Below are 240,659 nucleotides of genomic sequence, written 5' to 3'. Positions count from 1 at the left end.
GCAGAGCCAGGCACCCCAGCCCCCCTGCTCTAACCCAATGTCTGGGACTCACCGGAGCCCCCACCACCACAGCCTCTCACTTCTCCCTACAGGGCGCTGGGGCGCGCGTGCAGAGCAGAAGACAGCACTCCCAGAGCGCGGCGGCATTGCCTTGATCAAAGAGCTGCATGTGGCTCGAGAGCCGCGGGTTGGCCAGCCCTGACGTAGGGGGCCCATCTTTCAGCGTACCACATCTCGCGCAAGGGGGGGCTCCGACTAGACTTTTGCGCACGTTTAATGCGTCAGTGCTCCTAACGCCCTTGCAAGCTAAGGCAGCCTTGTAAAGGGGGAAGCTGAGGCACTTCAAAGTGACGTGATTGGCCCCAAGCTCATCCAGGAAGTTGCTCAGAGATCTCCTGACTCTCCTCATGTGTCAGGGAGCCACCTTGTATGGGTCGGGTCCGTCACATCCCCGGCCATCATGCTGTTGTCCTGACTCTCTGTAGGATGGGTCAGGATGCTCTTGTTCTCTCTAGGAAGTGTTTTGGGGTGTCGGTGTGCTTCCTAACAGGGTGTTCTGCCACCACCCGTCCGCAGTGTGTGCGCACACACACGTGCCCTATGCCTAGTACTTAGTGTGTGTGTTTCTGCAATGTCGGCCCTGCTCGTGCCAGGTTCTGTGAGCGGAGCCTACCTCTTGCTTGCAGCTTGACTTTGCTTTATGTTAACAAGCTTTGCCCATTCCTTTAGCCAGGTCCGTGATACACGGGCGTATTTTCCAAGCCTTCTTGTCACATGTGGAACCACTGAAGTCCGGCGTGCATGGGATCTGACTGGTGCCAAACCAGAGAATTCGTTGGCCCATGGGAGGTCAACATTGTCTAGCAGCATCACCAACGTTCCCACTGCTTGCTGGGCTCTTAGACGACATTTAGGGGTAAATTACAGCTAAATAATAACCCAGAACATTGAGAGCCAGGACTGGTAGCTGCAAACAAACTTCATGGCGCCACGGGAAACTTGGCCACATCCATGATGTGGTTGTCCAGCTAACTAAAATCACGCCGGATTACGGATGATGTCAGACAAGGGAGTTCTGGATAAGAGCGGTTCAACCTGTTTATACTTATAACAGACACTTTAGAATAAGCTTAACTCTGACTGAGGTTATGTCTCCACTCGTCCAGAAGATCGAACCCCCAGTCCCCCAGGTCGTGCTTCCAGGGGTCAATTTCGCGCATCTGGGCAGGATGCACGAAATCGACATACCGGGGTCGGCAGTCGCCCCCTATATTCCTCAAGGGAGGTTGACAGGCGACAGTCTCCTGTTGACCTTCACTGTAGACGACCAGGTGAGTTGATTGCAGATACATCACTTCGAGCTGTGCAATTGCCATGGCTAGAATTACATATCTGCAATCGACTTACTCTCCCTACCGTAGCCCTAGCCTTTATTTCCTCGTTGTGCTGCAATCAGTTCAGTTGAAATTACTGATATAAAAGCGCTTTGGAAAATGGCGACAGAAGACACAGAGCCATTCTGACACGCTGAGCAACCTGAAACACCAGCCTGAGGCCATCAGTTGGTAAGTGGGCATGACTCCAAGAATGATGACATTCATTCTCAAACAGCAGCAGCAAGTACTTAGCCAGATTAGCTGGTGTCTGATTGAACAAATAATGTTTCCCATTTGGCACTGTACTTAAAAGAAAAGACTTAGCTACCAAATACAACAAAAACCTTTTTAAAAGAATTACTAACCCATGAGTCAGGGCACGTGTTATGTGATTACGTACAGATTCCTACAGCCTTGATAAGCATGTGTTATTTCATGGGCAAGGTATGATCAACAAGGCTTTAAACTGTGCCCACGCCACCACCAGGAATGGTGCAGGAAGTTACTATGCCGTCAGATAGCAACCTTAACATTATGAGTCCCGAGGAAGCTACTATTAGGAGATGGTTTTACTTGGTTTATTGGGCCTAGAGGGTATTTAGATGTCACGCCACAGCCCCTTATACATAATAATAAGCGTACAGCTGTAAGTCCATTCTGTTTATAACAGCCGTGATCTTGCGGAGCATTTGAGCTTTCTGCCATCCCAGATCTGACTCTAAAGCCAGATGAGAAATGAGATAACACTCCCAGGCTCTCTCTGCACCAAATAGGAATAAAGGGATTTTGAAGCGGGCGGGGTCCTTTCAACAAGGACCCCCCATGTAGACGAGCCGCATGTGATCGAAAGCAGCACTTCTTCCTCGAGTGTCCCCGTGGGTGCTCCACGATAGGTGTCGGGCTCGCCCTGGCGCCGCAGATCGGATCTTTCCAGGAGTTTCTGCTGGAGCGCGCATGAGCCGGCACGCGCCGCTCCCTTGCGCGCTCCCGGCCACATGCGCGATCCGGTCCCCGCCAGTTCCTTCTTAACCGCCATCAGCTGCAGACGGAATCCGCTCAGGCTGCGGCCAGAGTCAGTGTATTCAATGTTTTAAGTGTTTTTAGAGTTTATTTTCAGTCTTTCAGTCTTTAAGTTAGCTTGTTATTTTTCTTATTGCAAAAAAAAAAAAAAAAAAAAAAAAAAGTATATAAAAGCCTTAGTAACAAGAGGAGCAGCGGAGGCCCGGGGATGTAAGGCCATTAGGCCTCCTGCCGTGGCAGGCTGGGTCCGAGAGGGGAACACGCACAGAAAAGGTGCTAAGTACCCTATTAACAACTCAAAGACTCACCGCAATGTCCTCTTCAGGATTCAAGAAGTGTGAGTCATGCCGCGAAGCTATGCCGGCCTCCGATGGGCACAGTCAGTGTATTAGGTGCCTGGGGAATCTCACGTCACCCAAAAATGCTCCTTCTGCGCAAAGCTCACGGCTAGAGCAAGGAAGGACAGAGAAATGCGGCTAAAAATGCTGCTCTTTGACAAGGCCCTCCAGCCAGACGTGCCGGAGCGGCCCCAACAAGAGGGACCCGCAGGGGCCCATATAAGGAAGGCGGCTTCCCTCACCCCATCAGTGCAAAAACGGAGGAAGCTCTCGCCAACCCAATCCCTGCCGGCAGCCACAGTGAGCGGGACGGGTGCAGGACATAGCCCCCAGCTGCAATCACAGACGAGCGGCGGCGGCGCGGAAGCGCACGTGGCAGAGGCTGAGCCTCCGATAATCAAACAGCTGGCCCGCACCGTGGGCAGAGCGGCAGCCAGGCAAGCGCCGGAACCAGCGGCACCGCAGCTAGTGGCACAGACGCCCTGGGGCGCCGACGGTGCAGAGCTCGCCGGCATGCGGCCTGCAGGCGCCGGGGGAGACCACCCGCGCGGCACCGCAGCGAAGCGTGCTGAGCGCGGCGCCGACAGCAGGGCCGAGATCCCCGGCGTGGAAAGGGGCGGAGTCAGCCCCACAGGGGAGGGGAAAGGCAGCAGAGATCACCCGGCACCGCAGCCCTTCTCCAGACAGGGCTGCAGGGCTGCTCTCCCTAAGCCCTCCCCTTATGCTGCGAACTCCAACAAGGAGGCAGGGGTCTCCCCCAGTCTACCCTGAGCCTCCCTCCCCGTTCCTCCAGCCAGCCTCACCATGGCTCGGGCCACCCTCGCCTTTTCTGGGATTTGACCCCCTGGAGTACTATCACAAATCAGTCTCAACATTGTCTCAATCACCCAGGCGATCTCGCTCCCCCAGACGCCCTCCGTCCCAGGAACCGTACCCGTGTTGCCATGGTCGCCCCTATCATGCAGGGCATAGACACCATAGGCATACCGCCAGGGACAGGTCCCCTCAGACGGTTCACTATCCCTGAGGGAAATCGCGGATGGGGACGGAAACGCAAATATCTCGGGGGGAGCTGATTCTGGAACCCCGAGATTTCCCCTCGCAAGCCTCCAGCGAGAAGATGTATCACCGTCAACAGGACCCAGAGGGATCCAGAGAGGCTTACCCTAGTGGTTCCTCTCTATCCTCCCCCGACGAGGCTACGGCCCCAGGGGACGTCCACCCCCCGGATGATCTCAAACAGTTCCAAGAGCTGTTTAAAAGGGTGGCCTTTATGCAAGGCATCCAAACAGCGGAGGTGCAGGAGAAGCACTATAAGCTCCTCAAAAACCTGAGACCTCCGGCCTCTTCCAAAATAGCTATTCCGCTCGACGAAGCAATTATGGAGTCCGCTACCACGATATGGCAGACCCCTGCGTCCACTCCACCTATAAACAAGAGAGCGGATAAGAAATACTTCGTCCCGGTGAAGGGCATGGAGTTCCTGTTCAGTCACCCACAACCAAATTCTCTGGTGGTGGAATCGTCTCAACAGAGGTCGAAAACTTCTCAGTACAAAACAGTGGGAACGGACAAAGATGCCAAGAAGCTAGAGTTATTCGGCAGAAAGGTCTACTCCTCCTCTACCCTACTGTTGAGAATGGCAAATTATGCAGCACACCTAGCGAACCATAACTTTGACAGTTACTCCAGGCTGACTTCCCTCATGGACTCGCTTCCAGAGGATATGAAGCCGGTGCTGAAGGCCATCGTGCAGGAAGGCTACGCAGCCTCGAGGACAGGAGTTCAGATCGCCCTGGACGTAGCAGATACGGCAGCACGCTCAACGGCTATGGCAGTGGTCCTGCGCAGGGAATCCTGGCTTCAGACATCGGGTATCCCGAGGGATCTGCAGGCGAAGATCGTTGATCTCCCCTTTGATACACAGAAGTTGTTTGCTGAATCAACTGATTCGGTTCTTCATTCCAGTAAGGACTCAAGGGCTACTCTCAGAACCTTGGGGATTTATACCCCTCCATACAGGAAGAAAAAGTATTACCCTCAGCAAAGACGATACCCGTATCAACCCCAGCGTGCTCACTACCAAAGGGGTTACGAGCAAGGGCGGCATCAACAGCACCAACAGTACAGAACTCCCAGGCGATGTTCCCAACAGAGCCGTTCCTCCTCAGGGCAGGGCCAAAGGCAACAAGTTTGACGGACAGACCGAGGGCTGCACTATCACTACCATCGCGCAATGTCATCCAAAGCTAATGTTCCATCATCGCCTCCGACCATTCTACGCCAAGTGGCAAAAGATCACCACAGACAAATGGGTACTGGAGATCATAGCCACGGGTTACGCGATCCCCTTCCAGTCACTCCCACTGCCACGACCCCCACCCAGGCCCCATCTAAAGGACGCCTCCCACGAAGCGAGACTCAAGCAGGAAGTGGACCATCTTATGCTTATAGGGGCAGTGGAAAGAGTGCCGGAGCAACTCCGAGGGAAAGGGTTCTATTCAAGATACTTCCTTACAGAGAAAAAAACAGGAGGCTGGAGGCCCATCCTAGATCTTCGAGGCCTCAATCGGTACTTGCGCAAACAACGCTTTCGGATGATCACAGTTGCCTCTATACTTACGGCACTGGACGATGGAGATTGGTTCGCAGCCCTCGACTTACAAGACGCGTATTTCCATATAACAATCCACCTGGCTCTCAGACGTTTTCTACGGTTTATGGTCGGCAAAGAACATTTCCAATACAAGGTTCTGCCGTTCGGCCTCTCCTCGGCCCCCAGAGTATTTACCAAGACCCTGGCAGTGGTGTCAGCCTACCTGCACAGACGGGGGTGTTTATATTCCCATATCTGGACGACTGCCTACTGAAAGGGCCCTCGACGGAAGAGGTACTACGCATGATACGCGTTACAGCAGGCACGTTCTCTTCGCTGGGCATGGTCATCAACCTGGCGAAGTCAAAGATCAACCCCACACAGGACATAGAGTTCACAGGGGCATGCATAAACTCCATCACAGCAAGGGTTTATCTACCAGGTGCCCACTTTCGCGCCATTGGTTCCCTCGTACAAGTCATCACCTTCAGCCCCACGGTGCCAGTTCTAATGTGCTTACAGCTGCTAGGCCATATGGCAGCAGCAACGTTCGTAGTACAGAACGCCAGATTGCATATGCGCAGCATGCAGCACTGGCTGGTGAGCGTCTACAAACCGGCAGCACACACCGTCCACAGGGTGGTGTTGCCCACGACAGAGGTGCGCAGATCCCTGCAATGGTGGGTGAACCCCAAGAGCATGCTAACAGGGGTACCCTTTCATCAACCACAAATATCTATCTTTCTCACCATCGACACCTCCCACATAGGGTGGGGAGCACACATGGGCGAAAAGGTGACACAGGGACTGTGGTCCCCTACGGAACAGTCGCTGCACATAAATATACTGGAGCTCAGAGCAGTGTGCAACGCCTGCAAACACTTTCGAGACCATATACAAGGCAAAGTAGTCGGGATCAATACAGACAATACCTCCACCATGTTTTATATAAATCGACAAGGAGGAGCTCGGTCCCGTGCCTTATGTGCGGAAGCAGTCCGCCTGTGGAACTGGTGCATCGCCAACAATATAACTTTGAAAGCCTCGTATTTACCAGGCGCTCACAACGTGCAGGCAGACCAGTTGAGCAGGCACTTCGCACTCACACACGAGTGGCAGATCCGTTCCGATCTGCTACGACCAATTTTTCATGCATGGGGGTTACCCCAGATAGACCTGTTTGCCACTCATCGCAACAAGAAGTGCCCACAATACTGCTCCAGGGCAGGACTGGGACGGGGGTCCCTGGGGGATGCATTCGCGATCTCGTGGAAGGGCCCCCTGCTCTACGTATTTCCTCCCACAGTGCTCATCCACAAGGTCTTGCAGAAAGCCAGGAGAGAGAGAGAGCCCGCATGATCCTAGTAGTCCCAACGTGGGATTGACAGCAATGGTTCCCCTTACTCCTGCGCATGTCGGACCGCCCACCGATGCCCCTTCCGGTGGCGCCGGACCTGCTCACGCAAGCTCAGGGGTCTATAGTGCACCCACACCCCCGAGGCCTGCGACTGCAAGCATGGTTAATCCATGGCTCAGCTCCCTAGAGAGCACATGTACGGAGGGAGTGCAACAAGTCCTAGAAAGTAGCAGAAGGACTTCCACCAGGAAGACCTACAAGCAGAAATGGACTCGATTCACTGCATGGTGTTCTACCAAGCAATTAGCAACCCTTGCTGCGCCTTCACCTGTAATATTGGAATACTTACTGGACCTCAAGAGAGGCGGACTCTCCCTATCCTCGTTGAAGGTCCACCTTGCCGCTATATCGGCTTTTCGACACGAAGAGGAAGGGCCCACGGTGTTCGCCCATCCCATGGTTACCAGGTTCCTGAAGGGGCTGGTAAACCTGTACCCCCCTCGGAAACCACTTCCACCTTCGTGGAACTTGGACCTGGTGCTTAACGCGTTCACGGGACCACCGTTTGAACCCTTAGCCACAGTTTCCCTCCGTCTCCTTACGATAAAGACGACCTTCCTTCTCGCAATCACGTCAGCTCGCAGGGTGAGCGAGCTCGCGGCAGTTATGGCAACGCCACCCTGCACAGTATTTTCGAAGGAGGCGGTAACCTTACGGCTGCATCCAGCCTTTGTTCCGAAAGTTTCTTCAGAGTTTCATATTAACGAACCTATAGTCTTACCCTCGTTTTACCCAAAGCTGATAACTCCAACAAAGAGGCGCACCTACACCTCCTGGATGTGAGGAGGGCGCTGGCTTTTTATATAGACAGGACTAAGTCCTTCTGAAAAACGGATAGACTCCTAGTCTCTTGCTCCCAGATCAAAAGGAGAAGGTCTCTCTTCACAGAGAATCTCGAAGCACATCGTATCCTGTATAAAAATGTGCTACGAACTTAGAAAGACTCCTTTACTGGCCCCGCCCAGGGCTCACTCCACCAGGGCGGTGGCGGCATCAACAGCCTTTTTCAAGGGCATTGCGCTAAAAGACATCTGCAGAGCGGCGACCTGGTCATCCTATGACACCTTCGCCAAGCACTATGCCCTTCACAGGGTATTCCAAGAGGATACCCGTCTCTCGACAGCGGTCCTTTCGGGGGCAAGCTGCACATAACCCGATTACCCACCTCCTTTCTTGGGTTACTGCTGGGTAGTCACCTATCGTGGAGCACCCACGGGGACACTCGAGGAAGAAAGAGAAGTTACTCACCGTAGTAACGGTGGTTCTTCGAGATGTGTCCCCGTGGGTGCTCCACCACCCGCCCATCCTCCCCGCTTCGGATCTCTGTTTAGTGTTTTGCAGGAGCATCCGAGGCGGTTGGTCAAGGAACTGGCGGGGACCGGATCGCGCACATGGCCGGGAGCGTGCAAGGGAGCGGTGCGTGCCGGCGCATGCGCGGTCCGGCAGAAACTGTGGGAAAGATCCGATCTGCGGCGCCGGGGTGAGCTCGACACCTAACGTGGAGCACCCACGGGGACAGATCTCGAAGAACCATCGGTACTACACTGAGTAACTTCTCTTTCTGAAGGGCTGTGGCCACCGTTATGCTAATGAGGCGCTGCATATTCATGGCAGTGCCTCATTAGCATCTTTTGATGAGGTTCGTTATCATGCCCCTTTCAAAGTTCTGGGGCTAGTGCAGACATAGCTTCAGTGTCAGGGTGAGCCTCGGGTAGTTCACCTCCTTCTCCTCCATGCTGGGAAATGGGGTGTGGCCAAAGGAAAGGGGGCGTGGCTGGGCTGTCTGTACACCACCTGTGTTGCTGACAAATTGGCACCCTCTTCAGAGCTCCCGCAGCATTGGGGAATTGGGCTAGAAGGGGTAGCATTAACCAAGTGCCAAAGTGAGCTGTGCCAGGTGCTCGTCAGCTTCCCAACCCAGCAAGCTTGTGCTCTGCACAATATGGCTGCTGCTCAGGATCAGGCCTATCATGGGTTTAACTGTAGTGTGATTTCGCTTTGCACACGCTGGCTGCTTCGGACATGCTGTCCTTTGCCCGTCACTAGCCAGCTGATTTTTAGACCTCATGATGTTCGTTTAGATTAAGGCAAACAAAAAAAATGCAGTTCTCTAGTGATGCTAGATTTGAGGATATCCATTTTAGTTGCTATCAAAAACTACTCTGCATGCATTTGAAGCATTGCACCTACTTGTCAGCCATGCTTTGGCAAGGATAGGGGCTAAACTTAATTTGTCTCAGCCTGGGGAAGAGTGTTTTGGGTTTCCTTGTCTCTATGGTTATCATCTAAGTCAGGAAAACTGGAGTTGGCTGGCTCTAGCTAATGAGAACGCTGTTCTCCAAGGGTAGGTCTACACAGCAAAGTTATTTCGAAATAACTTTGCGAGCGTCTCCACAATGCACCCGCTAGTTTGAAATAATTTCAAAATAGCAGCTGGCTTATTTCAAAATAGGGAAACCTCACTCCAAGAGGAAGAGTGCTTATTTTGCAATAGGGGCTGCGTAGACTGGATAGAGCCTATCTTGAAATACGCGTTTTTGTGTGTAGACACTCTATTTCAAAATGCATTTTGTGTGTAGCAGCATTATTTCAAAATAAGCTCTTCCGGAATAGCTTATTTAAAAATAATGCTCCTGTGTCGACATACCCTAGCAGTTTGATTGAGCTCTAGGTCAGTAGAATACACTCATCCCTCACGAGTACGATTGGTTCCCAACTTTCAGCTCATAGGCAGAAACTTGTAAGAGAAACACTAACGTCCTATTAAGTTACATGGAAAAGTCTCCGATTAATTCCTAGGACTCCCAGCTCAGGGAAGGAGTGGCAGCAGGCGGGGCTGCTTTTGAAAGGTGAGTGAACCTTGGGTTGGGGAAAGTTAAAGGCTGGGGGTAGTTTGGGGCTTTGAGGGGCAGGGAGGGTTAAAATCTGGTGGCGGGTTGTAGGGGGGGTGGGTTCAGGCTGCCACGGTTTGGGGCGAGCAGGGTTGGGCTGTGGGCAGGGTGGGTCAGGTGGCAGGGCAGGCTGGCTGAGGGCCGGTGCAGGGGTTACAGGTGGGGTGGGGGGGTTATCTGGCCACAGGGCTACGGGGGTACAGGCGGGGGGGGGTGATCTGGCCGTGGGGCTACAGGGGGTGCAGGCGGGGGGGGTCACCTGGCTGCGGGGCCACTGAGGTACAGGTGGGGGGGTTCTGGCTGCAGGGGGGTACAGATGGCCATGGGCAGGGTCTGGCCATGGGGGGGGGTATAAGTGGCAGGGGGGGAATCTGGCTGCAGGGCCGCAGGGGTTACAGGCAGCAGCAGGGTCTGGCTGTGTGGCCAGTAGGGGTGTCAGGCTGTGGGGCCACTGGGGGGTCTGGCTGCAGGGGAGATGTACAGGCAGCCATAGTGGGGGGAAACAGGTGGCAGGGGCAGGGTTGAGGCTGTGGGGCAGGTAAGGGGGTCTGCCTGCTCCGCTTAAGTCTGCGGGGGAGTGGTGTCAGGCGGTTGCAGAGGCATCAGGCTGCTGCGGTTTGGGGCCATGGGGAGCGCAGGCAGTGGTGGGGTGTCAGGCTGCAGCACGTTGGGGCTGCAGGGCTGGTGGGGAGGGGGTCAGACTAGGGGAGTTGGAGCCATGGGGAGCTGGGTAAAGGCTCATATGAGCAGGGAAGGTGTGTCCCTCATTTAAGTGAGAACTTGTAAATGAAGTGCTCTTTTAATGAGGAACGACTGTGTCTTAATTCAGCCCTAACCACTGATCTGTTCTGTCTTAACTAGATTAACATCCTTCAGAGAGAGAACGTGGATTCTATTAGAATCATTGACAGGTAATTCTCATATCAAACTAGACTTGGTTTCTTCTTTCCTTTTGCTTTATTGCTTGTGTGGGAGCTGTCTGTCCCCTTACTGCTGCCAGGCGTAAATACAGAACATGCTTGAATGAACATTATTTACTCTGTTCATCATGTGCTTCTTTTTAGCACATTCTATTGGCTACCCTTTGAGGTAACGACCAGAACAGATTTTTAAATACAGCTCTTATTTAAGTGAGGATCTGGTCCAGCTACATAATCCTTCTGTGCTATGTTGGTTCTTGTCAAAGATAAAACATGCAGCTCTTAGCCTCCAACCTTTGGAAAGGTAGGAAAGAGGTTTCCATCTGACTCTAAATCTTTTTAAGTGGCTATTTATTAGAATAGGTTCAAATAACACAACTGCACCATCCTCTTCCAGACTGAAATCTTAGGCTCGGTCTACATTAGGCTTTTACGTTGATTTCAGATACACAGTTCTGGCTACGGCACTTGCTTAGCTAGAATTGATGTATCTGCAATCGACTTACCTGGTCATCCTCCTCGAAGGTGAACAGAGGGTTCCTCTTGTCGACCTCCCTTACTGCTCATGATATGCGAGGAGTACAGGGATCGACTGCTGACCCCTGCAAGGTTGATTTCGCACGTCCTTACCAGACATGCAAAATCAAACCCCAGAAGATTGACACTGAAGGGGCCCTCCTCCGGAGAAGTATAGACGCAGCCAGTCTTAAAATGAACACGGACAATTTTTTAATTTTACTGTTTGAGTCTTCTGCTTGGTGACATGTTCTGCAAAATTAAAAATAAATGCAGCAACCCAATTATTGGACTGAGATTATGATTTCAAACTAAGCACTGCATCCAAGACAGAGTGTGTCTGTTTCAGTTCTTTCTGCCTGTCCTAAAGTGCTACCACTCCATGTCAGATTAGCCAGATGATTTTCTGCAAGTTCTCATTTACTCCCCGTCTCCCAAGCCACACCCTGCATTCACATACTTTTCCTCCAGCAAATCAGTGGATGGGACATTCATTTAAGAACACAGGGCTTTGAAGTAAGCAGACAGGTCCCCCCTCCCAGTAAATTAACCTTCCTCTTTCAAGAAAGGCTCTAGAAAGCACTTCACATGATGAAGTACACATCCTGTTGTGTCAACTTGCAATGGGCGTGAAGCATCACTCCATCATTCCAAAAGGAAGCCGGGCATGTTCACATCTGTCACTTCGCTATTGCGTGCGCAATTGATGATGCTTTAGGAGTCAGGCCTCATGTGTAACTTCCCTTTCATGTAGTAGCTGAGCATGTGAGGAACTGGTAACTAAAGGGAACATAAAAGCTAAGTGCTCCACTGGAAGTACTTGAGTTGATGCACCATAAGCATGTTATCCAACATGACCACGAGGCAAACATGGGCGGGAGCTGCACTTAGAACAATATTACATCAGGGGGATGTTGGAATCCATGTAAACCGAGAGGTGCACCCATGGAATGCAAATGGGACCTAGCTGGTTCCCTAGGCAAAACCTTGCATTCCTGTAGGACGGTACTGTCCAACCAATTCCAGCTGCTGTAGGGAACTAGCCCCATTATTCTGAAAATATATTTATTGGTCAAGTTAACTGGCCACACTCAACCAGCCCAACAGCCACATGACTAGCATGGTAGGGTGCCACATCTGTAGGAGACATTTGCAGGGGGAGAGGCAGATGGAAATACCAGATTGGGGAATATTTTTGGTGTACAAATAGTCTCATTTGCAGAGTCAGGGTTCAGGCCGTAACAAGAAAGGCCTGCTTCCCTGTGACCTTCATCAGACCTACTTTCTTGTGTGTTCCTCCAGCTTGCTCCATTAAACACCACATTCTTCGGCCCTCAAAATTTGTCCTATGTGAGCAACATGTGATCTGCACTAGAACTGTTGTTGGTATAACTAAGCCAGTCAGCACTGAGTCCTAACAATAAGCAGATCTAAATCTCAGTGTAACCAGTGCTAAGCTGCCATCGCTAATGCCTCCTGGAAGGTGGAGTACCTAATACAGATGCGACCTATGTTGACAGGAGCACTGTAAGTGTAGCTGCAATGCCAGCTGCAGAGCAAAATGTTAGTGATGGTGAACCTCCCCCACTTACTGTCTGGCAGAGGCAAGACTTGTAGCTACTTTAAGGCAGCATCATCTGGGCAGGAAGTGGTTATTCACCAGACAGACTAATATCCCACATCAGTACAGAGACTACACAATCATCCTTGACCAGAAGCGGAGTAACATTAGAGCCATAGTCCAGAACAGGGGCATTAGCAACCAAAACAGCAAGAAAGGTCATTTTTTTCCCAATTTGGTAAAGTACTCAATAATTCAAGCGCTGCAGTTCATGTGACTAGGAGATGGTCCTTAATAAATAACATCAAGCTGGACTTTTTGTAACCTTGTTTTAAGAACAGTACATGCATAATGATGTGTGATGTTCACAAACTTCTTCCATATTCTATTTCCTTACGCTTTTGTGTGTGTTTGTACCACTGTCTTCACAACTTTCACTCCCAAACCACCTCTCTCTCAGGCCGACACAGGGGAGGGAGTTATCCACTGTTTCAAGGTCACACATTGTTTGCTATTTAGCCACAAGTTGTTCATTTTTGGGCTTTAAGATGTTTACCATTAATCAAAAATGATCAGGCTTTTTGCTGTTGTTTTTTTAACTTTGTAACTAGGGCGTCAAGAGCCACAAAGACAGCCTTAAAGAGCTGTGTGAGGCTCCGGAGCCTCAGGTTGCAGAGCCCTGGCCCAGAGTAGCCAAAGGATTCTAACTGTTAAAGTTTAGCTTGTTGAGACACAGACAATACCTTCATTTGTGAAATACAGATCACATACAAGTTATTTATCAACCTGAACTCCTCCACTCCTCTACGGTTATACAGCTGTGAAAGAGAACTCTCACCTTCACTCAATGTTAAGCCTTAGCACACCCCTAACAGGGGCAGAAGTTTGAAAAACAGAATAATTTTGCTTTGGTATATAAGGAGCCTTGTGGGAGGATAAGTGGTTTGTACTGAACAGCAACAGTAAACAAAGTAAGTCAACTGCAGATACACAATTCTGGCCCTGGCAATTGCGTAGATAAAAAAATCAATGTATATGCACTCAGCTAACGTAGCTGTCTATACTGGGGAAGGTTAATGGAAGTGTTTCTCCCATTGACCTCCCTTACTCCTTGTGGCTTGTGAAGAGTACGGAGTCAACCACAACCCCCTGGAGGTGAATTCTGCACATCCATACTAGATATGCAAAATTGACCCCCAGAAGATAGACCCTCAGTGGGTTGATCTTCCAGGGTAGCATCAACATAGCCTGTTAGGAACTCCATTCTTGTGTTGATGCCTCTTCTTTCTTCGTATTATGCTGGCATGTACTGCTCTTTATCGTCCTTGAGGGTAAGGGGCCAGATACAGCAGAAATTGCTAAATGGAACAGGCAAGACTTCTGCTGAATTATGAATGGCAAAAGCCAGGATCAAGATGCATTTGGAATTTCTTTAATCACATAACACACACTTCCTTACAGTGTCATGGCAATCTACATTTCACCATCTGCTTGGTTTTATTCTGCCCCCGCTTCTCAAAGACAGAATAAAGTGACATTTTAAAACTGAACACATGGCCATTTTTACAAGACTTTGGTGCAGCAAACAAATGCTTTAGCTCCATGTCTTCTGGAAAAAAAAAAAAAAAAACCCTCTTCAATCATCAGGAAAAAAAATCTATCCCTAAGAACTTTAAAAGAGGAGGCTCTCTCCTGCTCTTCCCCCCACCCCACCCCCATAAGCTTTGTTACAATAGCACTATTTTTCCTCAGCGTTTTAGAGTCAAAACCTATGAAACAGGCTCAGTATGCACCTCAGAAATGGAAGGTGTGGGGGGAAAAAAATGTCAGCTGATTTTTGGCATTATGGGAGGTTATGCATAAGGGGTTAGCAAGGAAGATGTCTGGGGGCCTGGGCAGAGAATGCATTTTCCCCCAGGAGGACACAGGCTCACTTTCCAAGCTCCATTAACGTGGTGGGATTGTGGGTTACGGCCCATCAAAGAGATTGCTGCTACGAAAGACAGAAGAGACTATCTTGCCCGTGGAGTTAATAGTGCCTTCGCTATCTGAACTGGACTCAGAATCGCTGCTTCCCGAGTAGGCCCCCAGGCCTGGGAGGATACCAATACACACAGCTGCTGAGGGGCAGTGGACTGCAGAGCCACTCACTGAGCTGCTCCCGAGTGGAACACAAGATGGCTTTTCTGAAAGACACAGCAACAAACCATCACAATCTCCAAAAAAAGCAAGAGTCCGAGACTCAGGTAGCTTTTAATCAGAGTGTATAACCAGATGCTATACAAATGCTACTGCCAGTTGTACACTTTACTTACCCACTGCATCCTCAATTACTTTGCTACATTACAAACTTCCTCAGTAGCAAAGGCTGGTGCCCTCCAGGCTAACCAAGGGAGCTTTTCATCACTAGTCAATCCAGTCTCACCCTGTAAATGCAGTACAGGTCAAACCTCTCTAATCCGGGACACTCTCAGCCAGCAACATCCATAGTCCGGCATGATTCTAGCTGGACAACCACTTATCGGCATGGCCACATTTCCGATGGTCCCATAAAGTTTGTTTACAGCCACCAGTCCTGGCTCTGCGTTCTGTGCTGCTGTTTAGCTGTGAGTCACTCCTAAATGTCTTCTAAGAGCCCAGTAAGCAGTGGATGTGCTGGTAATGTGCTAGATCAGTGTTTCTTCATGAATGGTGTGGAGAAAGTGAATACTGGAAAGTTATTTACTTGTTCCCATAATATAAGAACTAGAGGACATCAAATGAAATTAATGGGTAGTAGGTTCAAAACTAATAAAAGAAAATTTTTCTTCACATAGCGCAGAGCCAACCTGTGGAACTCCTTGCCGGAGGAGGCTGTGAAGGCCAGCACTCTAACAGTTTAAAACAGAGCTTGATAAATTTTTGGAGGTTAGGTCCATAAATGGCTATTAGCCAAGGGTAAAGTATTGTGCCCCTAGCCTTTAGTCAAAGGCTGGAGACAGATGGCAGGAGACAAATCGCTTGATCATTGTCTTCAGTTCACCTCCTCTGGGGCACGTGGCACTCACCACTGTCGGCAGACAGGATACTGGGCTGGATGGACCTTTGGTCTGACCCACGACGGCCGTTCTTATGTTCTTAGCCATGGGTACGTGTATCCTTGGGGCACGTCAAGGTCTTCCAGGGGGTTCATCAACTCACCAGATATTTGCTTAGTTTTAAAAAACAGGCTACATAAAAAAACTATCGTAAAGTCAGTACAATTGAAAAGTTCATTTAGACGATGACTTTTTTGTACTGTTTCCATATGCCTTATGCTGAAGTGCAAGTACTATAGTTCTACTCCAGTTTATTTATTTGAGGGCACTAGGGTAGAAAGTCAGCAAGTTGCCAGCAGCACTCTTATATGCTATATTTGCAAGTTTAAGTAGCTTTTAAGTGAGGTGTAACTTGGCAGTATGGAAAACCAATCTGACTCCTGAAAAGGGTACAATAGTCTGGAAAGGGTGAATGACATTTATTTCAAGACCTCAGATTACCTTGGGACCAGGGTTCTCAACCAGTGGTACACAAACCCTACGTGAGAGAAGCCTGGGGGTACTTTTTCTTTTAAAGGGATACTATTTAAAGAAAGGTTGGGAAACGGTGTGCTTGACAACACTGACCTCCTGTGGTCAGGCAAATTCTCTCATTCAGCACTGGTCAGGTCCTCAGGGTGCCGGACGAGGGAGGTTCAACTTATATTTCCTTCTAAAACCATTAATCTGATTTCTTCCATGAACACTACATGGTTCTGCTTCATGTAATTGATCACTTTTGACATGTAATTATTTAGCCAGAAGAATGCCTAACAGTGGTTCAATAAAGTAATGTCTCCAATGCTGTGCAGCTTTTGGAATGTTGGAAACAGTTAATGGAACAGATGGAGTTTCAGAACATCCCTTGGGTTGTAGGGATACAACTCGCTTCCAGTCTGGTCGGGGTGTCTCAGCAGTAAAAGCTATTCTCTCTTGGCAGTAGCAGCCACAATAATTCAGACCGAAATCCAACTTCATTCAACTTCCTTTTGACTGGTTGCCCGTGACTTTCGCAAAAACATTTGTCTCAGGAGGAAGCTTTAGCCAGTCCATTGATCAAAAAGGTTAATGCAGCTTGTACCTCCCTCATCCAGCATCCTCAAGACATGAATGGTCCTAAACAAAAAGATTTGCTGGATGAGGGGCAGTCAGGTCCCTGGGCTGAGAGGAGGGGGACCCCATTCCTGCACTGCTCCCCCACAGGGTTGCAGGACTCCCCCGCTGGGCTGCCTGCCCCAGCTGGCTCCCTTCCATGACACTACCGGGGTTCCCCTGACGTTTAAGAGGTCCTCACAGCTGCAGGGTTGCTGCTGTGTCTCCTGACTAGGGCTAGACTCCCCCCCCAACCCCCCGGGGGGCTCCCTGACCTGGCTGTCTATTCTGGGGCTGCCCCTGGGGCTCCCCAGAGTGGGCTGCCAGTGAGGCTCCCTGCCACCAGCAGGGCTCCGCTGTGCCCCACAAAGCTGAGGCTCTCGGGTCCCGATGCGCTCTGGTTCAGCATCATCCACTGTCGTGCCAGACGAGGGATGTTGCCAGACAAGTGCATTTCAACCTGTAATAGTTTCAAAGCTTCTGATGACCTGAGTGCAGAATTGCCATTTTCTCCTATTGATTTGGACGACATAAGTATTGCCCAGCTAGCTGAAGACAGACACATGTAACTTGGCTTCCTTTGTACATCTTACTAAGGTTTGCACAGCAGGGAGATCAGTAGTTTAAGGAACACATGACTGGACATGTTGCCCTTTTCTCCCCCCATTTCCTTCATAAACATGCTCCTGCTCTAAGCATCTTTCTATAGCTGAGACCAGTGGAGTCTGTAAGCCAAAAAATGGAAACATACAAGTCTGGGGTAAGGGTTAGTCTGTTAACCTACATTCAGCCTACATTAACTTCTGCACATGAAGAGCTTGTGAGGTTAAATAGCCTTTAGCATAGGCCCAGGATGAAGGGACTTGAGTCTTGTCCAAACTCATAAGCTCCCCAACAAAGAGTTTTGTTTTTCTCTTGCTTTTTTTAAGTGAGACCACCACCTCCTTAAACACCAAAAGCCAAAAATATGCATGAGCAAAATACAGGCTGAACCCCTCTCGTCTGGCACCCTCAGGATCTGACCGGTACCAAACAAGAGAATTTGCCAGACCATGGGAAGTCAATATTTTTTTGCCCATTACCAACACTTCCATTGCTTATTTGGCTCTTAGACATTTAGGGGTAAATTACAGCTGAATAACTGCCCAGAACACAGAGTCAGGACTGGTGGCTGTAAACAAACTTTATGGGACTTTGTGGAAATTTGGCCACATCCGTGATAAGTGGTTGTCCAGCTAACTAAAATCATGCTGGATTACAGATGTTGCCAGACAAGAGCTCTGGATTAAAGAGGTTCAACCTGTACCAAGTACTGAAGGGAGGCAATCCTCCACGTTACGCCATATTCAGAGTTAACTCACTCTGCATGTTTTATGTAACAATATTGTTCATTTGACCATGTAATGCGGTTGCACGACCTTAACTTCTATAATTGCCCAGCTCCTTTACTAACTGGAATTTCGCTGCTACCTCTATTTTCCACCAATGCTACCCTTGGGTGGCAGTTGTGTTTGTCACGGGCATTACAGATTTTAATATGGCTAGTCTGCCTGAGTGATGGTGTTTTATATACCTTTATTTTAAAAAGTGTGAGGGAACTAAGGGAACCTATGTTTCATCTGAAAACAGTAGCTGCTGCCAGGTTCTGTCCATGGACAGTCATTTTCCATACAAAAGCAAAAGACCTTTTGGCTGTTTGGGGAGAACCCCAGAGCGCAGACCAATGGTCCTCGAACGTCACATAGCAGACCTCTGTGCCAGGAGCCTTGTCTTAATCATGATCACACTGCTATAAGTTAACAAGTTTGTCCTGCCCAAAACAAAGGTATTTAGGTACTGATCTCCGGGAGTTAGATACCTAAATATCTCTGAGGGGCTTCCCTAGCTGCAATAGCCGCCTATTGCTTTACAAAGCTTTGGGAGTAGGAGATGCTATGGGGAAAAAAGATCTATATGCAACACAGTCGGATTGGTTTCAAACTTGGAGAAAGAGAGGAGCCCTTATATGGGAAAGAACATTGGCAAAGAAGTTACAGCTTTCCAGAAATGAACCATTCTGTGTATCAAAACTCCAAGAGCAGAACACACCTTGACTCTTATCCTTGTCCGAGTCCAGCTTCAGTCTCTTCACACTGTTACCCCCTTCGGAACTGTAAGAAAACATGGAGTTACTTGGTTAGTTGGAAAAGTCATTCCATGGCCGCAAAATTCATAAAACTAGATTTGCGTTGAGTGCCAAAGAGAGTTCCAGCCAACCACCTGAGGAGCACCAGTAGAACTAACTTTGCTGCTAGTAGAGAAGGGTCACTAGTACCCCCACAGTCAGCATACTGTCTATTTCTGTTCCAATTCCTTCCCAAGGGAGGTACTAGACATGCAGCGGCAAGAATCCAAGTCTCTGCAATGGGAAGACTGCACTAGTCACGGGGCTGTTTACCTAGCAGAGGCTACTAATCTTGAAATATTTAAGACTTTGTGTCCAAGAAATCCTCCAAAAAAGCCCGCATCTGTCTATCCGCAGGGCTGCGTTCATCTCACCAAGAGAGAAGACGCCTGCTCACAAAAGACTGGGCTCTTCTTTCAGATCTTTCACTTCTGTAGCCCACTAAGGCTGTGTCTACACTTCAAAAATAACTTCAAAGTTGCTTACTTCGAAGTACAACTTCAAATTAAGCAACTTTGAAGTAGAGCATCTACACACACCCTACTCTGAAGTTAAACTTCGAAGTAGGGCTCTACTCCATTCCTGGGGGTGGAGTAAGGACTTTGAAGTTGGGCTCCCTACAAAGTTAACTTTGAAGTAAGGGAAAGTGTGTAGACTCTCTGCTGGCTACTTTGATGTAGTGCTTAACTTTGAAGTTAGTTCCTAGTGTAGACATGCCCAAAATGCTTCTAATTAGAAAAGCCACTTTATAATTCTCCAAGCAAGTAGGAGATGCTCACACTCTCCTGCACTCTCCTTGAAGGGGAATATACTGTTCCTTTGCCCGTGTTCTAAGTGTGTATTGTTAAGCAACGCTATGTAGCGCACCAGTACTGTGAAGATGCTTTCCCTTCATCACTGAGGTGACAATGAAGCCTTCATCCAAAAGGTAGCCAAAGAATAAACCTCCAATAACACATCCATTTACTAGCAAGGTGAGGCTATAATGCCCAACTGGACGTTAAACTGAGGCTTTGCTTAATCTCAGCTAACTTGAAATAGAAGAAGAAATTTCTTAAATGTCGGCCAAAATCTTCTGCTTACATGCCAGGTATTTGGGAGGAAAATAGCTCTCTGGACGCTAGTTAACATCCAAGTTCTTTTCCCTTTTAAAAAAAATGCCCTTGTGGTTCAGCCTGGATTAGAAAAGGAGTTTGAAGTTATTCCTACGCTGAAGTTACCAAAGCAAGCTTCCTAGACTATGCCACAAACAGTTACTATTTTACAGGGGAAAATATGAATCAGCAGCATCTGAAGGAATCGCTCAACTTCAATTAAAACCAGATTCAAACACCAATTTACTTCTCACTGCTAATTAACAGCTGTCATTATCAGACAACTTTGATCTTCTATGGGAAGAGAGCTGTGTGGCCACTTAGGGTGGCATCTGCTGTTCATGTAGACCTGTGCTAGCTTTAATTTAGACGTCTTGCTAAAAAAAATAGCATTAAGGGTGTGGTGGAGCGAGCTAGCAATCTGAATGGATTCCCAGGGAGCCTGCACAGCCCTCACTAGTATTTTTAGCAAGCTAGTCAGAGTGGATTGCACAAGATTGTAACTATGACAGGAAGCTCAGGGAATTAAACCAGCAAATGTGCCACTGACATAAACCTGTGCTACCCCTTGGGATGCAAGGATTTTACAGTAACGCTGCCAACCCAAACTTGTGGGGAGCAAGAGATGCTGGCAGGTTCCCTACAGGATCAGATTAGTCCAAGTTATTTCCTATCAACCAGAAGAAAACCAGAGACAGACAAAATTCACGCAATTAGGTATCAACAAAACAAGCTGATGTGTGAGGCAAGTGGTTTGACTCAATAGAAGGGGCATGAATAAGATAGTAAATTAGACCATTTTCAAATCCAAATATAGGATTTAATGACACTGACGTCAGATCGGAGCCTTGTTTAGCTTCCCCACAGCTCGGGAGGCTGATAGAAACATGCTAGTTCCTCCCTCCGCCCCCCCATTTGCTGAAGTTCAAACGCCAGCCGATCTCCAAGAGGCAGCTTTTGGCTTGCCCCCCTCCATACTGCTAACTCCATTTCTTTCCTTGTGAATTTACAGAGGTGTGAAACTGACCTTCTGTGCTTCACAGCTCCTGCCAACAGCTTTGCCTGAGAGAACTTGGTCTTGTTTTCTACTGATTTCATGGTCAGTTTCTTCTCTGCTTCCTTCTTTGGGTCCGTACTGCCCCCCACTTTGGTGAGAGTGCTGTGAAGTAACAGTTAAGGATCAAGCAGGATGCCAGAGAGGACGTTTCCTCAGCATTCCCTTCAGCCTGGCCTGCTGACACCGATGGCGCTTATTCACAGCTTGAGGGCCTCGTGCTTCTGGGCAAGCCTGTTTGATGGCACCGAGTAGGTACCTTGCACCAGCAGTGTGAGAACCATCTCAGTGCCAGGCCTGTTCCTGGGAGACTCGCAGGCAGAGGGTGCTACAGATTATACAGCACGTGCATAGTGGGAACTGCTCCCCAACAGGACAGCAAGGAAAGGATCATGTACTGGCCCTACTAGCAGTGTTCTTGGCCCCAAATGAGCCTCCCTAAATGCCCATGTGCTCTCTCATTTTTAAAAAGCTTGGGAAAGGAGGAAGGTGCAAGGCAAAAACAGCACCAGAAAGTGAAAGCTGAGCCTTCTTGGCACCTCTTGGGCTCAGACTTTTGTTACTGACCAGCTGTTTCCCAAGCCAGTCTTCACGAGGCGGCCAAATTCTGCTCCCCACTTTGTGAATGTGCAACAGAAGAATTCATCCTTCTAGGTCAGGGATTCCGAGTCTGTGGGTCCCAACCCAAACATGGTTCATGACTAAATTTGACAAGCGTTGACGGCTGGGTGGCTCCAAGCCACACGTGGCTCTTACAGAAGCCATTTGTGGCTCCTGATGCTGGTGCCTGACTCCTCCTCCGGCTCCATGTCCCAGTCCCTGCCACACTGAAATGGAGCTCAGTGTAATTGGTTTAACAGCTGTCAAGAGGGACCCCGGCCTCAAACCAATTACACTGAGTCCCATTTCAGTGCAGCAGGGCAGGCCCCCTGCTGCAGGTGGGGGAAGGAAGTAAGGCGGCTGGGGGTGGGGCAGGCAGAGGAGGAGGAGGTGGCAGCCTGGCAAAGGAGCAGCGGGGGAGCAGCTGTGGCAGTGCAGAACTCCTGTGTGAGGTAGGTGGGGGGTGGGAAGGGCTGAGAGGAGTTTAAGCCTGGGGATGCAGGGGTAGGGGCTGAGAACTGGTCAGGGCTCCACACCCCAGCTGGTTCCAAGCCTTGCAGCTGTGAGTATCCCCCCATGCACCCAGACAGGGATCCCACAGCAGGCATTGCCAGGTAGGGGGGCTCTCAGACATGTGGCTGTGGGGACCCCACATACCCCAGCCAGAGATCCCACAGCGGGTGCTGCCAGCCAGGGCTCTGCACTCCACTTGGCTCCCAGACATGTGGCTATGGGGTACCCCCAGCCCCCCGGCTGGGGAGTCCGCACAGCTGAGAGGGGTTTAAGCTGGGGTTGGTGTGTCTTCCCCAGGGAAGAACCTCCCCCCACTCCCAGTTTTCATTGACCTTGGGTCACAAAGTCTTTCTGAATTGTCAAAATGGGTCCCCGTCTCGAAAAGGTTGGGAACCACTGGTCTAGGTCTACCGTAAAGCAGAACAAAGTAGATTTACAAATCACGACGCCTTTCTTAAAAATTCTCTCCTGTCTACGCTGGCCTCATTCCTGATGACACAGCAGGTTGCTTCATTCACTGACAGCATGAAAATGAATCCTTCCAGGACAGAATATGGTTGAAAAGACACACACTGAGATTCAACCAGAACCTTGAAGGAACAAGAGCCTAAAGTAATGGCATCTTTTTTCCCCCATGGAGAATTTGGCAGCAGTTTGTCCTCAATGTGTGGACAAGGCAGACAGTGATTTGTTTGAATTAGATTGTCAACTCTTTGGAGCAAGGACTGTGTGTATCTGGACATTATCAGCACCCAGAAGAAGGGGGGGGGGGGGGGATCTTGAACCCAATCAGTGCCTCCGAGGACTACAGGTTAAACCTCTCTAATCCAGAACTCTCTCATCCGGCAACATCTGTAATCTGACATGAGTTTAGCTATAGCTGGATGACAATCTACCCTGGGCATGACCAAGTTTCCCATAAAGTTTCTTTCCAGCCACCAGTCCTGGCTCTCGGTGTTTTGCGCTGTTATTTAGCTGTAATTTACTCCTAAATGTCTTCTAAGAGCCCAGTAAGCAGTTAAGTGTTGGCAATACTGCTAGACAATATTGACCTGTTGTAGTCTGACAAATTCTCTCATCTAGCACCAGTCAGGTCCTGAGGATGCGAGATTAGAGAGGTTCAACTTGTACTAATACAGAAGATATACAGCCCAAAAGCTCCCTTCCTCAATGAACTACAAACTTACTGGCAGGTCAAATACGAGTGGCTTAAATCTGTCTGAACCCTATAGACCAACAGATATTTTACAGCACAAGCTTTAGTGGGCAAAGACCCACTTTGCCAGATGCATGAGATTGATGCATCTGATGAAGCAGGTCTTTGCCCACAAAAGTTTATGCTCCAAAATATCTGTTAGTCTATGAGGTGCCACAGGACTTCCTGTTGTTCTCAAAGATACAGGCTAACCCGGCTCCCTCTCTGATACTTAAATCTGTCTGCGACTTTATTACGTAAGCATGAGAACATACTTAAAGGGTTGGAATGCACATAAAATTGACATAAAATTTTCAGAAGTCCACCCCTGGCTTATAAGCAGCACCATTCTTTGCTGCAGAGGAAAAACTCTTCATTCTCTTTGAACTATGTCTAATTTCTCTTTTATGCCGCCCCTGCTCTTGAAGAGCATCATTTACCAGCTTCAGAAATGCTCACCGAGGAACAGCAGGATGCAGGTGCAACCACGATAAAGCACACAACTCTGGACAGGCTTCAAAGGCTGCCTGAGGACCATGACTTCTCTGATTTTAAGCCACACCCAAGGGTCTGCAGAAACACTAACTGCTTCTCTTCCCATGGAGAAGTCCAATTTGGCTCGAGCTGGGCTGATACCATCTGATACATATCAAATCGACTACCTTTCCGTCCCTTCTCCTCACTTCCCTGCTTCTACTACCATATTACTCTTATATTTATGGGGACCTGGAAACCTTCCGGAAAGTTTCACAATTGCATCTACAAAACCAGCGTAGCCTAAAAGATTACAAGTCAAATAATTGCCTTTCCTTCTTTGACTGCAAGTCTTTGAAACGGCTGATGGCACAAATTCATAGACCACCTCAAAAATGTGAGTTTCACAAATAATTAAAAGACATCTGCAGGTGCAGGGAAGACACAGGATACAGAAAACTTCAGAATCAGCAGGTCATATCAGTAAATTGGCAGCAACTAAGCAAATACTCTTGTTTTAAACTCTACATACATACTCTGGAGAGGCTGAAGATATTTTTTAAAGCTGTTTTAGTCTTTCCAGTTCATGTTTTAGTATGTCATTCCTTATTTGAGTTACCGATAGTAAGTATGCCCCTGGAAAAATCAGTTTGTCATGTTCGTGATTTTCTTTCCCATCTTAAACAGCTGCTAAGTTACTAGCTGACCTTAACAAAAACATTTTTAAAAACGTGGAACAATTGTGCCATCGTGTGGCCACTTGCAGTAATAAATGCTACCACTGGATTTGCAGTACAGGTTGAACTTTTCTCATCTGGCACACTCAGGTTCTGTCTGACCAGTCCCAGATGACAAAAATTTGCCAGACGATGGGAGGTCAGTATTTTCTAGCATATTATCAACACTTCCACTGCTTACTGGGCTCTTAGAAGACATTTAGAGGTAAATTACACTAAATAACAGCAGAGAACACTGAGAGCCAGGACTGGTGACTAAACATAACTTTCAGGGATCACTGGAAACTTGGCCACACCCATGACAAGTGGTCATCCAGCTAATTAAAATCATGCTGGATTATGGATGTTGCAAAACAATATTGACCTCCCATGGGGCAGCAAATTCTCTCATCCAGCACCAGTCAGGTCCTAAGGGTGCCAGATGAGACAGGTTGAACCTATATTTGATCCACCTATTATTCATATTTTTCTGTGTTATGGGTTATTGCCTCTGCATTGCTTAATCTGAATGTTACTCTAAGGAAGTGTCCAAAAAATTTTTTTTTTCTTTTTTAACTGGAAGAATTGTAGGATGCGGGCATCCTGTATATTTGCCTATCGCATTAGGAGCTCTACAGTAACATACTTGGTAATAATCAGGCTTTCCGTACTGAATTCCCAACTCCGCACCTCTGGCCCACTAACACCCGTGGTCCTTCTGTACAACAGATGTTGCCGGATGAGAGAATGCTGGTTTTGGGAGTTTCAACCTGTAGCAATAAACTTACACATGGATCCTATAATTTGTAATATATAGCAAGGCCTTTGGGTCCAAAAAAACAGATAATTTGAAAAGCTGTAAAGATGGAGCTCACCAATACCTAAAATAATCTGGCAGGTACACTCCTAACAACTGCAGGGGTCGATCACTTACGTAGCTAACTGATGGCACATAAACGATTCCTTCTAGGCCAGCATGATTCACAACTTCCTGGACTTGTTTGACTTGGCTTGTGGAGTCCGATTTACGCTGTGGCGGCAGCCGCCACACACCTCCCTATATTCAGCACACCCAGTAGCGTAAGTAGAAATGAAATGTATCCCATGAGTCAGTCTGAATAAATCTAAAGAAACAATTCCATATGCAGGCGTGCCCGCTATGGCCCCCATTAAGTTTTGTGGCTGCTAACGGCGCTAGCATCGGTTACAAAAAGGAAGAGCTGGGCCAAACGTGCACACCCTACCAATTAGATGTTAGTGTTGCCTGTCTCATCAATAAGCAATGAATTTCCAGTACATATATTACCCGAGACTTACTTTAGGCTGTCTTTATATGGAACTCTTATCAACCTAATTCTCCCCCCAACTTCATTTTCTGAAGTTATGCATCACATGCGGAGTCTGAGTCTCCTTGTTCTGCCTCAAGTCGCATCTACTCCCACTTTTACTTGCAAATCAGCCACTGAATACTTAAACACAACAAGCCGGTTCACTGCCAAACAGAAGGGGAGGAACCATAAGCATCTTTGTAGATGATAGCAACAATTTTTTCCTTTCAACCTAAAAAACAGTTGTAACTAGCTCACTGCTTTGTGTCTTATGCCATGAGCTTCTTCATGAACAGCCCTAAATACTGCAAAAGCAATAGAAAAACAAATTCAACAACAACTTTGAATAGCTTTGGCTATTTTAAAGAGCAGAGGGGTAGCCAGGTCGTCTGTAGCATCACAATAGAATAAGAATTTCATAGATATCACAGATTAAGAATTTCATCCTACCCACAAAAGCTCCTTACCTAATAAATAAATTGTTAGGCTTTAAGGTGCTAAAAGGACTGCTTGTTTTTTATTTTAAAGCTCTCTATATATATTTCAAGAAACAGCTTGGTGAAAGCACGTGTGCTTTTTAAAATAGGAGAGGGGTAAAAGCCAAGGTTACAAAAAAGAAGTCTATCCTTCCATTTTAGGTCCTCCCTTTCTAATCTCGCATCAGTGTGAGACAGCAGAAGGTAACAGCGGTTAGAGAAAACATGTCTTCAAGATTTTTGTGTTCCTGACCCAAAAATTAAAAAAAAAAAAAAAATTGAGATGGAGAGATCCAAAAGAAGTAAAAAACAAGAAGATCTTTAGAGCCAGATAATAGTACATACTTATGTGTAGAAAATTACTCTCCAGAAACAAAATGATTGGATGGAAGTCCGATCTCAGCACAACCCAAATGGAGCTCACTATCTTAAACGCATCTACTCAGTACAGTGGCAAGTCATTTCAATGCAAAGGATATTCTGTATTCATTTAATTCCTTCAGATCATCTTCTCTTCGTTGCTTTTCTATTAGCGCTTGTTGCCGAGAAACCTCATCAAGGAAATTTGTCTCATCTTCATCTAAGCCTCTTACCATATTTTCTGAATAAAAGCAAATAAAAAATTAAAAGCCATTTAAGGTGGTAGACTGGAGGACTATGCAACAGCACTTTGCACTTTCACAAACACTTTTCATCCAAGGTCTTTAAAGGGATTTACAAAAGGAAGACGATCGTGCACAGGTATTTTACAGATAGGATTAACAGTACCACCAAAGCAGAGAGCAAAGTGATTCGCATAAGATCACTGGCAGGGTAGGAGATAGTACTCATGATTACCATCAATCCTCGGTTCTGACAGGCCATGTCAGTTTCTAAAAAAAATTAAGCATGTGTCAGACTCTTCAGAAGACAAACTACCCAAAACTCAGCCTGTTCTTGTAACTAACAAGAGAGAACAAACTTTTCAGGCTAAAGGATATTTTAGTGAATGAGATTCCCAGTTAGCACAGCTGAGCTCCCAAACATTCCAGCATATTCACATTAAGAGCCTGTCTACACTTCAAATGTATCTATCGGTTTTAGCGCCAAATTCTGCCCTCATATGTATACACAATTCCTACAAAGTCAATATGAGTTGGGTACACATGGCAAAATTCGTGCCATATTGTTTCATGTTGCTCTCTCTTCCCCACAATGGCCGTTTCTAGGCATGCCACTTTAACAACCTGAAATATACTAATGAGGCGCAGATGCAAATTCCCAGTGCCTCATTAGCATACAGTCAGGTGATTCAGAGTTCGGAAGAACGTCTTCCAAAAGTTTTCAGGAAGACGGGGCCTCCGGAAGGAGGACTTCCTTCCGGAAGAACTCCCTGGGGGCCACGCTTCTAAATGGCGTTTTGCAGTCCAGAAAAACGTCTTTTGGACTCCAAATCACGTGACCTTATGCTAATGAGGCATGGGGAATTTGCATCGTGCCTCATTAGACTATTTCAGGCCACTTATTAGCATGCCACTTTTGAAGAAAGTGGCATGTGTAGAAACAGCCAATCTGTGTTGGGCCAATGCTCCCCACCTCTTCCCCCACAGTAAACTGGTCACAACTCTGTGGAGCTACCACCACTGATTTTACTCTAATGAAGTCTTCCCATTCTTCCCCCGAAAAAAGCCATTTCATTACAGCCACGATCCTAAAAAGCACTGAAGATCAATTGTGCTAGGCATGGCGGTGAGCTCTATGCATGGCAGTTTCTGTTCTAACAGAGCACAGTAACATCAAGTAGCTTAATAATGGAAAGCAGAAAATTCTGTTGGATGTGGCAACGACAGGTTAGAGAGCTAAGCAGAATGTAATTGCACAGACTGGAATTAAACCAAAGTCTGACGCTTGCAAAGAGCATCGTATGCTCTTTAAAACATAAAAAGACAGGACCTCTATTTTAAGTGCTTAAAGATTTAAATCTTTCAGACAACTGTTTGTCCCATTTCATTCCGAAGAGCTGTTTAAAAAAAAAAAAAGTCTAGAACTGACTCAAACTCCCTTCTCCAGCTTCTCAGTTCTCCTTAGAGGGCCACTCCTCCAAGCTGGTAGCCAACAGTAGAGCACAGAAGGATTTGTTTGCTAGCAATCATTATCCTTTCACCTTGTTCACAGACAGACAATCAGCACAGGTGGAGATGGTACAATTTGATGTGTGAAGTGCTGTGTTTCTCTAACTACAAAAATCCAGTAATCCACACTAGAACTGTGTATCCGAGCTAATTTGGAATTTTATCAAAAATACAATTATGGTAAAAAGTCAAAATAAAAAAAAAAGAGGCTGCTATGAGTCTAGCTCCTTCTACATTTTGTTTTTAATAGAGATTAGCAACTCAAAACTATGGAGGAGAATTTGTATATAACTGCAAGCTTGGAAGCAGGACCTTTGTTGAAAAAAAAAAACAAAAAAAAAAAAAACTTTAAAATCTTTTAATTCATGCTAATAGGGGTAGAGAGGTTGTCTTATGTTAAAGCACAGAATAGGAAGTCAGGAATACATGGTTCCATGTCACAGCTCCACAATTAGTTCTGACATCCCTTAGCCTCAGGCTATGTCTCCACTATACTTAGTAAGACTATTGCAGATATGCAATTCTAGCTGTGACAACTGCGTAGCTAGAGTCGACGTATCTGTGCTTGACTTACTTTGCCATCCCTAATGTAGACAGTTGACGGGAGAGTTTGTCCCGCTGACATCCCTTATTCCTTGCATCTCACGAGGAGTATGGAGGTTGACTGTGACTGTGACCCTACCAGATGTGCAAAATCGAACTGTGGAAGATCGACCCTGCACTAGCTGACTTTCTGGGCTAGACATACCCTCGGCTTCTTGATCTGCGTAATCTACTTCCATAACTCACAGGAACGAGAGTTTTGTTAGACATTTTAAAGCAACTTTGAATCACGTGTGTGAAGTGCTCTCTTAATGCAAATAATTACCACCAATATTTTATGATTTTCAGCAGCAATATGACCTACCCATTCAATTATTTTCCAGCTAAATTTCAGAGAACAACAATGTAACAAACCATTGCTTTTGGGGGAGGGGAAAGAAAACAAATTCAGAGAAAGGAGATTATTCATTTTGGCCAGGTACCCCACAAAGTTACCAAAGATATAGCAATTCTCTGGCTTCAGCTCAGAGGAATAACTTGCTGTTACTTACTGAATTTAAACTGCTCTTCAAATTCCTGCTGTTTCTTGTCTTTTTGTTCCTGCAGTCTTTCATATAGTGAACGTGGGTCATATGCCTCCTCTGGGCATTCTGAGAGACGGGGAGAAAAGAGGCAAGAACATCTCTTAATCTATTGCTTTGTATTATTATTTAACAAGCAAGCACTGCTTTCAATCTTTTCCCTCACTTAAGGCTTTCAAATATTCTCACGTGCATAGCAGTTGGTTCCTGTGATTATTTTGGAGGGCGTGCGGGGGGGGGAGGGTGTAAACACTGTTAAATATTCTCTGAATCTCTTTCCTGTGATTATCAGACTATAAAGCTAATACCTTCTGGATCCTCAGGTTTTCGAACCTTCTCCCATTCTTCCTGTCGTCTCTTCCGCCGCTCATCTAGCTCCGATTCAGACACAAATCTTTTGTTAATTACAAGGTCAGCATTTCCATCTCCCCCATCCATTGTGGAACAGCCTGTCCAAAAAAAGATACATGGAAGTGCATACTGATACTGGAGGCCAGACTCCAGCTTTGGTTGCATAATGAGTACTCATTTTGTAGCCTGAAAGAGTACAATGCTGCCCTTATGAGCAATACAGAGCCTTCAAGATAGATAGGGTACATGAGATAAGATCTAACACGATAAACTGAAAAAATGTAACATTTCATAACAATTCAACATAAAACATGAACACAACTGCACCATGATTGCAAAGCAGCACTTGTAAAATATCTTTAAACAACAGAGAGAGATCTATTAGAGTCTAGAAAGAACAAACTGAGAAACAGCAGACAGGTACTATACCTGTTCTTGGGCAAAGGGATCAGAAATAGTGTGTGTTTTGCATTCAGCAATCAAATTAAAACGGTGAAACAAGAAACTCATTAAAACAAACTTTTATTTAGAGAACCTCAAAAAGAAAAGTTAAACAAAAGACATGGGAACATTTGCATGTTACAGGCAGACAAGACTGCCCAACACTGCCGATAAGACCCTACCTCTAGTTGTTATAACCTCCCCAACCTTCAACCACGTGAGTAAATTTTCTATGCCACATATCTGTCTAGTGCTAATTTTTTTTAAAAAAAAGTTTCACCCAAAATGTTTCATTTATTGCCAAGAATGAGGCTAGGATTTGATAATGTTTTTTCACTTTGATTTTCCCTCCCCCCACAAATTTAGGGCAACGCTCACACAAAATCCTACATCAGAAGAACATTATGATGGATACTGTCAAGCACTCAAAAGTCAGGAAATACCACAACTAAGGCTGTGTCGACACACCAAACATTAGAAAGCACTGTCAGTGTGTTTGCAGCTGCAGTGCTGCAAGAAAGGTCTCCCAAAAGCGTATGTAAGCCATCTCCATGAAGGAAGTAGCTAACACCACTGGGGCTACGTCTACACTTACCAGAGAAGATTGACCACTCCGGGTTGATCTTCCGGGATACCGTTTCGCGCATGTGCAAAATGGCACGTTCCAGGGTCAACGTTGACCCCAGAACTCCTCCTGAGCCACATGGTAGTAAAGAAGGTTGACAGGAGGAGCCATGAAGACAGGCACAGAAGTCAAGGGCTGCAAGGTAAGTCTAGACACAGCCTGAGAGTCTGTTTACAGTGCTGTAAGTTCCTATATGGTGTGTGGAGGTGGTGAGGATGACAGGGGGCCAGGGGACAAGGAGGGAGAGGCAGAAAGACACCTGTTTCTTCACACCTCTGCACTCTGTCCACACACACACACACACACTGACACTACATAACTGTCTTGTTCAGTAACTTGTCTGGACAGAGAAGCCCTAAGATTGCAGGGAGTTAAACACTGGCGATAGGATTTTAAAGTGAACTTTACAAAGATGTTTTAAAATATAATCAAAATGTGTGTTTACATTCAGGGTTTTAAAACCCATTTATTGGGGGGAAGTTTTGAAACAAAGATGATTTGCTAAGCCAGACCCTACAAACACATTAGTCTCCACTTACTTTTGAGCAAAAATTTAATAGCAGTAGCATTGAAGTGAGGCTGCCTTCTACTCAAACATTTTCTCTATAAAATTATTCCCCAAAATTAATGTAAGCTGTCAAATAAATTAAGTCCCTTTTATGCTGTATTATATATGCTCTCTGCAGATTAAAAAGTAATTCACAATTGGAATGCCTACTCATTAGCACTAACTGAGGTTCTCATATAGTTATCAATGCCACTGTTAGACTGAGGTACATAAGAAATTCCCTCTAACTTGGGTTTAGCTGGTTTCATCTTGAAGAGAGGCTTCCACAAGAGTATTCAGTGACCAGAGAGACACAGCTCCATCCCACATCCCTCCTCCCACTCTTCACCCACAGAAAATCATAATTCTTGGCCGCTATGCACATGAAGCAAGAGACATGCCTTATAAGTGTTAGTGACCAAAAGAGCCTCCTTTAAAAGAATTTACTGAGCACCAAGCCTCCTGTTCCCAGTTTAAACCAATGCAATCCCCCATAAGACTGAAAAGATTTAGTTCAAGATTATTCTGTCAATATAAAATTATGACCCTAATCCAGATATTTATAACTCTATCCTCAAGAATGATTCAGAAAATTGACGCAAGTGTAAAATTGTGCTTACTATTACTGAGTTACATCATGGCAGCAATTTGCTGCGTTTAACCTTTGGGCCTCATGCTCCCAGCCTGTAAAACTAATAGTCATGCTTTTCCTCCTCTCTAACACACTTTGGGGTCTAAATCCACAAGCCACCAGATCACTGCCAAGTACTGTCCAGCTGGAATCTAATCCTGCCTGCATTTAAATCACTGGACGCAGGACAGAGCCCTCAGGATCTCTATCAGAGTGGAAGCCAAGTTAGTCCGTATCTTCAAAAACAACAAGAAGTCCTGTGGCACCTTATGGACTAACAGATATTTTGGACCATAAACTTTCATGGGCAAAGACCCGCTTAATCAGGTGCATCTGACAAAGCAGGCCTTTGCACACGAAAGCTTATGCTCCAAAATATCTGTTAGTCTGTAAGGTGCCACAGGGCTTTTTTTCCTCAGGATCTCTGTTCCTCTGGGGAGGAAAAGTCAGCATTTCAAGATCACAGTTAGTGTCAGTGTAACAGACCCTTCAACTATTATGGGTTTGATATTTTGAAGTGTAGAGCTGGATAACTAGTATTGAAGTTGATGACAAGCGTGGATCTGTATTATAGTAGCAAATAGAGGCCTCAGCAGAAATCAAGGCCCCCCGGGCTAGGTCGGGGTCTGCAACCGGCAGCTCTGGAGCCGTATGCAGCTCTTTAAGGACTTCTTTGTGGCTCCCACCACTATAATGGCAAAGTTTAAACACCAAAAAGCAACCTGTCCTGATTATTTTCAATAAATGGTGAACATCTAAAAGCCCAACAATAAACTCCTCCTAACTATCAAACAATATGTGATCTCAAAATGCTGGATAACTGCCCCTAGTGTCCTCCAGACAGAGAGGGTTCAGGAGTGAAACTTAGTGGTACAAACACACGGAAGTGTGAGGAAATAGAAGATATAAAAAAAGTTTGTGTACATCTTGCAATAAATGTGTATTGCATTTCAAATTGGTGTTTGTACTGTTTTTAAAATAAGGGTTAAAAAAAAGTATGGTTTGATGTTATTTATTAAGGACCATCTCGTATTCACATGCATTGCGGCTCTGGAGTTATTGAGTTTTTTACCGAATTGGAAAAAATGGCTCTTCTTTCTATTTTGGTTGCTGACTTTGTGCTAGGTGGTGTACAAACAACTGGTAGAAGATAATCCCTGTCTGGAAAAATTCACAATCTAAGATGGCAAGACAGACAAAGATTATCATCACCTAATTACAGAAGGAACATGAGACAGAGAAAGATTTAAGACTTAAGTTTTGAAGAGTGACTACTCATTTTGGATATCGTATATTTGGGTGTATAACTAAAGATACTTTAAAATAGGTCTGATTTTTAGAAAATGTGAGCATGCACCTGCTGAAAAATAACACCCCTTTAAGGGGTCTCAAGACAGGCACACCAAAATTACAAGTCCTTTAGGAAAGCTGAGGCTTAAATAACTTACCCAAAACACAGAGGAAACCTGTAGAGGAGCTTGAAGTTGAATCTATATCGCATAGGTCCAAGTCCAGTGCCTTAAATGTAAGACCATCTTTCCTCCCTCAATCCAATTTAAATAATCTTCCATGCATCAATCCCATCTCAAGAACTCCTTTTAGAAAAGGCTAGGGGGATTAAGTATGTGGGTGATGTGGGGCCGAAAAGAACGTAGATAGTGGCCACTAATGAAGAGCTTTGGAACAGAGCAGGACAAGAACTACTTGATGTTCAAATCAAGAGAGGAATGTAGCTAGGCTACACTCAGAAAACCATAATCCAGCAGGGTCCGTCCAGCTCTCCAATGGAAACTGCAAGGACAACACAAAAGAGGAAGACTTTGGACAAAGTGGAGAAGATCTACTGAGACTGAAGGACAACGGGGGTACCCTGGGGTCAGCTGGACGTTTTGTACTGCAACAGAGTGAAGTGGAGAAAACTAGCAGATGACCTATGCTCCATCAACTGCCAGGGTTTAAGTCAAAGTCAAGTGTGAAGGGGCAAAGACTCACTCTATAGTTATACTTCTGGAACCATAAAGAGCACAGGAAACGCACACCCAGCCAGCAGTTATATAAACTGCAATACAGAGAGATGCTGTTTGGGCTCACAGAGCACCTAACACACCTGAAACTCTTGAGAAGGGGTCTGCAAATGAAATAGCAAGAGGAGCCATTATTTTTTTTCAAATTCAGTTACAAAAATCTATACTTCAAGAGCCGCAGTGCACGTGAATACGAGACAGTCCATAATAAATATCAACCCATACTTTTTGCATCCCCTATTTTAAGAACAGCACATGCACCTTGATTTGTGCCAGCTAGAAAGTTGTTATCCCCACCTCAGTCCCTGAATTCATCCCCTATCCCCAAGTTTTACCTCCCATCTTGCAAACCTGCCCCCCATCTCCAGTCTTAACACCTCTCAGCCCCAAACTGCCCCCCTCCACCCAGATTTAATGCCTCTCAGCCACAAACCACCACCTCCCATCCCCAGGATTAACTCTGCTCAGTGCACGCAGCTCCTCCATGGTGCCGCCACCTCTCCTCCTCCTCAGCAGAGATGTGCAGCTCTTGCAGGGGCAGGCTCGGCCACCCTTCCCCCACCAGCTCTCCTGCAGGCTTAGCGCCTTCCCACATTCAGAGTGGGCAGCTCCCTGCCTTGCCAGCTTTCTCTTCTGAGGCTTCCTGGCCTTCCATGGCTTTCTTCTCCAAGGCTCCCTGCTACTGCTGTCTGCTCAGGGGCTCCGAAGGCTGCTGCTGCTTAAACAAAACAAAACTAAATTCAGTTGGCTTAACAGCTAACAACTGAATTTAGGTTTTTTGTTTAAGAGGTGGCAGCCTCCGAAGCCGCAAGAGGCTCCTTAGAAGAGACGCATGTGACTCCAGAGCCACAGGTAGCCGACCTCAGCTCAAAAGTCAACACCCTACACAGCTCTCTACACACCCAAACAGCGCGTCTTATCTCTACAGTTTTAGTAACATGTTGTCTCGCGACCAGGGCCTTTCACTGAGGTGTGTAGCTAGTTACAGTAGTTGAGCTGCAGACGGCCTTGTTCTGCTACATGTTATGAGTGTACTCTGTATAAGCGTTTTCCAAATTAATTTGGCCACTTCTGGGCCTGGCATATATTGATGGAACACACAAATGCCGGTTGGGGGAGAAGGTTTCATACTGAAAAACTGCCACATGTAATGCTCAAAAGTTTTTTAGATGTCTTATATTTTACAAAGAACAAAAAGCACTAGGCCAAAATAAATTTAAATGAACTAATGTCCTTCTGATAGAATGGTTAACAACCCTATAATTAAGTATATCAATTAAGAACAAGCCCAAAACAAACCATTAATATAACAGTCAAATAAAAGATGGTTAGTGTCATTCTTTTGTACAAAAACAGAAAGGACAATCCTGTTTAAAAAAGGACTGTCCTTCCTTAAAACTTAAAAATGTTTTTAATGAAAAAGAATTGCAAAACAAATTAAGTGGGAAAATCTTTTTAAGTTTTGTGGCTGTATAAATTTGTTACTTTTATAAAAAACTATTGGGAAATAAAAATACGTAACGTTTGACAGATTTTTCAATGGGAAGAGTGTTTTTGCATCTTTTGATCACCAATTTGCTTAGAATTAGGAACGATGCTGCAGCGGGGGATCCTCATATCAGGTGTAGCATCACATGATTTCTCTGAGCATGACTCCTGCCAAAACAATCCTAATCGACTGATCGTTTCAGCACAAGTCACATTATAACACCTATACTATTATGAATGTGTTATAAATACTAATATACCTACAATCTAAATACTATTCAAATACCTTTGTATTTTTGATACATAATTTCACATTTAATATTTTAGGAAGAAAAATATTGCTACCATCAGAATTTTTTCACGGAACACCTGTTCACATTGCACAGAACACAGTTTGGGAAACGCTGCTTTATACCTATCAGGAAGGGTAAATGTGACCTTGAAAGGGCCCAGCAATTTCCTCGCACACAAAATTGTCCCCACAATCCTAATAGAATCAGAACACTCCGAGGCTGTGTCTATACTACAAAAATAACTTCAAAGTAGTGTCTACACCCTCCCTACTTCAAAGTTAAACTTCAGAGTCGGGAATGGAGTAAGGACTTCGAAGTTGTGTGTATACTCTCTGCTTGCTACTTCAATATAGTGTTTAGCTTTGAAGTTAGTTCTGAGGGTAGACGCACCCAGAGGATCCCTTTACTCTTTAAAAAAAAAAAAAAAAAGATCTACATTGGCTGTGATCAAAAAAAATGTTCTCCTCAGCTAGCACAACAGCTTAACTGTGACTTTGTCGAGAACAACATGCTTTCCTCTGTCCCTCAATAAACAGTGGAAATACAACTAAGGTAATGCAGATGATAAAAGGCTGCTTTTTACGACTACGTATTGCTACTTTGTGGCCTGCATTTACACAGCAATTTTTAGCAGCCGGGAACATATACTAGTGTCTCTGCTTCCTCCTGTTAAATACTAAAAGCCTCACTCAAGGATGTCATTTGGATGAGTTGCTGAACAATGATAAGCAAACAAAATTCTTAGGCCAGGACTGATGCTTACATAGTATTAATGCTGATAGTTATTGTTAATAATTTTTTCCTTATTACTGATTCAAAGTATTTTCTCTACTTGGACACAGTTTGCCAGGGTTAGCCCATGGCGAGCTGCTAGAAGCTTTATTTACCTGAGCATCTGTAAGTACCACCACTCGCAGCTTCTATTGGCCACAGTTCTCCCGTCCCAGCCAACTGGAACTGCGGGAATGGTGGCCCAGCCCACGCTGCTTCCCACAGCTTCCATTGGCCAGGAACAACAAGCCATGGCCAACAGGACCTGTGAGTGGGCACGAATGAATGCCAGGAAATAGTTAAACCCAGAAAGAGTTGGTTTTTTTTTCTTGACAAGCAGCCAGGTAAGCCAATGGAAAGAGTGAGATTTTTTTGAATTAAAGCAGTTACCTACTAAGGGATCTTTCTGTTGTGTAGCTAGAGGACAGAGACGATTAAACGTGAGCAGACTTAAGGAATTCAGGAACATACAGGCCACAGGGAGATCTGGGCATACAGATATGTAAGTAGAATGTAAGTAGTCAGATGCAATCGGGTTATTTTTTATTTTGGGTTTGGTGCAGGACTTCTTGGGCTGGTTGATGTACCCCCCGTACACTGTAAATTTTAAACTGTATCCCTCAGAATTAATTCTCTGTCTTTTTAACTGACATTTTTTTTAGTTGCTCCGTAACACCTAGCAACCAACTATGCTTTATCACATAAACCCTTTCTATAGTTAATAAATCACCTTTAAAAAACGGCAATTATTTCATTCCTGTGTCCTAGAGAGGGTTAGTTTAAGCAATTCAAAAAAAAGTTCTTTTATTCTAATTACCTCCTGTAATGGAGTGGGGGGAGTGCATGTGTGAGTCAGGCTGGATGTCTGAGGCAAGCAGCAGCTCCCAGTGGCTAAGGATGACCCTGGGGCTACAACTGGCAGGTGACACCTCTGCCTGAACAAAGAGCAGGGAGGAGCTGAGCTGGGTTTTTGAATCGGGGGCGGCAGTTAGAGGCTAGGAAAAGGGAGAGCTGGAAGGCAGCCAGCCTGAGGAGGGGGAAGCTACACCCCAGAGGGGCACCCCTCGGGGTCTTCTCCCCAGGACAGGTTGGAAGGACTGTCTCTGGCTGCTATGCTGTTGCTTCTGTGAGAAACTGGACATCTGTTGCCTAATAAACCTGCTGTTGTACCTGCTGAGTGAGAGTCTCTCCTGCCAGCGGACAGGGTGCAGTGCAGGGGGACCCCTGAACCCCATCACACCTCCCTCAAAAGTTTCACAAATAAAAATAGAAAAGCACATCAGAAGTTGAACTAATGCTTGTCAACAGATTTGACACCTAAAGATATTTGAGAAAAGCCTAATTAAAAAAAAAACCACAACTTTAATCCTCCCACACACAATTTTTTCAAGATTTACAGCTCTGTCACAGGGATTTCTTGGCCCTTACCTATTGATGGGGATTATCAATACAGATTGTATTTAATCAACAGATCAACCTCATTCTCCCCATTTAACTTTCAACTGATAGCATAAAACAAAACCACAAGTAATGGGAGGAGACAAGAGAACTGCTCTTCAAAAGCCTAGTAACCCATGTACATCAGAAAAGAGTCTAATAGTTCCGTACATCCGTCAATGGAATGGTGTTTCATACCCTCATTTTCACTTGCGTGCTTGATTGTAATTGTTGTAGGACCAGCAGTGATCTGCATGGCTAAAAAGTCTGTTATACCTCCCCACTCCTGTCACACTGAATACTTGTTAGAACCTGGAGTTTGGTTATTAAAGTAAAACAAAGAATTGGCACTCCCACAGAAACCCTTTGAAGTATCCTACAGCATAACGAAGTGATGTTTGCCCAAGCCTGAAGCATTAGGAAAGTAAACCTGGAAAAGCTGTCAACTATTTTGCTCATCTCTAAGTAGTGTTAGCATTGAATCCCAGGAGTGCTGGTGCAAACATTTCAACTTTCCACGGTAGATCAGAGAGTTCAAGGAAAGAGCAGGATCTTATAAAGAAGAACTGCATCATCTACTGCTTTCTCTCCACCCTCTCCGGGAATGTGTGTTGAGATGAATGGGCTGTCTGAGCAGCTGGAAGACCAGAAGAGCTCCCTGGTAGAGACAGTAGCTGGGACCCTGATCAGGTGGCAATCACATGCCCACTGCATGGATAGTGGCTGAGAAGGGGTTTGACCAACCAGACAAGACCAAGTCATCTCTAGGCACCATCCAGGAGGAGCAGGTCCTTAAGAGGGGAAGGAGCCAGATGCTCAGGGAGTGCGCTCACAACACTGCACCTCCCTGGAAAGCCCTTTGCCCGGACTGCCTGGCAGTGGTCTACCACCTTGCATTCCATCATGCCTTGGGAAGACTTATCTCCAGTGCTGTGCCTGTCTTGGGAGAATCCTGATATCTCCAGTGCCTGGAAGCATGAGTATGAATGTGAGCCCCTTTTCCCCACTTCCTGAGCTTAGTAATCAGTGTAACAAACGTGCTGCTTTCTGCCAAACTCTGGTGGGTCACTAGTCCTCCGTAAGCTTAGTATCTGGCCCAATTTTGGGTAACAGTAACAGCATTCACAATACTTGCCTTGTAACAGAAAAAAAGACATGAAAGATTTGGAATCTAAACCTTGCACATTCAAGGCTTCCATTAAGTGGAACAGTTAAGCACAATCCTAAACATCTTCAGCATCTCGACTTTGCTCAGCAGGAACTGACAGCTAATGCCTCCCTAGTGGCTACAGGATTTTCCTAGCCTTAACTTTCACAAGATTTAAATATCACAATGCTACATTGTTAAATTCTGAGGCAAAAAAAAAAAAGGGGGGGGGAGTGAAAGAAAACAGATCAAAATAAGTCTGTTAGGGCAGCAGTCTCAATCTCCCCCCACAGTCCTTTAGTTCATATTTAGGAGTAGACTGAAAACTAAAAACATCATGGAACAATCAACTGCGGTACAAGTCATAAATGTCTATCCTACAGCGCATCTTTACAGAAACCTAAGACATGGCAAAGTGAATTAGTCCAGTGTCATCTCAGATAGTGGCTAATACCAAATGTTTCAGAGACAAGCAGAAAATATATATTTGATAGAAATTGTTTTATGCACTGATGTGGGCATTTTGCCCCCACACTTGTGGCTGTTTTTTTTTTTTTAAATCTCTTTACTAATGTAATAACCATGTAAAATATCCACTTTTTAAAATCCTTGCTAAGCTTCTGACCTCAGTAATACACTGAGGTAATGTGTTCCATTGGCTGAAAATAGTTCCTTTTATCCATTTTTATTTGTAACTCATGATGACTGTATTGAGATATAAGATGTACCAGGGAAATATGGCTGTCAAGATTAAAAACTGGTTGCTGTTACTTTTAAAGATAAGTGTTTTAGGGCTCTTGTTTGTAACCTGAGGTAAGTTGAAACACATGATTTTTAAAAAAAAAAAAAAAAAAAAATGTTGCTTCCCTGGGAGCACCTCAACAGGAATTCAATTGTGTAATGTGAACTACACTGACATGGAAACTGAGGCACAGAGGTGCAGTGAAGTGACTTGTTCAAATCCACACTGTAAATAAATAGACTGGAACATTTCACTGTGGACTACTCCAAAATCTAGACTACCTTTCCTTTATAATGTTCCTTATTTCACTAGCACATTCACTTTCAACTGATTAAACGGTCAAGCAAAGCGGGGCTAAGATATCAACTTCTGTGGAATGTAAGCATTCATTTAAGGGTTTCTAGTCCTCACATAAAGAAAGCCTCCCAAACGTGAACACTTTTTTGGGTGCATTCATTTATCTTCCTTAGTCTATAGGCTTGAGGATCTCTGAAGCTTCTCAGACCTTTTCTTCAAGTTCTAGTGAAAGCACAATGACTAGACTTTGATAAGTATTGCTTTTGGGCAGCACTGAAACGTACAAGAACCATATTCATTTCCCTCCACAGGTATTAAGAAAAAGCTACAGGAGGCAGAGGATGCACTGGAGGAGTTGTCCTGGCACTTTATGCCCACAAAGAGCTTCCAACTATTATATACCCAAACTGTCAGTGGTTGAGTTCCTACAAGCATCCTACCATCACACTTCCAAGCATGCTTTGCTTTTGTATACTGAGAAGATCTCTCAGATCACGAGAATCCTACACACAGGCACCATTTCATCATAGACTATAGCTGCCAAAGGATCAAATAAACAGCTCAACGGGTGCCAGTCTACGAACAACACCCCAACCAGCCTGTCACTATCATGGAACATCCTGAGGAATAAAACGAGATGTATCTACATAATTTTGGTTCTGGCAGCTCCTGATGGCTTTTTTCTCCCTGGAGGTTGCTATCAGATGTTGTACAATTAATATTGTTATTTAAAAAAACAAAAACAAAAACTCATCATTACTTCCATTGCTACCTCCCCAGAGTAGAGGTTAGTTTCATTATACATAAGAACATAAGAATGGCCATACTGGGTCAGACCAAAGGTCCATCCAGCCCAGCATCCCATCTGCCGACGGTGGCCAATGCCAGGTGCCCCAGAGAAGTTGAACAGAAGACAATGATCAAGTGATTTATCTCCTGCCATCCATCTCCTGCCCTTGTTCTGAAGGCTAGGGCACCATACTTTATCCCTGGCTATAGCCATTTATGGACCTAACCTGCAAAAATTTATCAAGCTCTTTTTTAAACCCTAATAGAGTCCTGGCCTTCACAGCCTCCTCGGGCAAGGAGTTCCACAGGTTGACTGTGCGCTGCGTGAAGAAAAATTTCCTTTTATTAGTTTTGAACCTACTACCCATCAATTTCATTTGGTGTCCCCTAGTTCTTGTATTATGGGAAGAGGTAAATAATTTTTCTATATTCACTTTCTCCACACCATTCATGATTTTATATACCTCTATCATATCGCCCCTCAATCGCCACTTTTCCAAACTGAAAAGTCCCAGTCTCTCTAGCCTCTCCCCATATGGGACCCGTTCCAAGCCCCTAATCATCTTAGTCACCCTTTTCTGAACCTTTTCTAATGCCAATATATCTTTTTTGAGGTGAGGAGACCACATCTGCACGCAGTGCTCAAGATGTGGGCGTACCATAGTTTTATATAGGGGAAGTATGATATCTTTTGTCTTATTATCGATCCCTTTTTTAATAATTCCTAACATCCTATTTGCCTTACTAACTGCCGCTGCACACTGCGTGGATGTCTTCAGAGAACTATCCACTATAACTCCAAGATCCCTTTCCTGATCTGTCGTAGCTAAATTTGACCCCATCATGTAGTACATGTAATTTGGGTTATTTTTTCCAACATGCATTACCTTACACTTACCCACATTAAATTTCATTTGCCATTTTGCTGCCCAATCACTCAGTTTGCTGAGATCTTTTTGTAGTTCTTCACAATCCCTTTTGGTTTTGACTGTCCTGAACAACTTGGTGTCATCTGCAAACTTTGCCACCTCACTGCTTACCTCATTTTCTAGATCATTGATGAACAAGTTGAACAGGATCGGTCCCAGGACTGACCCCTGGGGAACACCACTAGTTACCCTCCTCCATTGTGAAAATTTACCATTTATTCCCACCCTTTGTTTTCTGTCTTTTAACCAATTCCCGATCCATTAAAGGATCTTTCCTCCTATCCCATGACCACCTAATTTACATAAAAGCCTTTGGTGTGGGACCATGTCAAAGGCTTTCTGGAAATCTAGGTATATTATGTCCACTGGGTGCCCCTTGTCCGCATGTTTATTAACCCCTTCAAAGAATTCTAATAGATTAGTTAGACACGACTTCCCTCTGCAGAAACCATGCTGACTTTTGCCCAACAATTCGTGCTCTTCTACGTGTCTTGCAATTTTATTCTTTACTAGTGTTTCTACTAATTTGCCTGGTACTGATGTTAAACTTATCGGTCTATAATTGCCAGGGTCTCCTCTAGAGCCTTTTTTAAATATTGGCGTTATATTGGCCGTCTTCCAGTCATTTGGTACCAAAGTGGATTTAAAGGATAGGTTACAAACCACTGTTAATAACTCCGCAATTTCACATTTGAGTTCTTTCAGAACCCTTGGGTGAATACCGTCTGGTCCTGGAGACTTGTTACTATTCAGCTTATCAATTAACTCCAAAACCTCCTCTAATGTCACTTCAATCTGAGTGAGTTCCTCAGATTTGTCACCTAAAAAGGCTGGCTCAGATTTAGGAACCTCTGTAACATCCTCAGCCGTGAAGACTGAAGCAAAGAAATCATTTAATTGCTCCGCAATGGCACTGTCTTCCTTGATCGCTCCTTTTATATCTTTATCGTCCAAGGGCCCCACTGCTTTTTTAGCGGGCTTCCTGCTTCTAATGTATTTAAAGAACATTTTACTATCGTTTTTTGAATTTTTGGCTAGCTGTTCCTCAAAATCTTTTTTGGCTTTTCTTACTACATTATGACACTTAATTTGGGAGTGTTTATGTTCCTTTCTATTTTCCTCACTAGGATTTGACTTCCACTTTTTAAAAGCTGCCCTTTTCTCTCTCACTGCCTTTTTAACATGGCTGTTTAGCCATGGTGGTTCTTTGTTAGGTCTCTTACTGTGTTTTTTTATTTGGGGTATACATTTAAGTTGGGCCTCTAGTATGGTGTCTTTAAACAGTTGCCAGTCCAAGTGCAACAAATTCCATCAAATTAGAACCTGGAGTTTCATAATTAAAGTAATACAAATAATTGTCACTCTCACAGAAAACCTTTGAAGTATCCTACAGTATAAAACAAAGTGATAGCTGCCTAAGCCTGAAGTCTTAGGAAAGTAAACCTGAAAAAGCTGTGAACTATTCTGCTCATCTCTAAGTAGTGTTAACACTGAATTCCAGTAATGCAGGTGTAAACATTTCAACTTTTCACTGTAGATCAGAGAGTTCAAGAAAAGAGGAGGATCTTATAAAGAAGAAGTGTATCATCTACTGCATCTGTTCTTGACCACCCATACTGTTCCTAGTACAGGCTGAAACTCTCTAATCCAGCAACATTCATGATCAGGCATGATTTTAGTTAACCGGACAACCACTTATGGATGTGACCAAGTTTCCTGTGGTACCATAAAGTTTGTTTACAGCCACCAGTCCTGGCTCTCAGTTTTCTGTGCTGTTATTAGCTGTAATTTACCCCTCAATGTTTTCTGAGACCCCAGTAAGCAGTGAAAGTATTGGTAATGTACTAGGCAATATTCACATCCCTTGGACTGGCAAATACTCTCATCCAGCACCCACTGGACTTAACAAGAGATGCTCAACCTGTATCCCTTTACCTAACTCAACTGCTATTTGTTTCAAAGAGAAACGGGCTTCCAAGGCCCAGTAGTTCCCGACTCAACACACATCACCCAACAAGAATCGGTAACCTTATTCTCACCACCCAGCAGGCCTCCTCCTACCCGGCCTCCACGCAACCTACCCTCCCCCACACAGCCACCTGGCCTTCTCCTCAGCCTACTCTCCCACAGATCCCTAAAGCCTAAGTCCCAGCCCCTGCCACACCCACACAACCCAGCCTCCACCAACCCTCCCCCGCACAGCCACCCAGCCTCCTCCTAATCCTGGCCTCTTCCACAACCCTAACCGCACCCCCCACGCCACCCAGCCCTGCCCCACACAGCCACCCGGCCTGCTTCTTACCCCACCCTCCCGAGCCTCCCCCCACACTCCCCCCACCACCCCACACACAACTCAGTTTCCCAGAGGGCCTCCCTCCCACATCCATCCGGGGAGCCAGTCCCTCCTCAGCCCCCGCCCACCTGCCTCTCGGCCGGGCCCCTCAGCCGGGCCTCTACAGCGATCTGCGCACCGCTCCTCGCTCTGAGGCCACCATTGACCCCACGGGGTACCCCGGCCACTTGGAGCCACGCCCCTTCCGCCCCCGACAGCCAATCGCATGCATTCTTCCTGTCACGCGGCCACCACTCGCCAACCGCCCCTCTCGACTACTTAGGCCGTCCCGACAACTTAGCGGCGATTGGCTGGATTAGTGACGGGGCGGTGTGATTGGACGCAGAGTCACGTGCTCGGGCCCGCGTACGGATTGGTTGGTTTGGGGAGGGAAGGGGCCGGGCGGGTTGCCCGGGATACGAGGCGGGGCGGGAGGGGGAGGAGTCGGTTCGCGGAATGGTAGGTCTGGCGCCTCCATCTTCCCACCCCGCGCCCAGATGGCACAAAGGGGCAGCGCTGCCCGGCTGCCGGCCTGAGCGGGGCACGAGCCCGGCGCCGCCCCGGCAGGTACCGCGAGGAGGGGGGAGTCCCGGCGGCCGGAGGGCAGCGGCTGTGGGGAGACGGGGACTGGCAAGCCCGGGGGGAGGCGCGGGGAGCTCCCCTCAGCCGCGGGGGGCTGGGCGGCTCCGGGGCCTGCCCCGGAGCTAGGGACTCGTTGGGGCAGGCGGGTCCTCCTGAGGGGTGGGGGTTCGCTGGGGGCGTGCTGGTCACTCTCGGCGGGTCCCCCGGGGGGCTGGGCCGAGGGAGGAGAGCGGAGGGGGGCGGCTCTCCCGGGCAGGGGGAGTGGATGCTGGTCTGGAGGGAGGCGGCCCCGGGTTGTGGGGCTGGGTTTAGGGGGCAGCTGGTGGTTCTGCGGGGGGCAGCCTTGTCCTAGGGGGTCTCGGGCTGGCGGGATCTCAGTGTGGGACGCGGTTCCTTGGGGATCTCCGGGGCTGCGAGGGGGGAATCCCTGTGTGGGACGCGGTTCCTGGGTGGTCCCCGGGGCTGTGGTGGGGATCCCTGTGTGGGACGCGGTTCCTAGGTGGTCCCCGGGGCTGCGAGGGGGGAATCCCTGTGTGGGACGCGGTTCCTAGGTGGTCCCCGGGGCTGTGGTGGGGATCCCTGTGTGGGACGTGGTTCCTAGGTGGTCCCCGGGGCTGTGGTGGGGATCACTGCGTGGGACGCGGTTCCTAGGTGGTCCCCGGGGCTGTGGTGGGGATCACTGCGTGGGACGTGGTTCCTAGGTGGTCCCCGGGGCTGTGGTGGGGATCCCTGTGTGGGGCGCGGTTCCTAGGTGGTCCCCGGGGCTGTGGTGGGGATCCCTGTGTGGGGCGCGGTTCCTAGGTGGTCCCCGGGGCTGTGGTGGGGATCCCTGTGTGGGGCGCGGTTCCTAGGGGATGTCCGGTGCTGTGGGGGGATCACTGCGTGGGACGTGGTTCCTAGGGGGTCCCCGGGGCTGTGGGGGGATCCCTGTGTGGGGCGCGGTTCCTAGGGGGTCTCTGGAGCTGGGGGGATCTCTGCGTGGGAAGGGATCTTCCCCTTAGCTACGACTTCTGTTTCTTTCAGCACACTGGGCTGTAGGACAGAGGGAGGCGATTGGAGGCTGGTTCCCCACCCTGCAGGTGGAACGGGATGTCAGAGTTGCAATAGGTCCGGTTTGCTGGATGGTAGCTTAGGCTCTAGTTTTGCCAGGCTAGGCTCGGCTAGGTGAAGTGCTGCTGATCAGTGGGGCGTGCTGCAAGTGTATGTTTTGACTAGGCGAGAGGTGCGTGGCGAGAGATCAGAGCCGAGACCTGTTCATCCCTGTTTTGCATTTACTCTCACTGTCTCCCTTGTAAAGGCGTGGGCTGTGCCGCTGCCTAGCTAAGCAGGGTTATTTTATTTGTGACAATGTAAGGATAGGTGGAGCGTGGCACAGAAGTCGGGCGTCCTCTTGTTTGCAGACACCTGCTTCCTGTTTCTCCCGTAATTTGTAGTGGACTTTAGAATGGCTGTACCTGACCTGGGAAGGTTCCTGTGATCTGGATTTCTGGTCCTCTTATAGATGGGTACTTTGCAGTATTTGTAGAAGAGTGCTCTGAAGTAAAATAAAAGGTGGACTCAGTTTAAAGTATTATACATGCAGTTGTATCTGAATCAAGGGCAGCTCTTGTCCTAGTCTTTGGGGTAGATCTAAAGTTAGAGATTCTGCCTGTGTGGGGGAAAAGCCACCAGGAGTAATGTCTCTCTATAAAAAATAAGAAGTGAAACTATTTTGGGCTGTATCCTTACTCCCATTGGTAAGCTTTACTCATATAGGTAGTCCTTTTGCTTTCACTGGAATAATTTGCATAACCAAAGTTGTTATTGTGTTTGCATGCAGGCTATTAACAAAAAGGGACTTCCTTTTTTTGTTTTTAGTCATATATTAAAAAAAAGATCCCCTGTTTCTGTAAAGCACTCAACCATATTTAAGTTTAGCACTCTTTTTAGTGTACATAAGATTAAACGTGTGCTCTGTAGTGCTTTGGAGAACTGAAGGCTTAAGTGAATACACTATTATTTTTGGAGTAATGCAGCCTCTAAGGGTTACCTTAAAAATGACAATGAAACTAGAATTTACAAAAAAAAAATCCCACAAACCAGGCTGCAGGGGACGTCAAGCACAGGAATAAATGTTAATTTATTACCAGCATCACAGACTTAATTCCTGGTGCACAAAAAAGTCCAAATGCATTGGGTTGCACTGAATTCTCTGATATGTATAATATGATAGATTTAATCCAGGATTCCTTCTGGGAGCCAGATAAATCCAGCAGGATTTAATAGCATGTGTGCGAATATGCATATCTATAAAAAATGTTTTTAGTCAGTGGGAAAATTCCCTAAAGTCAGAAGTTATGCTTTGGAAATAGTGTGTGAACTGTTCTCTGCCTAAATGTAAAACAAATTGTCTTCTCTGTGTTAGAACATCTTTGTAAACTGACACATTTTAAACTTAAATCTTTTTTAAATTTTTATTTCACTCCTTTTATTTTTTGTATTTCTCTGTAGTTTGGAAAATTATGATGAACTAGTCAGCTTTATCATTTCGATTAACATGCTACCACGATTCTACAATAGCGGATATTGCAGAGGGTCCTTTCTTGTGATGTTCTGTTTATCCTGGAAACATTTCAAATCGGTTTTGAGGGGATTGTTTTGTTTGTTCTTTAAACAAAGCTTGGATCGTGGGCCAAATTTCAACTGACATTTTCCGTATGACTTTGTATTCTGATGTGTGCGTGTGCGCTCTCTCTCTCTCTCTCTCTCTCTCACACACACACACACACACACACACACACACACACACACACACACACACACACACACACACACACACTCTAATTTATTTTGTGTTGTAAGATTTTTTTTTTCCATAACACCTTTGCCAGATATCTTTGCCTTTTTGTGTGTGGACGGAATCATAGGATTGGAAGAGACCTCAGGAGGTCATAAAGTCCAGCCACCTGATTAAAAAAGTGATGGTAAATAGAACAGGACACACACAAAAAGAATTGGAAACGACTAAGGTTGGAAGAGGTCATTTAGTCCAACCCCCACTCAGAGGAGGACCAACCCCAAATAAATAATCCCAGCCAGGGCTCTGTCAAGTTTTAAGGATGGAGATTCTACCACATCCATAGGCAACCCATTCCAGTGCTTAACCACACTCCTAGTGAGGGACATTAGGATAATCTACAAGAAGATTTCAGTGCATATCCCTCCCCCCCCCCGCCACACACACACACGCACAATTTGAGACCATTGTTTCTTGCCATTGGCACCACCCTCTGTGGGACCTTTTCCTACCCACGTAGGTAATTGAAGGCTGCTGTCAAATCTCCCTTCAGTCTTTCCTTCTGTAGACTAATAAGCCTGGTTCCCTTAGCCTCTTCTCATAAGGTGTGTGTGTCAACCCCCTAATCATTTTCTTGTCCTCTGGTAGACTTTCTCCAATTTGTCCACATCCTTTCTGTAGTGGGGGACCCAAAACTGGAAACAGAACTCTACTATACAAGAAAATAACCACTTCCCTCAGCCTTTTGGAGTGCTCCTACTAATGCAGCTCAGGCTAGAGCATAAAGCCAATTTTAAGGAACTTAACTCAATTTTACAATGTGACTGTCTTCACTGCAAATACCATTATGTCAATTTTAATGGCACTATGGTCGATCTGCCAATGCGGCACAACGCCAAGTTTGAATTTAAAAGATCAAATTAATGCTAGTGTGGAAACAACATTACTTTAAATCAATTTTATTGGCCTCTGTGGGTATTCCACAATGCCCAGAATGGGTACTTTGTGTCCGCTTTCACCTCTGCTGCTCTCCAGGTGTGCAGGAAGTAGGACTTGGGATGCCCAGCAATTTGAATTCATTTTCTTTCTGATCAGCATGGCGATTGCATCTAGCCATGAAAGAGAGTCCCAGCCTGGAGCCATCAGGAGAAGCAGGATCTCATTTTGGCTAACAGGCTAGTCCCCACCACACCACATGGCGGCTTAGCTGTGGGGACCAGACAGCAGCATGGCCTGCCCTGCGCAGGGTGAAGGCTTCTGCCCTGCACGGAATGTAGCAGAAGAGGCCAAGAAAATTTTGTGCATTTCAGATTTGTACAGTGTAGCCTCCCTGCCCCTGAAGGCAATAGGTACCTGGTGAGCTAGGCCACACCACATGATGTGGCTAGCCTCCCCCCGCCCTCACCCCCCCAGCTGCCACCACCACACCACATGGTGGGTGTGCAGAATAGACTGTTATTCCAGACAGCAGCATGTCCTGACCTGTGTGGGGTGAAGGCTTCTGCACTTCACATTTTCCAGGACTTACCAAGGACTCGGGAGACAGCTCCCTGGAGTGCAAATATTTTCCAGGGGCTGGCCTCCGAAAAGCAAAGGTGCCAGGGGGCTGCTTCCCCCCCAATGCAAATATTTTCAGTGCTGGCCCTCCCACCTAGGCACGCAACTGATGAAAAATTGTCAGCAAGTTACTCGTGGGCTGGCCCCTTAGAGGCAAAACAGTTTGAGAAACCCTGGGCCTCCCTGTGGAATCTGCAGCATAAAGTAAAAGCACACAAGACACAATTTTGTGGTCTAATGCTTTTTTCACACCCATGAATTTGCTAAAGCGGCCTTGGCTTAACACCCTGCCAACCCATCTCTTTCCTGTCTCAACCCACTCCCCCCCAACATGGCAGCCGTGCAGCCCCAGCTCAACCTTCCCCCCCATGGCCCCCTCCTCCGCCATGGCTCAGCTCAGCCCCTCGTCCCCCTCCCGTAGCCCCAACCGACTGCCAGGCTTAACCCTCCCCAACTGCCCCTCCCTAACCCAGGACTTACATTTCAAAAGGAACTCCACGTGCTCCTAATGTGTCACCAGCTCCCCCAACGCACAGTCGCAGGAGCAGCTCCCTGACCTGCACGCTGAAAGAGCAGGAGTCCGTTTAATTGGTTTAATGGTCCGGCTGGCCGCTGCACCAATTAAATCTTTCCTCTGCAGGCACAGAACCAGTGGTGGCAGCGGTGCCTTTTAAAAATGGCGCCAGGGAAAAAGGGTGCCGGAACACCTTTCCACCGGGAAAAAACCCTGACGGTAGCTATCATAATGCCACTGTATAAATCCATCGTATGCCCATACCTTGAATACCGTGTCTAGTTCCAGTTGTCCCCTCTCAAAAGGAATAGAATGGAAACGGAATAGAGGCAGAGAAAGATGATCGTGCGTGTGGAATATCTTCCATTGTAAATAGAGGCTATGAAGATTAGGTCTGTTCATCTTAGAAGTTGAGAGTGGAGACATGATAGAGGTCTATACATTTGTGAGTGGTGTGGGGAGGGTGAATAGAGAAGTGGTGTTTATCCTTTCCCACAACATAAAAAAACAGAGCCAGTAAAAGTTAATAGGCAGCAGGTTTAATACAAACAAAAAGTGCTTTTCATACAACAAACTTGTCAAACTCTTGAACCATCTCAACACCCCATGCTAGAGGTATAAATGAGTTCAGAAAGAATGCTGTAATTTCACGGTGGATAACTATTGAGGGACCTATTAGCCAAGGTGATTGGGGTGACCCTAAACATCTGATCACCAAAAGGCAAAGTTGGATCAGTCCATAATTGCCCTGTTTATACTTGAAGCTCTGTTACAGGCCACTGCTGGAGATCATACACCGGGCAAGATGGACCAGGGCCTGCCCAGTATAGCAACTTTCTTCTTACGCTGAAACTTTGGGTGAGGGCAAAAGCTCTTTCAGGTCATCTTGTCTTCTTTTGACACCATATTAAGTAAAATGGCCAGAAATCTCATGAAGGTATTGTAAATCATTTGCAGGCCAAATTTCATACAGCAGAAGTTTTAATTATTTGCATTTCACTAAAATGTAGAGACCCCAACCAAGATCGGGGCACTCCACTGCAGTAGCTTCTATATATAGCCATAGCTAGAGAGAGTCAGAGGTGATCCCTGGCTTGAAGCGATTAGTCTAAGTAGACAAATACAGACAAAGGGTGGAAGAAGGAGTTCTTATTGCCATTTAACACGTAGGAAACTGAGGCACAGAGTTCCCAAGGCCATATGGGAAGTCTGCTGCAGAGCCCAATCCTTAACAGCAAGACCGTCGTTTCTCTTGAGACACTTTAAGATAGTCCCTTTGAATTAGCAGTTAAAAATCTGCTAACGTCCTTTTTCTGAGCCAGCCCTCTGTTTTCTTATTAAGAATATAGTTGGTAATTGTGCTCTCTCCATGTCCTTATGTTGTCACTTTAGTGTGTGTTTTTAACTGGACTAAGACTGAAGGTTCTAGACACTACACACATCCTCTGTTTATGAAATTGTCTGACAACTTATGGTGCAAACTTCTAACTGAGACAGCACTGAATTTCTTTCAGCAGTGTTCGCAAAATGTTTCACACATCCCAAACTGTTTCAGCTTGTTTTATCCTTCTGTAATACATTAGTCATATTGCTTGGGTTATTACCATTGTTATGCTGTAAATCATAACATGATTCAAATGGTTATGGCATGTAGCGTTTCAACTCACTTTTAAAGTAGATCTCCTTGTAATAAAAGTAAAATTTACGTCAATTAAGTTTTTTAAGTAAAGCTTCTACAGCAGTAGCAGAGAAACCTCTCTGGGTTTTTTAATACATAGAATGTTGAGTGAAAAAATTGTTTTTCAGCTAAACAAGTTTTAAAAATAGTCCATTTAGAGAGAATAAATATTTAATCCCCCACTTCTTCAAATTTCCTGTCACTGATATTTGATACTTGAGAGATTACCCCAAATCCTCAAAATTGTTTCTCCTTCACTTGAATGTCTGCTGATACTTATTACAGTCTTTATGCTGAATCATCTTTCTATGAACTTTGTTCAAACTCATAGGCATAAGTTCCTCTATTGCTGACCAACTCTGTTCAATTTCTGTATCTTAGTGCGTCTGTGTCTCTCTTGCTTGTAGATCTGGGGTTTGCTTTATTTCCTTTCGCTGTTGAGCATTTCCGAAACAGAAGGTCCAAAACATCCTTTTCACTGCACCTCTTCCGGCCCAGGCTGTGTCAAAACACTTTCCTGCTACCCTATATTGCTGGCTGTGATTCATCCTTGCAGCTACCATACCTTCCATGTTCCCCACAATCCTTCCCATTTGTTAAAGAAACATGATCCCAAAAAAGTTTATGCTGTTTCTACCTCACTCAAAAATGTATTTATCAAAAAAGCCAGTGTTTACCCATTTGCTATATCCAAAAAGTAGGGTTTTTTGAAATAGCATAACAATGCCATTCAAATATTATATAACGCTAGCATGAGGAGAGAAGCAATTCCTTCCTCCAATGACAATGATAGCCAGAAGGACTAAATGTTTGAAACCGTGGGGAGAGAACAGTGGCACACATTTTTCAAACTACATTTTGATAGCCCTGTGGATTGACATCCTTAATTTATCTTCACAGAAAGCAGTTACCCTGCTCTGCTCAGCACTGGTGAGACCTCAGTTGAGGTACGTTGCACAGTTCTGGGTGATGCACTTTAAGAAAGGTGTGGACAAACTGGAGAACATCCAGAGGAATGCAATAAAAATGATGAAAGATTTGCAAAACCTGACGTGTGAGTAAAGGTTGAAAAAAAAATGGTTCACGTGTTGTCTTGAGAAAATAATCTGTAGCAAGGGAGATTTAGGTTAGAGGTTGGGGAAACTATTAGGAAAGGTAAGCAGCAGAATAGGCTTCCAGTGGATATTTTGGAGTTCTCATTGTTAATTGTTTGTTTAAGAACTAGTTAGACAAAAAAAATCTGTCAGGGATGGTTTATTACAGTAGGTTGCGCCTCTGTGCAGGAGGGAGGAATAAATGGCCTCTCAAGGTCACTTCCATCCCTACACGTTAATGATTTATCCACACGTGAGATTCCGTCTGTGGTGACAGGACAAGGTTTTTTCCCATGCTGTCCACCAGTGAGCCTTGACCCTGATTTGACAAACTGGACTTATACAGGTTGACCCTCTCTATCCCGAACTCTCTCATCCAGCAAACTCTGTAATCCAGCATGATTTTAGTTAGGCAGATGACTGCTTATCGTGGGTGTGGCCAAATTTCTTATGGTCTCATAAAGTTTGTTTACAGCTACCAGTCCTGGCTCTGTGTTCTGTGCTGTTATTTAGCTGTAATTTACCCCTAAATATCTTCTAAGAGCTCAGTAAGTGGTGGAAGTGTTAGTTGTGTTTTAGAAAATATTGACGACCTGTCATCTGGTGAATTCTCTTGTCCGGCACTGTTCAGGTCCTAAGGGTGCCAGATGAGAGAGGCTCCACACGTATCAAGATACAAGAATGAGCATCATATGCACAAAACATTAGTCTCATATGCTTGTCTTCATACTCTTACTTTTTACTGTTGATTGCTATCTTTCATGTCTGTCTAAGGTTCGATCCCATGGCTCCTCCTCACTTCTGACTTCAGTGGGATTACTCATGAGAAAGGACTAAAGGATTTCTTATACCCAATATTGCAGTGAACTCTGCATTACCTAATGTTGGAACCTGTGTGGAGCTCCACTGGTGAGATCCAGGTCCAGAATTATAACCCCTGTAAGCAAAATCTAGGCATCTTTTTCTTTCTATGAAACGCTAATGATACTGCTAATAAGGGATTCAGTTGTGATAGTGAATCCAGTTATCATGTGAAAACCAAATATTGACTTGCATCATTGAGACTCTTGAATGTTGAGGCTATGTTCTTGCAGAAACAGGACCTAAGTTTAATTTCTTTAAGAAAATATTCATAAGAATTTGATTTGCATTTGTCTTGGAATCTTTGAATCACGTTGCTCATTTAGATAGAACATTCAAATTGTTCACCATAAAATTTGATAATCACTCTCTGCACTGTGAATACTGCTCAGCATTTGTAATGGAAGCAGAACAAATTTGCTCCTCAGCTCCATAAATCTGTCAGCCGAGATGGTTTCCCTCTGTTTAATGTGAAATTTAATCAATTTTTCTTCGCTGAAAACATCCACACAAGGTGCAGCAGCAGTCAAAGCAAGTGGGATGTTAGAAATCATTAAAAAAGGGATAGAGAATAAGATGGAGCATATCTTATTACTTATATATAAAACCATGGTACACCCACATCTTGGATACTGTATGGAGATGTGGTTTCCTTACCTCAAAAAAGATGGTATTGGCATTAGAAAAGGTTCAGAAAAGGGCAACTAAAATGGTTAGGGCTTGGAACCAGGTTCCCTATGAGGAGAGATTAGAGACTGACTTTCCAGCTTAGAAAAGAGGAGACTAAGGGGGAGATATGATAGAGGTATATAAAATTGAGTGGTGTGGAGAAAGTGAACAAGGAAAAGTTATTTACTTGTTCCCATAATACAAGAAGTAAGGGACACAAAATGAAATTAATGAGCAGCAGGTTTAAAACAAATAAAAGGAAGTTTTTTCACACAGCACACAGTCCAATCTGTAGAAATCCTTGCCAGAGGAGGCTGTGAAGGCCAGCAATATAACGGTTTAAAAAAGAGCTAGATAAATTCATGGAGGTTAGGTCCCTTAATGGCCATTAACCAGAATGGGTAAGGAATGGTGTCCCTCACCTCTGTTTGTCAGAGGCTGGAGATGGATGGCAGGAGAGAGATTGCTTGATCATTAACAGGTTGCGTCACTCCCTGTGGGGCACGTGGCATTGACCACTGTCGCAGACAGGATCCTGGGCTCAATGGACCTTTGGTCTGATCCAGTTCTTATGTACACTGCTGTTCGAGAGGGGAAAATATTTCTGAGATGAGTGGGAACTGAAACCAAGTGCCTGAACCTGCTTTTTCTTACATATTTACATATCAGTTTCTCATTTGCTTGGAGTGTTCTCAGCTGCATAAAACGGGGAGGCTTTCTCCCATGGGGCAGCATTGTGACTGTCTTCAACCAAATGCCTGAAGAGAGAAATCATTGAGTTCTGGGGTGTACATTAAACAAAAACAGATGCCCTTTCCAGCCAAAACCTTCACTAATATTTTCTCCTGGTCTTTTGGGGTCAAGCCTCTTGTGTGTAGGTTTGATATTATTGATGTGTCAGGCATGCGGCATATAGACATCTGGATGGGATCTCTCTGTAGCAGTTGGGTTTTTAGCCCCTGTGTCAATTTGCCTTCTGGAGAAGCTTGTGACAGCATAAAGAGAGAAATTTTTGACCATTCTCAAGACCAGCACAACTTGGAAGCTGCACTGAGCAAGCCAAGATAGAAATGGGTAGGAAGAGTCAAGGAATCTCTGTCCATTGGAGGTTAAGAATGTGTTAGGCAAACACTGATCAGGGATGGTCTAGATAACAGGACATTTCATTCAGGGAACTGGGCAGATGACCTGTTGAGGTCCTACGTTCGTGATGGCATGTGGATGTGTTTTCTCAAGCCATCCTTTGAATGGCTTTCTGCCAAAGAGATGCCACAGCTGTGACTAAAAGCTGCGTCTCTCTCGGATGACTATCCTAAAAATCCATTTGAGGTAAAAAATAACTCATTCGTTTGTTTAGTGTTGAAGGTCCCAGGAAGTTTGATTCCTGCTGTGTGCCTATATGTACATGACCACAGTTCAGCGTGCTGCAGATACTTTTTATTTCTTTGTGCTGTAAAAAGGAAAGTATCAGCCTGCTGACAAAGCATTAAAAGACTTTTTCATATGACTCATTCCTATCTTTCAAATTATTTCATCTCTATCTACTTCTGATTCTCTTCCTTTTCCCTCCAATATTTTTGACCCTTTCCCAAATTTGGTCTTACATTTTCTTTTGTTCTCAAGTCACATTTGAAATTTGAACCAGAGGGACCATCTGTTTCATTGCTGAGCATGCGAGTGAGAGAGAGAGAGCAAGCTTTTAATGGGGAATGGATTACAAATTTAACTCTACACAAGCACCTGCCTCTTCATAATATAGCCTAATTAATCAACTCTATGAACAATGAGGAATTCTGTGGCACTTTAAAAACTTACAGATTTATTTGGGCATAAGCTACGTTTGTATTGTGGTACAGGTTGAACCTCTCTAATCCAAATTCTCTCATCCGACAAACTCCATAATCCAGTATGACTGTTAGTTGGCTGGATGACCACTTATCATGAGTGTGGCCAAGTTTCCCATGGTCCTATAAAGTTTGTTTACAGCCACCTGTGCTGGCTCTCAGTCTTCAGTGCTGTTAATTATTTAGCTGTAATTTACCCCTAAATGTCTTCTAAGAGCCTAGTAAGCAATGGAAGTGTTGGTAATGTTTTAGAAAATATTGACCTACTATCCAGCACTGGTCAGGTCCCAAGGGTGCCAGATGAGAGAGGTTCAACCTGTAGGGTTAGGACTTGGATCCCATTGTGCTAGGTGCTGTAAAAACACTGAACAGCAAGATTGTCCCTTCACCAGTTTACCATCTCTATGACCAGTGCTTTTTTCTACACAAAAAAGTGCCAGCTCAACCCCCACAGCCACAGACTGCCCCCCGCTACAGCCCCAGCTCATCCCCCTGCATGGCTGTGTGGCCCCAGCTTAACACCCCCTGCACAGCCCCAGCTCAACCCCCAACATGGCCACACAGCCCCAGCTCAGTGCCCCCCTGTGCTGGCTCAACCTCTTGCGTGGCCACATGGCCCCAGCTCAACCCACCCCTCACACGGCCTTGGCTCAGCCTAAGCTCAGTGGCCCCCTCCCCTCACCCCGGGTCAGCCCTTTGCATGACCCTTGCTCAGCCCCTTGCGCCACAGCACAGCCCCAGCTCAATGCCCTCCCCTTAACCTGGCCCCAGCTGAACACCCCCACCTTGCCCTGGCTCAGCCTGCCCGCTCCCCACCCCAACACAGCCACATGGGCACGGCTCAACTCAACCCACACCTGGTTTAATTCTCCCCTCCCACGTCTCCAACCTGTCGCCAGGCTTAACCCTCCCCCACTGCCCCCTGCCAACCCAGGACTTACATTTCAAAAGGAGCTCCACATGCTCCTGTCGCTTCGCCAGCTGAGCAGCTCTCCCCCGGCCTCCATGTACAGCCACAGGAGCAGCTCCCTGCCCTGTGTGCTAAAAGAGCAGAACTCAATGTAGTTGGTCAAATGGTCCGACTGGCCATTAAACCAGTTAAGTCAAGTTCTGCTCTTTCTCTTGCAGGCAGGGAGGCAGAGCAGCAGCAGCATTTTTTTAAGCAGGTGGCGGAATCCAATTCCACTGCATTGCACCGGAAAAAAGCCCCGTCTGTGACAAAAGACAATAGGAAGATGTGATGGGGTTCAGGGGTCCCCGAGCACTGCACCCCATACGCAGGCAGGAGTGACTCACTCAGTGGGTAGAATAGGAAGTTTCTTAGTCGACAGAGGCACAGCTCAGTACAGAAGTGTCAGTACAGCAGGTGGAGATAGTCATTCCAATCCACCTTGGGGAGAGGAGCCCAAGGGGTTCCCCATCTGGGGTCTAGCTTCCCCCTCAGCCCAGGCTGGCTGCCTTCAGACTGCCACCTCAGATTCAAACCCCAGCTGGTTTCCTCTCTGCTCCTTGTTCAGGTCAGATGCGTTACCTGCCAGCTTAGGTGACAGCCCCAGGGAGTCATCCTTAGCAGCTATGAGCTGCTCTGCCTGTCACACACGCATCCAGCCTGACTCTCTCTCACGCACTCCCCCCATCACAAAAGACACAGATGAAACAGTATTGGTCAGCGTGATAGTCACTGGTCTCTGCACACCATCAGCCTATGGTTAAGCATATGTTGATTTAGGTTGTGTGTGTCTTGAATCTTGCTTAGTTGTAACGATTACTACACCATTTTCTAACCCAGTCATTGTACTAAGTTCTTACTGAACAGTTTTCTAAGCAGTCCTACCATATTCTAAAACAATTCTTCAAATAATCGTATTCCACTACATTAATTGTTTCTGTTTACATAATTAATTCTGCTATGTGCACAATCAAAGTGGGTTGAACAAACTTTTTACACTGGGGACCCCCTTTTTGTCCCTGCGATTAGCCCGCTCCCACAACCCGTCTAATAGAATCCAAATCAATGGACATTTCTGTTATGTTCATATGGGCGGGGGGGAACTCTTTTGGCGTCTGCAGATCTATGTGAGGCAGCAACATCAACTGTAATGGTGCAATTGGAGAGAGGCTACAGCCACCTTCCTCAGCCCTCCCAGGCAACCACATTAAAACAAAAAAATGTCACTGTTAAAATAGCCCTCCGAACTTCAGCAGTTCTGGGTTGTTATCAACAGTAACAGCTCCCAGCTGTTTAAAGAGTGCCCCCCCCTCCCCCCCGCCACCCCACACACACTTTTCCCATCCCTCCTGGGCAGCTGTTTGAAGCAAGCAAAAGAACTAAACAAAGTATCAACATACTGTAATTACCCTTAAGAAACCCAGACTCTCTTGGGGAAAATGAAACCAGCGTCTGCCAGTAAAAGCTCATCACAACTCAGCTGCCTCTGCAAAACGTGAGGTGGGGGTGGGAACCAGAAACAACAGCAGAGACTGAGGGAGCCAGGAAGATAGGCAGCTGAGTCAAGAGAGGCTGCAGGGAAGGAACCCGAGGACCGCCTCAGGGGGAGGGCAGGACCAGAAATTGAGCTGTCCCTCTGCTGGTAGAGAGGCAGGTGGAAGCTAGAGGGAGGCAGCGACTGGTCCCTGTGGGGGAAGGGGAGAAGCTGATTGTGCTGCCCCCCACCCCCTTTTGAATTTTTGCGCACCACTGAATTCAAGAACCAGAGACCATACAGATGATCAATATTGAAATGGGGACCATAAAAGATAATGATAAAGAAGAGTAGGGATTTCACAATCGCAACTTGTTAAATGATTTCTTGACAGATGTTAACCATTTTTTTTCCCCTTAAGATCTGTTCTTTATCTGGTGATGGTGGGTAATATCAGGTCAGGGTCACCTTCTTAGCAGCCAGATATTACATTATTTTAATGTAATTTTACATTGTGGTTTTCTGTTTCTCAGCTAATGGCTGCTGCTCTCCTAATGTGGCTACTGACAAAACTTTGTGGCCTAAGGGTACGTCTTTGCTACTTGGAAGATAGACTGGATCATGGTTGATCTTCCAGTGTTTGATTTGGGGGCCTAGTAAGGACATGCAAAATCAACCTATCGGGGTCAACAGTCGACCCCGTACTCTTCAATATTGCAAAGAGTAGGGGAGGTTTACAGGAGAGTTTCACCTGTTGACTCCCTCAGTGAGGACGGGCGGATAACTCAATTCCAGCTATGCAATCAGCTTATCTACAGTCGCTGTAGCTGGAATTACGTATCTACAGTTGACTTTAAGTCTAGTGTAGACCTAGAGTAAGGAACAGCATGATTGTGGTACAGCTCTCACCTGACTCTTGACCCCAAGTCCCCAACCCTTCCTCCTCCTGCCCTCTTTTCCCTCCCAGTTCTGCCTTATTCTTCGAACGTGCCCCATCCCCACACCCTCCTTCCCTGCACAGGGAGGAATAGCTGGGAGGAAGCATGAGAAGTTGATTTGATGGAGTCACTGTTTGTGGGGCCAGGTTGGTTGTTAGCTAGTGATGTGTGCTGAGCACCCACTAACTTTTTGAGAGCACTCGTGGAGTTGGAGCCTATATTGATCAAGAAGGGAGGAAGTGAGGAGAGTTGGAGACAAATTAGCATCTCTCTTTTGTCCATATTTTAATCTGGACAGAAGGGGACAAGTCTAGAATGCAGAGGTAGATCTTTGAGGGCTTGTATCAGAATCACTATGTTTGGTTTTTAAAAAACAAAGCATAAGCACCCTTGAGTGACATAGCTATGCTGGCAAAACTTTCTAGTGTTGACTTGTCCTTAGATTAAAAATTTGAACTTTGTACCTTTTTTTCCCATTAAATTATATTTGATCTTACTACCATAGCTCTTTTATCAAATATAAATCCACTTATGTTTGGAATTTAAAGGCTCCATTCTACAAGGTCTTGAGCAGCGTAGCCTTCTTGAAGAAAGTGTTTTAAGTATGTGCACTCAGTATCTTGCAGGATCATAGCCGTAATTGCCCAAACTTTGGTATAGTTTTAGTGAACCTAGTGGATTTGGGGATTACCTTTCCCCTCTGAATCCTTAACTGAATACGTTAGGGATCATATTCAGCCCTGGTTAACTCCACTGATTTCATTGGGTTTGGTTGAATTTAAATGTTCTTTACAATCTTCCATCATATGCAGCTTAAAGAAACAAGGTGAGTGAGGGAATATTGTATTGGATCAGCTTTAGTTGGTGAGAGAGACAAACTTTAAAGCGTTCTTGGAAGCTTGTCTCTCTTACAAAGAGAAGTTGGTCCAAGAAAAGCTGTTACCTCAACCATCTTATCTCTCTAGTATCCTGGGACCAACATGGCTACAACTATGCTATATGCATCATACATAATTAACATTCTTTTTCTTTTGGGATTAAGGTGACCAAATCCTTGTTGAAACTGTTGACCATCTAGTACTTAAAAATAGTGGTCCAGTTTGGGGGTGAAATTGGGAGCTGAGGAGGAAAGAGGACATATTAATGACCATAAAAAACAGATCTGTGCTCAGTTCTGAACTTATTGCCCATTTAGTGCCCATTGGTAGAAGTTGAATTTTAGCTTTTGCGCTGTAAAATGGTTGGAGTAGAGCCTCAAGTTACTTCCGTGCCCAGGGTACGTCTGGTTTGTAACACAGAGAAAAACATTGTTTTTTCCCCAGAAGTTTACAACTGAATGTTGACTTAATAAAGCTTTTGAAATTTTACTATGCAGAAGAAAAATGCAGCTTTTTAATCATCCTTATTTACATGAAACCTCAGCCCTGTGCAGATAGCAGACCACCTGAGCCTGCTGGGTGGGCAGCGGTGGGGATGGCTGCCTGCCCAGAGAGATGGCCCTGGGGCTGGCAGTGGCTCTGCTTCAGCGGGCAGCCCATCTCAGGGAGCCGTCTGCCAGCCTTGCGGAAGGGGCCCAGGGCTAGTCCTACCCCTTCCATCCTACATCCGACATTTTAGGTTCTCTGACCGTCGGTCGATCCCAATTATGTCAGACACTTAGCATGAATGTGACATTTACTTCTTATGCTTGTAGAAATTCTTTGATCAGATGTATTGGGATGTTGATAATTCTAGTTAAGGTATTTTCATGAATGAGACATATTCAACTGAAAAACACATAAAGAAATTTGGTATGGCTACGATCTGAAGAAGTGGGTCTGTCCCATGAAAGCTCATCACTTAATAAATTATTTTGTTAGTCTTTAAAGTGCTACTGGACTGCTTTTTTTGTTTTGATAATATATAGAGTAGCACGGCTATCTCTCTGTTACTAATAGCTGTTTTACTAACTGCAACTTGTGTTTTATTATTTTCTGTTGCAGAGATGCTTTGTTAAAATAAGTCTAGAATGAAATTTTTACTACACTCAATTGACTGGGTTTGGCAAAACCAGAGAAGTCCTCTTTACAACTGTTGTAGTTCTGGTATCTAGGCAGCATTTGTCCACCTTCCTCTTCCCAAGTTGATGATCTCTACAGCATACCTTCTAGTGTTAATTCTGTCTGTAGTTATTTCCTTTACGTTAAACTTTCTTTGAAACCTTTTTATTTCTTGGCCATACGCACTTCAGAATATATGAGATTCCTCGAACAGATGTGCAGGGGAGATAATGTTGCATTATCTCCTTGTTATAGATCATACTCTTGTATGCCATACCAGTCGTTTGTCTCCTTTGCCGAACATCAGTTGTATTGGTGTGATAAAGCTGCTTGTACCTTCAGCTTGTTCTCCATTTTTGTCTCTAGCACTCTGAGATGTTTCAGAGTATTTAAGCTGTTCTTTTGTCCCTTCTCAGTCTTTATTCCTGCTTTTATCCCTAAAGTTCCATTTAAAATTCTTTTATTCTGTCCTTTTATTTTCAACAGTGAAATCAGCTTAGTTGGAATGACCATCCTCTGCTTGATACTGAAATAATCCTCCTTAGCAGTTTTAAAAACTCGTAACAAAAACCAGCTAGATCAGGCACAAATTCTTTTCCACTTCCCATTACTGTGACAGAAGTTTTCTTTCATGCCCTTTAAAACGAATATTTTATGTAGTTGAGAAACTCCATTTTCCTGAGGTGAATAAATTGGCCAGCCTGGTATATAGGCAGCTGTTTACAATGGCATCATTGTGATTTATTCTGCTCGGGGCTGGAAACTGCATTTTGCAGTTGCAGTCGCAAGTGCTTTTGGTGCACAGATGAGTGCAGCCTTGCCCAGCAGTGCGGTGACAGGAAGTAGAATAACACTTGCAGAAGGTGAATTCTGGCTGACTAACTTAGATTGGGCAGAGTGGAGTCTTTTTGTCAATGTTACTCTTGCTTCTCCTGGTCATCTAGGGATTGATGCTTCCCTTCCCCTCTCAGCATTCAGTTATTTGGAAGAGGAGGAAGTTCCCCAGCCCATGTTCTATTTCAGGTTCACAGAGGTGTGAAAGCGAAGATGATTTCCTGTTGCCATATGAATAGAAGCCTCTAGGAGGCTCAGCTTTTACTGGTAGGGTTAGTCCTAAATCTAGATAGTGGTTCACACTGGAGCCCTGAGTGAAATGCTTTTTCAGTAAGCACAGCATAATCTCTCACACAAAGCTGGGAATTCTGTATTACTTCAGCTGCCAGGAAAACCACCTCTTTTCTTAGAAACTTAGCTTCCAAGCAAATCACTTTTTCCAAGCCATACATGTTCACTGTGGCTTGACCCGTATGTAGAGTCACAGCTTTGAAAAGCTCCGCCATTGAAATCAGCGAAGCACTATAATTCACTGGCTATGATAATATCCCATATGGTGCTACTTTTCTGTGCCTTAAGGGGAGACAGTCCGTTTCAGTTAGTGAGTTAGAGCATTCCATTAGGGAGCCCAAAGTGGTTTGCTGCCTCTATATCCTAAACAGTGAAGTAATGTCCTTGGAGCATCTCTGTCCTACACAACTGGTTGCCAGATAAATAATGATAATTTGCCCTGATACATATGCTTTGCTTATTTGAATATATTTAACAGGTCTGCGATGAGCTGGGATTTAAATATCCTTCTCTGATTTTTTCACTAGTCATTAGCTCTCCAGCACATAGTTTATTGAAACCAGTTGGATTAAGGTTGTGTAGAATGACTTTGGTCTTAAAATTCCCAATAAAGAAAGATTGCTTGGTCACCACTAGACCCAGACGTACCAAAAATAATGTTAACAAGAAGTCCTATGAAACCTTATAGACTAACAGATATTTTGGAGCATAAGCTTTCGTGGGCAAAGACCAGCCTTGTCTTCGGGTCTTTGCTCACAAAAGCTTATGCTCCAAAATATCTATTGGTCTATACGATGCCACAGGACTTCTTGTTGTTTTTGAGGCTAACTCGGCTACCTCTCTGATTTAAAAAAAAAAGTTAAGACCTGGTCCTAAGAGATGCTAAATACCTACAACTCCTGTTCTCTTGAGTGGCAGTTGCTGATTCTGAGCAACCCTTAGGGTCAGGCTCTCATGAATTATTTCAAACAAGTGGCTAGTTCACTATTGTGTCTATTGTCTGTCTGTGTAAACAGCTGCTATGGAATTTAATATTTGTGTTCCCAGGGCCTCATGAAGAGTAAATAATATAAGGTCTGATCTGCAGTAAATATTTAACTCCTGCTGAGGATCAGTTCCCAAAGTGCACATACTCTTGTTTTTGTTGATTGTCTTGACTTAGATGCTCTCTCTATGGGGTGGGAGGGAGGCTTCTTCTCCCCACCTTTTTTATTTAAAAACAAAAGGTATGGGATGGGTATATATTAAAATTAAAAGGAGAATAATTTTTCCTCCCCCGTCCTTGTAACAGCCGTGTAGGAGTGGGGTGTGTGACTCACCCCCAAATCACAGTCTGTTTTCCTCAGATCCCCAATTCTGAAGATCTATAAGTTGGGTAATTTATGCATGTGCATTATGATTAGTCTTTAATTATATTACTTACTTTTACGTGCTTGATTTTTCAACTGTCATCATTTAATGTGATTGTCATTGGCTGCCCTTTCGCAAGGCCATGCAATAAGACATACTGTTACTCACAGCTGTGTTGGTGTTTTCCTAGCAGAAGTGCAGTCTGGGTTGGAGTGAAGGTGGACGTGTAGAGCACATGACACGGTACATGCAGAGGGAAGGAAGGGAGTGTGATGCTGTGACTGAACTAAGAAACTTTTTACATCCGCTTTAACATGGCTTCTCTAAAGACTGCAGGGAAGGCTCTGAAAATAGATAGGACATTAGTTTTTAAGGGTTCTTCTGGAAGACCCCTGAGATAAAACCACTTGGTGCTTAATATGGGCTGAGCAAACTGAGGCCTTACTTTCACCTTGATGGTATTCCTGTGTCTGTAATACAGTGAATTTTGAATGTCGCATCCAATTGAAATCCAGTCCAATCAATTGCAGGTTTTCAAGGAATGTTCTAGTCCATTGTTTCTCAACCGGGGGTGCACAGAGGTCTTCCAGGGGACTCATCAACTCATCTAGATATTTGCCTAGTTTTACAACAGTCTACATAAACGCTAGTAAAATCAGTACAATCTAAAAGTTCAGTGACAGTGACTTGTTTCTACTGCTTTATATGCGTTGAGCTGAAATGTAAGTACTGTACAATATTTCTATTCCAACTCATTTACTTGATAAGATGATAGAAAGAAAACAAGTTTTCGTTAATAGTTGTCAGTGATATTTTTATAAGTAAGTAGTTATTCAGTGAGGTGTAACTTGGTGGTATGCAAAAAAAAAAAAATCTGACTCCTGAAATGGGTACAGTAATCTGGAAAGGTTGAATGGGACTTGTTTCAAGACCTCAGATTACCTTCGGGCCATGTTTCTCGACTGGTGGTATGTGTACCATTAGGGGTACGTGAGAGAAGTCTGGAGGCACTAATACTTCTTTTTTTGACCTCCAGGAGCAATGCATTGTGTGGTACTCTGACGTAAAAGATCATGAGCTGTTTCTGCCAGAACTTCAGCATGTGCTTCCACACAGTTGATTTGTTTCAAACCTGCTCAGTTTTCACACCAGCATTATTTGCACACCATATTCCCAGTCATTTCAGTTGGAGTTCTGGGTACACAAAAACAGCGCAATGGACCCCAGATGCAAATTTAACACATCTAGGCATCAGTTATCTTCTGTCCCATGAAAGCTCATCACCTAATAAATCATCTTGTTAGTCTTTAAAGTGTTATAGGACTGCTTTTTAGTTTTGTGAAGATACAAGGTTACCTCTCTGTGACTATTCAAACTAATTGTTTTCTTCACTGTTGATGGAGAAACTTTAAGACTTGCTTATTACCCAAGAAACACGATTGACTTTCATTTCTCTTCTTTTTACGTAGGCATGCTTCTGGATGACGATGAATATTTTAATTGATGATGTCAGAAGCTAAATCTGCAGTTCCCCATTCATTCCAGCTTGGTAGCAACACATAAAATGCAAAGACTACAATTCAGGATCAGAAAACTATTAACCTTAAAACTTTCTAGATGATTGTAGTTGCTTTGGTTGTGTTCTATGCTAGCAGAAACCTCCTCCAAGGTTTACTGCTGACTCTAGAGCAGCACATCCCCTGCATCGTGGGAGCTTTGGGGGCCAGCAACATGGGCAACTCCTGTGTTTGTCGAGATGATAGTGGTGCAGAAGACCACGTGGAATCACAGAGTCAGCAAACACAGAACAGTAGAGTACTGGTACCCGAAGCAAGAAGCCATCCAAGGGACCCTGTAAGGCCACCCAGGAGGGGGCGAGGGCCACATGAACCAAGAAGAAAAAAGCAAAATGTGGATGGACTAGTGCTTGACACGCTGGCTGTGATACGGACATTGGTGGATAAGTAAGTACCTCTGAAAGAGTCATTCAATAGTAACAAAAATTGTTCTGTTGAAAACTTCAGTGCTGAAAATTAAAGATACCTCTTTCTCAGAAACCACCAAGAGCATGTATAAAATTAATATTTTTAAAATTAAAATATTTTTACATATAAGTAAAATCCAAAGATCAGTTGCCTTGGAATGATTTTGTTTACTTGCTTATTCTACTCTCAGAAAATGGCTAAACAAAACTATAGCTAGATGGTTTTAATCTTCATTGGATAGGTGTATGTTTCTGGTTGTAAATCTCATTTCTTATCTTTAAAGCCAGCATACTGTAATTGCTCATTGGATGAGTCAAGTGCTGGACTTACTGCATGCTCAAAACACTCTTTGTGGGCTTTTTGGATACACAAAGGCCATCTCTCACTAGAGTGTTTTGTCACAAAATATCTTTTGATAGATTCTTCTGTTGACAGATCACGGCCTGACTTCCAAGCGGAGTGAAAGAGAGAGCCACTCTGTTGACAAGAGAGCGGCCACGTTGCCCGGCTGCTCTCTTGACAGAACTGCCCGGCCACTCTCCCAACAGAACGACCAACCAGAGGCACAGCAGACAGGGCTTTCCAGTTTCCCAGAAGTCCTGTCTGTTGACAGAGGACCCCCTGGACTGTCCTGACTGGCTTTCTGTTGACACAATCTGTCAACAGGGGCATTCTGCTTCATGGGGGAGTGGCAGAATGCTGTCGACAGAAGTGCCATGTTGTGTCAATTTACTGTTGACAGAACACCTTGGGAATGTGGATGCTCCGTAGGTTTTGTCGACAAAACACTGGTTTTGTCAACTCTCTAGTGTAGACATAGCCAAAAATCAAATCTGCTCCTGTTTTTGATGGTTGGGCTATTGCTTTTTATAGGTCATGAAACACACCTCTAAAGTTTTTGTTCATTATTATTTGGATTGGATAGAGGTGTGGATTGGTGAGGCCAAAACAGGAAGAAACTATTAGCTGTGTCACTTGCTCTTCATAGCCTCCACTTGAACGTAAGCTGGAGAGATCTCAAGATAATGAGCCTTGATTCATGTGTCTGCATGGGCACTCTGGAATATACCTGCTGGAGGACATGTGCACATGACATCAAATTTGTCTTAAAATTTCCACTTTTGGTAAAACCCATTGATTTCTAGCAACCTCAGTAGGACACCTTCGGCTTAGAAAATCATGCCTCTGGAATTTTTACCGAGTGTTACAAATAATGCCTGTAATGTCTCATAAATGAAAGCTGTCGAAAAGATATTTTTCTTGTCCCTACCTCTACTTCTCCAGTTTATTTACTTTATGAATTTGATACCACCTTATGTCTACTTAATTTTGCTGGGCTGTGTCTACACTTGCCTCCTCCTTCGAAGGGGGTGTGGTAATCTGGCTGTTGGGAGATTACTAATGAAATTCTGCAATGCATATGCAGCACTTCATTCGGCAAATTCTCCCCTGCGGCAACTTTGAAGTATCAAACTTACAAGTGCCGGCATGACGTGTAGTTGGGGACACTTTGAAGTGCCCGCACTACTTTGAAGTGCATTTATTCCCAGAATTTTTTGGGGGGAATAAAGGCACTTTGAAGTGTTTAATCAGACTTCCCCACCCACAATCTGCCAGAGTGCTGACTCTTCTCCTTGTTTTCTATTGCTAAATTGTGTTGATAGTAAAATGTATTTTTTACGTTTCTTAATTTTTTCTGTTGCTGTAGTTGCCTCAAAGACAATCATGAATGATGGGGAACTGTTCGTAAGAAAATTTATGTACTTTATCTGTTGAAAAGGATAGGGTACCTCTGGATTAGGCTTCCAGCGATAGACCAATAGAAACATTTTCACTGAACTTTCTATTTAAAAAAAAAAAAAAAGGGGGGGGTGGTGGAATGGGAGGTTTGGTATAACAATGAGACTGCTAAAACAGAAACTTCCCCTATGGTGTCTCTGACTCAGAACCTCAAAATGAAAACTTACAGGAAACAGTGAATTTGGCCACTCTCTATCAAGAGAGTGTAAGCTAAATACCATAAAGGGTAGAAGTGACTGAACCACACCCACCTGGGAACCAGAGGCAAACTTCCTCTGAGAAATAGTCAAGTACTGTCTCAGAGTAATGTAGATTTTAAAAAATCGTGTAGCTTTTATTGATGGCTTTTAGTAACACATTTCAGGATATTTTGTTTTCTAAAAAATTTAGCCTGACAGCATTCTCTTCAAAATCTTCTGTCCTGAAAAGTAATTTAAGTCCATTGAAATATACAGTTGAATTACTCTACCTATTTGCTTTTATATCATGGTCCACAATGGACAGTCTTCTGCAAATTTTGAATGTTAGCTTTTGAAATAAAATCCAGTGTTCTCTCCGAAATCGTTCTTTAAGAGAGCTGCTTTTTTCCCCACCCCAGGGGTAGCTACAAAAATGCCAGCATTTCACCTCCTGTCTATAACAAGAATGAAAAATTTAAAAGCACAGTTTTGCAGTGGTTGCACAAATGAAGCACTAAACAATAAAATATTCCTTTCTATTTCATCCTAATCATGAGGAAGGATTTATGGTGAAAGGAACAATGTTTAGAAAATTACAATGATAATGTCTGCTACAGACAAAGAAAAAATAGAATGAAAATTTTAGAACTGTGTTTTCAATGTTAAATAGAAAGAACATCCTGGAAGAAAAGGCCCACTTATTCTTCTGGTTGTTCTGACTGTATCTCCTCTGTGTGAAAACAACTTAATAACAGACTTTGAGACTACATGCATGCTCAAGAAAACATATTACTATAGCTATAGGGAGCAGAGATGTGGTAAAGTGTCTATGGAACCCTCATATGAAGAGGGATAAAGGACTTGGGGGGTGGGACGGGAGATAATAGGTGTGTCTACACTTGCATTCATCTTTTGAAAGAGGTATGCAAATGAGGTGCATATTTGGCACCTCATTTGCATATTATTTCAAAAGCGCTTCTTTCGAAAGAAGAACACCAGTGTCGACGCTGCTCTTTCAGAAGTAAACCCCATCTTCGAAAGAATCCTTCTTCCCATTAAATAAAGGGAAGAAGGATTCTTTCAAAGATGGGGTTTACTTTTGAAAGAGCAGCGTCTACACTGGTGGTGGTCTTTCGAAAGAAGCGCTTTTGAAATAATGTGCAAATGAGGTGCCAAATATGCAAACGTGCACCTCATTTGCATTTTCAGTTTCCCTCATTTGCATACCTCTTTCGAAAGAGGAATGCAAGTGTAGACGTACCCAATGAGCAAGAAGCTTCACATACTGAAGAAACCAGTGGCACTAAAATGACTTGATGTATATGTGTTTTGGAAGTTTACAGTTGAGTAAGCGTTGTCTTGTGCATCACAAACTAACCCAGAGAATGGAATCAGAAAGTCTGCAGACTCTAATACCCTTTTTTTCATCATTTATTTCTGCATTTTACTTCTATGAACCTTCCATCTTTAGATTTTCTTTATTCTTTTGAGGTTAATTCTGTTTTCAACATATTTCCCACGAAAGCTCATCACCTAATGAATTATTTTGTTTAGTCTTGAAAGTGCCACCTGACTTGTTTTGGTCTGTGGAGATACAGACTAACAGTTACCTCTGTGACTTTTCATCTTTTCTGTTAGTGATTTTCTTACCTTCTTTTTAAGCTGATTTTAAGGTCTTAGCAGCTTGGTCAGTTTTGCTGCAAAATACTTGTTTTAATGGCATCAAGTTAATATATTTGTAAAAATATAGCTTTAAAGTTTAAAATCATTCAATGGGAAATACTGTTTTTTCTGGTAAGAAAAGAACCAGTTTCACCACTCACTTTTTATTTAGAAACCTAATTCCATTAAATTTTATGCAGCAGTTCTTCCTAAGTAATTTGAACCACCTTTTATGATTTTAAGGTATGCTGGTTGCACCCTTTTCATCTATATTATTTTTATAATCCAGCTGTATTATCTGTTCATACAGATCTGGTAAGTTAGATAACTTAAGCCCAGTACAGGGAGTAAGAAATTCCTTAGTTTTAGAACCATCATTAACACAAATTCTCTCTTTAACTTTGAACAACTATGAAGCAGTTACCATCTCCTGAACTCTACAGAAGTATGAAGTATTGTTAGAGCTTCAGTTTTATGGGATATTCTACTCTATTACATGGGTACAGCTCCCATTGTGTGGACGAGTACAAATAAATGAATAATATTTTCCATAGGACATAGGTGCTTCTGTGTTGTATAAAACTGGGATTCCAACATCAATCTCTCTTATGGCTCTTCAATAATATTTTGTATTTGAGTACTCATTTTTATCTAATCTTCTGTTGTAGGGCATGTAAAATACATCTTGTCACTTCATTTTCTTCTGTAAAACTCCATCTGTAACTTCTACTGTGAGACGTTATTTAGTGCTTCCTGAGACTTGGGCATGTGATACTCTTGGAATCCTGCTGTGATAGTGACTTGCCTAAAAATTCTTAATTTCTAGGGGAGGGGGAACCATTTTCATATAATACCATGTTGCCTTTTGATATCTTTGCTCTATCTCATGCTGACCTTTTCCGTCTAGACTTCCTTCTCTTTTGAAATGCCCTTTTATCTTTCATAACTGCTTCTGCTATTGCATGAACTTTCTTCATGCAATAATAGTGAACTGCTATCCTTCATGTACTGGTTCTAAATCTCTGATAATCCCTAAATCCTGTGCTTCTTCACTGGAACAGATGAATCAGGGGCATATATGACTTCTTTTGGGCTTTCCCTTTGTGTTCATTGCCTTACTCTTTCCTATGAGTCCCAGGGTTGGTTGGTTTGGTTTTTTTTTCCTGTGTTTATAATATTTCAGTTTTGTGTACTGCTAGGCTTTCTGTCTCTTCTTTTCCTGCCATTAAACTATTCTGTAGTTGTTACAGTTTTACTAGCTGTATACTTGCTGGATGGGGAGAGGAGAAAGGGAAGGTGGGTTGATCGTTTTCAGTTTTCTTCCTCACTGGATCCCTCTAATGGGTCTATTTTCTGCTGTCATTAATAACACACTAAAGATAAACTGATATGTTTGACTTTCAGATTACTTTTTTATTTAATAGAGATCTTCTGGGAAAAAATTATTTTAATCCATATCAAAGTCTTCCCCCCCCGCACCCCCCAATCAGACTGTTCTTCCCTAAGTTTGTGCCTTCTGGAATACTGTATCTCTTATTACATACACTTTATGATACACTTTATAATGTGCACCTATTAATATTCAGAGGCTCTAGATGTGTACACATACCCCTGGTTGAGAAACACTGATGGGGTACACTGAGGTCTTCCAAGGGGTATCTTACCACACCTAGATATTTGCCTAGTTTTACAACAGGCTACATAAACACTATTGAAATCAGTACAATTGAGAAGTTTGTTCATGGACTTTTTTCTACTGCTTCATATGCCTTATGCTGAAATATAAGTACAATATTTCTATTCCAATTGATTTATTTGATAAGATGGTAGAAAGTCAGCAAGTTTGCAGCAGTAGCTTTCTGTGGTATTTTTGCATTTTTTTTGTAAGTAAGTAGTTTTTAAGTGAGGTGTAACTTGGCAATGTGCAAAACAAATCTGGCTCCTGAAAAGGGTACGGAAGTCTGGAAAGGTTGAATGACACTTGTTTCAAAACCTCAGTTTAGTTTAAAACCACGTTTCTCAACTGGCAGTACGTGTACCCTGAGGGGCATGAGAGAGAAGTCTGGAGGTACTTATTATTTTTTTAATGGGGGTACTTTATTTAAAAAGAAAAAGTTTGTGAAAACAAAAAAGCAGTCCAGTATCGCTTTAAAGACCAACAACATAATTTATTAGGTTGCTGAGCTTTCGTGGGACAGACCCACTTCTTCAGACCATAGCCAGACCAGAACAGACTTGATATTTAAGGCACAGAGAACCAAAAATAGTAATCCAGGTTGCTAAATCAGAAAAATATTATCAAGGTGAGCAAATCAGAGAGTTGAGGGGCAGAAGGTGGGGCAGGGGAAGTCAAAGTTTGTGCAACATTGCTCTAGATCTCAAACCAGGGATTGTGGCTCACTGTGTATCCTTTTTATCACTTGTTTATGGAGATCACAATGGTAACTTTTAGTCAGTAACTTCACAAGGCATTACACATCTGTATTTGAGATCCAAATAGAGCATTAGAAGTTTGCGGTCTGGCTTTTTTTTTTTTTTTTTTTTTTTAAAAAGACCATGTTGTACACATTTCTGTTCACTGAACTTAATTCTAACTCTGATGTTGAGAGTGGTACAGCAACTTTGACCAATGTAATGTTTGTCTTTCAGTGACCAAGAACCTCCTTATTCAATGATAACATTACATGAAATGGCAGAAACAGGTATTAACGCATTTTGTCTAGTATTTTGATTTTACACTGCCAGAGGCAGAGAAATATCTTCCTTCTAAAGAGAAATATATGACTTTGTTAATGTTGTTATAGCCTGTAATTCTAGCAGAATGTGTTCATTGTAAAAACAGTGCCTGTATTTCATAATTTCGCCGAGCTCATTATATTGCAAGATGCACTTTCTAGTTGTGCTAAACTTACTAAGTGAAGTGTGCAGAAACATCTAGTGGACAGCTACAAAATCAAATAACAGGCTACATACAGTAAGGTACACTGCACTTTAGTGAAGGGATGGAATTTATCCATGTACAGAATGTTGGCAACCCCTTCTAGGCCTTGTGCTTGAATGTTGGCAACCCCTTCTCTGTATAGAGGTTTGCTGCTATTACTATATCTGCAGTATGTCAAAATGAATAGCCATGCTCCCACCCTCTCCTTAAACTCTAAATGTTGAGCTGTGTTGGCACAGTGCTCTTGTCAGTAGAGAGCATGCAAAGATTATACAGGTTGAACCTTTCTAATCTGGCACCCTTGGGTCTTGACTGTTGCCAAATGAGAGAATTTACTAGACAACAGGAGGTCAATATTGTCTGGCACATTACCAATGCTTCCACTGCTTACTGGACTCTTAGAAGACATTTAGGGGTAAAGTACAGCCAAATAACAGCACAGAACACTGGGAGCTAGGACTGGTGGATGGAAACAAACTTCATGGGACCAGGGGAAACTAAACTAAAAATCATACCAGACTACGGGTGTTGATGGATGAGAGAGTTCCAGATTAGAGAGGTTCAACTTGTACTCCCAGTAGATGTGGTTTTACACTCTTCGTAGATCCAAGACACCCACCAACTTGGCTGGAGGTTACTGTGCACAAAGAACTGAGGATTTGGCTGAGCGTATCCGAGCGTATGTTTACGTGTACTCTTCCTGCATGGCAAACTGGTTTGCAAATCTGCATCTGTCAAAGTGCTCTAGGGAACTTTTTGTGTTCATGTGGACAGTTACCCTAACATGCCACACAATAAGCATATGTTTGAACATGCCCTTAATTTATGTTCAAGCAATTAAGAAACTTCCTAACTTGTTCAGACAGTAGTCATTAAAGTTTGGTGAGCAAAATGTGTCCTCAAGGCAATATGAAAGTATCATTTATCAAGGCACTGACTGGAACTCCCATGTGGTCCATATGTAATTGCTGTTTGAATGTTTTTTTGTGGGGTTTAGGGTTTTTTGGCGCTTTTTTTTTTTTTTTTTTTCTTCTTTGAAGCATTTTTTTTCCCCCATGGGCCCTTCCCTTATTTCTGGCATGCCCAGATCTTCCATTGACAGTATTCTTGTTACTTTGTTTTTAATACCTATATCACTGTATTTTTCATAAATTCTTTTTAACGTATTAGTATATTATTTATCTTTGCTTGCTTTTAAATGGAACTCTTGGTTCATTAAATGAACCGGTGAAAATTTCTGATTGTGCTTTCCATAAGCAATAATGAAAAGTCAAAATCAGAATTTACTCATGCTCTCTGCAATTCCATGGATGTCCATGTGATTTCACAGTACGGTACTGAATTTGTTTGAAGCACAGCTTTAAGCGTGGACATCTCTTAACTCCCAGAGTACTATACAAAAATATACCATATGCGCTCGTTTGTTTCTTATTCTGAAGCTAATTCATATTTAACAAATGAAGAGCCAGGTTGTTTTAACGTATCTAGGATTACCCTGGCAGTGGTAGCCTCAGAGAGAGAGAACCATGTTAGTCTGTAGCTTCACCGGGAGTGCAGGGAGGAAGCAGTCCTGTAGCACCTTAAAAATTATTATTTATTAGGTAATGAAATTTCGAAGGTAAGACCTGCTTCATCAGCTGTAGAAACTTACATTCTCCCCCAAGTAAAAGCCTGTAGTGTATTACAAATGAAAATTCCACAGATCTAGAGCACGCATTATGAAGTGCTCCTTAATTACCCTTTAAAATGTAGCATTCAGATGAGGTCACTAGGGTAACTTTTTTTTTTTAAAGGTGCCACTGAAGTTTTGCCTTTATATTGACAAGCATATTCTAAACACTTGTAAATAACAGTACCATGTTCTAAGAGTTGCTTCTTTTTTTATGGTTGACAGATGAAGGCTGGCTGGAAGTTGTCCAGTCTTTAATTAGAGTTATTCCTTTAGAAGACCCATTGGGACCAGCTGTTATAACATTATTACTGGATGAGTGTCCACTACCAACAAAAGTAAGTTAAATAATGCATGTGTGCTGTGACCAGGCTTTAGCAGAGCGTGGTTGCCACTCCTATAAGTGTCTGGGCTGTTCCAATCTATGATGTAAACTTTATCCAGGGTGTTGGGTGTCTAAAAATTGATGTTTCTTATTAAGTGGGGTAACTAGCAAGGATCTGGCATTCAGTGAGCTACAGATGGTGTAAGAGTTGCAAGAAAAATGCTAAGAGGACAGTGAAAAATAGTTTGTACTTGGGCTGGGCAGGGGTGAAATAGGCAGGTTTCCTTGGTTAGTTGCTTTTGCTTCTCTGCTCTGTTTTGTATGTGTTACTTGTGGCACATGCCCATTGGGTGCCAAATAAGTGCAAATTCAACTGCTTTCCCACTTACTCTCCACAGAGTGCACTCCACTTCCCACTCTCTGTAGAAACCTGCACTTTGTGTCAGCATTGAATGTCGCCTTAACTTATCCATGTGAATAAGACGCAGCATTCTTCCTCGTTAGCTTACATGTTTTACTATAAATGGATTAATACTGTAACTTTTTTAAAACAAAAAAGCTCTTGAAGTTTGCTGCACACTGGTCTCTTTTTTTTTAAATAAGCCAGCTGTTTATAATATTATGCGTTGTATTTTACTACAAGTAGTAGTTTAGCTTTTGGCATTTTAAAAACAGAAGTGAGGTTGGATTGGATCCCAGTCCTAAGAGATACTCTTCCTCACAGTCCACTGAATTTAGCAGGTGTACAGGGCACACAGTACATCACCTGATGTGGCAGATGTCATTTTAAAAGCCCTTTAAATCTCTGTTTTGCCATGGACTCTTTCTGATACTGGCATTGCTGCAACTTCCATTACTACAGGTTGCACCTCTAAAACCCAGTATTAGACCTGTGAAATTGAACCCCAGAAGATCAAACCTGAGTGGGGTGATCTTCCAGGTAGCGTACATGCAGCTGAAGATTGCCTAAGGGCACAGCATGTGTCACAGTTTGGAGTATGTTATTTTAAAGACCTTTTAAATCTCTTTTTGCCATGAACTCTTTCTGGCACAAGCACTGAGATGTATTCCTAATTCTAACTTTAGGTCCTTTGCTCACTCATTGCTGGTTATTACTTCTTTTCTGTTCTTTTTGCGTATTGTCAGTCTTATCTATTAGTTCTGATTGTGGCTATTTTTGGGAACACAAATATAACGTTCTGGTAACCTCCATTCAATGATCATTGCACTGATATAAATGTAGATCAGATTCTGACTCCAAAGCATATAATAAACATCAGCCTTCGTAAACCAAATTACACACCTCTCATCCAGATAGCCAGCTGAGAGCTTCAACATGGGGAGCTGTTTGTTTTGTTTTAATTAAATGTTAGTCTTAGCCCTGAAGTTGGGGTCTGAATCAGCTCAACTGAAAATTTAGGGGTCTGAGACAAATTTGGAGTTGAGTGTGGATATTTTCTGTTCTGACTGGGGATTTGTACTTATGGAACTCAAGTGAAATTGATGGGAGTCACTCTAGATTTGCTCTGAATTTAATTCTCCCTTAATAGCCAGAGGAAGCTAAGGGTCAACCAAGGTTTCTGTTACTGTTTTGTGCTTATTTAAAAGACTAGCACAGTGAGTATAAGCAGCATATGCCACTAGAGGTGGGAGGGAGAGTGTGGTTTTGGAGTTAGCAACAGTATTTTTAAAACACAATCAACTTAAAAAAAAATCAGGATATGTGGAACAGAGGACAGTACATTGGTGGCCACCCTCCCTGCTTTACACCACCTGTCTTACTGGTCCATGGCAGCTAAGCAAAAGTCAGTATTTGACGCAGTTGGCATCACATTATTTTTGAGCAACCAGGCATACTTGGCTGGCTAATTTGGCAGTAGCCAATGGATTAATGTAACTCTCTTTTTAAGATATGTTGATCTTCTGGTCTGTCTTTAAAATAGATTAACTGTCACTTGACATTTGTAATGTTATCCTGTTAGCACTGATATTGAAGACAAGCCATTGAGCTGTATGGAATGACAGCAGAAGACCATGTATTCTGCAATTTCTATAGTGTTAAATAGCATTCTGATTTTGTTTTTAGGATGCATTGCAGAAATTAACTGAAATATTAAATTTGAGTGGAGCTGTGGCCTGCCAGGATTCCCGTCACCCTGCCAAACATCGTAACACAACAGCAGTGTTGGGCTGTTTGGCTGAGAAACTAGCAGGTAAGCAGAGAGAGCAGTCTGAAAGTTTCTTTCGTTTTCTGTTGTGCCACAGCATAGTAGCATTCAAAGCTGACTTTGTAGAAGTAAGGTCATGTTTGGCAACAATGAGTGATCTTATCTGCCAGCTCTGATTAATTTTACTACAGAATGAATCTCTCTAATCTGGCACTCTCTAGTTCAGCAACATCCGTAGTCCAGCATGATTTTAGTTAGACAGAAATCCGCTTATCATGAATGTGACCAAGTTTCCCATGGTTCTATAAAATGTGTTAACAACCACCAGTCCTGGCTCTGTGTTTTGTGCTGTTGTTTAGCTGTAATTTACCCCAAATGTATTCTAAGAGTCCAGTAAGCAGTGGAAGTGTTGGTAATGCTGCTAGACAATATTGGCCTCCCCGTTTTTGGCATGTTCTCTCGTTCAGCTACAGTTGGGTCCTGCGAGTGCCAAACTAGAGAGGTTCAACTTGTACGTGATCAACATATTGATAGGACTTAATCAGCAAACAGCGTGGCTCTGAAGTTGGATTCTACTACACTGAACTCCCTCAACATCTGATTTACCAAATAAAAGTCTCAATCCGCATGTGTACATAATTTCAAGTATCTACAATGTAAAATTTCCTGTCTGCATAAACTTCATGTAGCTACCAATGCTAACACTTCTATAAGGCTGACCTTGGCTGATACCTTTATTGTCTGCTAACTCAAATCATGCTGGATTATGGATGTTCTGGATTAGAGAGTTTCAACCTGTATTTGTGCCTGTAAAGGGAAAGTAGATGTATAACTCTGCATTGAGATGATTGATTTATGAGCACAATTGATAGTAACTGCATGCATATAGTAAATAAGCAATGGAGGGTACAGTTTTTGCTTGTGTGCAAAATCATGGCCCTTGGGTACTAGTTTAATTTCTACCTTTTGTGAATGCAAGGTCTTTGTCAGTGACAAAATGCCATACTTGGTTCACTTTAATTGCTGTGAAAAGACAATACAACATTTCCCATACATACATTTCATTTTTAGTGTTCTTACAGGTCCCACAAGTATAGGCTTACTCAGCCCAGGAATACTGGAATATTTACTGCAAAGCTTGGTAAGTCTCCAAGTTAACTAGAATTCTCTGCTGCTCCACCCTCTTAGTTACATCTGTATGCAGAAGTAGTAAATGTGCTTGCTTTTCAGCAAGTCTTGCTGTTAGTTTTTTTCTTTTTATGTGAAACTGCATTCAGCATAGTGCACTAAGTTCAGTTTTTGTAACTGTGAGATCTTAACTCTGTCACTACATAACAGCAGCATGTTTTCAGTTACATTGATCACTAGCCCAACATACAAATTCAAATAATACACGTCATAAGTAATCCAAATAAAGGACAGACTTCTTAACTTTGAGCTGGCTTACATTGGATAATCTGACATGAGGATTCCGTTTGAAAAAGGGTAAATGAGACTATGGAAAAAAGAGAGAAGAAAATAGAGAATACAAGTATTTTATTTTGCTTACTTCATTAAGCACAGAGAATGTGGTTGCCACAATATAGAACCTAGAGAAAATGATTCTTTGCTCCTAAATTCTTAGTGCTGTTCAGACCCTGGCATTCATACTAGCGCACTGAGCAAGATGCGTTATTTATGAGTACAATATTGTATAAACTGCATTTATACACTCGCTTTGGTCAAAGGGAAGAACAGATTTCAACAAAGAAGCCACTGTCCTGTGAATTCAGAGTTTGGGGCGATAGTTGAACATTAGTATGGGGTAAAGAAATGGATGACCATTATCTTGTATTTGAATGTCCTGTGATATCTTGCAGAGATACTTACGCCTCCTAAAAGTGGTGTTGTACTTTGCAAAATAAAAGTTTACTAAAAATGTACTGTACTTGCTAAAACTGTGTAAATTTCATTTAGCGTTCTATCCGAACTGAAGCTTCCTTGGCTTGAAGACTGGTTAATGCAACTTACTGCTAGTTTAGATCAGTAATTGGCAATCTTGGTTGCAAAACATTATAACAAAGGCTAGATCTGCACTACGGTTTTAAATCTATTTTTGGTACGCCATAGGGTGAATCTGTACTTACCAACTAATTGACTGTGCTGCAGTTGTTCTTCTAGAGTTCAGTTTTGTTGCATGTGTTAAGTGGAGTAAGGGACATCTGCGTGAGCCTGAAGAGCCCAAATCTACCTAGGGAAGGAAAGTCGATTGTGCTATGTCATTTCTTGCTACCCCATTAGAGTAGCTACAATTGCAGGTCAGAAATCGACTTAGAACCCTGATGGAGATCTAGCCTAAGGATGGGTGTCTGTGGAGTAGAAAAAGAATATTTCCTGCTGGGAGCAATCCTGGGGATTTTGGACTTGGCGTCTAGAAATAACCAGAACATGTATAATGTTGCTTTTGGATTTAATATTAAGTGACATCAAGGGTCTGTCCAGGCAACTGCAGAAAATGTGAAGTTAAAATTGAAAGGTACCTCGGCTGGAGTATAGAGAGCAGTCTGACATACCAACCAGATTACATTATCAGTGCATTGGATTACAAGGTAGGCCTTGTAAGTCTGACCTGTGAATTTACAGGCATTTGTTAGTTTCAACCCCTTAATGCAAAACTAATCTTCAAATAGCTTAGTAAAACAGTGACATAGAATTGTGAAAGCTGATATAGGAGAGGCGTTCAGCACATGATTATCTTAGGATGGAGGCCTTCCTCACAGAGAACTCCAGTACTGTAGTCCTTTTATGCCAGAATAGTGTAAAGCAGCAGTTCCCAGTTCTTAAACTGTGTATAATGGGAATCCAAAGTGGGGATCTTATTTGAAAGTGGCCACCAGCAGTATATTCCGTAAAATTTTTGGGAAGAATGGGCCTCCGGAAGAAGGACTTCCTTCTGGAAGACCCTGCAGAGGCCGCACTTCTAAACGGCATTTTGGAGTCCAGAACAACGGTCTTCCGGGCTCCAAATAATGTGACTGTATGCTAATGAGGCACGGGGGATTTGCATTCGTGCCTCATTAGCGTATTTTGGGCCATGTATTACCAGGCCACTTTCTTCGAAAGTGGCCTGGGTAGAAACAGCCTAATAGAATATAATTTATTTAATTAATTGACATTCCTAGTAATAACTTTGTCAGATGGATGGTTGCAGCTCATTGAAGTTTTGAGACCTCCTGGGGTAAAGGGAGTGGTTGATTGGTTAGAGTAAGAGTCATAGTTAGGTAGTAACAGAAGGAGAGCCATGTTAGCCTGTATTCTATCAAAATAAGATTAAGGTTAAACTCAGTAGCTTCTTTTCCCCCCCAAGATATAAAGTTTCGTTAGATGTGCACAAACCACATCATGAAATTTTGCAGTATTCATTTGACTCTCTTGTTAGAAATGCTGACTACAGTAGGTATAAAAGATAAATGCAGAAGACCTTTGAAATAACTTACCAAGATCACAAATTCATATAATGAGGGAGATTTGACTAAATTGGCTGTCTTTTTGATGGATGTTTCCTCTCTTGTTTTTGGAAACTAACCAGCTTGTGCTAGTGCATTGAATCCTTTCTGAGTGTTGTGGAACCAAAGAGTGGGCTTTCTTGTTTAAGTCAAAGTGTAACCGGAGCTGATTTTTAACTGAACATAACATTTTACTGGAGCATTGCAGTGGATCACTTTTTTTTTTTTTTCTCTAATAACTGTCGCTAAATGGCAGGTGTTGAGGCTAGCTGAAGAATCCTTGTGTTTCCTGCCATTTCAGAGGGAGATTAGCAACACAAATCTCTGGTTCTGCGCAAGTTACTTGCAGGTGTAATAACCAAGGATGATGAATTTGTATAAATTCCTGAAGTTCAGCTGTGTCTAGTGTTCCCTGTAAGCTGGGCACTTGGGCTACCACTCAAGAGAAATTGAGGTGCTGCCCAGCTGATTAGCAGAGGACCTACCATGTCCATAGCCAACAGCTTGTGTTTTCATGGTGGTGAACGTCTGCACATGCCTCAATACTATAATAACATTTATTTTGCATGTGGAAGGAAAAAATAGGGGCAAACACTGGTTATATCTCCATGGAAATTCCTAGTAAATGTCTCTGCAGTTCTATGGAAGCCCAGTAAAATTCTGCCAAGCACCACGGGATCTGTGATTGCACTACAGCTGTTGTGCCTGCATTATGTTATTACTTTGTGCAGCACTGGTTTGCTAGTGTACAGTTTTTCTTGCTGTGCTTCGGGGCAAAATTAGATTACCAATCCCCTCAGCTCCTGATATTGAAAGTGCAGTTAGTGAATTCCGTACAGGAGGGAAAAGAAGATTTTTAGTGTACGGTAAGTGCTTAAATGGAAATATGCTGAAACACACTGACCACAGTGTAAATTTGAAGCTGGGCTGGAAATACCATTATGTGCCAAATCCTGACCATTGGACTCACAAGCATAGTATCGTAACATCAGCTCTCACAGTCATCACATGAGATGAGCATTGTATGTCCCTTAATACATAAGAACGGCCACACTTGGTCAGACCAAAGGTCCATCTAGCCCAGCATCCTGTCTTCCAAGAGTGGCCGATGCCACTGTTGTAGAGCTGTAAAAACAGTGGGAATCGTGGTACAGGCACCAACTTCTCATTTTGCCCCAGGGGGTGCTTGACATACACGCCCTGCCTACCGTCAGGCCCCGCCCACCATTACACTCCTTCCTTAAGTCCCCTGCCCTGCCTTCGCCCCCTCACCCCACCCCCCAAGCACACCACATCCCTGCTTCACTGATTCCCTCCCAGAGATTGAGTGACACAAGTTAGCACTGGGAGAGAGGAGTTGGTAACAGGGGAGGGAGGGCCATCAGTGTGCTAGCACTTTTGGACGGGGGGTGGCAGGAGGAAACTATACACTGTTGTGTGCTCTGCACCCACTAAATTTTATCTGTGGGTGCACCAGCCACATGACTGGAGCGCTTGCATACAGACATTCCTGGGGTAAAATCAGTTGCTCCCTGGATTTACACTGGTGGAAAGGACAGGAATTTGGTGTGAGGCTGAATTGTTCTAGGGATCTTTGTGTTCTGTTGTGGCCAGAGGTGGAAGAAGTTCCCAAAAAGTTAGTTGTGTAAAAGGGCAGCTGATTTCACTTCTGGGTACTAAACCACAATAAAGATGGGACGTGTGTACTTTCACTTAAGTAGTTTTCCAGAGGGACACAGGTGACTTGTACTTAAGTACATTTCTGCCTCTCCCACCCCCCAAAAGCAGCTCTGTTTTTACTCAAGTAACCTTTTGGGTACCTTTTGGTTTGCTGTATCTTTAGAAATGTTTGCTCATCTGTTCACTTACTAATGTTACAAATGTCAGCCTTTAAGGAACAAAAAGTTATTTTTTTTATTTTTCCATTTTCATACAATCTTAAATAACCAGGCTTTGCTCCATGGACTCCTGACAGTTGAGCTCTTTTCCTCTCCATGTATCACGAGCACGCATTCTGATTAATTTCAAATTTCATTGACCTATTAATAGAAAAGTTGACCAAATTGTATTTGAAGTTAGCTGGAGAATAAATGTGGCGTTACCTTTCTGACTCCCACAAATATTAATAGACTTACGCAGGTGCATTTAAGTGCAAATGGGATGAGTCCTGCAATTGTATGCTGTTCTTTGAACTTCGCTACCAGGAGGTATTAGGACAGCTAATGTAACTAAAAACACTCCTGAAAATATGATCCCGTGGAGTTCGCTGTAGGAGCAGGCTAGTGATGTTGTACAACTTTAACATCATTTAGTGCAACGCATTCTCAGCATAAACGTTGTAGCATTCTCTGCATTAAGTGAGATGAAAGTTAATGCAGTATTTAATCTTCTTTCAGTCCCCACATGCAAACTTAGCCATATTGTGCTGTCATGTGCAACAGTGTAAATCTGCCTAAGAAGCGTGCATTTTTGAAAGCTTACCAGACTGTTTGTTTACTTTATATTTTGGCTAGTTCTTTTGGAATTTTTTTTTTAAATAAAAATCTGCATCTCCTGTAGATTTTTTCCCCCCCCCCCTTTCTTCTGGAAGAATTCTAGAAGGGTAGAGAAGAATTGTCATGGGTTTATTTGATTTACATGTAAAATGTTGGGTTTTGTCTCTTATTCTGAAGCTGATACTCACATGGGTTTTGAGGTTAGGTGTCTGGGTGAGAATGAATTTTTTGCTCCTGGGGTACATCTGTACTGTAGCTAGGAATGAGCCTCCCAGCTCAGGTAGACAGACTCCTATTTTTGGTCTCCAGCTGACATGCTAAAAACAGCAGCATGCACATTGTGGCTCAGGCCCTGAAGCTTTGGAAGCTTGAATGGGCTTGAGAGCAGAAGCCACAGCGGCCACAGTGCTATATTTAGAGCGCTAGGTCAAGCTCCATTATTAAATCTGTCTGCCTCCTTTGTGGACATTCCTAACTGAGGTGTAGACATCCATGAGAACGGTTGTCTTCCTTCTCTTTCCCACCCCGACTCCCCAGATTAAGATCATTGCCCCGTTAATTTGGGGGAATCTTGCCCTGCCAGTCTCCATACTGTTTTCTCAATGAACTGTGGATGATGCTTAATCTTTCATGGACACTAAGTTCAGTTTTTAAAAAGTCAGACTGTTCTTCTAAGGTTGCCCACCAAGGGTTCTAACACACTTTCAGCTTCCAGAAAGGCAGTCTTTGCCCATGACAGAAAGGTCCTGCAGTTAGCGTCCCAGGCGGAAGTTGAGCAGCATGTAAGTGTCCTGAATCTTTTATTGGTGTGACCTGGAGCAAATCACTTAACTCCTGTGCCTCAGTTTCACCATCTATGAATTATGAAACCCTTTTTTGGGAAAGGATGTGAGTTTGTCAAATGAAAAGCTCATCCATAGATTTTTTTTTTTGTTTTACTAGTACAATAACTCAACTAATGCTAAAGAAATCACATGTCTAAGCTAGAATAAACTTTCATGCTTTAATGAAGTGCTTGTTTGATTTAGAAATAAACTACATTGTCTGCCAGACTTTCTCTTAGGACAGTGCCAAAGTGTTCATAAGTCATTATTAGCATCTTTTTCACTTGTGTTAATTAGCATCAAGACATACTGAAAACCCTACATGACATCAGATAAGGACATTTTAAAATTGTATATCAAATATATAAAGTATTGATCCAAACTTGCTGTTTGTTTTGGAGCGCATTAAATTACTAACATTCTCTTTTTATAAAGCCTGTGCTTTAATTATTTCAAATAGCTGCTTTCCACCTGAAATTTCCTTTGCATAAATTCTATTTAAAGGGGATGTTGTGGGGTGCTGGGGACCTTGCAGCGTTTGAGGTTACTGGAACAAGACATCTGGAAGGTGTGACTCAGAAAAATGAAGGTGGGGGGCAGGGTCAGAAAAAGTGTAACATTTTGAGCTAGAAGCTTTATTTTAATTCAGTGACTCTCATTGAAAGGTAGTGACACATCAATATAAATCAGGAGTAATTTGTTTAAAGTAGACAGACAACATTGGTTTTAAAAACTGATTGACATGAGAAACAGCTGCTTCCATAGCTTTTGTAGTATGGCCCACTTCCCACCTACTACTGCATCTGTCGCTCATGGGAGCTGTCTTTCTCTCTCTTGTGCAGAGTCTTGAAAATGTGATCTGATTGCTAATGTTAAGAAAGTGTTTGTTTTATATTGGACAAACCTACCAAAAAAAAAACCAAAACAAAACAAAACCTTACAGTGTTATGATGTGCGTTTTAATACTCTTTCTCTTTAGAACTTCCAGTCCCATCCGACGGTAATGCTTTTTGCACTAATAGCACTGGAAAAGTTTGCACAAACAAGTAAGTATTAGCCTAGTACTTAACACAGTAAAAACAATAGTGCTGATGTTACCCCAGAATGGTTATTTCCTCCTCCTGACCACATCTACTTGCTGCTGTCCCCAGTACATGCACTTGAAATAACTCCATTGAAGTTCCCAACTTGTAGTTTTATTGTAGTGCACTATAACAATTGCAGCAATGCCTGGTCTACGTAGACGCTCAGGGGCAGGCAGAGACTCTTGTTGTTTTTGTGACCCTTGGGAAGAGAACGGGTGAAACACAATTCCATCTCTGTACTGTGAACTGCCCTTGGCTATCGTTATGCAGGGTCTGCTATCCATCAAAGGTAGTTCTGGGAATGTGAAGAGGGATAAATTTATCCTATTAATAAACAATTATTATTTTCCTAGCTAATTGTCATGCTCTCATTTGATTAGTTACAGTAAAATGCTGAATACTTAGTATTTCATTTCTTCCTGTTTAATAATCTGTCAGGAGAAGGTACATGAACTCTGTGTTTTTTAGTATTAGGGGCTAGAATATTTTTATATTGTCAAGTAAAACGTTTTCTTTTTGCTCTGTTCCTTGTTTAAATCTGTTACTTTTTTCATTTTCAAATTACAGGTGAAAATAAAATGACAGTTTCTGAATCCTGTATTAGTGATCAGCTTGTTTTGTTAGAGAAATGGACCAATAATCCGGACTATTTAAAACGCCAAGTGGGATTCTGTGCCCAGTGGAGTTTAGACAATCTATGTAAGTATTGTGTGAGCATGGATTCATTGTTTAAGGCATACCCTTCTTCTTCACTTCTGCTTTGGAAATAAGTAAATGTGCATTATGCTCCCTGAAAAAGTAACAGAGAGGGAGCCGTGCTACTCTATATGCTATCAAAACAAAAAAGCGGTCAGTACCACTTGAAAGACTAACAACTAACTAACAAAAAACTAACAGCTAATAAATAATTGTGTTAATCTTTAAAGTGCTACTTGACTGCTTTTTTTGGTTTCCCTGAAAAAGACTTCATTGTGGTCACTTACCATTCTTTAGTGTTTAATACAGGTTGAACCTCTCTTCTCCAGCACCCTCAGGACCTGATCAGTGCTGGATGAGAGAATTTGGCAGAAGACAGGCAGTCAGTATGTTCTAGCCCATTACCAACACTTCCACCGCTTACTGGGCTCTTAGAAGACATTTCAGGGGTAAATTACAGCTAAACAACAGCACAGAACACCTGAGAGCATGATTAGTGGGCTGTAAACAAATTTTATGGGATCATGGGAAACTTGGCCGCACCCAGGATAAGTGGCTGCCCAGCTAACTAAAATTGTGATGGATTGTGGAGTTTGCTGAGCAAGGGAGTTCCAGAGTAGAGAGGTTCCACCTGTAAAATGATTCTCAGCCTGTAGAATTAAAGGTTTCTCCATTCCTCCCTGGTGTGAAAGAGAATGATTTGGAGGAAAATGTACAGAGCATTTTCCATGGTATAGCACAACATTTATTCTTCAACTTTCCCTCTTCGTTCTGTGCAGTCCCAGCATCCTGTGTCTTCCCTGGCCTGATTCTGGGTGGTTTCCAGGATGGAATTTCTAATAAACCTCAGTGTACAGTGCAACTTGCAGTAGCCCAGGGCTGAAGAAAATACGGCCTGTATTAAAGCACATTCGAGGAGACCACACTGAACAGCATGCTAGAGAATCCCACAATTGGATTTCTCTTCTCTCCACTGATCCTAAGCTGTTACAAAGATTCCACCATGGCATACTTCCTGTTACTTGAATTTTTTTTTCTTCTTTAGTCCTGAAACTCAAGCATTCTGATCAGCTAATTTGGGAGCAGTGTGTGAGGGTCTAGCAGTCACAGAAGTGGTGGGGAAAGGACTGGAAATGGAAAGGGAAACTGCCTGAATCAGCTCAGCTCAACTGCATACACCTAGCCCAGTAGCTAACAGCAGCAGCTGAGTTTTCATACTCTGGCACCATGCCACTCACACAGTAAAATTCTTTCGAGGATGGGGTTTACTTTCGAAAGAGCCACATCTACACTGCTTTTCTTCTTTTGAAAGAAGCTCTTTTGAAAAAATATGCAAATGAGGTACCAGATGTGTAAATCTGCACCTCATTTGCATTTTCCACTTCCCTCATTTGGGTGCCTCTTTCAAAAGAGGAATGTAAGAGTAGACGCAGCCTTAGAGTATAATCTTGTGGGGCCTGAAAGATTCACATATTGATGTGTATTCTGATGCTCTTAATGCTTAATCATTGTTCCTTGAGAGGCAGAGTTAGTCCTTAAGTGCTTTCCATATACTCACACTGAACATACCCTGCTCCTGGGTATAGTTCTGACAAACATTGGGGGCCATTGTAAATAATACTGGAAGCTCTTTTATATCCAGCAGCACTGGGACCAGGAGGTTGCCAGATATTCAAATATTCTAGATAATACACATACCTAGCAATGCATAACACTAAGCAAAAATGAGATTAGCTATTAAGGCTATGTCTAAACTAGAGGGTTTTGTTGACAAAACCCAGGGAGCGTCCAGATTCCCAAGGCGTTTTGTCGACAGTAAATTGACAGAATGCAGCACTGTTATCAACAGCCTTATCCGACTCCCCATTAGGAATAACGCCTCTACTGGCAGAGATCTGTTGACAGAAAGCCGGTCTGGACATTCTGGGGTGCCCTCTGCTATGCTTTCAGTTGGCCGTTTTGTTGAGAGAGCAGCTGGGCAGTCTGGCCGCCTTCTGTCAACAGAGTGGATCGGAAGCACAGTCCACTTGGCAGCTTGGTCGCAATCTGTCAACAGAAGTTTTGTCAGAAGGCATCTTCTGACAAAAACTTCTGTCAACAAAGCCCTGTAATCTAGACATAGCCTAAGAAACGAACAAAAATATATGCAGAGTACTTTGTCAGCAACAGTAATATTGTACATTACAAACTTATACTGCACTTGCTTCATTTATTTGTGTTTACTTTTACTATACTGTAAATACGAAAAATGTAACTAAAATTTACTTATGGTCAAAAAAGACTAATTTGAGAGTTCCAGATAATAGAATGCTGGATATGACGAAGTTTACAGTAAATAATATTGCGTTCCAGTTATGTATAATGCCATTGTTGCTTTAAAGTATGCCAAGACTGAATTGGATGTACAGGTGTTTTTTCTTTTACCCTGTGCACGATGTCCATCTTTATTTCAAACGTGGGCTTTAATAATTTTTTAAAATCTATGTATTGAAATAACTTGGACAGACTTTTTCTTGCAGTAGCACTTTTTATTTATTTTATTTATTTATTTTTCAGTTTTGAAAGAAGGCAGACAGTTTACATATGAGAAGGTTGACTTGACCAATATTAAGGCCATGTTGAATAGTAACGATGTCAGTGAATACCTTAAGATCTCACCATGTGGATTGGAGGTAGGATGCCATTTTATTATTTCGACATAGAATTGTGGCTTTCTTCAAACATAAGACACAACCATTTCCATTCGGTCTTTCCTCCCCTTTTTGTACCTTACAGAGAATAAGTAAGTCTGTGTGTCTGAGCTTTGTGCAAAACTAGTGAGGGAAATCTGTTTTAACTGTAATGTCTCTAACTTGTTTTTTAGCACCAGAAACGACCACTGTGAAACATCACCCTTCTGAAAATCTCAGGTTTCTTTCCCTTGAAATACCTCTGTAGACCCATCTGGTCCTTCTCCCATGTAGTGCGTAACTGTTCCCTACAGTAATTTTTTTGTTTGTTCTGTCACTTTTTCTGTTGTCCTGTCCAATCTTAGAAGCTCAAAGCAGTAGAAAAGATCTTTCACCATCAGCAAAATTTGCCCTAAATATTCCTTTTTCTTAATTTTGTGCCATGATTCCTAGTAATATATTCATCAGGCACTAAATTCATGTCCTTCCTTGGTGTTTATACTTTCCAGGTAGTTATAGATTGAAGGCTAAAAAATGACCGATCTTTAAATCAAATTCCCTAGCCCGCAGATCGCTTCAGTTGCTCTTCTCTGAAGTATGTCCAGCTTGGTTCAGTTGTGCTAAGATTCTACCAGGTATCTGGCAATTCCTGTAGTGAAAGACGTTGCATTGTGTTTGAAACTTACATGCCTTTACAGCTTTTTCTTGTCCGGTAGATGTGAGAAGTGCCATACAGGACTGATTGCAGGCCTGTATGTGGTGGGATGCAAACACTGGCCCCTCGCCGTGTCAGGTTTCTCTCCCTTCCTCCCCTGCTTTGCTGTGCATGGCATGATGGGAGAACCCAAGGCGACTTGGGAGCTGTAGTTCCTTGTCCAGACCCCTGCCTAGAAAGCTGGTCCTGGAGCAGGAAAGGGGCTACATTTTCCCAGCATGTGCTTGGCCTCTAGCAACAGGAAAGGAAGGAGGATAAGGGAATATTGTTTCTTTACTCACGATATTACAGCAAGATCCTAGAAAGTGATTTCTATAAACCTTTATTACTGTATAAATGTTTAGTATGTTATAACAAACATTTTACCAATCACTGTTTCCACTCAAATATTTCATTAACCTCTCTTATGCACACTCATTGAACAGATTGAACAGCTATTTTGAACTCCTTTTATATTTAAAAAAAATTGCAGTTCTACATTTTAAAAAAGAAAGAGCACCCCAGAAATTCCTGCATAAGAGCCTGGATTGTGACTGACAACTAATTACAAATAATGCATCTTCCGCATTGGTTTTTCAGGCTCGATGTGATGCCTCATCTTTTGAAAGCGTTCGGTGTACATTCTGCGTCGATTCTGGGGTTTGGTACTATGAAGTCACGGTAATTACTTCAGGAGTGATGCAGATAGGATGGGCCACCAAAGACAGCAAATTTCTCAATCATGTGAGTATGTGGGAGGTCATGCAGCTGAAACTCTACATTTTGTTGGTGTGGGTGGCTTTTTTTACTTAGTGACTATGCAAACAGCTTTTTACATACTCTTGAAGCATTCATATACATTGCCTCTTTCTCTGAGTTTTCCATTCATTTGCCGCTAGTATGGCGATTTGAATTTAGTATTCATGGAAGGTGCTGAAGTGCCATTTACCTCAAGCCTCACTGGGGCAGTAGTTCAACTCCTGTGACCCATCACACCCAGCCTCTGCTCTGATTGTAAATAAAGATGTTAGTTACTGCCAGTTGTGTTTTTTGTGAAGTGAGTGCCTGCCCACTAAGAGCTGATACCCTGTCATTCACTTATTTAACATAGACCACTCAGAAACTATTAGGTGGGTGATTTTGGTTTGTTTTTTTCTCCTGTTTTACACACTTGGTGACTAGAATATTAAGGCCGCTAATCTACATATGAAACTGACCCCTCTGAGCAGTTTAATATCTTGCTACTGGTGGTGGTTGTAATCCATATGTTGTATTTTTACTCAAGAGATCAAGGATTAAACTCTTCTGTCAGTCTAAATTTGGCTTTCTCTAAACTTTTTTCCATAAGCTCACTCAGTGTTCTGTTCTCTCACTTTTCTTCTGTTCAATTAGTACTTAACATGGCAGATTCCTAGTGCTTGTACATATGTTGCCTTTTAAAAACTCTGCCTTTTCATACATCAGTTAGTCAAAGGCTGTGATTGAGGGATAGTTCAAATGGTAAGAGAACCAAGAGTAAGATATTTTCTGAGGTCCTTACCTGGCTGAAACTTGGTGAAAGGTGCCATTATAAAGAGTTTTTAGATTCTTTCTTTAGTCTGTCAAGGAACTGGAAGTTTTCCCTTTGTGGCAGGAAAGACTAATTTCCAGTGGAAAAAGTACATATGTAGAAACAGCATGCCAAATGTTCCTTCTCTTGCCCTTCAATAATAAACAAACTTCATACAGGCATGAAAACTACCAGTGAGGCACTGATTGAAAATAGCACAAAGCTGGTGCAAATGTCACTTGACGAGAGCATTAGCATTAAACTCTGGGGGCTTGTCTACACTTGCCCCCAATTTCGAAGGGGGCATGGTAATCAGGGCCAGAGGAGATTACTAATGAAGTGCTGCTGTGAATATGCAGCACTTCATTAGGCTAATCTTTCCCCCGTGGCAAGTTCAAAGCATCAAACTTCGAAGTGTCGGCATGCGTGTAGCTGCGGGCACTTCGAAGTCCCTTTACTCCTCTTCGAAGTTGCCACGGGGAAGAATTAGCCTAATGAAGTGAATACGCAGCACTTCATTAGTAATCTCCTGTGGCCCTGATTACCATGCCCCCATCGAAGTTGGGGGCAAGTGTAGACCCAGCCTGGGAGTTTCATTCTCCTTTTCAAGCAAGTGCCTAATTACTCAATCTGCCTTAATAAAAATAAAAACTTTTTTTTTTGCCAGGAAGGCAAACACCTTTGTGATGTGACTCTTTTGTTTGTGGTTTATCTTGCGGGGGAGGTGTTTTGATTTGTACCTTTTCAGGCTCTCGTTAACTCAGGTATACTCAGACAATATGGGAATAGTGTAAAGGTTATCGAGGCAGCCTTGTTTCAGAATTGTCAAGTTTGTTATTCTCAACTTGCACGCTACTGTTAGTGCCTTGTGTTCTGCTTTTTTAATAGTCCATTGCAATGATTTCACAGCCAATGCGTTCAGTTCACAGAGGTGGGTTTTCTAATTGCCACCTTTTTAACCTCACTCCACATGCTGGCTCACCCATAGTCACTACTAATAATTCTGCGAGTGGAACTTGCAGTCCTGTGCTGCTGCTCCTGAGGTCAATTGACATTTTATCGTTGACTTGATGAGGAACAGTACGGTTTGTGCCTGGTCCAGAAATATAATCGAGGTGTCCTTTTTTTGGATAAGCAGAACTGATAGGGTCATCATGTAACAAGCGCATTTCTTGGGGAAGTCCAGCAGGCACCAGACCTGCTTCCAGTCAAAATCTTGAAATTTGTTTAAAATCTTCATATTACCACCATCGTTATTCTGGTGGTCATAACACTGTAAGGTAAGGGGAGAGATTGTATTGAGGGGCGTTTTTTTTTTTTTTTTTTTTTGTAATTCTGTTACAAGAATGACCAGAGTTAAAACTGCTCAATTCCAACTTTTGTAGGAGAAAAATCAGCCCCAAACCTGATGTGCATCATGGACCAAATACAGACGTGCACTAGATGTTAATGTTGATGAATGTAAATTGGTACATGCCAGGGGAATGGAAGAGATGGATAGAGACAGGAAAGCAGCTAATGGGATGATGTAAGAAGGAATATGCTATAGTAGATTCCCTGTCCCTATTCGCCATCCTGCCTGTAATCCTGTCCCTTACTTTCATTTATATAAGTTATTCACATCTCTTCCCTCCCCACCCCCCGGCTTTCTGGAATACAATTTACACCATCCAATTACATCATCTCTAAATATGGCCTTGTGCCTGCAACGTAAGCCTGCTGTTTACATGTCTTTTGAAATGCTGTCTTGTACACCAGAAGCTGCCAGTTGCCAGTTATGGAAAACTGTTTGTGAATTAAAAGAGCAACCCACCAGCGCTTAGAACTAAAGAGGCTTAAAAGATTTTTACCACTCAGTCTTGACTAGCTTGACAGTTTCTGTTTTGTTTTTGGTTTGCTTGTTTGTTTTTTTTTTCTGTCTAATGTGCTTTCTGTGAGGAGTCTCTAAGTGGAGAGAGTTGAGGTAATGAATCTATTTAATGGCTAGATGATTGCTTTATTACAATCCTTTCTCTTTAATTGGATATTTCTGGTGTTCTTTTTGGCCAGCAGATTGTAATTGATTTTTGAAATGGGAGTGCGCGTGTGGTTTTGTTTTGGTTTTTTTGTTTTTTGTTTTTGTTTTTGTTTTTGTTTTTTTAAACCCTCCCCATTTTCACCTTAGAAGATGCCGGCCAGTATTCGAGTAGTCGCATGTATGTGGAATGTGCTTTTACATCCTTTGTGCATAAGTGCTGGCGCACAGGGCAGAGACTGTCTTTCTGTTCCAGTCTTCTGCTTCTGTTGGTTCTGTGATGTTGAGTTGGCCTGTTCTGCCCTCCCTGTTAAGAGTTCTTCTGCAGAAGTTTCATGGGTGCCCTCACTTCCTCCTGCTGTGTGGTCTCCAGTCGATAGCTTCGTGGTAGAGTCTGTGTATTGGCATCTGAATTACATGCCCCAACTGTGCACAGCAGTGCCTTCTAATGGTTGGTGACTTCTCTTCAGTAGTGATGAAGTCTTTCCAATCAGTGCCCAGAATCTTTCCTAGGCACTTATTTTAGAAGACATCCAGACTTTTATCAGAGGGGTAGCCAAGTTAGTCTGTATCTTCAAAAACAACAACAAGTATGTGTGTAATTATATAATATAATAAATATGTACACACACACACACCTTATAGACTAACAGATATTGCGGAGCATAAGCTTTCGTGGGCAAAGAAAGACCTGCTTCATCAGATGGGTCTTTGCCCACGAAAGCTTATGCTCCACAATATCTGTTAGTCTGTAGGGTGCCACAGGACTTCTTGTTTATCTGCACTTTTAACACTTTAGCAGACCTCCTAGCTCTTGCAGCCTTATGTTATCACCAAAATTGTTTAAATTAAAAGGGGGTCAAGTGTTTGTTTTGGTGCTGAATATATTTGATTGTCGTATGTTGAGTTTACTTGATATTATGGATGTCTTTCCTGTCATTTAATGTTGCATCCATCTTGAGGTATCCATCAACTAACATAATGCTGTCCAGGTAGATGAATGGCTCTGTTTGTTGTTTTTGCCTTCTAATGTGATGTTATCTCTTGATATCTGAGTTTCAAGAATATTTATTTTAATTAAGTTATCTGTCTTCAGTTGTAACTTACTGATGGTGCTTCTCGGTACTACAGTGTCCTCAAGGCCAAGGTCATCTAGGCATTGGCCAGCTGTCCATGCTATACTAGAGTTAATACAGCAAATCCATTACCTTGTGTATGTAGTCTATGGCAAACAATGCCAGCCCATGGAGATAAAAATGTAGCCCAGTTCCACTTGTGTCAACCACTCCTGTCTGCTCATCTTTATAGAGCACTTTGCATCCCTGTTACGATGGCCGTGATGTTTATGACTTTAGCCAGGATTCTTTAGGGTGTTGTTTTATGGTCCGTGGTGTAAATATCTGACCTACACAGGATCGCTTGGGCTTGAATCCAGCCCTGTTCTTCTCTAAGCTTTGCAGCCAATGTAGTATGTATCACACTGCACAGAGTTGGCCCACAATAGAGAGTAATGTTTTTCTCTGCTAGGCTCAGTAAGAGCAACACTTTGAGGAATATTCTGATCATTATTCTGTGTTTCTTTTGGTCAGGAGGCATCTCTTCTTCCCACAGTTCATTGAACAATTCTCTGTTTCATTAGGAAGATGATCATAAGTGTTTTTATCATTTCTATAGTAATTTGGTCATCTCTTTCTGCCTTTGGTGCTTTTCAGCTTTTTGTTTGCAGCCTATACTTCTGAAATATCAACTGGATCAATGTTTGTCAGGTTGAAAAATGTGGAGCCATGTATCTCTAACACTTGAAAACTGCTGGATTTAGCTACAGTTTAGGACCCGTCAGACTTATATTATTGGAGAAGTCCAGGCGTCCCTGTTGTTATCAAATCTCACACAGCAAGCAGAAATTTGTCTTCTCTTCTTCCATAATGCTTATTGGTTCCCTCCTCTTCAACCAGGAGAGTTTTTGTACACGTTGTGGGTTAATAATAGTTAATTCCCAGGCAAACTGCAATGAGCTTCAAAAGATTCTCTCTCATATGGGTGACTGGGCAAGAAAATGACAGATGATCTTTCATGTTCAAGACAGAAAGTATCATATTGCACTTTATAAATCCATGGTATGCCCACACCTTGAATACTGCATGCAGATGTGGTCACCCCACCTCAAAAAAAAAAAAAAGAAATTGAACCCCTCTAGTACAGCACCCTTGGGATCTAACTGATACCAAACAAGAGAATTTGCCAAGCCACGGAAGGTCGGTATTGTCTAGCAGCGTTGCCAACGCTTCCACTGCTTACTTGGCTCTTGGAAAACTTAGGGGTAAATTACAGCTAAACAGCGCAGACCACCCAGAGCGAGGACTGTGGCTGTAAAGAAACTTTATGGGACCATGGGGAAACTTGGCCACACCCATGATAAATGGTCATCCAGCTAACTGAAAACATGGTGGACCATGGATGTTGCTGGATGAGAGAGTGCCAGGTTAGAGAGGTTCAATCTGTACTGGAATTGGAAAAAGTTCAAAAATGGCAACAAAATTATTAGAGGTACAGAACAGCTCCTGTATGAGGAGAGGTTAAGGACACTGAGAATTTGAAGCTTGGAAAAGAGAGGACTAGAGGCGGGAGAATATGATTGAGGTCTATAACATCATGACTGGTGTAGAGACGATAGCTCACGAAGTGTGGTTTTGTCTTCCCATAACACAAGAACCTAAATTAAATTAATAGGTAGCAGGTTTAAAACAAACAAAGGGAAGTATTTTTTCACACAATGCACAGTCAACCTATGGAACTCTTTGCCGGAGGATGTTGTGAAGGCCAAGGCCATTATAGGGTTTGAAAAAAAAAAAGATGGCCATTGACAGACTGCTGCATTTATCTATTAGCCCAAATAGGTGGGGTAGTTTCCCTATGCAGAGGTGGTGTTCTCTCTTTTGTCAGAAGCTGGGAATGGGTGACAGGACATGGATTACTTAACAAGTTCGTCAGACCAAAGGTCCATCTAGCCTGGTATCCTGTCTTCCAACGATGACCAATGCCAGATGCCCCAAACTGAGTAAACGGAGCAGGTAATTGTCAAATGATCCCTCGTCTGTCATCTTTCTTCAGCCTCTGACAAACAGAGGTTAGGGACACCATTGCTGCCTGTGCTGGCTAAGAGCCATGGGTAGACCGAACCTCCATGAATTTATCTAGTTCTGGGTTTTTGTTTTTTTTTTTTTTTTGAACCCTGTTAAAGACCTGGTCTTCACAACCTCCTCTGGCAACGAATTCTACTGGCCTGCCATGCAGTGTGTGAAGAAAAACTTTTATTTTAAACCTGCTACCCATTCATTTCATTTGGTGATCCCTAGCTCTTATGTTATGGGAACAAGTAAATAACTTTTCCTTATTCACTTTTTTTGCAACCGACATGGTTTTATAGAGCTCCATCATCTCCTCCCTTAGTCTCCTCTTTTCTAAGATGAAAAGTGCCAATCTTTTTAATCTCTGCATATGGCAGATGTTCCAAACTCCTAATCATTTTTTGCCCTTTTCTGAACCTTTTCCAATGCCAATACATCTTTTCTGAGATGAGGCAACCACTTCTATATGCAGTATTCAAGATGTGGGTACACCAGAAACTTATATAGAAGCAATAAGATAGTCTGTCTCGTATTAAATGATTCCTAATGTTGCTTGCTTTTTTGATTGCTGCTACATATGGAGTGGATGTTTTCAGAGAACTATCCGCAATGACTGCCAAGATCTTTCTTGAGTAGTTACAGCTAAATTAGTCCCCATCATTTCGTATGTATGGTTGGGATTATTTTTCCCAATGTGCATTACTTTACATTTATGAACATGAAATGTCATTTGACATTTTGTTCCCCAAACACTTAGTTGTATGAGATCTTTTTTTGAAGCTCTTCACAGTCTGCCTTGTTCTTAGCTATATTGAGCAGGTTAATATCATCTGCAAATTTTGCCACCTCACTGTTTACCCCTTTCTCTGAACATTTTAGAAATGGGTTGAATAGCATTAGTCCTAGGAGAGACCTTTGGGGGATGCACTAGTTATACCTCTCCATTCTGAAAACTTACCATTTATTTCTTGCCCTTTGTTTCCTGTCTTTTAACCAGTTATCAGTTAGTGAAATTTCCGTCACTCTTATCCCATGACATTTTACTCTACTTAAGAGGCTTTAGAGACCTCGTCAAAGGCTTTCCTCAAATTCTAAGTATGCGAAATCCACTTGATCCCCCTTCTCCGCTTGATGATTACCTAGTCTGTTTATTCACTCTGGGCCACATGGCACTGACCACTGTCAGAAGAGAGGATACTGGGCTACATGGATCTTTTGATCTGACCCAGTATGATGGTTCTTTATGTTCTTACTGTCAACTCTTTTTCATATCTGCCATCCCCGGGACCTGGAAGTTGCCAGATGTTCAAATATTCTGGAGAAGAAGTGTACCTAGCAGTGCGTAACGCTAAAGAAAAACAAGATTAGATATTAAGACCCACAAAAAAGTATGCAGAGTACTTTATTTACCACCAACAGTAATATTGTATAGTGTAAAGTTATACTGCATTTGCTGTATTTATTTGTGTTTACTTACTGAAATCACAACTAAATTTTACTTGTGGTTAAAATGCCGGTTGGGAGTTGCAGATGATAGAATGCCAGATATGAAGGTTTTTACTGTACATTTTTAGCCATTGCTTGCCCAGATGGGTTTGGTGAGAAATACACAGGAAGCCTTTTATTGTATAGTTCAGGGGTGAACAAGTGCCAAGAGTGGCACGTGAGCTGATTTTCATGGGCACACATGATGGGAGATCAACTTTGCCCCTCCTCCCTCCTGCAACAGGGAGCTTGCTCAGTCATGCCTCCTGTGGATTCACAAAAGACCAGCTAACGCTACCGTCCAGCACCTAAGCGGTAAAGCTCTGTATCTTTATTAACGGTGCCTTTGTAAGTAGGACTGTTAGTAACTTTTAAAATATCACTGGCACTCAGACCGAACAGAGTTAAGTGGTATTTTTGGCACTCCACCTCAGAACGGTTGCTGACCCCTGGTCTAGTCTCTTTAGATTTGTTACTTGGGTGGGAGGTAAAGGGGCTGCAGGAGGTGTTTGTGTTTTCCCACAGGCATGAGGCATGTAGCTGCTTCCCTCTTTAAAAAGAACTAATATGACTTTTTGTTGTCTCAAGTTTTGTCAGCCCTTGGGTGTGAGAGTAGCTTCTGTTAGATTAGAGGTGGCATTGTGGAGAAAACAAGCAAAATATTGCTGTTCAGATACCTAGGTTTGTTGCAAAGACAATACAGCCAATATTCATCATCATATAAATATATAGCTGTTCATTCCAAGAGCTCAAAGCGCTTTGCAGACACGAATTCTTACAATATCCATGGAGAGGTAGGCAAACTTCATCTCTTAGCTCCCAAACATGGAGGACCTGAAGCACAGAAGTTCAGTGACTTTGCCCGGTGTCTCCCAAGAAGTTGCTGCTGAGTCACAAATAAATCCCAGAACTCCCGACTCATCCTGTGCTCTATCCACCAGACGGTACTCCCTCTGACATATGGAAAACGATTGTAACACCCGGTTGAACAATAGTACGAAAATTGTGTGGCACATTGCAGCCAATACATTCTCATTCTCTAAATTACGTTGTGCTCAAATACACAGCAGATGCTCTGATTCTTAATATTGAATCATTCTGTCTGCTGAACGCAGATGGGAAATGAGTTATACACTCAGTGGGGATGCTCACATGCTTCCTGCTCCTTCTAAGCCTTGTTCAGTTAATGCTATTAGATCTTCGTCTTTCATGAGCATTAAACTCATTCCTAATAATTTTTAAATTAATCAAAATATAAGGTACAGTCAAATGAATTCTGATGGTATCTCTTCCACAGGATTTTGGAGTGTAAAAGGTTCAATATGCCTTCACGAGAGCTGTGTAGTTTAGATGCATTTATAAGTAGAAAGAAGAGAGAGGAATTGAAACTGAATGAGGGGTGTGTGGGTTTTTGTGAGCAAGAGAAAACAGACTATTAAAGAAACCTGATGACCTTCTTAGAATGAAGGGTTTGGCTATATAAAAATAGACCTCCAACCCTTTCCCACAAAACAGGAGTGGCTGGAGATTAAAATGTTGTCCTTTGTTTCCCTAAAGGAAGGTTATGGTATTGGAGACGATGAGTATTCCTGTGCGTATGATGGCTGCCGGCAGCTGATTTGGTATAATGCCAGAAGTAAACCACATTCCCATCCCTGTTGGAAAGAAGGTATTTTCTTCATCTTGTGGCAGCTACCCTAGGCTGTTTTCACCATACACCTCAAGTATACGTGCAGGAGGAATAGCTTGTACTGGAGGTTGTGGTTTTGTTTTGTTTTTTTAGCAGTTTCAGAGAATCCTGAAAATGAGGTCATCTAGCCAACTTCTTGCCATTACAGAATTGTTAATTAGTGTATACGTGCTAGTCTCCTGCCTGCTTTCTTAAATGTGTCAAAAGAAAATGTCCATGGCTTCCCATGGAGATGTTACATCACCTAAACCATCTGGCTTTGGCAGGGTCCTCACCTCCACCAGTTTTTACAGGCTATTGGGATGGAAAATCCCAGGGGCTGCTCTGACCAGGCTGGAGTGTTCCCCATCCACGGCGGACAGAGGGCTGCTCCAGCCCCGTAGGGCCTGCTGCAGGCAGATCCACTCCAGCCTGGATGAAGCAGCCCTCATCTGTGGTGGCCCCAGGCATGCTGTGGGTGGGGGACACTCCTACCGTTAGCCCCACCCATCAATCGTAACCTAAACAGATGGTTAACTGGTAAGTTTCATTAACGTCCCTATCAGTCAGCACTGATAGTGTCACTTTACCATAAGGTTGCCTGATACTTTCTTTTTATAAGAGCCTGTTTTCAGTTGCTGACAACTTTGCCAAACTTAAATCATTCCAACAGAAGTTTTTATGGTAGATGTTAGGCTCAGGTGGATTCTTTTGTTTTTGTTTTGGAAGCCTCAGCAAATATGGTTTGGCTGTTTCTGAGAACAAGGTTTGGGAAATGGATTGGTTTTCGCTGTATAAGAAAAGAAGAAAAACTCTGGCAAACCTTGCTCTAAGAAACTCTAGTGTCTCCAGGCTTTTTAACTAGGAGCTTGAAAATTGGCAGAAAGATTGCAGGGTTTTTTTATGTAGCTTCCAGGGATGTGCTGTAAATCAAGCCAGATTTGCCTAAGTTGTAAACCTTTAAATACCTCCATCTGCCCATGCTTGGCAGAGATTCTCAATCTAAGCAGCTAAATTCCCTGAAAATTACATCTGCATTGGGCTCCAGTCTGGGGAGGGAATGGAAAGAGGCAACCTTAATGCCTGCCTTTGCTGGCTTAGGAGTATTTGGCTGAGCAATGTTAATGTTCCTTAGGTGTAGCTGTTTGTGTGCAAATCAGCCTAAATCTTCTTTTCCTTATTTTCATCCAATTTCCTCCTAATTTTACTCTGCTAAAAAAAAAAAAAATCTCCCTCCCTCCCTCCCTCGTGCTTATTCAGATGGTGATCGGCTCTTTCCTGTTGGCCCCCTCCTTAACCAAGCTATTCACAATTGGTTTCTTAACCTTTTCTCAGCAATCAGCACCTTCCAGCTCCCAACCGTGTTTGTTTTATTTGCTGAATGCCATAAATGTTAGAAACTTAACCCTAAAATATTTTTCTTCTTGCACATAAGGAGACACAGTCGGATTTTTACTAGACTTGCAAGAAAAACAAATGATCTTCTATCTCAATGGAAACCAGCTTCCTGCTGAGAAGCAAGTGTTTTCATCAGCTGTGTAAGTATGTTTTCATTTTGACAGGGACAAGCATTACATAGATCTCTCATAGAACTGGAAGGGACCCTGAGAGGTCATCAATTCCCAGTCCCCTACCCCCACAGCAGGGCAAAGCACCATCCCTGACAGATTTAAAAAAAAAAAAAAAAAAGTCTATGTACCCCAGGCCCTTAAATGATCTCCAGGATTGAGCTTTTTAAACCCTGGGTTTACAAGGCCAATGCTCAAACCACTAAGCTATCCATTTCCCGCCCCCCCCATGTGGATAATTATTGCTTATCAGTTAAAAGAAAATTAAAATTGTTTGTTTCACAGTAGATTAATATTTACCAGTCACAGGTGCTATTACTTTTAAGCAGAGCCCCCTACTGAATGTATCAAAACAAAAAGCAGTCAAGTAGCACTTTAAAGACTAGCAAAATAGTTTATTAGGTGAGCTTTCGTGGGACAGACCCACTTCTTCAGACCATAGCCAGCCCAGACTACTGAATGTAGTGAGAGTTAAAAATCAATTATAAGAGTGTGAATTTACAAATGTATTCAAAGGCCAAAAGGAAACCCTTTCTTTAGCCTACTATAGCTTTTTCTAATGCCAAGCCAACACTTCAGTAATACGAAAATGAGACAAAGAATTGTAATGAAGTCTAAAAACGCTTTCCAGCTGTGGCTGTAGTTTGCATAATCTCTACTGCACAGCTAATGTCCTCAGGCTTTACCATATAAATTACTGCCTCCTTCATTCACCCAGTGTGTCTCCATGGGATCTTTGCCTAAAAATGTAAAATTACTGTTGATTTATATTAGTGTAATTAGGATCAGAATCTGGCCTCAGACTACAGGTTGAACCTCTCTAATCTATAACACTCTCTCATCTAGCAACATCCATAATCTGGCATGAGTTTGGTTAGCTGAATGACCATGTGTAGGTGTGGCCAGGTTTCCCATGGCCTTATAAAGTTTGTTTCCAGCAACCAGTCCTGGCTCTGTGTTCAGTGTTGTTGTTTAGCTCTAATTCACCCCTAAATGTCTTCTACAAGCCCACCTAGTAGTGGAAGTGTTGATCATGTGCTCGATAATGTTGACCTCCCCTGGTCTGGCAAATTCTCTCATCCAGCACCAGTCAGGTCTTGAGGGTGCCAGATAAGCGAGGTTCAGCCTGTACAAAATAGGAAAGAGGTGTCTAACTTAAAATGTGGTAAATGTTAACTGCTTTTCTTTATAGTACTGTTGGCTTTATGGCCCTGAATATAAATAGAACTGATCAGTGATTCACGAACTATTTTTGGTGCAGAATAGCCAAGTACCTGGAGAGCTAAACACTTTCTTGATGAGAGGATCTTGGATGTTTTGAAAAATAACCAAGGGCCCAGTCCTGCAAACTTTAAGGCATATGCTTAACTTTACTATTCTGAGGAATTGATGCTGTACGAAGTTGTGAGATTTACACACCCAACTCCCATTTAAGTTGCACAGGTGACTCTCCTAGTAAAGCTTGGCTGGTTTCTGTCTTCTCTTTGTAGTATGCAAAACAAATATCGTAAAATTCCAGAAATATCAAAAGATGCTTCTTAGGTATCTTAAATCAACAACTATGTAAGAGGTACAGCATTATTCATGCACAAAGCACTTAACCCCAACAAACTAGTTCTAAAGGCAATGGAAATACTTATGCCAGTTTAGCAGCTTATGGAACACCTGCTGTATAATATTGTGGATTTTGGTTCTCTTGGAGATAAAATAACAAAACCTTGTTCTTGTTGCCTGAGCATGTCAGCTCTTCACATGCTTCTAATTTGTCCGGAGCTACCCACATGTTGTTGTGCTTTGGCGTATCGGGGAAAGAAGAGGTTGGTGATGTGAATCTTTTGCACTGCAGCTGGTCCCCAAGCCACAACAGACAGTCCCGTTTTGGACAAAACCACTGTTCCTGCTAGGTTGTGGGAGATGTATCCATTGGATGGAAAACAGTGTTGTCTTCTGCTCAGGCACATGTGTTTACCTTCCACATAGGTGCCCCTTATCCGGTTTGTAGCCAGTTAGAAGCTCTGGCAGAAAATGGCAGTTGACTTGAGTCACATATCTTTAATTAGACTTAGAAATAAAAAAAATAAGAAAAAATATGGGGTGTTAAAATCAGGTGCCCTGGAATTTCTGTCTCAGGGTGAGAGAGCTTTTGGTCTAATTATAAAAGTATGTTATCCCGTGTGCTCTGTCTGCACAACTGCTTTCTGATGTCCATGCTGTCCTTCACATTGCAGATCTGGCTTTTTCGCTGCAGCTAGTTTCATGTCCTACCAACAATGTGAGTTCAATTTTGGAGCAAAGCCTTTCAAGTATCCTCCTCCTTCTGTCAAATTTAGCACCTTTAATGACTATGCCTTCCTGACAGCAGAGGAGAAAATAATTTTACCAAGGTAATTTTTCTACTTGGGTATGCCACATTCATACAATGTACACAGGTGTAGGTATGAACAGTATACAGTAAACTTTTTCGTATCTGGCAGCCCTGGGACCAGGAAGTTGCCGGATGTTCAAATACTCTGGACAATAGAGAGGTGTACCTAGCAATGCATAACACCAAAGAAAAACGAGATTAGAGGTGAAGAACCAAACAAAAATGTACACAGAGTACTGTGTTTACCTGCAGCAGTACAGGTTGAACCTCTCAATACAGAACTTTCTCATCCCGTGAACTTCGTAATCCGGCATGATATTAGTTAGCCAGAGAACCACTTATCATGGGTGTGGCCAAGTTTCCCACAGTCCCATAAGCTTTGTTTACAGCTCCCAATCTGGCTCTGTGTTCTGTGCTGTTATTTAGCGGTAATTTACCCTTAAATGTCTTCTACGAGCCCAGCAAACGGTTTACGTGTTGGTAATGCACTGGAGAATACTGACCCCACCCTTCATCTGGCAAATTCCTCTGGCTCTGGCAGGTCCCGAGGGCGCTAGACTAGAGAGGTTTAACCTCTAGTATTGTACACTGTAAACTTAGACGGCATTGGATGTTTTATTTTTGTATTTACTTTCACTACACTGTACGTTTGGCAAACGTAACTAAAATTTATTTATGGTTAAAATGGCAGTTATTTGAGTGTTCTGGATGATAGAATACCAGATATTAGAGTTTACTCTGTGAAATTTCTGGTGTAAATGGCCTCAAATATTTTTATTAAGTGATCAGTTCTGGATGTGATTAGCATGTCATTTCAGGTAAGGATTAGGCTTCACTTAACAAAGTACATCAGCACAGAGGTGGGTAAAAGTACCCAAAAAGTTACCAAAGTAAAAGTAAGCTAATAGAGGTGTGCTTAAGTACAAGTCACCAGTGTCCCTCTGGAAAACTACTTGAGTAAAAGTGCGCACATGTGCCTCACATCTTGCTTGTACTCAAGTATCCAGAAGTGAAAGCAGCTGCACTTTTACTCAAGTACCTTTTTAGGGTACTTTTCCCACCTCTGCTTAAAGCATGTGCTTAAGTGCTTTGCTAGATTTTGTCCTTTCTTCTGTACTCCTTAAACTACACTGCCTTTACAGTTATAAATTAAACTGATTTTAGTGAGCACCATCTTTATAATATACATGATAGAAAGCAGTTCCTGTCATATAGAAACTAAAGTTAATAGAAGAAAAATTATCTTAATCAAAACTGGTGTCTTATTTAAAAATGGCCTCATTTGTGGTGATGGCTGTGTAGAAACACTTTGCAAGCAATTGTAAAGCCTGAAGTGAGTGGTCTCTTCTCCTAATCTTAATAAAAATGCTTTCTTACTATGAAGGATGCTGCCCAGCAGAGATGTGGAATTGCCGGTCCATTCCAGCAATGACTTTGAACCATTTGAGACCTCCTTTTGGCTTTATTTGGGCTCAGAACTTGTACTTGACTTGGATAAAATCAGCATAAATTTTGCATTTCTACAAAAGAAAAAGTCTTGATTTTTATACCTTTTAGGTAATCCATGAAATTGTAATCTAGTGCAGGTAGAGCCCATTGCTAGGAGCCAGTGTCTTAGGGGCTAAGAAGAGCCACAAGTCACCATATGACCTGGGGCAAAATCCAAATTTTAAACTTTAGTGCCTAAAGATAGTTACTGTGATGGGGGCATCTTGCCTGTTACAAGTGCCTTCTAGCTGGTGTGTATGTGTATGCATCTAAAGTCTGACAAAAACTGAAAGTGGGTGAAAAAAATCATCAAGGGACTGAACCTGCACTGGTATCTTCTGTTGTGGATCTGCACCAAGTTCCACTGAATTCCTGGGAGAGCAGAGAGCTCATAGCCCCATTACAGGAGCAGAGCTGAAGTTTATCATTTTTTTGGGTATCGGAAGGAATTCTTTTCCGTCATCGGTGAACGTTCTGATGTTTTTTTCTGAGGCATCTGTCTGTGTCGACACTGATGACTGGTTTAGAAGTACAGCTGTACTGCACCTCCAATGCTTCTGTGATTTTCTTTTTTCACCCTCCTCCCTATGTTCATTTAAAACTTATCAAGAAAATGACACATTAAGTCCCCTCTTGTTTAATCTAATTTAATCCCTCCATCTACTTAGTTGCTGTCCACAAGAATTGGACGAGATCTTTTTCATAGATTTCTCATCTGAAATTCCATGGCATCGATATTGCTTAACAATATAGCTCTGATTCAGTTGTTAGAATCCAAACGTATGAAGCAACGCTCTTATTAATTCTGCTCCCTAGGCGTTTGCTTATACTGATACCTCATACGTTCCCCTCTCTCTTCTGGCATCTTGCCCCCTCTTCTAGTATTTGGTTGATATGTTGGGTGGCCCGTCTCTTGTATCTCTCTCCTTGTAAACAGTCTTACAATATTATGTGGCTTCTGAGACTTATGCATATTGAGAAGTTTTTAAACCATTTGTATTACACTAGTGTACGTATCAAACTAAATTGTGGTTTGTTTTTTTTTTTCTTTTAGAAATGTTCTATTTTGGAAGTGATAGGAATTAGAAAAAAACGAGACATCTAATCTAGCCCCCTCTCGAACCCCTCCCCAGAGCGTATCTTGAAGAGCATTGTTATTCCACCCGCCTAAATATCTGCATGTTTTGTTTAGGCATCTTTTTACTGATTCTGTTTTTTATTGACAACAGTGAGGAATTTGTATAGTAGAAAAACACCTTCGAATGTGGCGTTAGCCTGGCTCCATTACTGACAAGTGTAGTCGAAAGTGTTTTTTCTTGCCCATCTGTTTCAGACATAGACGCTTGGCTTTGTTGAAGCAAGTGAGTATCCGGGAGAACTGCTGTACGCTGTGCTGTGATGAGGTAGCAGACACAGAACTCAGGCCATGTGGACACAGGTAAGTCAAACTCAAACATCTTGCCCGATGGTATTTTAACAAGTGCAGTGCCAAGGACATCATCTGCCCATCTCAGCTGACTACCCAACCTGCACAGAAAGATCTGCCCCTGGGAAGATCAGAAGAAGAATGCAGGATAAACAAACACTAGCCATTGGTCCAACACCACCTTCGTCAAAACAGATGTAATATCCAATGGGTGTGGGTGCTGTTGCTACCCCTCAGAGGCCTGGTTTTGTGTCTTCACAGTGCCTGCATTACCAAAAGTAACTCCTTGTTCTGGAAGGTGTTGAGATAAGTGCAGTACAAAACCTCTACATAAAAGACAGTATTGCTTAGAAAAAATCAAGAATCAGGCTGGATTTTTAATATAGTCGGAGTCCCTTTACCAAGTCACCAGTACAAATACGGTAAATTAAGTACTGACCTTGTGACTGCCGCAATGGCTTTTAAGTTTGTTTCTAAGTGTCCAGCTCTCGGTGCTCTGTAGACACCACTAGAATCCGACTATTGCAATTGATGTTCTTGTTGGCTGGTAGCAGGAAGACATAGGACTGAGTGGGTTTGCAGAATATCTATCAGAATAACTATGACCTTCAAAGAGGACTGAAATATCTGAGGAACTGAGATTTATGAGCTTCCATTGACTGATGACACAGTACCTAAGCATCATGTTGACGAAGATCTGTATTTCATCCTTTTTCTGCAGGAATTTAATGAATTTTTTGTTGTGGGAGAATTTATTGGCTTCTTGATGTAATTCTAATTTTAAAAAAACAAAAACCAAATCAGCATAAAATGAAATTTGTAACTAATCTTCTCTTCCTAGTGACCTGTGCATGGAGTGTGCCTTGCAACTGGAGACCTGCCCATTGTGTCGAAAGGAAATACAGACTAGAGTCAGACAGATCTCTCACATTTCATGACACGTGGAAAAACATTGTGGACTTATTTCTAATCAATTCCAGCCAATACTGCAAGGGACAAGCATCTCTAACCAATCTATACGCACATCAAACCATAGCCATGACCAGATTTCATGCTACGCCATTGTCTGTTTACCTTAGAAATGAAATATTTAATAAACTAAACCAATGTGCCAGTGCTGGGGAACTGGCTTCAACAGCAGTGAAACCTGATAGTTCAACATTTTGTGGCTGTTGGCTATCTCCAAGCAAGACTACAAGAGTGTCTTTTATTTTTCCTTTTTTTTTTTCCTTTTGTCATTCTCTCACCTATCACAAGTGCTGAAAAAGAATTTGCACTGGAAATGCACACATGAAGTCCATAAAATCTCCTAAAACAGGGACAGTCTGTCTCTTGCTATGAAGTCCTTATTTTTGGCAGAAGTCGGGAATAAAATATGCCAATATTTCTTTAATGTAGCTTCCTGCTGGTCAGAAACTCTGTTTTCAGACAGTGGATATTAAACTGTTCAGTGACTTGAAATGTGAACTCAAAAAGACTGGTTTGAAAAGAAAGTGCAGACACTGATGAAAAATCCAAATTTTTGATAACTCAGTGATTCCAAAGATGGTTCTGATCTCATTTTTTTAAACTGCAGAAAATTGGTGGTATTCTCACATTTCATAGTGTTGCTAATTACTTCAATTTCAGTACCCATCTTCAGTGAAAAGAAGAGTAATTTTCAGGAGGAAATCTTATGCTAATTGTAACGTAGGCTGGGAGACTGTTTGATATTCTGGGTATTTTTAAGGTACCATCAATCATCTTTTTTTAATCAGTATTGTTTTTTGCAAGTTATGTACATTTTGGAAATTGAGCTATATTCTGAAAAGGCCTGGAAAGAATTCTGAGCAAATGTATTAATATTGTTTTAAACAAATACATGTTATTTGAATAGCACATTCAGTCCCGATCTGTTTAACTCTGCATTTAACCATAAATGCACATGGTCCCCTGCACCAGATGCAGGATTGGGGTAGCACTGGTTTTGATTGTGATGATCAAGTGGCGATTCCTTTTTACTCCCTCATCATAAATTTGTGATACTTAGTTCATAAGAATACACGTTAGCAGTCTACTTTGGATGGATAGTTGGGGTTTGTTTGTTTGTTTTCCCCTCCCCCCGCCCCGCCCCGCCAAGGTCCAAGTATACATTTAGTAAAACCAAGCCAGATGCTCAGGGAGTGTGAAGTGGTGTAATACCGTGGAAGTCAATGGTGCTGTCCACGCTTGTGCCAGCCTGAGAACCTGTCTCTGAATCAAACAAGTTTTCACACTTTTCTTGCTAATCCACTTGCAATTACTTAGATCAAAAAAATCCCCACTTCTTGGTAAATTTTTAACAACCAAGATCGCTGTGGTGAGTTCTTGTGCTGCAAGATTTATTTACGGTAAACTATTTATCCAGTATTAGTTGACCAGAACTCTTAAATAACCAGCAGAACTCTCAAACCCTGACAAAACAAAGCAGCACTTTAAAGACTAACAAAATGATTTATTCAGTGATGAGCTTTCACAGGACAGACCCATGACGCTACTTCCCTTCCCTACTCTGCCAGCGAGAAGAACTGAGCATGCGAGCAATTCCCAGCTCCTCAGCGGCCAATCTGTTCAGTGCCTGCCTGCCTCCCTCCGGGCTGCGTGTGTGTGTAGCCTGCTAGCACCTTTGCTCTCCCACCCAGGGTCCACCACCCAGAGCAGCACGGCCATGCACGAGCCACCTGTCGCCATCTCCACCAATGACGTAGAGGCAGCAGTTGAACAGGAGCCGGCCCTGGAGTGTGGGGGAAGCTGAACTTGTTATTCAGGGGGCCATTGACCTCCTGTCTGTCTCTCCCCTGCCCTCCAACTTCTCTGTATTAACCCCAGAATATTTGAACATCTGGTGATCTCCTGGTCCTGGGGTTGCCAGTTATGAAAGAGTTAACCATAAATGTATTATTACCATAAAATTTTACAATGTGTACATTTGGGGCCTGACCCTGCAGGCTGAGTACTTTCAACTCCTGTTTGTCAGTGAGACCTTGAGAGCCTCAAGCACCTCACAGAATAAGACCCTTGAACTTATCCTTTCGCTTGATGCCTTCAATATTTCAGAGGTTGGGGAGAGTCACCCTGTGCAGATGGCCAGCAAGTGACCATTTGAGGGCTTGGGTTTAAGTTCTGTGTAGCTCTTCGTGGTGGATTCCTTGCCTACAGGAGCCTTTCACCCCCAAAATGCAGATATTCAATCAGTCTCTCACTCAGTCCCACAAATTAAGAACAAGCTCCTATAAGCTCTTATTCTTCCTCCTGAATTTTCTAAATAGTTCTTAGTAAACTGAATACAGACTAGTGTAACTTAGTCATCTTATTAAAGTTACAGTGGCTGGAGCTCTCTTTCATTCTCTTTCAAAGCTAGTTCCTGTGGAGCTCTGTGTCCTGATATGACTGCTCCAGCCTATAAAAGTGGACACTCCATATAGGCAATGTCTACACTAGAAGCATCTATCTACAGAAGTTACTGTCAGAAGAGGTGTTCTGACAAAACTTCTGTCGACAGATCACATCTACACATAAAAGTGGCTCAATCTTTTGCTCTGCTCTGTTTGACAAAAGGGCCCCCTGGAGCATGTACGTGGCTGTTTTGTGGAGTATCTACACGCAAAATGCATTTAAGTTTTGTCAACAAAACTCTCTAGTGGAGACGTATCTACAGTTTAAGGATTTCCCCAAATATTCTGCCCTGTGCATTTAACTTCCAAAATCCATTTTCATTCTGGTAGTATTGAGAAGTCTGAGGCAGATCAGTGCTTACTTGTGATGAGTGTTCTACACATAGCGAAGTCGACTGAATCATTGCCCCAAAAAGCCTAGAATTTAAGTTGTAAGCCTTAGAAACTTACTTTCAAAACTCTGATTGCAAAAAAGAGTCCTCAGAGCAAGAGCAGAGCTCAAAAGAACAGCCATACTGGGTCAGACCAAAGGTCCATCCAGTCCAGTATCCTGTCTGCCTACCGCAACCAATGCCAGGTGCCCCAGAGGGAGTGGACCAAACAGGTAACGATCAAGGGATCTCTCTCCTGCCATCCATCTCCAGCTTCTGACAAATAGAAGGTAGGGACCCATACCTTCCCCTTTCTGGCTAATAGCCATTCATGGACCTAACCTCCATGAATTTATCTAGCTCTTTTTTTTTTTTTTTTTTAAGCCGTGTTATAATCCTAGCCTTCACAGCCTCCTCTGGTGAGGAGTTCCATAGGTTGCTCTGTGTGAAGAACTTTATTTGTTTTAAACCTGCTACCCGTTAATTTCATTTGGTGTCCTCTAGTTCTGATACTAGGGGAGCAAGTAAATAATAATTCCCTGTTCACATTCTCTACACCACTTGTAATTTTATATCTCTGTCATATTCCCCCTCTTTTCTAAACTGAAAAGACCTAGTCTCTTTAATTTCTCTGTATATGGGAGCCATAGCAAACCCCTCATCATTTTAGTTGCACTTTTTTTGAACCTTTCTCAATGCCAATATATCTTTTTTGAGATGAGGTAACCACAACTGTGTGCGGCATTCAAAGGTGTGGGTGTACCACGGTTTTATATCAGGGCAATAAGATATTCTCTGTCTTATTCTCTACCCTTTTTCAACGATTCCTAACATCCTGTTTGCTGTTTTGACTGCCACTGCAACCTGATGAGTTGTAACTAAATTAGCCCCGATCATACTGCATGTATAGTTGGGGTTATTTTTTCCCTCAATGTGCATTACTTTACACTTAGCCACATTAAAATTCATTTGCTATTTTGTTGCCCAATCACTCAGTTTTGTGAGATTCTTCTGAAGTTTGTCACAGTCTGCTTTGGCCTTAACGATCTTGAGCAGTTTAGTGTCGTCTGCAAACTTTGCCACCTTACATTTTACCCCTTTCTCCAGATCATTTAGGAGTAAGTTGAATAGGATTGGTCCTAGGGCTGACCCTTGGGGAACACCACTTGTTACCCCTCTACATTCTGAAAATTTACCATTTATTCCTGCCCTCTGTTTCCTGCCTTTTGACCAGTTCTCTGTCCATGAAAGGATCTTCCCTCTTATCCCACGGCAACTTAATTTACATAAGAGCCTTTGGTGAGGAACCTTGTCAAAGGCCTTCTGGAAATCCAAGTACACTACATCTACCTTACCCAGATTTGCTGACCCCTTCAAAGAACTCCAATAGAGTAGTAAGACATGCTTTCCCTTTACAGAAACCATGTTGACTCTTGCCCAACAAATTATATTTTTCTATGTGTCTGACAATTTTATTCTTGCCTATGATTTCAGCTAATTTACCCAGTACTCGTGTTTAGACTTACGGGTCTGTAATTGCCAGGGTTGCCTCTAGAGCCCCCTTCTGTAAGCTCCAAGGCATTGTTTATACTACAACAAACGTGTGAGCCCGAACTCTATAAATGCCTTTTAGAGGAAAGGGCTGCGATTTTTCTCTGGTTAGGGTAGATTAGAAATAAAATTTTCAAAAACACAAGTGACTTGCAAGGAGACTTAGGCTTCAAAGCGCCTAAACTGCTTTTGAAAATAAATGTTTAGAAACTCTTATCCTTGACAGTTTCTTTTTATCAGCAGTGTTTTATTGGCATCTTCTCTTTTCTGTACAGCCCACAAGAGCTTAAGCCTAAGAACCGGTGTTTGCCTGATGCTGAGATAAAGAGAATTCAGGTCACTGTTTACAAGAGGCAGAGATAAAGATTCTGGATGACTTAAAGGACGGTTTCTTGGAACTGCTAGTCTGAGAGTCCACAAGAAGAGAGACAATACTCAATTTAGCCCTAAGTGAAGCATAAGATCTGATGCAAGAGGTGACTGCTTTTGGATTGCTTGGTAATTGTAATGATCATGTACAAGTTACACCTCCCGCATCGGGCACGAGGGAATTTGCAAGGTGAAGGAAGGGTCCCTTCCTCCAGCCCTGCAGCTTGTTGCCCGTCCATGGCACCAGCTCTGCTTCCTCCTCAGTAGTCCCTTGCCTCTACTCCCGCACCACACAAACCCCTCCCACTCTGATGGCCCCCTTGCCTCTGGCTGGGCCCGTTCCCAGGGGCTGGCACTGACCCTGGCCACAGCCCCAACGCAACCACTGGCTACAGAGCCAGGGAGCACCTCCCGACAAGCCCGACCAACCTTCCCTCCACAGGGCTGCTAGCCCCCTGTCACTGGGTTTCTGCTCAGCAGGGCTTCCACCCTCTGGCCTTCATCGTAACAGCCTCTCAGCCCAGGGCTCGCTGGTCCACTAACAGCTATGGCCCTGCCAGAGCACAGCTGTTGCTGGACCAGAGCATCCTGGTTGGGGGAGATGCAACCCCCTCTCCCTGTGCTGGGGAAACCTTTACCCTGTAGCATGTAACTAAATAAAATGGGAAGTCTGAGCAGGGACCTGGGGGGCGCTCCTGTGCCGCCCCTCTACCCCTGGCGCTGTGCCACATAACAACAGCACGTGGGGGCCGGGCCAGGCCAGCCCAGCTCCAGGGATGGCCACGCCCCCGCGCAGCTGGTAGTCTGCGGGCTGGAGGCCACGCCCTTGCCTGTCGTCCCGCCGCGCGGAGCCCGAGACTCGCCATCTGATTGGCTGCGCCTCCCGAGGGTGGGCGCTGTCGGATTGGCTAGGGGCCGGCGGAAGAGGGTGTTGCCTAGGCTACGGGAGGGCGGGACGGGCGCGGGTAACGGACTTCTCAGCTTCCGCGAGCGCGGTGGGCCCTGGTAGCCAGGTACGGGGGCCGCCGTGGGGGGAGGGGCTGAGTCTCCTGGCACGGGGCTGTGCCGGCCCCTCCCCACGGGCTGGCGGCAGCGGGAGGGCCCCGCACGGGTCGGGGTCTGGGTCGGCTCCCCGCTGCCTGCCCGCTGTTTCCAGGGCAGCGAGCCCGGCCTGGCTCGGTTCCTCCCACCCCCCAGCCCTGTACAGCGCCGAGCCCCCATCACAGCGAGCCCGGCCTGGCTCGAATCTCGCCCCCACCCCCAGCCCTGTACAGCGCCGAGCCCCCATCACAGCGAGCCCGGCCTGGCTCGAATCTCGCCCCCCCCCCAGCCCTGTACAGCGCCGAGCCCCCATCACAGCGAGCCCGGCCTGGCTCGAATCTCGCCCCCCCCCAGCCCTGTACAGCGCCGAGCCCCCATCACAGCGAGCCCGGCCTGGCTCGAATCTCGCCCCCCCCCCCCAGCCCTGTACAGCGCCGAGCCCCCATCACAGCGAGCCCGGCCCGGCTCCCTCCCGACCTGCACAGCGCAGCGAACCCAGACTGGCTTGAATCTTCCTCCCCTCTGCCCTGTACAGCACCGAGCACCCAGTGCAGCGAGCCTGGCCCTGGCTTGGATCCGCCTGGGTAGACCTCAGTGTCCTCGGCTTACTTGGCTGGGGTGACCACCCGTCCCGTTTTTCCGGCACACTTATCTTAACAAAGGGGCTAATTGCCCCATATTTGTCTCCCTGCTGGTGCGCAAGCACAGCTGCTGGCTGGAGAGCAGGTACTCGCGTGCTGTCTGGCCACACCAGTGGGAGCCAGCAGGGCCTGGCAGAGGTATGCTGGGGAGCGGTTGGTGGCTCCCCAAGGAGAGGGGAAGCTGGGAGTCCAGCCCTGCAGCTCTGGCAGGGGAGGCAGAGGGTCCTGGGCACTGCACTGGTCTGTGGGGACAGGCACCCTGGTTGCTTTCTGCGGCTCTGCACTGCCCAGCAGCCCTGTGAGCTGCTCAAGGCTGGGAGGACCAGCGCCCAGCCCAACGCAGAGCGAGGGCCAGATGCTGCCCAGGGTCCCGCACATGTGACCTGCTGTGGCCAGGGCCTTTCCTATGGGGACAGCTGTAGAGTGCAAAGTGCCTGTTCTGCCCTGCACATAGGCAGCACACTGTCCCACCAAGCTGGCAGGCTCCTGGAGGCTGGCGGTGGTGCCTGGACCCCTAAAGCCTGCAGGCTGTGCAGCAGACGGCACAGGCAGAAGTGGCAGAGCTCTGGCCTGGGCTGTTGGGGTGGGGCCCAGGGCTCTTCTCTGGGCTCTGGAGGGTCTGTGAAGGTACCAGTGCCTCCCACACCCTGCCATGGGACTGCTCCTCCTGAGCAGAGCGGCATTGCCGTCAGCTTCCTGGGAAGAGAGTCACCCTCCACCCTGCTCCACCTGTCCACCCTGCAAGGTCCAACCCCTGGATTGTGCAGCAAGAGCCCCTCAGCTGCCTACGGCTCCCTCCCTGCTGCACTCCAACCGCCCTGCGCAGCAGTCCCCTGCCTGCCCCTCCCCATCTGTGGCTCAGGCTGGTCAGACAGCTGGGGAACCACTGCCCCCCAATATCTCCCTGCCCTGTATTAGGGAAAGGGAGGTCTGGTCACCCTACACTGAGCAGAGCACATCTCGGTGCTGTCACAGGCTGCTGGTGGATGGTGAGACTTGCCTATTGGCCGCTCTCTGATGTAGGAGAACATAGACATTTTCAGACTGGATCATGCCCAAGGCCCCTGTAGGCCATATCCCGGCTTTGACATGGCCAGTGGCACATGCTTCTAATGGAAATGCCAGGTATCAGCTCAAGCCATTTACCTAGGCTGAGAACATTTCTGTAGGTCTGTCCTCTCATTCATTGAAGGTCACTCAGGCCCATACGCAAGGGAGATGTGAGGGGGCCCCCCCGGGCCGCTCTGTCCCTTCCCCTGCCTGACCAGCCTGGCCGGGGATTACCCGAGGCAAAGGATCACCTCCGTCTCTCCCCCGCTCACTACGCAGTGTTTCACCATTGCCATCTAGCCACCCGAGCCCCGCTTCTCTCTCCCTGCCGCCTGTGGGGAAGCAGTTTAATGGGCTGGGAGGCAGCTGTGGAATGCCGCATGGTGAGTGCAGGCAGGAGGGAGGTGGTGACCCCCTGCAGCTGGGTGACCCCCTGCAGTTGCTGCCACCACCTGACTGTACCACTCACCTCAGATAATCCTCCCACTACCAGGTCGGGTTGGGGGTCCTTAGGCCAAGGGGGGCTAGGGTTGTTTGGGAGGTTGCAGCGGCATGATGGGGTCAAACTAGGGGTGGCTGGAAGGGGAGCATGGTGGCAAGGCCAAATGGAGTGCCCAGGGTGCAGGGAGTCTACATGTACCCGAAAAGCATGTGCACACACCAGAAATTCCTGTGTCTAGGCCTGTTAGGAAAGGATTCAGAGCTTCAGAGACCTGAGTAGTCATGGAAGAATATGGAGATACACACATACCTCTCATAGAGCAGGAAGGGACCTTGGGAGGTCATCGAGTCCAGTCCTCTGCCCTCTTGGCAGGACCAAGCCCCATCCCTTTTTTTCCCCCCATTCTGTTTGCCCCAGATCCCTAAATGGCCTTCGCAAGGATTGAGCTCAAAACCCTGCGTTTAGCAGGCTAGTGCTCAAACCACTTAGCTATAGGCCTAAATGGACTTACAAAAACCTGCAAGTTGCAAATCTTGTGTTTAATGATTGTCTGATGGCTATCTTGTCACGGGTTGTACATAATGTGGTGGACTCAGTCACAGAGATCCTCTTGAACCTGTCCCTTGGTAAGGTGAAAATACCACTTCACACACCCAGCTTCCCTCTCGGGTGCTCCACCACCCAGTCCTGCTGAGCCAGAACTTCTGGTCTCCTGCAGCAATTGCACAGAGTTGGGGTCACAGCAGAGCAACAGACACTGAGTTCCACACAACTCTAGGAAGGCTCGGTCAAGGGGATTTGACACAGCTGCAGTAGGACCAGAACCTCAGATAAGTCTGTCTCACTATGCATAAAGTTTACACAGAGTGAGCTCATAAGTTGTTCAGCTCCCCTTTTATCACTGGAAGATATATGTACATCTCTTGTCCCCTTTTCCCCCAGTAACAATTACTCAGATGCGGTTTATTAATAAACAAAAGCAGTTTTTTTAATAGAAAGTAGGATTTAAGTGGATGCAAGTGATAACAGACAGATCAGTGTAAGTTACTCAGCAAAATAAAACACATCAGCTAAGCCTAATGCAAAGAGAAGTTGCTACAAATTAGAGTTTCAGACCCTAGTTCTTATTGCAGGTAAAGTCCTTCTCAAGCTGTCTGCACTTTCACTTGCTCAAGAAAACTTTCGTGGTTCACCCATGCTAACCTCCCCACCCCCCCCCACACACACTGTAAAGGACATTTTACTCTGGCAAGTGCACATAAGAATACTGCTCCTGCTGCCTAAGTCAAACCAGCTTCTTGGCACAGAAGTGCCGACAAACAGCATTCACGCAGGCTGGCTTACAGGAACAGGGCTGTCGACCCAGCCTTCTTTTGCTTCACACTGCATGGTGTGAAACTCTTGTCAGGCCAGCGATGGTCTTTGTGATCTGGGTCCAGCAATTCACCTCCACCTGTGTTGTTATGGTCCTTTTGTTTCCGGGTGGTTTCACGTTTCTCATTGGGTTGGGGAGGCCATCTCAAAAGCCAGCTGAAAAGCATCACTATTTACTTTTCCTTTCTATATAATAATTTCCCTAGAGAGGGAAGCCTTTTGTCCAATTCCCTGCACCCTTGTGGAAAAGTACAACATTCAAGATGGATTCCAGCGTCAGGTGTCATGGAGATATGGCTTCGTAGCAGTCTGCAAGGAGACGGTTCTCCCCCACTCACTTGTGTCTTGCTCTGTGTCTGGCTTCTTCATTGGAGTGTTGTGTCCACTTCTGGGCACCACATTTCAAGGAAGATGTGGAGCAGTTAGAGAGGGTCCAGAGAACAACAACAAGGATGATTAAAGGTCTAGAGAACACGAGTGATGAGGGGAGACTGAAAGAACTGGGCTTGTTTAGTTTGGAAAAGAGAAGACTGAGAGGGGACATGATAATGGTTTACAAGTACCTAAAAGAGGGTTACAAGGAAGAGGGAGAAAAATTGTTGTCCTTGGCCTCTGATGATAGGACAAGGAGCAATGGGCTTAAACTGCAGCAAGGGAGGTTTAGGTTGGACATTAGGAAAAACTTCCTAACTGTCAGGGTGGTTAAACAGTGGAATAAATTGCCTAGGTAGGTTTTGGAATCTCCATCACCGGAGATGGTTAAGAGGAGGTGAGATAGACACCTATCAGGGGTGGTCTAGAGATGGTGCTTGGTCCTGGTGAGAGGGCAGGGGACTTAGACTTGATGATTTCTTGAGGTCCCTTTCCGTTCTAGTGTTCTATGAGTCTATTCCTCATGGGGCCAATAGGCTTGTTTTCAACATGAGCGCACTGTGTCTGAATTTACAGTCAGTATTCCGAATTTCAGATACAGAAATGGCACGTAACACATAGAATATATGTATTCAGGGGATTACAAGCTTTCCAGTGATGTTACTTGAAATATTTTCCATAAAACATATTTGAATTAGACATATACATATTTATAAGTGTGTTTGCATAAAGAATATGTATAATGGTGTATTTCATAGCTTCAAAGATTTAAGCTGCATGTGTGCTAAAAGTAACATTGTTTAAAAATAACCGTATTGCTGGTGTAGAAAATACTTTAATTCTTATCTAAAAGTTTGTTTGGTGTGACAGGTGATGTGGAAATGATGGAGACTTTAGAAGAAGAAAACTTTGGTGTGTCCATGTAAGTATTATCCAGAATCCATATTATCATTTGAATAATAATTGTTTCTAGTAAAAAGGAGTTCCACTTTAGACTCCATTGGAAGAAGAAAAACAGCTGAAGGTTAAAGGGAATGGTTCAAAAATATGAGAGATTGTGTTTAGGGAAAGTGAACGTGTCAGTTATATATCTGGCTAATAGAGGACAGATAGGCCGTTCTACACATGCCACTTTCGAAAGTGGCATGCTAATAGACAGCCTGAAATATGCTAATGAGGCACGGATGCAAATTCCCTGCACCTCATTAGCATAAGGTCATGTGATTTGGAGCCCAGAAGACGTTCTTCTGGACTCCAAAACACCATTTAGAAGCGCAGCCCCTGGGCGGGGGGGGGTCTTCCAGAAGGAAGTCCTTCTTCCGGAAAATCTTCGGGAAGAAGGGCCTCCGGAAGACACCCCCCCGCCCCACAGGGGCTGCGCTTCTAACTGCATTTTGGAGTCCGGAACAACATCTTCCGGACTCCAAATCATATGACCTTATGGTAATGAGGCACGGGGAATTTGCATCCGTGCCTCATTAGCATATTTCAGGCAATCGAAAGTGGCATGTGTAGAAACGGCCATAGGTACGTATATATTTGGTTGCCTTTTATTGAAAACTCAAAGGCTATGTCTACATTAGAGTGATCTGCTGAGCAAAGTCTCTGTTGGAAGATATCTTACGACAAAACTTCTGTCGACAGATCTCAGCCAGACAGCCGAGCAGATCCGAAGAGCAATCTGCTCTATCACAGAGAATGGCCGGACTGCCTGGCCGCTCTCTCGACAGAACGGCCGACCAGACGCACAGCAGACAGGGCTGCCCAGTGTCCCAGAAGCCCTGTCTTTTGACAGAGGGCCCCTCGGGATGGCTGTCTCTTGACGGAGGCGTTCTGTAGATTTGCTGAGTGGCAGAATGCTGTTGACAGAAGTGTCATGTTCTGTAGATTTACTGTGGACAGAACACCTGGGGAACATGGACACTCTGCTACATTAGATCTTCCTTATCTGAGGAAGTGGGTGTAACCCACAAAAGCTCATTATCTAATAAATAAACCTGTTAGTCTTTAAGGAGCTACAAAATTGCTTGGTGTTTGTGTTCGTTGTAGAATGAGATGCACATATTGATTAATAATACCAGAGCCCTTTAGAGACTAACAAAATGATTTATTCAGTGATGAGTTTTGGTGGGACAGACCCACTTCTTTTAATGAAATCTGTCCCACAAAAGCTCATCACCGAATAAATCATTTTGTTGGTCTTTAAAGTGCTACATGTCTGCTGCTTTGTTTTGGTGGAGTACAGACTAACACGGCTCCCTCTCTGGTACTAATACCAGCGCCCGTAGTTCTGTGTAATCAGTGGGTGCTGTGGTTGAAATGAGTAGAAAATTCAGGTACTATTAGTGTGCAGGAGGGGGCTGTGGGGAGTGGCTGGGGGTGCAAGATCTGGGTGGGGGGTGGGGCGCAGGAGCAGGATGGGATGGAGGCACGGGCTGGGAGGGGGTGGGGTGCAGGAGGAGGATGGGATGGAGGCACGGGCTGGGAGGGGGTGGGGCGCAGGAGCAGGATGGGATGGAGGCACGGGCTGGGAGGGGGTGGGGCGCAGGAGCAGGATGGGATGGAGGCACGGGCTGGGAGGGGGTGGGGTGCAGGAGCAGGATGGGATGGAGGCGCAGGGGCTGGGTGGGGGTGGGGAGCAGGAGCAGGATGGGATGGAGGCGCAGGGGCTGGGAGGGGGTGGGGTGCAGGAGGAGGATGGGATGGAGGCGCAGGGGCTGGGTGGGGGTGGGGCTCAGGAGCAGGATGGGATGGAGGCGCAGGGGCTGGGAGGCGGTGGGGAGCAGGAGCAGGATGGGATGGAGGCGCAGGGGCTGGGTGGGGGTGGGGAGCAGGAGCAGGATGGGATGGAGGCGCAGGGGCTGGGTGGGGGTGAGGAGCAGGAGCAGGATGGGATGGAGGCGCAGGGGCTGGGTGGGGGTGGGGAGCAGGAGCAGGATGGGATGGAGGCGCAGGGGCTGGGTGGGGGTGGGGAGCAGGAGCAGGATGGGATGGAGGCGCAGGGGCTGGGTGGGGGTGGGGAGCAGGAGGAGGATGGGATGGAGGCGCAGGGGCTGGGTGGGGGTGGGGCGCAGGAGCAGGATGGGATGGAGGCGCAGGGGCAGGTGGGGGTGGGGAGCAGGAGCAGGATGGGATGGAGGCACAGGGGCTGGGTGGGGGTGGGGAGCAGGAGCAGGATGGGATGGGATGGAGGCGCAGGGGCAGGTGGGGGTGGGGAGCAGGAGCAGGATGGGATGGAGGCGCAGGGGCTGGGTGGGGGTGGGGAGCAGGAGGAGGATGGGATGGAGGCGCAGGGGCTGGGTGGGGGTGGGGAGCAGGAGCAGGATGGGATGGAGGCGCAGGGGCTGGGTGGGGGTGGGGCGCAGGAGCAGGATGGGATGGAGGCGCAGGGGCTGGGTGGGGGTGAGGAGCAGGAGCAGGATGGGATGGAGGCGCAGGGGCTGGGTGGGGGTGGGGCGCAGGAGCAGGATGGGATGGAGGCGCAGGGGCTGGGTGGGGGTGAGGAGCAGGAGCAGGATGGGATGGAGGCGCAGGGGCTGGGTGGGGGTGGGGAGCAGGAGCAGGATGGGATGGAGGCGCAGGGGCTGGGTGGGGGTGGGGAGCAGGAGCAGGATGGGATGGAGGCGCAGGGGCTGGGTGGGGGTGGGGAGCAGGAGGAGGATGGGATGGAGGCGCAGGGGCTGGGTGGGGGTGGGGAGCAGGAGCAGGATGGGATGGAGGCGCAGGGGCTGGGTGGGGGTGGGGCGCAGGAGCAGGATGGGATGGAGGCGCAGGGGCTGGGTGGGGGTGAGGAGCAGGAGCAGGATGGGATGGAGGCGCAGGGGCTGGGTGGGGGTGGGGCGCAGGAGCAGGATGGGATGGAGGCGCAGGGGCTGGGTGGGGGTGAGGAGCAGGAGCAGGATGGGATGGAGGCGCAGGGGCTGGGTGGGGGTGGGGAGCAGGAGCAGGATGGGATGGAGGCGCAGGGGCTGGGTGGGGGTGGGGAGCAGGAGCAGGATGGGATGGAGGCGCAGGGGCTGGGTGGGGGTGAGGAGCAGGAGCAGGATGGGATGGAGGCGCAGGGGCTGGGTGGGGGTGGGGCGCAGGAGCAGGATGGGATGGAGGCGCAGGGGCTGGGTGGGGGTGGGGCACAGGAGGAGGATGGGATGGAGGCGCAAGGGCTGGGTGGGGGTGGGGAGCAGGAGCAGGATGGGATGGAGGCGCAGGGGCAGGTGGGGGTGGGGAGCAGGAGGAGGATGGGATGGAGGCGCAGGGGCTGGGTGAGGGTGGGGAGCAGGAGCAGGATGGGATGGAGGCACAGGGGCAGGTGGGGGTGGGGAGCAGGAGCAGGATGGGATGGAGGCGCAGGGGCTGGGTGGGGGGTGGGGGGTGGGGTGCAGGAGCAGGATGGGGTAGAAGTGCTTACCTGGCGCAGTTCCCATTTGATGCGGGAGAACTGGGTTGCTGCGCTGCCCTGTATTTGCAGGCACTGCCCCACGCTGCTCCCAATCACAAGGAATCGTGGCCAGTGTGAGCAGCAGGGGAAGCCTGCAGGCAAGCGCAGGGACACAGGTTTTCCAAGTCTCAGCTCGCTCCATAGGGCTGGCACACGAGTGGTGGCTCCCCGGGGAAAGGCACAGCCTCCTCTGTGGACTAGATCAGGGTAAGCCAGTGACCAGATCTGGCCCATGGACAATAGGGTTTTCCTATCCCTGATTAAACTGACGGTTTAAATGCAACCATGTTAGCAAAAGCCATAAAAATGACAGAGCTGTTTCTGCTGTCAGCAGCGTAGCCATCACTCCCGGGAAAGAAAAGAACAGAGGGGTGGAGGCGGTTCCTGCTTTTGTGCAGAAGGGGAAACAATAACCCCTTGTCTTGAACCATGAACGTGATGTTAATGCTTTCTCTACTTGCTTATAAGACTCTCATGTTGTAGCGCTCTGCCCCCTGGCGGTGTCTCCTGTACGCTGCCATTCAGGTTAGCTCTGAGCGTGAAGGCATTACCAGCTGGTCGCTTTGATCAGTGAATGAGGGCGGTAGTGTGCTTAATTTTCCTAACACAAGATGAATCCCAATGCCTAAATAATGACATTACTGGTAGATAGAGGTATTGAATTGTTGAATAGTAACAGAGAAGGAGCCGTGTTAGTCTGTACTCCAACAAAACAAAGCAGCAGAAACACAGCACTTTAAAGACCAACAAAATGATTTGTTCGGTGACGATCTTTCGTGGGACAGACCCACTTCTTCAGGTGGAAATGCAGGCACTGGGTGGGAAGTGGGGTGCAGAAGCAGGATGGGTTGGAGAAGTGGGTCTTCAGAAGTGGGTCTGTCCCACGAAAGCTCATCACCGAATAAGTCATTTTGTTAGTCTTTAAAGTGCTACATTTCTGCTGCTTTGTTTTAGAGTTGTTGTTGCTTAACAGCAATATGATTTTAAAGGAATTTTTGTAAATAGTTTAAAGCATTATCTTCCTTCACATGAGACGACAGAGAATCTCATAATACAGTCAGTCCTCAGTATAAATTTCTCCAGTAGGCATTGTTTCGCACTTACACTGTTGAAATTTTGAGGAACATGATGTAAAGATTACTCTCCCTTAATGTTGTTACCTTGGGGCCAGTTACCCAGCTGGGGCCAGCTGCCATGGGGCTGGTTACCAGGAAAAGAAAAGTTAGTTACTCTACCAGGTGTTAATTTTTTTTTTTTTTAAGTTGTGCAATCTAATCTCAAATGTTTTAGATTCTCCTCCCCTATCTTTATTCTTCTGGGGAAAATTCCTCATTACATGTCATTACAGCTTTCCGGTTCCTAGTCCCGATGTGTATCAAGGACCCCCGTATGAATCAAGTGGCACCTTTTTTGAGAGGCCAAATATAAATATGTTCCAGAAAAATGTGCAACAAAGCTTGCATTCCTGATATGGGGGAAAAAATGTGTCATGTGCTTAATACACTAGGGAACTTATTTGAATAAGGTTCACCACTAACTAAAGATGGCTCCAAAGTGGTTAGGGAGACGTTGGTATGTGTGAACAAATTGCACAGTATATCATCATGAGAGGGGGCCAGACTTTTGAAGCGTAGCTAATATGCTCCATTTAAATGAGCCCATCTGAAATGCAGCTTGTTTTTGTTATAAAATAACAGAAGCACCATGGTTTTAGATTAATGGATCACCCAGTGTGGTGTACTGTTTTAGAGACATTTTTAATCATTTCTATAAGTGCATCCTTTACCTAAGCTACACTATGAACAATATGCTCAGACTGGTAGGTTGCGTTTACACTAGCCTCTTCATTTCAGAAGGGGCATGGTAATGAGTGAGTTGGGCAGATGCTAACAAGGCACTGCTATGAATATGAAATGCCTCATTAGCATAAAGGTGGACATGCTCAATTCAAAAGTGCCTTTTTCGAATTGCTCGCTGCCCATTTGGATGGGGCATTTTGAAAGAACGCCCACCCAGACTTCAAAAGCCCCTTCTTCCTAAAACCAAATAGGAAGAAGGGGCTCTCGAAGTCCAGGGTGTCCTTCTGAAAAGCTCTTTTCTGCAAAGGCGGTGCACGTCGTGCATGGCTGCCATTGTGCTACTGAGGTGCTGCATATTTATAACAGTACCTCATTAGCATCTTCCCAACTCTCATTACCATGTTCCTTCTGAAAGGAATGGGCTAGTGTAGACACGGCCATAATGTATGACTGCCCTCCAAAAGGTCCTCTATGGATGATTCTTGAGTAGTTCCAGTGTAGTTTATGTAGTGGGACCTAGACATAGACATAGAGAAAGAACGGGTTTCCTCTGCAGCCTTAGCTGGGAGGCAGCTGGCTTTTAGTTCAAACTGTAGAGGTTCCTGCACTCAGCTCCAGAGGTCCCAGGTTCAATTTCACCTGTGGGTGATTACACCAGGAGAGTTACAGCCACCATTTATGCCTAGATGAATGGTGGGTCCTCAGTCTTTGTTGTGACCTCTGGCATGGTATGGAAAATATAGAGAACCAGTGCTTTAACAGACCTTCTAAGCATCATCTGAACTAAGTTATGAATTATGCTAATAAAGGTACCCAGTAAAACAATTCTCTCCAATAAGTAACTACTCCTTTAATATACCATAGAGACCTAGAAAGCGTGTTGCATAGATGTTCACATAGAGACCTAGTGAGATAAATGTCTGTCACTGGAATGAACTTTTTATTATCAAGTAAAGTTTTCTGTGTAATGAGCTTTTGCATAATGTGGAGTTGGTAGATAATTTCCTTCTTTGATATGTCATCGAGGTTATTGTACTAATTTATCTCCAGGCTTTCATTAAAAATTTAATCTTTCCTTTGTTTTCAGCTCCTCGCCTTCAGATGCAGAATTTGATGCGGTTGTGGGGTATTTAGAAGATATTATAATGGGTAAGTGTCTACATTTGCGATGTCAAAAAATGAGCTGTAAAAATACCAGAAGGCAAAATAAGGACTGAGAGAAACCAGTGCCTCTGCCTTTTCCATGTGTCCTGTGATTTGGAGTTTTAAATTCCTTGCTTTCATTAGCACAGAGGTAGCATTACAATATAAAATCTCCAGCAAACCCTTTTGGATTCTGTTCTCCCAACAGTACATTCATGAATCTTAACCATGTGTCTTTTCCCCTGTGCACTGCTTGAAGACTGGAAACCCTCTCTTCATCAATACAATTCTGGTAAATAAAGATCCTGATAAATTCTCCTATGTTATGGAAGCCAAGGCTTTCTGTTCTCTGTCCTTGGGTGTCATAGAATCATAGAATCCTACACCTAGAAGGGACCTCAGGAGGTCGTCGAGTCCAGCCCCCTGCCCTAAGCCAGATCAACCCCAACTAAATCATCCCAGCCAGGGCTTTGTCAAGTAGGGACTTGAACACTTCTAGGGATGGAGATTCCACCACCTCTCTAGGTAACGCATTCCAGTGCATCACCACTCTCCTTGTGGAATAGTTTTTCCTATTATCCAACCTACACCTCCCCTTCTATAACTTCAGATGTGGCCATATGACCTCCCAGTTATTCCCTAGGAAAATGAGTTGGTTTGGGGTTTTTTGTGTGTGTGTGGTTTGCAAGTAACTTAACACACGTGCAGCCTAAAGTGGTAGGATCTATTGGAGGAACGAATGCCACAAGCAGTCAACAGTTTTGTCCTGTGTGTTTGGGAGGTTAAAAGATCTAAAGTCTCAGGTTAGCAACTTGAAGAGAGAGGTCAGTATTGAATAAAGAGAATTTACACGATGCCACGAGAAAGATGCCAGTTCACATCTTTCTCTTTATTCGCACACCTTTTCAAGGGATCATTATCCTCTTTACTCTTAACCTTGTGATATGCGTGGCTGAATCTGGAGAAACGGTAACAAAATCGCCAGTTTTGAGTCGGTTGTTTAGTAAAAGAGATGAGAGGTTTGTGCGGATTTATTTTAACCCTGTGTGTGTACTGCTGGACAGGGAAGGATGGAAGGAAATAATGAAAGAGGCATCAGATACCAACAGGCGCTGAGCCCAGGGTTGATGATGATGATGATGTGTGTAATAAGTATTTGAACCTATAATGATCTGTGAATTTCTACTCCCTCCCCTTTTGTTTCCTCTGGTTTCACTCAGTGATAACCGAAAGATTGTCTCATAAGGGTTGTAGCTTTCTGAACTCATTTGTAGAGCTCATATTCTTCCTAATTGATTGAGGGCAGGGGGCTGGACACAATGACCTCTTGAGGTCCCTTCCTATTGTAGTGGTCTGTGATTCTGAATGGAAGGAAAGTCTATTATCCATTTTAACTAGTGAAGGGAAGAAAAATGGTGACTTTTTTTTTTCTGTTCTCTGTCCTTGGGTGTCATAGAATCATAGAATCCTACACCTAGAAGGGACCTCAGGAGGTCGTCAAGTCCAGCCCCCTGCCCTAAGCCAGATCAACCCCAACTAAATCATCCCACCTGACACAAAAAAAAACCAAACCACCCTGATTTTTTGAAAATGAATAGCCTTTTTATTAAAAGTACATTTTAAAGAACTGCCTTACTCTTGAGAACATTTGAACAGCTTATTGTGAATTGTACAAGTCTAGGCTCCAGCAGTTTTGCTGCCTTTTGCAAATTCTGTCTCTTTCCATCGTGTACAGAACTTACAACATAGGTCAACGCGCCACAGTTCTGGTAACCCCAGCTGATCTGGCGGAAGCAAGATTTGAATCGGCAGCATTGCATCTACTTCTGCTAGGAGCCTCCATGTGGCCTCATGGATGGGTCTGAAATTAAAGCTGGCCCAGCTAACAGCAGCTGTGTTCTTATTGTGTGGTTGCAGCCATTAGAACAAAGCATTAGTGAAAGTGGTTACTGTCTTGTAATGAGAGTGGATAAATTGAATGTAACTGTGCACCATTTACTTCTTATGGCTTAGATGACGATTTCCAGTTAATACAGAGAAGCTTCATGGAGAAACACTACCAGGAATTTGAGGATACGGAAGAAAACAAGCTCATCTACACGTCCATTTTTAATGAATATGTAAGGTGGTTCGTTTTCTCCTAGAGCGCCTAGCTTTTATTTTAAAGTCATCGTTAGGTTCTTTTCCTCCCCTCTTTTTTTTTTTAAATACAGATTAGACCAGAATCAAATAAAATCTGAAATATTAGCTGTGGTCTCCTTGAAGTATAGCAATAGCCCTGTAAGGAACAAAAACATTCTGGAGTTCTCAATTGCTTGGTTTCTGTTTCACCAAGGAAACTTGTGCAAGTATTTGAGGACTCTCTAAGCCTTGTGAAATGAAGGTTGGTGTAGGCAGCCAGTGTGTGGCATACTCTTGTACAGCTTGAACCTCTCTAATCTGGCACCTGCGGGACCTGATTGGTGCTGGAGGAGAGCATTTGCCAGACCACGGGAGGTCAGTATTTTCTAGCAAATTACCAACGCTTCCACTGCTTACTGGGCTCTAAGAAGATATTTAGGGGTAAATCACAGCTAAATAACAGCACAGAACGCAGAAAGCCAGGACTGGTGGCTGGAAACAAACTTTATGGGACTGTGGGAAACTTGGCCACACCCATGATAAGTGGACATTCAACTAACTAAAATCATGCCAGATTGCGGATGTTGCTGGATAAGAGAGCTCTGAAGGATTCTGCATTCTTCTGAAGTGAATTGGCAGAAATTCCATTGCCCAGAGGTCAGCTCTTTATGCGAGAGAAAACACTATAAAAATAAATACACTTGTGGTACTTTTTTCAGCTACCATATGGTATAATTTGAACTAATCTTCATTAAAGGGATGCTGTCAATTTGTCATTATTTTTTTTTCCTCGCTATTGTTGCAAATAGCACACAGGATTACTGTACAAAGCTTAAGGGAAAATCTAGGATTTTTTAGTTTTCTTAAATTTGAGAGCACAATGTCAAATCAGTTTCACCATTTCCTCTGTATAGTTAGTTTCATCGTATGGGTGTTGTACAAACAAAAGAGTTAAAACATTGTAAGTGAGTCGGCAAAAGTGGTTGTTGAGCTACAAAAATTGTTTGGAAGAACTCAGTTATCAGTTTGTTAAAATTATTTCAAATTAGTTTCAGGTACTGTTTTCAAGTAAGGATGTTTACTGCTACGACCTGTGCTTGCAGACACAGGCTGGGTCTACACTTGCCATGGAAGATCGAACGCATAGGTTCAATCTTCTGGGTGCGGTTTCGTGCATGCGTAAAATGGTGTGTTTTGGAGCTAATGTCAACCCTGGGGCTCCTTGCAAGCCAAAAGGATTACAGAATGCCGATGAGACAAGCGCTCCCATCGACATTCTGCAGTGAGGACAGGCTTGAATGTCAACGGCTGCAGAATCGATTTTTGGTACTCAATTGACATACCTAAAATTGCATAGCAGCTGTTGATATTCAAGGTAAGTGTAGACCCAGCCCCACTTGCTCTGTGGTGCTCTTACAAATCATTGGGCTATCATTGAAAGTGCAGAAAGTTCCAGCCAACAGGATCTGTGATGCATTTTGCCTAACAAAGACACCACACTCCTTTATAAGGTCAGCATGTGGAATTTATGATCGTGTCCTCTCTTTTAGATCTGCTTAGTAGAGAAATACATAGAAGAAAAACTACTTGACAGAATTCCTGGTTTTAATATGGCTGCTTTTACCATGTCATTACAGTAAGTCTTTGTCTTGGGGCATTTTTCTTGCACTGCTGTCTGTATTAACCATTTTGTATGGGGGGCCAAATTAGGATTTGATTTCTTTTTCCCTTTGTGGAAAAAGTTTTTGTGTAGTTGGGCTTGGAGCAACAGGTGAGTAAATGCCTTAATTCCAATTCCTTCATTTTAAAAAGAAGGCAAAAATTAATTCTGTTTTGGTGAAAATCTCTGTTTGACAATGTTGGAGGGTTACTTTCAAATTAGTCATTTTTGCTGATCAGCTTTGTCTTAATTATAGGGAGAACAAAGTTGTTAAAGGAACATAGGTTCTTTTGAATAAGAAAATTAAGTGCTCTTAGAAACAGACTCATGTAAAAAAGACTAAAAGTGCTTCAAATATTTGAATAACGCATTAAGAAACTTACATAAAGATGTAATAGTATGGCTAGCCCATCCATCAGTATAAAGTGCAGGGCTTTTCAATACTATTAGGGGACTCTTAATTGCTTAGAATAAGTCCTGAAAGTGGATGTGTATTGACACTCTCTTTAATGTTCAGTTAAAGTGATTTTTTTTCAACAAGTGATGCCTGAAATAATTAAAAGAAAAGGGCTAAAACTGTAAGATTTTTCATTTGGTTTTCTTTTAGTATTTCTCTTATTTCAGGCAATGCAGTTACACCTTAGGTAGCTGGAATGGTGTGATGTTTGGATCGCAGACACTACCGGGGATTGATTGCTGGTTTATTAAAGTTGTTTTACATTAGAATTTTATATACCTTCCTATTGGTTTTTTTCAATCTTGAATTTGTACAACCAATATGCGCTAAATTTGACCTCTGAATGCCTTTAAAATTTGCTGCCAGTTCTCACGATTATGTTCATCTCTTGCTTTACAGACAGCACAAAGATGAGATAGCAGGTGATATATTTGATATGCTTCTGACATTTACTGATTTTCTGGCATTCAAAGAAATGTTCTTGGATTACAGAGCTGTAAGTATTTTGGGTTGTTCAGTTTTAACTAGCGCAGAAGTAACTGCTTTTGTGTAGCTCTTGCATTATTGCATTGGAGACAGCGTTAGGTCATTGGGTGACAGCATTCATTCATTCACAAGATACAGGATCAAAAGGCAAATAGCCTTCTTGGTATAAAGTCCCATCCATTGGTTCTCGTGGTGATTGAACATCAATTTCCCTTTTTCTCTGGGGTGGCTGGTTGTGGGGATATGCTTAACCTTGTTACATGATGGAGAAAACCTCCTGACTGGGTTTCTTTCCCGAGCCGGAACAGAGATCACATTGATTTTTAACTGTGCCTATCCCAGAGGCAGAACATCACACAACAACAACAGCAGCCCTCACATTCCTACCTTAGTTCCTGGATTCATCCACAGTTAACAGTGAGAGAAAAAGGAGGCTCAGCCATAAATTTCACAGTTCCCTGAAGCCCAATAATACGTGCTTGTGGAATTGTGCAGGAAGGTACCGTATAGGTAGAACCTCTCTAGTTCAGCATTCCTGGGACCTTGCCGGACCACAGGAGGTCAGTATTTTCTAGCAGCATTACCAACACTTCTACTGCTTACAGCATGGAACACTGAGAGCCAGGACTGGCGGCTGGAAACAAACGTTATGGGAGCCCGGGAAACTTGGCCACACCCGTGATAAGTGGTTATCCACCTAATTTAATTAATCATGCCAGATTACAGAGTTTGCTGGATGAGACAGTGCCAGATTAGAGAGGTTCGGCTTGTAGTGTATTTGTTTTAGCAGTAGAATGCTAACAACACCAATTATAATGTGCCGACTTATTCTGTTCCACTTAAAAGCTTGCTCATTTGGAAAATTTACTGAGCTGAGGGTTTGCTTTTTCCTCCCTCTTTTTAGGAAAAAGAAGGTCGAGGTCTGGATTTAAGCAGCGGGTTAGTGGTGACATCTTTAAACAAATCCTCAGTCTCTTCTTCTCAGAACAGCTTACGACACTAGTTCACAGCTGCTACTTGGACATTTCATACACTACAGAGGATTACAGTGGTAATGGAAGCTGACTGCATCTCACTAGGTTTGATGTGCTAAACTGCTCTTGTGAATTACGGTTGGTATCACATGACCATAAAAGCAAACAAGGGCAGCCCTTCCAGAATACACTGATAATATATATGCACCAACCAATCTGGACTGTGCACCATGGAGTTCAGTAAATGGGGCTGTATGTGTGTTTCCTGTTTGTTAAAACTATACCCTAGATGTGTCATTCTCCAGAAGTATAAACGTTCAAAAAAAAAAAAGACCCCAGAAGACCCCATGGATGATTATTTCACCTTTTCTGGGTAGGATGGTTACAGATCCACCACCTCTGACTTCTCACGCTCAGGCTGTGGCCACACTAGCCCCTCCTTTCAGTAGGGCTGTGGTAATTTGGCTGTTTGGAATATGCTAATGAGGGACTGCCATGAATAGCTGATGCCTCATTAGCATAATGGCAGCCACGCACTCTTCGAAACCGCTGGTTTTGAAACACGCGTCGCCTGTGTAGCTGGGGGGCCTTTTGAAAACCAGATGGGAAGAAGGGGCTTTCGAAATCAGGGGGCGTTCCGAAAGGCCGCTGGGTACACAGGTGGTGTGCATTTCGAAACCGGCTGTTTCAAAGCACGTGCAGCTGCTATTATGCTAATGAGGCACTGCATATTCATGCAAGCACCTTATTAGCATATTCTGAACTGCCATATTACCAGAGACCTTCAGAAAGGAGGGGGTAGAGTGCTCACAGCCTCAGAGTGCATTGCATTTTTTAAAAAATATCTTTGCCATGCTATCAGAAGTACTGCAGCTGATCTACAGGAAAGACTACGTTGTCACATATGCAGAACATCTTTTGAATATGTTTTATCTTGAGCATTTCTCTCTCAGTTCTGTGGTAATTCTTGCGGGGGACAGGAGACACTCCACCAATGGGCAGATAGCAGTTTCACTCAGATGAACTTGCAGAGCTCTGATGTTCAGCTTTCCGTGTAGCACCAACTAAACCAGAGAAATATGTTAAAAATGTCTGTAAAACATAAGCTTTGTCTACATTGGGAACTTTGGGTTTTTTTCACAGCGACCCAACGTGGGTGCTACCAGCATACAAAATGGAGTGTAGCTTAAGCACAGGAATGACCACCACCACCACATCATCTAATTGCCTATCTGATAGGCTGATTAAAGGGCTTGTGCCTCGTCCGTACTAGAGCTTTCAGCATTAGTTGCAGCTGAGAAGCTGCACTAATACTGAAAAACGGACAAGAAATTTGCTAGTAGAGATGCACGCATTAACCGTCTGCAACAGACTCCTTTAAGAAAGCACCACTGTTGCACCACTGTGGATGCTGCTATGCGAGCCAGTAGTGACAAGGGGCATGCTAACATAATCAGAGCTCAGGTCTTGGTCTTCTCAACGCTATGTGGTCTAACTTCTGTGAGCAGTTGGAAAAATCCCATTATTGGCACCAGGGAAACCAGGCCACTAGAAAACTTCTCTCAAGAATCTAATGTAGACAGACCAAAGCTGCGGCAGATCCGTGTTGTTGTAACAGGTTAGTGTTTCGGCTCTGCAAGTGGAAAACTTGTTATTCTATGTGAAATCCTGGCTTTATTAAAGCGTATGTGAGTTTTGCCGTTAATTTCCAAAAAGGCTGTGATTTCACCCTGAAATCAAAACATGGCTTTCTAACATGATTACAAAAAAATTCCTGTCCCCACAAACAAGCATAAACCATGTTTATGGTTAACATGCTCTGACCACAAACCTTGTTTAAACTAATCTACTTGTGTAATGTAAGACACTGGCTTTCAGTATTATGGAACAACTGTGGTATCTTAGCCTGTCCTCATCGTAGAAATACAGCAGTATATAACTTCATTGAACTAATATTGCCAGTATGTTTTTATAACTCTGAAAGTCAGCCGCTGGTAACGTCCTAGTAAAACCTCCCACACATTCCCATTTTAAAACCTGCCTCTGTTGGGGTTTTGTAACTCCTTCAATAAACTATCTCCTGATCTGAAATTTGACATGGATAATCCAAACCCTGAAGCCATCTTAAAATCACAAGGGGGAGCCTTTTGTTGTTTTTCACAAGCCAATTGTTTTTACTCAGCACTACCTGTGAATGCCCTGGAAAGAAGGAACTACATTATTCCAAATGGCTTCTTGTGAATGCACTTTTGGATTAAAAGTAATTCTATTGGCTTTCCCTTTGTTGACCACGAGACAAGCTAAACTTAATTCTCTTTGCAATGATATACTAAAGGGAAGACTTTTTTATAATGTGCATGGGTAACATATGGACATTGGTTAAGTATATTAGTTACAGTACAATAGTTTTAAAGATAAATTGCTAATCCTGCAGACAGATCTCTTATCAGGAAGCTCAATATAATGATGTAAGTGGGACATTGGTGTCAGGCCACGTAGATCCTATTTCAGGATCAGAGTCTAAGGCCATGGAGGCAGAGCCTCATCTGGTTTAAACTGTTATAGCTCCTTTGATAACCAGGACAGTTTACACCAGCTAAAGTGCAGGCCCCAGAAGATAGCTGAGTTTGTTACAGGCTTTGCCTACCATTTCAGCCATAAAGATCACATATGTATGTAATCCACCACTCAAGACCACACAGGGGCTTTGGAAAGAGGAGATGAGGGAGCTTCTCCAGAGTGCTAGGTTTAATGTTGGGTCCAGGCCGAAAGCAGGTGCCCCATCTATCCTGAGAACCTCTTGGAGGAACTACTGGGAAGTCTTGTGCAGTCACTAAAGAAAATGCCCATTGTCTAAAGGTAATGCTTGTAGGTGTTTTGAATCTGTCTGTTCTTTTCATTTCAGTACATGGGCTAGAATTCTTTTGCGAACATCATCTTTGTACACCCCTGTATTCTATTGCATCTGGGTTCCTACCAGGAATAGATCTTGTCAGATTTTAAAAGAAAACCATACTGAAACATTTTAGCAATTTATTGTTCGGTGCTGAATTGTAATGATTGATTAAAGGCACAAACATGAATGCTCTTGTGTAGCTGAACTGGGAATGAGGGAGAAAGTATTTATTCCTTTATTGGTACCGCTACTCAGATTTATACCTCATTTGCAAAGTGGGAAATTATCACCTCAAAATAATTCTGTTTCATAGCACAGTAGCTTTCAATTTTAGCACTTTTAAGGTGCAGATTGGGGTAGTTCTGGTCTGGATGTGGAATTTTACAGTGTTCACTATGGGCCAAAGTAGCTAAATTCACTGCAACACAACCTGTGTGAGCTTTTCCCTTCCTCGTCCTCCTTTCTGATATCTCTGTATTAGGAGATTTACCCTTTAATCTCACCAATAGACAGAAGTGGAAAAAGTGCGTAAAAAGTGAGTTGATAAAAGTGCAGCTGCTTTCACTTTGGGATACTTGAGTACAATCAAAAAGTGACGTGTGCACTTTTTTTACTCAAGTTTTCCAGAGGGACACCAGCAACTTGTACTTTAGTGCTCCCCTTCCATCAGCAGCTGCACTTTTACTCAAGTAATTTTGGGGTACGTTTCCACCTCTGCCTATAGAAAACTAGCAAATATTTAAAACCCTAGTTTGGCTAGTTTAGTTGTACGCAGAGAACTATGGGCATAGCTGTAAGGGCTGATTTGTCTGTACCTGGGTGTGGGGTATACATCTTCATGCTGTATTCACATATAAATGCTGAGCTACACCTATGCTGAAGTTTAGTGTGCTTGTGATCCAAGCGTTTTTAAACATCACCTGTTAAGTTCCCAGTCTTGTTGCCACTTATTTCAATGGGAATACCCCACTGATTTCTCTGAGGGCACCAGAGAGATTTAATCCTTTGTTTATTTTTGTTCCCCATTCCCACAGGTGCAATTTCTGCCCTGCATGTTTCCTCCATGCTAGTACAGTTGAACCTCTCTAATCCGGCACCCTCAGGACCTGACCAGCACCAGACAAGAGAATTTGCCCAACTACATGAAGTCAGGATCGCCTAGGACGTTACCGACACTTCCACTGCTTACTGGGCTCTTAGAAGACATTTAGGGGTAAATTACAGCTAAACAGCAGCACAGAGCACCGAGAGCTGGAAACAAACTTTACGGGACTGCAGGAAACTTGGCCATGTGCATGGTCATCCAGCTAACAAATGATGCCAGATTATCGACGTTGCCAGATGACCGAGTTCCGGATCAGAGAGGTTCAACCTGTATCTTTATTATTATCCATCTCTACAACATTCATGTGACTAGATCATCTGATTTTTTTTCCTCTCATGTCGAACCTTTATAATAGCAATCACATTTCCACAAACAAATGCAATAGCTCTGGACAAGTCAGGTTTACTTTTCAGAGTTGAATATTTCTCTCCTGAAACAAATGCAGAGTTATTTGTCTGTACAGCTCTCTTAAATGTCATAAACAGGAACTTGAGGGACCGTGTCACCTCCTGATGTGAAGTCGCACGGCTCCATTTAAGTCAGTGGTATTACTGGAGTATACCCAGTTGGGGCCATGATACCATGTCTTCATGGCCACAACACTCACTGTGTCATCTTTCTTGGAAATCACCTGCAGCTGGGGGTCTGAATGGTTTGACTCCTCTCCCCCGTTCCACAGGACCAGTTTTTACCCAAATTGTTGGAGTATGTCTACACTACCAGGAAGATGACCTGCTCAGGGTCCATCTCACAGAGCCGTGGCGGGGCCTGGCTTAGCAGTTCACATGCACCCAGGCTCCTGCTCTGCTCACCCCAGGTTCTCCAAATCAGAGCATGTCAGCAACCAACCTGCCATCAGTAGGGTCCAGGGTCAACACCCAGCTGGAACACAGGTGGGCAGCCCAGGCCTGCTCCAAGCCCATGCACTCAGGGCCCAATTCTGCCATGGGGATAAGCTCCCCAGCATACATTCACTTGTCCTTCAAACCCCTCCTTTGCTGTACCTGCTCCAGTGCCCGCTGGACTTTCCCACACCCTCTGTGAGCCACACACATGTATCCCCCACTCCATCACATCTCTCCCACCTTCTGGACCGAACTGAGCGGGGTCACTCAGCTGGTGACCTGGGGAAGTTCAGGGCACTCCCCGCCTGACAGGGCATCGTCTATACCCTCGGTGCTCCCCTTGACGTGTACCACCTCCGTGTCATCCAGAGTTCAATGCTGCGCAACTGATAGAGACCCAAGAAATCTCGGGGGTTGGCAGTGGACCCCTGTGCTCCTCGATATCGTGAGGAGTCAGGGAGGTCAACAGGAGAATTTCTCCCATCGACCTCCCTTTGTGTAGACAACCAGGTAAGTCGATTGCAGATAACTCGATTCTAGCTATACAACTGCCGTAGCTGGAATTGTGTATCTGTAATTGACTTACCTCCCTCCTATAGACCAAGCAGTAAAGGCCAGGACAAAACTGACTCAGCGGGGCGAGGATTTCACCTTCTCTGTCTAAAGTGGGCAGCATAACAAACCTTTGGCGTAACCCTAAATTTAAATAGCAAAGCAGCTCTGAGCAAACACAACACAGTAATGTTATCATTAATACATCCAATGCAATAAATCCAATGTGGCTTTACTGAGCAAGTGAAATCATTTACTTTCCACATCACTCAAGGTTTTAACGTACAGCGGCTTTTTCAGAAGAGAAGCAAGTTTTCATTAAGAACTTCCTTGACAAACTGCTGGATTCAGAAAGATTTATTTGGAACATAACTTGCACTTTGAATTTTAGAAATCGATAAACTAACGGTTTCAATTGTGTACCATCACCCAGCTCAGCGGCCGAAGGGTTCATTTTACGTTATTTACATTAGCGAAGCAGGCGGCTGGGGAAGGGGCTTTGCTTGCTATTTAGTTTCAGTGAAATGTGCTGGATTACCCAGCCCTGGACAGGAGAACTGCTGCGCCACAGGCAGGCCAGGACACACTTGCCCTGAGCTACTTGGCCATGAAGAGACCAAATCCAGGGACTTCTGTTTCCCACACCGGATTTTCTCCATTCACAAGGATGCCTAGAACTAGGGGTCACCCGATGGAATGAATGGGGCAGTAGGTTTAAAGCTAACATGAGGAAGTTTTCCTTCATGCAGCGCACGGTGGGCCTGTGGAACTCCTCACCAGAGGAGGTGGTGGAGACCAGGTCTGTAACAAGGTTCAACAAGGAGCTAGGTAAATTCATGGAGGGTTAGGCCCATCAATGGCTGTTAGCCAGGCTGGGTAGGAATGGTGTCCCTGCCTCCATTTGTCAGAGGCTGGAAATAGATGACAGGAGAGGGATCTGGCATTTACCTCTGTTGGAAGAGAGGACACTGGGGCTGGATGGACCTTTGGTGGTGGGTTTTGTGCTGTGGATACTTATCCACTATAAGCTGGATTAAAAGACCATGTGTCAGCCCTCAGTCTGGCCAACATGTTGATTTGAATGGGAGGCCCTCTCCCTCAGTGCAAACCCCCTGAGCACTCTGGCCCTACCCCATCAGCTTTACAGTGACTGCAGGAGAGCCATTGTTGACGGGTGGTTAGCTAGTCACTTGACTGGTGGCCGCATTGCTGCCAAATCCTCTCCATTCCTGGAAGCTGAAGAAGGTGCTCGCCCCATAGGCTATCATCACAATGCAGGCGAAGAACTGAAATAGAGAGCAGCACAGCACATCTGTTACCTTATCTGCGGCAGGAGGATACGAATGCTTGATGCTAACGCTGCCCAGCATAGCGCTGAAAGAATCCAGGGCCCTCATTTATGTGGGAGAGCAGCAGCTGCCCCAGTAAATGCCTGGTCTAGTGCAAAGCCAGACAGCATCTTGCCTAGAGCAAAACGCCGATATGGGCTCTGTCAATGGGTCCCATTCCTGTCTCCACTGTTGGCTCATTGTAGGAGCTCGGGCAAGTTACTAAATGCTGACCCCCCCCACCCCCACAGGACAGGGGCTTCGGATGTTGCAATAAGGGAGTCAGCGAGGGGACGCCGTCTCATGTAAACGTGGAGAACTTTTAAAAGTCCATCTCACCATGCGAAGCTCCTTCAGCACTAGAGGAACCTGTGTCCCTCAACCAGACTTCTACGTGTGTGACACAGGTATAAAACAGGAGCTGCTGCGTGTGACTGGAAGCGGCTTATGTGGAGACTGGCTCCAGGTGGGGCCCAGCAGTGAGAAATGGGAACCTATAGATCCCTTTGAGGCTCTGGGCTGAAGTTCCAACAAGCAAGAGCCCTAGAGAAATGGCTGTTCGTGGAACTGGGATGGGTAGCTGGGTGGGACCACGAAGCTTTTCTGAAGAGTCCCTCAGGGCAGTGTTTCTCAATAAGTACCCCCAGACTTCTGTCCTGTACCCCTAAGGGTCCACGTCCCCCCGGTTGAGAAACACGGTCCTACGGTGATCTGATGTTTGGAAACAAGGGCTATTCAACCTTTCCAGATTACTGAACCCTTTTCAGGAGTCCGATTGGTTTTGCATACCGCCAAGTTACACGTCACTGAAAAACTAACTGCAAAAATAGCACAGCAGACAGCTACTGGAAACTTGCTGCCTTTCTACCGTCTTATTATCCAATCGTGACTTATTGTACTTACGTTTCAGCATGAGGCCTATGAAGCAGGAGAAACAAGTCACTGTCTGAATGAACTTTTCGATTGTACTGACTTTACTCGTGGTATTTTTTATATAGCCTGTTGTAAAACTACGCAAATAGCTTGATGAGTTGCTGTACCCCTGGAAGACGTCAGTGTACTCCCAAGGGTATGAGCCGCCCTGGTTGAGAGACACTGCCTCAGGGTCCCCTTCTAACCTGCTGTAGCAAAGGGGTTTAAAGCCTTTAATAGTATCACGCGCCAGGGCCAAGCCGAGTTCTACCAGCCTCCGGCTGGCCATGGTCTGAGACCTATCAGAAGCAGAAGGCAGATGGTCGTTCCCAAGGTGGGGCCCTAAGCTGGTCACTAGTGTTGCTGACGCTCTTAGCTAGGCTGCAGCATGATTTTCAAGCTTCGTTTGGCCCATTCTTGCTGAGCAACCCATTTTTTTCCAGTGCAGGTTGTACCTGCCCCATCCGGCGACCTGAGTGGTCCTGAACAAGGGGATTTGCTGGATGAGGAGAGGCCAGGCTCCCAGGCTGCCTGGAGAGGAGGTCGCACTCCTGCAGAACTCCCCCACAGGACTGCTGGCTTCCCCCCAACCCTGGCTTGAGTCCCCACCACTGTGGGGCTGCCGGTGGGGCTCTGTGCTACCGCCTGGCTCCCCACCACCGGGCTCCCAACTGGGTCTGCACTCCCCACAGTGGGGATCCCCAACCCAGTGAGGCTCCCAACAATGGGGCTCCCCGGAGCAGGCTGCCAACAAAGCTGGAGCTCTCCAGTCCAGCAACATCCACCACTGGAAGGAGGACAGTGCGGACTCGAGAAACCACAGTCATTACTGCCGCTGCTGTAAGTCACCACACATTAGGTCGACTTAATTGTGCAGTGTGGACGAGGCCTAGGTCTAGCAGGGGCCCATGGCAGATGCACGATATGAAAAGCAGCGGGCCCGTGTTCGCTACTTACGGACGCAGCAGCTCTTTTGTTGTAGTCGCCATGTAGCTGGTACACAGACTGGACGGCGGCAGAGCACGTAATAAAAGCAGTCACGTACAGGACGGTTGCGGCCGCATTGAAGATCACTAACTACAGAAAAGGAAAAACAAGTAGTCCTGGAGCACCTTCAACAAATGTATTTGGTCGTGAGCTTTCGTGAGTCAGACCCACTTCTTCACAAAAAGCTGGTCTGGGACAAAAGCCCCGATCTAGTTCCGTTTCCTCCTGTTACACGGAACAGATGCTGAACTATGACTCATATAAGCTTCAGGCCTGTTTAGATGACAAGTGGCCTGGCATGGGTCTAACCTGCTTGTAAATGGGCCTCCCGGCCTAAAGGCTTAAATGAACCTTTAGCTTTTTTTTTTTTTTTCCTGGTTTGAGGTTTTTAAACTCGTGGGGCAGAATTATAAACCTGCGGTGTGGCTAGGAGGGCTCCCAGTATTTTTTTCCATCCATGGGGGGGATAAATTTTGTTACATGCACAAATGCATGCCCAGATCTGCGCTACCCACAGAAACACATACTGCTGGCTTTGGGTGCTCTGCTAATGAGCTGATCAGCACCTGAATGCCTCCTGGGCGGCCGGCCATGTGCTCAGCTTACAGGGAACCCTGGTGGCTGCAAGCTGGGGCAACAGAAATCAGGCACTTTGCAGAAGCCACAAACCCCAAGCACGCAGAGGCTGGCAACATACAAACTTGAACTGGTGATGCAGGTGCTACCCCTTGGGCAGACTTATCGCAGTTTGGCTCAAATCTGTTCCTAGTCAGCATAAGCTGAACCCCAACAAATGAACAAAGCCGAGCATCCACAGAACGACCCCAACCCCAAGCAGTGAAAAATCATGCAGCTGGCCCCTAAAAGTGTCACAGTGGCTTACAAAAATCATGGGACATTTGCTTTGTCTTCCAGCTGCGGAGCCTTTGGCAGGGCATGTTCTCAAGCTTTTTCCTGTAAGCGGGAGGACTAGCAGCTTGCTTTTTTAAAAACTCTACATGTTCCCACATTTGGGACCACTTAGATCCCCAGCTGTGGCTTAAATAAATATAAATGGAGATACACATCTCCTAGAACTGGAAGGGGCATTGGGAGCTCATCTAGTCCAGTCCCCTGCCCTCTTAGCAGAATCAAGCACCCTCCTTGACATCTATTTGCCCCAATTCCTAAATGGCCTCCTCAAGAATTGAGCTTACAGCCCAGGGTTTAGCAGGCCAATACTCAAACTACTGAGCTATCCCTCCAAACACTAAAAGACTTAGCAGCGGCCTGAGGTTTTTACATATCACAACAAACCAGCAGTCCTGTAACGCTTTAACAAAATGATTTATTAGGTGCTGAGCTTTCATGTGGCAGACCCACTTCTTCAGCTCTGGAGGTAGTGCTGTACTGGAAATGGTGCTGAAAGTGAACTGGCATGTTGATTGTATGACAGAGAGATACAGACAGAAAAGATGGAGATGAAACTGACAATGCAGGTACAGTGATCCCCCCGGTATGTGCAATTTCAATTTGCGCTTAACTCGCATTAACGCACATTAAGTGCAAATCGAAAGCACACCAGCCTCCGGCTCCCCCAGCTGGGGAAGCTGAGGAGAAGCCCTGCGGCAGTGGCTGTCTGCCCGCTAGGGTCCCCTTAGGGAGCCCGGCAGGCTGACAGGCGCTGTGACAGGGCTTCTTCCCTGCTTCCCCCAGTTGGGGAGAAGCTGCACCAGCTGGGGGAACCCAGGGGGCAGAGAGCTGCTACGCTGTGGTTTGTCCCATCTGAGAGAAACCACACTGCTGTGTCCATCTGCAGGCCCAGCACCCTCAGCTGGGGGAAGCCTGGCCGGCAGAAAGCAGCTCTACTGCAACTGGCTCCCTGCCACTTTTGGGAACCAAGAAACTGACCGGCACTGGTGGTGCTGGTCAGTTTCCTGGCTCCCCTGCATTATGCAGGCCAATACGGACAGTTGGTCACCCTATGTAAGACATAAGATAATTGCTAACTCTGTTGAGGCCAAGCAGTAAAGTACCGAATTTGAGCATAAACTCCAGTTCAGATGTTCCCCTTTGTAATCTGGTGTTAAAGTCTCTTTGTTTTAAGATGCAGATTCTCAGGTCTTTAGCAATGTGGTCCATTGAAATTCTCACTGACGCTTTTACATCTGTTTAATTAGATAGGTTTAAACTTGACCTCTTGTTAAACTGGTGCCTCTTCGTAAGTAGACAAGCTAACAGCTTCTTTCTGTGGCTTTTCTCCCCCTAACAATGGCCCTAGAAATGTTCCTAGTCCTTCTGAGTGTGAAATGGCTGACGCTGACTGCTCTGTCCTCCGACTGAGGGTGTCTGCCCTTATACTTGTTTAACAAAACTTTGGTTATTCACGGTAGCTTAAGTCCCCACACACACATACACACACATGCAACAAAGTTTTGCTGTAGCAAGTGAAATTGTGAATGCTGCTTTATCAGCAGGAGTGTGCTGCTGTCAACAAAGCAAAACACACGCACGCACACACTCTCTCTCTCTCTCTCTCCCCCCCAGTAGGGGCGGTGGAAGTATTTTGTTGACAAAAGTGCCAACAAATAGACCTTGCACAAGCTGACTATTAGCGACAAGGCCGCTGAAATTTTGCAGCTGTGTAGTGTAGACATCCTTGGAGTTTGCACTCAAAGCCTATGTCTACACTAAGCTAATAAAATTGACCGCAGATACACAATTACAGCCACAGCAACTGTGAAGCTAAAAGAGACATATCTGTGCTCGGCTAACTAGGCTGTCTATACTGGGAAAGTTGATGGGAGAACTCCCTTGGTAGACCTGCCCAGACCGAAGCAACAGCAGTAAAGAGAGGCATGTTTCCTCTAGGCATCTCAGTTGGATGCCTATGACTTAATTATGCCCCCTTAAAAGTGAGCACCCTTAACTGCTTTACTTCCGGTGCCAGAAACACCCCCAAAGCTGCATTATGGTTTGAAAAGGCCCATAGACTGTGCGTAGATGCTCTGCTTGTGATATAAATATCTGAAGTGCGTTGTTTTCCCCGAACACTAGGCGTCAGGTTGGTTATTCACACATGCACACAGTGCTGATTTGCAATAGCAAATAAAGCGTGCCCTGCCTGAATCGTGCCTGCAGTGTTTGCAAATCTGCTTGAAAGGTTAAAGTGATTTTTATTCCCTGGACTTTTACAGCGTGAGCTGTGGAATCCCATAGACATATTACAGTTTGGGGAGAGGGGCTCTTTCCCCTGCACATCTACTAATATAATACACATAATACTAATGCCATCATGTGCCAGCAATGCCCCTCTACAACTGACATTGGCCAAACTGGACAGTCTCTATGTAAAAGAATAAATGGACATAAATCAGACACCAGGAATGGCAACATACACAAACCTGTAGGAGAACATTTCAATCTCCCTGGACACTCAGTAACAGATTTAAAAAGAGCAGTCCTACAACAACAAAATTTCAAACACAAAATGCAAAGAAAGATTTCAGAGCTGCAATTCATTTGCAAATTTGACTCCATCAACCAAGGATTGAACAGAGTGTGGGAGTGGTTGGCCCATTACAAAAGCAGTTTCTCTACTCTTGATGTTTACACCTCCACGTTAGCGTCTGACAATGGGCCATATCCCCCCCAGTGAACTGACTTGTTTTCTCTTCTCTTGATGTTCACAACTCTACATTAACTGCCGCTAATGGGCCATTTCCACCCTGACTGAACAGACCTTGTTAGCTCTGGCCCTCCCCTTTATTGAGACTCCCTCTTTAAATCATCCTCTGAACCACCACCAACCCCACACACGCATGCATCTGATGAAGCGGGTCTTTGCCCACAAAAGCTTATGCGCCCAAATATCTGTTAGTCTATAAGGTGCCACAGGACTTCTTGCTGTTCTTAAAAAACCCATTACTCAAAAGTGACACAGACAGAAAAAACAAAACAGTTAGTGAAGAGAGAATGTGGGTTTGTCTACATTGGGGATTTTTTTTGGAGAAAAACCCTTTTCTTGGGGGAAAAATAACCAACCTGGCATCCACCCTGCCAAGCTGATTATTCTGGAATAACAGGGCATGTAACTCGAAATAGTAACTCCACCAAAACGAACGACTTTCGCCGACTCTCCCCTTCATTTTCAAAATTGACACAGTGTGTACTAAGCAGAGGTCATTTCAACTTAACTGGCCTCCAGGGAGGCCTCCCATCATTGCTCTGATTTCAAAATCAGGCTCTCTGGTGTGAACAATCTATTTCTCAGTTCTCTTGCAGTGGGAATGCTCTTTTCCGATGTAAGTTATTTCTTACATAGGCTTGGTTACATAGGCACAACCGTAGGTTGTGCAAAACAGGACCCCGGAAGATCAACCCTGAATGGGTCGGTCTTCCAGGGTAGTGTAGACGTAACCTAAATTGCTTTCACTGCAATCCGTTTTGTGCTACTGCAGGGACATGTTATTTTGCCTTTGTTAAGTTGGGACCCAATCCTGCACTCCTTGCGTGGTGAAAACTCCCATGCCATTTCAGGGAGTTTTTGCTATGTGAAGAATGTAGAGGTGAGCTGTGTGTGGGTCACTCTCTTTGTTGGAAAGGCCTGCCCAGCCACCCAAACAGTAATGCTGTGGAGTCCCTTCCTCCAAGACTGTCAGGCTCCACCTGTGCCCTCAGGCTGGTCTAGTTCCCTCGTATAATTGTCTTGATCGCAGAGCGCCCATCAATAACAACTAACAGCTGCAATGCTGAAAAACAGGTCTCCTGCTCTTGCCTGGATCCCAGAGATACGGTTGCACCCCTGGGCTTGTGAAGTGGCTGTGTGACATTACTGGATTTTAAATTAAATAGGAAAACCATTTTTGCAACCACTGTGTTAAGTTTGCCTTACGCCAAGTGGGCCAACTCTAATGAAAGCTGGTGATTCACTGAATCCGTGCTACTTGTATGTGTGTGCCGTGTTGGTAAGTAAAGTTACAGATACTGGCTCTGTACCTGTATTAGAAATGGTTCAGAGCCAGGACCACAATGGAATACCTGGTCTCCTCCCAGCCAGGAAGATGGGCTAAAACAAAGACTCAGACTTCGAGTCCACATTGACTGAGACCCAGCAGCCAATGGCAGATTGCCCCAACAGGTAACCTGATCAGGTGATCCTCCATTGCCTATTTGAAGAAGAAAGGGTTTTTCCTTCCACGCAGCAAGTCTATAAAGACGACCCTGGCAGTGGCCATTGTGTCTTCAGTCCTCATGAACTAAGCCTGTGTGGACTAGGGATGCATTTTCAGAAGCTCTCAGGAAAGCAGCTTATACCATCGCTGTGGCCTGCATCAATAGCTTTAATGTATCACTTCAGCAATTTTTTCTTTCACCCCATTTTTTTCTTTATTAATAAACCTTTAGATTTTAGATGCTAAAGGACAGGCTCAGTGCACTGTTTGAGGTAAGATCTAAGTACACATTGACCTGGGAATGTGGCCAGTCCCTTTAAGGGCTGGCAGAATCTGTGTGGATTTGGTGAAATAGGTTTTCATAACCTCACACCTGAGTAAGGAGTGGGGCTGGTTTGGACATTAGTAACTGCTAGAGAACCTGTGGGTTTGCTTGGACAGGTTCTGGCTGGCCAGACGGGCAGCAGAGGAACTTCTGTGGCTGGTTTGGTTCGCCTTATTGTGGGGGAGACCCCAGTCTGGGCTGTAAGTGGCCTGGTTTTAAGCAATAGGCCCAGGATTGATTCTCTCAGGTGTGCCCAGAACCTTGCTACATATTACAGGCTCGCCGCCTGTCCAGATTGTTCCAACACCCTGCTAGATTCCAGACATGAAAGCTGGATGCAATGTAGGTTGAATGTTACTCCCTAAAGTTACCACTGCCTATTTAGGCCACAGTTCAAAGACCCACAGTAATACTGGTGTGTGGCCAGTTAGCCCATTAAAACAAGCTGAGTTAGTTAATGTTCACTGAAGCCTCACCAAACCAATGTGTCCTTTACTTTCAACTGTAGCATTCTTTCCTCCAACTGTTTTAAATGTACAGAAATTGCACTGGTGTAATTGAATTGCTGTAGTTCTACCCGTTCAAACCATGAATGCAGATGCATTTACATGAATTTAGCTTAATTTAGTAAATTATTGAATTAAACTAAACTATTACCAGTGTGACTTAACGCTATTTTCAAGTCCACCTTCCATCAGATGTTTGATTAGGGGGACTAAATTTATGTAATTACCCCTGTGTCTGTGTTCTAATACAGGTTGAAGTTCCCTTATCTGGCATTCTCTCATCCAGGAACATCTGTAATGCAGCATGATTTTAGTTTGCTGGATGACCACTTATCATGGGTGTGGCCAAGCTTCCTATGGTCTCATAAGTTTGTTTCCAGCCACCAGTCCTGGCTCTCAGTGTTCTGTGGTGTTATTTAGCTGTAATTTACCCCAAATGTCTTCTAAGAGCCCAGTAAGCAGTGGAAGTGTTAGTAATGCTGCTAGACAATATTGACCTCCCGTGGTCTGGCAAATTCTCTCCTCCGGCACCAGTCAGGTCCTGAGGGTGCTGGATTAGAGAGGCTCAACCTGTATACGCTTTTTGCCAGCCTACAGTGCAATTACACCTGATTGATATCAATGGAGCGACACCCAAGTGTGAATTTGGCATGTGAGAAGATCGTGACGCCTCTTTTGTTTGGAAAAGGAAGCGGAAGCCTTCGTTAATTTCAAGGCATGTTGGTCCGCAATCAGGACAGATTTACGCAATGAAGTCAACCCAGTTAGGTTGCGGTCAAGGGCGGGAAAAATCCACATGGTGAGTGTTGTAATTAAGCTGACTCTCAGCGCAGGCAGTCATAGGCTGATGATAGGTTGGTGGCCAGCCTGTGGCTCTTCAGAAATTAGTATGTCGCTCCTCGCATAGGTGCCAACTCTGGGGCTGGAGCAACAGGCGCCACCTTTCCCATGTGCTCGGGGTGCTTGCTGGTCAACCCCCTGCTCTGCTCCAGGCCCTGCCCTCACTCCACCCCTTATGGTCTAGATCCATGGTGTCCAACACACTAGCCACTGTCCACATGTGGCTGTCTGGCTGGTTGAGGTTGGCTAATTGGGTTGAACAATAAATATATTTTCAGAATATTGTGGCTACTTCTCTAGAGCAGTAGCCTTATAGCGGCTACTGCGTCAGAACTAGTTGGACACCCCAGGTCCAGGTGGTGCTTGGACTTGCCATGAGTGCAGAGGACTGGAAGTGATGACATCTTGAGGTTCCTTCCAGTTCTATGATTCTGTAATTCCCCCAAGTCCCGCCCCTTCCTGCCCCAACCTCTGAGCCAGCCACATCCTCTCTCCTCCCTCCTCCTCTAGAGCCTCCTGCAAGCTGTGACACAGCTGATCACAGTGGGGAGGGGGTACAGAGGGGGAGAGGGAAGCGCTGATCGGCAGGAGGTGGGAGCTGATGGGGGCTGCTGACAAATTACAGTGGCTCTTTGGCAATGCAGTCAGGTAAATTCTGGCTCCTTCTCATGTTCCGGTTGGCCACGCCTGGGTTGATGGAAGAATTCTTCCATTGACCTAGCTACCACCTCTTGGGGAAGTGGATTAACTACTGGAGCCATCCGGTCGATAGGTGGGTTCAGGGCAATGGGGGTACAGCATTTTGGGAGGCCCTGTGGGGCCCAGGCCAGCATGAAGGATTACCGAGAGGCCAGGCAGCAGGCATAGGGAATGCTCCCGTGCTCGCCAGCAGCAGCAGAAGCTGTGGGAAGCAGTGTGACCCAGCAGCCTGCTCTGCTCCGCCTGCTCCCAGCTGGGTTATTCCCTGGCTTGTTCTGGGCCCAGCAACCCCCTACGGATAGCCCTGTTATCTACACGGGGAGAAGCCCCCCGTGTCTGTAGGCGTGCCTAGAGTAGTGTTTTTCACCTGGCTTTCTAACAGCAATGTCACCGTAAATGATGAGTTAAAATCAAATCACATGACACAATACAGGTGTATTGAGTGCAGGCAATGTTCTGTCCGACTCCTTCGTAAGTTGCAGCTAATTGTCAGACCCACAAAAGCATTTAGCATAGAATGATTTCCCCTGTGAAGTACACTCTGTACCCCCAGCTACAGTGGCTTACCACAAGAGGCCAGGGGATCATGTCCAGCTTCGTCTGGAGCTGCAGTAGATACGTCACAAACAGGATGACGGTGACCAGCCAGAAAAAGACGGCTACAAACATCACCCAGCTGTAGGCCGGAATGGGCTGGTAGAATGTGCTTGCGATGAGGGCCCACACCAGCAAGCCAAGCACCTGAGGAACAGACAGGGAGAAGTGATTAACGCGAAACAAAGAAAGAAATCTTGACAAGTCTTCCTTCAGGGTGATTTGCCATTGATGTCAATGGGGGCAGAAGGCAGATCTCAGTTAACCAGCTCTGTCATTTGTTGCTCGTAAGTGCTTCCCGCTTCTTTTCTCGATAGATCTCTGGGGCCGTGTCTACACTAGCCCAAAACTTCGAAATGTCCATGCAACATGGACATTTTGAAGTTTTGGGCTAGCGTAGATGTAGCCTGGGATGTCAAACGCACTCTTTCCCCAGAAACTGTTTTGAGACCTCATGTATGACTTGTGAGCTTTCTTCTCGGATGGGTGGGGATGTCATCTCTTTAGCAAAGAGCTCTTTTCTCCCGACTGTTCGCTTAGGCATTTGAGTGAAATGATGTCTTAACAGAAAACAAACTAGAGACAAATGGCTTTCAGAAATCTAACCTTAAACCCCTTTCCCTCTTGATTAATCACATTTGACACCAGCATGCTGGGAGGAGATGACCTGGAAGATGTAGAGCAGTTCACCTACTTGGGGAGTGTTAGGGGAAGAGATGGAGTGACAGACAAGGATATCAGTGCCAGGATAGGGAAAGCAACAGCTGCGTTCAAGACTCTGTCCCATATGGAGATCACCAATAATATTTGCAAAGATGGAAGGGTGGATCTTCAACACAAGTGTGCAGAGAGAGCTCTTGAATGGATGCAAGACCCTAAGTACTAAAAAGTCTTCAAAGCACAAGCTACAGAATTCACAAACAGATGCCTGAGGTACGTCCTTCACATCAAATGTCAAGACTTCATCACAAACGAGGAGCTTTGGAACAGAGCAGGACAAGAACCACTTGACATTCAAATCAGGAGAAGAAAGTGGGGATGGCTGGGCCACACGCTCAGAAAACCATCATCCAGCAGAGTCCGTCAAACTCTCAGGTGGAACCCGCAAGGAAAACGCAAAAGAGGAAGACCTCAGACAACGTGGAGAAGATCTACTGAGATTGGAGGACCACAGCAGGGGCGCTCCTGGGCTGAGCTAGGAGTTTTGTCCCGAGACAAAGTGAAGCGGTGCAGACTTGTAGCTGACCTACGTGTTTAAGTCAAGTAAGTAAGTCAACTGCCTGGTATCCGCGATAATATAACCCTACAGCTTGTCCGTAGCATTTGTCAGGAAGACTCTCAGTTTCTAACGTCAAAAAAGAAGCTCCAACAAACCCCCTTTGAGTCCTTATTCACATATCACAAAGAAGCTCAAATGGTCAAAACTCACAATTGTACGCCCTTTTCCAGGTTGTCATTAGCATTTCTGTGGTCTGCTGTCAGCCCTGTGGCTCGCTTCAGGCAGGAAGGCACGCTCGGTGACGTGCACTGGGTAGATCTGACCTCAGGGAAGGTAGGTTGCATGGTTATTGTGTGAAATCAAGCCCCGTAATGGGCACGGCACTTTCCCATGCTCTCTTCCACGCTTTGTTTTCGCACACCCGTTTGTGAACATTGACAACCATGACTTTCTACCCGCAGGAGCTGGCTGGGGATTTTCAGTGGAACACTTTTTTCTGCCAGCGACCTGCGACTCTTGGGCATTTATCATTCATCATAATTCCTCGTAATGATGGCTGGTACTGACATAATGCTTCCTAATCAGTGATCTCGAGCCACCCTCAGCCTAACTGGTCCACAAAATCACACCCCCCCTGCTCTGATTTCCCCTCTCAGGCCGTCATAGGATAGAACCATAGAATCCTAGGGCTGGAAGGGACCCCAGGAGATCACCGACTCCAGCCCCCTGCCCAAAGCAGGATCAACCCCAACTCAGTAATCCCAGGCAGGACTTTGTCGAGCTGGGACTTAAAAACCTCTAGGGATGGAGATTCCACCACCTCCCTAGGCAACGCATTCCAGCGCTTCTCCGCCCGCCTGCGGGAATAGTTTTTTCCTAATATCTACCTAGGCCTCCCTCACTGTAACCTGAATCATAGAATCATAGAATACTAGGACTGGAAGGGACCTTGAGAGGTCATCGAGTCCAGCCCCCTGCCCCAATGGCAGGACCAAGTACTGTCTAAACCATCCCTCATAGACATCTATCTAACCTGTTCTTAAATATCTCCAGAGATGGAGATTCCACAACTTCCCCAGGCAATTTATTCCACTGTTTGAGACCTGAGACCATTGCTCCCTGTTCTGCTGTCACTACTGACAACAGCCTCTTTTCCTCCTCTTTAGAGCCCCCTTTCAGGAAGTTGAAGGCTGCTATCAAATCACCTCTGACTCTTCGGCAAACTAAATAAGCCCAAATCCCTCAGCCTCTCCTTGTAGACCATGTGCTCCAGCCCCTGAGTCGTTTTCATTGCCCTATACTGGACCCTCTCCAATGCATCCACATCTTTTCTATACTGTGGGGTCCAGAACTGGATACAACACTCCAGATATGCCCTCACCAGTGCCAAAAAGAGGGGAATAATCACTTCTCTAGATCTTCTGGAAATGCTTCTCCTAATGCACCCCCCAATATGCCATTAGGTTTCCTGGCTTCGAGGGTGCATTGCTGCCTTATATCCAGCCTCTCATCCAGTCCCAGTACTACTTCATCCTGGCTCCCTTTTCCTCAGTCTAAGCTTCATGCTGTCTTACAGGGAACCGCTCCACCGGGTGTGGGGGAGAAACAGTGGATGGCAAAACATCCTCTGGCAAGGAGTTCCACAGGCCCCCAAGACGCTGTGTGAAGAAAAACTTCCTTTTGTTTGGTTTAAACCAGCTATCCATTAATTTCATTGGGTGACCCCCCTCGCGGAACCACTGGCCCAAGGGTTTCCATCACCCCATTGGGACACTTCTGTTCGCCACGTTTGTCTGTTCCTGCAGCAGTTTTCCCCTAGCTCATGTCTCTCTTTCATGGCTGCTGCTTTCCCTGTGCCAGCATCCCTCCCCCACCACCCCCGGGTCCCTCCAGAGCCTTTGCCAGGCTTTGTTAGTGGCAGAGGAGCTGGACAGATGGGCCAGAGTTGGATTACAGAGCATCGTGGAAAGGGCTGAATCTGCCAAGGGCTTTGCAAAGGCATCTCTCAGCTGCAAAGGAGCCACCCTGTTGGGTGGAGGTTTGAGTTAGGAGAAGACATGGGTGGAGGGGGCAGGAACCTTAGACAAAAATTCATCTGTCCTGCAGCTGTGCTGATGGAAAGACCACCAGGCAGGTAAAATGTTGGGGGTGGGGACAGGGATGGTCTCTTAATACCCAAGTGCCACCTATGTAGGAGGGTGATTTTAATTACCATTAACAGACACGTCAGGCCCCCAACATGATGGGTTGATGACCCAGCTTCTGCCCAATTAAAAGGACACACAGTGTCTGCCTGGGGGAATGCGAATCGTGGCTTGGTTGAGTTGTCAACTTGGCATCCCGCAGAGGCATGGAAGACAGGTGAGGGCCGTATAATAGGCTGTACTTGGTCCAGACCTACTTTCATGAGTAATCAGAGAAGAGATGGGCCATACATACATCAAAGATTATAGAAGAGCCTGTTGGAAGCAGAGGTGTCGTGGGGGGTTTGAAGAGTGGGCACAGGATAAGGAGATAACCTGATGCGAATGTTGAATTTTGCAAGTATCTGCTAGGGCGCCATACGGGTGGCTTTGGCTCCTTGCGCCGTGCACCATGGGGCAATGAGCCACTCGCGAAAAATTGAATTTGCACATGTTAAATTCGTGAATGTCGCAGCCTTACAGTAATCACAAATCAGGGGACGGTACGTAGAACCCAAAGGAGCCATAATCGTCAGTCAAATATTATGAATGGTGTGGAGAAAGTGAATACAGAAAAGTTATTTACTTGTTCCCATAATATAAGAACTAGAGGACACCATATGAAATTAATGGGTAGCAGGTTCAAAACTAATAAAAGAAAGTTTTTCTTCACACAGCGCACAGTCAACCTGTGGAACTCCTTACCAGAGGACACTGTGAAGGCCAGGACTCTAAGGCTACGTCTACACGTGAAGCCAACATCGAAATAGCTTATTTCGATGTAGCAACATCGAAATAGGCTATTTCAATGAATAACGTCTACACGTCCTCCAGGGCTGGCAACGTCGATGTTCAACTTCGACGTTGCGCGGCACCACATCGAAATAGGCGCTGCGAGGGTACGTCTACACGCCAAAGTAGCACACATCGAAATAAGGGTGCCAGGCACAGCTGCAGACAGGGTCACAGGGCGGACTCAACAGCAAGCCGCTCCCTTAAAGGGCCCCTCCCAGACACAGTTGCACTAAACACCACAAGATCCACAGAGCTGACAACTGGTTGCAGACCCTGTGCCTGCAGCATGGATCCCCAGCTGCCGCAGCAGCAGCCAGAAGCCCTGGGCTAAGGGCGGCTGCCCACGGTGACCATAGAGCCCGGCAGGGGCTGGAGAGAGAGCATCTCTCAACCCCCCAGCTGATGGCCGCCATGGAGGACCTGGCAATTTCGACGTTGCGGGACGCGGATCGTCTTCACGGTCCCTACTTCGACGTTCAACGTCGAAGTAGGGCGCTATTCCGATCCCCTCATGGGGTTAGCGACTTCGACGTCTCGCCGCCTAACGTCGAAGTTAACTTCGAAATAGCGCCCGACACGTGTAGCCACGACGGGCGCTATTTCGAAGTTAGTGCCGCTACTTCGAAGTAGCGTGCACGTGTAGACACAGCTTAACAGAGTTTAAAAAAGAGCTCGATAAATATTTGTAGGTTAGGTCCATAGATGGCTATTAGCAAGGGGTAAGGTATGGTGCCTAGCCTTTTGTCGAAGGCAGGAGATGGATGGCAGGAGACAAATTGCTTGATCATTGTCTTCAGTTCACCTCCTCTGGGGCACCAGGCATTGGCTACTGTCGGCAGACAGGATACTGGGCTAGATGGACCTTTGGTCTGACCCAGTATGGCCGTTCTTATGCACTGAATAATAAAGCAAATAGGGAAGAACAGAAACGAGCAAAAATTAGGGTTGGAGGGAAGAGGTGAGTAAAATATAGGCTGTAGAGGAGCAGCCTTCATAATTAAGAGTCCTTCGTTCGCTTGTAACCTGGCCACGCCATCATGACATTTCACTAACAGGCCTGATCCAAGCTTTCATGTTAGGGTTTGAATCTACTCTCACGAGCCCTGAGTTCAAATTCTGGCTCTGCCACTGACCTGGTGAGTGACCTTGGGTGAATCATGTTGCCGCTCTGTGCCTCAGTTTCCCTTTCTGCAGTTTTATTTAAAGGGCAACCTCTTAGGCACAAGGACTGTCTCTTCTGTATGCACAGTACCTTTCACTGTTGTTAGTTGTAGTACCACAGTGCCTGTGAGCTCTAATTGCAGACCAAGGTACCATTATCTCATGTGTTGTACAACCTGAACAAAAGCAGTGGATTCTCTAGGCCCGTGGTTCACAACCTTTTCACTAGTGCAGACCCCCCAAACACCCCCAACCACTCAAGGACCCCCATCAATGCCAATCCTAGCTGCTATGTACGCTTCATTAAATGAAAAAGGAAACCACCACGTAGATTTTCATAACATGCTTGGAAGATACTTCATTTAAAAATAATAATTGATTGTAACTTTGCAATTAATTCCAAACTTATTTTCTATGATCATTTTTACTGGTGGTTTATTTTTTTCGCAGACCCCCTGCAATGCCTTCAGGGACCCCAGGTTGGGAACTACTGCTCTAGCCATTACTGTAAAACAAATCATAACAGCTTCTGCTTAGCCACTGAGCTCTGATGTACCCGCCCCACGTGATATAAACCAGTCTGTGCTGTCGCCTGTTGTGTGATGGCACTCCCTTGTTTTACTGAACCCTGCCTCTGTGTAGATTGCCTTCCTCTGAGAAGCAGAGAGTTGTGCTCTGCTCCCAGCCTCCTCTGGAGAGTGGACAACCCCGGGTTCCCCGGAGGAAAGTCACTCAGTCCACTTCTTTCTGGCCTTAAGGGGCAGCTCAGTCTAAGGCTATGTCTACACTACGAGAGAAATTCGAGTTTATTAAAATGGGTTTTATAATGCTGGTTTTCTAAATCCGCTCGAGTACCCTCACTTCCCACGTTGCTTCCACACTGAAATCACCAAACATCGACTGTTGCAGCAGTGCATTGTGGGAATCTATCCCACAGTTCCCTCAGCCCCACATTCTGAGCCAGGAGCAGCAGCGCTGTCAGTTTCGGGGACTGGGGAAACTGAGAGCACAGCAGCCCTGGTCAATTTCCTGGCTCCTGCTAGTAGGATAAACTCTCCGTTTAATGGACTAATAGGGCCGTCCAGTCTTCCCCATAGTCCATTGAATGTGAGGGTTTACTTCTCCTCCTCACAGGTTCCCCAGCCCCAGTCCCACCTTAACTTCCCCCCTAAAAATAATCTCCCGAAAACAACCCCTCACAAAACCACCCAAAACTACGCCCCCCCCCCCCCCCCAAAAAAAACCCTCTCCAAAAAAAACCCAATCCCCTGCCACGCACCGGCTCCGGTGGAAGAGCTGCTGGAGCCCACTGGCGGGGGGCACCTGGTCGCAGGCAGCCAAGGGCACCTGCCAGGTGGGTACCTGCCCATGGGCATCTGGCCCCACGCGGCTCAAGCAGCCCAGTGGCAGGGTGCTGGGCCCCATGCACAGCTCGAGCTGCCCGGCGGTGGGATGCCTGGTCCGTGCCACAGGAGTGCGGCAGCCTGGTCAGTTTCCCGACTCCCACTGGTAGGAGAGATTCAGGTGCTCCCCGGCTGATTGGCAGGACGCCCAGAGCCGGCAGCCTTTTCCTACTGGTGGTGCACGTCTGCACATGGACAAAATTTAGTCCACAGATGGATGGACAAAAGTAGGGGGAACATGGGATGGCCTGTCCCTTCTGCTCCCCAGCGTACGTCTGACTCACTCAGCCTCTGACCCTGATATCCGGGTTCCAGCAGGGAGCAGATGGCTCAGGATCACCTGGTGACAGCCCAGCCGCCTAGTTTTCTGCAAGAGCGAGAACGTGGTTGTGGGAAAGCGGAGACAGCAGAGGGAGGAGGCCAAAGGGCCTCTCCCGACCCCGGCAGCCCAATCTGGTCGGGGGCACTTGCCCTCCAGCTTCTCCTTTCACACTGACCCGGCTGCCGCAGGCCACGGCTGGACGCCTGCATCCGGTCTCCAATTCAACGCTGTCGTGTGCCATTTTCAACTGGGCTTTCCAGCCAAAAGCCAGGCCCCTGGGAGCCCTGGCACGGCCTACAGCCCATTGCTGGGGGGCGTGCTAGCCCGGAGGAGCCCAATCCGCAGGTCTGAACGCTCCTACGCTTCCGGGGGGCTCTGGCCTGCATCCGAACCTTGTGACTCGGACCCACCTCTGTTACCACGGCGACGCTGCCTTTGCCGAGCCCCAGCATCTGCCCGCTCGCTGGGGAACATCTCAGCACCGCAGCCAAAGCCTTGGCCGCTTCTATTTCCCTCCAGAGCTCCTGCTGCACCAGTGCAAACCCCCAGCCGCCCAGCTCCCGGGCCTGCAGCCTGGTCCCTCCGTTTCCACGGTTACCCCTACGCCATCCAACGCAACCCTGCCCGGAAATACAATTCCTCTCCGGGGACGCAGGTCCCATTGTCTCCTCCCTCCCCACCAGCAGCACTCGCTGCCAGGGAGCGCACCTGCTGCTTCCTGTTCCTTCGTCCAGGCCAGCTCAGCCTCTGCCACTTCACGGCACCTCCCTCCAGCTTCCTAAGGGCCCCACTGCCCAGCAGGAGAGCTGGGCCAGGGGAGATGCTACCTCCTTATGGCTTGGCCTCACGCCCAGTGCCCACCGCAGCGCGCAAATACTAGACCAGGGTGGCCAAGCAGTCGGGGGCGAAGAGTCACCGACACAGCGCCAAGAGCCGCGTGGAGAGAGCCAAAGATTATATATGCTAGATAGACAGAAATATATAATACATGGCTCACTTCCCTCCCTCTCACCCCCAGCCCCCAACTCTAACCTGATGCCCTCCTCCTACCCCAGAGCCAGACACCTCCAGCCTCTTCCCTGCTCCAAACTCAATCCACGGGTAGGCACCCCCAGACCCTGACTCAAACTCAATGCCGGTGACTCCCCCCACGCCCAGGCCCTGGGGCCCTCGCGCAGAGCAGCGGCCAGAAGGCCTGGTGGGCGGCTCTGAGCGGGAGCCGCGTTTAGTGGCTCAAAGAGGACGTGCGGCTCGAGAGCTGGGGGTTGGCCGCCCCCGTGCTAGGTATGTGCGCAAGCAACCCCACCCCCCTGCAGCTCTGCAGGTGTGGGAGCAGTGTCCGAGGGAGGGGAACAAAAAGGCTGAGGCTGGGGAGCAGGAAAGTCGCAGGACCTCTTCTCTCCTTTCCCGCCCCGTTGCAGGAGCTCTCCGGGAAAGACAAGGATGTGTCGGGGGGGAGGGGGCTGGGGGAAGCCACCAGCAGCTTCTCTTCCCTTCTGCTGCTAGAGGTGGGAGTGGAGCTTGGTAACCAGAAGCTAATCAGGTAGACAGGGGCCCTAAAGCAAAATGGCGGCTGTTCCAGCATGCTGCCCGCGAGCCACCTCAGGCAGTGGTGAGGCCACCGGGCACCCAGCCTGGCTGTTGTCCCCAGACTCCCTGGGGGCAGAAAGGGTTGCCAGCCCTCCAGGACTGTCCCCAAGGCGCCAGGGGTTAAAAGATGAATGTGTCGTGTGATGAAGCCTCCAGAAATATGACAGCCAGAACCGGCAGCCCTCGGCCAGCACCTGCGGCTCGTTGGCAAGCCTCTCCGTGCCAAGGACTCTCTTCCCCTGCTTCAGAGAAGGCTGGTGACGGCTACCCTTCTGTGGAGCAATGCCCCTGAGCCGCCCAGGCCTGCTGGGATCAGGGTGACACGCTGCCGTACTGGCCTCTCAGTTCCCGCCTTTGGGGACCCCACACACTCAGGAACAGTGAGAGTCCCACCTGCCAGCCAGTTACCAGAGAACAAACACATCTCGTGAACTTCCTGGTCCAGAACAGAGCTGGGAACTTTGGGCTGGCAGCAACTGAGGCTCAGCTGGGAGGAGGTGTGTCAAGTCCGAGCCTTGCTCAGGGACCAGAGATGAACTCCTGGGGAGTTTCTTCTGGTTGCGTTCAGAGAGTCCTAGAGCTGGAAGGGACCTCAGGAGGTCATCAAGTCCAATCCCCTGCCCAAAGTAGAATCAACCCCAACTAAATCATCTCAGCCAGGACTTTGTCAAGCTGCGACTTTAAAACCTCTAGTGATGGAGATTCCACCACCTCCCTAGGTAACGCATTCCAGTGCTTCGCCACCCTCCTGGGGAAATAGTTTTTCCGAATATCCAACCTCGACCTCCCCGACTGCAGCTTGAGACCACTGAGCCTCATTCTGCCATCTGTCACTACCAAGAAGAGCCTCTCTCCATCCTTTTTGTCATCCCCCATCAGGCAGTTGAAGGCTGCTATCAAATCGCCCCTCACTCTTCTCTTCTCCAGACCGAGCCCAAACCCTTCAGCCTCTCCTCGTAGGCCATGGGTTCCAGCCCCCTAAACATTTTGGTTGCCCTCCACAGAACCCTCTCACCATATCCTTTTGTAATGAGGGGCCCAGAATTGGACACAATATTCCACACTTCCCTGTGCTCAGTGCTTAAAAGCACTGTCTCCCCTTGCTCACAACCCCTTTGCCAATACCGTGGTTGGTTGGTTTTTCCCCACTCAGAAAATAACAGATTAACTCTTCTTCCCACGGCCTGTTATAGAATCATAGGTCTGGAAGGGACCTCAGGAGGCCATCTAGTCCAGCCCCCTGCTTCAAGCAGGATCAACCCCAACTAAGTCATCCCAGCCAGGACCTTGTCAAGCCAGGACTTACACCTGCTATTCATACCTTGGAAGAGGCTTTTGCCTTACTTAGGCTACTGTGTTATCTGCAGTGTACCAGGCTGTGAAAGAGACAAGGTGGGGGAGATAGTATCTTTTCCACCACCAGGCGTTGGTCCATTAAAAGATGTGGTCTCACCCATCTTGTCTCTCTGTTATCTGACTGACACTCAGGGCCCTATTGATTACCCCACCTCAGTCACACCATAAAGCTCCGGATGATTTAATACCTGTTTGCACAGGGCAGCACAAGCAAACTACTGAGAAAGCAGCTGATTAGGCCATGTGTACACTAGCTAGAGCTTCCGCTGCACCGTGATCAGAGGCACCACACAGGTCTGGGCTGCTGCCAATAACTCAGTGGAACTGCAGCACTGAGAAACCAACCTAAGGGTCTTTACCCGCCCACGCCCAGTTTGTTTTTAGCACTTAGAATGACTGAGGCAGTATTGTCCCCTGGGTCGGAGCCTGGCCTGGGTTTGTTCCTGACTCTGCCACTGACTTGCTGTTTGACCTTGGGCATGTCACTTTGCCTCTTTGGGCAACCCTTTCCTGCCCCTCACTTGTCAGGGTCTTTGGGACAGGAACTGTCTACACTGTGTGTCTGTCTCTCTTTTTCTCTCTCTCTCGGCGGTCACTCGATAACAAGTAGGTCATCTTCATGTCACCCTCCTATTTGTGAGTCCGTTGATGGCTGATGAGCCCGATTCTGGAGCAACGGGTCTTATCAGAAAAGGGGCAGGTGTTGGTAGCTGTTGGAGTGGTGTGGGGCAGTTTTTGATGCTCTTTTGTTCTTCTCCGCCTCTCCTCATCTGCTCTGAGATGGGACCTCTCAAACTGAGCCACCCCCTCACAGATTACCGCTCTCCACTGGGGACGGTCCCGGGCAAGGTTCTCCCAAGTGTCGACACCGATGCTGCACTTTTTCATGCGTGCCTACAAAACGTCCCTTCATCGCTTCCTCTGGCCTCCAACTCTCCTCTGTCCTTCCTCCAACTCAGAAAACAGGATCTGTTTTGGGAAGCGCTGAGCAGACATCCGACCCGCGTGAGCAGTCCAAGGAAGTTGTTCATGAATGATAAATCGCATCAATGGTGGTCACGTTCGACTCTTCCAGGACATTAGTGTTCGCCGAGAGACATTTAGGATTCTCCTGAGGCAGTGTTGATGATATTGTCCAGGTGCCTTCAAATGATGCTTTCATGTTGTCCAGGTTTCACATGCGTACAGTAGCTTTGGAACAGCTGCTGCACGGTATACAAGGAGCTTTGTCTTGGCATAGATGTCCCGGTTCCCAAAGACCCTTTGTCTCAGTGTGCACAGCTCAGACAATGCTGGAATTCCGCGTCAGCGTCGTGTATGTCTGTATACTGCCAAGCACAACTGAGTTCTCATCTTGACAGAGTCTTGGGGCTGCAGGAGAACAATCAAGAGGACTGAAATAATAACTTCCTGAATGCCGAACTGTGAGATTCTTTATTCAGCTTTTCACGCAGTCTGTCTTGAGGACGGGGCCCTAAAATTCAAGGTGGACAAGGGTCCAGCAGTCCATTCCCCTGCTGGAGCGGGACTGTCCCTAACACCCGTGTTCCAGCCCTGGCCCAGCTTGGTCTGAAGTACCCTAGATGAATAGGGGCTTCCACTTCATCCCTGGGAGGCTCCCTGTTATGATGTTATGCCTAATAGTCAACCGACATGATCCTCTTCGCCATTTCATCCCATCACTCCTCCTAATTACAGCCCCAAATGTCTGCCTCTCTTTCGAAGACCACTGGACACTATGGTAGGGTAGGTTCAGGTCTGTTACCCAATTCAATGGCAGCAGGAACTGGCTCTTTCATCTAAAATGCACTGAGGTTGCAGGGCGACCAGGAAGCTCACAAGAAGGCCATTCACAGCATTCAAGAAGGACTTGGCAAAGCACCCAGGGCAAATGCAGACTTTGGCATAAAGGCTGGCCCAGTACCGGCCCTCGGGCTACTGCACCTGAGGACCCCAGACCTGAGCTTAGCTACTCGTCTCTTGCGTTCGGAGAACCGGCTTGGCGAGCCCTGAACATCCACCTAGCGGAAGATTGGCTGGGAGGGACAGAGCCTGTCCATGGAGCCATGAGTGCCAGGCGAGACTCTAAGACTGACACAGAACCCAGGCTAGACCAAAGCAAAGAGCAATGCTAATAGGGATGTAAAATCCCATTTAATGGTTTAATTGGTTAACCATTAAACTGGTGGGGGCTGGGGAGGCTGGCTGGGGCTTCCCCCACCTGCAGTGGCCACGCAGGGCTGGAGCAACCTCCTGCCTACAGCAGGCAGAGGTTGCTGCTCCAGCCTCTACTAGTTAACCAGTTAATTGTTAACATCGCTAAACACTAGGAGGGTTAGAGGGTTCATGCGAGTGCGATCCTGGGCTTTGCTGAACCGGCAGTTGGCTTGCAGAGGAGAGGCACCCAGCACAAGACAGCCCCGAAGGTCAAACCATCTGAAGGCTCAGCTTTCTTGCCTTGGCTGCTGGATGGAACCCAGTGGCTCCTCGCACCCAGTGGGGACACAGCCTCATTTCTGCTAAGCGATAATGATATTTAATCACACGGTTCAGGGCAGAGACTATTACACCATCCTGGGGCTGCATTACTCATTCTGGAGATTTGCCAGAGCCGCAAACTTTGGCCCAGATCGGTCTCAAAGTTCAGGTACATTTGGCTGCTGGGTTTGGGATCAGCCCGTATCAGAGACAAAGCCCAGCTGCGCAGCATGGACCCGGATGGGAACCTTCCAATCAGGCCCAGGGTCCTGATTCTCACTTGGCTCTACTCCATCCCTTACGCCTCCACTGAAATAGAGAAGAATGATCCTTTGAAAGCAGCCTGATTTACTACCCTGGACGCAAGGCAACTCGTCACTGCTTGTCATTGAGAAAGAACAGCGATAACATAAAAGACGTTGTCTTTCTGGAGGACAAAGGCGATGGTTCCCGGAGTCCCTGCTCTTGCCTCAGTCTGGACAATACCTTCCTTTTCCATCTCAGTTTCTAATACTTGTGACTGGCAAATGTGCATCAGAAAAATGGAGCTCGAAGAGCAGAAGCTACTACAGAAGAGTTCATAGAATCATAGAACCCTAGGGCTGGAGCAGACCACAGGAGGTCATTGAGTTCAGCCCCCTGCCTAAGCCGGATCAACCCCAACAAAATCATCCCAGCCAGGACTTTGTCAAGCCGGGACTTAAAAACCTCTAGGGATGGAGATTCCACCACCTCTCTAGGCAACGCATTCCAGTGCTTCACCACCCACCTGGTGAACTAGTTTTTCCTAATGTCCAACCTACACCTCCCCCACTGTGATTTCAGGCTCCTTGTTCTGCCATATGTCATCGCTGAAAACAGTCTCTCTTCATCCTCTTTAGAGCTCCACTTCAGGGAGCTGAAGGCTTCTATCAAATTGCCCCTCAGTCATCTCTTCTGCAAACTGAATAAGCCCAAATCTCTCAGCATCTCCTCATAGGTCATGTGCTCCAGCCCCTTAATCATTTTCATTGCCCTCCACTGAGCCCACTCCAATGCATCCACATCCTTTCTATACTGGAGGGCCCAGAACTGGATGCAATACTCCAGATGTGGCCTCACCAGAGCCGAGTTGAGGGGAATAGTAACTTCTCTAGATCTGCTCAAAATGTTCCTCCTAATGCACCCCGATATGTCATTTGCCTTCTCGGTTACAAGGGCACACTGTTGACTCATATCCAGCCTCCCATGCACTGTAATCCCCAGGTCCTTTTCTGCTGCCTTGCTACTTAGCCAGTCGGTCCCCAGCCTGTAACAATGCTTGGGATTCTTCCGACCCAAGTGCAAGGCTCTGCATTTGTCCTTGTTGAACCTCGTCAGATTTATTTTGGCTCAGTCCTCCACTCTGGACCCTATCCCGACCCTCCACCATATCTCCCTGTCCTCCTAGCATTTATTGACTTGTTTCATGTAAGCTCCACTTCTAACCTACCTTCTTCACAACAGCTCAGAGCCCTGGTCCCTGCTTACAGCTGCTCCCTTTTAAACACTGACCGCTAAGACCCAGGTTGTCACACTTGTGTTGCAGCAGATCAGCACGGTGCCAATATAATGTTGCTCAGAGCTGTCCCGAGGAGGGAGCGGGGCTTGGGGCAGCTGTCTGGGGAACCATAGCCCCATCCCACTCACCCTTGCCCCACCTCGTCCTTTGGAAGCCAGGTCTCATGTCGCTGTAGGCTGATGTTTCCCGGGCACCAAACGGTTTGGGGACCAGATGTTCCGAAACACATGGGTGGAAATGACATGGAAAACCAGGGGCATGAAGCAAACGCCTGATTTAGCAGAGCAGCCCCAGCACTGGGCGTGCTCACTGACAGGTGGCATGCGCCGTTCCTGTGACTGCACGCACAAATCAGGCATGCAATTGCGGGCACAATTTGGCATGCGCAATCCAGTGGACGCAGGCTAGAAAATCAGGCCCTTTGTGCTGGTGGAAACCTAGATTCAGGGCATGCCCCATATAGGCTCGACTGCTGCTCCGTGGAGATGCCCCCTCTGCTACTACCATTGTTTGAACTGTACCGGCATTTTCATGATCATCTCAAATCTCTGTTCCAATTTACACTGGTGGCTCCCTCCAGGTCTTCATATTTCCTGGGAGCTGAGACACAGTTTGACAAGACCTCATTCTACAAGGAATAGCGCCTATTCTGAGATAGATATTTAGGAATAGGGGTTGTGTAGACAGGGCCCAGGGGCTATTTTGAAATAAGCTATTCTGGAATAGCTTATTCTGAAATAATACTGCTGTGTAGACCTAGTATTTTGGATTAGAGCCTCTGGAGCAAACCAGATCTTTTGTGTTATTATATTATGTGACTGTATTTTTTTTAAGAGTCTTGCTTGTTTCATCTCTAATTTGGTCACTGGCTGGTCCTTTATAAAGGCTCCGGTGCCTATTTCACAAAGGAAGCCAACCGGAGCAATTCTCTGTTTCCATGTTTTCCAGCTTCCACCATGTTCCAACACGAGAGGGCGGACAGTTTGGCTGGGCGCTCCAGGTGACAGTTGCTGATTGTTACTAGGTTACATGCTCCTCTATGCAAAAGGCCACTAATTTTGGCTCAGCCGCGACCCTTACAGTCTATATACAAACCCCAGCGGTGCATGAAATTAACCAGTTTGTAGCCCAGTGGGTCAGAGTGTCAGACAATGATAAAATGCTGGGCCCAAGTTTTCCTCTGTTACTGAGTTGCAACTCTGGCCTGGCAGTGGAATCTTGGTTCTGTTTTCACTTGCACTGGTGTAAATTAGCAACTAACTTGCTGAAGTCAATGGAGTTACACGAGTGTAAAATGAGCACAGATTAGATCCAAATCAGACCAGCAATTTTGCTACAGCGTTCAAAGGTTCTCACTTTGCTTTTACTCTATCAAAACAAAAAGCAGTCAAGTAGCACTTTAAAGACTAGCAAATGGTTTGTTAGGTGAGCTTTCGTGGGACAGACCCACTTCTTCAGACCATAGGCAGACCAGAACAGACTCAATATTTAAGACACAGAGAACCAAAAACAGTAATCAAGGAGGACAAATCAGAAAAAGATAATCGAGGTGAGCAAATCAGAGATTGGAGGGGTTGGGGGGAAGATCAAGAATTTGCTCACCTCGATTATCTTTTTCTGATCTGTCCTCCTTGCTTACTGTTTTTGGTTCTCTGTGCCTTAAATATTGAGTCTGTTCTGGTCTGGCTATGGTCTGAAGAAGTGGGTCTGTCCCACGAAAGCTCACCTAATAAACTATTTTGCTAGCCTTTAAAGTGCTACTTGACTGCTTTTTGTTTTGATAGTGTATAGACTAGCACTGCTTACTCTCTGTTGCTTTTACTCCAGTGGACTTACTCCAGATTCACACAGTGAGCTGAGAATCAAGCTGCTTTTTCCCCATCATTCCACGTCGAACCGTGCATCTAATTCAGTCCAGGTTTAAAAAAAGACTATTATTATTCTACCCTCTCATTAGTAGTTGGTCCGTCGTGTGCGACGATGACGTCTTGAGCTTGCACAGGCTCGTCGGTTGGGTACAGAAGTGATGAGAATGTGCAAAGAACCTGTGCATGAGAATGTTTACAGTGGAAGAGCCATTGCGCAGGGGCAGTTCCACTCTCTCGACCTCTGAAGCCTCATTCCAGTGGTATGAAAAGTCATCACGGCTTGGACTTCCCAGGCTGCAGTGGATGGCCACACCGTCTTTAGTGCCTTCCTGGTCGTTGGACCTTGCTGTTGATCTCATCCGCCCAGTCCGCCGGGGCTGACTTTGCATGCTGGGATAGGCAATTCCCTATCGCACCGCAGGTTTCAGACCGGCTGGCGACCCTCATCTGGTTTAGCCCGCCTGTCAAAGCGGTTCATCGGGGGCGGCTGCTGCATGCTACAGTTTCTTGGAGCCACAGCCGAGAGCTGGGTGCCAGGTGGGGTCCAAAGGTGCACAAACTGCCCCGAAGAGCCACAAGTCCCCTCACCAGAGGTGTTACCCCTCCCTGGACACCCCATACACCCTCTCATTAGCTACTTTTAAAAGGCCAATAATGGCTCATCCTGGGTAGTGCCATTACAGTAACTGGTAGTGCTTGGAGGACATTCCTGTGAAATACTCCAGTATTTTAAGGTTTGGGGCTTCCCTGGAAACCTGCCTTTGATCATTGCCGTAAGGTAGTGGCTCCCAACCTGGGGACTGCGAGCGTGCTGCAGGGGGTCCATGAAAAAAAAAAAGATAAATCAAAACGATCCTAGAAAATAAGTTTTGATGAGATTGCAAAGTGACAATTATTTTTCAATTCCATATCTTCCAATAACGTTGTTAATTGCGGTCCGAAATCTACGCTGTGCTCTCCTTTTCTCATTTGATGAAGCATACGTAGAGGCTAGAATTGGCTTTGATGGGGGTCCGCGAAAGGTTTGGGGGACACGCTTGGTGAACTGCTCTAGTGAAAGGGTTGGGAACCACTAGTGAAAAGTATCAGAGAGGCGGCTGACTTAGTCTGTATCTTGAAAACCAAGAGTCCTGTGGCGTCTGATAGACGAACGGGTATTTTGGAGCATAAGTTTTCGTGGGCAAAGACCTGCTTGAAGCAGGTTATGCTCCAAAATACCCGTTCGTCTATCAGACGCCACAGGGCTTCTTGATACTAGTGAAAAGGACCATGGCAGAGCTCTGTAGAAGTCCCCAGTACCCACAAGGGCTCAGAATCTGTGCCATCAGCTGGGCCCCTGTGTTTGAAATAAGGGCGTAGGCGGAGAGAGCCAATGTTCAGACTATCAAAAGTCCCAGCAAGCAAACCAAGCAACCAGGGGGACTCTGGGCAAAGTGAAACCCTGGTAAGTGGACCCTCCGGGGCCATTCATCAGAAGTTCTCCACCAGCTCTCGGGTGGCTCCCCCCCCCGCAAAGCATGGCTGCTGCCAAAAGGGGGAACTCGTGCGTGGAGCAGCCAGCCCAGTGTGGACGGGGGCTGGGAGCGGTGCCAACCAGGCGCCTCTGCCCAGCAGCCCGGGCGGCTCCGGTTCTGGTGTGAACGCGGTACCGGCCGGCTGGGGGGGATCCGAGGGGCGCTTGTGCAAAGGAACGCGCCGGGGCGGGGATGGGCCCCCAACACCCGCAGCTCCCCGGGGGGGTGGTCAGGGCTGCTCGGCAGAGGAATCGCCTGGTGGAAACCCCAGTCCTCTGCCCCCCGGGGCGCGCCCCCGCCCGGCCCCGCCACTCACCAGCTCCGCCAGCATGAGCAGCCCCAGGAAGGAGCGCAGGAAGGGCAGATCCGGCGCCAGGGCGCGCAGGCGGCCGGGCACCCCCGCCGGGGTGCTGGTCCGGGTGCTGACTTTGCCTGGGAACTCGGCCATGGCGCGGGGCCGGCTCACGCCCTCTCCATGGCGCGGGGCGCACGGCTGCGGGGAGGGGACCCGGCGCCAGGAACGAGCCGGCCCCCCCGCTTAACCCCTTCGCGGCCTGACCGCGCGGGGCGGAGCGCGCAAGCCCAGGGGAGGGCGGGCCCGATCCGGGGCGGGGCTGGAGAGAAAGGCGGAGGCGGCGCAGCCGGATCCGCCTAGGTAAACAGCCACCTGCGGCGGCTCCGCTCGGCCCAGGAAGTGGAGGGGGCGGGGGGGGGGGGAGAAAACTTTTTATGGGCCCCACTTTTTGTGCCCTGCAATTAGCAGCCCACCCCCGCCCCCCGTTTGCGATGGAAATGGGGGTGAGGGAAGAACATCGGCGCGTGTCAGACCAGAGGAAAAACTTTACTGCTCGGTCTGGGGGTGGGAACCCCGGACACCAAACCAGGAGCAGAGTTCAGAGGTCTCAATGACCCGGGTGAGCCCAGGGGGCTGCAGCCTGCAGCTCCGGAGCCACGTGCGGCTCTTCAAGGCCTTCCTCGTGGCGCCTGGTGCTGGAATTGCAAACTAAAAATAATTAAACAAAACAAAACAAGAAAATCCTGCTGGTTATTTTCGATAAAGGGTGAACGTTTAAAAGCCCCCAAATGAACAACTGGGATCTAAATAGCAAAGGGGGTGGCATCGCCAAAGGGCGGATAAATCCCACTTGGGAACGTGCGGTGCATTGTGGGATACGATACCATGTCTGTGTTGTGATCTTGTCGATAACCAAGTCGTGATTTTGCAAAGGAAAAGGCAGCTTGCGGCATTCCCGCCGGGAAGGGCAACGCGCCTTGTAAGAAAGGAGACGGAAATTAAACGGGAAGTAAAAGTGGTGTCGGTAAAGGGAGTTGGGGAGTGAAGGTCGGGAAGACAGTGGTACAAACACACGTGTAAAGTGTGAGGAAATGGAATACGTAAAAAGTTTGTGAACGTCCTGCAGTGAACATGTATCGCATCACAAATCACCGCATGCACGGCTATTAACACAGGGGTTACAAAAGGCACGGCTTGATGTTAAAGCAGGCCCTTAAGCGGAGGTTGCCTTCTTGTGCAACCACAGGTAAGTCAAATTTCGCATCATGTAGAGGAGCCAGGAAACTGACCGGCACAGCAGCGCAGGTCAGTTTCCTGTCTCCTGTGAGTGGTGGGCACCTAAGAGCCAGGCCCCAGCTCCCCACCACCCCGGGTCATGTCAGCCTGAGATACGCGCAGCTTGAGTGGAGGTAGCTCGGGGTTTTACTGTATTTAGTAAGGATGGTCTCATATTCACATTCATTACAGCGCTTGAATTATTGAGTTTTCGCCACGTTTGGAAAAATTGGCCCTTCTTACTATTTTGGTTGTTGACCTCTGGATGAGCCTGAGACCCAGCAGCCGATCATGCTGCGCCCCCCATTGGGAAATTTCACTCTCCCCTAGGGCCTGCCCCCACTTTGTGCACTCCTGTGTTAGTGTAGACAAGGTGACAGTAACTGTATGATTAGCGAAGATGTCAGTGGGAGAGCTTCTTGCAGAGAGGGGGCCACTATGTGGGCACCAGAGGTTGTCTTGCCTCACCTGCACTGGGGTTAAAGTGCTACAGGTGCCGTCGTGGTGTTAAGTGAAGACAGGCCTTTAGAAACCTGCTGAGAGACGCTGCTGCAGTAGCAGAGAAGTTTGATGGCCTGGGGAAGGTGAAGTATGGGAGGGTTTCCTGGGCACTGAGCAAATTGCTTAAAACAGGGCTACTTACCACCCAGGACTGAAGGTCCTCCACTATAAGGCACCAAACCAGGCACACAGAGCACTTCTGTTGCCATGCTAGCCGGCAAGAAGTCACACAAGCAATTCCCTCAGATACTCCAGCTTCTCTTGTGCCACAACCAGTACCATCCTTACACAGATGAGAGGTTATCTAAAGCAATCTCACCAAATCCGCACGTCTTATCCATTTCAAAGGACCAGCCACATTACCAGGTCAAAATATACTTAGATCTCACCCCAAGCAGCACACTGCACCAATCCTTTAGAATCTGAAATCTAAAGGTTTATTAATAAAAAGACAAGAATAAGGTGAGAATAAGGTTGTTAAAGTGGTCACATTCCATACATCAGTCATAAAGTGCTTGGTGCAGGCTGCAGCAGATGGAATAGTCTCTGGAGCATCTTCTTTGCCAGGAGGAGTCAGCAACCTTCCAGGCTCAGTTCAGGGCAGAGTTGCTGCTGAAATGATGAACTGGACTCAAGATGGGAAACTGCAACCTGCAGAATGGAGTTTGGAGAGAAAATGGAGGATCCTCACGGTCCCTTTTATACCCTTTTCCATGTGGAAGGAACTCCATTGTTCCTCCCTCTCTAGGAGCACGTGCACAACGGAGAACTGCATGAGCAGGTCACCTGTCCATGTCCTTCTCTGGGGCATTCTGCCATTGGCAGGCTTCCGGACATCAGGTGCACAGCTGAATTCCTGAGATGTGGAATGGATCAAGTGATGATTTACGGGCTAGGAATCCCTTCACAGTAGGTGGCCACCTCTCCCATTGTGATGTCCCAGAGCCAATCTTATAACTTTACGTACCGAATGCTACACACGTAAAAGCGGCATAAACAAGTTCAGTGAATCACCAGCTTTCATGAGACACCTCACTTGGCCGCTTGGCACAAGATTTGATGCCGGGGCCATGGTTACACCCGTGATTCTCATGGTCATTTTAAAATCCAATAACCTCACAGAAGTCCAGAAAGAAGAGGGGGTGTCCTTTGATGTAGCTCTCTCCTCACAGGCCTCACTCCCAGGCTGGCCTCTACTCTAGACCCGTAGGATTCTTAGATCCTAATCTAGAACGCAGCCCTGAAGCCAACTGCCAAGAATCCAGCCTTGTAGGAGACAACAGCAAAGCACACCGGCTCTGACCGTGCTGGCTTGCCCGCAAAGGCATTCTCTTCATGGAGCTTCCTGATGCCTCTGTTGTTTCTCTTGTTGATGAGTTCCCAGGAGGGAGGGATAATGGATTCCTCGGAGCGGTTTCCAATTAAGGATTCTTTGTTCTCGGTCTACTATTGTCAATGGGTGTGATTCTGCTCTCCTGATGCTTTGACACTCGGGGCCGTATGCCTCATTTACACCAAGGGACCGCACAAGGGGTTCATCCCCTTTCCCGGCCACACCTAGGGATCTGAGAGAGTAAAGCTAACGTGACCTGCCCAGGTCCACTGGCTGCAGTACAAGTCTCTCAAGCAGGAGTAACGCCACTGAAGTCACGGATGGAAAAATGCGAGGGAGCTCAGAAGTGGACCCACACGTTCTGGCCCTGTAGAATCGGGGTCAGCAACCTTTCCGAGGCAGGTGGGGGGGCAAAATTTGACCATTTGACCTGTATGTGTAGTTCAAGTGCCGGAGATACATGAGACGCTCCTGACCCCCACCTGTCCATGTAGGGGGGGTGGACACGAGACACGCCTGCCCCTTAGACTCTGGGGGAGGGGAGCGGCGCAGGACAGGGCTGGGCCAACCCCCGCCAGGGCCCCTTTGTGCCCAATCCCCCTTTCCTCTCCCCCATGCAGGCACTGGGGGCTCCACCAGAGCTGGGCGGTCACATGGCTCCCCAGGGAGGGGGCAAGGCAGGAATGGAGGGGGAAGGCTCAAAGCCCACCAGGGTCCCTCCCCAGGCTGAGCAGGGCCAGGTGGCAGGCGCTCCCTGGGGAGGGGGCAGGGGGAAGTGGAGGCGGGGTGGCACAGGTGCACAGCTCAGGTGCATGTCCCTCTGCTGGCCAGCTCACAGGTGGGGCTCACCCGGGCCAATCTCTGCTCCCCCGCTGCATGGGGGGAGGGGGAAGGGGCGGGGCTGAGCTCCTGCCTCCCGTTCCCATGTAAATTGGCTCGCTTGCCGCTCTTGGCACCCGTGCCGGGGGCTGCTGACCCCTGTTGTAGAGATGAGCTGCAAAGTTCAGCTCTGCCTCCAGCTGGGGTTTTGCTCTGGGGCTCTCGTTCAAAGCTGCCACTGCCCATAAACCTTAGCCCAGCTCAGGGCCCAGTGCAAAGGCAGAAAGGGACTCTTAGCCTTGACCTGAGCACCTGCCTGTCTGTTCACTTCAGTGCTCACTCTTCTGCACGCCGCGAGCTCAGTCCGTCTCTCCCCCATTGGACAGGAAGGATGAACCTCAAGCATCGGATTAGGAACGTCTGCAGCTTGTGATCTGAAGACGTTTTAGCACGTCAGGTCTGGCGTCCATCCAGCGGCGCACTCCTCGCATCCGTGCTGAAGAGCCGCAGGTTCATCTTGGCAGATATTATCTGTGAGCTCCTTATGGGACAAGAGTCTGGAATGCAGCTGTTCCTTTCCTTATCCTGGCACTGATACCCTGGCCTGTTCCTTCATCTCTGCCCAGAGTACTCCCCAAGGAGGTGAACAGCTCCACGGATTCCAGGTGGTGGTGGTGGTGGTGTTAGCCTGGTTGATCCTCATCATGGGACGATGGCTGAGGATTTGACATCTGATTTACACCAGCAGAGCTCAGGAATAGCTCCATTGCAGCTGTTGGAGACCTGAAGCAAGCAACAGGAACCAGTGCTTTAACCCACCGGGAGCAGACTGGAGCTGCGTCATAGGAGGGAAGCCCATTTCCCAGAGAAGTGGATTCAACTGTATCGGGGCAGGTCTAGACAAGGCAGGTAAGTCGATTGTAGATATGTACTTCTGGTTACGGCAATTGCATTGCTAGAATCTACTTATCAGCAATTGACTTACCTGCTGTCTTTAGAGAGTGAGGTCGATCTCCCTCTTAGTCTCTATGTGCCTTCAGTTTGCATTTGTTACCAAGGCTGAACAATCCCAGCAAGTAGCGTGTCCGGCGGAGGACAACGAAAATGATTAGGGGGCTGGAGCACATGACCTACGAGGAGCGATTGAAGGATTTGGACTTGTTTCATTTGCAGAAGAGAAGAGTGAGGGGGGATTTGATAGAAGCCTTCAACTTCCTGAAGGAGGGTTCCAAAGAGGATGGAGAGAGGCTGGTCTCAGTGGTGTCAGATGGCAGAACAGGGAGCGATGGTCTCAAGCTGCAGTGGAGGAGGTCTAGGTTGGATATTAAGAAAAACTATTTCCCCAGGAGGGTGGCGAAGCACTGCAATGCGTTATCTAGAGAGGTGGTGGAATCTCCATCCCTGGAGGTTTTTTAGTCCCAGCTTGACAAACCCCTGGCTGGGAAGATTTAGTTGGGGTTGGTCCTGCTTTGGGCAGGGGGCTGGACTCAATGACCTCCTGATGATTCTATGTAGCAGGAGGTGAGTAGCCACCGGGTTCTTCATTGTTCACATCCCCTGACAAAGAGCTGGATGTAGCACACAGGTCAATGAGGCTGTTGCATGTTTGAGTCAAGTTAATGAACCTGTTTCTGTGGTGGGGGGTTATGGCCACCGGGGTGGGAACTGCTGGGCTCCTGAGACAGTTGGCTCAGTAACTGGGAGGGTAGCTCACTCCATCGGATGCAAAGGAAGTAGAGGAAGCTGGAGAAGGCCCCTCCTGCTCCTGTGTCCCTGGGTCCTGCGCTCCTGCCCTGCTCGGAAACTGGGGATTACAGGCACTGGCTGTGTGTCCTTGTGAGCGGGAGGCCATGAAATGAGGCTAGGCAGTGCTGCTCTGGAGCTATGTTACACTACCTGAGTGTGGGGGGTCCACAGGCTTTGCACCCCTCATCCGCAGCCAGACATGACTCTCGCTCAGCAGGGAGAGCAGAAGGGTTATCAGGCGACAGGGATCCAGCATGGAACAGACTTGTCCGCCCAGAAACTAGAAGCTGTCAGTATAATCCATCTTGGGGAGAGGGGCCCAGAGGGGGTCCCTGAGCCATGGCCCTGGCCTCCTTCCTCCCTCTCCAGCCACACCAGACCAGACTGCCCCACTCCACAGCCCAGTTCCAATTTGAAACAGCCAGGCCCCTTCTCCCTCCTTTGCCCTGTTTCCAGGGAAGAAAGGTGTCACCTGGTTGCCTGGGTTACAAAGAGTCTGGAGCCCCCATTGCCGACATGTGAGAAGTTCTCACACTGAAACTCCCATTACCGCTAGGTGCTGATGCAGTGCCTAGGGCAACTGAGGCACACACCTTGGTTTGCCACAGGGCATCAGGAAACATGCGCAACCTAACGAGGCGAATAAAATCCTCACACACCCGTACTTCATCACAAAGCCCCAACTATGGGACAGTGGCTGGGATCTTTAATAGCACTGTGCAAATAGAGGAGCCTCTGCCAGACAGAGTAGTCAGACAGAGCGTTGAAGTCATAGAATCATATAAAATCATAGAATACAAGAACTGGAAGGGACCTTGAGAAGTCATCAAGTCCAGTCCCCTGACCTCATGGCAGGACCAAGCACTATCTAGACCATCCCCAATAGGTGTCTATCTCACCTGCTCCTAAATATCTCCAATGATGGGGATTCCACAACCTCCCCAGGCAATTTATTCCAGTGTTCAACCACCCTGACCGTTAGAAAGTTTTTCCTAATGTCCAACCTAAACCTCCTTTGCTGCAGTTTAAGCCCATTGCTCCTTGTTCCATCGTCAGAGGCCAAGGAGAACAATTTTTCTCCCTCCTCCTTTTAACCCTCTTTCAGATACTTGTAAGCCGCTATCATGTCCCCTCTAATCTTCTCTTTTCTAAACTAAACAAGCCCAATTCTTTCAGCCTTCCCTCATCGCTCATGTTCTCTAGACCTTTAATCATTCTTGTTGCTTCTGTCTGGACCTTTTCCAATTTCTCCGCATCTTTCTTGAAATGTGGTGCCCAAAACTGGACACAATGCTCCAACTGAGGCCTAGTGAGTGTTGAGTAGAGTGGAAGAATGACTTCTCGTGTCTTGCTCTCAACACTCCTGTTAATGCATCCCACAATCTTGTTAGCTTTTTTTGGCAACAGCATCACACAGTTGACTCATATTTTGCTTGTGGTCCACTGTGACCTCTAAATCCCTTTCTGCAATACTCCTTCCTAGACAGTCACTTCCCATTTTGTATATATGAAGCTGAATGTTCCTTCCTACTTTGCATTGATCCTTGTTAAACTTCATCCTGTTTACCTCAGGCAATTTCTCCAGTTTGTTCAGATCATTTTGAATTCTGACCCAATCCTCCAAAGCAGTTGCAACCCCTCACAGCTTGGTATCAGCTGCAGACTTAGTAAGAGTATTTATTATGCCAATATCTAAATCATTAATGAAGATATTGAATAGAACCGGTCCCAAAACAGACCCCTGCAGAGCCCCACTTGTTATGCCCTTCCACCATGACTGCAAACCATTAATAACTACTCTCTGAGAATGGTTATCCAGCCAATTATGCACTGATCTTATAGTAGCCCCATGTAAGTTGTATTTGCCTAGTTTATTGATAAGAAGATCATATGAGAGCGTGTCAAATGCCTTATTAAAGTCTAGGTATACCACATCCACCGCCTCTCCCTTAGCCACAAGACTTGTTATCCTGTCAAAGAAAGTTATCAGATTGGTCTGGCCTGATTTGTTCTTCCAAATCCACGCTGGCTGTTACGTATCACCTTATTTTCTTCCAGATGTTTGCAGATGAATTCCTTAAGTACTTGCTCCGTTGTCTTTCCCGGCACAGAAGTTAAACTGACTGGTCTGTAGTTTCCTGGATTGTTCTTGGTTTTTTTCCTTTTTATAGATGAACCCTATGTTTGCCCTTTTCCAGTCTTCTGGAACCTCCCCTGACTTCCAGGACTTTTCAAAGATGATAGCTAAAGGTTCAATACCTCCTCTATTAGCCTCTTGAGTATTCTAGGATGCATTTCATCAGGTGCTGGTGACTTGACAACATCTAATTTTTCTAAGTTGTTTTTAACTTGTTCTTTTTTTATTTTAACCTCTAAAGCTACTGCCTTGTCACTAGCGTTCACCATGTTAGGCATCTCTGCTTCAGACTTCTTGGTGAAAACCGAAACAAAGAAGTCATTAAGCACCTCTGCTGTTTCCAAGTGTCCTGGTACTGTTTCCCCTTCCTCACTGAGTAGTGGACCTACCCTGTCCTTGCTCTTCCTCTTGCTTCTACTATATATATAGAATGACTCCTTGTTACCCTTTATGTTTCTAGCTAGCTCATTTTATGTCTTTGCTTTTCTAACCTTGCCCCTGCATACATATGTTGTTTGCTTATATTTATCCTTTGTAATTTCTCCTAATTTTCACTTTTTATATGACTCCTTTTTGATTTTGAGATCATGCTAAGCCAAGGCGGTCTTTTACCACGCTTTCTGTCTTTCCTATGCAGTGGCATAACTTCCTTTTGGGCTCTTAATAATGTCCCTTTGAAAAGCTGCCAACTCTCTTCAGTTGTTTTTCCTCTTTGTCTTGCTTCCCAAGGGACCTTACCTACCAGCTCTCTGACTTTACCAAAATCTGCCTTCCTGAAATCCATTGTCTCAATTTTGCTGTTCTTATTTTCACCATTTCTTAGAATCATGAGATCCATGATTTCATGGTCACTTTCTCCCAAGCCGCCTTCCACTTTCAAATGCTTAATCAGTTCCTCCTTATTTGTTAAAATCAAATCTAGAACTGGTTCCCCTCAGTAGCTCTTTCAACCTTCTGGAACAAAAAATTGTCGTCAATGCAGTCCAAGGACTTGCTAGATATCCATGCCTGGCTGTGTTAGTTTCCCAACATATGTCTGGATTGTGGAAGTCCCTCACCACCACCAAATCCTGCGCTTTGGATGATTTTGTTAGTTGCTTAGAAAAAGCCTCATCCACTTCTTCTACTGGGGTAGGTGGTCTGTAGTAGACTCCTAGCATGACACCACCCTTGGTTTTTACCCCTTTTAACCTAACCCAGAGAGTCTCAATGTGTCTATCTCCTGCATCCATCTCCACCTCAGTGCGGGTGTGCACATTTTTGATATGTAAGGTAACACCTCCTGCCTGTTTACCCTGCCTGTCCTTCCTGAGTAAGCTGTACCTTTCTATACCAATGTTCCAATTATTTGTATTATCCCACCAAATCTCTGTGCTGTTTTTCACACAAGCAAACATCCCAATGGCTTTAAAGGGAGGGTGACCTGAAAAACAACCGAGTAAAATCTAACAGAGGACTTCAGGATTGGAACTTCTTGACTGGCCTCAAGCCAACTGGAGTTATGGTTGGTTTCTTCTTTCGTTACTCATTTTCAGCTCAAGATAATGATTATCCACTCCACAAGACTCCTAGACTCTGAGGTGTAACTGTCTAAAGAGCAAGTAAATCTGAAGAGCAAGTAAATTTGTGGCAGTCTATCAACTTATTAATAAAGGATCTATCTTGAACATGTTACTCATTTGTGAAAGTAGGGCTGTGAATGCCACGACACCAGCCAAATCACCACTAGACATTAGGACTGCAATGGAGGGGGATTAACCACTGGAACTAGCTACCATGGGACATAAGGGATTTCCCATTGCTCGGTGTCCTCAGAGCTAAACTGGGGGCCTTTCTGGAGGACCTGCTTTAGCTAAAGGCAAGTTACTGAACTCAAGGCAGGGACAAGTGGATAAAAGTTAATGGCAGGCGTTCGGAATGGTGGTCTGAAGGTTGCTTCTAGCCTTACATCCAACCCTGCCTCTCCTGGCTGGCTCCCTATTAAGTCTTCTATTAGATGGACCCCAGAAGCCTGTGAGACCATCTCCTCTTTCCCAGCTACAACTTCCCTGGGTAGGAAGAAGGGATGTTTCAGCAGAAGGGCATTTCCTGATGCGTGGCGGGGCCAAATGTCGGGAAAGCCTCTCCCCACAGAGCCGTTGGCAAGAAATATGCAAATACATTGTGCAATTTGCCTGTCTTTTGCCCACAGTTCTCGGCACTCTAGACGTAGGCTGAGGTTGAGATCTTACATGCAACTAATCTCTTAGGATGTGTCTACACAGCAAAGTTATTTTGGAAAAATGGCCCCTGTTCCGAAATAACGTGTGAGTGTCTACACGGCAAACCGCCATTTTGAAATAACTTCGAAACAGCAGATGGCTTATTTCACGTTCTGTAAACCTCATTCTATGAGGAATAGCACCTAGATATGTCAGAATAAGAGCTGTATGGATAGGAATAGGGCTATTTCATAATAAGCTTCCATAATAGCTTATTCCAAAGTAACCCTGATGTGCTGACATAGCCCCAGAGTACTTACAGGGGCTCTAATCTAAAATAGGCGCTACTGTGTGTGGGCACGCTATGTTGAAATAAAAAAAAAAGCAGTCAAGTAGCACTTCAAAGACTAGCAAAATAGTTTATTAGGTGAGCTTTCGTGGGACAGACCCACTTCTTCAGACCATAGCCAGACCAGAACAGACTCAATATTTAAGGCACAGAGAACCAAAACCAGTAAGCAAGGAGGACAAATCAGCCCTCTTGATTATCTTTTTCTGATTTGTCCTCCTTGCTTACTGTTTTTGGTTCTCTGTGCCTTAAATATTGAGTCTGTTCTGTTCTGGCTATGGTCTGAAGAAGTGGGTCTGTCCCACGAAAGCTCACCTAATAAACTATTTTGCTAGTCTTTAAAGTGCTACTTGACTGTTTTCTGTTTTGATAGTGTATAAACTAGCACGGCTTCCTCTCTGTTACTATGTTGAAATAATTTTGCTTATTACGGATCTTCCCTGTAGTGTGGATGCATTATTCTGGAATATCTTGCTTTGGAATAAGAACTCTGGAAGAAGCTATTTCAGAATAACTCTGGCTATGTCTACACTTACAAAAAACTTCGAAATGGCCATGCTAATGGCCAAATCGAAGAATACTAATGAGGTGCTGAAATGAATATTCAGCACCTCATTAGCATGCTGTCGTTCACTCACCCGCGGCTCGTCTACATGGGGCTCCTTTTTGAAAGAACCCGGCCAACATCGAAATCCCTGTTCCTATCAGCTGATAGGAATAAGGGGACTTCAGTGTTTGCAGGGTCCTTTCGAAAAGGACCCCCATGTAGACGAGCTGTGGGCGAGCGAACCGTGGCACTTTCAAAGTGCAGCAGCCGGCGGCATGCTAATGAGGCAGTGCATATTCATTTCAGCACCTCATTAGTAGGCTTCGATTTGGCCATTAGCATGGCCATTTCCAAGTTTTTTGTAAGTGTAGACACAACCTGTGTCGTGTAGGCATACCCTTGGACTAAGGCTACCCTATTGTTTCTATTTTGAGGTACATTTGCACGGCCGAACACTGTGCTTGAAATAGCAGGGCTATTTCGAGAGGGGTATGTTGTTCCTGCTGCCACTTGGGGTGAGAGGGAAAGTGGGAAGTTTGAAACAGGCACTCATTTCATACTCTGGTGCCATTTGGCTGGCACTGAGTTCAAAATAAGTTACCTTAAGCCAAGAGGGGGAGGGATAACTCAGTGGTTTGAGCATTGCTCTGCTAAACCTGGGGCTGTGACCTCAACCCTTGAGGAGGCAATTTAGCAACTGGGGTAAATAGATGCCAGGGGTGGTGCTTGGTACCCTGCCAAGAGGGCCAGGGAGTGGACCAGAAAGCCCCCATGGTCCCTTCCAGTTCCAGAAGATAGGTATCTCCAATAAACTTGATTTCTAGAAATACAGCTGTAGTGTAGCCCAGGCCCAGGTGTGTTAAGCTTAGCTTGTGGTCTGCTCTGTTTTGTTTAGTGACCTACATTGTCCTGCATGCTGTTGCTTGTGACCACTAAATCCTACCTTGTATCCTTCATAATGTTCCTTTTGTTTTTTAATAAACCCAGTGTAAGTAAATGTCACCTGAGGAGGGTGGGAGAAACAAGGAATCTGTGCAGATCTGTCTTTACATCAAGAAAGAAGGCAAATTTCCTAAGTCTGAAGCTGGACGCTGTAAGACGGATTTATCTGGGGTTCAGGTCCCCTTGAGGGTGTGGATTTGGGTGCTGAGGCAAGTCCCTTTAGCTGAGCTTTCCAGGAGCTGAGCCGAGCTCGGGGTCTGTATCACACTGCAGAAGGCTGCGACCGCATCTCTATGGTTGTGCTGCAGGAGGCCTGAGGGCCTGGCCCAGCAGGACAGACTCGAGGGGCAACCATGAGGGCAGGAGGGTGAGCTTAATGGTATTTCAGCACATCAAGTGACAATCCCAGGTGGGTCCCCTCAGCTGAACCTGTCACTCTCCTAAATTCACTTCTAAGAGATATTTCCGGCTGATTAGACTTTTTCTCCCCCACACAGCCGGTGGAGATACAGTTTTTCACAAGCAAATCGTCACCGTCCGTGATATAATGGTGTCTCTACAATCCATGGCTACAAGAAAGCCTAAAAGGCACCAAGTCGTTTTCATGCGTGAATGGCCTTTAAGTAAATATTATTCAAAACCATGGCAAGAGGCCCAATTCCACCCTGTGATCACCATCCAGGGAGGCTGCCTCACCTATCTTCTGTTCCCACGCTTCTGTCAGGTGGTGGCTGGAGGGACAACGGGCGGAAGTGTTTGTATTGGGTGGAGCAAGCTGGCCATGCCCCTAGCCAGCAGACCATGATCCATGAGGGAGCAGCCTGCCTGGAATCCATTCTCCTCTGCTGCAACAGGTAATGTAGGCGAGGGAAGGCACTGCCTTTCCAAAGCTTCCCATGTTCTCCGGCCACCGGGGGAAGCCACTAAATCGACCCCTGGTAAAGCGATCTTCAGATCATCGACCTACTGGTGAGTGTAGACAAGCCATGACGCAGTTCACATTCTGAGACTGCGAAGGGAGGACTTCCCTCCTTCTCACTCATGTTCTCAGAATTATCACATCCAAGCCTGCAGATGGCTGGGAAGGGTTAACAATGGCCCGCTCTGACCCAGCACTCCAGACCCTGGCAATCCTCTGAACTGCCTCCAGCTGAGTAACTCACTGAGGAAGGACAACTGGTGTAGGGAGAACTTCACGCAAACCGTTCACCTCACACAGCTTTCTGCTTGTCAGGCAAATCCTCAGCGGGCGTAACACGACTGATTTCTATGAGGCTGGCTGGCACCGGCTTCTCAACAGTCGGACAGCGCGCTGAGCTAGGGCCTGTGTCCGGCTTGTGTCTGTGAGTGGAAAACCGGTTGGTTGCATTTTGTCCATCCCAAGGACATGTTTTCAGCCCCTGGTGCCACTGTTTGAGTCACCACCATCCTTAGAATCACAGAATCATAGAATCCCAGGGCTGGAAGGGACCTCAGGACGTCATCGAGTCCAGCCCCCTGCCCAAAGCACAACGAACCCCAGCTAAAATCATCCCAGCCAGGACTTTGTCAAGCTGGGACTTAAACACCTCTAGGGATGGAGATTCCACCACCTCTTTGGGTAACACATTCCAGTGCTTCACCACCCTCCTGGTGAAATAGTTTTTCCTGATATCCAGCCTAGACCTCCTCCACTGTAACTTCAAACCATTGCTCCTTGTTCTGCCATCTGTCACTACTGAGAACAGCCTCTCTCCATCCTCTTTGGAACCCTCCTTCAGGAAGTTGAAGGCTGCTGTCAAATTGCCTCTTGCTCTTCTGCAAACTAAGCCCAAATCCCGCAGCTTCTCCTGGCTGGTCATGTGCTCCTGCCCCCTAATCGTTTTGGCTGCCCTCTTCTGGACGCTCTCCAATGCGTCCACATCCTTTCTATACTGGTGGGGGGGTCCAGAACCGAATGCAATACTCCAGATGTGGCCTGGCCAGTGCCACATAAAAGGGAATAATCACTTCTCTGGAAACGCTCTTCCGAATGCACCCCGTAATATGGCATTAGCCTTCTTGGCTACAAGGCCACACTCTTGATTCATGTCCAGCTTCTCATTCCCTGTAATCGCTCAGCCACAGCCCCCTGGACATTCACTGCAGCCTTTCTCTTTCAAAGGTGGGTAAAGCATGCTCAGAATTTTAATATTAGTGCTGCAATTATTAGCATTATGGTAACTCCCAGGAACCCCAGTCCTGGGCTAGGACTCTTGCCCCCTCGGCTCTGTACAAATACAGGACAAAAGACAGTTACTGCCAGAAGTCCGGAGCCACACTACAGACTCAATGGGCTAATATCTACTGAACCCCAGCGTGCACAGCACAGGGCCAGGTGAATATTTCATGGGTCCCGGTGCCCAGACCATGGCCTTGCCTCCAGTCTGCCCAAGGCACCACCTATGCTCCGCCTCTTTCCCTGGAGGCTCCGCCCCCACTGGAATCGGGGAGGGGAGGAGTGGGTGGCAGGCAGGGCTTCTGGGGAGCAGTCTATCGAATCATCTCCAGGGAGGTAGATTAACAGGTTGGTGGGAGAAGCCAGGGGTGACTGGTGCTGGGAGGTGGCGCTGGCCATGTGACCATCCCACCAGGCTGGAGAAGAGCTAGGACAACTCCACCCTAGGCCGTGCGTCTCCCATCCCGGCTCCCCTCCTCTGCCCTGCCTGTGCTTCACTCCAGCACTGCGTCCTTCCCCAGCTGGCCAGGGTGGGGGAAACAGAGCAAGGCAGACCCGGCTCTTTCAGCTCACTCAGCTTCCACTCCTCCCCAAGAGCCATACACTGGGGCAGCACAGGCAGCTGGAATGCAGGGGGGCGGGAGGGGTGAATTCTGACCCTACCAGCCATGGGTCCCAGGGAGCACCCACCCAGCCAGCCATCACAGCCCCCACTGGCCTCACCACAGCCCTGAGTCCCCGCAAACCCGTGATCTGATTCCTACCCCCCTACCCCCTGTCCTGAGCTCCCTCCCCCGACGTGACTCCTGCTTCCCCTCCTTGAGCCCATGCAAGGAACCCTGCAAGGCTGGGGAAAACTTCTAGTGCTAAATAACAGTCACTGCCAAATGCATGGGTCACTATTGGTCTTTTATTAATTTAATTCAGATGGAAGACAAAATGCGGTTCTGAATAAAGCTAGGGAGCGTGTCACCCAAGGCACAGCCTGTGCATCTGGCTGGCAGGGCTGTTGCGGAGGCCACAAGCGTAACGTGGGTAAAAACCAAAAAAGCAGTCCAGCAGCACTTTAAAGACTAACAAAACAATTTATTAGGTGCTGAGCTTTCGTGAGACAGACCCACTTCTGCAGACCATCCATAGCCAGACCAGAACAGACGCGATATTTAAGGCACAGAGAACCAATAATAGCAATCAAGGTTGACAAATGAGAAAAAAAATTTCAAGGTGAGCAAATCAGAGAGCAGAGGTGCAGGGGGGAGGTTAAGAATTAGATTAAGCGAAGTGTGCAAAAGAGTCCCTATAATGACCTAGAAAATTCCCATCCCGGTTCAAATCACGTATTAATGTGTTGAATTTGAATATAAAAGAGAGTTCAGCAGCCTCTCTTTCCAAACTGTTGTGAAAATTCCTCTTCAGTAAGAGGCAAATCTTCTGGTCAATAACAGAACGGCCCACTCCATTAAAGTGCTGGCTGACCGGTTTGTGGATCAGGAGTGTTTTTATGTCTGTTTTGTGCCCATTAATTTTTTGTCTAAGAGAGTTTGAAGTCTGTCCAATATACAAACATCTGGGCATTGTTGGCACATGAGGGCATAGATGATGTTAGTTGAGGAACATGCGAATATGCCCGTGATTGTGTGAATAACCTGGTTAGGTCCGGTGATGGTATCTCCAGAACCCATATGTAGACAAAGCTGGCAGCGGGCTTTGTTGCAAGGAAAAGGTTAAAAAACCAGCAGAGCTGGGTAAATGCCTGCAGGATGGGAGCTGGAACAGACCCAGGGGGGATCATCGGGCGATTACCCCCAGGGAAGTGGCTGCTTGCTAGGAACATCTGGCGAAGCAGCGCTTGGCCCACAAAAGCTGATGCTCCAATAAATCTGTTAGCCTATAAGGTGCCGCAGGCCATCTCGTTGTTTTTGCAGATACAGACTAACAGGGCTCCCCCTCTGGTACTTGTGTTGGTTCAAATGGCGGATCCGTGAGTGCCCAGCAAATCCGGTTACGGTTCATGGGGGTCCCGGGCTGGAGCCAACTGGTGTGAGCTCAATGCGCTGACCCGAGTGAACACTGGCGAAGTGTGCCTGACACTGGGCTGCACATGAGGGTGGCCCCACGTAGCGCAGGGCAGCGGGGCCGGCTATGCTGGGAGAGGCAGGCAATGCTGAGTACTGAAGGAGAGGGCAGAGAACTGCTCAGCAGCCAGTCAGGATGGCCGAGCGGTCTAAGGCGCTGCGTTCAGGTCGCAGTCTCCCCTGGAGGCGTGGGTTCGAATCCCACTTCTGACAAAACTTTTCCCTCCCCGAGCGGTGGTATGGAAAGGGGCTGAATAGGCTTCGGGCCGGTGCCAGGCACGGTGGGAACGAGAAGCACCGCAGCGAGTCACCCAATAATCCGGGAGGGAATTAAAAAAGGGGGAACCGCTCTGTCAGGAGTGGGATTCGAACCCACGCCTCCAGGGGAGACTGCGACCTGAACGCAGCGCCTTAGACCGCTCGGCCATCCTGACGGTGACGCGGAGGCAGCTGCCCACCCCGGTCTAGAAAAGCGGCGGACGCTCTGCGCAGCCGCAATGCCCTTCCCCCCGTTGTCCCCCCGCCCGCAGAGAAGCGGCGCGCATGCGCACAGCGCCCTGCGCCGGCCTGCGGGCTGCTCTGCGCCGGGTTCCCCCTCGGGCTCCTTCTCGTCCCGGCCTCTGCCGAGACCCCGCGGGCCCCCGCCCCCCCCCAGAGCCCAACCCCCGCCCGCGCCGCGCCCTCGCTCTGCTCTTCAGCCCTCTGGTCGCCCCCCCCAGCTCCCTTCACCCTCCCTTGCCCCCCCCCCCCGCCTAGCCTGAGATGCCCCCCCCATTCGCCCCCCCCCACGGCGGGATCCCGTCACCTCCCTTCGCCCCCCCCCCCCGGGCCAGGCATGGCCCGGACACCCCCTGAGCCCCCCAGCTCCCATCGCCCTCCCTTCTCCTCCCCCCCGCCTGGCCTGAGGCGAACCCCCATTCGCCCCCCCCCCGCAGGCTCCCGTCACCTCCCTTGCCCCGACACCAGCCTGGCGTGGCCTGACCCTCCTGCGCTCCCATTACCCTCCTTCCTCCCCCACCGCCCCTGCGTGGCCTCGACCCCATCCGCCTTCCTCGGCTCCCGTCACCTCCCGTCACCCCTCCCCCCCGGACCAGGCGCGACCTGTACACCCCACCCCCCGGTTCCCATCATCCTCCCTTTGCGCCGGCCCGGACCCCCCTCTCCCCCATGTGAATCAGGTTGGCAGCAAGAGGCTGCCTTGGCCTGGTTGGGCCAGGAGCTTGGATCAAGGCCCAGGCTGGACACTTGGGGTGACCTGGCCGGCAGCCCCGGGGTAGAAGCACTCCTTGAGGGCCCCTGTCTGCTGGGAGGTGCATCCTGATACCCAGGCGCACATCCCAACCCTCTGCACCGCGCTGGTACCGCAGCCTGGCTCTGGCACCAGCTTGGTTGCTCTTGGCCCCATGGTGTAGCCAGGGCCTAACTCGGGAGTTAGCCAACTTTTTAATTTGGGATCCACTTTTCATTGCTGCAATGAACAAGGTTCCCCCCAAGCTGTCTAATGTAATCCAAGCCGACGGAAATTTCGGTTAGGTTCATAGGAGAAAAAACCCTTTTCGCATATTTAAGAAAATAAGTGTGTGCAATGTAAAAATGCTGTTAGTTGGTACATAAATGTGAATACACCTACCTGAAAACAATAACCTATGTCAACATGTTTAAAGAGATGAATGAGTCTGAAATCCAGCAGCTGATTGTGAACTTTATGAAAGTTCCTGCAACACTCCCCTCCCCAGGGGGCTGGCCCCTGCTTTGCACCCCCATGGCCTAAGGCAACTTTAGCTCTGTCTTACTGTGTTCCCTCTCAGAGCTGTGCTGGTATCACACGACCAGCGAAAATCACTGCCTTCCCCACAGCCCAGGGGGTTGTAATGGTAGGAAATCTATGTGTAGAGTTCGCTTCTGTGCATTATACCTCACCACCTCTCAGCTGGCAGGGGATGAAAATGCCAAGCTGGGTCTATGTTATCACATGTGGTTGGCAGAGCTGTTGGCTATCAGGGGTGTGAAGAAAACCACTCGCCTCTAGCCAGCATTGCTGTGCAGGTGACACAGCTATGTGGATGCAACGATGCTAGCAGAAGAGCTTCTGTTGGCAGACTTAACCTCATTCGGGGAGGTGATGGTGTTAGACCAAGAGAAGAACACCCCATGTGGGCCCAGGCTTCTGCTCATATAGGAGTACTGGTACAGCAGTAACACCATGTGTCGTGCCCACTTGCTTATAATTTTTAAAGCTCATCTGTTTCTGGTGGCTGTTTGCCAGGCCAGGCATCCATTTCTCCTTACAGATCAGTATTGTTCCTTGCTGCTGCTATTATCTGTTGCATGAACACGGGGGATCTAGTGTCAGGGAGGTAGCTGTGTTAGTCTGTAGCTTCAAGAACAACGAGAAGTCCTGTGGCACCTTATAGACTAACAGATATTTTAGAGCATAAGCTTTCGTGGGCAAAGACCCACTTCACCAGACGCATGAGTTGGGGGTGTGGTTTCAGAGAGGAATTTAAAGAGGGGGGTCCCAGTAAAAGGGAGGGCCAGAGCTGACAAGGTCTATTCAGCAAGGTGGAAATGGCCCACTATCAACTGCACTTATCAAAAGAGATAAAAACAAGTCAGATCAGGCAGAGGGATGTGAGCCTTTGTCAGAGTCTGATGGGGAGAGATTAGCACCCAGAGCAGAGAAACTGCCTTTGTAAGCTGCGAGCTACTCCCAGTCTCTGTTTAACCCATGGTTAATGGAGTCAAACTTGCAAATAAATTGCAGCTCAGAGATGTCTCTCTCCATTTGATTTCTGAAATTTTTTTTGTTTCAGGACTGTCACCCTTAAATCTGCCACCCAGTGTCGAGGGAGATTGAAGTGTTCCCCCACAGGCTTCTGTACATTACCGTTCCTGATGTCTGATTTATGTCCGTTTATTCTTTTATGGAGAGACTGTCCACTTTGGCCCATGTAAATTGCAGTGGGGCATTGCTGGCACACGATGGCATATATTATATTAGTAGACGTGCAGGTGAAGGAGCCCCTGATGGCATAGTTGGTGTTAGGTCCTGTGACGATGTCACTGGTGTAGATATGTGAGCAGAGCTGGCAGCGAGGACTGTTGCAGGGGCTGGTTCCAGGCCTGCAGTCACTGCTTTGCGATTTGTAGTGGCTGGTGAGGCTTTGTTTAAGGTTGGCAGGCTGTCTATCTAGAGCGGGGGTCAGCAACCCTCAGCATAAGTGCAAGCTGATTTCCATCCGCGTGTGAGGTGGGAGCTCAGCCCCACCCCTCCCACATGTAACTGGGAGATTGCTCAAAGCCAGGCTGCCTGTGGATTAATAAAAAGAGTAGCTAGTGCTACCAACCACCATCTAAACAGTCAAGCTCTGCCTGTTAAGTTGTTTATTAATGAAGCTGTTGTGAGTAGGACTATTCGTGACTTTAAAAAGTATCACTGGCAAAAGGTCAAATTTCAGCGCTCGGCCTCGGAAATGTTGCTGTCCCCTGATCTCGAGATTTATTGTTTAAGCTGTCCCTCTTCTTGCAAAAAGTAAAATAAAATAAAATAAAATAAAATTAATCTTCCTGTTTCTCCTCTAACACTCCACAAATGATAATATGGATAGAAGAGTTCAGTTATGCCTTCACTGGCCTCAGAGTCACTTGTTTGCGTATTTATGCACTGTTTGTTTTAAGGCTTCCTTTGGATTCAAACACAACAGCACTGTGCTGGAACACGTAAGGAGAGTAGGCCGGTAGCACTGGAGGGCGTGTGGCTTAGATTCTCGCTGCAGTCGGTGTAGTATGTTGATTGTAATGGGTTTTTCACTGTCAGTCCCTTGGGTACAATGCCCATTTTCTTGCATTTGGAGAGAAAGATGATGTTGGTCTGGACCTGGGCGAGTTTTTCCATGTAGTTGATGGATCTCCATTCCAAACAGCTGAATGGAGCGCCTTGCACGTTGAATAGTAACAGAGAGATAGCCGCGTTTGTCTATATACTAACTAATTGCACTGCTTTTTTGTTTTGGTCGTATATAGGCTAACACGGCTATCTCTCGTTACTGAGTAAGGAGAGTGTTACTTTTTCGTGCTTCAGTGGGGCTGGCGTACCCCCTGAGAACATAATATACAGTACAATCAGCTCTCCTGTTTGGCGGTTTTTGGACAGAGAGACATGTAAAATTGTAAGAGAGACAATGCAAGGTCTGTGAAGCTTGGACGCTTGTCTCTTCCCCCAACAGAAGTTGGTCCAGTAAAGATATTGCATCAGCTGGCTTGTGTCTCTCAGATCAGGGGACCAACACAGCTGTAAATGTATAATATAGCATCTGACCTGTGTACAAATGTCAATTACTTGCTTCTCCCTATATTTATAGGGGAGGAAAGTGAAGTATAGAGAAGCTGAGTTGTGTAAAACCACACATAGTCTGTAAAAAAAACAGTCCTGTAGCACCTGAAAGTCTAACAAACTTATTTATTAGGTAATGAGCTTTTGTGGGCAAGACCCACTTCTTCAGACTCTGAATCCACCAAATCCCTTCATTCACAGCCACGCAGTTCCCCAGGGTGCCAGACAAGGGAGGTACAATCTGTAATACTAATAAGATTTTATCACAAAAAAAGTGGAAAAGTACAACACCCAAAATGAGCTCCGGCACCAGATGACCTCACGCGTGTCTTGACAGGACCAGCCATAGTCCAGGCTTACAGGAACAGCAGGGCTAGTCACACCTCGTTGGCACGAGTACTGAGCCACTACTCTCCTTGACTACCACTGATGGTCCTTACTTTGCACATCCGATAGCAACAGGTTTATAGTTCATAAGCCTAATTCCAAGTGCAAACACGATACACGCACACGAATTCAAATCCACGCATCCAGCAGCTTATAACTTTTTGAGTGATATATTACAAGAAGTATTTTGCATAAAGCGTATTTGAGTTCTGTCATATTCCTATTCCGAAGCATAAAGAAGATGAGGCAGAATGTCATAGTGAAGACAAGGTCTCATTGTCCCTCTGTGGCCCAAATTGGTGTTGAGGGCTTTCAGTCCGCAGCTGGGTAAACAGCAGCTGTGCAGTAAGGGCTAGATTTTGTTGTGTTAACATCCCCATGGCAACTAGGATCCAGATGTTACTGACTCATGAAGCTTGTGTGGGAGGGTTCAACAAACTCTCAGAGAGCTACCTCCCGCTGGCAGCTATAACATAAAAACACTCCTGATTCACAAACCTGTCAGCCAGCACTTGACTGGAGTGGGCTGTTCTGCGAATGACCGGAAGGTTTGCATTTTACTGAAGGGGAATTTTCACAACAGTTTGGAAAGAGAGGCTGCTGAACTCTCTTTTGTATTCAAATGTGACACATTAACACGTGGTTTGTAATGGGATGGGAATTTTCTAGCTCTTTAGAGGGGCTCTTTTGCATACTTGGCTTTATCTCATTCTTGACTCCCCCCCTCTGCTCTCTGATTTGCTCACCTTGGTAATACTTTTCTGATTTGTCAACTGTGATTACTATTTTCGGTTCTCCGTGCCTTAAATATCGAGTCTGTTCTGGTATGGCTATGGTCTGAAGAAGTGGGTCTGTCCCAGGAAAGCTCATCACCTAATAAATTATTCTGTTAGTCTTTAAAGTGCTACTGGACTGCTTTTTTGTTTTTATGAGGGTGTCATTTGAGCTTATGTGCTAAGCGGGGAAGTCCTCCACCAGGCTGCCTGGCTGTAAGGCCAAGGCGTTGCCTCTTGCAAAAGCCTTGACCAGGTAGCGTATCTTGGAGTAGAATTGTCATACAGGATTTGGCATGTTCCCTGAATCTGATGACTTCTGTAGTAACTCTAGCACAGGGGGACCCAGGGTTTATCTTCTAGCCTTTAAGCTCATGCGCTTTCACGGGTAAAACCCACTTCGGCAGGCTCTGTCGAAGTGGGTTTAACCCACGAATGCTCCTTATAGAATAAATTATTTAGTCTCTAAGGTGCCACAGGACTGCTTGCTTTTTTTGAAGTTACAGACTAACATGGTTACCTCTCTGAGCCTTCTCGTCTTGGTGACTGCAAAAATCTCCATTTGCAGATGCAGTCTGTCATTGCAAACATTTGAGAGCAGTCAGGCTTGTACATACAAATGCTTTGCATATGTGACTGTGCGGTTTTGAGGCAGCACCGATGGCTGCTGTGTTTGAACATTTCACTTACAGCGTACAAGGTGAAGAAGGTAAAGGGCCCGATTCTGAAGCCTGTGCCCGCATGAGTAACTCTGCTGACGTCAGCGGGATGTTTAGGGGAGTAAGTAGCACAGGACTGGGCCCCAAGGCTTAGGTAGTAGTGAGCGGGTGGATATGAAAGTTCCTTAGATTGTGACGTACAGGGAGGAAAAGAGGCTGAAGTCGTTTAGATTGTAACGGGTAACCAAGCGGAACAAATAACAAGCAGTCCTGTGGCACCTTAGATCCTAACAAATGTCTTAGGTCGTGAGCTAACCCGCTCCTTTGGACAAAAAACCAAGGAGAAATACAAGTTGTCTTGCTCCAGTCACCAGTTCTTAGACTTCACAGTGCCAGTTTTACAGCTGCGTGCAATTATTATACTGTGTTTGAAGACTTTCTAGGGCAGAACAAAAGAACTTCCAGTGTTAAATATCTGACGAGACAACCGTTAGTAGTTTTCTCCTGTATTTCAGCCGTCTCCTGGGTGGAGAGTTGCAGCGGTTTGTTAGCTCATTGCAACTTCAAACAGCAATTTGTAGAGGAGAGCGAGGGAGTTGAAACTGTAGGGTGGTTAACTGGTGTAGCTGAGTCTGTTATTTATTATCTGGTTGTGGCTGCGGTTTAGGGCTCCGGCAAGAGAATGAATGCGCAGAGCACCCCCTAGTGGTTCTTTCAGAGTCATTGACTGGAGACTGAAGGATCTCAACCTGTTTCAACAACGAAGGGTCCTGTGGCACCTTAGAGACTAACAGCAAAGTTTTGAGCATGAGCTTTCGTGAGCACAGACTCACTTGATCAGATGCATCATACAGCTTCATCTGTGCTCACGAAAGCTCATGCTCAAAACTTTTCTGTTAGTCTATAAGGTGCCACAGGACCCTTCGTCGCTGTTACAGATCCAGACTAACACGGCTACCCCCCCCGATAACCTGTTTCAAGTATCAGAGGCGCGGCCGGGTTAGTCTATATCTTCGAGAACAGCAAGAAGTCCTGTGGCACCTTATAGACTAACACATATGGTGGAGCATAAGCTTTCGTGGGCAAAGACCCGCTTCGTCAGATGTTTCAGTAATCATGAAGTTGGGCCCCGTTTCAGTAATCATCAAGTCATCAATTACGTAATTCAGTAATCATTCAGTTGAGCCCTGGAGAGAAAACGAGCGGTGATGTGGAACGGGCCCATCTAACCAGCACGGCTGTTCCCTGCAGGTTTGCTTGCCTGAGCAGGTGCTCGAATCTCCTTTTCCGGCAAAGCCAGACTGCCTCCTGCTTTGGCCCAGCATTCAAGCAAAAATCCCAGTGTGGTGGGTTGGGTGGCTCAACAACTTCTGTCTCAGCCCAAAGGCAATAGAGAAGGCACAGCTGCTGCTCTGCAGGCTACGGAGACAAAACAGTGGGGCACAACGCAGAGCAGCCACCAAGTATCAAGCATTGGCACTTCTGCCCTTCTCCTGAGAGCGGGGCCAGCAAACAAGGATTGGAATAGCAGTGGGAGCTGCAGCGGCCAGGAGGCAGGTCACAGAGCTCAGGCTGGGAGCCGGAAGGTTGATCCGCAATCCTAGAGCAGCTTCTGGGCTAGGTTCTTACCTGGCGCCCACCTGTTCCCTGCCCTCCCCGATGCTTAAAAGAGCTTGATAGGGAACGTACAGCAATGGCTGCAGCCTTCGTGGTGTAGATCTCTGGCTTTCCTTGGAAAGGGGATCCTGGGACCAAAAGGATTTCAAAGTGCCCCTTGGCCTGGCCCTCTCTGTGTGTCTCAGCTTCTCAGCGGGAAGGTGTCCAGTTTTGGAGCAAATCAAAATATTCTGTAGGCCAAAGTTGCAGCATTTTAGGACCTGCTCTTGCTGGGTTCTCAGGGCTGAGAGCCGAGTACCAGCTTTGCTGGAATTTCCCCTCCCTAGCTGTCAGGTGAACCGTTCTGTCGTCACACCTGTCTCCATGCTGAGGCAGGGCCCTGCCAGCTCACCTGTCTTGTGAGCACAGGTGGGGCAGGCAGAGTTCAGAATACGTTGTAAGAGCTGATTATTTTTCTTACCGGGGAGGAAGTGCCATGCTCCTGGGACTGGGGTTGATCCCTTTTGTCCGGAGCAGGTAAAACTCAGATCATCAGAGAGCCGAGATATCTGCTTTCTCCCCACTCCAGCAAGTGTGACCTTCAGCCGCACAACCAAGCTCAGCTCTCCATTGCGGCTGACCTGATCTTCCACATATTTGTCTCTGTGGTACATCTACCCTCCCCCTGCCCTCCAAGCTGTCACAACAGCCTGGTTGTGTCTTTGGTTGCAGACGCTCTAATAAGAGACAGGAAAGGCCACATTCTTGGCCCAGCGTAATGAGTTTGCATTGCTCAACTGGCCAGTGCTGGAACCCCCAGGTGGCATAAAGCCAGCACACAGAGAAGAGCAGTGGCCCAAGAGCTGTTATGCATCTCTCTGTCATAAAATGATTGCTGGACACCAGAGTGAACTTCTCTTAGCTGGTTCTAAGGGCAGATCCTGCTGGAAATTTGGGAAAAACAGCCACATTGCACCTGTAAATCTGGTGCTATATGTTTAGAGCTGAGGTTCCCAAACTGTTTTTGCTGTGCCACTGCGATATACCCAGCACATGGTACAATCCAGAATAACGAGTAGCTGTGTCACCCCTGCGCTCTAACCTGGGTGCCCTTTATACTGCTTTACTATGCTAGCCCCCGGTCTGGAGAGTCTCGAGCGTGTAAATCACACTAGCAATGACAGCGTGTGCTGCAGCTACACCTTGTTCTCCTACCAGCATTATTTATACAGCTGAATTATCACCAGTACTTCCCCTGGTCCTAGATTCCCCCTCAAAAATGTGTGTCCTGAACCATGTGTCCTCCTGGACAACACAAACTCTCTTAAAGTCTGTGTTTCTTTCATAGAAATAATATACACATTTTGTAACCCTGAACAGAATTGCCCAGACCCTTCAATATAAACGCGCTGGATTAGATGAAACAATAAACAGGTTTATTAACTACAAAGAGAGCAGTTTTAAATGATACAAGCCATGAGGCACTAAAGTCAGAAATGGTTACAGGGAAAATAAAGGTGAATTGCAACTATTGCCGAACTTAAACTGCTAAATTCAAAGCAGAGCTTTTCTCGTCACATGTGCTTAATGGTCTTCCCCGACTTCTTGGCTCAGGACCTGTCTTCTCTTTAATCTTTGCTTCCTCTGTCCCTCGTTCTGTAATGAATCAATGGACAGAGAGTGACAGAAGTGAGTGCTTTGGGGTCTTTTCCCCTTTTTTGACGCCCCCAGTTGCGCTACAAAGATGGCTGCAAGAGAGACCTCAGAGAGGTAGACATCGAGCTGGACAACTGGGAAGAACTAGCAGACGACCGCAGCAGATGGAGGCAGGGGTTACACAAGGGCCTTCAGAAGGGCGAGATGAAGATCAGACAGCTAGCAGAGGAGAAGCGAGCGCACAGAAAGCACAATAAGGACTTGCCAGACACCCACCACATCTGCAAGAGATGCAGCAAGGACTGTCACTCTCGTGTGGGTCTTCATAGTCGCAATAGACGCTGTAAATGAAGTCCTCAATTGAAACTTTAAAGGGCGCGATCCATAGTCTATGCAGACTGAAGGATGCCTCCTCCTACTATAGTGCCAGTCTCCTCTCAGAAGACATTTCCAGCAAAGATTTAGGAGACGGTCTCGAGGAAGGAATGTTCCCAGCTGTTCTTCGTTCTTGGAAACAGAGCTTCATTTGTGTCCCTTCCTGTCTGAAAGCTCTGTTTGCTGCTTAAATGCAAATTAATCAGAGCACAGCTTCCTTTGATTGAACCAGACCTGTTTGCCAGCCTCAGTTTGGAACGCGTGTGAAGAGCCACCAAGAGTGGAATCATGCAGTGTTGCTACAGATATTTTATCAGGACAGTGTCGTACACTGAATTACAAGTTTTCAGCTGATACCTTACAAGGCAGACTGTTCACAAAGTTTATTACAACAGGATAGGGTGCGGACACAGGTACTTTCTATCATAGCCGACGTTTCCTCTATTCTTTTCCACCCCGGATGGAATGATTTTTCTTACGAGCACCAAGGCTTGTGCAGACGTACACCTCTAACAGAAACACGTATGGGTGGCTGTGGACAGTCTGCTAATCAGCCGGATGGCATCTGACTCTGTCCTGGGCAAGTGCTCAGCTTACAGGGAACACTGATCATACCCTTTCTTCTCCATGAGAGTCACATAGGAGGGCTGCCCCCCAATACGCACCCATCCCGGCCGAAACTGACTCACTCAGGGGAGCGAGCTGCTCATGTCCAGGGCGGTGGCAGGACCTGCCTGGCTCCATCTCTGGAGCTGCTCCTAGTAGTGTGGGGTGGGGTGGACCTGCTCTTCTCGTGTCCCCCAGCCAGGCCCTTTTGCTCCCACAGGCTTCATGGGGTTTTCAACACACCATGCTGTTGCCAGTTGCATGTCTGGGCTGGGGCAGGGGGGCAGCCTGGAACAATGCACAAGAAGTCCCTACCGTTTGCAGGGGTGCTTGTCTCCCCGCAGTTCGAAAGCCAATGAGTTAGAAGAGAAGTGTGCTACCTTCGCTGTCAGTACTCTGCCATCAAAGACATTCTCCAGCCTCATTTCTTTCTCACCAGTTATTTGCCTTGCTTGTAGCTTGCGTGATGCGAATTCACTTTCACTTCTGGGTATAGGCCCTTTCCCCATCTGCTTGTCAGGCACTGCAGTGGCACAATGGGGTATCTGTGTTGCCAGCATTTCAGAACAATGTGTAGAATCAAAAGAAGACAAACCAGCTCCCCCCAGAATTCAGGCGGGAGCTGGGGTTAAAGCCTGACCTCATTTCTACAGCTCTAGAGATGCTTGTTTTTGCAAGGTCTACATTTGGGACCGGATGGTATCCCCGTAAATAGTCACGCAAAATTCTCTTTGGAAACTCCCAGGGTGCCTGGGGAATTTTCTCGTGCTCCCCTCCTCTGTTCCAAAGCATGGCGTGAGTGGAAATATGAGTCATCAAACTCCAGCGTCCACTGTACGGTCACACCTCAGAATGGATTCTGTCACCTCCCACTCGGTCATTAATAATGGGGCGCCTTGCTGCCAGGAGTGACTGTGCCGTAATTTGAGTCCTAATGGCTGTGCTTGCTCCTGCTGTTTTTATGCCCTTGTACCCTTTGGAAGTGATGCATTTGGATCTGGAATGGGAACAACTTCCTATTGTTCTTGTTCAGCATGAATTAAGAGCAAACCTAGGAAGGAAGCCAGTTTATCTACTCACTGCTTACGTTTTGTCTGGCACCTCCTTGTTGCCCCAGGGTATATGTGGAATGTGGTGTGCACTGATTTTAACAAATGATGGAAGTGGAAAGTCGCATTGGGTGAGGGCAGGAAAAAAGCCTTACAGATAAACTGTAACTGATCGCAAGTGGGAGGGAAATGAAAACCCAAAGTGGATCATAGAACACTAGGACTGGAAGGGACCTCGAGAGGCCATCGAGTCCAGCCCCCTGCCCCAATGGCAGGACCAAGTACTATCTAAACCATTCCTGATAGACATCTATCTAACCTGTTCTTAAATATCTCCAGCGATGGAGATTCCACAACCTCCCCAGGCAATTTATTCCACTGTTTGACCACCCTGACAGTGAGGAACTTTTTCCTAATGTCCAACCTGAACCTCCCTCGCTGCAGGTTAAGTCCATTGCCTCTTGTTCTACCCTCAGAGGCCAAAAAAACCAAGTTTTCTGCCTCTTCTTTATGACACCCTTTTAGATACCTGAAAAGCACTATGATGTCTCATCTCAATCTTCTCTTTTCCAAACTAAACAAGCCCAATTCTTTCAGCCTTTCTTCATAGGTCACATTCTCTAGACCATGGGTGTCCAAGCTTTTGGCTTGCCTGGGCTGCATTGAGTGAAGAGGAATTGTCTTGGGCCGCATATAAAATATATAATATAGTTAATGTATATAAATCACATAATAATGTTAAAAGTTTACGATCTTGTGGGGCCGCATTACTAGCTGTCCAGGGCCGCATGCGGCCCGCGGGCTGCGGGTTGGACACGCCTGCTCTGGACCTTTAATCATTCTTGTTGCTCTTTTCTGGACCCTCTCTAATTTCTCCACATCTTTTTTGAACTGCAGTGCCCAGAACTGGACACAATACTCCAGCTGAGGCCTAACCAGCGCAGAGTAGAGCGGGGGAATGACTCCTCGTGTCTTGTTCACAACACACCTGTTAATGCATCCCAGAATCAGGTTTGCTTTTTTTGCAACAGCATCACACTGTTGACTCCTATTTAGCTTGTGGTCCACTATAATTCCTAGATCCCTTTCTGCTGTAGTCGTTCCTAGACAGTCTCTCCCCATTCTGTATGTGTGAAACTGATTGTTCCTTCCCAAGTGGAGCACTTTGCATTTGTCCTTATTAAACTTCATCCTGTTTACCTCAGACCATTTCTCCAATTTATCCAGATCGTTTTGAATTATGACCCTCTCCTCCAAAGCAGTTGCAACCCCTCCCAGCTTGGTATCATCTGCAAACTCAATAAGCGAACTTTCTATGCCAATATCTAAATCGTTGATGAAGACATTGAACAGAACCGGTCCTAACACAGACCCCTGCGGAACCCCACTTCTTATACTTTTCCAGGAGGATTGAGAACCATTAAGAACTACTCTCTGGGTGCGGTTATCCAGCCAGTTATGCACCCACCTTATAGAAGTGATTTGTTTCTCTGGTTCATCTTCATGGACCATCCTTGGTTATGCTCAGTTTTATTTTTGTCTTTCTACTCAGTGTCACTTCTTGTACTCCGTTCAGATTGTGCGGCTCTGCGGTGTTTGCAAATCAGTCATTGTGGGAGAAGGGGATTTTAACCAACCATATTTAAGAAAATGTTTTTATGAATATTACAGTTTGCGAAGTTCACTTTTGCAGAACAAAATTTGGTCCAGAAATACTCCAGGCTAGTCTGTAGTGGAACCTGTTCCCCAACTTGTTCTGCATGTGGCCTGGTTATGTTCCAGACAGTCATGCAGTCACATGGGCACACGACTCTACTATCGGGAGCTAGTTAATTCTCTCCGTACCGGTGGGGGAAGCCCACGTCCTCCCCTCTGTAACACACGGGCAGACATTGGGATGCAAGCTCAATACTCTTTTGTATGTAATCGCAGGCACCAGCCGAACGATCTGCTGCCTTCTACGTGGCGTACAGGTTTGTACCTTAGGGTGATCATCCGTCCCTTATTGTAAGATGTAGTGAAATGTATGGAAACCAATCATAGCTACAGGTTGTACCCCTCACCCACCCCAAGAAAGGGAGCAAAATTTCTAAGCCAGCCTCCCTCATCAGGCACCCCCAGGACCTCAGTGGTGCCGAATGAGGGGATTTGTCGGACAAGGGGAGATCAGGCCCCCAGGCTGCCTGGGAAGAAGGGGGCTCCACTTCTGCAGAGCTCCCCCATGGGGCTACTGGGCTCCCCTGGCTCCATCATCCCAGCGGTTATGGGGCTGCCGTCGGGGCTCCCTGCTCCTGCTGGCTCCCTGCCGTGGGGTTGTAGGGCTGCCAGTGGGGCTCCCCACCCCATCCAGCTCCCTGCTGCAGGGCTGCTGGGGTTCCCCTGGCTGGTGTCCCCACAGATACAGGGTTCCTAGTAGGGCGTCTTGCCCTGGTTGGCTCCCTGCTACAGGGCTGCTAGGCTCACCTGTCCTGGCAGGGCTCACAGCGGCTGTGGGGCTGCTGGTGGGGCTCCTGACTGGGGCTGGGTTCTCTACAGTGGGGATCCCCAACCCCAGCCAGACTCCCAGTTCCAGGTGCTCTCTGTTCTGTTGGACGAGGATGAGTGAGTGCTGGATTAGAGAGTTTCAACCTGTACCATTTTAAAAAGTACTGTTAGGCTGATCACAATTGCATTGTATCCCTGAAGGCAGTAGAAATATTCACTTGAAACATACTTGGTGCGCTGAAGGAAACGGTATCACAGAGGTCGCCGTGTTCGTCTGTCTCTTCGAGAACGACAAGAAGTCCTGTGGCACCTTATAGACTAACAGATACTTTTATATATCACACAGCCTGTGCTGGGGGCGTTCCAACTAACCACCTCGCTTCTGAAGGAAGAGAGCCCGCGTGTTGGTGAGCATGGCCAGCCTTCCGAGAACGAGAAATATGGAAATAGAGTCTCCTCATAATGAAGCATTGTCCCTTATTTTCCGTGTGTTTTTCCCCTTATTTCCAGCCAACAGAGATGGTCATCGAGGGTCAACCTTAACCCCCTTCCCTTCTCTGGAACAGGAGAACAAGGCTTTCTCTCTGTCCTTGCCAGCCCCACAGCATTCCTAGTGGGTGTGAGGAGAGCTTTGCCTCTGAGCTGCTGGCGTGGCTGCTATCCTAGAAAGGCCCCTCTGCCTGGTTCTTCTTTTTATTACTTTGGCAGCTCCCCGGTGCCCACCACCCCGCTCCTGCATTGTTTGTAATGGAGACAAGTCACTCAGTGTTTTCGGAAGGCTGGCCACGCTCGCCCAGACACACTGGCTCCCTTCTTTCAGAAGCGAGGCAGTTCGTCAGAATGCTCCCCATGCAGGCTGTGTGATGTCTGGAAGGACATCAGATTTCCCAGAACATGGGAAGAGCATCTCGGTTCCTTTTCTTTGCAAACCACTGAAGCTCAGTGTTTGTAGGCGAGTTCCAATAGACCATACATGAGTAACCAGACTCCCTCCCTCTGGCTCCCAGTCAGTGATCTGGACATAGCCATTGATGTCAAGGTAAAACTGTTAGGGAATGGGGCCTCACAGCTAAAAGGGGCCAGGACAGGACGACCTGAGCTGAAAAGTCACCATCCTCAGACACTTTTGGGGTTTGGATGAAATGGGACCTGGATCCACATCCCACTTGGATCCAGTTTTATTAAATCCAGGATGGGGGTATGGACGAACCCAAGGCGACGTTTGGTCATTGCAGATCAGCCCCTCAGTTGTGCATGCGCTCAGCCGCTCGGTTCAGAGGGGAGCTCAGCATGTAGTTATTAGTGCCCCTCTAATTTTTTACCATCCATGGACAGAATAAATTTCGTCATGGGCACCAAGGCGTGTGCAGATGTGCCAGGGAGAGCCAGAGGTGAGCAATTCCTGGCCAGCCCCCCTCTCTGTCCCAGTAAGACAATAGCCTCCTGGGAGTGAGAGGGACTGTGCCACCTCAGAGGACAGCCACCTGGGAGAGAGGAGATCCTGGGTCACAACTCACACTCAGTGGCTGGGGGAGATCTGAACTTGGCCCAAATCATATTTAGTTCAAGTGGAAGAGCTACAACCGGTGTGGCACAGGGAGGCCCCCAATCCCTACTGCCCCATCCAAGGAACAGAACACTCACCTGGGCAGTGGGAGAGCCCAGTGGAAATCCCTCCACCTCAGGTGTGTGGGGAGTGAAGCAGGGTCTCCCCATCACATGTGAGTACCCAGCCACTGGGTCAATGTAACACAGGAGCTTTTGGCTTTCTTCTCTCTCTCCCCTAGAGGCTGTTTTGCAGGTATTAGGCAAGTGCCCAGCAATCGCACAAGGCACTGTCTAGGCCTCTAATCACCTGCCAGCAGGAGAGGGGTTCTTGGCTGTGGATCGCAAGCCAAGGAAGGCACCAAACTCCTTGAACACGTGGGGGTTAGCTCAGCTCCTTCTGCCAGCACGTCCCAGGCGCCCTGCGGGTCTTGTGGACGTGATTGGTCATAAACAGGCGTATCGTAGCACTGGGACTGAGGTAGCTGAGACTGGGTTTGGGGCGCTTAATTTATGAGGAGAGACTGAGGGATTTGGGCTTATTTAGTCTACAGAAGAGAAGACTGAGGGGTTGGAGAGCAGCCTTACGGGGGCTGTTTTTGGTGGTGACAGAGGACAGAGCAAGAACGCCCCAGGCTGGTGGGGTTGTTGGGGTGAGGAATGCAGAATAAACAGCATCAGTGCAGGCCACAGCCTCCAGGCCAAGCCCGGGGGCGTGAATTTGAGGAGAAGCAGTCGCAGCACGTGCCCTAAACAAAGAGCCATGCGACTGGTCCTTGTGGCGATGCGCGAGAAGCATGCCGGGGCTCTGTGTCCCCCAAGCTCCTGCTGTTCCGGGGAGAAAACCTCTAACCTTCTTCTCCATCCACTGCTCTGGAGCTCAGCAGCTGTCCTCAGCCACCTGGTTTCCCCATGCCACTGAAAGCCGAAGTGGAGTTGCAGCCACGGGCAGTATAAATAGCAGCGTAAGGTACCTGTCCATGCCCAGCTCCGCAGCTCCACCGCATTTGGGCCTGACTCTCTTGGCCAATGCCAGTTTTGAAACAGCATTCTCCTAACCTCTGAAGTGAGTACAAGCTGAACTTCTCTAATCGGAACTCTCTCATCCGGCAGCTTCCACAATCTGGCATGATTTTAGTTTGCTGGACGATCACTTATCATGGGTGTGGCCACGTTTCCTGTGGTCCGATAATGTTTATTGAGACCTCGCAGTGTCGTGTGCTGTTCGTTTATCTGTAACTTACCCCTCAGAGCCCAGTAAGCAGTGGACATTTTGGTAATACTGCTAGAGAATAACAACGACCTGTGCTCTGGCACATTCGTTCATTCGGCACCAGTCAGGTCCCAAGGGTGACGGATGGGAGAGGTTTCAACTGTAGCGTCTTTGCTCCGCCTCCAGCAGAATGGCTGTCACGGCCGACTTTGAGTGTTCGTGTGATGTCCTGAGGTGCCCCCCAGCAAGGTACACTTCACAATCAGGGGACAATCTCTGTTCACGCTTCACAACCCTGCTCCTGAGAAGAGCGTTGGCCAGGCTAGCTTTGCAGTTGCTGTCATCCCCAAGCCTTGCTTTGGAAATGGTGTCATTGGAGGGTCCCACATGCCTTACATATTTAGGCATTCCCTCTGTGAGCTTTCTCACTAGGCTCGCTTGATTCCTTGGTGGCATAATTGTCACCAGCAAGAGCGGTGTATTGACCAGTCCAAGAATAATGTTCAGCAGCCCATCAGCAGGTCCCCACATGGCAGTATCAGTGCATGCCATTGGTAGAAGCATCCTGAAGGGAATAATAGCTAATTCTGGCTCATCAGATGCTGGAAGCTCAACCTCGGGGAGATGTTTTTTTTTTGACAGCCATGACAGCGTGTTGCTCTTTTGAGGCTTTCTTAGAGATCCAGCCAAGATGAAGAGGGAAGATGGCAGATCATATAACGTCAAGCTCTGGGTCTCAGCTTCTCTGGGCTAGGAAATAACAGTCAACTTGCTGAAAATCTGACAAGGAGTAGTTGTTGCTTGTGTAGTCTGCAGCTTCTTGTGTTGAGATTGCCCAGGGATTTGAGATTATGCCTTTTCTGGGATCAAACACCTCTATTTCATCTCTTCGCAGCTTAAAGGTTATGAACTACTTTATTTCTTGTGTTCCGTTCTCTCTTATCATGCATAAATGTGAGGCCCCATTCAACATTACAGTGTTCATAAATGGCTGGCTGCTGTTTGGTCTTGCTCCAGTTTCAGAGGCAGAAGGATTTGCCATTCCTTCCATCACAATTTTTATAGTATCTCGGACAGCAGTTTCATCAGCAGTCATATATTTTGCGGTAGGTGCTAGGTAGAGCTTTGTTGGTGAAGGTTGTGTTCCGTTCTTCTGTTTTGTCCAAGCCGCTAAAGCTGCCAGAACCTCGTCCTTCGTGCAGAGAGGCTGACGCTTCCCATAGTCCATGCTGAGAGATTGCTCGATGGCCATGTTGTGCCAGACGCCTCCTTCAAACGCTTCAGGGAACGCTTGAGCTTTCTCCAAGACGTGTCTCTTCACATCTTCTGAGAGAACATCCTTGTCCCTGGACTCTGCAAGGGCCATTCATCTCAAGTGATTCGCTGCATCATTCATAAATTTGTGGATTCTGACGGCACAGACAAGTGCTTTTCTTCTGAGAGCGTGGCTGACGTTTAAAGCACCACAGATGTGGGCTTCCACGAAGGTGTCTTCAAACACACTTCCTTGCATCGCGCTGCCTATATCCCCCATGGCACTGCCTGCATTGTACCTGGCTGCCATCTCAAGATAGGCATTATCAGATTCCCTTTGATTCTTCCATTTACTCCATCGTGCTTGGCAGTAGATTGCTTCGTCATACACAACATTTGGACCAGCCCTTGAATCAGAGGATGGAACGCCCCCAGAAGATAGTTCATCCTGGTGTGCACGGTATTAACATCAGTTAACAGCATCGGAATCACTGGACAGTAGCCAATATTCATAAAAAGTAAAACAGAAGACAGAAGAATCTTTTGTTGGTACAAATAATACAAATAATGACAAATATTTATACTTTCCAAACAAAAAGCAGCCAAGTAGCACTTTAAAGACTAGCAAAATAATTAACTAATAAATTATTTTGCGAGTCTTTAAAGTGCTACTTGACTGCTTTTTGTTTTGATCGTATATGGATGAGCACGGCTCCCTCTCTGTTACGATTTCTACTTTCGTGTGATTGCAGACTTTTGCTTTAACTGAAGGCAAAAAAGTCCATGAAAATGCATAAACTATATCACTGGGGGCGAAGTATTTCCCAAACTTTCCAAACCACTCCTCAGTCGAGTACAGAGTGACGTTATCAATAGTATTTTGAAACATTTTGCCAGTTTGGGTCCAAGTTAAATTCTCTCTCTTTAAATTATGGCCAGGTAAGTCTATGCAAGCAAGTTTTCTGATTTTTATGGGTTTTTTTTTTCAGATTGGATGCACGATGATTTAAAATCCTATGGAAAATGTGCATCACTTCCAGCATTTACACCTGCTGATGACCAGCAGGTATGTGCCTAATGTGTGAGAACAATGACATTTTCTAGCTGATGAGTTCCCCCTTAGTGCCCAGAATGCAAAAGGGATGATAGACTATTCTAAGGATGGACCCAGGGCAGATCCAAACTGTTCCTGTGTATTCAGGAGTATTCAGAACAGGGAATTTGATTCAGACCATTCTAGACACACAAGGTAGCTACGATGATCAGATTTAGGACTGAGATTTTATGGAATTCAGGAGTGTTTGGATCTGGGTTTTAGCTCAGTTGTGTCTTGAGTTTGAAGGCTCAGTCTTGATTTTGGTTCGGTTTGAGCTCTTGGTGAATTCCTCCCTGACCCTAGCGGGTGGAGAGTGTCGAGCTGTTTGCTGTGATAATCAACCTCAGAGTAGTTTGTTAGGCAGAAGGGCATCAGTTCCAAATTGGCTGTGAGTTCTATACTTAGATTTCATGCAGCGGTTATCAAGTGTAACTCTTCTGGCATGTATCAGAGAGGTAGCCACGTTAGTCTGTAGCTTCGAGAACAACAAGAAGTCTTGTGGCACCTTATAGCCTAACAGATATTTTGGAGCATCAGCTTTCGTGGGCAAAGACCCGCTTCACCAGATGGCATGGTGACAACCACAGCATGGAGTCACAGACCGTCTTCTCGGGTACTCCGGTCTGTCTTTCCACCCAGGTAAACCTGTCTTTGTAATTGATGCTCCCCTAAACCAAGACTCACCGTAGTTCCCAGTCCCAGAGGAACAGGCACATACCCCAGGTCTGTTGCACGTCTGATGTCACGCCAAACAGAGTTCTTGTAGCCAGTCCTATAATAAATTATCTACAGATTTATCAAATACTAGGACTGGAAACATGAGAGTCGAAGCAAGTAAACATACACACATAAATAAGCTCCAGTCTTCAGCGTCGAATGATAATACCGGTTGAATCTCCCTCATCCAGCACCCTTGGGACCTGACCAGTGCTGGATGAGAGAACTCGCTGAACTTCATCAGCACGTGAGGCGGGAGCTCAGCCCCGCCCCTCTTTCCCCATGCAGCCGGCACCTTGCTCAAAGCTGGGACTCCTGTGGATTAACAAAAGACCAGCTAATGCTGTCAACCACCCCCTAACTGGGAAAGCCGCGGCATCTTCATTATTTATCAGTGCAGCTGTTGTAAGTAGGACTATTAGTGACTTTAAAAAGTATCACCAGCACTTGGACCATACATGGAGGTTAAAGGGTCAAATTTCGGCCCTGCCTTGGAAAGGTTGCTGACCCCTGGTTTAAATATTCAATCCATTCTCCTAACTCTAACACCAGTTTAACGATACTAACGCGCTCAGGAAATGGACTAGCTCCAGCTGAGTGTCTGCCAGCAGTCCGTGGTGTCACACGACCTTAGCACCCCCCTGGTATCACGTCTACCAGCCCCACAAGGGACACTTTGCTCTGATTAGTAGCTCTTAGGAAATGTGTTCAGCTTAGCTGACAGGCTCCCATTAAATGAATCATTGGAAAGAAAAGATGTGGGCGTGTAGGCAGGTTATATATGCCAGGGAAATGAGGGGCAGTCCATGGGGCTTCCCCACACCTGTTTATCAGCCCGGATGACATGTAGAAAGGTCTCAGTTGCACATGTTCTCGAACTCAGGTTCTGCAGCAACGTTTAGGGAGCGTTGTTCCTTGTTAAGCAGGACGTTTTCAGACCCGGCAACCAGACCCTCATCTCTCCTGCACCGACAGAGTTCAGAGGAAATAATCAACTCTCTGCAATAGCTGAGGGGCATATTTGACCAGGTGCCATGGCAGGACGCAGGAGGGCTGTTAGAGCCTCCCACCGAGCAAATCTTTGGGGAATTCCCACACATTGCAGGGGATTTTAGGGGCTGAGTGAGGCTGACTTGGGTAGCTTGGAATTTCGGATTCCTGGCCAAGCGACACGGTTTTTCCAGTTTTTAGCTTATCAGTTTCAGGGTAGCAGAGTGCGTTTGCAGTCCTTTCCTGAGTAGCTGAGACCCAGGCACAGCTTTGGTTAATACAGTAGCACAGAGAAAAAAGACTCAATTGCCCGGAAAAGGTTTTTAAAGTATGGAAGCTTTCCATTCATAAATGAAACTGACCACATGATGGCACCATTGGCTGGAGCAGCCGAGAAGTTCTGCTGTGCTGCAGCCTTAGGAAACAGGAGTCTATTATTAGTGTACGAGAGCATGGGGATTAATCCATGTACGAAATGTGGGTTTAATTCCTGGGATGTAGTGGGTCAGTGCTTCCGAGAGCGATGATACGGTGGGGATCAGAGAGGGCACTCAGCAGAACGTGGGCTGTCTGGACAGCACGGGCTGGCGAGTGGAGGTTTCTGGGACCAAAGAAGGCCATTGTGTGTGGAATGTTGAGCTTCTTAGCTCCCAGGAATTTTTCCATAATTCCCCATCTCTAGTTCGCATGGAAATCCCCTCGTGTGCATGGGTGGGGAGGAGGGGGGCGAGCCTCTTCTGGCTGCTCAGTTCACCTGCCAGCTGGAGAAGGACAATGGGTACTGCTTGCCAGGGCTCTCCATGAAGTGGCAGTCAACTGTTCTGGGCTCAGGACTCATTCGTAAGCCTCCATGTCTAGTGACGACCCCGTAAACAGCGTTTGTGCCAAAAACATCTAGCTCAAAGGCATCTGTATGGAAGGCGGTTGGGCCAAGCCTGTGTGGCACTGCGCAATGGCAGCTCAGCCACTGGACCTACAGGGCCCATGCCTGGGGCCCTGGCCAAATGCGGGTGGGAGTCTGGGCTGCCCCAGCCACCCAGGCTGCTTTGACTGTGTTGCTGTCATGCATGAATGCCTATGAAGGGTTAAACCCAGAGAGAGTGGGCAAGCAGCCAGGTGAGCCAATGGGAAGAGAGAGGGGGATTTTGAATCAAAGTGGTTACCTGCTGAGGGGTCTTTCGTTTGTGTGGCTGGAGGAGAGAGAGACACAGAGGTGGTTTATGCCCTGGGGAGTTCAGTAAATATCCAGGCCCCAAGGAGATCTAGACAGAGAGATCTGTAGGTCGAAAGGAAATATTTAGTCAGACGCAATCAGGCTATTTTTTATTTTAGGTTTGATGCAGGACTTTCAGGCTGGCTGGACGCTAACCTTTAAACTGAGTCCCAGGGAAGTAATTCTCTGTGCTTTAATCTACTTTGTTTGAGTTGCTCTGTATCACCTAGCAGCTGAGTGTGCGTTATCATGTGTATCTTTTTGTTTTGTTAAGAAACCACCTTTTTTTTAAGGCAATGATTTGATTTCTGTGTCCTAGAGAAGGGTCTGTGCATGTGTGCGTGCCTAAGGCTGAAAGGTCAGCTATCAGAGGCTGCAGTTTAATTTCTTCTTTGGTTTTCAATCTCTCTCCTAAGGAAGGATTGAGAGTTTAGGGTAACCCCACGGGGAGACATCCCAAATATGTCTTCCTGGGTCCTAAAGGGCGTTGGCTCTCTTGGATGGTGGCAGCTACCTCCCAGGGTGAGGGAATCTGTGACCTTGGGAAGCTTTTAAGCAGAAGCCAATAGAGGCAAGGGATTTTAAGGTCTCTTGCTGGCCTCTGCTTTCTGCACTCGGTGTCGTAGTGCGGAACAGCCTTGGTAGGTGCGGGGGTAGGCAATCCAGGAGTGGGCCACCCAGGCTGTCCTGGCTGTACCAGGGGAGCTGCAGGGCTGGGCCACCTGGGCTGCTCGTCCATGCCAAGGGTCTTCTGGGGCCAGGCTGTGCTAGGTGGGGAGCTGGGACCAGATTGCTCTGGCTGCAACACAGGGGCCAAGTCTGGCTTATGGTTTTCTTTGGGCTTGGGAGACACACCTGGCCCAGGCTGTCCCTCTGCTGGACACCAGGCTGTAGACTAGGCTGGGGATGGGGTAGCCCTCCTCCCTCCTTGCATAGTTGCCTTGGCACTGACACAGCACTAGCTGGGCAGCCACCCAGCTTACGGGGGACTATATTTGCTGGCGACTGGAGTTGGGAGGGCATTACAGGGGGACTTGGGGAGCGACAGGAGTGGCCCAGGGGAAGGGGCAGAAAGGGGTGAGGTTGCAGGCAGAAAGGGGCGTGGGGGGCTCCCACTTGCTCTAGCCTCTGCGTGAAACAGGAGTGCTGGAGGCCCAAAGGCCCAGCCTGAGCAGGTGGTGAAGCTGAGGGCCACAGCACCACTCACCTGGGGCTGCAAAACTTGGGGTTTTCAATCAGATTGCACAAACGCAAGAAATCACATGGGCCCAAAACCACCCAAACTGAGGCGAACGTTTACACGCATGCTCTCCTTGGGCGGGAGAAGAATGTACTGACCAGTAGAATCCTAGGGCTTGACGAGACCTCGGGAAGTAATTGAGTCCAGCCCCTTGCACAAAGCAGGACCAATCCTAACTAAATTGTCCCAGCCAGGGCTTTGTCAAGCCGGTACGTAAAAACCTCTAGGGATGGAGATTCCACCACCTTTCTAGGTAACACATTCCGGTGCTTCATCACCCTTATGGTGAAGTAGTTTTCTCTAATATCTAACCTATAACTTGAGACCACTGCTCCTTGTTCTGCCATCGATCACTGCTGAGAACAGCCTCTCTCCCTCCTCTTTCGAGCCCCTCTTCAGGACGTTGAAGGCTGCTGTCAAATGGCCTCTCACTCGTCTCTTCCGCAAACTAAATATGTGTAGTCAAGCTCTGATGACAAGACCAGTCATGCACTTAACGCTCCAGGCTAATGTTCCTGCTGTGAAATGACTTGTTTGTTATTGACTTACAGAGATTTCGGGAAAAGGCCCTCATTTATAGATAGGCCCTCCCACTTTTCGCTTTGGGAACAGAGGAGTTATTTCATCAGAAGTGAGGAGACAGATATAGGGACCAGAGTGTTACATGCCTAAATACATCTAGGATCTGGGTCTTGGGTGCTGTAGTGACAATGATTTTTAAAAAATTTAAGGGATCGTGGATGGGTCTAAGGTGGCTGGGTAGAATCATAGAATCCTAGGGCTGGAAGGGACCTCAGGAGGTCATCTAGTCCAGCCCCCTGCCTAAAGCAGGATCAACCCCAACTAAATCATCCCAGCAAGGACTTCGTCATGATGGGACTTAAAAATCTCTAGTGATGGAGATTCCACCACCACGCTTGGTAACACGTTCCAGTGCTTCACCACCCTCTTGGTGAAATACTTTTTTCTCATACCCAACCTACATCTCTCCCTCTGTAACTTCAGACCATTGCTCCTTGTTCTGCCATCTGTCACCACTGAGAACAGTCTCTCTCCATCCTCTTTAGAGCCCCCTTTTAGGAAGCTGAAGGCTGCTATCCAATCACCCCTCACTCTTCTCTTCTTCAAACTAAATAAGCCCAAATCTCTCAGCCTCTTCTCATAGGTCATGTGCTCCAGGCCCTTAATCATTTTCATTGCCCTCCACTGAAGCTGCTCCAATGAGTCCATGTCCTTTCTATCCAGGGGTCCCAGAACTGTATGGAGTACTCCAGATGTGGCCTCACCAGTGCCGAGTAGAGGGGAATAATAATTTCACAAGATCTGCTGGAAATGCTTCTCCTAATGCACCCGAATACGCTCTTAGCCTCCTTGGCTACAAGGGCACAGTCTTGACTCATCTCTGGCTTCTCATCCACTGTAATCCCCAGGTCCTTTTCTGCTGACTTGCTGCTTAGCCAGTTGGTCTGCAGCCTGTACCAGTATTTGGGATTCTTCTGTCCCAAGTGCAGGACTCTGCACTTCTCCTTGTTGAACCTCATCAGATTTATTTTAGCCCAATCCTCCAATTTGTCTAGGTCACTCCGGACCCTATCCCTACCCTCCAACGTATCTACCTGACCCCCTAGTTTAGTCTCATCTGCAAATGTGCTGAGGGTGCAACCCATCCCCTCAGCCAGGTCATTAATAAAGTTGTTGAACGGTACCAGCCCTAGAACCGATCCTTGGGGCACTCCGCTTGACACCGACCACCAACCAGACGCTGAGCCATTGACCACTACCTGCTGGGCCCATCCGTCAAGCCAGCTTTCTATCCACCTAACAGTCCATGTATCCAATCTACACTTCCGTAACTTATGGGCAAGAATGTTGTGGGAGACTGTATCAAAAGCTTTGCTAAAGTCAAGGTATCCATTGACTTCCCCGTGTCCACAGAGCCAATTACCTCACCATAGAAGCTAATCACATTGGTCAGGCATGATTTGCCCTTGGCGAATCCATGTTGACTACTCTTGATCACTTCCCTCTCCTCCAGGTGCTCCAAAATAAATTCCTTGAGGATTCCCTTCATGATTTTCCAGGGACTGAGGTAAGGCTGACTGGTCTATAGTTCCCTGGATTGTCCTTCTTTCATTTTTTTAAAGATGGGCACTACGTTTGCCTTCTTCCAATCATCAGGGATCTCTCCCAATCTCCACGAGTTTTCAAAGATAATGGCCAAGGGCTCTGCATGACATCTGCCAATTCCCTCAGTACCCCTGGATGCATTCAATAATGGGCCCTTGGATTTTTGCATGACTAGATTTTCTAAGAAGCGCTTACCCTGTTCTTTCACCACTGAGGGCTGCCCACCTCCTTCCCATACTGCATTGCTTAGTGCCCTAGTTTGGGAACTGACCTTGTCCGTGAGGACTGAGGCAAAAAAAGCATTGAGTACTTCAGCTTTTCCTACACCCTGTCACTAGGTCACCTCCCTCATCCAGTAATGGCCCCACATCCTCTCTGATCACCCTCCTATTGTTAACATGCCTGGAAAAACCTTTCTTGTTACCCTTCACTTTCCTTGCTAACTGCAGTTCCAATCATGCTTTCACCTTCCTAGGCAACGCATTCCAGTGCTTCACCACCCTCCTGGTGAAGTAGTCTTTCCTAATATCCAACCTACACCTCCCCCTCTTCAACTTCAGACCATTACTCCTTGTTCTGCCATCTGACACCACTGAGAACAGTTTCTCACCCTCCTCTTTAGAGCTCCCCTTCAGGAAGTTGAAGGCTGCTGTTAAATCACCCTAAGTCTTCTCTCCTATAAACTAAACAAGCCCAAATCCCTCATCCTCTCCTCATACGTCTTGTGCTCCAGCCCCTTAATCATATTTGTTGCCCTCTGCTGAACCTGCTCCAGCAAATCCACATCCTTTTTATACCCGGGGCCCAAAACTGGACACAATATTCCAGATGTGGCCTCACCAGTGCCAAAATTCGCCCTTATTTGGAGTTTCTCAGGGATTCCTGCCCTTTTCCCAGGGGTAGGGGGGTGGCTTATGTCTCCCATGGCTACTGAGGAGACATGGTGGTTCCTCAACTGAACATCCACCTGTCTCCCTACAGGTCAGGCCCCAGCTGAACCAGGCTCCTTGCTTTTCTCCTCCCCCACAGACATTGCTTGCAAGTAAACCAGGGGTAAGCTAGCTGGGCTCAGAGGCTCTCTTTAACCCCTGGGGTGCCAGGCACTCTTTCTCCGCTCCCTGACAGGGATCTAGCCCAATTGGTAGTGAGCTTTGTCTGATACAGAAACTGGGAATTGCCCTTTGATTGGATTACTATAACGCATCTTTTCCTTTTCCTTACAAATTCAGTAAAAAATGTATCCTCCTCAGAAGCTTCTCCTACAAAGGGTTTATTCTGCATCTAGGGTGAAAAAAATCGGGACAGTGGTGAGCCTAATAGATGTCTGTATAAAGGAAAGCCCCAAAGATTGCGATTGTGCCTATGAAAACAGGACATTAGGTTTCCCTGTCTGCATCCAGCTTAGTCCAGATTTGTCTTCTGAAAGCCTTGTGCAAGTTTCGTTTGAGGCACGTCAGTGATAGGGTGATGGAGATTGGTTGGTCAGACATTGGATAACGAAGATTGGTCAGCTATAAAGTGAAGAAGGTTGGTAGGTCAGACTCAATGTGAAGCAGGTCAGTAGGTTAGACATAGCATGGTGAAGATTGGCAGGTCAGACACTGGGTGACAAAGATGGGAAGGTCAGCCATAGCGTGACGAAGGTTGGTAGATGAGACACTGGGTGATGAAGGTTGGTAGGTTGGACCTTGGGTGATGAAGCTTCGTAGGTCAGATGCTGGGTGACAAAGGTTGGAAGGTCAGATACAGCGTGATGAAAGGTCAAACATAGCGTGATGAAAGTTGGTAGGTCTAACACTGGGTGACAAAGGTTGATAGGTCAGACACAGGGTGATGAGGTTTGGTTGGTCAGACATAGTGTGACGAAGGCTGATAGATCAGACATGGCGTTATCACTTTGTGAGAAATGTTCCCCACGGGTGACGGGGTATTTGTGGCTTTTATCACGTTTCTGTGTGAATTCATTTGAGAGCACAGTGATTGTCTTGTTTCACCCGCATAGTTGTTTTTGGGGCATTTCGTGCGCGAGTCGAGTACCACACGCATGGTGATAGGCTGGGGGCAACACATGGGAGCACAAGGGGACACATGCCCCCCAAATGCCATGGTTGGGAGAGGCCAGGGCCAGCCAGCACTTGGCAGGACCACATTGTCCTGGGGAGGGGGTGGGACTGCTGCGCACTCAGCAGCTGGAAGCAGAACTATGTGGTTGGGAGAGCAGAGTGAGCTGGGCAGTGCGTGGGTCAGGGGTTGGACCCTTGGCCCACTAGTGTCCCGGGCCCTCTTGCTTGGGAAAGCGGGTTGGGGCAGAGGCCAGGTGGGCTGGAGGAAGAGAGGGGAAGAGGTAGGGGGAGGGAGGGGATGGAGCAGGGTCGGGAGAGACAGGGCCTGAGGCAGAGGAAGGTTGTTCCAGCCCTTCCCCAGGCTGGGAGGAGGTCACATGCCCGATGGCCACCTGGACCTCCCCTCACCAGTCACCCTGGAGATAGACACATGTAGGACCCAGGGATCTTCAGAGGTGTGTTGTGGAAGGTATTGCTCACTGTAGCAGTGACTGTACCCGCAGGTTGTCATTGGTTGTTCTGGTGGGGGGTCTTATGTCGCTTCACATGGCACATCCTGCTCTGTGGGGAGCTCGCTTCTGGTGGTGCACTTGGAGAGGTTGAGGGAGTAGTTTTATGGCCAGATGTGGGGTTCAAGAACGATTTATTTCAGGAAGTGGTGCCCGTCAAGTATGAGTTGTAGTCTGATGATACCCCACATGTAGAACCCTGTGCAGATAAACAACATGGGGCTCCACATCTGAGCTGCATCTGCCAGGTTCAACTCCTCATCTGATCTGAAATCCACCAGCTGGATTTTATTTCCATCCTCACAACACATCAGGAAGGGATGGGAGAGGGTTTGTAGACCAGTGAGGAGGGGCCAGCGTCATGCAGGGAAGAATCAGGCCACAGGAAAGCAGGGACTGGGGGTAAGGGGCAACAAGGATCCGAGGCTGGGGTTCTGTGGGTTAGAGGGGAGGGGCAGGAGGCCAGGCAGGGCTGGGACTAGGCCCCTCCTGCAGGGAGATTTTCAACACACACACACACACACACGGTCCAGAGGGGTGGGGCAGGGAGAACTCTGTGTCTGCCCCACTATCTGCTCCATTATCTGCGGATATCTGCTAACATGCAGAGCATTGTCCAAATGGCTTCCAGGGTAGGGTGACTGGTGACCACCCAGGGGGTGCCATCAGAGGAGAGATTATTTCTGTATTGCCACAGACCTGATCTACACTAGGAGTTTAGGTCAAACTTAGCCGCGTTGGGCCAAATTTGTCAACAGTGAGTCCCTACCACCAAGCTCATTCTGCCGACTTTATGGGCGGTTAAGGTTGATTTCGGTACTCCTGCTTTTCACACGGAGTAACACTAAATCTGACCTCGTGTGATCGACCTTAGGATAGTGCAGGTGCAGCACTGTGAAAGTCGACATTCTAGGCCTCCCGGAGATGTCCCACGCTGCCCCCATGTGACTGCTCTGCCACCACTTTCAGCTCTGCTGTTCTCCAGGTCCACAGGAAAAGCCCCAGGAAAGTCTGGAGCATGCAAGAGATCCTGGTCCTTATTGCTGTGAGGGAGAGGGTGTGAAGCTGTGTCGGCAGAGCTATGAAGCAGCAAAAGAAATGCTGATGTCAATGTCAAGATCACACAGGGCATGGTGGAAAAAGGAAACACCAGGGATGCCCAGTAGTGCTGCTTGAAAATAAAGGAGCCCCAGGAGGTGTAACATAAAACCGAGGAAGTAAATGGACAGTCTGGGTCCTCACCGCAAGCAAGCTGATTCGACGGGCAGCCGTGTGGGATGCTGGGGATGGACCCATCCGCTGTCCCAAAGCCGTCTGTGAGTATCTCCCAAGAGATTCTTCAGGTAGCCTCAGGCAACAGGGAGGGTGGTGGGGACAAGGTTGATGAGGAAGGGGAGGAGAAGGAGAACGGTGACTGATTTTGTCCACGGCAACCTGGATGAAGCAGGGGAAGCCCATGGAGTTGCTACCACTGAGGCAGTGCACTTCCTTTTGCTCATCCCCACCGAGGCATGGCGAGAGCCCCAGCCTTGCCACCACACCCAGCCTCCCTTCCTGCCCCTGCGTTGCCTTCCTTCTGCAGGCTCACGTGGGAAAGGAAAGTTACACTCTCCTGAAACATGTGGGGTGCTGACCACACAGTGAGCGCAAGAGCTCCAGGCCAGCCCTGCCACTATGCCCTGCCCACTTGGCAAATACAGAAGCTTGCAGTCAGTCTTGCACATGCTTTCAAAGCAGAAGCAAAAGAGCAAACCCCAACCCATACCTTACTATGGCTGCCACCGAACCGAGTCAAGCTGCTCCCTTCGGATCTCTGTGCTCCTGGACCTGCTGCATATTGGCCACTGAAAAGTATAACCTTGCCTTATACACAACACATCCCGGTTGTGTTGGGCAGATGCACTTTCACAAGATTACTTCGTGTGTTCTACCGTGTGTCTCTTCTAATGTATGCCCTTCACTTTTTTGCTACGGTGGGTACAATAGCGAGCCTCTGTACCATTGCCCACTGCCGGGGCTCCTCCAGCTTGAACTAGCACAAACCCAAAGGTGAAAACATCTTCAAGGTGATGTGTTCCATGAGGAAGTGCAATGTGCCTGCACAGACAGGGTACGGTGTGAAGGAAAACAATGCTGCAGGAGATGTGAATGGAGCACGAGGAGAGGAAAACATGCCAGGAACATGAAGCTAAGACCAAGGAGGAGATCTTGAGGCTTGTTGGGCAGCAAACAGATGTGCTGACGTGCCTGGTCGAGGCACAGGAAAGGCAGACGGAACACTGTGCCTCCCTGCAGGCCACACTGAACCACATGCCAACCTCGCCATGTTCCATAACCTCCTCTCTCAGGCCCCCTAGAATGTATGCCCGGGGTGGGGTGAAAGTCCATGACTGGCTTCCACTCAACACGCAGGGATGTCTCTCAGGACAGAAAGGTGTCATCCCCACAGCTGTGCTTGCTAAACAGGGGGATTGCGAAATGCCACTTTTCCTTGCTCACCTCCCTCCTCCAACTGAAGTTCCCACCCAGAACTCCTTTTCTGTCTCTGCTTCCTTGTGTTCCTTAAATAAAAAAGCACAATTTCTCAACAATAGTATCTTTATTGGTCATGTTGCGTGGCAGGAGTTTTAGCGTTTACAGGCCAGCACACATAATACAGAGGGAACCTCGTTAAGCTCGACTGATGTAACTGTCATTTCACTGTCTGGTCATTCACAAAGCTGTTTTTCAAAGCCTGTCTGATTATCAGCGCCCCTGAGTGTGCTCTCCTCAGCACCCTGGTGCCTGGCTGCTCATAATTTGTGGCCAATCTGTCTTGACCTCCACGCCAATGCATCACGAAATTCCCTCCACCTATTTTCGCAAATGTTATGGAGCGCACAGCAGGCGGAAACATCAATAGGAATGTTGCTTTCACTGAAGTCTAACCTAGTCAATAAACTGTGAAACCTGACCTTTAAATGACCAAAAGCCTAGTCTACCACCATTCTGCACTTGCTCAGCCTGTAGTTGAACTGCTCCTTACAGCTTTCCAGGCTGCCTGTGTATGACTTCATGAGCCACAGCAGCAAGGGGTAGGCTGGGTCTCCAAGGGTAGCTGTTGGCAAAATTGAGAACAACAACAAGAAGTCCTGTGGCACCTTATAGACTAACGCATATTTTGGAGCAGATGCATATGATGAAGTGCGTCTTTGCCCGCGAAAGCTGATGCTCCAAAATATCTCTTAGTCTATAAGGTGCCACAGAATTTCTTATTGTTCTTGAAGATACAGACTAACACGGAAGATACAGACTAACCTCTCTGATGCTGGCAAAATTGGGTGCTAAAAAATCAACCTGAATAACTTTGACCTAATCTTGTAGCACAAACATAATCTCTGTGTGCTTGGGTAGCCCATTCCGTGATGAAATCTCCTTCCCTAGTGTTGTGTCCTTGGTTGGTGAAGGCAGTTTTGAGTGTGTTTAGGTGTATATCTTGGACTTTCTCCTCAGAGCTTTTTCTGTGTATCTGAGTGTTTAGCTGCAGATAACTGATTTCTGGAGTGTTTGGGTAGTTTACTGGATACGAAGGGTAGGACGAGCCTGGGAGCTTGAAGTCATGACTTTCCAAAACACTAAACATCATCGACTGACCAGACACACTGGATTTATGGCTTCTTGCAATAGTCTGTAACCCACTAACCCTCTTTTTTCGTCCTTTGACTGCAAAGGTATTGATGGGACATTCTACGTTGAATGACCCCTTACCATATACGATAACTATTTATAGCAAACAATTTTCCACCTTGCTTAGCGGTGATGCTCAGCGTGCCATTCCCAGACCTAAGGAAGAGCTCTGTCTCTCTCACCAGCAGGAGTCATTGCAAGAAATGGTATTACCTCACCCACCTTGTCTCTCTAAGACCAGGTCTACACCAGGCATTGAAGTCAATTGTAGATGTGCAGTTCTTGCTATGGCAATTGTGTAGCTCAAGTCGACTTACCTGCAGTTGACTTACTTCGCCGTCCAAACAGAGGGAGGTCTTATTTACACTGTAGATTTGCCTTCATCCCAGCCCCAGCACAGCTGCAAAGATGCAAACCTGTAGCCCTGGAAAGCTGCGGTTTGCACTTTTGCCGCTTACGTCTGCAGGGGACGTCGCACTGCGCCAATCCGCCACCTTCCTTGTCTGCTCTACGGGTTTGCATTAGAGCAGCTGCAGTAGCTGCTGACCATCAAAGGCTGAGGCATGTCCTCCGCCTAGGCAAGGAATTGAGGCCCCCTCCCCTCACAACTCCGAACTGGTCTCTTTGGTGGACATTAGCCGGGCGGCACGTGTGGGAATCTTGTACTGCTTCTGTTCATGCTGCCCTCATTTATCAACATCTGGCATCTGTCTGGCATATTTCATCGGGATGCAAAGTTCCAGAATTACATAAAGGCAATAACTCTACAGAGAAGCTTTGGCAATTCTGTCCTCTGATATTCACTGCTAAGTGAAATAATTTCCTTTTTAAAAAGTTTCTCCTTTTTTAGAAACCCAGAAGAGGACTTGCTCAATACTTAGCAGGGAGACTGAACTCAGCTGTAGCACACTTCCTGCCTCTTTTTCAAATGGAGGCTTTGCAATGGTGCAGAGGAAAGAAGAAAGTCCTCTTCCTGCAAGTTCCCTCCCTTGCTTAGCTCCAAAGGTCACTCGGATTAGATGAAACTGAAATGTGTGTGTGCGCGTGGTGGAGGTTAGTTCTCAGAATGATTAGCTCATGCACTGTTGCTCCACATTTGTAAAATTCATCTCTAGAAGTCTCTGTGGAAGTGCTGAGATAAACTGATTTAGCTGAGCTAGGTGGCTTCTGTGGTAAGGGCCACAGAATCCTACCAAAAAGACAAAACAACAGACACGCTGGGGAACGCAGGGCTGATTTCTCAAAATGTAATAAAAGAGCTTCTCATGTTAAGGATCATTTGGATGGTTCAGTGCAAATACAGCAAGAACTGAACGTGTGCAAGCAAGTATCCTAAGAAGGAAATGCCCTGAACTTGTTTTTATATTATTGCTGGAGCAGCTTGGAAAAAACATGTGTTGTCTTGCTAATCTGATACAACTGGCATTTGTCTCTTGTGAAACCAAATCCGGTGGGACATTATTGTTCAGGATATAAAGATATTGAATATTCAATATAAAGATATTGAACCCATACCCTCCCCAAATCTCATCTTACCTAGCTCCTGAAATCCAGGTGTTCGAGTAGAGAATTCCTGGATAAAACGCCCACTGCTCCCATATGCTGGTGAGGTGGTCATTGAGACCCCTATAAGTCGTATCCAAAGTCATGCGAGTGGCTTCCAAAGGAACTTACCCCTGTTAAAAAGATACCTCAGAGCACAGGCTCGACAAATTATCTTGGATAAAAACAAGAATTATGCTACTTCAGAAGAGAAGCCAGCATTTGTCACAAAGTTAGAGAAATGGAACAGACTCTATGTAGCAGAGCCTCCTAATATATTGTGGGGCTTCAAATGGAGGTGAGGGTCGTTACGAAGAAGGTAACACAGGTCTTCTAGCTCTATCAGTGATTGTTTTTGTATTGCAGTAGCACCCAGAAGTGCGACTCAACAATCAAGGCCCAATTGCGCTAAGTGCATCGCACACATATGACAAAATGAAGGCTCTTGTGTGAGGCTGACAGACCACGTCCCAACTCTTGCCAAGGCTGCAGGCCTTGGCTGAGGAGTGGCAAACTCTAGCTGCTCGTGCTGGATGAGAGAATTTGCTGGACCACAGGAGGTCAATATTGTCTAGAAGCATCACCAACACTTCCATGGCTTACTGGGCTCTTAGAAGACATTTGGGGTAAATTACAGCTAAATAACAGCCCAGCACACTGAGAGCCAGGACTGGGGGCTGGAAACAAACTTTATGGGATCCCGGAAAACTTGGCTACACCTGGGATAAGCAGTCGGCCGGCTAAAAAATATCATGCTGGATTGCGGATGGTGTTGGATGAGAGTTCCGCAGTAGAGAGGTTCAACCTGTCATCGCATTTTAGCCACATCTAAGCAGGTTAATACAACACACAGGCGGAGAGTGTGGCTCTGACAGACCTGCTTGTGGGCAGTGGGGAAAGTGGGAGGAGGCCCTCAGCCCTGTGTCTGTTAAAAGCAGGAGCTTGGCTGCTGAGAAGGAATTTGAGGATCCTTTGGCTGTGGCAGAGTCTGCTCTAACCAAGGGTTCGCCACCGATGCCGCTTAGCCAGAGAGCTGGGGCAAGCTCGCTCCCAGCGCTGGTGCTGTGTGTGACCACATTGCTGTGTTAAAGCAGTGTGGTGGCAGGGCTTTAAATTTGTCAGGGTAAACAAAGCCTGTGAGTCTCAAAGGGACTTCATGACTTCAGAAAGATAGACTGGAACGCCTAGGGCCAAGGGGCTCAAACGTTTGTCCCCTGGCCCACCCCGCTCAGCGCAACCCCCCAGCCAACGAACCACTTGGGCTTGTCTACACTAGCTCACTACTTCGATGGGAGCATGGTAAGTAGGGTGTTGGGAGTTTATTAAGGAAGTGCTGTGCTGCATATGCAGCACTTCATTAAGCAAATTCCTCCCCCCCGCCCCCCGCCCCGCCGGTACTTCCAAGTGTCCGGGGTACTTCGAAGTCCCTTTCCTTCTCCATTTTGAGTAAGCAAACTGCTTTGTAAAAATTGCTTATGCACTCGTTGTTTCTGCAGCAACTGGTAGGTTTTACGGGATCGAGTTGCTAGCCCAACGCCCAACCTTCCTCCTTTTTCGTCTGGGCTTAGGACCGGCAAAGGCGGAGTTAATGAAATGAGATGGATACCGGCAGAGGGAAGACGGAAGAGAGGCAGGCCGCTCAAGACCTGGCGCACCACATTTAAGGAAGACTTATTAAACATTGGTGTATCATGGGAGGAGGTGGAACTATTTGCAGCCGACCGAAATCGCTGGCGCGCACTTGTTGCGCAATGTGCCCAGATGCACAGGCAGGCCTAAGTCTAAGTAAGTAAGAGGGTGCTTAGGAAGAAGCTGGTGTGTAACTTATCCCTTTTTTTAAGGAAAACAAACCTTCAGACGTATTGTTGTACCGGCGGGTGAGCCGTGGCTAGACGCGAGCCGGCACTTCGAAGTTTAACACCTTGGGGGGGTGGGGGGGAGGACTGCTTAATGAAGTGCTGCATTAATAAACTCCCAACACCCTACTTACCACGCTCCCTTCGACGTAGGGAGCTAGTGTAGACGAGGCCCTTACGATGACAAAATGCATTTGCTTATCTGTAAATACCTTAAATACTAAAACATTCGTATTAGGCTGCTGGAGCCTAAAACCATAAATAGGCAGCTATAACATAAGGGAGCTTGTAGTTAGATCTTATTGTCTAGGTCAGGTTAGTTCACCCGACTTCATTTTAAATGTAGTAAAATGTGAATGCGTGTCCAAAATAAAAGGTTTTAAAATGGGCGTCAATTATGGCTGAGGCAAGGGAACCTTTTTGGGTTGGAGGCCACCGCCCCACAGAAGAATTAGCTGGGAGCTACACAAAAGTGAGAAACAACAAAAAAAGCCCTTCACTGATGGGGTTCCCTTCGCAGACACCTCACTTCCCTCATGCTGCAGCCCCATTGGGTGTGCTGGAGTGAGGACTGAGGTTCAGGGCTCCCCACAGGCCAGATTAACTCTTCTGGGGTTCCAGGGCTAGTAGATGTTGTGGTTCTCCCAGGCTCTGGGGTGAGGCCAAAAATAAGGGGGTCAGTGTGCACGAGGGGGTTGCCAGGGAGCGGGATGGGGATGCAGGGTCTGGGCATGAGGCGGGGTGCGGAGAGGGGAGTGGTGATTCTGGGCAGGAGGGCAGTTGAGGCTAAGGCCAGGAGGGAGGGTGCAGGTGTGGGCTGGGGGGAAGTGGGGGTCAGGGAGGGGGTGGAGGTTTGGATAGGAGGGGACTGAGGGGCGTTTATTTGGCTCCATGTTCCCTGCTGCCCCCACGAACTGCTGCCCTCCATTGCTCCCATTAGGAGCAATTCTGGCCAGCGGGGCAGCAGGGAAAGCTTCCCATGAGCGGTTTCCTGCGCTGCCGTTCCCCCAGCTGGCGGGGGGCGGCGGGGTGGGGAGAGCAGCATTGTCTGGAGCCACCTCCCCCTGCAAACCAGATCTGGCCCGGAGGCTCGGGGCTCCCCGCTCCTGGTAGCAGGAAGCACTTTGAGAGCCACTCCTCTGGGAGGGCTCTCTGTGACCCCGTTACAAGACCCCTATAATGCATTGAGGTTCACCAACCCACCTTTGAGCCTGGGTTTGTGAACTCTCAGAATATCACTGTTGTGCCACCAGTCGGGGTGTCCATCCTTCCCTTTGACAGGCTGCCATGAGAACTCATCAGGGTCATGATCACTTCCTCACAAAGGGAAGCCAGGGCTTGGTTCTAAGAATAACCAGATTGATCATTCTGCAGAACTTCGGTCAGACTTCTCCAAATTCTGGCGAAAGGGTGAATTCCACCTCTTCATGGACAGGTTTAAATCCCACAGCTCTGTCCAACGCTGTCAGTTCGTCCCAGCCATCCAGGAGAACAGCCCAGGCCCAGCACCCTCCAGCTGAGGAGAAACCTCCCAGAATCATGAACTGCCTGACGACGGCTCTTCTGGTTGTTTTTCTTCTAGGGCTCTCCCTTCAGCCCATCCGTGCAGGTCAGTGGAAAGGCACTGCCAGGCCTTGTTAGCAAAGAGTTATGTATGGGAGGAAGGTGCTGCTGGGGTCATGCTGAGAGGGGGACCTGTTGTATTTCCGGGGCCAGGTTTGACAGCCCAATCTTTCCCCTTTGGGATGCAAAGAACCTGGAAAATGGGCAGGTCTCCCCACTGGGTGCTGTACTAGCCTAGAGCAGCAGTTCTCAAACTGTGGGCTGGGACCGCAAAGTGGGTTGTAACCCCATTTTAATGGAGTTACCGGGACTGGATGAAACTTGCTATTGGCAGGGGCCAAACCTGGAGGGCTTCAGCCCTGGCCATCAGGATTCAGGTTACAGGCCCCCTGCCTGGGGTTGAAGCTCTCGGACTTCAGCTTTGGTGGCTCAGGCTGACTTAGGCTTCAACGGTCCCCCCCGCACCCCAAATTCTGGGGCATGGCGCTGTCTGAGGGGGTCATGTTGCTGTGAAGTTTGAGACCCCCCCCACTGGCCTAAACAGCTCTTACGCCACCCTTTCTGCAGCCCCCACGGTAGGGAGGAAAGAAGGGCTTATTGGGGCGTGCAGCATGTCGTAGAGCAAGGCATGCTGAGAAAAACACTGTCGACCAGGGAATTTATGTTTGCTGCTCCCTCACCAGCCATCCTGGGCTCCTTCTAGAAGCTCTGCAAGTCAGGCTGAATCAGGAGCATGGGCCTGTTTCTTTCTACCTTGAGGAATGGACTTTAGAAAGACATAAAGGGTGGGAAATTGTTTCTCATGTTGGATTTCCTTTTCCTCAAAAGCTCCACAAGGTATCATCGAAGACACAACCTGCTGTTCCACGGTCATTAAGTCAGCTATTCCGCTTGGCTCACTGAGGCGTTTCTACATGACCTCCCCAGGCTGTAGGAGACCGGCAGTGGTGTAAGTAGCCATCAGACCTTGCTTTCTGGTGGAAACTGAGGGTGGAATAAGCTTGTTTTAAGGACGTGAGGCTCATTAATCACACAACCCCCCAGGCACTTTGTAATGAAGAGCCTGATTGGTCTCTTAAACTGGTTTTTGAACCATACGACTCCAAAAAAGTTGCTCCTCATTTACACTAATTAATTTCAGCAGAGTCATTTCTGCTGGACACCGGTGTTCTTGAGAGAAGAATGAGGCCTTAGGGGTGAATCAAATCATTATTTTATCAATTGTATTCAAAATTGAAAATTTACGGAAAATACCCCAAGGAGCCGGTATTGATTAATTCTTGTACTAAAGAGCAGGGTCAGCAACCTTTCCGAGGCGGAGGGCCAAAATTTGACCTTTTGACCTCTACGTCAAGTCCTACTTGCAACAGCTTCATTAATAAATTTAGAGGCAGAGCATGAGCGTTTAGGAGGTGGTTGGTAGCATTAGCTGGTCCACGGGGGCCTGGCTTTGAGCCAGCTCCCAGCTGCATGGGGGAGAAGAGACTGGGCTGAGCTCCCGCCTCCCCTGCCGATGAAAATTGGCTCACGTGCCACTCTAGGCACCCATGCCGGGAATTGCTGACCCCTGCTGAAGGGGAATGCGGTTACTGTCCAGGCAGTGCACAGTTGGAGTCCCCTGGGCTCCTCAGCTGGGTACTTCGTGCATTATGATATGCCTTGAGCCCTGGAGGCATCTGCTTTTTAATTTGCATTGGCTTCCCCTTTCCCATTCATAAAGCCACTGTTTAAAATAATGCACCAATTGCAACTTACATGGAAGCTTTCCATAGAATGGAGCCAGGCGTTCAAGCCATTCTAACACCCTGATCTCCACTCCACCCTTCGTGTCTGTTTCTCAGGCACTGTCGCAGTACACAGTATTGTGCAATAAGGGATGTGACAAAGATAGCACGTGGGTTTGCTCTGTGGCTCCTCAGAAGCCTTTCCATGAATGGATCTAGTGTCTGCTTTCTCCCGGCCTCCTGACAAACAGACACTTCAGATCAGACTGAGGGTCTGGAGGAGTTAAACTTAGGGGCTTGGGTTCTGTGGTCACTGCTCTTTTTTGCAAGACCAGGGCATTAAGCGCTGCACTCCAGACTTCAGCAACCGGCTCACTTCACTCGGACACAGAGGACCTACTTGTCTAGGTGGGACATTAGGAAAAGCTTCCTAACTGTCAGGGTGGTTAAACACTGGAATGAATTGCCTGGGGAGGTGGTGGAATCTCTGCCACTGGAGACTTCACCCCACCTCCCACCATATAATTCAATGTCCTCCTGATCCCTCAGAGCCAGGCGCCCTCAGCGCCCGGCTCCTCCTCAACGCTGGTGACTCACCGGAGCTGCCGCCGCACACTTCTCCCACCAAGCCCTGGGTGTGTGCAGGGCAGTGGGGAAGACTCCCAGCATGCAGCTCTGAGGAGGAGCCACACTGAATGGCTCAAAGAGCCACATGCGGCCCGAGAGCTATGGGTTGGGCACCCCGCCGTATGCCATGAGCAGCACCACTGCGACGGCCGAGGCTGGCAGCAAAGCAGTAACGCTGAACTGTTCCTACGCTTGTTTCCTGGCTGGGGCGCTGGTTGAACTTCCTGGGGGTGGCGCAAATGAGGGCTGCCCAACCCTTTGTGAAGTTGACACCAGCCTCTGCTCTCTTTCCACATACCAGGTTCGTGACCATCCGTAACAGGGAAATCTGTGCTAATCCAGAGGCCAAGTGGGTAAAAAATGCCATCCAGCACCTGAAGAGAAGGAGGCAGTTTGGGAGAACTTCCCCTTAACAAGGCTGATCGCTCCTCGGCTCTTTTTTGGCTCCCGGGAGGTGCTGGCTCTGCTCTATTTATATAAAATATTTGTTACTGTTAAATTTATGGCGTCTGTAGTTTACTAGAACCAGTTGTGTCATGTGTCGTGGTGTCCTCTGCCCAGTTCAATGGTTTTAAGGCCCAGGTTGGTCCTCTCTGATGGAGGGACTTTGGTGGGTCATGTGACAGTCCCTGATGGGTTATTAGACTTTGGTGGGTCAGGTGACTTCTGGGTGGATCTGGAAACCAGTGAGAGGAAATGTTCCGTTTCCCTTAGCCCTGGTGAAAGGGGGTCGGTCCCTCACCCTGAGACTGAGAGGCAGCCTGCCTAGGACAGCTACAGCATGTTTGGTGGCAGTCCAAGTTCCAGCACGGCAGACCTGGAAGGACCATCCCTAGCGGTCCTCCTGTGCTAGTAGAGCCCTGGCTTCTCCACTGAGGCTGCCAAGGGAGATGATAATTGGTTCCAGCTGTGCCGTGGCACACACACTTATTCACATGACTTGCATCTGGATCGGGTTTAGTAGTGAGGCCACATCTGGAATCCTGCGTCCAGTTCTGGGGCGCCCGTTACAAACAGGTTGCGGACACTTTAAAGAGAGTCCAGCGGAGGGCAACCAAAATGGTTAGGGGGCTGGAGCACAGGATTTATGAGGAGAGGCTGAGGGATTTGGGCTTGTTCAGTCAGCAGAAGAGAAGAGTGAGGGGAGATTTGCTAGCAGCCTTTAACTTCCTGAAGGGAGATTAGAAAGCGGATGATGAGAAGCTGTGTTCAGCAGTGACAGATGGCAGAACAAGGAGCAACGGTCTGAAGTTATGGAGGGGGAGGTCTAGGTTGGATATTAGGAAAAACTATTTCGCTAGGAGGGTGGTGAAGCACTGGAGCAGGTTACCAAGCTTACCCGAAATAGGTTCCCTATCTCCATCCCTAGCGCTTTTTTAAGTCCCGACTTGACAAAGCCCCGGCTGGGATGATTTAGTTGGGGTTGGCTCTTTGGGGAGGGGGTTGGTCTTGATGACCTCCTGAGGTCCTGGCTCTCATAACGCTGGCTCAGGCTGCTCCCAAACGCTGGTGCCTGAAATCAGGAGCCCAACCAAATTCACCCATGATCCATCGAGACTGGAAGGGGCGTTCAGCTGAGACCAAGTGTTACGGATAAAGTCAGACTCACATCCTGGGTCCATTTCCAGGGGTTGGGCTGGGACCCAGCATTGCTAGAGCACACACCCCATTGCTGGATGGGTCAGGGGCCTGGTGTGCAGAATTTAAATGAGGACAGGCTAGACCCGAGGGGGTCTATGCCAGGCTCGGCTGCAGGAGTGTTGAGATCATCGCCAGCTGGCAGACGGGCATTTGGCAGGAGGGAGTCACTGAAATCCAGGGATACGACTTGTCTACCAGCCTGTCCCTGGGCTGGCACTAGGGAGCTGTTAGCTGTTGCTTTCTATAGAAGCCATTAGGTGGCCACTGAGCGTTTATGAGTCTAAAGCACTCCTCTTCCTCACCTGCCTCTGTGGGAACCACAGTGTGAATGGGCTGCTCAGCCCCACACCTGAGGTTAGGGTTTGTGGCCTACCAAAGCACCAAATCACGGCAACAGCTCAGAGGGTTCCGTGCCATGCAGCAAGATTTAAGGACAGTGGTCTCGGTCTGCCATCACAAATGTCTAGCAAGGCTGAGACCCCATCTCCCCGCCCCACACCCTGCTAAACCTGCATAAAACTGCCCTGGCTTTGCTGGCCGGAAGGAAGGGAATGAGGACATGGGAACTGGGGCGGTTGACAGAGGGCGACTTGAAAGAGGAGAGTGTAAGAGCCACAGCTGATGTAGCTCAGCGTTGTGTCATTGACTACAGTGCAACTAGGCGGCTTCATACCCCTTGGAATGTGGGCCAATGGTTCCCTTAAAAGGAGAGGTGGAAAAAGTACCCACAAAGTTACTTGAGTAAAAGTGTAGCAGCCGGGGTGGTGGTGGTGGTACTTAAGTACAAGTCGCCAGTGTTCCCCTGGAAAACTACTTGAGTAAAAGTACACACACAAACACACATTACATCTTTATTATACTCAAGTGAAAGCAGCTGCACTTTTACTCAAGTAATATTTTGGGTGCTTTTCCCACCTCTGCTGAAAAGTTAACAGGGTGCATACCCCATCTGCCAGGCCCCTCGTCTCTGTCACCACCTCAGTGGGATGTTGCAGTGTTTCGCAACCTTTTTTTTTTTTTTTTTTTTTTTTTTAATAAAAGACCCCTTTAAAAATTACCCCCAGTACCTACAGTTTTCAGACACACAATTTTTTTTTCTAGCATTTCAACATATTTGTTGTAACTTTGCCGTCGTGCCGATGCGTGTGCGAAAAGGATAAATAAAAAAAATTACATGAACATAAAGGACGTCCACTTTTTTAATTCTTTGAGAAAAAGGTTGAGAAACACTGAGTTCAGGTACCCTCTGAGTAGCCCCCACCCCACCTCCCCGCCTGTACATGTATCCCTGGTTGAGAACCACTTGTGTGTTGTATCCTTCCCCTGTGTTTGTACCCTTATTCAGTGAGCTTTATGGGACAGGGGCTACCTATGCCACAGTATGTGGAATCCACCCGGTGACGTCTGCAAGTCAGACAACAGCGTCGGTTGGAAATGTGTCAATGGAGCATGTTATTCACTGGAAATGCCCTTTCATCCCTATTTGCAGGAAGGTGTCAAGTTCAGTGAGTGTTATTTTTGGCCCCATGGGGGCAGGGAGGGGCCATTTTACTCAGAGGCAAATGTTCTAGTTGCTCCTGCTTGGAATGGTGCGTTTCTCTGGTGTTTCAAAACGACCTTGTTTTGCAGTTGATCTAATGGGCCCATGAAACCCCACCGATGTAGGGCCAGACAGGGGCCTCGAGAGATCTTGAAATCCTGCCTCTCCAGGCTGGGCAGGACCAGGTAAACCTGACCTAGATCGTCCCTGCCCATTGTTTGTCCAACCTTTTCTTACAAACCTCCAGTGCTGGGGAATCTGTTTATACCCCTGGGAGAAGCAATCGGCTTTCAGCTGCGGCTCTCCTTGTCACAGTCCCCTGCTACCTGCCAAGTAAGGAAAAGGTTTTATAATTTAGGTAATTGCCACACTGGCAAATTCCATGAACCTCTGGCTTGTCCCCAACTCCTATTTGCACCCTAGGTTTTCCCCTCGTTTTATCATGGAACAGGAGCAGGGGGTGGGAAAACCAGCTTTACACACCCACGTGATGAAAATTGAAACCACTTGTTCAATAAAGGCTGGGAGCTGCAGGCTGCCTCTAGTTCTTGGAATGCTTCTGCGGAGGCTGGATGAGTCCAGGAAGGTGCCAAGTATAATACTAAGAAATCCTCTCTGATTAGCAGCTTCTCTCTTTCTCCTGCTGGCCCCTGCTCGCTGGAAGATGAAGGGCCCGTCCGTTGTGTCTTGTTTCCTGCTAGTGCTGGTGACGACCTGGAATTTGGACAAGGGAGTGGAAGGTGAGCCCTGAGCGCTTTCACTACCAAAGGGTAGAGCAGGTTTCCTGGGACTATGCGGTTGAAACAGTCGTGGTCTGGCTGTGCAGTGTCAATTTGGAAAACTCCGACTCTGTTCAGGAAGGAACAAGCCTGGTGTTCGCGGGGCGATCGCTCTCCTGCCCAGCAAAGAAATCCAGCAAGCTGGGATGATTGTTTTCTGAGTCAGGAAAGAGAAAGTTACAGGTTCAGCCAGCCTGTGTCGGATAAACGGCGCAGTCAGACACATGGCTGCACTCCCACAGGCAGCCAAAAGGAAAAGGCAGGAGAGGCTTGTAAGGATCGATGGGAACTGTTCAAAAGCAGCTGCTAGGGCCAGGCACTCAGGTGGACCCCAAGCAAGGATGTGTGTGCATCTGGCTGCCTGAATAGCATGTGTGCAAGTTAACTAGGGGTAAGTCGGCCAACCAGTAAGCGACTAAGAGCCAAAACAGCTGTGCACAGAGTATGAGCAGCACAAATTGTATATTTATTTTATAAAGCTATATATCTATCTATAGCAATAGATAGATAGATAGATAGGTAGATAGATAGATAGATAGATAGATAGGCATCCCCAGCCTCCCATTGTAACCCAATCCCCCCCTCCCCCAGAGCCAGGCACCCCCAGCCCCTGCTCTAACCCAACGCCCTCTCCCCTGCTCCAGAGCCAGGCACCCCCAGCCCCTGCTCTAACCCAATCCCCCTCCCTTCCTCCAGAGCCAGGCACCCCCAGCCCCTGTTCTAACCCAATCCCCCTCCCCTCCTCCAGAGCCAGGCACCCCCAGCCCCTGCTCTAACCCATCCCCTCCCCTCCCCCAGAGCCAGGCACCCCCAGCCCCTGCTCTAACCCAATCCCCCTCCCCTCCTCCAGAGCCAGGCACCCCCAGCCCCTGCTCTAACCCATCCCCTCCCCTCCCCCAGAGCCAGACACCCCCAGCCCCTGCTCTAACCCATCCCCTCCCCTCCCCCAGAGCCAGACACCCCCAGCCCCTGCTCTAACCCACCCCCCTCCCCTCCTCCAGAGCCAGGCACCCCCAGCCCCTGCTCTAACCCACCCCCCTCCCCTCCTCCAGAGCCAGGCACCCCCAGCCCCTGCTCTAACCCATCCCCCTCCCCTCCTCCAGGGCCAGGCACCCCCAGCCCCTGCTCTAACCCACCCCCCTCCCCTCCTCCAGAGCCAGGCACCCCCAGCCCCTGCTCTAACCCACCCCCCTCCCCTCCTCCAGAGCCAGGCACCCCCAGCCCCTGCTCTAACCCATCCCCTCCCCTCCCCCAGAGCCAGGCACCCCCAGCCCCTGCTCTAACCCATCCCCCTCCCCTCCTCCAGAGCCAGGCACCCCCGGCCCCTGCTCTAACCCATCCCCCTCCTCCAGAGCCAGGCACCCCCAGCCCCTGCTCTAACCCATCCCCCTCCCCTCCTCCAGAGCCAGGCACCCCCAGCCCCTGCTCTAACCCATCCCCTCCCCTCCTCCAGAGCCAGGCACCCCCAGCCCCTGCTCTAACCCATCCCCCTCCCCTCCTCCAGAGCCAGGCACCCCCGGCCCCTGTTCTAACCCATCCCCCTCCCCTCCTCCAGAGCCAGGCACCCCCGGCCCCTGCTCTAACCCAATCCCCTCCCCTCCTCCAGAGCCAGGCACCCCCAGCCCCTGCTCTAACCCATCCCCTCCCCTCCTCCAGAGCCAGGCACCCCCGGCCCCTGCTCTAACCCAATCCCCTCCCCTCCTCCAGAGCCAGGCACCCCCAGCCCCTGCTCTAACCCATCCCCCTCCCCTCCTCCAGAGCCAGGCACCCCCAGCCCCTGCTCTAACCCAATCCCCCCTCCTCCAGAGCCAGGCACCCCCAGCCCCTGCTCTAACCCATCCCCCTCCCCTCCTCCAGAGCCAGGCACCCCCAGCCCCTGCTCTAACCCATCCCCTCCCCTCCCCCAGAGCCAGGCACCCCCAGCCCCTGCTCTAACCCATCCCCTCCCCTCCTCCAGAGCCAGGCACCCCCAGCCCCTGCTCTAACCCATCCCCCTCCCCTCCTCCAGAGCCAGGCACCCCCGGCCCCTGTTCTAACCCATCCCCCTCCCCTCCTCCAGAGCCAGGCACCCCCGGCCCCTGCTCTAACCCAATCCCCTCCCCTCCTCCAGAGCCAGGCACCCCCAGCCCCTGCTCTAACCCATCCCCTCCCCTCCTCCAGAGCCAGGCACCCCCGGCCCCTGCTCTAACCCAATCCCCTCCCCTCCTCCAGAGCCAGGCACCCCCAGCCCCTGCTCTAACCCATCCCCTCCCCTCCTCCAGAGCCAGGCACCCCCAGCCCCTGCTCTAACCCATCCCCCTCCCCTCCTCCAGAGCCAGGCACCCCCAGCCCCTGCTCTAACCCAATCCCCCCTCCTCCAGAGCCAGGCACCCCCAGCCCCTGCTCTAACCCATCCCCCTCCCCTCCTCCAGAGCCAGGCACCCCCAGCCCCTGCTCTAACCCAATCCACCCCCCTCCTCCAGAGCCAGACACCTCCAGCCCCTGCTCCAAACCAATGCCTGGGACTCGCTAGAGCTGCCGCCGCCACAGCCACATGCTTCTCCCTCCGGGCACTGGGGCGCCTGTGCACAGCAGCAGTGAATAGTCTGGGTGCGCAGCTCTGAAGAGGAGCTGCATTTCACTGAGCAGCCAGCCGCATGCAGCTTGGGAGCCATGGGCCGGCCAGCCCTGGGCTAAGTGCTCACCTCTCAATGCACTTACCACGGTTTTGCACACGGGTCTGGGGCATGTGCTTGTGGTAAAGATCTGTGCACCCCAGGGTCTGAAAATCTGCCCCATTATCTGCATAAGGCTCTTATCAGACAGTAGGAGGCTGTGTTAGAGAAGGCTGGTGACATTTGAACGTGGGTGTGAGTTTAATCTATATAACGGTGAGTGAGTGCGCACACACGGGCCTGCCTCTCCATGGTGGGACTCTCCTACACAAAGAAATCAGGCTGAGGCCCACAGAGCTCAAGAGAAATGTACCAGGGCTTGACAAGGCAGAGCTCTCTGCTGGAACCGAGCCTGGCTTCCATGAGGCAAAGATACAGAGGTGGCTGCGTTTACTCTGGTACATCTCACACGACAATGGTTGATGGCTGGGCCGAGCTTAACAGGACCGGAGGCTGAATTTTTTTACCAGGGGCCCCCACAGAAGAGCTGGTTTGGAGACTGAGAAATACCAGGTGGTTTAAAACCCTTGGCGGTGTATGTAATGCTACAATCTTCTCTGTGCTTTCACTGGTCTCTGTGGGGTTGCAAAATCTGTGTCCTATCAGAAGTAGCTGGGATCTCTATGATACTCCTTTAGGGCTGGTTAAAAACAAGCAGATCCTTAGCATCTTAAAGATTAACGACTGTATTAGGAATGAGCTTTCGGGCCTAAGACCCATTTTATCAGATTTGCAGCCAAATAAGAATCCCGAGTTTATGCAGCAGGGAGGGGCCTGTCAGCTGTCATTAATAGTTGCTGTGGAAGGCGTAATTAGGTGAACTGGGCTGGCTGCCAGTCCTGCGAATAGCAAAGGTGGGGAAATTGCCCGTGTGATGTGGAAGAGAATTGAGATCTCGGTTAAGCCCCAGGTTAAACGTGTCAAACTTGCAAATGAATGCCAAGCCGGTTGGCTCCCTGTGTCATCTAGTGGTAGAATCCTTTCGTAGCAAGCTGGCCACTTCCAGGTCCGTTACTCAATGTCCTGGGAGGTTTAGGGGTATTCAGATGTCTGATTGGTGTCCGTTCACCCTTTGGCGAAGGGTTTGCCCAATGTACATGGCGGAGGGGCATTGCTGGCACAATGATGAATAGCACATTAGTGAGTGTGCAGGTATCTGAGCCCCTGGTACTGTGGTTAGGGCCAGTGCGGGTGTCTCTAGTATAGGTGTGTGGACAGAGCTGGCAAAGGGGTTTGTTGCAGGGATAGGTGCGTGGCTTAGTGTTTCCGTGGTGCGGTGTGTGTGCTGGTGAGTATTGTCTTGTGGGGGGGCGGCTGTCTGTAGGCGAGGACAGGCCTGTCACCCGGGGCTGAGAGAGTGAGGGACCGTGTTCCAGGACAGGCTTCTGATTGTAGATTGCAGGGGTGGGCAAACATTTTTGATGGGGGTGGGCACTCTATGACTTGATAAGTGGGCAAGGGCTGCTCTTTTCCAGCCAATGGGAGCTATGACATTTTTTGCCTGCCCCTGCTTTAGGGGCTCCATCTGGGAGTTAGAGATTCATCTAAACCAATGATAGCGAGTGAGCCTCATTTCCGTCCCAAGACCTCTCTACCCAACTAACTGGGACCCCATCTAACAACAAGGTCTGTGCATGGCAGGGTGGCCCTGGCCTCCAGGCTGGGAACCTTTAGATGGGACCATCCTACAGAGATCTACAGCAATGATCAATTTCTCTATTAAATTCCATAATGGGGCTGAACACAACTACGGAAAGGTTCTTGTGTGCTGTTAAATTTGGCCTTTTCCAGAAGGCTTCTCCTGGTGGCTGTGAATGTGTGTTGGGATTTGTTTTGCTTTAATAGGTTTCAACTTATCCATCATGGTGATCTTTTCTTATTTTGTGACACAGTTTCTGTCTTTCTTGCTTCATTCCTGGCCATAAGGAAGCTGTCTAGCTGCAGCTGTCTGCACTAAGCAGAGACTGAACTGTGGCTAACTCTCTTTGGTAAGGCTCCAGTCAAGAAATTATAATAAGAGAGAGAGGAGTGAGCTGCCAAGCTGGGCTGTGTGCCAGGGCAAGAACTTGTTCAAAGCCAGGCATGTCAGATCCAGGGTTTTAGCTTGTCCAGAAGAGCCAGATCCTGGAATGGGAAGGTCCCAGTTCACAGTTTGGGTCCATCCTGTTTCTATTGCTGATTGAAAGAATCACTCAGATTTTTGTCCATAAGTTACGGAGATATGGATGGATCCTTGGACTATAAGATGGATAGAAAGCTGGCTTGACGGTCGGGCCCAACGGGTAGTGGTCAATGGCTCAATATCTAGATAGCGGTCGGCTTCAAGGGGAGTGCCGCAAGGCTCGGTTCTGGGGCCAGTGTCATTCAACATCCTTATTAATGACCTGGATGAGGGACTGGGTTACACCCTCAGCAAGTCTGCAGTTGACATAAAACTGGGGGGGGCGGGGAGAGGTAGATACGTTGGAGGGTAGAGAGAGAATCCAGAGTGACCTGGATAAATTGGAGGACTGGGCCAAAAGAAATTGGATGCGGTTCAACAAGGAGAAGTGTAGAGTCCTGCACCTGGGGGCGGAAGAATCTCAAGCATTGTTACAGGCGGGGGACCGACTGGCTCAGCAGCAGTACGATGGAAAGGGACCTAGGGGTTATGGTGGATGAAAGGCTGGATATGAGTAAACAGGGTGCCCTTGTAGCCAAGAAGGCTAATGGCATACTGGGGTGCATTAGGAGGAGCATTTCGAGCAGATCTAGAGAAGTGGTTATTCCCCTCTATTCGGCACTGGTGAGGCCACATCTTGAATATTGTGTCCAGTTTTGGGCCCCCCAGTATAAAAAGGATGTAGATTTGCTGGAGCAGGTTCAGCGGAGGGCAACAAAAATGATTAAGGGTCTGGAGCGCAAGACCTATGAGGATAGGCTGAGGTATTTGGGCTTGTTTAGTTTACAGAGGAGAAGACTGAGGGGTGATTTAATAGCAGCCTTCAACTTCCTGAAGGGGAGCTCTAAAGAGGAGGGTGAGAAACTGTTCTCAGTGGTGATGGATGGCAGAACAAGGAGCAATGGTGTGAAGTTGAAGAGGGGGAGGTGTAGGTTGGATATTAGGAAAAACTATTTCACCAGGAGGGTGGGGATGCACTGGAATGCGTTGCCTAGAGAGGTGGTGGAATCTACATCCCTAGTGGTTTTTAAGTCCTGTCTTGACACAGTCCTGGCTGGGATGACTTAGTGGGGGTTGATCCTGTTTTAGGCAGGGGGCTGGACTAGATGGCCTCCTGAGGTCTCTTCCAGCCCTGTGATTCTGTGGTTCCCACTGTTTCAGGGGGGTTTAAGGGTCATGGAATACAGTAACCAGCAGGGAGGAATCACTAGCGCAGGGCCGGTATACCACCCTATGTGGCCCCTTGCTGACCCGAGTGGAGGGGCATGTTAGGCCCAGGAGGAGTTAAGAGAGGTGGGCTTGTACCACTAGGAATTACAGGAGTCCTGGGTTGAGGGTCACCTAGCTAACCCTGGAGCAGCCATTACCCAGGCAGTCTAACTGAAAGCCACTTTCCTTCTTGTCTGTCGGTGTGGCAGCACCTGAGAGCCTGGTTCAGACTCTACCTGAGTGCGATTTAGGCCCACTGACCTTGTTGTGCATGGGGCCGTTGCAGCCACCCGTTGCTGTCTCCAGATGACTTTCTTGACTTAACCCTTGTGCTCAGGACAGAACTTCTAGCTGACCCCAGGAGTTCCCCATTTATCCTTCAAGCTCAGTAGATCTTGTCCACCTTGTCTGATGTCTTCCTCTTCTGCGTTCGCCTTGCGGGTTCCATCAGAGGGCTTGGCAGGCTACCCTAGAGGATGATTTTGCGAGGCATAAATACAGACCCAATAGCTGTTACTTTGGCTATCAAGCTGATACTTGGATTTAAGCATGACAATCACACTTAGCAAAGCCTAGCTTTATAGTAGCACCTTCCCGCAAGATTTGCCACAACTATGGTAGCAATAATGGTACAAATGGTCAGCTTCTCTCATACAACTTCACACCCAGAGCTAAACACAGGCATAGACAGGCTGTAGTGTAGTTACGAGCAAGGTTCAACCCACCACAGAATCAATCACAGAATCATAGGGCTGGAAGGGACCTCAGGAGGGATCCACCACCAGATACATCTGTTGAGAGCAAACAGCCCAAGACCTGAGATTCACCTCCTGGTTCTGTTCATACATTGCTTTCTCGGCCTGAACTCACCCATTAAACACCCCAGGCTGGTGTCGCCTCACTCAGGTTGCAAGGGCTGGACATTTGCTAGCTCAGCCTGGAGTCCGAGCTGTCAGGCCCCACAAAGGAGGAAGGTCCCAGAACCTGGACTCCAGTCCATCCCAGTTTTCAGTCCTGCAGTGTGAGGCAGCTGATCCAGTCCACTGTAGACGTATTCCCACTGGCTAAGGGTAAGATTGCCCTCCCCGCGCTTTGCTCCTGCAGACAAGCACTTAACTCTGTGGGTAAACCTCTCACATACCAAGGGATATTCCAAGCATTGCCGACTGAAGGTGGTCTTTCAGGTTGCACCTTTGATGCCTATATCGTACTTAACAACAGCAAGCATTTCTGTAACCTCCTTAAAATGAAAATAACCAGCCACGTCACCCTATTCCCTCTTTGCCTATTTGGAGTAGGGTGTAAATCATTGATGAAGAGAGGAACAACTATCATAAGGAAGTTGCTGGGTGGAAGCAATCACTTTTGTTTTACGTCAGTCCAAATAAAGGATTGTGTTTCAACAGGTAAAGAGCAATGGTTGATTGAACAGTGACTCTGTAAGAGGGGAGAGAGAGCGCGTGTGTGGATTTTAACCCTCCGATTTGAGAGCTGCTGAAGAGCTAGGTGTAAGCTGGACGTCTTGTCCCTCCACAGCCTGCACAAGCACAAAATCCCTATAGGCCAAGCACCACCTTAACCCAGGGAAGGAGACTTATTTGACTTACTTAAACCCTTGTGCTCCGGGTGGACCATAGGTCATCTACAAGTCTCCTCCGCTTCACTCTGTCTCAGGTCAAATGGTCCCAGGAGCACCCCAGTTGTTGTCCTTCAACCTCAATACATCTTCTCCCTGTTGTCCGAGGTCTTCCTCTTTTGCGCTTTTGGGGAGGGAGAGGAGACTGGAAAACCCTGTGGGCAGCCGTGACACCACAGGGAGCCATGCGAGACAGGCCCATCTCCCGGGGGGGACCCGGGAGCTGACTCCCACACAGCTGACCTAGTTCCCCAACCTCAAGGCAACGTCCCCTGGAGATCACCCCCTGCTGATCCAAACAGATACCCCCTCACCCACCTTCTCTCTGGAGAGCAGGTTTGCTCAGTTTATACATCAAATGATGATGGGCCAGATCCCCTATAGGTGTAACTCACAGCTGCTGTATTGACGTCAAGGGAACTGCGCTGATTTAGCCTGTCAGGATCTGGCCTGATGATTCCCAGCTGCCTGTACCAGAGACTCTAGCTGCAATCAGTGCTATGGGAACTGCGGTGGACTTCTCCTCCATTCCCAGCTGGTTTTGGCTCTACGGTGCTAAGACAAAAGAGAAGCTTGGTTCTCACTTAGGAGCTCTAACTGCAAGGCACACAGGAAATGCCTAATGCTTGGTAGTTTATGGTGGACAGCCAGTAAGTAGCCTCAGTCAGGTCAATGGACTTGCTTGCCTGAATAAATTTGTCCCAGTGCGAGGAAGGCCCACAGGGGGCCAAGGTGCTATTGCTACAGTCATTTTGCAGCGTTGCGTTGCAGTAACCCTGTCGTAACGCCTACCTGTGATGTTTCCACAGCTTATATCTAAGCATGGACAATAGTCATGCAGAAACTCACCAAAGGGCTTCAAAGGTGCTGGCTTCACACCTTCCCCCAGCTGACAGGGAGCGCTCTCATAGCATAAAAATGGAAGGGACCTCATGCGGTCATCCAGTCCAGACCCTTGCCCACGCAGCAGGACCTATCACCATCCCTAACAGACTTTTGTTTTAATATAACCTGCTCCACACCCATGAAATGCCCCTTCAAGGACCGAGCACCCAACCCTGCATTTAGGAGGCCTCTGCGTTAACCATTGAGCTATTCTGCCCCCAAGTGAAGGCTCCCAGACAGAGGACAGGTATGTTTGCACTGTGATGAAGGTTGACCCAGTCACAGTTGATCTCCCAGGGTCTGATTTCTCATGCATGGCAGAGGCATGCGAAATCAAACTATCTAGGGTTGGCAGCTCACCCCCATGCTCCTCAATCTCGCGAGGTGCACAGGAGGCCAATGGGAGTGTTTCTCCCGTCGACCTCGCTCTGTGAGGAAGCCCAGGCAAGCTGATTGTAGCTAAGTTGATTCTAGCACAATTGCTGTAGCTAGAATTGCGTAGCTATAATCAGCTTTAATGCCTCGTGTAGACCTGGCCTGTGTCTACGGAGCAGCTGGGAAGGTTCTGCCTATCTCTGGTAGTGTGTGTGCATGAGTCAGCTGTGCTTGAGCTCCTGTGCTAAAAACAAGCATGAGGCACAAATGCCACCTCCGGCTCGGCTCCTGACTCCAAGCCTGTCCAGAACCACGGGCGTGTACTCGGACGCCGCAGCCACGTGGCTCTTCTTAGCCTGCTAGCTGTTGTGGAGTAAGTGCTTCTGCAGCTATTCCACAAGGGAAGCAGCCTTGCTGCTTCTCTGTAGCCATACCCCATATGGCGATGAGCAGCTATCTAAAAGCCTAGATTAACAGGAGAGGTGGGGGAGATCTGGGGGGAGCCATTGGTGAGGAAAAGGAGATGGACAATCTGCTACTGACAGCAGTAGAGCTGGCTTCCCCCAGGCCGCCAGGATTTTGTGGGTGATCAAGATAATCTTTGAGCTCTTCTTCAGGTATGGGACATGGAGGTGTCATGGCTACATGCAAAGAGGAGTTCCTTGTTTAGTATAAGCAGTTAACGCATATCTCCAGGGACTATTGGAGGTGAAGTGGCCGGTTAGGAGCTCTCCAGTCGGAGGAAGGAAGGGGGCCGGGAGTAGAGGTGGGTGGGAAGAGAGCTGTGAGTACAATACAGATTGTTGCAATGAGCCATAACTCTCCATTCAGTCCAAGATGTTGTGCGTCTAACGTTTCCACCATGGGCCTAGAACTTAGTTACAAGAAGAGTAAAAAAATATTTTTAAAAAGTGCACAGCCGTTAGATCCCACTTCCCAAACCATAAAACAATAAAGCCTAACGGATCTTGCTAAACCTTACCCTACTTACAGAAGACTGACGGGGCTGTTTTTGGAGAGGGATATTCTGCGTCTGTCTCCCTCATGGCTGGAAAGAAGGAAAAAAGAACAGAAAACAAAAAAAGGGAGAAGCCAAAATTTAATTTTTACCTACATTCCTATAGGCCAACCCCACCCGGCTAAGGAGGTTAACCCTTTTACTCCCAGGCTTCTGGCTAACCCTTATAATTATAACAGGTGGCCAGCAACGTTCGGCGTCCCGCCTCCAGCCGGCGGCTCGCCGACTGACCCGCTGCCACCCGTTTGCTTTCGCCTTGGCTTACGACGATTTTGTTTCCCCATTAGGACAACCCCAAGCTCACGTGAGGTGCACAAAGTTATGTACCAAATTTTCAGAAAAGAAGATACCCCTGAAACTGTTGAAGTCCTATAGGAAGACAGAGCCATCATGTCCTAAAACTGCTATCATGTAAGTACTCTTCTACCATTTGTTCTTTTCGTGTTGAACTCGGAAGGGATGAATTGAATTGACGGTTCTGAGAATAAAGGGCCCCAACCCTACAAAGAGCTTTGTTTGCGTACAAAGGGCACTTTGGAAACCACCTACAGGCTGTTGTGTTAGGGGCTGTAATCCCCCACAGGTGGCCTCAAACCTGTGCCCTCTTGAGTATGGAGCAGGGGCCTCCACCGGCTCTCAGCTAAAGCTGTAGAGGAGACTCGGTCATTCTCTTCTAGACATGGTCTAGGTGCCACTACGTGGCCTAGTGACGCCCCTCTAGGTGTGTGGGTTACACATGCGGAGGGGGGACAGTCCCTGCCCCGTACAGTGAGGTCAGTGTGACTGTGTCGCTGGGGGGGGGGTGCGTTACCCCCAGCAACATGCTGACCCTCACAGGAGGTTTTGGGCGAAACTCAAACATTTCTGAGGAAAATGGACATTTTCTGAAAAATGACCCCCCAGGTTCTAGTCAGGAAAGCTGAGGTCTGTTCCCCAGTTGGTGCCTCTCCCCGCTCTCTTGAGCTGCTTCGTCTGCTCAGCTCCTAAGCTTACTGGGCCGTGGGACCGTCCACGTACCCCAGGGAACCATGCTCTCAGGAGGAGCCTCTGGCTGCTAAATAATAAACCACAATCTGGTGGCTACTGAGGCACCAAAATGGAGCTCCCTGATGCCACACTGGCAGCCTTTTTACCGAGGCCCAATTGTGCCGTGAGCGTTCCACTCTGGCCGTAGGAGCTGGGGCCACCTTTCCCTTAAGTTTCCATGGCAACAGGATCGGACCCTGTCTCTGATTACGCCATCGGCCCCTTTGTCTTCCTGGAGAGCAGCCTCAGGTGACCACCGGGTCAACAGCCCCCTTTCAAAACAATCACTTTAACAGAGAACGGGAAAACAAAAGTCCGTCCTCAGGAAATTAGTCATTGGCTCGGATTATGATTGCCGCTCCCAGGGGAGCTGATCGCCACCTCTAGAGTGTTTAGGAAAGTTTCACCAGCCTCTGCGTGGCTGCTTTCATCCAGGCTCGGTGTATTTATTGACTCTTCCTGTCCGTTTCCGATGATTGTTGCTGTTTCTGTTCTCGCTGCAGATTCACTCCTCAGAAGTCTAAAGCTTTTTGTGCTGATCCAGAAGCGAGCTGGGTGAAGCAAGCCATCCAGCACCTAGACAGAGCAAGTGTCCCTCGGAATCCCCCACCCTCAAGCGCCCTCCCTCCTGCAACCACGCCAGACAAGGGGGGTGTTTTTCAGAGACTCATCGATGGGGCTGTCTCTCCCCAGCCACAGGCCCCTGAATCGGTCAATCCTATTCACGGGGCTGGCACAACAGTCTCGCAAGCAGTGCGTGTTACAGGGCGGAAGACGGACGCGCCCAGCCTAGTCACACTGACTGTGCAAGAGACCACAGGGTCCTCTGTAAAAGCCTCCTCTGCATTCCAAGAGACCTTTCCTCCCCATCCTACCCACCCTGAACCTTTTGCCACCAGCAGTGAAGTTTCCATAGGATTTATCACAACACCACAAGTGGCTGTCCCAGGCAGCCCCTCCAGCAGCTTTAATTCAATTTCCACCCCACTCATCAAAAGGCCCGAGAGTGTCCTAGAATCTACAAGCAAGTCCACAGGACTGACTCTGCGTCCAACGACCGAGACTCCTGGCCCTGGTCCCAGAAGGTTTAAATCAACTCTCACCCCAGTCATCAAAAGGCCTGATGGTGTCCTAGAATCTACAAGCAAGTCCACAGGATCAGCTCTGAGTCCAACGACCGAGACTCCTGGCCCTGGTCCCAGCGGACTGAATTCAAATCCCACCCGTATTGGCCAAACGCCTGAGAGTCCCGTACAACCAACATACAAAGCTACAGGTTCCACTCGAAATCAAACAGCTTCCGTACTTGCCAGTGCTCCTGGGACATTAACCACAGATGCTCCATCCACTGTAAATGGCACAGAGATTACAAAGTTTGCCCCTATGGTCCTGACAACAGCTGCAACACTAGAATCCCTTCCCAGCAAGCTGGCTGCAGGCCTTGTGTCTATGGGGCACGTGAATGAGAACTCTACCATGAAACCTACTGCTGTTCGCAAAGGACCCAAGGCCACCAAAAGGTCCACTCTACACCTCACATCTCCTGGAGGAGATATGAGCTCTGTCAGTCGGCAGAGAGGTGATGGAAGAGCTGCTCTTAGTGAGTCGAGCACAGCTAGAGATGGTGATGGAAGAGATGCTCGCGGTACTTCTCGTTCTTTTCCTGAATCCATGACACCTCCGGTAGCGCCAGTCCTTTCTTTCACAAGCTTCCTACAGAGCAGAACCCAGCCGTCGTCGGTATCACCAGAGGTTCTCGCGGAGTCAACGCCCAGCGTTTTGTCTGCCTCCCGAGCCCACCTCCTCAGCCTCGCTTTGCTGGGGAGCATTTTCTGTGTTTCCAGCGTTGCTCTATGGATGTATGTAAGGTCCAAAGAGTGCTCTAGAGAGTCAGCTAAGGAAGCAGTACACACGTGGCTCTTTAAAGAGCAAGGCTTTTGAACTAATGCTACAGAAGACACTGAATTCTTCATGGCACAGACTTGGGCTTCCATCACTAGTAACGGGAGTGCTGGATGTCATTCTAACTGGAAGCTTGCAGGGCAAACCTGGCATTCATCAGTTTGTATTGGATTAAGCCATGAAACAAACCAAGGGAAATGGGCCAAGGCACAGACACCCCAAAGAGACCCACCGCTGCTGAATAAATCATTTTGTTAGTCTTTCAAGCGTTACGTTTCTGTTGCTTTGTTTAGCTGCTGAATGGATGGCCCAAACCTAACCAAACCACTGAGACGGCCAAGGGCCGTGTTTTCAGAACAAGTTAGTTGCCCTCTCTCTTGCATTACTGTATGCCAAGGTAAAAGAAGTCCCAGGGCAGCTCAGGTGGCAAAGACATGTTTTTGGTCTGATATTGGAATAGTGGCATCCTGGCAGGAGCCAGCTAAAACCCCATCCGGGGTGCTGAAGCTGAACGTTATACCCTCTCGAGCCTGTCTCTGTCTTAAGAGCGTGGTCCCAAACGTTGCTCGTCATCGTTCTGTTGCTGAATGGCCTGTATCTCTGAGTCCCCATGTGGTGCTACTGTAGTCCAATTTGCTTGAGTGATACCTGAGTTGCTGGTGGTTCCGGTCTCCAAGGATGAAGCATGCCACTAGGTGTTACCAGCCTCGACCATCTTGAGTCCTGTAAGGTGGCTGCCTGTGGATCCAGATTTAGGACGCTAAATGGCCACCTTAGGCAACACTTAATGACTTAATTTTCACAGTGGGTGAGCACTCACAGCTTGGTGCCTGTGAAAAATCAGACCATGGTTGGGTAAAACAGGAGTTCAGGTGTCCACAATGGATTCAGGTGCCCACACTGAAAACCTGGGATCATTGCTAATCAAATCTCTCCTCCAGCCATCGTCCCTGGACTTATCTGTTCCCAGCACAGATGCGATGTTACAGAATGGAGCCATACCGTCGTCTGTATAACAAAGATCCATTGTGGTACCTGGGAACCAAAGAAGCCACCAGACAACAAGCAGCTAGGGAGTTTTCTTTTCACGTGGAATGGATGGGCACTCTGCTTGGTGAGCCATTCTGTTTGCCAGTTCAAAAGGCAATGCCTGGGTAATGTACGCTCAGAACATGGAGTAATTACTGCTGGAATGGAAGAAAACCTATGTAATAGTGTCTTGTCTGGAGCAGAGGTGAATGCTGGCTGATCCAGAGGAATGTAAAACTCCTGCACTGAGGCACCTACGTATGTCTTTGGGGCAGGCTTACCTATAGCACCTATCAGCATATCAAAACACTGATAGCAACACCGAAAGCATGAACCAAATGGTTACTGACCTGCACATGTTTAGACATTACAGAATCTACGATGGGGGATATTTTATCCCTGTGGCTCAAACCTGAAGGTACCTGCCCCAGTTGTTATTGTCTTCACTCAGGACAAATTCCCATTGACCTTTGCAGGATACATCGATCACAGGCAATCCGGTCCTGCTCATATTGGGTATGTCTACACAGCAAATGTATTTCAGAGTTACAGCCACTATTTCAAAATTACTTTGCGAGCATCTACACAGCAAAACTGCAATTTTGAAATAGCGGACGGCTTATTTTGAATTCCGTAAACCTCATTCTATGAGGAATAGCGCCTACTCCGAAATAGATATTTCAAAATGGAGCTGCGTAGGCAGGGTATGGGGCTATTTCGAAACAACCTATTCTGGAATAGTTTATTCTGAAATAACACTGCTGTGTAGACCAAGTATGTTGGATTAGATGCACTGCTTCTAGGGGCTCTAATCCAAAATAGGCTCTGTTTTGTGTGGACACGCTATTTCGGAATAAGTTTTGCTTATTTTTGCTAAGTTTTACTTATTTTGGGGCTTCTCTGTAGTGTGGATGTGTTATTCCCGAATAGCTTATTTTGGACTAATAACTCTGGAATAAGCTAGTCCAAAATAACTCTGTAGCGTAGACATACCCATTGACTGCAGTGGAAACAGGTTTTGCCCTCCCAAGCATTAAGGTACATGCGGAAAAAGAAAATAAAACATACGTTAAAAAGCTAAGACATGCATAACATTCAGCGGCTTTGTCGAAGTAACAATATACACCAAGGGCCTGCCAACAGGAGAGCAAGTCAACCACAGCTGCTTCTTTGCTCAGCCTCTGGTAAAGAAAAACCCGACCAGGCATTGGTGAGGAGGCTCCCCCAGTTAAGGACCAGCAGACCTACTGCAGGGGAGCTTTGACCAACCATGAGGTTGTACCAGAAGCTGGGCTGATGGTATTCATCCAAACAATAGCCTTTAAATTAGGTCAGCTTAAGGCAAGGGCAAGCATCCTGTCCCTAGAATCATAGAACACTAGAACAGGAAGGGAACTCGAGAGGTCATCGAGTCCAGCCCCTTGCCGCAATGGCAGGACCAAGTACTGTCTAGACTGTCCCTGGTAGGCGTCTACCTAACCTGCTTTTAAATATCTCCAGTGATAGAGACTCCACAACCTCCCTGGGCAATTTATTCCAGTGTTTGACCACCCTGACAGTTAGGAAGTTCTTCCTAATGTCCCACCTAAACCTCCCTTGCTGCAGCTTAAGCCCATTGCTGCTTGTCCTATCCTCAGAGGCCAAGGAGAACAATTTGTAACTCTCTTTTAGGAACTCGCAAACCGCTATCATGTCCCCCTCTCAGTCTTCTCTTTTCTAAACTAAACAAGCCCAGTTCTTTCAGCCTCCGCTCATCACTCATGTTCTCTAGACCTTTCATCATTCTCGTTGCTCTTCTCTGGACCTTCTCACATTTCTCCACATCTTTCTTGCAATGCGGTGCCCAGAACTGGACCCAACACTCCAACTGAGGCCTAATCAGCACAGAGTAGAGCGGAAGAATGACATTTTGTGTCTTGCGGCCAGCATTCCTGCAGGGCAGCTGTGGAGCAGGTATGAGCCTTAGCGCTGTAGCCTTCGCTACGCCCTCTGTCTACTACTCACTCACTCCCTCTGGGGCGTTGACTGGCCCTGGCTGTGCTAAGGGCCACTTTTCAGCTCAGGGCTGCAAGCATCCGTACTGTGTTGTATAAGGCAGCTAGGGAGTTCTGAGGGCAGCTCACGGGCCAGCATCTTGGTGGGACATTTAAATGGCTTCAAGCGACTAACAGGGAAGCAAGTTTTTTTAAAGCTCTTGCAAATCTGCACTGAGCCTCATCTGCCAACACAGAAACCAGAAGGGAATTTTGCCATTGATTTTATTGGTGCAGGTGTAGAGCTAAGATTTCTTTCAAAAACCCTACTTTATGTCGCACAATGGTCATCTTGGTTGGGTGCAGGTGAGTGTTTGTTATTTTGGGTTGACGTGGCTGGACGTACAGGTTGACCTCTCTTATCCAGCAACCTCAGGACCCGACCGGTGCCAGATGAGCGAATTTGCTGGACCACAGGAAGTCAATATTGTCTGGCAGCTTTACTTACACATCCACTGCTTATGGGGCTCTTAGAAAACATTTAGGGGTAAATTACAGCTAAATAACAGCACAGAACATGGAGAGCCAGGACTGGTGGCTGGCAACAAACTTTATGGGAACACGGGAAAATTGGCCACGCCCACGATAAGTGGTCTTTTGGCTAAATAAAACCATACCCGATTAGGGATGTTCCTGGAGGAGAGGGTTCCAGATTAGAGAGGTCCAACCTGTAGTGGATTTCAGCTACTGTCTTGGTAGTATGTAAAAAGAAAAGCATGAGGACAAAATGAATTATATGTGTTGAGATGCTATGGTGTGCCCTGGACACGTATCGTGGGCTGTTTTTGTATTTTTCTAAGGAAAAACCAATAAAATTCCATGATAAAAGTCGACGTCTTTGTCGGTGGATGTTGTCAGCTGTTGACAATTAAAATCAGTCTCCAGACAAATGAGAAGTGAGTTGGAACTTAAATGACGTAGTGAAATTGTGGCCCTATTGATGTTAATGACAAAGCTCCCGTCGATTTCAATGGGGCGTCTGACCGATTTCATGGCTGGGCCCCACGTAATTGCATTTTAGGGGCCACGCGCTGCCCGGGGGCTGTGCGCAGAAGGTGCTTTTTGCAAGAGGCCTGCATTGCTGCTTCTGGCAAGGAAGAGAGTCAAGAAACCATTTCTACCCCCAGAAACGTGTAACAGCCCAGTCCCTATTCTGCTCAGCCAGCTGGGCCTGGACCCCTACTTAGAAGCTCAGTTAATATCACCGGCAGGCCCGTATGTCACCCACCACACCCCCAGCAACCGGACCTGGCCTTCCCCTCACCACCAGCTCTCCAGTTGGCCCTGCTCCCCTACTCCCCCTTCAGCCCCGCCCTTCCCCCCCAACTTCGCTGCTGCCGGAAGCCACCCCTGTGTGCACCAGGGCCCCTGCTGCCCTCTCCCTCTCCCCCAGAGCTGGTCTTAGGAGTGGGCAAGCTGGGCGGTCACCCAGGGCCACCACTGTCAAGGGGCAGCCAAAAAGCCCTGCCCTGCTTTGCTCCCAGGCGGGTGTTCTGCTCCCAGGTGGCCTCTGCCCGGGGCCACCAATTGGCTACAACCCGCCCTGCTCTCCCCACATCCTACCTGCCCTGTGCGGGGGGGGGGGGCGGGGTCCTGGCAGCCGTGCACCCAGGTCTCTCCTAGCTGCCCCCAGCCCTGGGCGTGCACCGGGGGCTCTCCTGATGGCCCACAGGGCAGGAGAGTCGTGTTCCATCAAAGATTTTCCATCCTTGGCCGGGTTGAATTGTCTCATGGGTGGGTTAAAAATTTCTATGTGCAACACCAACACCCAGGTTGGGCCTGGAGATGCTCCCCCAGCATGAGCAAAAACCCTAGAGAGAACGCTGTGTTGTGACCAGGCCATGCAAGAAAATAGCTGGACCAGGTGTGGAAGAAAATAGCTGAAAATCAGGGTGAGTTAACACGGAGCGATGGGTGGGTCGGTTAGTTAATATGAAAACGAACGCTACTCGAGGAGGTCCTGTTTTACCCTCCTTTTGCGCAACTCAAGCCAGTGCATGCACCCAAAGGCACATTAGCAGCACACAGCTCAGCTTTCAGCTGCTAAGGAAATCTAGGACTCAATTAGAAGTACTCCCAAAAAGCTGGGCTGGAGTGGGGGAGGCGCAGGGGGTGCAGGAGCCAGGGTTGGGGTATATGAGGCGCTCAGGGTATTGGACTGGAGTGTGTAGTGGGTGCAGAAAGTAAGGGCTGGGTGCTGGGGACATGGAGGTGCAGGAATCAAGGTTGGGTTGCAGGAGGGGCGCAGGGCAGGGGGTTGCAAGGTGGGGTGCAGAAATTAGAGTAGGGTGCTGGGGATGTCAGGGGTTCAGGAGCGTGAGAGTGG

At 47.1% G+C, this 240,659-nt stretch overlaps 5 protein-coding genes and 2 non-coding genes across 17 annotated transcripts; 4 read left to right on the top strand and 3 right to left on the bottom strand.

The window, feature by feature from the left end:
* Nucleotides 1-11,309: 11,309 nt before the first annotated feature.
* On the bottom strand, nucleotides 11,310-44,657 carry PSME3IP1 (proteasome activator subunit 3 interacting protein 1). Its single transcript, XM_075009025.1, has 7 exons — nucleotides 44,566-44,657; nucleotides 29,941-30,081; nucleotides 29,603-29,701; nucleotides 26,877-26,998; nucleotides 21,069-21,202; nucleotides 18,872-18,933; nucleotides 11,310-14,821 (listed from the first exon to the last, which is right to left on the bottom strand). The coding sequence occupies exons 2-7, from the start codon at nucleotides 30,068-30,070 to the stop codon at nucleotides 14,604-14,606; spliced, it is 765 nt and encodes a 254-aa protein (XP_074865126.1). The 5' UTR covers nucleotides 30,071-30,081; nucleotides 44,566-44,657; the 3' UTR covers nucleotides 11,310-14,603.
* Nucleotides 44,658-44,928: 271 nt separating this feature from the next.
* Nucleotides 44,929-107,173, top strand: RSPRY1 (ring finger and SPRY domain containing 1). 9 transcript variants are annotated; one of them, XM_075008942.1, is made up of 18 exons: nucleotides 45,022-45,043; nucleotides 50,670-50,763; nucleotides 52,484-52,637; nucleotides 53,452-53,616; nucleotides 65,396-65,890; nucleotides 72,202-72,254; nucleotides 74,388-74,500; nucleotides 76,574-76,700; nucleotides 77,738-77,796; nucleotides 84,439-84,505; nucleotides 85,112-85,243; nucleotides 87,797-87,912; nucleotides 89,204-89,347; nucleotides 98,337-98,448; nucleotides 99,884-99,986; nucleotides 102,245-102,400; nucleotides 105,203-105,307; nucleotides 106,137-107,173. In XM_075008942.1, exons 5-18 carry the CDS (start codon nucleotides 65,544-65,546, stop codon nucleotides 106,231-106,233), a joined length of 1,731 nt encoding a protein of 576 aa, XP_074865043.1. In that variant the 5' UTR covers nucleotides 45,022-45,043; nucleotides 50,670-50,763; nucleotides 52,484-52,637; nucleotides 53,452-53,616; nucleotides 65,396-65,543; the 3' UTR covers nucleotides 106,234-107,173. The 9 variants fall into 9 exon arrangements, with proteins under 9 accessions (XP_074865045.1, XP_074865049.1, XP_074865042.1 ...); XM_075008943.1 differs by lacking the exon at nucleotides 45,022-45,043 and adding an exon at nucleotides 47,975-48,021; XM_075008941.1 differs by lacking the exon at nucleotides 50,670-50,763 and having other exon boundaries at nucleotides 44,942-45,043.
* A 4,786-nt stretch (nucleotides 107,174-111,959) lies between these two features.
* On the top strand, nucleotides 111,960-134,610 carry ARL2BP (ARF like GTPase 2 binding protein). 3 transcript variants are annotated; one of them, XR_012647469.1, is made up of 8 exons: nucleotides 111,960-112,012; nucleotides 116,790-116,841; nucleotides 123,241-123,302; nucleotides 125,310-125,416; nucleotides 126,968-127,053; nucleotides 127,934-128,030; nucleotides 128,925-129,099; nucleotides 132,925-134,610. XR_012647469.1 is itself a non-coding variant. In XM_075008747.1 (8 exons), the coding sequence occupies exons 2-8, from the start codon at nucleotides 116,801-116,803 to the stop codon at nucleotides 132,977-132,979; spliced, it is 483 nt and encodes a 160-aa protein (XP_074864848.1). In that variant the 5' UTR covers nucleotides 111,960-112,012; nucleotides 116,790-116,800; the 3' UTR covers nucleotides 132,980-134,610. The 3 variants fall into 3 exon arrangements, 2 of the variants coding, with proteins under 2 accessions (XP_074864848.1, XP_074864847.1); XM_075008747.1 differs by having other exon boundaries at nucleotides 128,925-128,959; XM_075008746.1 differs by lacking the exon at nucleotides 132,925-134,610 and having other exon boundaries at nucleotides 128,925-132,072.
* Nucleotides 134,611-134,734: 124 nt separating this feature from the next.
* Nucleotides 134,735-163,787, bottom strand: PLLP (plasmolipin). Its single transcript, XM_075008745.1, has 4 exons — nucleotides 163,482-163,787; nucleotides 145,710-145,883; nucleotides 137,590-137,709; nucleotides 134,735-135,678 (listed from the first exon to the last, which is right to left on the bottom strand). Exons 1-4 carry the CDS (start codon nucleotides 163,611-163,613, stop codon nucleotides 135,571-135,573), a joined length of 534 nt encoding a protein of 177 aa, XP_074864846.1. The 5' UTR covers nucleotides 163,614-163,787; the 3' UTR covers nucleotides 134,735-135,570.
* A 15,925-nt stretch (nucleotides 163,788-179,712) lies between these two features.
* TRNAL-CAG (transfer RNA leucine (anticodon CAG)) lies at nucleotides 179,713-179,795 on the top strand. Its single transcript has one exon. It is a non-coding gene; the product is annotated as a tRNA-Leu (tRNA).
* A 138-nt stretch (nucleotides 179,796-179,933) lies between these two features.
* TRNAL-CAG (transfer RNA leucine (anticodon CAG)) lies at nucleotides 179,934-180,016 on the bottom strand. Its single transcript has one exon. It is a non-coding gene; the product is annotated as a tRNA-Leu (tRNA).
* A 41,505-nt stretch (nucleotides 180,017-221,521) lies between these two features.
* Nucleotides 221,522-239,164, top strand: LOC142020848 (uncharacterized). The gene is made up of 3 exons (XM_075009082.1): nucleotides 221,522-222,366; nucleotides 232,631-232,754; nucleotides 233,873-239,164. Exons 1-3 carry the CDS (start codon nucleotides 222,291-222,293, stop codon nucleotides 235,308-235,310), a joined length of 1,638 nt encoding a protein of 545 aa, XP_074865183.1. The 5' UTR covers nucleotides 221,522-222,290; the 3' UTR covers nucleotides 235,311-239,164.
* Nucleotides 239,165-240,659: the final 1,495 nt, after the last annotated feature.

This window comes from Carettochelys insculpta, chromosome 14 (genome assembly GCF_033958435.1).
Source record: "Carettochelys insculpta isolate YL-2023 chromosome 14, ASM3395843v1, whole genome shotgun sequence".
Classification (NCBI taxonomy): domain Eukaryota; kingdom Metazoa; phylum Chordata; order Testudines; family Carettochelyidae; genus Carettochelys; species Carettochelys insculpta.
The sequence above is the reverse complement of the archived record's forward strand: the minus strand, read 5'-3'. Positions and strand labels throughout refer to the sequence as shown.

Bases quoted from the DNA above. Each gene is read 5' to 3' on its own strand.
- RSPRY1 (XM_075008944.1), top strand. From the start codon at position 65,544: ATGATTGTAGTTGCTTTGGTTGTGTTCTATGCTAGCAGAAACCTCCTC. The intron at 74,501-76,573 runs GTAAGTTAAATA...TTTTGTTTTTAG, and splicing joins AGTGTCCACTACCAACAAAA to GATGCATTGCAGAAATTAAC. The intron at 76,701-77,737 runs GTAAGCAGAGAG...GTGTTCTTACAG, and splicing joins TTTGGCTGAGAAACTAGCAG to GTCCCACAAGTATAGGCTTA.
- LOC142020848 (XM_075009082.1), top strand. From the start codon at position 222,291: ATGAAGGGCCCGTCCGTTGTGTCTTGTTTCCTGCTAGTGCTGGTGACG. The intron at 222,367-232,630 runs GTGAGCCCTGAG...TTTCCCCATTAG, and splicing joins TTTGGACAAGGGAGTGGAAG to GACAACCCCAAGCTCACGTG. The intron at 232,755-233,872 runs GTAAGTACTCTT...TTCTCGCTGCAG, and splicing joins TGTCCTAAAACTGCTATCAT to ATTCACTCCTCAGAAGTCTA.
- PSME3IP1 (XM_075009025.1), bottom strand. From the start codon at position 30,070: ATGGATGGGGGAGATGGAAATGCTGACCTTGTAATTAACAAAAGATTT. The intron at 18,934-21,068 runs GTCAGTTTCACA...GTTTTCTTACAG, and splicing joins GGAGCTGTGAAGCACAGAAG to TTCCGAAGGGGGTAACAGTG. The intron at 14,822-18,871 runs GTGTGTTCTGCT...TGTGTCTTTCAG, and splicing joins GGACAAGGATAAGAGTCAAG to AAAAGCCATCTTGTGTTCCA.
- PLLP (XM_075008745.1), bottom strand. From the start codon at position 163,613: ATGGCCGAGTTCCCAGGCAAAGTCAGCACCCGGACCAGCACCCCGGCG. The intron at 145,884-163,481 runs GTGAGTGGCGGG...TCTGTTCCTCAG, and splicing joins TGCTCATGCTGGCGGAGCTG to GTGCTTGGCTTGCTGGTGTG. The intron at 137,710-145,709 runs GTAAGCCACTGT...CCTTTTCTGTAG, and splicing joins TGATCCCCTGGCCTCTTGTG to TTAGTGATCTTCAATGCGGC.
- ARL2BP (XM_075008746.1), top strand. From the start codon at position 116,801: ATGATGGAGACTTTAGAAGAAGAAAACTTTGGTGTGTCCAT. The intron at 125,417-126,967 runs GTAAGGTGGTTC...CCTCTCTTTTAG, and splicing joins CGTCCATTTTTAATGAATAT to ATCTGCTTAGTAGAGAAATA. The intron at 128,031-128,924 runs GTAAGTATTTTG...CCCTCTTTTTAG, and splicing joins TGTTCTTGGATTACAGAGCT to GAAAAAGAAGGTCGAGGTCT.